Source organism: Halichoerus grypus, chromosome 4 (genome assembly GCF_964656455.1).
Source record: "Halichoerus grypus chromosome 4, mHalGry1.hap1.1, whole genome shotgun sequence".
In the NCBI taxonomy this organism is placed as follows: domain Eukaryota; kingdom Metazoa; phylum Chordata; class Mammalia; order Carnivora; family Phocidae; genus Halichoerus; species Halichoerus grypus.
Genome location: NC_135715.1, coordinates 51,157,635 through 51,445,992, shown reverse-complemented (window position 1 = coordinate 51,445,992; position 288,358 = coordinate 51,157,635). Strand labels below are relative to the sequence as shown.

The 288,358-nt window shown below is 38.4% G+C and overlaps 4 protein-coding genes, 1 long non-coding RNA gene, 1 other non-coding gene and 1 pseudogene across 17 annotated transcripts; 6 read left to right on the top strand and 1 right to left on the bottom strand.

Moving 5' to 3' along the window:
* The first annotated feature begins 18,947 nt into the window (after positions 1–18,947).
* LOC118552709 (kelch repeat and BTB domain-containing protein 6) lies at positions 18,948–23,640 on the top strand. The gene has a single exon (XM_036119327.2). The coding sequence runs from the start codon at positions 19,280–19,282 to the stop codon at positions 21,347–21,349; it is 2,070 nt and encodes a 689-aa protein (XP_035975220.1). The 5' UTR covers positions 18,948–19,279; the 3' UTR covers positions 21,350–23,640.
* A 31,972-nt stretch (positions 23,641–55,612) lies between these two features.
* WBP4 (WW domain binding protein 4) lies at positions 55,613–119,028 on the bottom strand. 5 transcript variants are annotated; one of them, XM_078070298.1, is made up of 10 exons: positions 118,794–119,028; positions 116,780–116,852; positions 114,603–114,665; positions 114,390–114,513; positions 110,466–110,633; positions 106,020–106,066; positions 105,479–105,554; positions 103,000–103,193; positions 96,001–96,164; positions 55,613–55,971 (listed from the first exon to the last, which is right to left on the bottom strand). In XM_078070298.1, exons 4-10 carry the CDS (start codon positions 114,448–114,450, stop codon positions 55,761–55,763), a joined length of 921 nt encoding a protein of 306 aa, XP_077926424.1. In that variant the 5' UTR covers positions 114,451–114,513; positions 114,603–114,665; positions 116,780–116,852; positions 118,794–119,028; the 3' UTR covers positions 55,613–55,760. The 5 variants fall into 5 exon arrangements, with proteins under 5 accessions (XP_077926424.1, XP_035975236.1, XP_077926426.1 ...); XM_036119343.2 differs by lacking the exon at positions 118,794–119,028 and adding an exon at positions 118,379–118,514; XM_078070300.1 differs by lacking the exon at positions 118,794–119,028 and adding an exon at positions 118,355–118,419.
* Positions 59,543–70,547, top strand: LOC144381477 (uncharacterized). Its single transcript, XR_013446726.1, has 4 exons — positions 59,543–59,739; positions 67,336–67,434; positions 67,918–68,105; positions 70,257–70,547. It is a non-coding gene; the product is annotated as an uncharacterized LOC144381477 (long non-coding RNA).
* On the top strand, positions 118,518–221,314 carry ELF1 (E74 like ETS transcription factor 1). 8 transcript variants are annotated; one of them, XM_078070296.1, is made up of 11 exons: positions 146,508–146,632; positions 151,805–151,921; positions 175,752–176,051; positions 181,804–181,853; positions 199,279–199,459; positions 205,086–205,193; positions 206,545–206,712; positions 210,361–210,444; positions 211,161–211,353; positions 212,527–212,976; positions 219,268–221,314. In XM_078070296.1, the coding sequence occupies exons 5-11, from the start codon at positions 199,384–199,386 to the stop codon at positions 219,869–219,871; spliced, it is 1,683 nt and encodes a 560-aa protein (XP_077926422.1). In that variant the 5' UTR covers positions 146,508–146,632; positions 151,805–151,921; positions 175,752–176,051; positions 181,804–181,853; positions 199,279–199,383; the 3' UTR covers positions 219,872–221,314. The 8 variants fall into 8 exon arrangements, with proteins under 8 accessions (XP_077926419.1, XP_077926418.1, XP_077926417.1 ...); XM_078070292.1 differs by lacking the exons at positions 146,508–146,632; positions 181,804–181,853 and adding an exon at positions 118,566–118,653; XM_078070295.1 differs by lacking the exon at positions 181,804–181,853 and having other exon boundaries at positions 206,617–206,712.
* Positions 118,684–118,755, top strand: TRNAE-UUC (transfer RNA glutamic acid (anticodon UUC)). Its single transcript has one exon. It is a non-coding gene; the product is annotated as a tRNA-Glu (tRNA).
* On the top strand, positions 183,601–186,360 carry LOC118535077 (keratin, type I cytoskeletal 18 pseudogene; annotated as a pseudogene).
* A 9,348-nt stretch (positions 221,315–230,662) lies between the features above and the next one.
* SUGT1 (SGT1 assembly cochaperone of MIS12 kinetochore complex) lies at positions 230,663–269,150 on the top strand. Its single transcript, XM_036088277.2, has 13 exons — positions 230,663–231,125; positions 231,218–231,275; positions 238,425–238,515; positions 239,208–239,277; positions 239,913–239,983; positions 242,252–242,305; positions 242,694–242,710; positions 245,324–245,358; positions 246,986–247,082; positions 247,875–247,982; positions 257,130–257,220; positions 260,516–260,697; positions 269,012–269,150. The coding sequence occupies exons 1-13, from the start codon at positions 231,088–231,090 to the stop codon at positions 269,111–269,113; spliced, it is 1,014 nt and encodes a 337-aa protein (XP_035944170.2). The 5' UTR covers positions 230,663–231,087; the 3' UTR covers positions 269,114–269,150.
* The last annotated feature ends 19,208 nt before the right edge of the window (positions 269,151–288,358 follow it).

The following is a 288,358-nucleotide window of genomic DNA, read 5'->3' as shown; positions in this document are numbered from 1 at the left end:
GGTCTTTATTCCTTGAGGGGGTAGTTTTGTTACTTGTCACAGGATGCTTTGGCTGCCAGGTCCTTTTGCCTGAGTTAAAAGATAAGCTGGAAAGAAGAACTTAATCAATTAGAAAGTACAGACTGAGAACAACTGGAGGTAGCTGAAGTCCTCTTTCCACCCTGTCCCCCACTGTTCTCCTTCTGGAACTCTTGATTATTCTAATAGTTCTACGTTTGGTGGAGTCCTATTTACCACAGAAGCTTTCTTCATTTCTTTTGTTGTTTATTCTTTGTTTTCCATTGATGAGCTTACTTCAAAGTTCTTATCTTCTACATCATTTATTCCCTCTCCCATTTGGTCTGCTATGCTATAGATACTCTCTATTGCATTTTTTATTTTATTCATTGATTTTTTTTTTTCAGCTCCAAAATGTCTGTTTGGTTCTTTCTAAAAGTATTTTTACCTCTGTTAAATATCTCATTTTGTTCATGTATTATTTCACTCCTTTTATTGAATTGTGTTTCTGTGTTTTCTTGTAGCTCATTGAAGTTTCCTCAGAACGGCTATTTTGAATTCTTTATCAGTTAGATCATGAAGTTCTGTGCCTTTGAGTTCAGTTATTGGAGGCCTGGTTTTTTTTTTTGTTTGTTTGATTGATTTTGATGATGTGTTCCCTTGATTCTTTATATTCCTTATAGTTGTGCATTGCTGCTTTCATATTCGAAGCAGCAGAAAATTCTCAAATCTTTACGACTTACCTTCAGGTGGGATATGCTATTTGTTGATCCTGTTCTATCTGGGTTTTTCTCAGACCTTGTATGGATACAACTGCTCAACCCTTCTTGCTCCCTTTTATGACATATTTCTTAAGCTTTTACGTCTTTTCTGGTTCTTAAAACTCACCAGGCTAGTTTCTAGAAACCTCTCTTTTTTCTTCCAGAGGGTGGACATACAGCTCAAGATTGTGCTTTTCCCCTTGCCCACAGACCTTGGTCTATTTTGTCTGAGACATTCAGTTTACTGGAGAGCTCACTCTCACCATCACACTCAGGAGCACACGTAAAGAGCCAGCTGCAGATTTGGGGTAAGTGTAGGTTTAGCACACAGGGCATTGATGGTGCCTGTGGGCCCAGTAGGGGATCCTAGGGTGAGGTTCTCCCAGAGGCTTGAGGGTAGAATTCCTGCTGAAATCCTGAGTGCAGTCAACAAGAATTGTGTTCCTTTGATGCCCTTGGATATTCTTATCTGCATCTTTCCCAATCTCCCTTCCCGGAGTCGTGGAGGTCCTGCCTCAATATTCTGGGTGCTGCTAGAGAGAAACCGGTTTCTTGGGCAGCATACCTCACAGCAAGAGAAGCCTGGCATTTATTCACTGTTCTCTTTTTGCCCACTGGGGTGGTCGCTGCCAACTAGTCCCATCTCATGCAGTGTTACCTTGGGGGACTGGTGGCACTGGAAATGTTCTTATTCTCTCCAGTGTGTCCAAACTCATACTTTAATTAATTAACTAATTAATTAATACTGCAACAGAGCATTCAAATCTCCCCTTGGGAAGGCTGGACTTCTACAAAGTCTCTATTATCTGTGGGTTTCTGCCCAAGTCAGCGCTCTCCAGGTTTTTCCCGAACTGCAGCCTGGAGACACTGAGGCAGGTTTGCCGGCTTTTACTGTTTCTGCAACCCATTCTGAGGGCTGTCTGGATATTACTGCATGCACAGGTGGGCGAGAGTACTCCAAGATCCCTTGGCATATGCTGCTGGATCCCACAGTGCCTCCCACGGAGGCATTTTTGTTTATGGACGGATGTCTCCTTAGTTGTTTAAAAGGGGGACAAAAAGATGGATGTCTTACACTGGCATGATGCTCATGTCACTCCCCGTATAATCAGTTTGTCATTATTCACAAAATAACTTGCTGGCTAATTGGATGGAATCGCTTGAATCTATAGATCAAGTTGGGAAGAAGAGTGCCACTTTTATTTTAAAAGAGGAAATTGCAAATTATGAAGAATCTGAGTCACTCAGTAATAACAAGGATACAGATTATAAGGTTCTTTGAGAGTTGAATGAGTTCTGCAACGAATAAACCATATTTAAAGTGTTGGCTTATCTCTACTTCTGTGCTTAGCTTCTAATTCTTGTTTTTCTTTGGCTTAATTGAATGAGCAGCAACAGATGGTCTAATAAGAGTAGTCTACTATGTAGGTTTATAGAAATGGCAGTGAAAATAAAACAGTCCTTTCCTTCAGAAGCTTCCAATTCAGTTCTTATAAAAATAACTGCACAACAATGTGGCATGATGTATGTAGTAATTGTTCTGAGGAATGATTCTGAGCAAGTAAGAGAAACTATTATTTTAGGCATTTCCCAGAGAGGAAGTAAATGCCAGAAAAGACTAGCTGAAACTATTTTAAGCCCAGTGGAATTATTTGGATGACAGACGTTTTCACCAAATTTTTATTTTGAAAAATTTCAAGCATACAGAAAAGTTTAAAGAATACCTTGATGAACATTATACGTGCCACACATAGATTTAATGACTATTAAATTTTTTTTCTCACATTTGCTTTTCTTCTTTCCCTAGATTCCCTTCCTTTTTCCCTCCCTCTTCATATGTGTGTGTATAAACACAGTTGACCTTTGAACAACACGGGTTTGAACTGCACAGGTCCACTTTTGCCTGGATTTTTTAAAATTCTTTTTTTTTTTAAGATTTTGTTTATTTATTTGACAGAGAGAGACACAGCGAGAGAGGGAACACAAGCAGGGGGAGTGGGAGAGGGAGAAGCAGGCTCCCCGCTGGGCAGGGAGCCCGATGCGAGGCTCGATCCCAGGACCCTGGGATCATGACCTGAGCCGAAAGCAGACGCCCAACCGACTGAGCCACCCAGGCACCCCAGCCTGGATTTTTTACAGTACAGTACTGTAAATGTATTTTCCTTATGATTTTCTTAATAACATTTTCTTTTCTCTAGCTTACTTTATTGTAATAATACAGCATATAATACATATAACGTACAATATATGTGTTAATTGACTGCCCATGTTATTGATAAGGCTTCTAGACAGTGTAGGGTATTAGTACTTATGTTTTTGGGGGGAGTCAAAAGTTAAATGTGGATTTTCTACTGTGTGGGCAGTCGGCACCCCTAAGCCCTGCATTGTTCAAGGGTCTACTATATGTATATATATATATACACACACATACACACACACAGATATATATTCGTTTTGTCCAGTCCAGAATCTAATTAGGACTCATGCATTACATTTGGTTGCATGCTTGTGTTTTCTAGATTAGTTCCTCTACCTTTTTTTCCACATGACATTGACTTTTTTAACAATTCAGCAAAATGTTTTATAGAATTGTCTAGATTCTGGATTTGTCTGGCTGCTTCCTTAGGTTTTTGGTAATTGTGATGTTTAATTTTATGTGTCAACTTGAGTGGGTAACAAGGTGCATGGATATTTGGTTAAACATTATTTCTGAGTGTGTCTGTGAGGGTGTTTCCAGAGGAGATTAGCATTTGAGTGGGTAGACTGATTAAGCAGATTGCCTTTCCACTGTGGGTGGGAATTATCCAATCCATCGAGGGCCTGAATAGAATAAAAAGGCAGAGGAAGGGACAATTCACTCTGCCCTGACTAAACTGGGACATTGGTCTTCTGTCCCCTTAATGGGACTTGCCCCACTGGTGCTCCTGGTTGGTCTCATACCTTGAGTCCCGCTGGGACTACACCACCAGCTTTCCTGGGTTTCAGGCTTGTAGAGAGCAGATCCTGAGACTTACTTGCCCCCACATTTGCATGAGCCAGTTCCTTATTAATAAATCCCTTCATACATATATATATCCTATTGATTTTATTTCTCTAGTATATCCCAAATAATCCAGTAAAATTCATCCATCCCCTTGATGTATTATAAATTAAATTAGGCCTAATGATTAGATTCAGGTTAAAAGCATTTGACAAGATTTTCATAGATAATGTTGTGAAGTTCCTATTGTATCGTGTCTGTAAGAACATAATCCAGGAAGTCTCACTCTTCGTGACACTAGGTTTAATCACTAAGATAACTGTCATGTCTCTTTATTGTAATTGTTCATTTTCCCATTAATAATTAGTATGCAATCTGTGGCATCATATAAACATTTGGTTCCTTGATGTGATCGGCAGCTTCTGAGATTACCCCAGAGCATGATCTCTGCTCATGCTATGTACTTGTGTAAACTCCCCCCCTTGAGTGTGGACTGAACTTATAGCCTCTCCGCTAACAACAAGATATAATAGTAGTGGTGCAATGTCTCCTCCATGATGGGGTTATAAACAGAAACTGAAGTATCTTCCACCTCTCTCCTTATCTCTCTGTCTCATCACTCATGCTGGGGTAGTGTGGCATGGGGAGAATCTGAAGCCCTCATTCCAACAATTCTTAAGGAACTGAAGACTGATAATGAAGCAGATCTTACAGCACAAGTAGAGTTTTGAGATGAATGCAGTCCTGGCCAATAGGTCATGAGTAAAGTTGAGCCAGAACAACCCAGCTAAATCCCTCCTGGGTTTCTGATCTGCAGCAACTGCAGGATAATAAACGCTTATTTTAAAGATGCTGAATTTAAATGTAACTTGTTTTCCAACAATAATTACCCCAAAACTTTTATCTCATGATTTTAGCATCTGCTAACAATCATTGCCTGACTCAACTCTTATATTGACATTGTAAATGGGGACTTTCTAACTCCATCTTTCTTCCTATGCTTATTAGCTGATAGCTGATATTCTTCTGTAAAGAAAGTATTCATTTATTTTTCCTCCTTTTTTCCTCAGTTGAAAGATAATTAAATCGCATTTGAACCAATGCCAGTACTTCCACTGTGGAAATAAGATGGCAGAAAAGGAAGTCCTGGGTTTTAGTCCCCCTTACAAAGAGACCAACAAGAACAATTCACAGAAAATAACCTCAATGTGAAAATCATGGAATCCAGCGGTGTGGAGGAAGCACCCCTTGAATAACAAAAACTGAGGGAAGGCAGATTAGAACGCTAAGAGGGGTGGTTTCACTTTGACCAATTTGCCCTTCCCTCAGGCTGGCACAGTGCCATGCTGACAGGGTTCCCCTGGGCCCATGGTTTCTCCAGTGAAGAAAAGAGAGCCCGAGGTTGATATCCAGCTTATCCAGCATCCCGTCATGCTTTCCAGAGGCTTACTTCTATCCCACCTCCCATGGAACACTGGGCGAATTGGCAGGGCTACACAAAAGGGGGTCAACTAGAAACAAAGAAGAGGGGAAGAACTCACAGCAACCAGTGCAATGATCGTGCTGTGGTACTGCATTCCTCAGTAGGAGGATCCTAGAAAAGGTGGAGAGAGAGACAAAGGACAGAAAGTGTATTTAAAAAAATAATGGCTGGTGTCAACAGCAATGCGTAAAGGAAAGAAAAAGTCCAATGCAATCCTGTCTACCCACTGACCTCTCCTGTCCTCCTCTCTCCCCCTAAAGTTTATTTGGTTGGTCTGGACTCACTTACAGCCTTTGATTGCTTTCTAAGGGGCCTAAAGAAGACATTTCTACTGCAGAGGGTTAGAGGCACTTGAGCCAGGACCCCCACTCTCCAAAACTCTGGCAGTTGGGGCATGGGGATGGGGGGAGGCATTTCTGGGAAACACAACGAGCCTAGATAACAGGAACTCACAGAGCAGCAGAAGCTGTGACAAGTTTAGTAGTCTCTAAGTGGGTCATATCCCTTCCCCCATCACATCAGAATCTTCAACAGAAAGAGGAATCAAAGGAAGCCAATCTTTCACACACTTTCCAGGCAGGGTAGAGGTGGGAGTCAAACCAGGGTGAGAGGTGGGTGGAGAACCCTGTTTGAAGTTGTGGCTGATCCCTGTTAATAGCTTTCCCCTAGGGAAAGGAAGCTTTAGGAAGAGGGGGACCCTACAGGGGATCTTTCCTCCCTCCCCTTCACAAGGCAAGCAGCCTGCCAACCCCATCTTTCAAGGAATGGCCTTGCCTGGAAAATGCCCCTACACATACCCTCTTCTTTTTTTCTAGTCAAACTCTGTTTACTGCTTGGCCTGCCTTTCTCCCTCCCCTCTAAACCTTTACTGCTGATTTCTATTTCATGGAATTTGGGATTGAAGTTAAACTACAACAGTGCCGCCAACACCAAGTCTTGTAGGAAAACATTACAAAGAAATTTAATAAAAATATATTAATAAAAAGGTTCAAAAAAAAATATTGGCTGAAAACTTCCCAAATTCAGGGTGAGAAATGGATATCTGACCCTGAAAAGGTCACCAAGACACATTAAATTGTCAAAAGTCAAAAATAAAGAGAGATTTTTGAAAGCAGCAACTGATTCATTATATACAAGAAGTCCCATAAATATTAGCAGATTTCTCAGTGGAAACCTTGCAGGCCATCAGAGTGTCTGATGATATATTCAAAATATTGAAGCAAAAAACCTGCTAAACAAGAATACTAAATCCAGAAAAGTGTCCTGAGAAACAGAGAACTCCCAAACAAACAAAAGCTGAGGGACTTTATCACCACCCGACCTGCCTTACAAGAAATGGTAAAGGGAGTTCTTCATAGTGAAATGGAAATGAAATTAACAATGAAAAACAATGAAAAGCATCTAAATATATAAAACTCAATGGTAAAGATAAATAGTCCAAGTCAGAATTTTCTAATGTTGTAATAGTGGTGCATAAATTACTTTCAACTCTAGTTTAAAAGTTTTAAAAATTAATGTATTAAAATTAACTATATAATAATTTGATAGTGGATACACAATATTTTAAAACTGTATATTGTAATATCAATAACCTAAAATGGGGGGGTATGGGTAAAAGTACAGAGTTTTGTATGCAGTTGAAGCTTTTATCAGCTTAAAATAGGATGTTATAACTATAAGATATTTTATGTAAGCTCATAGGTAACCTAAAGGAAAAACATGTAGTAGATAGCACAAAAGATTAAGACAAAAGTCATACATCACAAAGAAAAACAGCAAGAGAGGAAGTGAAGAATAAAGGAAATACAAAAGTCAGAAAACAATAAGACAGTAATAGTAAGTCCTTACACACCAAAAACTACTTAAACAGGGGTGCCTGGGTGGCTCAGTCGGTTAAGTGTCAAGACTCTTGATTTGGCTCAGGTCATGATCCAGCCCCACATTGGGCTCTGCGTTCAGCAGGGAGTCTGCTTGAGATTCTCCCTCTCCATCTGCCCCCTCCCTGCTCACACGCACCCACTCTCTCTCTCTCTCAAGTAAATAAATAAATCTTTTTAAAAAAATTACTTAAACATAAATAAATGCTCCAAACAAATAATAGAGAAAGATTGAATGCGTAAAACACAAATTCCAATGATATGCTACCTACAAGAGACTCACTTTAGCTTCACGGACACATATAGTGGAAAACTGACGGTATGGAGAAAGATACTCCAAGAAAGTGGCAGCCAAACGTGAGCAGGGATAGCCACACTTATATCAGATAAAATAGACTCACTGTAAGAGAGGGTAACAAGAGACAAATAAGGTCATTATACAGTGATAAAAGGGTCAATTCATCAAGGGGGTATAATAATTGTAAATATTTATACACCCAACATAGGAGCACCTAAATATATCAAGCAAATACTAACACAGCTAAAAGGAGAATGAACAGCAATAAAATAATTATACAGGATTTTAATACTCCACTATCAACAATGGATAGATCACCCAGACAGAAAATAAGTAAAATAGCAGTGTAAACAATATTATACTGATGGACCTACCAGACAAAAAACGTTCCATCTAATACCAGCAAAATATACATTCTTTTCAAGTGCACATACAATATTCTCCAGGACAGATCATATGTTAGGCCACAAAGCAACTCTTAAAAATCAAAAATATTGAAATGCTATCAAGTTATTTATCCTTAGCCACAATAGTATGAAACTAGAAATCAATAACGGGAGGTTAGTTTGGAAAATGCACAAATATGTGAAAATTAAACAACATACTTCTGAAGAAGAAAGCAAAGGAAAACCGAAAATATTTTGAAACAACTGAGAATAGAAACAACATACCAAAACTTGTGAGATGCAGCAAAAGCCTTTCTAACAGGGAAGTTTAGAGCAATAAATGTCTAAATGAAGAAAAAAGAAAGTCTCAAACAACCAAACTTTACATCTCAAGGAACTAAAAAAAAAAGAGTAAACTAAATCCAGTGATAGAAGAAAAGAAGTAAGAAAGATTGCAGCAGAAATAAATAGACTAGAAAAACACCCCATAATCAGGAGGGATTTATCCCTGTGACGCAAGGGTGGCTTAACATAAGCAAATCAATAAATGTGATATATCACATTAACAAAATGAAGAATTAAAATCACATGATCATCTTGATGCTAAAAAACATTTGACAAAATTGAAGATCCTTTCATGATAAAAGCTTTCCACAAATTTAGTATAGAACAAATGCTCCTCCTCGGGACACCTGGGTGGCTCAGTCAGTTAAGCATCTGCCTTCGGCTCAGGTCATGATCCCAGGGTCCTGGGATCGAGCCCCGCATCGGGCTCCCTGCTCAGCTGGGAGTCTGCTTCTCCCTCTCCTGCTGCTCCCCGTGCTTGTGCTCTCTCCCTCTCAAATAAATAAATAAATCACACACACACACACACACACACACACACACACACAAATAAGAGATAACAAGTGTTGGTAATAACAAGAATGTGGAGAAAAGAGAAACTTTCAGCACTATTGGTGGGAATTTGAGTTGGTGCCAGCATATGTAAAACTATATGGAGATTCCTCAAGAAATTAAAAATAGAAACTACTGTATAATCCAGCAATTCCCACTTCTGGGTATATATCAAAAGAAAAGGAAATAAATATCTTGAAGAGATATCCACACTCCCATGTTCATTACAGCATTATTCACAAGAACCAAGATATGGTAACAGCCTAAGTATCCACTGATGGATGAATAAAGAAAATGTGGTATACATGTATAATGGAATATTTTTCAGCCATTAAAAGATGGAAATCCTACCATTTGCAACAACATGGATGAACCTGGAGGATATTATGCTAAGTGAAATAAGCCAGGCACAGAGAGTCAAATGCTGTCTGATCACTTATATGTGGAATGTAAAAAATCTCAAACTCATAAAACCAGAGAATATATGGAGGTTGTCAGTGACTAGGGGTGAGGAAATAGGGAGAGGTTGGTCAAAGGGTATGAAATTTCCCAGTTGTAAGATGAATAAGTCCCAGGTGTCTAATGCACAGCATGGTGACTATAGTTAATAATACTGTATTGTATACTTGAAATCTGCTAAAAGTGGATCTTAAATGTCCTCACGACAAAAAAAATTTTTAAGGGTAACAATGTAAAGTGATGGATCTATTAACTAACTTAATTGTGGTAATCATTACACAAAATATCTTAAATCATTATGTTATATACCTTAAAAAATCATATTATATAACCTTAATATATGTAATTTTTATTTGTGAATCATACTTTAGTAAAGCTGAGGGGTGGGAGGAAAGATGTGTGTTGTTTAACCCTTACTGACACCCCTTGGGGTTCTCCAGTTATTTTTCTGTTACTGATTTCTAGTCTAATTCCTTGAGGTCTGAGAGTATACTTTACATAATTTCTATTCTTTGAAATGTGTTAGGGTGTGTTTTATGGCCCGGAATGTGGTCTATCTTGGTGAATGTTCCATGTGAATTTAGAGGAATGTATATTCTGCTGTTGCAGATGAAGCATTCTTCAAATGTCAAATGTCAATTTAGATCCAGCCGATTGATGGTGCCGTTCAGTTCAACTAAAATAGTCCTCCCTTATCCATGGTGGCTATGTTCCAAGATCCCTGGTGGATGCCTGAACAAGCAGATACCACCAAACCCTGTAGAGACTCTGTTTCTTCCTATACATACAGACCAGTGATAAAGTTTAACTCATGAAGTAGGCACAGTAAGAGAGTAAGAGCAATAATAATAAACGAGAACAATTATAACAATATACTGTAATGATAGCTATATGAATGTGATCTTTCTCTCAAAATACCTTACTGTAGCGTGCTCTTCCTTCCTCTTGGGATGTGAGATGATAAAACGTGTATGTGGTGAGACGTGAGATGAGTAACATAGGCACCGTGGTGTCACTCTAGGTTACTAGTGAGCTTCTGACAGTAAGTCAGAAGGAGGCTCATCTGCTTCCAGACCACAGTCAACTGCAGGTAACTGAAACCATGGAAAGGGGCGCGTAGGTGCCTCCATTGGTTAAGTGTCGGCCTTCAGCTCAGGTCACGATCCCGGGGTCCTGGGATCGAGCCCCACATCGGGCTCCCTGCTCAGCGGGAAGCCTGCTTCTCCCTCTCCCTCTGCCTGTTGCTCTGCCTACGTGTGCACTCTCTCTCTCTGTCAAAAAAAAGAAACCATGGAAAACAAAACCATGCATAAGGGAGTACTACTATATATCCTTACTGATTTTCTGCCTGCTAGACCTATCAATTACTAATAGGTATTGAAGTGAATTTTATATAATTTTATATTCTCTTCTCTCTTGGCATATCAATTTTACTTCTTCTTCTTCTTTTTTTTTTAAGTAGGCTCTACACCCAGTGTGGGCCTTGAACACACGACCCTGAGATCAAGAGTTGCGTGCTCTACCGACTGAGCCAGCCAGGTACCCCCTCAATTTTACTTCTATTTAATTTTTTTTTCAGTGTTTCAGACTGCTGTCTGTGCAGTGCCCTGAGGGTAGTAGTCTGCTAAAAACCATCTCTCCAGTTTTCTTTCTTTCTTTTTTTTTTTAAAGATTTTATTTATTTATTTGACAGAGAGAGAGATAGCGAGAGCAGGAACACAAGCAGGGGGAGTGGGAGAGGGAGAGGGAGAAGCAGGCTTCCCACTGAACAGGGAGCCCGATGCGGGGTTTGATCCCAGGACCCTGGGATCATGACCTGAGCCGAAGGCAGACGCTTAACGACTGAGCCACCCAGGCGCCCCATCTCTCCAGTTTTTACAGTCCCATGGAAACCAGGACTGCAAGCCCTCCTGGCCTCCAAAGCCAGGTACCTGAAGTAAAAGCTGGACACACAGGAACGTGTAAGAGCTCCTCTCTGAGCTGCTGGTATTCTGGAGTGTGACTGGGGAGAATGCAAAGACAGTGCCGGCTCTCTGCGGTCTCAGGAAAGGTTTATAGTCAGCTCTTAGATGTACATTTAATTAGAAGCCTGGCCCTCAGGCTGCAGCTATGATAAGGCCTCTGTCACTGAAAGACTGAGCTCCCCGGTCTGTTGCCTCTTGCTGGGGATCACAGCTGTTTAAGAACTCTTTCTCGGTTGGTTGCAGTCCTGTGGGATCCACAGTCTTAAGCCCTGCTGGCCCCTAGAGCCAGGCAATGTAGGGGGGGTTCCCTGACTGCTGCTGCGAAAATCAGGGCACCAGACAAGTGTTTAAGGTTCTTTCTGGAAGATACCAGTGAGCTGGATGGGGGGCAGAAGGAGAGAACAAACACTGCATCCCCGTCTCTGTTCCCTGGGGGTAGCTCCATAGGGTCCCTCTAAGTGTGCCAGACCAGAAGCCTGCTTGTGTCCTTAGGCCACAGCTCCTAGACAAAGTCAACGGGCCTCTCTCTCAGAAAGCCTGGGTGTGTGTTTCATTCTGCTCTCTGTGCAGGGCCCTGGGAGAGAGAGTCGGCCAACCACTGTCTCTCTGGTTGTTACAGTCCCTTGCGACCCAGGAATGCAAGCCCCTCTGGCCTCCACAGCCAGGTGATCAAGGGGCATCGAGCAAACAAACAAACAAAGAAGAAGAAGAGGGAAAAAATGAAAAGGGGGAAAAAAAAAAGATGGCGTCTGCTGGCTTTAGCAAGGCGGTGTGAGAACACAGAAGATGGTGCTATTAACCTTGAAAATAAAACTGCCAGTTATATTAACAGCTAAAGATAGCGGGTTTTTTTTTGTTTTGTTTTGTTTTGTTTTGTTTTCAGGAATGGCAGAGAAGTGCAATCTAGGGCAAGCAGGCTAGTTTAAAACTATAGGGGAATCTGGAGAACAAAGGGAGAGGAAGCTCTTCTATAGAGGAAAGGGAGGAGTTGGGAGGGGCTGTTATAAACAAAAAGTCCATTGGTGTAAATTGAGAGCTGGAAGTATAGTGGATTTTCGTTGGCTAAGTTGTGACTGTCTCTCATTGCCGGGACTGTTGAAGCGCCCCCCACCCCCACCTCGCCCCCCAAGAAACCTTCCTTCCTCCTGCTGGGAGAGTAAATAAAGTAGTATCCTCTGGGATTGACTAGGAGTGGTAGGGCTGATCCCTCTTCTGCTGGCCTCCTGACTCCATTCTAAACGAGTTTTCCTTTTATTAATTTTCACAGTGTCCACCTAGTGGAGCATAAAGATGGCACCTGCTGGAAAGGGGGATAAAATGGTGCCTGCTGGCTCCAGCAAGGCAGAGGGAGAGCAGAAAGATGGCACCCACTAGCCTCCGTCCCTGGAGAGTATCCCATCAGGCCCCTGCCCCTCTGACCAATGCTTTCAAATCAGCAAATGAACCTCTTTCCTATGAAGTCCCGGTGCTTTCCAAAAGGCTGCTTCTGCACTGGGCCCCGGGAGGGGTGAATGGCATGTGAGCTCTTTGAGAACCATTCCTCTGGGCGCCTGGGTGACTCACTCATTTAAGCGTCTGCCTTCGGCTCAGGTCATGATCTCAGGGTCCTAGGATGGAACCCCAAATCGGGCTCCCTGCTCAGCGGGGAGTCTGCTTCTCCCCCTCCTCCACTTGTGCTTGTGCTCTCTCTCAAATAAATAAATAAAAAATCTTTAAAACAAAACAAAGCAAAAAAACCCCTCAGTTCCTGCAGCCCTTTGGGTCTTGTGGATGGCAGTCCTCATGGTCTTCAAAGCCAGATGTTTGGGGGGCTCATCTCTCAGTTGGTAGTCTTAAAAGGTGGGGTGCCCAATGTGGGGTACGAACACTTCACTCCCCGTGGAGAAGCTCTGGGTTCCTGAGCTCCCTTGCGATTGTGTGTTCTCCCACTAGGGGTTTATGGCAAGATTGTTCTCAGCCTCTCTTACCCAGTTCCATGTGGTTTCCCTCTCATTTGCCCAGTATAGAGGGGTCAGTCCATCAGTTTTCAGTTTTTTTCCAGAGGAAATTGTTCCATAGGTAGCTCTATGTTCAGTCTGTCCAGGGAAGAAGGTGAGTTCAGAATCTTCCAATATCACCATCTTGAACTGGAACTTCTATCATTTCTTTTTGTTTTTTCCTTAGGATTTCCATTTCTCTGCTGACATTGCCCAATCAGTTTTTGCATGCTGTCTATCCTTAGAGCACTTAGCATAGTTGTTTTCAATCTTTAGTCTGATAATTCCAACATCCCTGCCATGTCTGGTTCCGGTGCTTGCTCTGTCTCTTCAAATTATCTTATTAAATACACTTGCTCTAGACACCTGAAACTAACATTATGGGCCAACAGTACTTCAATTTAAAAAAATACAATAATGTAACCCTGTGTGTAAACTACACTCAAATGCAAAAAAAAAAAAAAAAAGTATTCAACATAAAAAAAAAAAATACACTTGGGCACCCGGGTGGCTCAGTCGGTTAAGCCTCTGTCTTCAGCTCAGGTCATGATCCCAGGGTCCTAGGATCGAGCCCCGCATCAGGCTCCCTGCTCAGCAGGGAGTCTGCTTCTCCCTCTGCCCCTCCCCCCTGCTTGTACACTCTCTCTCTCTCTCAAATAAATAAATAAAATCTTAAAAAAAAAATACACTTGTCTGTCTCTTCAAATTTTTACCTTTCTTTCTTCATAGCCAGACACAATGTGCCTGGGAAAAGGAACTGTTGTAAGTAGGCCTGTAGTAAGGCGGTGGTGAGGTGTGGGTGGAGGGAATGGGTTCTATTAATCAATCTATGAGTAGGTTTCAGTCTTTTAGTGAGCTTATACCTCTGAACTGTGAGCTTTAAAAGGTCTTATGTTTACATTGTTTTCCTTCCCCTTGGGTCAGACAGGATTTGGATAGAGTGGGCAGGCGTTGGGTATTTCTCTTCATTTAGGTCAGTGAGGCTCTGATAAGACCCCAGCAGGTGAGGCTCTGACTAACTAGTTTCTCCTGAAAACGATCCTTGTTAAGAACAGAGGGCTCTGATGTATTTTAAAATGGTTGCCTCTCCTCTCTCCCTTCAGAAGTACGAGGGGCTTTTCTCTCTGTTTGCTGTGAAGACCGGTCAAGGTCCTGGAGGTAAATCTCACAATATTGTGCCCACCGCCCAACCCCCGCCCATGACTGGGTCCTCTGGAGTTGTTGACTCTAGAGTGACCCACACTGAACCCTCAGCAATTCCTCAATCATATTTCAGGTTTGTCCACCTCGGCACTGGTTCCGGCTGCAGTTTCAGCTCCTGGGTGTCTGCTCCGGTAAGCCACGACTCCTTGTGTTCGCCTGTCCCTTCAGTCGTGAGCAGCTCTTTGCCCTGTGTTTTCCTCTCGCTTATGAATCCAAGAAGAGGTGTTGATTTTCAGCCTGTTCAGCTTTTTACTTGTTGTTAGGCAGAGTGGTGAATTCCAAGCTCCTTATATGTGAAACCAGACTTGTCTTGCATTTTTTAATTGTGAGATATAAAGGACGTGTTACACCCCTTGTAGTTTTGTCACAGTATCGGCGTGTAAGACACCGTGTTAGATCCCTTCCACTTGGAATCAAGATTGGGCTTTCGGTGGTGTCTTTGCAGAAGATGAAATCTCCAATTTGCAGATCATGTAAGGACTGTGGTGAGAAAGGAAACCTGACCTGTTGATGATAAATGAGTGTATTTAATAAGACGTTAGCAGTATTTAAGGATAGGTGTTGGATTGGTCAAATTAAGGGTGCCTTCAAACAAATGAATTAATAAAAAAACAAATTTGTTTGAATTTAGGAGTATCACTGTATTTGTTTTGCTTTGTTTTGTTTTTCCCAGAGGATTGAGGGAGGTAGAGAATAGTGAAATTTTTGTAGCAGTGTGGGTACTTGTCCAATATCCTGAATAACCTTACCATTGAAGTGAATTTCTCTATCACTAGAGAGGAACAAAGGGATTCCAGAGTGGGGAAAATTCTTTCTGGTAGCAGCTTAGCTACAGTTGTGGTGGTGGCCTGTTTGCAAAGAAAAGCTTCTCACCATCCTGAAAACAAGGATATGAATGTCCTTGTTTTGTTGTAAAAGAAGGGAAAAGGGTGATGAGCAATTGGAGAGTCTAAAAGTGGGAGAAACAGATAGGGAGGTTTTCAGGTTTTGAAATGCAGACGTGGAAGGAGAGTCCCAATTAGGGAGAATGGTGTTATTTTCTTAGTCCTGGCATGCAAGGGAGAGGCAAAAGTGAAAAAGCTAGGGGTCTGGTTCTAGCAATTAGCCAACTAATCCCAGAAATCCTCAGAGTTGCCTTTTGGTCTCAGGGAAAGGGGAATTAATGATGGTGTTAATAAATTCAGGGGACAGAGTCGTCCCTTCACGGGAGGTAGCGTGTCCTAGCTAATGCTCTTGAGGGGGCTGAATAATTGCATTGTGTTTTTAGAAACCTTATGTCTGTTGTGGACAAAAGCTTGTAATAAACAAGTTGTTAAAATCAGGTGAGCAGAGAAGACAGTCATCTGCATGATGGATAAGGAGAGAATTACAGGGAAAGGTTAAATTTCTCAGGTTTGCAGAGAGTCCTAGAGAAATAATTACTGGCCTCAAGAAACCCCCGAGGCATGGCAGTCCGTGTGTATTGCTGATTTTTTTCCATGTGATGGCCAAAAAGATATTTGAATCCGGGTGAAGGGGTATAGTGGGGAGGGGAAAAAAAGCAGAACATAAGTTGATAACTGTGAAGCGAGTGGTGTTGGATTGCATATAGGCCAGAAGGCATTGGGGTTAGGAACTAGAGGAACCTGGGTTTAGCTAGTTTATTGCTCACAAGTGTTAAACCAGTCAGTATCCCTTACCATTAGGATTCTTTACTGGGGGGATTGGATTATTACAAGATGTGTCAACAAAGCCTTGAATCATAGGGTGAAAATTTTGGAGAGCTTCTAGTTTTAAGTATGTCCTGGTAATCTTAGGAGTGGCATGGAAAGATGTATTTCTACTTCCAGAGGTTTGGCCTCCCAGACTTGGCCTATGTCAGATGAGTGAGCCGCCCAAAGGGAGTCAGGTATTATAGTTAACAGTTTGTACTTAAATATTTGGGGGTTTTTATAGGAGAAAAAAAATCTGGTGATCAATGAGTCATAAAAATGCAAAGGTACATAGGAACAGAGTCAGGGGCTTCAAGGGTGAGGCATTTGAGGGGGGGCGGACAAAATGTTCTGATATTCCTACTGGGAAGTAAATCTCTTCCCAGAAAGATGAGTGGGCCAGTGGAACAAAGCACTAAGCCATGCTGTGTAGTGAGAGGTAGTAGTGAGGTGGAAAAGATGTAGACGAAGGCAAGTAATGTGGTAGATTATCTGGTCCCACTGCAGGTATGGTTTATGCACTCCAAAGGAGGTTAGTGGGAAAATAAAAGATGTTTGTGTTAGTTTTCTAAGGCTGACATGGTACTTTGTTATGTAGCTGAGACCGGGTGGCTTAAACAAAAGAAATTTATCAGCTCCTACTTTCTAAGTCCAAGATCAAGATGTCAGCAGGGTTAGTTCCTTCTGAAGGCTGTAAGGGAAGGATCTGTTCTAGGCTTCTCTCTTTGGCTTGTAGATACAGAACATTTTCATCATCACAGAAAATTCTATTTGAACGATGCTACTGTAGGCCTGAGAGCACAGTGTCTAATACTTTGCATTTTGTGAAAAGCAACTGAAAGCAAATAATGCTGTTAAGGGCATATATGAAGAAGTTAAAACAGTGACTGCACACAATTTATTTTGAGGGTTGTATACTGAAACAATATTGATAAATACAAATATATAACATTTTGATAAAGCATAGACTAGATTAATTCAAGGGTTGTTTGAGTAGGTATGATGCTGAGCTATAAGGATCCTGGGTAGAACAAAGTCTCTTTGTTGAACTATTTTTATTTAAAATTATCCTGAATAACTCGAATTCCATATGCTTCTACTGATTTGGGGGTGGGAGTGTAAGGAGGTATATTGGACTAGTTGTAAGCATTTACATTAAGGGGTTAATGGAAATACTTCTGCACTGCTTTCTGAACATGAAATATTGACTTTGTGAGACCACCAAAGCATCTATTCATATTCCTGATTTACATAATTTGACAGAATCCATATATACTGCTCTCTGAGATCGAAATTTAACAGCCCTGCCGATACTGCTCAATGTTTAAAATACTATCATATACTTCAGAATTTTTCCAGAGGCAAGTTTAAAATCTGTAAGGTCAAAAATTCAAAACACTGACAACACCAAATGCTAGGAAGAATGTGGAACAACAGGAATGTGCATTAGTTGCTGATGGGAATGCAGAAACTGTAGAGCCACCACTTTGGAAAATATTTTGGCAATTCCTTACAAAGCTAAACATGATCTTAACCCTAGGACCCAGCAATCGCTCTCCTTGGTATTTACTGAAATGAGTTAAAAACTTATGTCCACACAAAAACCAGCACAAGAGTGTTTATAGCAGCTTTATTCACAATTGCAAAAATTCAAAGCAAATGAAATGTCATAGAGTAGATGACGGATCAGTAAACTGTGGTAAATCCATACAATGGAATAGTATTCAATGATAAAAGAAATGAGCTTTTAACAACGAAAAGACATGGAGGAACCTGAAATGAAAATTGGTAAGTGAAAGAAGATATTTTAAAAGGCTACACATTGTACGATTCCAACTATATGACATTCTGGAAAAGTTAAAACTACCTAGACAGCAAGAAAATCAGTGGTTTCTGGGGGTTGGAAGGCAGGAAGAAGGAGGCATAAATAGATTGAACACAGCATTTTTAGAGCAGTGAAACTATTCTCTATGTTATTGTAATGGTGGATACTGACATTATACCTTTTTCAGTACCCATAGAACTGGACAACACAAAGAGTGAAATCTAATATCAACGATCCACCTTAATTCATAATAACGTACCAGAGGAAGTTCATCACTTGTAGCAAACACAAACACTAATGCAAGGTGTTAGTAATAGGAGAAACTATAAGAAGATGGAGTATATGCAGGCTCCCTATAAAATTCTGCTCAATTTTGGAGCACCTAAAACTTGATCTTAAAAATAAAATCAATTATTAACAAATAAAGAAAAGAGACAAACAACAACAAACATTTAAATATAGAGTACAAACTGGTGGTTGCCAGGGGAGGAGGATGGGGGAGATGGGTGAAAGAGGTAAAGGGCATTAAGAGTACACGTAATGAACACCAGGCAATATATAGAATTACTGAATTATTATATCGTACATCTGAAACTAATATTTGAAAAAAGAAAAAAATCTATTACAAAAAGGCGGGGGCGAGGAAGGGGTGGAATCTCTGCAGAAACCTGCAGGGCTTTGAATTTTTTCCTACAGACTCATAAGCTCAAGAGTGGGTGCTTGATTTTTCATAAATGGTAGAAGAAAAGCTAGAATTTATCCAACCTTTACATTACAGGTACTGCGTAAGTACTTTATTAATCTAATCCGCAAATATTTATTCAGAGCATCCTTTTTAACCTACGCAATTCGTGTCGTCGTCACACACCACTGTGACATATTATCGTTATTCGCGTTTCTGAAAACCGTTCTGAGAGCGAAGCCAAACAGTCGACAAACACAGAACGGGCGACCAATCTGGATTCCAAATCCAAAGTTCTAAACCATAAATCCGAACGAAAGAAAATTAGCGATTTCTAATTCCGTCAGCTGAAACAATGAACGGCCGATAAATCTCGCGATATTATCGGAACTACTACTCCCAACATGCATAGCGGCTTCTGTCCATCCGCCTATCCCCTTGAGTCTGGAGGGCCCCGGCATGCCTCGAGGCGCGAAAGGCAGCCTGGGAGCCGTAGTTCTCTTGGACGCCTACCGGTATTGCCAGCGCGGCAGTGGCGGCTCTCTCGGTTCCGTCCAGCGGGTTCTGTAAGGCGAGCTGAGGCGGAGAAAGGGCGCGGAACTGGAAGAGGGTGAGTCAGGCACTGGCTACGTGATAAAGGGAGGCGGCACTGCGGCATAGGGCTGAATTAGGTAAATGGACCCGTGCTGCAGTCTCTCCGGAGACACCGCGATCTAGCGCCAGCGAGAAGAGGGCGAGGAGGAGCCAGAGCCCGGTCCTTGCACCCATTCTCGCCCTCGTACCCCGCCGCCATCTCCACCATGCAGTCCCGGGAAGAAGCTCCGCGCTCTCGCCGCCTGGCCAGTCCCCGCGGCGGCAAGCGGCCCAAGAGGATCCACAAGCCCACGGTTTCGGCTTTTTTCACGGGCCCGGAGGAGCTGAAGGACACGGCTCATTCTGCAGCCCTCCTGGCACAGCTGAAGTCCTTCTACGACGCGCGGCTGTTATGTGATGTGACCATCGAGGTGGTGACGCCTGGTAGCGGGCCTGGCACCGGCCGCCTCTTCCCCTGCAACCGGAACGTGCTGGCTGCCGCGTGTCCCTACTTCAAGAGCATGTTCACCGGTGGCATGTACGAGAGCCACCAGGCGAATGTGACCATGCATGATGTGGATGCCGAGTCCTTCGAGGTGCTGGTCGACTACTGCTACACCGGTCGAGTGTCCTTGAGTGAAGCCAACGTGGAGCGCCTTTACGCGGCCTCTGACATGTTACAGCTCGAGTACGTCCGGGAAGCCTGTGCCTCCTTCCTAGCCCGCCGCCTTGACCTGGCCAACTGCACCGCCATCTTCAAGTTCGCCGACGCCTTCGGCCACCGCAAGCTGCGATCGCAGGCCCAGTCCTTTATAGCCCACAATTTCAAGCAGCTCAGCCAGATGGGCTCGATTCGGGAAGAGACTCTGGCAGATCTGACCCTCGCCCAGTTGCTGTCCATCCTGCGCCTGGATAGTCTCAACATAGAGCTGGAGCAGACCGTGTGTCATGTGGCGGTGCAGTGGTTGGAGGCGGCTCCCAAGGAGCGGGGCCCCAGCGCTGCGGAAGTCTTCAAGTGTGTCCGCTGGACGCACTTCACCGATGAAAATAAGGATTACCTGGAAGGGCTGCTGACCAACACCATCGTGAAGAAGTACTGTCTGGACCTTATTGAAGGGGCCCTGCAGATGCGCTACGGTGACAAGTTGTGCAAGTCCCTGGTGCCGAAGCCAGAGACCAGCAGCGGCAGCGGCGGCGCCAGCAGCACCTGCAGCACGAGCAGCGGCGGCGGCGGCAGCAGCAGCGCCTCTGTGGTGCCCACAGCGGAGAATCCCCCCCAGCGGCTGGGCGTGTGCGCTAAGAAGATGGTGATCTTCTTTGGCCATCCCAGAGATCCCTTCCTGTGCTGTGACCCGTACACGGGCGATATTTACAAAGTGCCGTCGCCTCTGACCTGCCTGGCTCACACGAGGACTGTCACCACCTTAGCTGTCTGTGTCTCTCCAGACCACGACATCTACTTGGCCGCTCAGCCCAGGAAGGACCTGTGGGTGTACAAGCCAGCCCAGAATAGTTGGCAGCAGCTTGCCGACCGCCTGCTGTGTCGGGAGGGCATGGATGTGGCCTACCTCAACGGCTACATCTACATTTTGGGTGGGCGAGACCCGATTACCGGCGTGAAACTGAAGGAGGTAGAATGCTACAGTGTCCAGAGAAACCAGTGGGCACTGGTGGCCCCGCTACCCCATTCCTTCATATCCTTCGATCTGATGGTAATTCAGAACTATCTCTATGCCCTCAATAGTAAGCGCATGTTCTGCTATGATCCGAGCCACAACATGTGGCTCAAGTGTGTTTCTCTCAAGCGCAATGACTTTCAGGAAGCCTGTGTCTTCAATGATGAGATCTACTGCATCTGCGACATCCCAGTCATGAAGGTCTACAATCCAGTCAGAGGAGAATGGAGGCAGATTAATAATATCCCATTGGTGTCGGAGACCAACAACTACCGCATTATCAATCACGGCCAAAAACTGTTGCTGATCACCTCACGCACCCCGCAGTGGAAGAAGAACCGGGTGACGGTGTATGAGTATGACACTAGGGGAGACCAGTGGATTAACATAGGTACCACCTTAGGCCTCTTCCAGTTTGATTCTAACTTCTTTTGCCTCTCAGCTCGTGTTTATCCTTCCTGCCTTGAACCTGGTCACAGTTTCCTCACTGAGGAAGAAGATGTGCCGAGTGAATCTAGCACCGAATGGGATTTAGGTGGATTCAGTGAGCTGGACTCTGAGTCAGGAAGTTCAAGTTCTTTATCTGATGATGATTTGTGGGTTCAGGTGGCACCTCAGTGAAATGCACAGGATCAGCAGAATTTGTTGTAGATAGGTTGAAACACTAAGGTGTTTTTACTGCTTTGGAAAGTGTCTTAAAGAGATACCCTTTCTCTTTGCTGGGGGGGAAAAAAAAACAACAGGTTGATATAATTTCAGGTTTGGTTTAGAAAGGGTATTGTTTGAAACACTAACATAATTTAATGTTAGGGAATTTATACACTCAAAGAAATCAACCTATTTAATAATTTACTGTTCTAAAAGTCCAGTATTGATTTGATTGTTGGGTATGTTTCTGTTTGATTACACTAATTTAGTCTTCTGTTATTAAATCTTATATTCTGTTTTGTGCCACAAGTACTGTGACTTGAATTTTGATTTTTAAAATAGAAAACTGATTGGATAGGAATTACCAGGTAGGGTTTTGAAAGTCTATCTTTTCCTTCAGAACAGGGTAGTAGGTTTCCAAAATTTTAAACTAGTGGGTTATTACAAAATGTGTTCTAATTTAAATATGGTTTGCCAGGTTTTAGTTTAGTTACCTCCCCTTTTGTGAAGAAAAAAAAATGCATATGTTTAATGTGACTGGTGATTTCATTTGTAATGATGTACAAAATGGCTGTAAGCTCACTAAAAGAAAAAAACAAACAAAAACAGGATTCTACTGTTTAAAAAAAATTTCAGTTTTAAATTTGTAATGTAAAATGTGTATTTGCAAACAGTGACCAATTTTCCATCTGTTCTAGTAGTGTCACCAGTCATCGAAAAACCTTAAAAAAAAAAAACACTAAACTAACTTGCTTTGTAGGTTCACATTTTTGATCTATACTTGATATATGCTTCACAGAATCAGAGGAATCATCCTCTTTTTCACTGGACACGATTGTGTAAATTTGTATCCATTGTCTTAAAAAGTTTATGTGATTCTTAAAATACTTTGGCTGTACAGTTTTGGTGTTCATCTTAGATTTGTCAGCAAAATGTGATTATTCTTTGCTGTTTAATGAGATAATATTCGTTTTGAAAATATGTGTAAGCTAAGAACAGTATTTTATTGAGATCAGTAGATATTGTGTCTATCAACTATAAAATCAAGTGCCAGCAAAGAACTTTAAAACTTTAAGTTGTGTATAGAACTGTTTTGTGTAGCATTGAAATATTGTCAGTTTTGTAAGTCACTAAATGTTATTATCAGCTTAAAGGTATTTTTGTATTAAAAGTTTACAGTTAAATAACATAAGTGAATGATGGCATTTGGGGCCAGTAGTGAAAGTATATTTCGTCTAAAATATTTCCCTAAGCAGTGGTATACATGGTTATTTTATTAGGGTATTTGTATTTGTTCTGTGTTTCTCTGTGAACCATGCTCCAGTCTTTGTTTCTGTCACACTATGTAAGGGAGAGTTCAGAAACAGAGACTACATCGTACAAAACTGACATTGCTAAATACAAGTGCTTACCTCTTGAGGGTTTACTTGCTATGGTTGTCATGCTGCGTACCCGTGAAAAATGACCTGATGCTTATGGTGTATACGTTTTTTCCTATACCCAGTTAGAATTTTCTTCCTGAATCTTCATTCAGTAACATGCTAATTCTACTCTTCTATGTTTATGCTCTAGTGGTAGAATGCTAACATTTCTTACACCTTGGCTGAGTACAGAGGATTGTGTTCTCAGGTGGGAAACTGAATTTTTTTAATGAAATACCATAGGATGAATACGGAGAGAGGGAGACACAAAAGGTTAAAAAAAACAAACAACAAAAAAGTTGTCTCAGCCATTTTGATTGGCCATCTGAAGATACTACAGAACATTCCTCTTTAACATTTTTCGTGAACTAAGATGCTTGTCCCAACACTACGTGTTCCTTCAAAAGGGCAAACATGCTTTTAGTTGTTTAAGGCTACATTTTGTTCTATTTAACAGCAGGGTTGTTATAAGCACTGTACTTAACACAAAGCTGTGTCTCAGTAGTGTATTTGGCCAATTTTTTCTTCACCAGTAACTTCTTGTGGGTAGCTTTGGTTTTGTAAGGTTGAAATAGGACAGTGCTGATCTGAACGAGATTGTCTATCTGCAGAATTAAGGTATGCAAACGACTGATAAATGACAAACCTCTCTAATTTGTCATTCTCAACCTTTGAGTTAGGGAAAAGCTAAGTAGTAATATCTTGGTTTACAAAGAAGTTTTCTTGGGAAGAATTTTGGTTTCGTGATATATTTGTGAATTAGAGAATCGATGTTAATCATTATTTTATAGATAAGTGATTTGTATGTGATTAGTTGCAAATAAAACTGGTATTAGAACCTAAGCTTCCTGGCTTTTTAATTCAGTGTCTCTGCTAAATGTGTAAAAGCCTTGCTTGTGCAGCGAGTGACACAAGCAGCAGGGTTAAAAGCCTTTCTTGACAGGAAAGCAGCTTCGTCTCAGTTTTACAATTAATCAGCCCATCTTTTAGCAAATGCTCAATATAACACTCTCTTTGCAAGACTACTCTTTGTAAGATTTAGAATGACCTTAATTATCTTTTGTATCTGTTCCTGTAGTCTGAAAAGCGTAACCCAGATTTTTGCAGGTTCTTCTAAGTTCAAACAAGGAGTGTCATTAGGGCTTCCAGAAGGATAAACTAGAAATTAATTTCACAACTGGCTTATCTGTATTAAAGAAAGAAATTAAATTATACTAGCTCTTTTCATTGCTTTTAGTTGAGCAGAGATTTTAAAAGTTTTTTGTACCTGATATTTTGAGAATCTGGGGAAAGCTTTTGATCCGTTCTTTTTTTTTTTTCTTCCAGATTTTATTTATTAGAGCACAGGGTGGGGAGGGGCAGAGGGAGAGGGAGAAGCAGGCCGACTTGAGACTTGCCGCCGAGCAGGGAGCCTGACGTGGTGTTCGGTTCCAGGCAAACATTCTTTTAGTTGTTTAAGGCTATGGGATTATGATCTGGGCTGAAGGCAGCCGCTTAAATGACTGAGCCACCCAGGCACGCCCTTTGGTCCATTCTTAAAAAGGCAAATTTGTTGTAATTTTATGTCAAGGTAATATGACACTTGTGTTCATCAGACCTAAGGTAAGAGCACATGTGACAGTGTCTCCTTCCCATATCTGCTTAGAAACTTCAAGACCCTTTTCATCACTCTAACTTTAAGAGGATATTCATTATACCAAATACGATAAAGCAGGGAAGTATTAGAAAGCAAAATCACTTATAGAAAGTGTGACCATCAGTAGAAACGTAAGAGAATGTTATTTTTAAAACCAACAACAGCATTCAATATGATTTGAATCCAACTGACTTTTAAAATTATAATAATAAAAAAAAGCAAAAGATAGTGTTCACAGAAGCTGCTGTGGCTCAGAGTACAATGGGGGCAATAGGTTTTGTGCAAAACAGGAAAAAGGACCTCCTCCTTGACTCTGAGCCATTTGTCACCCAGATCTGTTTCATCAAAGTTCCATTCCTTACATGTGTAACCTTGAGGATTCAGCATGGTCCAAGCAAGGCACAGAGTAGGGAATGGATATTGTTGTAATAACATTCCATCTATATGGGAGACCTATTTTCTCCTAAAACAGCCTCGTCTGGGGAGTCACCTAATGGAGTCAGTCAGCCTTGTACGTTCTCACCTCCAAAGTTAAAATTGCTGCTGAGAAACACCGTACCTCAATCAAATATTATTTGGGGGCAAACTATTTGTTAATTCTAGGAAAATGAGCTAAACAGGACTTAATGTAAATGTCAGGCAAAATATTTCTTCCAAACAGAACTGTCTGTGCCTTAAAGAAAGGAAGAGCCAGGACTCTAAATTTTAAGTAATATCACCTTAACTTAGATGGTCTTAAGAAAATCAAGTAGATTTTTTTTGGGGGGGGGGTAGCTATTGTAACAGAAAAATCCAGCAATGGAACTTACTGCAGGGCACAGCCTGATCTAGAGTCTGTGTCTTCAGAAGACATCATGAGCTCATGTTTTCTCTCACTTTGTATACTGGCTGGAATATAGGTCTGGTTGTAAGTAATAGAGACCTAGTGGTTATTTAAACAAGCAGTTTCTCACATAAAAGTCCAATCTGTTATGCTGCCCCTCATCTAGAAAGTCCCCTGAGACCCAGGCTTTTCCGTTTTCCCATTCTGCTATCCTTAGGGTGTCGTCCTGGTCCACACGGCCCACACTGGTTCATAGCTGTGTCGGTATCCCAGCCATCAGGAAGAGAGGAAGGGGAGGGAGAGAGCATGACCCCCCCTGTAAGAGACGTTGTACACATCGCTTCCAGGTCTTAACCACGTAGCCACACCTGACTTGAAGGGTGCCTGGAAGAGGTAGGTAGTCTTTCTTCTAGGACAATATGTATCGAATTAATATTCAGGGGTTCCTTCTTATTACAGAATGGGGTTGAGAAAGGCTATTAGGTTAAATAGCAATCTCTACCACACCATCTGTCGGGCCAGATGTTATCATGTGGCAGCCAAAGTGGTAACACCACCCCGGGGGTGACTGCAATCCACATAGCATGGGCCGGGCTCTCCATCCCCAGGAAGCCGTGGGGGAGCTCCCTGGGCCCTCGCTGCCACTCTGCACAGAAAAGGCAAGGAAAGGCGCTTCATCTTGTTTTGATTAAATAAAGCTTCATAGACTAAATGTGTACTGGAACCCTAGATCATGAGCCAAAGTCTAGTCTTGGCATTCTATCATGGAACGTTTCCACTTCTGAAAAGAAAGAAAAGAGCACTGACAAATGGCTCTGTATAATCAATGGCAGTATTAATTATCTTAAACAGCAAATGTTACTTCTGTTAAAAAAAAAAAAGCTAACAGAATTACAGAGTAATGATGAAAACTGGAAGTTTCTTAGAGCAAGCTCAGCTATTTAGCAACATTCTAGCATTTTCTGTGCCTGGATCATCCCTGCAGTGCTGTGTGACTGTAAATCTACTGGTCTCCCCCTCTGTTGAAGCCCAGACTATTAGCCACAATCGTAGATGCAAAACTCCATTTCTTGCTGGATTCTTGTCCTGACTTCCAGTTCATCAGAGTTTATTCAGGGTACGCACAGAGGGTCACTCTCGTGTCTGTGCACACTTCAAAAACAGCTGCCAGAGAATGTTGTGAATAATCGCTTCTGTCAAGTTTGGAATACAGCTTTTATCATTATCATTAAAAATACTCGTTTTTATTTTAAAAACACAAACCACCCTTATTTTTATATAGAACCCCAACCTCTACCAGCAAGTGACGAGTAATCCGCCAGCTGGTGGTTGTGTTTCTATCCCTACGTTAATCAAGATTGTAAGACTCCATTTTCTGTTTCATTTCTAAATCTCCTCTGAGCCCAAAGACACAATCTGTGATCTGTGCCGTGACCGGGTTCTTCTGTATTTTCTGCACTGGCTACCTCTTGTTTAGGATCACAGCCCCATTACTTTCTTTCCTGCAAGAGCTTCTCGCAGGCGGGAATTACCCAGTTTATTGATTTGTTTACTCTTTATTACCTGCTTCCTGCACTAGAATGTGAACTCCATCATGGAGGGACCCTGTCTGTCTTTTCCTCAGCTCCTAACATAGCCAGGCACAGCATCAGCGTTCAATGAATATTTGTTGAACAAAGAAATAAACGTATTTGGTGCTTGTTTGCATTTATATGAGAAACACTTGCATTTAGAGATCTCATCTTTTTGTCAATTTTCCAGCTTTGAGGGAGAGCTATTATTAAACTCTTTTGTCTGGTTGTCATAGCAACTCACTGGCCTCCCGAGCTACAGGTTATTTCTGATGGGCATATTCTACCAGACAACCAAACGCACGGTATTTTCAATTATGGAATAATGACGCTATTATAAATCACAGTCCTCACACTGTATCTTTCTCTATCTTTTATCAAGATTGCAGAAAATTAGCAAGCAAACAAGTCTGTTCAGAGTGCACAGGCTAGAGGAAATAACGCAGTCTAACCTCCATCTCTACCCCCAAGCCTTTCCCGTTCCCTCCCAGCGCTCCACCTTTCCACAAGCACCTTTGAATTCAGTTAGGCTTTCTGTCCAAGCTGTCCAAGGAAGTTTAAAAAATTAATTGTTCCAAGACTCTAAAGAGCTCTGTTGCGGCTTAATTTTCTCTTTTTCTTCTCTTTGCTTGTTTCTTAGATTTCGTGTGAAATGAACAAATGATAATGGTCTTACAAAAATTGAGATTTGCCCTGGAAAGGTCCAAAATCAGGTACCCCACCCCCACCCCCACCCTTGTTCCTTTGGCTCTTATTTTAGTGGCAGGAGCTGAGAAGGATTTTATTAAACTGAGTTAGAAATCGTAGAAAACTCATTAGGATCCCTTCTATACGACAGGGTTTCTGGGGGCCATTCAGCCAGCCATCAACGTAGTTTTTAAAAGGCAGAGTCTAATGGTGCTACGCTGAGGGGATTTTACGTAGACGTTATGCTGCATTTTCTCTTCTGTAGGTTTTCCTCATGTTCTAGGGAGAGTCAGGTGCCACCCAGTTCCAAGGTGTAACCTGTGATAATTACTTCACCCTTCCTCTGTGCTGTTCTGAATGCTTTTCTTACAAATAAGGTTGCAATACCCACCAGTAAGCAGTCCCATAACCTTATCTAAATGAAATTATATTGCAATTAACTTACCTCCTGGGTTTTAACATAAAAGCAGTAACCACCCACCACTGCCAATTAGCAGGGGTTGTCAAGGGATTCATGCTAAATGGATATCTCGATTTGGTTTCACTTTTAAACAGAGGGGTTCAACAGCAGGCTAGATGAAGAGGAAGAAAGGATCAGCAGATCCTTGTTGCTTGGGGAATTTCAAACGATGCACCAACCCAGTTACCTTTTCATGGTTTTACACGAGGGATACTGTCCATGTCATCTGTACGGATATCAGCTATTCTGTCTCCTGTAAAAATAAGTCCAGCAAAGCTTTCATGAAACCCTTGCATCTGATCCTGCTTTTCGATCTGAAGGCTTCCTCTGTCTTTATTTTAAATGACAGAACAATTACGAGCCAGAATGCGGAGAAGTACATGAGAATAGTGGTGGGCTCTCTGTGACAGGTCAGCATTGAAGTCAGGGCCCACATGACACACAGGAAGTAAAGGAAGGAAGTAAAAATAATCTATTCTGCAATTCACAACAAATTAGAAAAATTAAGAGCATTCTGTAATAATTCTAAGTTGATTTTTGAATGCGGTACTTGAGGAAAGATGGATTTCCTTCAGGAGGATGAAGAGGTCTTGTGGGAGTTTTCTAGGCTTAGGAATAGATTATACATAACAAGTTATAATATACCTTGAAATTTTAGGTACGATTATGATTATTTTTACGTATGTTAAGGAGATACTCAAAGACAGTAAAACTGAACCTCTCAAAGCCAGTCATTCATGCGTTTTTAGTCTATTCTTGATCCCTCTCTCGCTTTCTCACTCTCTGGATTTGAAGATCATTTTCTTTTGGACTCACAGTGTGTGGCAATGCTTAACCAAGATCCTTCCTGACCCTCATCTGATAACTGGAACAACTCAAGATTTTATGGATTTACACTTAAATGTTCCTTTTGTGCTCCAGGTTGGATTACAGTAGCCTTTGCATTTTGCCATACTTCCTCCAATCGTTTTTTTTTGAAAACAAGTTTTCTTACACAGATCACATAGGTGATACTATAGATTTATTGTGATTTTATGTGATTTTTGTCACACTTTCTCATGTCACAGAAAGTTCTCGCTATAAAAAAAAGCTGTTGCTCTCTATGTGTACATGTGCACACTCTAATATGAAGAGACTACATACGAGGATGTTTGTTGCAGTTTTATATTAGCAATGTTAAAAAGTCATTAAAACTCATCAACAAATACTCATAGCCTGAGCATATACCCAAATATTCAGCAAGCATTTATACTAAAGAACCATAGGCAGCCTTTGAAAAAATGAGGTGGATCTGTGTGCATCGATATGGGAAGATGTTTGCCGTAGAATTTGTTGTTGTTTGGACCGTGTGACATCTGAAACCCTTTCCTATGTTTGCACAACCTAATGTTGTGCGAGTCTCCTAGGGACCAGGGCTTCTCTATAGAAGCCAAAAAGTTCACAGGCAGGTAGCGTTCCAGACTCCTGGCAGAGAGCCCGTAAGGGAAAGTCATGAGCATGGATGGTCTTTTCCAGGACTTCCACTCTCCCGAAGGGACACAAAGAAGCAGAGTCTTTAGCATTCATTCTGGGGCAGCAGCAGCAGCGGAAAGAACATTTACTTTTTGGAGCAGCAGAGTAGCAGCATATTAATAAGACTTTTTTTTTTTTTTAAGATTTTATTTATTCATTTGAGAGAGAGTGCGAGCACGAGCAGGGAGGTGAGGCAGAGGCAGAGGGAGAAGCAGGCTCCCCGCTGAGCAGGGAGCCCGACATGGGGCTCGATCCCAGGGCCCTGAGATCATGACCGGAGCCCAAGGCAGATGCCTAACCGACTGAGCCACCCAGGCGTCCCTCTTTTTTTTTTTCTTTTTTACTAAAACAGCAGCATATTATATAAACTGCTTCTGATCTTAAAGCACATTCTGTATCAGTATGTCAGGAACATGTTCATTCTTTGATAGTTTTAGAGTAGACATTATGCAAATATATCATAATCTAGCCAGTTTCTATGGCTGGACATTTCGGTGACTTACAGTCCTCTTCTATTACTAACAATACTGCTGTGAATACTCTCATACTTGTGTTCCTTCATATCTTTCCCAAAGTCCCGGTAGGACAAACTTCTCAAAGGGTATAATACATTTGGAATTTTGATGAGGTATTACAAAACTGCCCTCTGGAAAGGTTATGCCAATTTATGCTCCCACCAGTGATGAGTAATGGTGCCATTTCCCCACATCGCCCCCTCAAAATGTATTACTAGATTATTGATCTTTGCTCTGACTTGATTTTGACTTTATTTCTGGCTGTTTAAGAAATTTTTGTTTCTTGGGGTGCATGGATGGCTCAATCAGTTAAGTGTCCCACTCTTGATCTTGGCTCAGGTCTTGATCTCATGGTCGTGAGTTTGAGCCCTGCGCTGGGTTCCACGATGGGCGTGGAGCCTACTTAAAAAAAAAAAGAATAGAAAGAAAAGGAAAAAAATTTTTGTTTCTTCATGTTTTCTGAGCTACTTCTCTGCCTTTCCAACATATTCCTTTTTTTTTTTTTTTTTTTCGGCTTAAATTAACCAGAGGAAGTTTCTGTTGTTTGCAACCAAGAACCTAGACCTAGACATCTGTGATCTATGATATATTTTTAAGAGTAAAATCAAGTTGGGGAATACTATGCATACAATGATTCTTATTTTTATAAAACCAGAACAACCCAAAACAAAAGCTATATACACATGCAGGTGAGTGTTTAGAGAAATATCTGGAAGGACACAAACTAGACAGTTGCTGGTTACCTCTGGATAGAGAGGCTGACCGACAAGGTTAGGGGGACATTTTAACTTTCCCCCTCATATTCTTGAACATCACTGGAATTTTTTATAATGAGCATATTACACTTTTAAAGTTTTAAATCAAAAAAAAACAGGACCTTAAAAACTCTTCTCAAATTCTCAAATCTATGGTGCTGTACTCGTTTGCTCGGGCTGCCCCAACAAAGCACCACAGCCCGGGTGGTTTCAACAACAGGATACATCTTCTCACAGCTCTGGAGGCTAGAAGTCCAAGATCAAGGTGCCAAGCAGATGCAGCTACCAATCTGTTCTCTCTGAGATCCAAGACTGAGGGAAGGGTAGGAGGAGATCACAGTCTAACCATCCTTTTCATTCCTACTTGCCTCAGTTTTTATGGGGAAATCACAGTGATATTAGTGTGACGAGAATATTCCTCAAAATCAGTGGACACGTGTAGTGTCTTGGCCCTAACAGTTTGGAGCAGAGGACTCAGTGATGGCAGAAGGCAGGAAATGGTATTATCACACGGAGGTGCAGCCAACAGACATTTCATGAACCACTGAACATTTTTATGGTCTGTGTGAATTTGAAAATTGGCTACAAAAGTTATTCAATCCCTATGGGTAGAAGATGATGTGACATGCCCTTGTCCTATTTACATGGTTTGGGTCACAGATTTTACCGATTACGGCATAGCCTTTCGTGTTTTCATCCCGTATTAATTTTCTTCCATTTGCACCCCAGGCCACGGTGGGGAGGGTAGCACCTCTTCTCCTGCTCCAGGAAGCCCTTTCATCGGGGGGCAGGGCAAAGCAAAGGCGCATAGGCCCTGTAGCTGAATGTGCCAGATTCCCAGAGAAGCCCACTTTCTGTGGTATACTTTTAACTCACAGAATTTACGTTCTTTTTCTCCTTTCTGGGGTCAATGACATGGGTCAAAGGCATTTAATCAAAGCCTCATAGAGAGATGAGTTCTATCGTCATGCGGTGTGATGATCAAATTTTTGTCTTCTGTCAAAAAAATATATTTTGGGAACAGAGCAGCGTATGATGTTGAGGTCTTCTTACAGTCACTGCAGAAATATGTGTATGGCACAGATCTGCTAGGCTCGTTATTTCATCTGTCTCTGGATAAATACTGAAGTTGTAATTAGTATGGGTAATAAATACTTAGGAAACACGAGGACGTGTCTTCTTTAGTGCACTCTGAGTTCAGCTAGCTAACGCCAAAATTACCTTCCGATCTCTGAACCAAAATAACGAATGCCCAAGAAAGCAATGCCACGACAGGGAAGTCCACAGGCCAGATGCCTGATTGCTGCTGCAGAAATCATGATATAATGCAGCTTATAGGAAGAAAAACGAAGACAAAAAACTTCTCAAGCCAGCATGTGATGCCACGATTTACAATGTTTGGCTACTTTGGGCTTTAGGAACAGCTTGCTAATAGCTCTGCCAATTATTTAAGGGATGTAATTTAATTTCTTCTGCATCACACAGTGGTTTATTAAAGAACTCCTATTTAGCTCCTCGGCCCTGGAGGACCAGCTCATTTGCTACTGCGGCTAACAGCTTCCAAGCTCTCTCTGGTGACTTCCCCATCGTCCTAAGGCCAACAGGAAGGGGGAAGCTTGATCCCGGGTATTAATCAAGTGCAAATAAAGACTTCGTTGATGAGCTAGACCCTACATCTCAAACTTAAATCTGAGCTTGTAAAATAAGAAGACAGGATGATGTTCTAGTCTCAAGGTATTGGAGAAAATCTCTGTTTGGTCCCACGTAAGGTCCTTTGTCCTGAGTCCACGGTGTTTGCTGTATGACAAAGCCCTGGGCAGTCCTTTGTATAATTGCTTTCTTTTTTTTGTCAAAGAAGTGGAGAACAAAATAACATGGGAGACAAGGAAGGGAAATGAATCACTAGCAAGAAACTTAACGGGAAGGGGAGATTCGGAAAAGAACTCCAGCCAAAGATGTATCTCTAAGCACTTAGAGTGGTCCCTGTTGACTTTCAAGCCTGGGAACCTGGAAGCTCGATTTCCAATGCAAATTAAAGAACTGAGGAATTTGTCGGAACTGATGAGGAAAAAAAAAAAAAAAAAGAAATTGGGATTCCCCATTTGCCCGGGTGCCAGAAGTTACTTCAGTTCTGTGCATTACCTGTTCTAGAAATACCCAGGCCAATACTTCCCTCTACCGCTTGGAAGCAATTCTACAACACGAGTCAAGCAGAACGAGTTATACAAAATAGCATACCTGTTTCACAGGTGCAGGAACTGAGGCATAGGTATTAAAGTTGACCTCTGCAAAGTATACAAGGAAAAGTGTAGCAATGGTTCAAGACTCACTCACTTTTGTAGAACATCTATAGGTAAGTGCAGACAAATTTGCCTTTCTGAATGTGTATCTTAACCAAAGTGGCTCTGTTATATGAAGATAGGAGGCTTGGCAAAAGGAAATAGATTTTTAAAAATAGGTATTTAAAATAGATTTTTAAAAAATTGATAGTCACAGCTCTTAACATGTAGAGAGCTTGAAAGTCATCATTCCAGCCCTTCCAAGAAAAAAACGTTCATCAAAATTAAAATCAATAGGGTGCCTGGGTGATTCAGTCATTAAGTGTCTGCCTTCGGTTCAGGTCATGATCCCAGGGTCCCTGAACTGAGGCCCACGTCGGGCTCCCTGCTCATCGCGGAGCCTGCTTCTCCCTGCACCTGCCACTCCCCTGGTCATGTCCTCTCTCTCTCTGTCAAATGAATAAATAAAACCTTTAAAAAAATTTTAAAAAATTAAAATCAATATAGAGCCATCAGAAAACTGGGGTCACTGGACAAACCACCATCCCCCAAACTAGAAAGACTGGTAAACACAGAGAACATTGATCAGCTTACCTGAAGGAGAGGCCGGGCAGCCAGCACTGGTAGGGATGCTTACAAGGTAACTGACAAGGCACTGGAGGCTGAATGGGACTAGCCTCAGTTAAAAACTCCTGAGAGCCCCGGCCAAGGGGGACGGTGGGGGAGGGAACCCCTCCTTCTGGGACTTTATGTTCAGGAGCACCACCAGTTCTTACAGTGAAGACCTCAGAAAAGTTCCCTCTGTGTGGCCCGGGGAGGGGAAAATTAACCATTTTGAAATATGCCTAGGGGAAAAAAGTATCTTTTTGAAATGCCCCCAAGTGCATTCTGTTTTGCATAACAAAAGCCCACCATCAAAGGAAACTGCTTTATCAGAGCCTTAACTAAGGTGGGGGAAATTCCAACTCTAGTACCTTCTAGTCTCCCAGGATCACCAAAGTGGGAAAGAAGGGAAGCTGACCAGCTGTTTGTGAAGGTCACAGCCCAGAGACAGGAGCACGCAACAGTGAGACGTAATCACTGGATTCTAGGATGTTTCCCTTCCCCTGCACTTTCCCACCGCATCAACCAGGGATCCTGTATATAGGATGTGTGTATATATATAAAACAGTGGATTACAGCTGAAAGAATGAACGGCAAGGCTCAGACTCTGGTTAAGAAGGAATTTCTAAGGCCAAGACAATGGGGGAGAGACAAACAAGGACATTAGATCAAATAGAAACCTCTGACACCTACAAGCTATAGGAAACATTCAACACGGCCTAACTCCAAGGAAAACAAACATAAAAATCTCACAGTAAAGGCCGATTTACTTCAGTTCCTTTTCTCCAAGACATCATGAATGGCTTTCAACAAAAAAATGACAAGGCATGCTAAGAGATAAAAACCACAATCTGAAGAAACAAAGCAAGTATCAGAAACAGTCGTAAATATGGCAGAGATTTTGGAATTATCAGAAGCTGAAGATAACTGATTAAAATGCTAATGGCTCTCATGGAAAAAGTGGCCAACATACAAGAAGAGTAATGTGCAGAGAGATGGAAACAATCAGAGAGAGAGAATCTCAAAAAATCAAAAGGAGGGACGCCTGGAAGGCTCAGTCGGTTGAGCATCTGCCTTCGGCTCAGGTCATGATCCCAGGGTCCTGGGATCGAGCCCCGCATTGGGCTCCCTGCTCCGCGGGAAGCCTGCTTCTCCCTCTGCCTGCTGTTCCCTCTTTCTCCCTCTCTCTGACAAATAAATAAAATCCTAAAAAAAATCAAAAGCAAATTCTAGAAATAAGAAACATTGTAAAAATGAAGAATACCTTTGATGGGCTCATTAGTAGACTGGACATGGACAGTTAGCAATTAGCTTGGAGGTATGTCCATAGAAATCTCCCAATGTGGAATGCAAAGAAATAAAAGAATGAAAACCAACAATACTGGAACAGACTATCCAAGAAGTATACAATACCAAGAATAAACGCTAATCGAAGTTCTGGGTTTTGGGGGATTATGTGTCAATGTAGATGCATCATTTGTAACCAATGTACCATTCTGTTGAGGGATACTGATAGTGGAGGGTATGCATGTGTGGGGACAGGGGGTATGTAGGAACTCTCTGTACCTTTTTGTCTTTTTTTTTTTAAGGTCTTATTTTTTAAGTAATCTCTACACCCAGCATGGGGCTCAAACTCACAACTGCAAGATCAAGAGTCACATGCACTACCGACTGAAACAACCAAGCACCCCATCCCTTCTCTTCAATTTCGTTGTGAACCTAAAACCTCTCTAAAAAATATCCCCATTTTACAGATAAGAAGATGGAGGCAGAGAGATTAAATAGCTTGCCTAAAATTTACCAAGGTCTACCAGGTACAAAATAGGGATTGGCAGAGTCAATGTATCTTGCAGATCAATTCATAAAGCACATGTAGAGTTCCTTTTAATTTAATCAGTTTTGTGTTGCTAGACCTTCAAGTTGCTTCTAATCTGATTTAGAAATAATGCTACTGCTGTCAGCTCAAAATGAACAGACCTTTTGGAATCTCTAAAAGTAAGAAAGAGCCTTATTCGAGCCCAAGTTAGGACAGCTACCCAAGGCACATGCTCTTCACAGGGAAGAAAGTGCTCCAGAGAACTAACAGTTTTTACAGAGTTCTGTACTTTTTTATATATTATAAAAGCTCAAAAGATGATGGGTTAGCCTATAGGCAGGAATCATGAGTTTCATCATAAAGGAATGCAGGGAGTGGGAGCCTTGATCAATATCTCAAGGACAAGATGGTTTTCCTTTAGGCCAATCATTCACAAAGCAGATGGACAAGGCATGCATGGCAGGCCATACATCAGGTTTTTGGTTTGAACAAAGTTAATATACAATCCTGTTGACTTAGAAAGAAATCTAAAATGGCTTCCCTTGTATGTCAGGGCTTTAGAGAGTTTTTCTCTCATCATTTCCTCCTTTTGATCAATAATCTTCTGACAGAAAGCATTGATGATCATTATTTTGTCCCTCGATACTAGGGTGATTGCTTATCTGCCCTGGGTCCTTCATGTCCCTCAGTGCTAGGCCCCATTTAGGTCACCCAGCCGTCTCCATCGGGGTGGTGGTGATGGGGGGAGGTCAGCAATATGGCCTTTAGTAGGGAATATTATAATTGATATATTTTTTTTTCAATGAGAGGGAATTGTGCAAACATTACATGTGTGCTTTGTGGTGAGTTTTGCCTTTACATTTTTGGGTAACACTTATAGCATAAATATAGAAATAATAATAAAACTCCAATTAATAATATTCCAAGTAACTAATGGGGAGAGTAGGTACAGAAATACAGTGACAAGAATCCAAAAAAATCCATTACAAGTATTTTGATAACCTTAAATTCGGTATCTGTTTACCTTTTTTATCTATAGTTATTTGTGCTTTGTGATATGTTTGATCGGATTGGTTTAAAATGGTCATTAAATTGTCTGTTATTATATGTAACAATTTCTCTGGCCGATTATTTTCCATAGATATTACATCTTGCGGTAGTTGTAATTCTATCTCCCAAAACATTTGGTCATTAATATCAGTATTAGTATCATTTTTGTTAGACTCAGGCAATTCCATTGGCGGTGCAAAGCCAGTATTACACTGCATGGCAGTAGCATCCTCATGAAAAGTATTCTGGTTACAAAGGAAATCAAGGAGTATTACAGAGGTGTTTTGTAAACCTTCTCAACAAAATCTTCCTTTTTCCCGTCTGTCAGTTTGTATAGGTGTAGCTGTTATAGACCAGGTTGGAGTGAATTCAAGGTTACCTTGTTTTTCAGGGCATGATCATGTATTTTGCTGAATTCACAGATGTCCGTTGATATTGGAATCCAGTAAGACTCATTGGTTAATAAGGCCCATCTTCCTCCAATGGGAAGAACTCTGGTGGTATTTACAATAGTTTCTTTTCCTATTATGATGCTGAAATAAGTCTGGTTGGCCATAATTTAGAGTATTAAGGCAGTTAACTGAACATTTTTATAAGTTACAGGAGGCTTTAATGGTTTTCTATGATTAGAAGAGCTGTACATTTTGGGTTTCTGCAGTTAATGAAGAAGGTCATTGACCCATAGTTACCTCAGAACCTTCTGGGTTTTATGGCAGAGTTTGATTTCGGAGATGGCTGAATCCACCAAGTCTTTCCTAAAGTAGCATCTTTGATGGATAGTCATTGTTTTTTCTTACTTTGTCTTAGGCCATTCCATCACAAAACTTGGTTTGTGGGTACATTGGATATTTTGGTATGTTAGACAGGCTGCCACTAAATTTCTCCCATTGTTGAACCTGGAGATCTTTCTTAATAATTTATCATCTAAGTTTATAGAGACACAATGGTCATTCTGTTTTTTTTTAATTAATTAATTTTTTTATTAACATATAATATATTATTTATTTCAGGGGTACAGGTCTGTGATTCATCAGTTTTACACAATTCACAGTGATCACCATAGCACATACCCTCCCCAATGTCCACCACTCAGCCACTCCATCCCTCCCACCCCCCTCCACTCCAGCAACCCTCAGTTTGTTTCCCGAGATAAAGAGTCTCTTATGGTTTGTCTCCCTCTCTGGTTTCATCTTGTTTCATTTTTTCCTCTCTTCCCCTATGATCCTCTGCCTTGTTTGTCAAATTCCACATATCAGTGAGATCATATGATAATTATATTTCTCTGATTGACTTATTTTGTTTAGCATAATACCCTCTAGTTCCATCCATGTCATTGCAAATGGCAAGATTTCATTTTTGATGGCTGCATAATATTCCAGTGTGTGTGTGTGTGTGTGTGTGTGTGTGTGTGTGTGTGTGTGTGTGTGTGTTGTACCACATCTTCTTTATCCATTCATCTATTGATGGACATCTAGGCTCTTTCCATAGTTTGGCTATTGTGGACATTGCTGCTATAAACATTGGGGTGCACGTACCTCTTCGGATCACTACATTTGTATCTTTGGGGTAAATACCGAGTAGTGCAATTGCTGGGTCGTAGGGTAGCTCTATTTTCAACTTTTTGAGGAACTTCCATACTGTTTTCCAGAGCGGCTGCACCAGCTTGCATTCCCACCTTTCTCCACATCCTCGCCAACATCTGTTGTTTCCTGACTTGTTAATTTTAGCCGTTCTGGCTGGTGTGAAGTGGTATCTCATTGTGGTTTTCATTTGTATTTCCCTGATGCCGAGTGATGTGGAGCACTTTTTCATGTGTCTGTTGGCCATTTGGATGTCTTCTTTGCAGAAATGTCTGTTCATGTCTCTGCCCATTTCTTGATGGGATTATTTGTTCTTTGGGTGTTGAGTTTGATAAGTTCTTTATAGATTTTGGATACTAGCCCTTTATCTGACATGTCATTTGCAAATATCTTCTCCCATTCTTTTTTTTTTCAAGATTTTATTTATTTGACAGAGAGAGACACAGCGAGAGAGGGAACACAAGCAGGGGGAGTGGGAGAGGGAGAAGCAGGCTTCCCGCTGGGCAGGGAGCCCGATGAGGGGCTCGATCCCAGGACCCTGGGATCATGACCCAAGCTGAAGGCATACGCTTAACTGACTGAGCCACCCAGGTGCCCCTCTTCTCCCATTCTGTCTGTTGTCTTTTGGTTTTGCTGACTGTTTCCTTTGCTGTGCAAAACTTTTTGTCTTGATGAAGTCCCAATAGTTCATTTTTGCCCTTGCTTCCCTTGTCTTTGGCGATGTTTCTAGGAAGAAGTTGCTGCGGCTGAGGTCAAAGAGGTTGCTGCCTGTGTTTTCCTCAAGGATTTTTTTTTTTTTTTAAGATTTTATTTATTTGACAGAGAGACACAGTGAGAGAGGGAACACAAGCAGGGGGAGTGGGAGAGGGAGAAGCAGGCTTCCCACTGAGCAGGGAGCCCAATGCGGGGCTCAATCCCAGGACCCTGGGATCATGACCTGAGCCGAAGGCAGATGCTTAATGACTGAGCCACCCAGGCGCCCCCTCCTCAAGGATTTTGATGGATTCCTGTTGTACATTTAAGTTTTTCATCCATTTTGAGTCTATTTTTGCATGTGGTGTAAGGAAATTGTCCAGTTTCATTCTTCTGCATGTGGCTGTCCAGTTTTCACAACACCATTTGTTGAAGAGACTGTCTTTTTTTCATTGGACATTCTTTCCTGCTTTGTTGAAGTTTAGTTGACCATAGAGTTGAGGGTCCATTTCTGGGCTCTCTCTTCTGTTCCATTGATCTATGTGTCTGTTTTTGTGCCAGTACCATACTTTCTTGATAATGACAGCTTTGTAATAGAGCTTGAAGTCCGGAATTGTGATGCCACCAGCTTTGCTTTTCTTTTTCCAACATTCCTCTGGCTACTCAGGGTCTTTTCTGGTTCCCTACAAATTTTAGGATTATTCTATTTCTGTGAAAAAAGTTGATGGTATTTTGATAGGGATTGCATTAAATGTGTAGATTGCTCTGGGTAGCATAGACATTTTCACAATATTTGTTCTTCCAATCCATGAGCATGGAACGTTTTTCCATTTCTTTATGTTTTCCTCAATTTCTTTCATGAGTATTCTATAGTTTTCTGAGTACTTTGCCTCTTTGGTTAGATTTATTCCTAGGTATCTTATGGTTTTGGGTGCAATTGTAAATGGGATCGACTCCTTAATTTCTCTTTCTTCTGTCTTGTTGTTGGTGTATAGAAATGCAACTGATTTCTGTGCATTGATTTCAATGGTCATTCTGTTGAGTGTTATATATAATATAGATTAAATGTGAGTTAGGTGGGACTTCTTGAACGGTCTCTCTTAATGGAGGTCCTTTGTAACATATAAGCACCAGAAGCTAAAGGAACATTGGAGTATGTCCAAGAAGTCATAAACATTTTACATAAGTTATCATAATAAAGCACTAGGGGAGTACTGAAGTTATGTTAGTTAAATCAGTGGGTAACCATAATATTTTATCAGAATGTAATAAAGGGGGAGGTGAAAGCAAATACATAGGCTTACTATCTCCTAATATTACAATTTTAAAAGAAGAGTAGAAATACAAGCCTGGTCCTGAATCTTGAAAAAGCGGTCTACCCTGATGTCATTACTTCTCATCCTGGTTTGTGGCTCGAATGTCTCTGATGATCTTCGAGTGGCCCACAGAGCAATAGGCACAAAGATTGATGATGCATGAGGTATTGTGGTGATTTCTTTACAACAAGCTCTTTGTATTTTCAATTTGCAGAGCTTCAGGGAAAAGGGCAGTTTTAGTTCTCAAATGATTCCAAGTCAGAAAGATGGGAGAAAAATCAACATGTTAGTTTGGAGAGTTGTAGGAGGGCATTGGAGGACACTAGAAGAAATCAGGGTCTGGTCCCCAGTTTACAATGAATAGTATTAAAATCTAGTATCTACAAAGACGTGTTATTGAAACATTTTCTTTCTATAATCACCCTCATTTTTACCCAAAATAGCCAAATTAAGACTAATTTGTTTGTAAAACAAGTCCAGTCCTAACAAACTTGGTCTAATTATTTACATAAGCATAGGAAGAATAGTGATTGACCATATAAGTTCTTTTAAATCTGCTTTGCTGGAACTTTTCATAAGGAATTTTAGATTGAACTTTTAATAACCTCTCAAGACCAGAAGGCAAGCCAAATTCTTGCTATCAGATTCCCTGTAATACCTGTAGATTTGGGTGAATTCTTCTTGAGGTCTCCAAAATATCCCAAGGTTCCTGCACCTGCCAGGAAGTGGCATTCTTTACTCACCTGGTGAGGCTGTGGGGAACTCTGTAAGCAAGTTATTAGGCTGATACTTCCAAGGGGCTTTGTTGGCCCCATAAAATCAATCTTAGTTCCTTAAAGCTGTCTGGTCTTATCTGAGTCTATGTGTGTCTTTCTCAGATACGACATTCCAGTCAAAGCCTTGGTAAAATAACCAATGTTTCCAATGGTGTCCTGTTACAAGATGCACGGATTCTTTTTTTTTTTAAGATTTTATTTATTTATTTATTTGAGAGAGAGAGAGAGAGAAACAGCATGAGAGGGGAGAGGGTCAGAGGGAGAAGCAGACTCCCTGCTGAGCCGGAGCCCGACGTGGAACTCGATCCCAGGACTCTGGGATCATGACCCAAGCCAAAGGCAGTCACTCAACTGACTGAGCCACCCAGGCACCTCAGGAGCATGGATTCTTACTGAACTTATGCAAATAATTATAATTGCCATGAAAGAAAGAATACTCACTGAGAGTTTCTGAATTCTAGAAGGTTCAGGTAGGGAGAAAAGATAAATGTTTCAGTGTGTTCACAAAGGAATACTTTATCATATTTCTGTAAGTCATTGGTATCTTCGGAGGAAAAGTTTCCTTCCATCTGGAAGAGCAGATAGTAGAGGACCTGCAAAGTTTCACACGAAAGCCATCAAAACCGTAATCTTTCTTAATTCATTCGGTCTCATGTTACTAATTCTTGTTCTGTTTGAATGCAGCTTTTCCCTTAGTTTTGCAAATTCTTACTCAGCTTAGTGTTATTACTTTAAATATATTAGAAACCTTTTTGTGGATCTGCTTGAAGACGAAACACATTTTGCAAGAGCATCCGAACAATAACTACAAATGACAAAATACTCAAAAATGGCCATGATTAAAGATCCGATGAGAGTTCATTATAATGCAGTTGACAAGGAAATCCGGCTATTTCTGTGACACAGAACATTTTAATAATTAGAATGTCAAGGGATGACCTTATACCAGAACATATTAAAACTTCAGGAATTTCATGTAATTTCTGAAACAGTTACAGCACTTACCTATACAATATAACCTAAGGAGGTTTATCATCTTTGTTTGACAATGCTTCCCCTGTAACAACACAAAATAAACATGTCTAATTAGTCAAAATGACTTCATTTAGAATTGCAGTGTTGAGAGGTTTTGTTAAGAACCTCAGAATGTTTCCCTCTACAAAAGAAAAAAAAAAGGAAAAAACCCCAAATAAACAAAAAACCTCAGAAGGTTTTAAAAGCACATGCCTAGAGGCACCTGAGTGGCTCAGTCAGTTAAGCGTCTGACTTCAGCCTAGGTCCAATCTGGGGGTCCTGGGATTGTGCCCCGCATCGCTCCATGCTCTGCAGGGATCAGAGTCTGTTTCTCCCTCTCCCTCTCCCCTTCCCCACCCCCGTCCCGCTCATGCTGTCTCTCTCAAATAAAATAAAAAGTCTTTAAATAAAGCACATGCCTAAATAGGATTATAGATCATTATAAAATTTAATATTTGATTATCTATTTAACCATGGTGGAAATAAGAGATTCCAAAGGCAAATACAGAAGGTTACCTAGTTGTTAGCAAAACTTAGATCCTTTTAATATTGAGTTTTAACTTCCTTAAGTAATCAAAGACCTGATAAAAACAAAGTATAGAACCTTGTGGGGTTTTGGCGGGGGGACAAATAAAGATTTTGTTTATAATTTTTTTTTTTTAGATTTTATTTATTTGTTTGTCAGAGAGAGAGAGTACAAGAAGGGGGAAGCGGCAGGCAGAGGGAGAAACAGGCTCCCCGCTGAGCAGGGAGCCCGATGTGGGACTTGATCCCAGGACCCTGGGATCATGACCTGAGCCAAAGGCAGACGCTTAACCAACTGAGCCACCCAGATGCCCCTGCTTATAATTTCTTATCAAGTGCAGACCAACAGGGGCACCTGGGTGGCTGAGTCATTTTGAGCGTCTGCCTTCTGCTCAGGTTGTGATCTCAGGGCCTCTCTGTTCAGTGGGGAGCCAGCTTCTCCCTCTCACTCACCCTCTGTTCTCTCTCTCTCTCTCTCAAATAAGTAAATAAAATCTTAAAAAAAAAAGAGCAGACCAACAATCCAAGAAAACTTTGTCTTTTTAATAGAGAGAAAGGCTAAATCTCAATCTTATATCAATGTGCATTTAAAACTCACTCATTCCAATCTTATTCAGTCCTGAGCACACATGAAATTCTTCTCCAAAGATTTCCCTTTACAAACCTACAGCTTTCTAAAAAAACAAAAACAAAAACAAAAAACAAAACCTACAGCTTTCTTTTTCATTCAGATTTTGTCCTAAGACTTCTCTCTCTAAATAACCAGTCTCATTTTAAGACAAACTTGCTTTCTTTTCCCTCAACAAAAATGTATTTCCATTCCTCATACCTTCTTTCTTATCAAGAAACACATCTTAACTTTTCATGCAGACAGAATTGCTTCCCTTATCATTTCCATCAGTCTTAATTACATTTACAAGAATTTTAACTTTTAGAAATCTTAGTCTCCAGGGAAAACTAAGTATTAACCAACTGTGCACCGTCTGTTACACCAGAATTCGTTAGATCAGAAATTTGTGAATACATTTTTTAATTTCTAGAAACATATTTTTTTTTCATAATACGAAAGCAAGTTTGCCAACAGACCCTAGTATCCTCCAATTTCTCCACAGTAAGAAGCCAAAGCAGACAAATCTGTTCAGTCATCAGTACTTTGGTATTCTTAGTTGGAAAAGACTTAGATATCCAATGAATTCAGCCCAATGCATCATTTAACGTAGCAAAACTTCAAAGTTTCAGGTTACCAAAGATTTTGAAAGCTATAACACCTTTTATTTATTTCACCTATTTGCTCATAACAATCACAGCATGAAAACTTTATAAGACAGATGAAATCGGGGCACCTGGGTGGCTCAGCCGGTTAAGTGTCTGCCTTTGGCTCAGGTCCTGATGCCAGGATCCTGGGTTTGAGTCCCGCATCAGGCTCCTTGCTCAGTGGGGAGCCTGCTTCTCCCTCTGCTTGCTGCTCCCCCTGCTTGTGCTTTCTCTGTCACAAGTAAATAAATAAAATCTTAAAAAAAAAAAGACAAAATCAACCATCATTTTCAGTCATTTTTTGCTGGTAATTTGGAACAGAGATAACAAGCTTATTTGACTTTTATTTATCTTTATTTTTATTGTTTTTAAGATTTTATTTATTTATTTGACAGAGAGAGACACAGTGAGAGAGGGAACACAAGCAGGGGGAGTGGGAGAGGGAGAAGCAGGCTTCCCGCAGAGCAGGGAGCCCAATGTGGGGCTCGATCCCAGGACCCTGGGATCATGACCTGAGCCGAAGGCAGAGGCTTAACGACTGAGCCACCCAGGTGCCCCTTATTTGACTTTTCGTAAACCTTGGTAGAATAATAGTTTTATATTTCATGCTGATAAATCTAAAGAACCTATTTTAATTAAACAACAAACTTACATTAGTTTTAATTATTGAATATTTTCTGAGATCATATGAACTTGAAGAATGTTTGGGTTAGTCTCTAAGAGACATTTAGTCTGAGTGCATTTTAGAATGCACAATTCTTATAAATGCTTGCCTTTAAATAGAGATCTTTTAAGAATTAATTTTAGCAATACCATCTGGACACAGAAAAATTATCTTACATTTATAACAAACATAAACACATATACACAAAGTGCAAACAAAATCTAGTCTCCTTTTCATTAATATTTGTGGAGAGGACATTAAAAGAGCAATTTCCAAATCTCCTTTTTTTTTTGTTAGGAAAAATAATAAAACTCAAAGTAAAATAGAAAGACTATTCTTTTCTCCCATTCTCCACTATTTTTGGTGAGAATACCATTTTTTCCCACATCAGCGAATATGTCACCAATAATTGTTGCTCTTGCAAGTAAAACATAATTTCTACTTTTTTTTTCTTTTTCAGAAAAAAATTTAAGCTCTACACCCAACATGGGGCTTGAACTTACAACCCTAACATCAAGAGTCACATGCTCCATGGACTGAACTAGCTAGGTACCCCAGAAATTTTTTTTAATTAAGTTTTTTATTTTAATTCCAGTATTGTTACCATATAGTGTTATATTAGTTTCAGATGTGCAATATAGTGATTCAACATTTCTATACATTACTCAGTGCTCATCATGACAAGTGCACTTCCTTAATCCCCATCACCTATGTCACCCATCCCCCCACCCACCTCCCCTCTGGTAACCATTAGTTCTCTATAGTTAAGAGTCTGTTTCTTGGTTTTTCTCTCTCCCTTTATTTTTTTTTTCTTTGCTTGTTTGTTTCTTAAATTCCACATATAAGTGAAATCATATGATATTTGTCTTTCTCTGACTGACTGGTTTCTCTTAGCATTGTACTCTATTTTTTTTTTAAGATTTTATTTATTTATTTGACAGAGAGAGACACAGCGAGAGAGGGAACACAAGCAGGGGGAGTGGGAGAAAGAGAAGCAGGCTTCCCACGGAGCGGGGAGCCCTATATGGGGCTTGATCCCAGAACCCTGGGATCATGACCTGAGCCGAAGTTAGACGCTTAATGACTGAGCCACCCAGGCGCCCCTCTATCTATGTTATTGCAAATGGCAAGATTTCATTCATTTTAATGGCTGAATAATATCCTACTGTCTATCTCTCTTTTATTAAAGCAAATCTAATTACAAGATAGCATTATAATTTATGGATCCATTAATTAGTCTTTTTCCATTTTCTAATCTAACATAGCTGGTTTTGACCTAACATGCCTAAAGCTGCAGCAACAAATAAACCAGATGAAGCCCAGGGTGCCTCTGTGAGCAATGGTTCCCCCCCAACCAAGCCCAGGGCGTTACTGACTGAACCATGTGGCTTCCTGGTTTCCCGTTGCTTGGTCTTGATTTTCTCTAATTGTGTGTGTGAGAAGACTAATTTTGACATGTCAAAAGAACCCTGTTTGGGCCATCTGAGACTCAGGTTACCCTGAGTTACATTTTCCCCTTTAAATAAGCACTTTCAAGTATTGGCTCTGTGTTGTAGATGGAGCCTGCCAGAGTTCCTGTGAATGGTTCTTGGTTTGCTGGGAGTTGTTCAGCTTTTAAAGCTCATCTCCCTCCCTCTTCATTGTAGTTTCAGTTTTGGAATAAGGTTTGAGCAAAATCTAAGGATGGTAAGTGTAGTGCATCGAGAGGGGACTGTTTGTGTCACTTCCAAATGGTCAAGACACCCTCTCTGATGTGTCTTGCTTTCTCTCAGGGAGGTCTAAGACCATCAGGGGAGCCTCAGAGCACTGGATGACCCGTTTTCACATGTGTGTCCCTGGACGAGCCAATCATTAATTACCTTCCGAGACAGGAAACTCCTCTGGGGCTGCTACACGTCTTGAGGATAGCCTCAGACACGTCCACTGGGCTTTCAGTCCCCTGAAAGCGCTGGATAGTCTGGAAGAGCAAGTGTCCCTTCTCTTGGAGCTGAATTGTTCAGTCTCCTATCTCTAGCCAGAAAATTTACTCAAGCCTTATATAAATAACATCAATTAGTAGAATGCCAAATTAAAACAACCAACCTATCAACTCCAATCCCTCTAGGTTATTTCCACCTAAAGAACATTCCCGATAGCCCCGAACAGCTTTAAATAAAAGTCAGGACCGTCAACCAAATTGAGGAGGTCCGGGTACCAGGAGAACTCACTGATACACCTGCGAGGTGCTGAGGAGCCGGAGGGGCACAACGGGCCCGTGCTGGTGCCAAGTGCACAGTTCTGGATAACCCCCAGGTGTTCTCAGGTGAGTTGATCTGATACCCTGCCAGCCATGCCAAGGAATGTCGACGTGAAATGCACAAACCTTTTAGAATCTCTACAAGTAAGAAAGAGAGTTTTATTTGAGACCAAGATAGGACAGCTGCCTGGGAAACATGCTCTTCACAGGGAAGAGAGTGAGCCAGAAAATGAACAGTTTTTACAGAGTTATGTACTTTTTTACATATTGTAAAAGCTCAAAAGATTATAGATTAGGGGCGCCTGCGTGTCTCAGTGGGTTGGGCATCTGTCTTCAGCTCAGGTCATGATCTCAGGGTCCTGGGATTGAGCCCCGCATCGGGCTCCCTGCTCAGCGGGGAGTCTACTTCTTCCTCTCCTGCTCCCCCTGCTTGTGCGCTCTCTCTCTCTCTGTCAAATAAATAAATAAAATCCTAAAAAAAAAAAAAGATTATAGATTAGCATATAGGCAGGAATCACGAGTTTTATGCCAGGAATCACAAGGAATGCAGGGAGTGGGAGCCTTGATCAATATCCCAAGGACGAGATGGTTTTCCTTTGGGTACTCATTTACAGAGCGGATGGACAATGAGTGTGTGGCGGGCCATACATCAGGCTTTTGATTTAAATAAGCTTAATATACAGTCCTGTTGACTTAGGAAGAAATCTAAAATGACTTCCCTTGTAGAGCGGGACTTCAGAGAGTTTTTCTCTCCTCCCTTCCCGCACGTGTGAGAGTACCTGAGAGTACCTCTAGGATACATCCCTGAACATGGAATCGCCAGGTTAACAGATACATACTTGTAAATTTTGATATGTTTCTCTATCGATGTTGTATCAATTTAGAGTGCTGTACAAATGTACATGTTGGGTACTGCTCGGTAAAGTAGGCAGGGCCGCAGGAGGAGACAAGACTGAGGCTTGGAAGGAGAAAGTTTATTATAGTTAACAGGACTCAGAGAAGATCACCACATGCCATAGGGTGAGCACTAGGTTTTGGCAGAAGCCAGGAGCAAGGGGCAAGTCTAGGCCAAAGTCTTTATTGGGGTTTCTGTGGGAAAAGCAAGGCAAGGGAGGGCAAAGTACATAGCTTAGGCTTGGTGGGTTTGAATAATTCCAGGGCGTGCTGGGCTATCAGAGTGGTCTCTGGTGGTCTGCTATCTGACCCTGATGACTTAGGGCAGAGAAAATGCTGGTTCAGTGTGTGAGAATTAGATAAGGAGGTGGCTGGAGGGTGGATTTGGGATGGGTTAGTTTGTAGGTGAGAGATGTGCTCCAGGGCAAGCCCTTTGTTATTTCCAAGAAAGGGCTAGCCTTGGGAGGGGCCAGGAAGCTTTTTAAGACGTCAAAACATCCGTAAAATACAGAAAAAAATTAATGCATGTATTTTAAATAGCAGTGTATAAGATCATGTGTTTTCCCACAGTAGTAGTATGATCTGTATTTCCTTTGTTGCTTATTTCTCTTCTGATTATGTTTCTCATTCATTCTTTAAACAAGTATTAAATGCTTCCAATGTGCCATGTACTTATGATGTGTGAACAAAACAGACAAAACCCTTGCCCTCAGGAAGCTTACGTTTCAGGAAATGTATAGGGCCCTTAGGGAGGAAACCACAAAACTTGAGAGAGACATGAAAGATGTCTTGCTATTTCTTTGTGTCATCTTCAATTTCTTTCTTTGGTGTTTTATAATTTTCTGAGTACAGGTCTTTCATCTCTTTGGTTAGATTTATTTTTAGGTTTCTTATTTTTGGTGCAATTGTAAATGGGATTGTTTTCTTTTTTTTAAGATTTATTTTTATTTTATTTATCTTATTATTTTTTTAAAGATTTATTTATTTGACAGAGAGAGACACAGCAAGAGAGGGAACACAAGCAGGGGGAGTGGGAGAGGGAGAAGCAGGCCTCCTGCTGATCAGGGAGCCTGATGAGGGGCTCGATCCCAGGACCCTGGGATCATGACCTGAGCCGAAGGCAGATGCTTAACGACTGAGCCACCCAGGTGCCCTTATTTATTTTTATTTTAGAGAGAGAGTGTGTGCGTGGTGGGGATGGGCAGAGGGAGATGGGGAGAGAAACTGAAGCAGACTCCTCAGAGCGCAGAGCCCACCATGGGGCTCCATCTCAGGACCCTGAGATCACGACCTGAGCCGAAACCAAGAGTCGGATGTATAACCTACTGACTGTGTCTCCCAGGCGCCCCAATGAGATTGTTTTCTTCTGCTGCTTCATTATTAGTGTATAGAAATGCAACAGCTTTCTATATACTGATTTTGTAAACTGCAACTTTACTGAATTCATTTATCAGTTCCAGAAGTTTTTTGGTGGAGTCTTTTGGGTTTTCTACATATAGTATCATGTCGTCTGCAAATAGTGAAAGTTTTACTTCTTCCTGACCCAATGTGGATGTCTTTATCCAGTTTTGGTATCAGGGTAATGTTGACCTCATAGAATGAATCTGAAAATTTTCCTTCCTTTTCTAATTTTTAGAATAGTTTGAAAAGAATAGGTAATAACTCTTCTTTAAATGTTTGGTAGAATTTGCCTGTGAAGCCATCTGGCCCTGAATTTTGGTTTGTTGGGAGTTTTTTGATTACCGACTCAGTATCTTTGCTGGTTATCACTCTGTTCAAATTTTCTATTTCTTCCTGTTTCAGTTTTGGTAGTTTAGATGTTTCTAGGAATTAATCCATTTCTTCTAAGTTGTTCAAGTTGTTGGCATATAGTTTTTCATAATATTTTGTTTGTATTTCTGTGGTGTTGGTTGTTATTTCTCTTCTCTCATTCGTGATTTTATTTTTTAATTTTTTAATTTTTTAAAGATTTTATTTATTTGTCAGAGAGAGAGAGAGAGAGCACACACAAGCAGGGGAAGCGGCAGGCATAGGGAGAAGCAGACTCCCTGCTGAACAGGGAGCCCGATGTGAGACTCGATTCCAGGACTCTGGGATCATGATCTGAGTTGAAGGCAGATGCTTAACCGACTGAGCCACCCAGGCATCCCTCATTCGTGATTTTATTTGAGTCCTTTCTCTTTTTTTCTTGATAAGTCTGGCTAGAAGTTTATCAATTTTATTGATTTTTTTCAAAGAACCAGTTCCTGGTTTCATTGATCTAGTCTATTGTTTTATTAGTTTCTATATCATTTATTTCTCATCTAATCTTTATTATTTCCTTCTTTCTGCTGGTTTTAGGTTTTGTTGTTCTTTTTCTAGCTCTTTCAGGAGTAAGGTTAGGTTGTTTATTTGAGATTTATCTTGCTTCTTGAGGTAGGCCTGTTTTGCTATATACTTCCCTCTTGGAACAGTTTTTGTTGCATCCCAGAAGTTTTGGACCATTGTGGTTTCATTTTCATTCGTTTCCGTGTAATTTTTAATTTCTTCTTTTATTTTCAGGTTAACCCATTCATTGTTTAGTAGAATGTTATAAAACCTCAATATATTTGTGCTCTTTCCAGATTTTTTCTTGTGATTGATTTCTAGTTTCATGGTGTTGTGGTCAGAAAAGATGCATGGTATGACTTTGATCTTCTTGAATTTGTTGAGGTTTTGTGGGTAATATTTGATCAGTTCTGGAAAATGTTCCATGTATACTTGAAAAGAATGTGTATTCTGCGGTTTTAGGATGGAATGTTCTGAGTATATCTGTTAAATCCCTCTGTTCCAGTGTGTCATTCAAAGCTATTGTTTTCGGGGCACCTGATTGGCTCAGTTGGTTAGGCTTCCGACTCTTGGATTCGGCTCAGGTCCTGATTTCATGGCTCGTGAGCCTGTGTTGGGCTCTGCACTCAGTGGGAGTCTGCTTGGATGTTCTCTCCTTCTGCCCCTTCCCCCACTTGCACTGTCTCTCTTTCTCTCAAATAAATGTATCTTTTTAAAAAAAGTTGTTTTCTTGTTGATTTTGTTTGGATGATCTGTCCATGGATATAAGTGGGGCATTAAAGTATGCTACTATTATTGTATTACTATCAATTAGTTCCTTTATATTTGTTATTAACTGTTCTATGTATTTGGGTGCTCTTGTGTTTGGTACATAAATATTTACATTGGCTATATCTTCTTGTTGGATTTCGCCCTTTCTTATTATATCGTGTCTTTGTTTCTTGTTACAGTCTTTGTTTTAAAGTCTGTTTTTTCTGATATAAGTATTGCTACTTCAGCTTTTTTTTTTTTTTAAGATTTATTTATTTATTAGAGAGAGAGCAAGGCGGGGAGGGGCAGAGGGAGAGGGAGAGAGAAACTTCAGCAGACTCTGCTTTCAGCATGAAGCCTGAGGTGGGGCTCGATCTTATGACCCTGAGATCACAACCTGAGCTGAAACCAAGAGTTGGACTGACTGAGCTGCCCAAACACCCCTTAGCTTTCTTTTGACAGCCATTTGCATAATAGAGGTTTCTCCATCCCCTTACTTTCAATCTACAAGTGAGGTCTAAAATAAGTCTCTTGTAGGCAGCATATAGATGGGTCTTATTTTTTTTTTCCATTCTGTCACCCTATATCTTTTGATTAGACCATTTAGTCCATTTACATTCAAAGTAATTTTGTTACTTATTTTGTGGTTATTTCTGAAGATTTTCTCTGATCCTTTCTTGTTGTTCTCTCATATTTTGCTGATTTTCTTTAGTGATATATTTGGATTTCTTTCTCTTTATTCTTGGCATGTTTATTAGTGTTTTTTTGAATTTTTATTTTTTAAATTTTTAAAAAGATTTTATTAATTTGACAGAGGGAGAGAAAGAGAGAGAGAGAGAGAGAGAGAGTAGCTGAGGGAGAGGGAGAAGCAGACTCCTTGCCGAGCAGGAAGCCTGACTTGGGACTCGATCCCAGGACCCTGGGATCATGACCTGAGCCGAAGGCAGACGCCCAACCAACTGAGCCACACAGGCACCCTATTAGTGTTTTTTTGTTTTGTTTTAAGATTTATTTATTTATTGTTAGAGAGAGAGAGAGAGAGAGAGTGTGCTGTGGGGGGAGGGGGCATAGGGAGAGTGAGAGAGAGAACCACAAGCCGACTCTGCACTGAGTGCAGAGCTCAATGTGGGGCTCAATCTCACAACCCTGAGATCATGTCCTGAGCTGAAATCAAGAATTGGACACTTAACCAGCTAAGCCACCCAGGTGCCCCTGTTATGGTTATCATTAGGTTTGTATGTAAACTCTTCTTCAATAGCAGTCTATATTAAATTGATGGTCGTTTAAGTTTGAACCCATTCTTTTTTCCTCTCCTCTGTATATTTTAGGTATATATTATTATATCTTTTTTTTGGTGAGTTCCTTGACTAATTTTATACAGAAATATTCATTTTTACTGCTTCTGTTTTTCCTACCTTTATACTGTCACTTTTGGTCTCTCCTTAAAAAAAAAAAAAAAAAGTATGTATTTAAGTAATCTCTGTATTCAATGTGGGGCTTGAACTCATGACCCCAAGATCAAGAGTCACATGCTGTAATGACTGAGCCAGCCGAGCACCCCTGGTATCTCCTTTCTACTCACAGATTCCTCTTTAATATTTCTTGCAGGGCTGGTTTAGTGGTCACAGACTCCTTTAGTTTTTGTTTGTCCGGGAAAGCCTTAATCTCTCTGTCTACTCAGAATGACAGCCTTGCTGGATAAAGTATTCTTGGCTGCAGATATTTCCCATTCAGCACTTTGAATAGATCATGCCACTCCCTTCTGGCTTTCAAAGTTCTGTTGAAAAATCTACTAGCCTTATGGGTTTTCCCTTGTAAGATATTGACTTCTTTTGTCTTGCTGCTTTTAAGATTTTTTTTTCTTTAGCACCGTACTTTTCCAATGTAATTACATGTCTTGGTGTGGGTCTGCTTTTGTTGATTTTGATGGGAGTTCTCTGTGCCTCTTGCATCTGGGTATCTGTTTACTTTCCCAGATTAGGGAAGTTTTCAGCTATTATTTCTTCGAATAAATTTTTTGCCCCCTTTTCTCTCTTCTTCTGGGACTCCTATAGTGCAAATGTTAGTACATTTGATGGAGTCACTGAATTCCCTGTTCTTGTTTTGTGTAACTCTTTTTTCTCTCTTTTGTTTAGCTTGATTATGTTTCATTACTCTGTCTTCTGGGTCACTAATTCTGCTTCTTCCATCCCACTATTTATTCCATCAAATGTGTTTCTCATTTTGTTTATTGAGCCCTTTATCTCTGCTATGTTATTCCTTATCTGTGGGTAAATGTCTCACTCATGTCTTCCACTCTTTTCTCAAGTCCACTGAGTATCCTTAGGATCATTTCTTTAAATTCTCTATTAGGCATGTTAATTATATCTGTTTTGCTTAGATCTCTGGCCATGGATTTGTCTTGTTCTTTGATTTGGGATAAATTTCTGTCTCCTCATTTTGTCTGCTTCTCTGCGTCTGTTTCTGCATGTTAAGAGAGTCAGCTAGGTCTCCTGTTTTTTTTTTTTTTAAGTAGGGGCTTGAACTCACGACCCTGAGCTGAGATCAGGAGTCCAACACTTAACTGACTGAGCCACCCAGGGACCATGGTCTTCTGCTCCTGAAAGTAGTGACTTTATGAAGAGGAGGTCCTGGAGTGCCCTGCAGTGCAGTGTCCTGTTTATCAGAACTTGGCACTTTAGGAGAGTATCCTACGCATTTTGCTTACGCCCCCCTGTTGTGTCTGAGTCACTTTTCCTTTTAGTGCGGTCATCTGCACGGACTCTGCTGTAGGGGGCTGTGCTTGTTCTCTGTGGTGTCTGTGGGACCCAGGCAGGCCAGCTCTGAGGGGCATGCCTGCTGGGGACTTGGCAGCGGGGCAGTGGTGTCAGCAAAATTTCCGTTGGGGCTCTAGTCCTACGCCGGATCCCCCAAAGCACTGTGGCAGCTGAGGCTATGCGCTGGGGCCAAGGGACGATGTGAGGTTGGGCGTGGGGCAGCCGCTGAGCAATTCACGCAGGGGCAGCTGTATACCAGGTGGCTCAGTAGGGTGTAAGCGCGGCTTTAACAAAATTTGCCCTGAGGGGGCGCTTGGCTGGCTCAGTCAGGGGAACACACGACTCTTGGTCTCAGGTTTGGGAGTTTGAGCCCCACACTGGGTGTAGATTACTTAAAAAAATAAAAACTTTAAAAACAAACCAAAACTTGCGCTGAGCCCAGGGACGAGGCGAGCAGGCTTGGAGAAGGCAAGGGCTCTGGGTAACTGTACGTGTGGTGTTCTGGTAGCACGTTAGGTAGCGGGGTCTGCGCAGCGCCACCTCCCGCAGGTGGCTCCGTGTTTATGCTGGGGGGTGCGGGAGGAAAACGCGCCTGCCAGCTCCCTCATTCTTGAAGTCCCGACATACTCTGTGCTCAGTATGAACAGATCTGTCTCCCGTTCCCCCAGCATTGGCAAACTGCTGTTTTTATGTTGCCTCTGTAAGTAGGCCGCTCTTTAAGGGTGGAAACCCAGTGATCACTCGCCCAGGGCTGAGTCTGTTGACTTTTAAAGCTCCAGGCTCCAAGTCCCACTGGTTTTACAAACTCAAAGAATTCAGTCCCTCTGATTTTTCAAGCCAAACCTTATGGGGATTAACCTATCCCATGTGAGCTCCCTGATGCAAGGGACCGTTTCTCTGCCCTCTCCGCACGCACAGCTCCCTCCCCTCCCGTGGGCAGCCTCCCTCTGCCTTTCTGACCTTCCTAAACTTTCAGATGCAGTTCCTTCTCTGTATTTAGTTGTGGAGTCTATTCTGCCAGTCTTTGGATTGTACTCCTGTTTACTGACTTACAAACGTGGGATGGGGTGAGCCCAGGGGCCTCCTACTCCACCATCTTCCCAAGCTCCTGATAAGGTGTGTTTTTTTTTTTTTTTGCATATTTTGTATGAGCTAAATGGGGGTAAAATAAAGCAGCACTCCATTTATGGTTTTACTACCTTCTCCAATTGAGGACAGTCAAGCACCAAAATACACTGCTTAGGTAGATGACAAATGGGCTATTGAGAATCTAAAATATTTCTTTATCATAATGCTATATATTCATGAAATATCCAAATAAGTAGACTGAACAAATATAAAGACAAATCTCCAAATACTGCTTCACCAATGCTACATTGACTCTGTTGAGTATTAGAAGGAAAAAAACCCCAATATTAATTTATTTTTCATAAAGTTTTTAATAAGCTATCATTTTCTTACATGTACACTAGTAAACTTAAAAAGACAAATATTTACTACCAAACGTTAAATACTGTACAATTTATAAAAAATATAATTTTAAGATTTTGAGTAATAAAGGGAAGAAACTTACTTCAAATGGATAAAATAAAATTCAATTTTTTAAGAAATTTAACTAGAAAATAAGACATTTCCCATTTGTCTAAGAGAACACTAAAAACTTTACGGAAGCCAGAGACCATACTATTTTTTTCAAGCTTTCATCTACATAGCTTTAAATAAGCCTTAAAATTTATTTTCCAGTACATATAAGGTTGTTAAACAGAGTACATGACTGTGGGAATGACTATGCTAGCATGAGAAGTCATGAAGAACAAAGATATGTCTTATTCATCTTTATATCTTCAGCTCCTAGCATAATGCCTAACTTAAAGTAATAATGTTTAAGCAATGCTTCTTGCTGAACTGGGAAAATATACATATCTACCTTTGGTCAAATTTTCATTCCATATTAAGCGGCTACATTTGAGGTACCTGAGTAGCAGTCCTGTTCTTTGGCCCTTGACCTTAAACTGAGTACGGTAAGCTAACACACATACATTTTCTCCATCAGAACTGATGGATCCTCAGAAATGAACCATCATGGGCCTGTGAATTTTCTCTTATGTGGTCTGATTCGTAGGTCTTGGATAAGTTAATATCAGTGTGCAAAAGTAATGCATTTTCAGTGCAGGATAAGAATGTGCTTTTGAGTAAGAATGGAATAAAGGCCTTGCTTTTCCATGTTTTAAATAACAGATACATAGCATCTTATATTATGTCACAATTAGCAATTTTTAGACACTGAACATAATACACTGTATTACAATGAAATGTGGTAGGCTTCCATTTTAGGAGCAAAAATAAGTTTCACATGAAAAAAGATTTATTTTAGATTCACATAAAATACATTTAGAATCTAAATTTTTAGCATTTAAACAAACACAGAGGAACTTCAAGATGTACAGGCTCCATGCTGTCCAAAAAGCAAATACAAAAAGCTCTTTTATAATTATTGATCATCACCTCGTTGCCTTAAATTTCTAGATTTTCCATTTTCAATTCTTCTCTTTTTAAAGACTGGGGCCACTCCATCTGCCATGACTCCAAGAGAAGTGACTGTTTTTTCTTTAAATATCACTTTGGGTTGCCCACCAATATCAGGTTCTGAAGTTGATACATATTCATTTTCAGTGCTTGGAAGTTCCAAATCTACCTCCTCACTGAAACAGAAAGTAAAAATAAAACCATTATTTGACAGACTGAGACAAACTTTTACATAACCTCTGAGTCCAACAAAGGCCCAAGATCATCTTTCTAATGATAGTGAGAAGTTAAAAGTCATTTCAAACTAGGAAATTACTTAAAGATAATCATTTTATAATATTATTTAAGATATAGAATACTTATTTAGGTGGATACATGTCTGGAAAAGTATCATCTATTCTTTTATTCCTTCTGCACAGAGTACGTATCATCTAAGGCAATGTTTGTGCTTATACATGACTAGCTGTACAAGTTAAGGTGGTAAGTTATTTATGGAAACCGATCTTGCCATGAACTGTGACAAGGACTCTGGGGGCTTACACGGCACATGATAAAAACCATGGGATCCCACTGTCCTATGGTAGGAGACTCTACATGGCCTTTTGTCTAGTACTCTTTTTTTAAGAACTAGTCCTTCAAGCACCCACATGGTTAGTAAAAATAATCAGCTGACTAGTCTAGAGATTGCTACCTTATTAACCTTAGGTATATGAACCTATCATAGTACCCCACCCTCTACAGTCAATTGGTCCCTGAAAGAGCAACTAAGTCATGCCACATCCATCAGTTCTACCCATGAGCTTTTTGACATGGCCAAGAAAGATCATTATGTTTAATTCTGTAGTGGCTAAGAGTGTAAAATCTGTGGGGAACTACATCTCCTATGTAAAGGAATTCTGCAATGACTGAGAATACAGCTGCCTTACGAAGAAAAGTAGCAAAGGGGGGGGGAAGCAGACAGAGAATCCTGCCAATGTTTCATTGCTCCAGTAACTCGAGACTCAGCTGAATTTCTGCCCTTCCCACAGCTTGGTAGGTAGAACCTTCCTGAGAACTTCTGAATTAATAACCTCTTTTTTATTTAAGGTAACTTAAGTTTCTATCACTTGAAACCAAAAGATTAGTCAGTATTTATTGTAGACTGACCATATAAACATGGGTTTATTTCTGGGTTCTCTACTCTATTCCATTGATCTATATGTCTATTTTTGTGCCAGTACCATACTGTTTTGATTACTACAGCTTTGTAGTAGGTCTTGAAATCTGGGGTTGTGCTATCTCTGGCTTTGTTCTTCTTCTTCAAGACTGTTTTGGCTATTCAGTTCCATACAAATTTTAGTATTATTTGTTCGAGTTCTGTGTAAAATGCTGTTGGTATTTTGATAGGGATTACACCGTATCTGTAGTAGGTTGCTTTGGGTAGTATGGACATTTTAACAATATTATTTCTCCTAATCCATGAGCATGGAATATCTTTCCATTTGTTTGTGTTGGCTAGGACTTAACACCTAAATGCCTATTTGGTTCAATTATTATTATTATTATTTTTTAAAGATTTTATTTATTTGACAGAGAGAGACACAGTGAGAGGGGGAACACAAGCAGGAGGAGCGGAGAGAGAGAAGCAGGCTTCCTACTGAGCAGGGAGCCCGATGCGGGGCTTGATCCCAGGACCCCGGGATCATGACCTGAGCCGAAGGCAGACGCTTAACGACTGAGCCACCCAGGCGCCCTGGTTCAATTATTTTAAAAGCACATGATAAATTTGCTTCCCTCTCAGAAAGACTATATCTACAGCAATAGTACTGCAAGATCTTATGTCCCATCCTACATATACACAGGCTTAAAAAGGTAGGTTTATAGGCATAGTAATTACTTAAAAATAAAATTTTTTTTAAAAAAGTTATCTTAACCAACTGGTGGCTCAGTTGGTTAAGTGTCTGCCTTCAGCTCAAGTCATGATTCCTGAGTCCCTGGATCGAGCCCCGCATCGGGCTCCCTGCTCAGCGGGGAGCCTGCTTCTCCCTCTGCCCCTCACCCTGCTCGTGCTCTCTCTCTCAAATAAACAAATAAAATCTTAAGTAAAAAGTTATCTCTAAACCTAAGGTGGGGATCGAACTCACAATCTCAAGATCAAGAGTCACATGCCTTACCAACTGAGCCAGCCAGGCACACTCCTTTTTAAATGTAAAAATAGTTTGCAAATTTGCTACGACTGCAAACAAAACAAAATAAAAACAGAGAATGTAAGTACAAAAATAACATTTCAAACTAGTTATGGGTAGCTCAAAACTAAAACAAAACTTCTGCATAATAAAACACTTGAGGAAGAACCTATCTTAGTAGATAATAATTCGATAAAAATTTCCTTAAAATCTGATGAGGGGATGCAGGAAATAGGGATTCTCCCTGGAACAGGTCTTAAATCTGATTTGTTTTGAAAACATATGCCTCCTAAAACTTTTATTTACTGTATTAAAACTGCATGTTAAATGCAGTTTTTGTTTGCTTTTCCTACTTCCCTATTTTCTCTCAGACTGCTAACAATGGTGCTTTTCCTAAGAAGGCTAGTAGCCCCTGCAGTTGATGGGAGTATTAATTCTTGGCTTTTTATTCTTTTATTACAGGAGAGGAAACTGAGGTTTAAAGACGTTAAATAACTTGGTCAACCAAACTTATGGAAGTGGTGGAGCCTGGATTAAAATCCAGGTCTGTCTGACCTAAAATTTATATTCTTTCCCCTAGACCACTCTGCTTCCAAGTGAAAGTAAAATTTTACTAACCAAGGAGAGAAACATCTGAGGAATGAAGAGTAGTAGGGTTGGTCACTGGAAAAATGAATCTATAGTCAAGAAATTTGATGTGAGATTCATGTATTTCACTTGAATCTTGGTGCGTTATACGGTATTTTGATAGAGTGATCAAGCTGTAGTATTGCTTTTTTAAAAAAGATTTTATTTATTTATTTGACAGAGAACACAAGCAGGGGGAGTGGCAGGCAGAGGGAGAGGGAGAAGCAGGCTCCCCGCGGAGCAGGGAGCTGATGTGGGGCTCATCCCAGGACCCATGACCTGAGCCAAAGGCAGACGCTTAACGACTGAGCCACCCAGGTGCCCCTGTAGTATTGTTTCTTAAGTGGGATTATAGGAAAGATAAAAAAAGTTTGTATTCAAAAGAAAAGGCAAGAGCCTGCAAGTAAACATCTTACAGAGAAATGTCTTTTCAAATAACTTCGGAACAGTTACAAAAAATAATTACACAAGCACTTCCACAAAACCATAATCATTTCCAAATTCAAATGCAAGAACTGTAAAGGTTATAGTATCTGAACACAATGTAATAAAGGTAGAACAAACACCACCCCCCCCATGTAGATTTAAAAATGTGAAAATAAAAGGAAACCTTTTAGAATGGAGTCAGGAGGCCAGCAGGGCAAGCTCTCACACCCTATCACTCCTCAATTCCAGACCCAAGAGGAAGAGAGGGACCTTGCACATGGATACTACTTTGCTATCCCAGCAGGAGGAGGCTTTCCTCCTCCCACAGAACAATCCAGCCAATGAGAGACACTAACATCTCAGCCAATGAAAAGCCACTATACTTCCAGTTCCCAGTTTACTCCAATGGACTTTTTTGTTTATAATAGCCTTCCCAATATTCCACTTTCCTCTATAAAAGGGCATTCCTCTCCTTCCTTCTGTGGACTTGCCAATGGTTTTGTCCTATCTTATTTGTCCTAGACTGCAATTCTCTGCAATTTATCCCTGAATAAATCCATTTTTTGCTGATAAAATAATGGACAGTTTTATTTTTAAGATTAACACTACTTGGTGATCAGAAATGGGATCCAGTGAAGACCGTCAGCAACTCTGAGGCTGGTGAGATGATGGTACCTACAGAGCCAAGTGGATTTGCTGCTTACTCACCAACCCTGGGATTTGAAGGTAAGTTTTTCCCTGGATTTTGAGTGCCATGCTTTGTGTTCAAGCTCCCCAGGCTTCATTTGGGATCTGTTTTAAAGCCTTGAGTTTTTCTTGTTTGTTTTTAAATCTCTTGAGGTTACTTGTTTGGCCTTCGGTCTCTTTTTTTTTTTTAAGATTTTATTTATTTATTTGACAGACACAGTGAGAGAGGGAACACAAGCAGGGGGAGTGGGAGAGGGAGGAGGAGGCCTCCCGCCAAGCAGGGAGCCTGATGCGGGGCTCAATCCCAGGACCCCAGGATCATGACCTGAGCCGAAGGCAGACGCTTAACAACTGAGCCACCCAGGTGCCCCAGATCTGACTCTTTTTAGGACTTGGACTGTTCCTGATAAAATTGTACTGGTCTTAGGCCCAACTCCTGTCTGGACCCAGACTCTGCCTACTGAAAATGTTGTAACCTTCAGTCTGACTCCTTTTTGGAACCAGACTGTTCCTGTTGAAATTGTGCTGTTTAGAAATTTTCTCTGCTCTAGGGAAAAGTCTCTACGAAATGGGAACCCAGTCATCAAAATGCTTGAAGGTGCCCCCCCACCCCCCGCCATTTTCTCTCCATCTTTCTGGGATTCTGGCTTGTTTTATGTTTAAAATCTATGGTCCCTATGCATCCACATTTATAACTAAATGGATCAACTTAGCCAAAAGTAATTCTGAACTTCAATGGCATTATGGGGAACTTAATTTTAAATTCCCAAACTCATCTTACTCAAATTTAAATTAGAAGGCTATGACCGGGGGCACCTGAGTGGCTCAGTCGTTAAGCATCTGCCTTCAGCTCAGGTCATGATCCCAGGGTCCTGGGATCGAGTCCCACATCAGGCTCCCTGCTCGGCAGGAAGCCTGCTTCTTCCTCTCCCACTACCCTTGCTTGTGTTCCCTCTCTCGCTGTGTCTCCCTCTGTCAAAAAATGAATAAAATCTTAAAAAAAAAAAAAAAAGGCTATGACTGGTAGAAAAAGCACAGTGGACTAGGATGCCTATTTTTTATTAGAAAAAAAATTTTTTTAAAGATTTTATTTATTTGACAGAGAGAGATACAGCGAGAGAGAGAACACAAGCAGGGGGAGTGGAAGAGGGAGAAGCAAGCTTCCTGCTGAGCAGGAAGCCCGATGTGGGCTCGATCCCAGGACCCCGGTATCATGACCTGAGCCGAAGGCAGATGCTTAACAACTGAGCCACCCAGGTGCCCAGAAAAAAATTTTTAATTTTAATTCCAATATAGTTAACATATAGTGTTATATTAGTTTCAGGTGCACAATATAGTGATTCAACAGTTCTATACATTACACAGTGCTCATCATGATATGTGTACTCTTAGTCCCCTTTACCTATTTCACACATTCCTCCTTTTTCCCATCTCCCTTCTGGTAACCATTAGTTTGCTCTCTATAGTTCAGAGGCTGTTTTTTTGGTTTGTCTCTTTTGTTCCTTGTTTATTTCTTAAATTCCACACGAGTGAAATCATATGGTATGTGTCCCTTCTCTTATTTCACTTAGCATTAAACCCTGGAGATACACCCACACTGCTGTAAATAGCAAGATTTCATTTTTTATGGCTAATATTCCATTGTATGTATATACAACCTTTATCCATTCATCTCTTGATGGGACACTTGGGACTGCTTCCATGGTTTGGCTATTATAAATAATGCTGCAATAAACATAGGGGTGCATATATCTTTTTGAACTAGTGTTTTTATATTTTTTGGTATATATCCAGTAGTGGATATGGTAGTTCTATTTTAAATTTTTTGATGAATCTCCATACTGTATTCCACAGTGGCTCAACCAGTTTGCATTCCCACCAACAGCACAAGGGGGGGAGGGTGTTCCTTTTTCTCCACATCCTCACCAACACTTGCTGTTTTTTAGTTTTTAGCCATTCTGACAGGTGTGAGATACCTCATTGTGGGTTTTGATTTGCAATTCCCTGATGATAAGTGATGTTGAGCATCTTTTCACGTGTCTGTCTGTTGGCCATCTGTACATCTTCTTTAGAGAAATGTCTGTTCATCATGTCTTCTGTCCATTTTCTAACTGGAATATTTGTGTTGAGTTGTGTAAGTTCTTTGTATATTTGGATACTAACCCTTCCTCAGATATGTCATTTACAAATATCATCTCCCATTCAGTATGCTTTTAATTTTCTTGGTTGTTTCCTTTGCTGTGCACAAACTTTTTATTTTGGTGTAGTTCCAATAGTTTATTTTTTATTGGTTTCATTTGCCTCAGGAGACATTACTAGATATTACTAGATAAAGATATTACTAGACCTGATGTCAGGGAAATTACTGCTTGTGCTCTCTTCAAGGATTTTTATGGTTTCAAGGTTTCACATTTAGGTCTTTAATTTTGAGTTTAATTTTTGTGTATGGTATTAAAAAGCAGTCCAGTATCATTCTTTTATATGTAGCTGTCCAGTTTTCCCACCACCATTTGTTTAAGAGACTTTTTCCCATTGCACCTTTTTGCCTCCTTTCTTGAAGATTAATTAACCATATAATCATTGATTTATTTCTGGGTTCTCTTCTGTTCTATTCATCTGTGTGTCTGTATTTGTGCCAGTACCATGCTGTTTTGATTATTACAGCTTTGCAGTATATCTTGAGACCTGTGGTTGTGATACCTCTAGTTTTGTTCTTTCTCAACACTGCTTTGGCTATTTGAGGTCTTTAGTGGTTCCATACATATTTCAGTATTATTCTAGTTTTGTGAAAAATGGTGTTGGTATTTCGATAGGGATTATATCGTACCTGTAGATTTCTTTCATTGTATGGACATTTTAACAGTATTTGTTCTTCAAATCCATGAGAATGCATTATCTTTCCATTTGTGTCGTCTTCAGTTTCTTTCATCAGTGTTTCACAGTTTTCAGAATTTAGGTCTTAACCTCCTGGGTTAAGTTTATTGCTAGGTTTTTACTATTTCTGATGCAACTGTTTTTTCCCCCCTTAATTTCTCTTTCTGCTACTTCACTATTAGGGTATAGAAATGCAATGGACTTCTGGAAAAAAAAATTTTTTTTGAAGTAGGCTCCACACCTAACATGGAGCTTGAATTCATGACCCTGAGATCAAGAGTCACATGCTCCACCAACTGAGCCAGTCAGGGGCCCTGGATTTCTGTATACTGATTTTGTACCCTGCTACCTTACTGAATCCATTGATCAGTTCTAGTACTATTTTGGCGGTGTCTTTAGGATTTTCTATATATAGTATCAAGCCATCTGTAAATAATGAATGTTTTACTTCTTCCTTACCAATTTGGATCTTTTTGTTTTTGTTGTCTGATTGCTGTGGCTAGGGCTTCAAATACTATGTTGATTAAAAGTGGACAACCTTGTTATGTTCCTGATCTTCAGTTTTTCACCTTAAGTACAATGTTCGCTGTGGGTTTTTCATATATGGCTTTTATCATGTTGAAGTATGTTTCCTCTAAACCTACTTTGTTGAGGGTTTTTATCATGAATGAATGTTGTACTTTGTCAAATGTTTTTCTTACATCTATTGAAATGATCAGATGTTTTTCATCCTTTCCCTTGTTGATGTGATGTGCCACATTGACTGATTTGGGAATACTGAACCACCCTTGCATCCCTGCAATAAATCCCACTTTTTTTTAATGTATTGTTGGATTCAGTTTGCTAATACTTTGTTGAGGATTTTTACATTTATGTTCATCAGAGATATTGGCCTGTAGTTCTTTTTTTCTGTAGTGTCTTTATCTGGTTTTGGAATCAGGGAAATCCTGGCCTCATAGAATGAATACAGAACCTTTCCTTCATCTTCTGATTTTTTGTATAGTTTAAGAATAGGTATTAATTCTTTTTCTTTTTTAAGATGTATTTGACAGAGAGGAAGCAGCAGACTCCCTGCTGAGCAGGGAGCCGATGCAGGACTCAATCCCAGGACCCTGAGATCATGACCAGAGCTGAAGGTGGACGCTTTAGAGACTGAGACACCCAGGCACCCTACGTATTGATTCTTTAAATATTTGATAGAATTCACCTGTGAAGCCATCTGGTCCTGGACTTTTGTTTGTGGGGAGTATTTTGATTATTGATTCAATTTCATTCCTTGTAATCGGTCTGTTCAAAATTTTCTATTTCTTCCTGATAGTTTTGGGAGGTTAAATGTTTCTAGAAATATGTGTGTTTCTTTTAGGATGTCCAATTTGCTGGCATATAATTTTTCATAATATTCTCTTATAATACTTTATATTTCTGTGATGTTGGTTATTTCTCCTCTTTGCTGATTTTCTTTTTTTTTTTTTGACAAGTCTGGGTCAGAGTTTATTAATTTTGTTATCTTTTCAAAGAACTAGTTCTGGGTGTCATTAGTCTGCTCTACTGTATTTTTAGTGACTATTTCATTTATTTCTGCTCTAATACTTATAATTTCTTCCTTCATCGTTTGGGTTTTGTTTGTTCTTCTTTTTCTAGCTCCTTTAAGTATAAGGTTAGCTTGTTTGAGATTTTTCTTGCTTCTTAAGGTAGGCCATAAACTTCCCTCTTAGAACAGCTTTTGTGGCATCTAAAAAATTTCAGACTAAAATCTGATTTCACTTATTTCCATGTAAGTTTTTATGTCCTCTTTGATTTCTTGGTTGACCATTGTTTAGTAGCATGTTATTTAGCCTCCATGTATGTCCTCTTTGCAGATTTTTTAAATTTTAAAAAATTTTTAAAAAGATTTTATTTGAGACAGAGAGAGTGCGCACGAGTGGGGGAGAGGGACAGAGGGAGAGAAGCAGACTCCCTGCTGAGCAGGGAGCTTGATGTGGGGCTCAATCCCAGGACCTCGAGATCGTGACCTGAGCTGAAGGCAGATGCTTAACCAACTGAGCCACCCAGGAGCCCTGTCTTTCCAGATTTTTCTTGTGGATGCACAGTGTTGTGTTCAAAAAAGATGAATGGTATGACTTTGATTTTTTTCAATTTGTTGAGACTTGTTTTGTGGCCCAATATGTTTTGAAGATCTTTGTGCACTCGAAAAGAATGTATATTTTGCTGTTTTAGGATGGAATGTTCTGAATGTTATGTGAGATCCATTTGGTCCAATGTGTCATTCAAAGCCACGGTCCTTGTTGATATTTTGTTTGGATGACCCATCAATGTGAGTGGGATGTTAAAGTCCTCTACTATTATTGCATTACTATTCATCAGTTCCTTTATGTTATTAACTGTTTTATATATTTGGATGCTCTTATGTTGGGTGCATAAATATTTACAACTGTTATATCTTCTTATTGGATTATCCCCTTGTCCTTTGTCTCTTGTTACAGTCTTTGTTTTAAAGCCTATTTTGTCTTAAAAAAACAGTGTAGTTTGTCTAATGTAAGTATTGCCACTGGGGCTTTCTTCTGACATCCACTTGCATGACAGATGTTTCTCTATCCCCTTATGTTCATTTAGAAGGTGTTTTTAGGTCTGAAATGAGTCTCTTGTAGGCAACATATAGATGGGTCTTGCTTTTTATCCATTCTGACATTCTAGGTCTTTCGATTGGAGCATTCAGTCCATTTGCATTCAAAGTTAACTACCGATAGGTATTTTGTTACTTGTTTTATGGTTACTTTCGTAGTTCTTCTCTGTTCCTTTCTTCTCTTTTTCTCTTTGATTAGTTGGCCTAAGTGGTATACTTGGGTTCCTTTCTCTTTACTCTTTGCATATCTATTACTGGTTTTTGAATTGTGGTTACCATTAGGTTTGTAAATAGCATCTTCAGCATATAGCAGTTTATATGAAGTTGATGGTCACTTAAGTTTGAACCCATCTTTACCCTTCTCCCCACTCCCACATTCGAGGTATATGGTTTCATAATTTACATCCTTTTATTTTGTGAATCCCTTGACTGATTTTATAGATATACCTACTTATACTGCTTTTGTGTTTCCTACTTTTCTTACTCCTACTTATGGTCTGTCTTTACACTCAGGGTCCCCTTTAACATTTCTTGTAGGGCTAGTTTAGTGGTCATGAATTCCTTTAACTTTTGTTTGTCTGGCAAACTCTTCATCTCTGGGATGCCTATTTTAAATAGTACTTTGAGGCTTCCAGACTTTTTCAGGATTCTGAGTTTGCCTTTTTGCAAAGTGCTATTTCTGAATGAACTGAGGCAAACAAACAATTGAAAGACATCAAAATGGTTTCTGAGGCCTTTTTCTCCCTCCCTTCATCTGCACTCATCTTGTATTCAGGCCCCATCTCTGGCACCATTTTTGTCTATTCTCTCTGCTGAACTTGCCTTTTCCTACTAATTTCTCTGCTGCTCCCTCCTCTCCTGAACCTATTAAAACCTGCTTCTTTAAAGTTAAGTTTTCTGAGAATCTAAATAAAACTCAAGTTCCTTATGTTCCCTGGACTAAGGCTGAATTGTGAGCCATAGTTATAGTTTTCCTCAAGTGACTGAAGACCCCCAATAAGTTGGCTGAAGATTTAACATAGTTATTCCAACTTACCACCTTGGTTTCTCAGATTTACATCCATTATTCCATGTGCTGTTGGTAAGAACCAGGCCAAACACTGCATGAAACTAGCTAGAGAACATCCTGAAAAACAAACCTCTAACCTTTGGTAAGATGACAGAACACTTGCTGGAAATCTCCACTGAGCAATTACAGTAGCTTTTCCTAAAGCCTGTTGTCTGAAACAAAATTCAGGTTTGCACACAAAAGCTTGATGAACCTGTTCATGACGATTATGATTGACTCCAAATTGTCTTTAAAGAAAATTCTGATCTTTAGATGCTGAATCCACCCAGGTAGCATTTAACTCTATGTTTATTAATGTTTCAAACTGGGAATTTCTCCTTTAGTTAAAAAGACCAGGATGAAATGGTAAATTGCCCACTCCAGATTTAGTTACCATGGCAAACCAGCTTGCTCACATCCTAGGTGAGTCACCTAAAACACTGACTGCTAAAAGTATCAATTTTCAACTGGCAAATGAAGGCCCCTAAACACAAAACCAAAAAAACCTAGTTTCTGCTATTATTGCAAAGAGCGAGGGCAGTGGGGGGGGGAGGGGGGGAGGAAAGGCTGTTATAAATTTAAGCTCTCCAGGTACTTTCAGCCTTCTAGTCAGTCTTTCTGATGACCTCCGAATTCCCAATGATGGGACTCTGAGGAACTGCAAGGGCTCCTTCCTCTTAATCAGCTTGGAGAAATCACTCTCCATATTGGGAACAAATCTCTCTCTCCAAATTGACACCAGAGCTACTCTCTGTCATTCAGCCCACTGCTACCAAGCTGCCCCTACCTTGGAGCAGTAAAATGGTTCGGACAGTGGAGATCTCTAATAAACCCCAACAAGTTCCTGTTTCTGAATCTATTTCCTTTTGTCTAGGCTCTTTTTTCCTTAGTTACTGCACCCCTATTCATTTATTGCACCCCTATTGGCCTAAATTTCTTAGAAAAGCATCTCATGCCAGAATTTCTTTCTCCCCAAAGAGGGAAATAATTCTAGAATTTGAGAGTAGTAATCAAAACAGCCAGCCAGGGGAATTAAATGACCTTTGGCATCTTTTGTTTCTATTGAATCAGCTACCATCCTCTTTTACAGCTATCATCCTCAAATGATACTGGCAGAATCCACAGTGTACCTTCCATCAAAATTCAAATAAAGTCTTCAAAACCTCATCCCACAATTCATCAATACCCTGTAAGTAAAGAAGCCCTTTCAGGTGTCAAACGCATAATACAAGATTACAAGGCCCAGAGCCTCACTATCCCCTTCCCCAGTCCCTGTAGTATGTATTTGACCTGGGAGGAAACCCAGTGGCTGAGGATGGAGGTTTTTCCAGGATCTCTGAGCAATAAATAGCATTGCTATCCCTCTCTTGGCACCCTGTTGTTCCTGACCCCCATATGCTACTGATATCCATTTCTAATGAAAGGAAATTTTTCACTGTAATTGATCTATGCAGTGCATTTTTAGTATTCTAGTTGATAGGGAGAGCCACTATCTTTTTGCTTTCATTTGGAAGGAAAAGAAGTACACGGAAGTACACCTGGACAGTAATTCCCCAAGGTTTCAGATAGTCCTTTCTTTTCACAAACCTTAAAAATTGATTTGGATATCAAATTTTCTGTAGATTCTAATTTTAAAAATGTAGATGATATGCTTCACTGCTCCCCTTTTCAGACCTCTTCACAAGAAGATAGCCATCCACCTGTTAAAACTTTTGGCCTTAAAAAGACATACAATCTCCAAAGAAAAATTGCAGTTTTCTCAAACTCAGGTTAGACACTTAGGGCACCTGATCGCAGAACAAGGACTACATTTGGATCCAGGCAGACCTCAAAGCATCCTGAATTTCCCCAAACCTAAAAGTAAGTACCAGGTACAAAGCTTTCTTGGACTGGCTGGCTACTCTCAAAACTGAATTCCAAACTTCTCTATGATGGTTCAACTTTTACATGCCTTATTAAAAAATGACAAACATAACCGTATTATTTGTAAAGATAGGGATAACACGGCCTTTGAGAACTTAAAGCCTCATAAATAATAAAGCCCGTTGCTCTTGGACATCCTCACTATCAACTTCCCTTTTTTCCTTTGTATCTAAGAAGGAAGGGAATGCCCTTGGAGTACTGACCCCAAAATATGAGGAGCACCATGGACCCACAGGCTATCAGAACCAACAACTAGATGCTGTGGCACGGGGATATCCCCCCTTGCTTCGAAGCCACTTCTGCCACTGCCTTTTTAGTTAAGGCCACTGAAGAAATAGGATTCCCTTTAAGAATCCTTGTGCCCCATGCAGCAAAGCCGTCCTGAATTCTCCTCACACTCTTGCTCACCTCCTATGAAATCCTCATGCTAACTGCTCCTCATGTAACTCTTTCTCATTGCAATAACCTTAACCCTGTAGCTACTGTCCCCTCCTTCACGGATGAAACCCCTCATGACTGCTTAATGTTGTATAAGTACCGCGCGCTAACCGATTGCGCCACTGGAGCTCCATGACTGCTTAATGTTGACAGCTCACCTTCTGACTCCCTGTGACAACTTACAGGAAAGTCCTTTGACCAATGCAGATTTTTCATGGTTTACTGACGGTTCTTATTTAAAGGATAAAAATGGTAAATAATGTGCTTAGCATGTTACTGCATATTCCTTTTGAAGTCACTGAGCAGAATCACACATCCTTACTTGAGCTTGTACCTTAGTGAAGGGTAGAGCTAACAAACGTTTATACTGACGGTATACCTTGGGGAAAGCTCATGACTTTGGAATATTATGGAAACAACAAGGTGTCCTTACTTCCAACGAGAATAAAAATGACTTATATGTCCAAAATGTATTAGATGTCATAGTTTTGCCAGTCGCTCTAGCTGTTATTAAGGTTCCTAGGCATTCCAGACTTAACTCCCTGGAGGCCAAAGGGAACAACCTGTTTTCTGCCAAAAATGCTGCACTCAGGAGACCAGTAGCCAGACCTCTGTCAAGTCCACAGGGATGTTCTCCCAAATATAATTTGGAAAAACTGACAAGTGATATCTAACAGTTGGCCCCAGGCAAACAGAAACAGTATTTGAAAAGTAGTAATTGTTGGCTCAATAAAAAGAGAACTCTGGTTTGGACCAAATAACAGTCTGGCCTTACCAGTAATTCTAAGATTCCCAATACTTACCTCTGTACATGCATTAAACCTGTGGTCTACTGATAAAATAATAGCATTCATCAACTGATATTGGTGAGGGAAGTTAATAAAGCTGCAAAAAGTGCCTACCTCACTGGTCCTACTTGTCCAAAGTACATTCCACAGAAACCTGCTTGGAAAAATAGATTTCATACAACTTCTCCCTCTCATGGATAAATATTTTAGTTATGGTTTGAATGTTTTCTCACTGGACCAAAGCCTTCCTCTGTAGACAGGGCAATAATGCTTCTGTGGCTAAAATTCTGTTAGAAAAGATTATCCCTACCTGGGAACCCTCTTGAATTTCATAGTGATTGGGGAACCCTTTTTACTGGTCAGGTGCTTTGACAAGTCAACGCTGTTTGTCCAGTTTTACAACTCTTTCCTTGTGCATGTCACCCTTAACCGCAGAGTTAGCTGCATGCAGTAATGGAACTATTAAGACACAACTGGTACAATTTGTAGAGACCCTTCAAAAACCTTGACCGAAAGCATTGCCACTGGTCCTAAATCTCAGATCCACCGGTTTGGAACTCACAGACTCTCACTCTCTGAGGCAGTCGCAGGATGTCCAATACACTTGGCCCCTGCCCCCTCTGACCCACAGTAATAAGAGAAGATAGACTTCAACAGTGTAAAGACCTGTTTCTATCAAAAATAACCATGCTGTGGTACATGTTTTTCACAGTGCACTCTGGGGGGAGACAATGACCTTAAGTATTACACTTTGCAACCCGATGATTTTTTGTTGGGGAAGGCACCTCCAAAATCCTTCCTACCTCACTAGGAAGGCTCTTATCAGGAACTACAAACCAACCCTTGTGTCTCCAAACTGCAGGGAAGCCTCCTGATTCATGTGACACACCTAAAGAAAGCACCAAACCCTGACTGGACCTGCATATCATGTGGTGACCTGAAAGTATAGATTTCCTGGAACTGAAGCAGATAACATCTGATGACACGCCTTCCCAAGATGTCTGGACCAAGCTGTATACCTTTTTCTCACTCCTCTTCTCTCTCATGGAAAGTCAAAGTATTCATCTGCATTTCCCAAGCCCTTGTAAAAAACCTCTTCTTTTGATTATGGTCTTTAGGAAACATCCTTATGATCCCAGGACAAATTAATTTTTCACTTGCTTTTTCTGAAGGGTTAGAAGATTCAGAATTCACAAAAATTTTATTTCATCTGAACTATTAACTGACTTTGGATGCTTACCCAAATTAATGGTCTCTAACTTTGCAAACTTACTGGCTGTATTACCTTTTTTTTTTTTAAGATTTTGTTTATCTTAAATCTTTGTTTATCTTAAAGCTCTTGAGCACCTGCGCGCATGCGCGAGTAAGGCAAGAGACTGGGGTGGGGGGGGAGGGAGAGGGAGAGAAAATCTGAAGCACACTCTGCGCTAAGCCTGACATGGGGCTCGATCTCACTACTGCGAGATCATGACCTGAGCCAAAACCAAGAATTGGGACGCTTAACCAACTGAGCCTCCCAGGTGCTCCCTGACTGTATTATTAATAGCACATTTGGTTCTAAACACTTCTGAGATAATACTATTTTAAAAAACAACCTTTCAAGTTTTACCGTTTTGCAAAAAGTTCACTGGCTATTGCTTCATGATTATACCTGCACTGTATCTTCCAAAATGCACTTGGTTAATTCCTTCAGTGTGCTTCTGCAGTATCTACTATTCTGTCTTCATTATTGCTTTAAGTGGGGACTTTCAGAAAGGAGGCATACATGACTCCAGGTTTGCCTTCATAAGGAGAACCTTTCTCCCCTAAGTTGGAATAAGTGCTAATAAGTATTTCAACTGGCTACTTTCAGACCAAGAGTCCTGCCTTGGAATCTGGTTTAGAACCATCATACAATTTGGAATTGTTACTTCTGTTTTGCAGAAGTTATTTTAAGTTTTGTAATTTTTGCCTGAACTTAAAACAATGGACCCAATAACATGATGCTGGCTCAACACTTTGAGATGATCTCCAACATGACCTCAAGAAGATTAGTGGGAGCACCTGAGAGTTTCTCCCTCTTAACCTTCCTTGCTACTCAAAAGTGGCTTTAAGTGGTTTCCTACTGCTATACACATTCTTTCTGATACTGCACATGACAACCAGGAAAGGTCCTTCCAGACACTGAGGGATAAAACCACCAAATATGGAAAACCTGAGTTGATCAGCAGTACTTTGAAAGAAACTTTATCAAAAGGGAGAAATGTGGAGGGTTGGCTGGGAAGATGGTGAAGTAGGAGGACCCTAAGCTCACCTTGTCCCTCGGATACAACTAGATAACACTCACTTCAGTGTAAATAACCCAGAAAATGATCTGAAGACTGGCAGAACAAACTCCAGAACTAAAGGTAGAGAGGAGGCCACACTGAAGAAAGTACGAAGGGCATAGATGTGGTCTGGGAGTGAAATGGATTGTGGCTGTCTGTGGTGGGAAAACTGGTGGTGGGGAGAAGGGCAAAAACTAGACTTTCGCACTGGGGAGTCCATGAGTGGGGAGGATGAATCCCCGTAACATTTGCCTTTCAAAGTGAGAGGGGTTGAATTTTTGAGTTCTTACACCCAGTGAGACTTAAAGCCTAGCGCCTGGGTGGCTCAGTCGGTTAAGCATCCGCCTTTAGCTCAGGTCGTGATCCCAGGGTCCTGGGATCGAGCCCTGTGTCGGGCTCCCAGCTCAGCGGGAAGCCTGCTTCTCCCTCTCCCTCTCCCTCTGCCCCTCCCCCTGCTTGTGTGCTGTCAAATGGATAAACAGAATCTTAAAAAAAAAAATCAGAGAGCTCAGCTCTGGGAGAGTGCGGAGGGTGTTAAGAAGCCCAGTTCAGACCCTTAAAGAGACAGCACAACAAGCAGCACTAGAACATATAGTGTAGAACCAGCAGTTTGAAAAACACTGACGGCAGACAGAAGGGAGAGTGATTTCCTCATTTCAGAGTGTGGCCTGGAGACACAGCGCTCCTCCAGGAACAAAGGAGCTGGCAGGTGCCATTTCCCTCCCCTGCCCCCCACTATAAACAATGGCCACTTGTGGGAACCAGTGAAGCCAACACTCATTACCTAACTTGCTTACACCAAGCCCCGCTGCAAAACCTCCAACCCTATGCTTCAGTGGATCCCCCTTCTCAGTCACACTTGCCTCAGTACCACAGCTGCAGATCCTCTCCCTGAGAAGTCTGGCGCAAACTCTGCCAACACCACATTTCCCAACCTGCACGTTTTGTGAAACCTCAGTTCCTGCGGAGGGCAGGTCTCATTTTGCAACCAGACCACTGCACACTTTGTTAAAATGCACCCCACCCCCTATTACAGACCAAACACTGCCCACAATAGGCAAAGAGAGTATCTACAGACAACTGGACTGGAGGCAAAAGAGGTCAAGCCTCAACAGCAGAGAACACACACACAGACACATAGGAGACACTTCCTGAAGCTCCAGGCCCTGGGGAATAGGAGACACTGCACTGCAGGGCACTACAGGACTTCTCTTCATAAAAAGACTATTAGTGTTAAAAGCACAAAGTAGCTGACCTTCCGAACACACAGAAATTCAGACAAAATGAGAAGACAGAAAAACATTTCTCACATGAAAGAACAGAACCAAACCACAGCAAGAGAGCTAAGCAAAATGGATAGAAGTAATATGCCTAATAGAGAATTTAAAGTAATGATCAAAGAGATACTCAATGGACTTGAGAAGAGTGGAGAACATCAATGAGACCCTTAACACAGAGATAAAAAAAGAACCAGAGATCAAGAACACAATACATGCAATTAAAAATACACCTGATGGAATAAATAGCAGACTAGATGAAGTAGAGGAACAAATTAATGACCCGGAAGACTGTAACAGAGGTAAGCTGAGAAAAGGAGAAGGAAGAAAATTATTCAAATTAAGAAGAGTCTTTTGGGGAACTCAGATTCCATCAAGTGTAATAACATTCACGTTATAGATATCTCAAGAAAAAGAAGAGGAGGCAGAAAAGTTGAAGAAATAATAGCTGAAAAATTCCCTAGTCTGGGAAAGAAACAGATTTCCAGATCCAGGAGGTGGAGAGATCTCCCCAAAAATTCAACCCAAGGAGGTCCACACACCAAGACACATAGTAATTAAAATGGCAAAAAGTAGCAATAAGGAAAAAAAAGCAGCAAGAGAAAAGAAAACAGTTACATACCAAGTAAACCACATAGCAGTGGATTTTCAACAGAAACTTTCCAGGTCAGAAGGGAGTGATATGATATATTCAAAGTGCTGAGAGGGAAAAATCTGTAGCCAAGAATACTCTATCCAACAAGGCTAACATTTAGCATAGAAGGAGAGACAATTTTTCAGTCAAAACCAAAAAAGTTCATAGCCACTAAACCAACCCTACAAGAAGTATTAAAGGAGCCTCTCTGACTGGAAAGGAGACTGTAAGTGAGAATGTGAAAATATTTTTGTAAAAATCAAAGGATTCATAAAATAAAAAGATGAGTATGACACCATATACTTGAATGTGGAGAGAGAGGAATAAAGAACAGTTTCAAATTTAAGTGACCAATAACTTAATACAGACTATATGCAGATGTTATACTCAATCCTAAAAGTAACCACACATCAAAAACCAGTAATAGATATGCAAAGAATAAAGAGAAAGGAATACCAGTACATTACTAAAGAAAGCCAACAAACCATGACAGAGAGCAAGAGAAGGATCAAACTCTATAAAAACAACCACAAGTAACAAAATGGCAATAAATACATACCTATCAATAATTACTTCGAATATAAATGGACTAAATGCTCCAATCAAAAGACATACGGTGACAAGGTGGATTAAAAAAAACAAGATCCATCAATATGCTGCCTACAAGAGACTCATTTTAGCCCAAGATACCTGCAGAATGTATGTAAGGGTGTGGAGAACCATCTATCATGCAAATGGATGTCAAAAGAAAGCCGGGGTGGCAATACTTGCATCAGACAAAATAGACTTTAATACAAAGACTGTAACAACAGACAAAGAAGGATGCTTTATAATAATAAAGGAGACAATCCAACAGGAATATATAAACAACTGTAAGTATTTATGCACCCAAAAGCATAAAACAATTAATAAAAAACAAAAAGGAAAACAACAACGAAAAACAAAGGAAATAACTGAAGGTAATACTTTAAGTAGGACACTTTATTTATATATTTATTTACTCGAGCGAGAGTGAGAGCGAGCAGAGTGAGAGGGAGCAGACTCCCCGCTGAGCACAGAGCCTGAGCCACCCAGGCACTCCATAAGTAGGGCACCTTAATACCCCACTTACACTGATGGATAGATCATCCAAACAGAAAATCAACAAGGAAACAGTGGCTTTGTGTTTTGTTTTGTTTTTAAAGCAAACAATGGCTTTGAATGACGCATTGGACCAGATGGATTAACACATATATATGCAGAACATTCCATCCTAAAAACAGCAGAATATACATTCTTTTCAAGTGTACACAGAATATTCTCCAGAAGAGATAACATAAAACAAGTCTCAACAAAAAGAAAAAGACTGAAGTCACACTATGCATCTTTTCTGAACACAATACCATGAAACCAGGAATCAATCACACGAAAAGAATCTGCAAAGAGGACAAATACATGGAGGTTAAATATCATGCTACTAAACAATGAATGGGTCAACCAAGACATCACAAAAGACATAAAAAATTACATGGAAACAAATGAAAATGAAAACACAATGGTCCAAAATCTTTGGGATGCAGCAAAAGCTGTTCTAAGAGGGAAGTTTATAGCAATACAGGCCTATCTGAAGAACCAAGAAATATCTCAAACAACCTAGCCATATACCCAAAGAAGCTAGAATAAAAACAAAACCCCAAACCAGCAAAGAAAGGAAATAATGGAAATAATAAAGATGAAAACAAAAATAAATGACATAGAAACTAAAAAAAACCCAAGAGAATAGATTGAAACCAGGAACTGGTTCTTTGAAAAAGGGTCAAGAAAATTGATAAACCTTTTCATCAGGAAAAAGAAAAGAGAGAGAGAGAGTACCTAAATAAACAAAATCAATAATTAAAGAGGAGAAATAACCAACACCATTGAAATAAAAACAACTGTAACAGAATATCATGAAAACCTATATGCCAACAAATCAGACAACTTAGGAGAAATGGATAAATTCATAGAAACATATAACCTACCAAAACAAAAGGAGGAAGAATAGAAAATTTGAACAGACTGATTACAAGCAATGAAACTGAATCAGTAATCAAAAAACTCCCCCAAAACATAAGTCCAGGACCAGAAAGCTTCATAGGTGAATTCTACCAAACATTTAAAAAAGAGTTACTACCTATTCTTTTCAAACTATTCCAAGAAATGCAAGAGGAAGGAAAACTTCCAAATCCATTCTATGAGGCCAGTATCACTGTAATAACAAAACGAGATAAAGACAGCCCAAAAAAGAGAACCACAGACCAGTATCTCTCATGAATATAAATGTAAACGTTCTCAACAAAATATTAGCTAACTGAATCCAACAATACATTAAAAAATCCAACACCACAAACAAGTGGGATTTATTCTCAGAATGAAAGGGTGGTTCAATATTTGCAAAACAATCAACGTGATACGTCATGTCAATAAGAGAAAGGATAGGGGCGCCTGGGTGGCTCAGTTGGTTAAGTGACTGCCTTCGGCTCAGGTCATGATCCTGGAGTCCCGGGATCGAGTCCCGCATCGGACTCCCTGCTCAGCAGGGAGTCTGCTTCTCCCTCTGATCCTCCCCCCTCTCATGGTCTCTCTGTCTCATTCTCTCAAATAAAATCTTTAAAAAAAAAAAAAGAAAAAAAAAAGAAAGGATAAAAAGTATATGATCATTTCAGTAGATGTAGAAAAAACATTTGATAAAGTATAACATCCATTCATGTAAAAAAAACCCTCTGCAATGTAGATTTAGAGAGAACATACCCCCAAAATAATAAAGGTCTTACACGAAAAATTCACAGCCGACATCATACTCAATAGTGAAAAACTGAGAGCTTCTCCCCTAAGGTCATCAACATGACAAGGATGTCCACTCTCAGCACTTTTTTTTTTTTTTTAAGATTTTATTTATTTATTTGACAGGGAGACACAGCGAGAGAGGGAACACAAGTAGGGGCAGAGGGAGAGGAGAAGCAGGCTTCCCGAGGAGCAGGGAGCCCGATGCGGGGCTCGATCCCAGGACACTGGGATCATGACCTGAGCCAAAGGCAGATGCTTAACGACTGAGCCACCCAGGCGCCCCAGCACTTTTATTCAGCATAGAAGTCCTAGCTACAGCCATTAAACAACATAAAGAAATAAAAGGCATCCAAACTGGGAAGGAAGAGTAAAACTCTATTTGCAGATAATATACTATATACATATATATATGGTATATATATATACTGTGTGTGTGCGTGTGTGTGTATGTGTATATATATATATATATATATATATACACACACACACACGCACACACACAGACTCCACCAAAAAACTGCTGGGACTGATAAATGAAGTCAGTAAAGTCACAGGATACAAAATTATTGTACAGAAATCTGCTGCATTCCTACACACTAATAATGAAGTGGCAGAAAGTGAAATTAAGAAAACAATCCCGGGGCGCCTGGGTGGTTCAGTCGTTAAGCGTCTGCCTTCGGCTCAGGTCATGATCTCAGGGTCCTGGGATCGAGCCCCGCATCGGGCTCCCTGTTTGGCGGGGGGCCTGCTTCTCCCTCTCCCTCTATTGTTCTCCCTGCTTGTGCTCTCTCGCTCTCTCTGTCAAATAAATAAATAAAATCTTTAACAAAAAAAAAAAAAAAAAAGAAAACAATCCCAATTACAACTGCACCAAAACCAAAAAAATACCTAGAAATAAGCTTAACCAAACAGGTGAAAGACCTGTACTTTGGAAACTATAAAACACCGATGAAAGAAATTCAAGATGACACAAAGAAGTGGAAAGACATTCCATGCTCATGGGTTGGAGGAACAAATACTATTAAAAGGTCTATATCCTTTAAAGTAATCTACAGATCAAATACCAACAGCATTTTTCACAGAACTAAAACGAACAATCTTAAAATTGTATGGAACCGCAGAAGACCTCAAATAGCCAAAGCAATCTTGAAAAAGAAAAACAAAACTAGGGGTATCACAATTCCAGATTTCCAGTTATATTATAAAACGGTAGTAATTAAAACAGTATGGTACTGGCATAAAAATAGACACACAGATCAACAGAATAGAATAGAAAACCCAGAAATGAACCCACAGTTATATGGTCAATCTTCAATGAAGGAGGAATCAATATGCAATGGGAAAAAGTTTCTTCAACAAATGGTATTGGGAAAACTGGACAGCTACATGCACAAAAAAAAAAGAAAGAAAAAAACAGGACCACCTTCTTACACCATACAGAAAAATAAATTCAAGATGGATTAAATGGGGCGCTTGGGTGGCATGGCTGGTTAAGCATCCAACTCTTGATCTCAGCTCAGGTTTTGATCTCAGGGTCGTGAGTTCAAGCCCTGCGCTGGGCTATATGCTGGGTGTGGAGCCTACTTAAAAATAAGTAAGTAAATAAATAAATAAACCCAAAAACAAACAAAAAAAAACAAGAACAAAAAACCCAAAATGGATTAAAACCTAAATATGAGACATGAAATCATAATAATCCTAGAAGAGAGCACAGGCAGTAATTTCTTCAACATCAGCCACAGCCACTTCTAGATACATCTCCTGAGGCAAGGGAAATAAAAGCAAAAATAAAGCAAAAAATTGGGACTTCATCAAAATAAAGATTTTCTGCACAGTGAAGGAAACAATCAACAAAACTAAAAGGCAACCTCCTGAATGGAAGAAGATATTTGCAAATGACATACCCAATAAAGGGTTAGTAGTATCCAAAATATATAAAGAATGGATACAACTTGGGGTGACTGGGTGGCTCAGTTAGTTAAGCATCTGACTCTTGATTTCGCTCAGGTCACGATCTCAGGGTTGTGAGATTAAGCCCGGCATCGGGCTCCGTGCTCAGAGGGGAGTCTCCTTCTCTGCTTCTCTCCCTCTCCTCCTGTGTGTGCAAATGCTGAATCCTTAAAAAAAAAAAAAAAAAAAAGAACTGATACAACTCAACACCCAGAAAACTAAATAATCCATGGGCAGAAGACATGAATAGACATTTCTCCAAAGAAGACATACAGATGGCCAACAAACACATGAAAGGATGCTGAACATCACTGATCATCAGGGAAATGCAAATCAAAACTACAAGGAGAGTGGGGCACCTAGGTGGCTCAGTTGGTTAAGCAGCTGGTTCTTGATTTCAGCCCAGGTAATGATCTCAGGGTCCTGGGATCGAGCTGCATCGGGCTCCCCGCTCATCGGGGAATCTGTTTGAGGATTCTCTCTCCCTCTCCCTCTGCCCCTCCCCCCACTCATATGTGTGCACACACTCTCTAAAATAAATCAATAAATCTTTTTTTTTTTTTTAAGATTTTATTTATTTGACAGAGAGAGACAGTGAGAGAGGGAACACAAGCAGGGGGAGTGGGAGAGGGAGAAGCAGGCTTCCCACTGAGCAGGGAGCCTGATGTGGGGCTTGATCCCAGGACCCTGAGCCGAAGGCAGACGCTTAATGGCTGAGCCACCCAGGTGCCCTAAATCAATAAATCTTAAAAAAAAAAAAACCAAAGAAACAATAAACAAAACAAAACAAAAAACCCTACAAGGAGATACCACCTCACACCTATCAGAATAGCTAAAATCAAAAATACAAGAAATAACAGGTGTTGGTGAGGATGTGGAGAAAAGGAACTCTTGTGCACTGTTGGTGGGAATGCAAATTGGTGCAGCCACTGTGGAAAACAGTGTGGAGGTTCCTCACAAAATTAAAAATAGAACTGCCCTAGGATCAAATAATCTCACTACTGGGTATTTACCCCCAAAATACAAATACACTAACTCAAAGGGATAAATGCACCCCTATGTTCACTGCAGCATTATTTATAATAGCCAAACTATGGAAGCAGCCCAAGTGCTCATTGACAGATAAATGGATAAAGAAGATGTGGTGTATATATAGATAATGAAATATTATTTGGCCATAAGAATGAAATCTTGCCATTTGCAATGCTTTGGAGGAGCTAGACAGTATTATGTTAAGTGAAATAAGTCAGTCAGAGAAAGACAAATATCGTATGATTTCACTCATATGTGGAATTTAAGAAACACAAAGAAGCAAAGGGAGAGAGAGAGAAACCAAGAAATAGAATCTTAACTATAGAAAACAAAGTGATGGTCACCAGAGGGGAGGTAGGTGGGGCGATGGGTGAAATAGGATTTGGGGAATAAAGAATATACTTATCATGATGAAAAAAGAGAAAAGGAAAAAAAAAAAAAACCAGAAGAAGATATAAGCACACACAAAAAAACCACAAAACCCAAAAACAAAGCTCAGGCCCCACAGATATTTTTCTCCAACCAGGACTGTGTGGTGAACATTAAGGAAGAAAGGCTTCAGAAATCTGGCTCATCTACACATTGGATAATCCCCATTGAGCACAACTGCTCCTTTACTTTTAGAAGTGCTTATTAAGCACCTGTTGCAGTACCAATGTGAGTCAAGGAGCCCTGGAACCCTCACTGTCCCCACAACAGAAGCCTCTATGTCAGCCATTGTCCTTTGCAGGTTCCTTCACTGTCCCTTCGATATTCAGAAGCTCTACTCATCCCTGAACTTTCTAACGAACATCAGTCTGTTAGCTACCTTGTGACAGACCTTAAATTCATTCTCCCTTTCTTCCCTAGTATTAGGGCATCAGCTGGACTTTGGAATCTCTCCTGCAGTCAGGTAGGGCCAGCTATGTAAACTCAGTTCAAGTCATGGGTCTCTTGGGTGTTGGCATTAAAACACTGGCTATGTCTTCCAGCACTCTTTTTCCTTTCCAAGGGCAGAAACATGGATATGGCAGTGACCCAGCTTTGACAATTCAACAGACAACATCCTGCAGAATGGTAGAGCAACAAGATGGAAAGAACCTGGAATGGAATACAGATACTTACCTGCTCTGAATTACCTTCTATCTCTGCATATTACATGAGAGAGAAATACATTTCTGTCTTGAATTAAAAAAAAAAAAAGTGGAGGGTGGGGATTCTAAAATTTTAATAAAAGGAAACTTCATTTAGAATGGAGTCAGGAGGCCAGCGGGGGGAGCTTTCACACCCTACCACTCCTCAGTTGCAAACCCAACAGGAAGAGAAAGGACCCACATTAGTATTCCAGCAGGAGGGAGGCTTTCCTTCTCCACCCCCACCCCAGCAAACAGTCCAGCCAATATGAGACCATCACAACTCAGCCAATGAAAAGCCACTATAGTTCAAGTTCCCAGTTTACTCCAATGGACCTATTTTGTTCATAATAGCCTTCCCAATATCCCCCTTTCCTCTATAAAAGAGCGTTTCTCTCTTTTGTTCTCTGGACTTGCCTATGGTTTTGCCATAGTTTGCTTGTCCTGCATTGCAATTCTCTGCTATTCCTGAATAAACCCATTTTTGCTAGTAAAGAACTGGCAGACTGATTGAGAGCATGCACTTGCAGGGGGGGAGAGGGTGGAGGAAAGGGAGAGAGAGAATCTTAAGCAGGCTCCATGCCCAGTGCAGAGTCCGATGTGGGGCTCGATCTCACAACCCTGAGATCATGACCTAAGCCAAAATCAAGAGTCCACACTTAACTGACTGAGCCACCCAGGTGCCCCTGGCAATTTTATTTTTAAGGGTAACAAAAACAAATACTATTCTGGAAAATCACCAAATGAAAAAGTAAGCAAAAATACAACACTAAATTGTTCCAGAAACAATGAAATCAAGGAACCTTCATTCAAAGTTCAACAAAGAGACAGAAAACAAAAAGGAACCAAAAAGGTTTTGGTGCTAAAGAATACAACGACTGAATTGAAGAATTCAACAGAGAGGGAGCTTCAACGACAGACTAGATCAAGCAGAAGAAAGAATATGAGAGCTTGAAGATAGATATTGGAAATTAGCTAATCAGAGGAGAAAAAAAGTGAAAAGAATGAAGAAGCCAGGCTACGGAACTTCTGGGACACCATCAATAAAAATAATATATGCATCATTATAGTCTCAGAAGGAAAAGGGAGGGAGAAAGGAGTGGAAAGCTTATATAAAGAAATAATGGCTGGAGGACTTCTGGGAAGGTGGTGGAATGGGAAGATCCTAAGCTCACCTTGTCCCATGCATACAACTGGATAATACCCACATCAGTGTAAATAGCCCAGAAAAATGACCCAAAGACTGGCAGAATAGACTCTCCACAGTTAAATGTAGAGAAGAGGCCACACCAAAGAGGGTAGGAAGGGTGGAGATGCAGTCAGAGCCACAAGACTGTGGAAGGGAGGAATGCCGTGGGCAAGGAGAAGGGAGAGAGACAGACACTCACTTTAGGCACCAGGAACCTGCACTAGGAAGATGAATCCCTGTAACACTGCTTTGAAAACCAGAGGGGACTAATTTTGCAAGTTCTTACAATCAGTGAGCTTAACATCTGGAACTTTAAAAATCATTGGGCTTGGCTGTGGGAGAGCTGGAGGTCAATGGAACCTGAGTCCCTACCCTTAAAGAAACAGCACGACAAATAGCCCTGTGTAGAGAAAAAGCACAGAGGCAGCAGATGGAAAAATGCCTAGAGTGTACAGAAAGGAGATTTACTTACTGGTCTCAGAGTATGTGTTGGAGCACTAGGGATCTTTTGGAGGGGCAGGAATCTTTAGGATACTTTTCCAGGAACAAAGGAGGTGGCAAGTGCCATTTACCTCCCCCATACCCGTAGCCTAGACACATGGACACCTGTAGGAATCAATGCAGTGCTAATACATTCCACTTAGCTTGCTAACAGTGCATCCCCCTCCTTCTACAGACCTGCCCCCTCCAACCCTGCAGGTCCCTTCCTGTAGCAGACCAGTGCAGACCTTGCTGGCACCATGCCCCACCACCTCTTTCTCCTGAGGACTGGTCCCCTCCAGCCCTGTGGCAGTTTTCTAAAGTGGCTCCAGGTCCCTTCCCACAAGAGACCTACACAAACCTTGCTAACGCTACGCCCCTGCCCCCTGTATTCTCCTGAAGACTGAGACCCCTCCAAAATGCCCTTGGCCAGGGCCCACCTGAAGCAAAGCCATAAACATGGCAGTGTGCAAGCAGCCCTGATAGGGACCAGCACAATTCCAAAGTGACTTTTGTCCTGGGGTAAGGGGAAGATAACCAGACACACCAGTCCTACTGAAGCCCCAGTAGTGGGCTGGGGCAGACATCGGGTTTGACTACAGGCCCTGCCCATCAATGAAAGCTTCTCAGGCGACAACACAGAGGAAGTGCTCTGTATTTTGCTGCTATTGCATCTCTGGCAAACACCGGGTCTGACTCAAATCAAGGCGGCCCCAGACTGGCCCACTTATAACACATGAACAAAACTGTGCCCCCAAAAGGCAAAGAGAGCCATTGCAGATGACTGGTCTGAAGGCAAACACTGCTCAGCCACAGCAGTAGGATGCATACAACACACATAAGAGACACCCCCGAAGTGCCACGTGAACAGGGGGACATTGCACGGCAGGGCACTACAGAACCTCTTCTTCATTAAGTCCATTACTTTCAAGAGCAGGAGAGGTAGCTGACTTTCCTAAGACACAGAAACAGAGGAAAAAAAAAAAACAGACACAGAGAGTTAGAGGAAATGAACAGACAGATGAATATATCCCAAATTAAAGAACAAGACAAAATCACAGCAAGAGAGCTAAACAAAACAGATAATACACCTGACAGAGAACTTAAAATCATCATCATAAAGATACTCATTGGACTTGAGAAAAGAGTGGAGCACCTCAGTGAGACCCTCAACAAAGAGATAGAAAACATAAAAAAGAACCAAACAGAAATGAAGAACTCAATATATGAAACTAAAAGTACATTAAATGGAATAAATAGTAGACTAGAAGGAGCAGAAGAACGGATCACTGACCTGAAGAACAGATAATGGAAAGCCATCAAGCTGAATTGGAGAGAGAGAAAAAAATGTAAACAGACTTAGGGAACTTGGTGACATCATCAGTGTTATAACATTCACATTATAGAGATTCTGGAAGGAGAGGAGAGAGAAAAGGGGCAGAAAATTTATTTGAAGAAATAACAGCCAAATTGAGGAAGGAAACAGAAATCCAGATCCAAGAGGTGTAGAGAGCCCCCAACAAAATCAACCCAAGGAGGTCCACATCAAGACACACAGTAATTAAAATGGCAAAAAGTAGAATTTTAATTTTATGCCATTTGGGTTTACAGAAGATTTCACAAGAATGCTCTATTTTTGGATAGCGGACAAAACCTGTATATATACAATGGAATATTATTTAGCAATGAGAAAGAAGGTCATCTACCATTTGTGACAACATGGTTGGATCTTGAGGGCGTTATGCTAACTGAACTAATTTAGACAAAGAAAGGCAAATATGGTATCATTTATACGTGAAGTCTAAATCACCCAAACTCATAGAAACAGAATACTTGTGGTTACTAGGATGTGAGGGAGGCTGGGGAAATGGGGAGATTGGTCAAAGGGTACAAACTTCCAATAAGATGATTAACAATTTTAATTTTGGTTATCTAATGTATAGTACGGTAATTATAGTTAACAAAACTGTATTATATACTTTAAATTTGCTAACTGACTAGATCTTAAATGTTCTCACCGTTAAAAAAAATGGTATTTGTGTGACATGATGGAGGTGCTAGCTAACACTATTGTGGTAATCATTTTGCAATACATTAAGTGTATCAAATCAACACATTGTATACCTTAAGCTTATACAGTGTGATATGTCAATTATATCTCAATAAAGTGGTAGAAAATTCTTTAGGAAATATTACAAAAGAAAAAAATAAAAATTTAAAAGGAGGCATTGACATCTGTAAAACTTAAATTATACAGAAAGTTCAATGTATTACCATATGTTTTAATATTTAAACCTTTGATGAAATACAAGATACGGGGAAAATATAAATTATCAAAGAAACTACTACTCCTCTACTACCCAAGAATAATAGCTGGAGTGTGTTAAGTTATTGGGTGCTTAGGTGTTCTAGATACCAACTGCATACATGGTGCTGTGTTAATTTGTCTTTTCTAATTTAGTCTTCACAATAAATTAGAAATTGGAACTAGTATTATGCTATTTTACAAATGAAAAAATTGAGGCTCAGGTAGATTAGGCAATTTGCCCACAGTCACATAGACAGTAAGCATGAATCTAAAAAGTTATCAAAGGGCACCTGGCTGGCTCAGATGGTTAAGCGTCTGCCTTCGGCTCAGGTCATGATCCCAGGGTCCTGGGATCGAGCCCCACATTGGGCTCCTGGCTCAGCCGGGAGCCTGCTTCTTCCTCTCCCTCTGCCTCTCTCCCTACTCATGCTTTCTCTCTCTCTCTCTCTCTGTATCTCTGTGTCTCAAATGAATAAATAAAATCTTTAAAATAAATAAATAAATAAATAAATAAATAAAAAGTTATCAAAAATTAACTCCCCTAGGATTCCAGGACCAGAAGATTGTACTAGTATTTTCTTTTAAACTTTCTAATCCCCTGCCCCCAAATAAATAATGGAAAGTTACAGGAGGAAAAAAACCATAAAAACAAATGGAAAACCACCTAATTCACTTTATTTAGCATAAATTGGATACCAAAATCTGATATAGGTATCACACATTTAACAAAAACAAAACTAAACTATAGACCACTATTTCCCAATCTGTTTTCCACATCAAAGCTATCACTATTGAAATGTACCAAAATCTTTTTCTGATAATAACCCTTGAAAAATCTAGTAATAAAGCATGCTTCCTCAACATAATAAGGATTATCTATCTTAAGCCAATAGTCAATATAATCCTTAATATAAATTTTAGAGACATTTGCACTGAAATCAGAAACAAAACATACATGCCCACTCTCATCACTATACCACTGGGTGTGAAAATCTAATTAAAATAAATAGAACGTGAAATAAAATCAACAGAAAATAGATCACAAAATATTTGCAGACAAATTTCTTCATGAAAAACCCAAGACTCAAAAAAATAAATTTTATAAATAATACAATAATTCAGCAATACAACTGGACTCAAACATTTTGAGACCATAATTACTGGTTAAAGAAATAGTAGAAAACATGGATTTAATTCACAATTTAAAAGAAGCAAATCATGTAAAAATCTGTGTAATTAACATTTACTAAGCATTTCTTATATGCCAGGCAGTTTTTAATTTTGGAGTACAGAAGTGAACCAACTAGACTAAGTTGCCTACATTCATGAAATACAAGTGTGAAACTTAACATAGAGGCAGCTACATAGGTTGTGTAGAGAATCATACCTGATGACTTGAATAAAAAGATATACAACATTTTTGAATGAAAATATGAAATACTGAAAACATGTCAATTTTTACAAAATTCAACAACTAAAACAGAATTTCAATCATTTTGGCTAAAATTACATTATAGTTGTTGAACACTTGCAAAGTGATGTAATTTACCTGGGGGAAAAAATGAAAAGAAAAACAGAACAGAAAGGAACTACTTAAGAAGACTTTGGAAAAAAAAAACCAAAACAAAACAGGATATACCACCAGACAGCAGAACATTATCATATAAAAGTATGTAATTAAAAATCACAATAATTAAATCTTTACAGTTTTGTCACAAAAACAGAGGCTAATAATGGACCAGAATAGGTAGCTAGAAACAAACTGGCAAATTTAAGAATTAAACCCAAGATTAAAAAAAAGTGTCACTTAAAAATCTCATCTCATATGATACATCAAAATAATTAGGGATGGATTAAATAGTTATGTGAAAAAGAAGACAGACCACACAAACCAGAAGGAAATACAAGTATATATTTGACTTTTGGATGGAAATTATATCAATAAAAAAACAGATCACAAAAGAAAAAGTTGGACTAGTTAAACCTGACAAAATTGTGCACATCAAAAACCATTATAAGCACAGTTAAAAATCAAGTCAGAAATGTGGAAAATCCACCATAACTACAACTAAACAATGGTTAGCATCTGTACTACAAAAGGTGCTTGTAGAAATAAGGAAAGACTAATAGTTCAATAGAAAAATTTGCAAAGACTACTGACAATTTATAGAAGAGTAAATATAAAACAATGATAAATATGTGAAAAAAAATCATACCAGTAAATCAAAGAAAACTAAAATATTTTTTGCTGAATTAGAAATTAATTATATGCAACTGATGAATCACTAAATTCAATCTCTGAAACTGATAATACTATGTTAACTGAATTTAAATAAAAAATTTAAAACAAGAAAATATTTAAAAGCTCAAGAATAATGAATGCTGAGAAGGTCCAATGCGACAGAAACTTTCAGAAACTGCTGATGGAGTATAGATTGGTATGCTCTTTTTGGAAAGTAACTGGGCACTGTGTATCAGGATTTTCAACATGTTCATAACCATTGAACAGGTATTCCATTTCTAGAAATAGTCAGAAATGTTTACAGAGTGATATATCAATATAACAGTAAAAATGTTATAAAATCCAAAAGTGCTGAAATAATCTAAATGCCCAACAGAAAGGGAATGGCTGGGTAAAATCAAAGTACATCTAAATGATTAAATTTTATATAGCAATTAAAAATACCATTTACAATATTTTAAGAAGTACAAAAATATTAATATAATGCTAAACAGATGGGAGGAAAAGATGGCGGAGGAGTAGGGGACCCTATTCCAACCGGTCCCCTGAACTGAGCTGTGTATCTACCAGAGCAGTCTGAACACCCACGAAATCAGTCTGAGATGTAAGAAAATATATCTGGATCTCTACAAACAGAATATGGCAAGCAGTTGGTGTCAAGGTACGAAGTAGGGAGGTGTGATTCCGTGGGCATATATCGGAGGATAAATGAAAGGGGGAGGGAGCTGAGCCATCGGGATACTACACCGCCAGTGAGCGATGGCCTCCTGCACTGGGGACCGGGCACAGGCTCGCAGATGGGTAGCGACGGGGAAAGGACTTTAGGGCAGCCCCCTGGACTGAAACCAGAGCGGCTGGGCCACGTGTGTGAACTGGGGGCAGCTGGCGGTTTTATAAGCACAAAGGGCAGAAATGTGCCCTGACCTGGAGGCAAGGACTGGGAGCGCTGCTGAGGGGCACACAACCCAGGACGCTGCAGTTTTTTAGCAGCACAGAGAGAAACGGAGAGGATGTAGACTGGAGAGCTCACTGAAGAACAGACTGCGATCTCTCTGCTCTGAGGCAGAGGGTTGGAAGCCATCTCTTCTGCTCTGACTCTCGGAAGAGACGCGGAAAGCCTCCAGGGAAAGCCACAAGAAAAAAAAAGCCCCCCAAAACCGATTTTCACTGAGCCCATCCCCCCGCAAAGGGAGCAGGGCAATTCTGCCCAAACAGGGTTGCCTGAGTAACAGCGCAGCAGGCCCCCCCCCAGAAGGCTGGGAGAACAAGAGGCCAACAACCCTAAGGTCCCTATGAACAGGTGCATCTTGCTTGGGTTGTGGTAATTTGGACACTGTACATTCCCTCAACCACCCCTCAACAAAATGACTAGGAGGAGGAACCCCCAAAACAGGAAAGACTCAGAGACTGTGACTTCTGCCACAGATTTATAAATGGATACAGATATAACCAAGATGCTGGAAATGGACTTCAGGGTAACAGTTATGAAGACGATGGCTAGAATGGAGAAATCGATTAATGGCAGAAATGAAAGCTGAACTGGCAGAACTTAAAAATGCTATCAATGAGATCCAATCTAATCTAGATACTCTAACAGCTAGGGTAAACAAGGCAGAAGAACGAATTAGTGATCCAGAAGACAAATTGATAGAAAAGAAGGAAAAAGGAGGCCTGGGAGAAACAGCTTAAAATCCATGAAAACAGAATTAGAGAAATAAGTGATGCCATGAAACGTTCCAATGTCAGAATTATTTGGATCCCTGGGGGAGTGGAGAGAGAGACAGGACGAGATGATATAGCTGAGCAAATCGTAGCTGAGAACTTCCCTAATCTAGGGAATGAAACAAGCATTCGTGTCCTAGAGGCAGAGAGGACCCCTCTCGAGATCAAGGAAAACAGACCAATGCCCTGGCATGTAATAGTAAAACTTGCAAATCTTAGAACCAAGGAAACCATCTTAAGGGCAGGTAGGGGGAAGAGATTCCTTAGATACAGAGGGAGGAACATCAGAATAACATCAGACCTATCCACAGAGACCTGGTAAGCCAGAAAGGGCTGGCAAGACATATTCAGGGTACTAATTGAGAAGAACATGCAGCCAAGAATACTTTATCTGGCAAAGCTGTCATTCAGAATGGATGGAGAGATGCAGAGCTTCCAAGACCGGCAGAAACTGAAAGAATGTGTGACCGCTAAGCCAGCCCTGCAAGAAATATTAAGGGGGTTTCTATTAAAGGAAAAAAGACCCCAAGAGTGATACAGAATAGAAATTTAGAGAGACAATCTATAGAAACAAGGACTTCACAGGCAACATGATGACAATACATATCTTTCAATAATCACTCTAAACATGAACAGCCTAAATGCCCTCGTAAAATGGCACAGGGTTGCAGACTGGATAAAAAGACAGGACCTATCCATATGCTGCCTATAAGAGACTCATTTTGAACCTAAAGATATATCCAGACTGGAAGTGAAGGGATGGAGATCCATCTTCCATGCCAATAGACCTCAAAAGAAAGCTGGGGTAGGAATTCTTACATCAGACAAATTAGATTTTTTTTTTTTTTTAAAGATTTTATTTATTTATTTGAGAGAGAGAGAATGAGAGACAGAGAGCATGAGAGGGAGGAGGGTCAGAGGGAGAAGCAGACTCCCTGCCGAGCAGGGAGCCCGATGCGGGACTTGATCCCGGGACTCCAGGATCATGACCTGAGCCGAAGGCCGTCGCTTAACCAACTGAGCCACCCAGGCGTCCCCAGACAAATTAGATTTTAAGCTAAAGACTGTAGTTAGAGACACAGAAGGACACTATATCATCTTAAAGGGTCTATCCAACAAGAAGATCTAACAATTGTAAATATCTACGCCCCCAACATGGGAGCAGCCAAATACATAAGCCAACTGTTAACCAAAATAGGCATATTGACAATAATACATTAATTGTAGGAGACCTCAATACTCCACTCTCAGCAACAGACAGATCATCCAAGCAGAAAATCAACAAAGAAACAAGAGGTTTGAATGACGCGCTGGACCAAATGGACCTCATAGATATATACAGAACATTCTACCCTAAAACAACAGAATACTCATTCTTCTCGAGCGCACATGGAACTTTCTCCAGAATAGAACACATACTGGGTCACAAATCAGGTCTCAACCAATACCAAAAGACTGAGATTATTCCCTGCATATTCTCAGACCATAATGCTTTAAAACTGGAACTCAATCCCCAAAAAAAATTTGGAAGAAATTCAAACACTTGGAAGCTAAAGACCACTCTGCTCAAGAATGTTTGGGTCAACCAGGAAATCAAAGAAGAACTTAAACAATTCATGGAAACCAACGAAAACAAAAACACATCGGTCCAAAATCTATGGGATACCGCAAAGGCGGTCCTAAGGGGAAAATACGTAGCCATCCAAGCCTCACTTAAAAAAATAGAAAAATCCCAAATTCACCAAGCAACTTTACACCTTAAAGAACTGGAGAAAAAGCAACAAACAATGCCTAAGCCATGCATTAGAAGAGAAATAATTAAGATTAGAGCAGAGATCAATGAATTAGAAACCAGAAACACAGTAGATGAGATCAACAAAACTAAAAGCTGGTTCTTTGAAGGAATTAATAAGACCGATAAACCACTGGCCAGACTTATCCAAAACAAAAGAGAAAGGACCCAAACTAATAAAATTATGAATGAAAGGGGAGAGACCACGACTAACACCAAGGAAATAGAAACAATTACTAGAAATTATTATCAACAACTATATGCCAATAAATTAAGCAACTTGGAAGAAACGGATGCCTTCCTGGAAACCTATAAACTACCAAGACTGAAACAGGAAGAAACCTGAATAGGCCAGTAACCAGGAACGAGATTGAAGCAGTGATCAAAAACCTCCCAAAAAAACAAGAGTCCAGGGCCTGATGGATTCCCTGGAGAATTCTACTGAACATTCAAAGAAGAAATAATACCTATTCTCCTGAAGCTGTTTCAAAAAACAGAAGCAGAAGGAAAGCTTCCAGACTCATTCTATGAGGCCAGCATTACCTTAATCCCCAAACCAGGCAAAGACCCCATCAAAAAGGAGAATTTCAGACCGATATCCCTGATGAATGTGGATTCCAAAATTCTCAACAAAATCCTAGCTAATAGAATCCAACAATACATTAAAAGGATCATCCACCACAACCAAGTGGGATTTATCCCTGGGATGCAAGGGTGGTTCAACATTTGCAAATTAATCAATGTAATAGAACACATTAATAAGAGGAGAGAGAAGAACCATATGGTCCACTCAATTAATGCAGAAAAAGTATTTGACAAAATACAGCATCCTTTCTTGATTAAAACTCTTCAGAGTATAGGGATAGAGGGAACATTCCTCAATTTCATAAAATCCATCTATGAAAAACCCACACTGAATATCCTCAATGGGGAAAGCTGAGAGCCTTTCCCTTAAGATCAGGAACACAACAAGGATGCCCACTCTCACCACTATTGTTCAACATAGTACTAGAAGTCCTAGCAACAGCAATCAGACAACAAAAAGAAATAAAAGGTATTCAAATTGGCAAAGAAGTCAAACCCTCTCTCTTCACAGATGATACTTTTTGTGGAAAATCTGAAAGACTCCACCCCCAAATTACTAGAACTCATACAGCAATTCAGTAACGTGGCAGGATACAAAAATCAATGCACAGAAATCAGTTGCTTTCTTATACACTAACAATGCAACTGGAGAAAGAAATTAGAGAATCGATTCCATTTACAATAGCACCAAAATCCGTAAGATACCTCGGAATAAACCTAACCAAAGAGGTAAAGGATCTACATTCTAGGAACTACAGAACACTCATGAAAGAAATTGAAGGAGACACAAAAAGATGGAAAAACATTCCATGCTCATGGATCGGAAGAATAAACATTGTTAAAATGTCCTTGCTGCCCAGAGCAATGTATACCTTCAATGTCATCCTGATCAAAATTCCAATGACATTTTTCCAAGTGCTGAAACAAACAATCCTAAAATTTGTATGGAATCAGAAAAGACCCTGAATTGCCAAGGAAATGTTGAAAAAGAAAAACAAAGCTGGGGCATCACGTTGCCTGATTTCAAGCTATATTACAATGCCATGATCACCAAGACAGCATGGTACCGACACAAAAACAGACACAGAGACCAATGGAACAGAATAGAGAGCCCAGATATGGACCCTTAACTCTATGGTCAAATAATCTTTGACAAAGCAGCAAAAAATATGCAATGGAAAAAAGACAGTCTCTTCAATAAATGGTGCTGGGAAAATTGGGCAGCCACATGCAGAAGAATGAAACTCGACCATTCTCTAACACCATACACAAAGATAAACTCAAAATGGATGAAAGACCTCAGGGTGAGACAGGAATCCATCAAAATCCTAGAGGAGAACATAGGCAGTAACCTCTTCGACATCGGCCACCACAACTTCTTTCATGATACATCTCCAAAGGCAAGGGAAACAAAAGTGAAAATGAACTTTTGGGACTTCATCAAGATAAAAAGCTTCTGCACAGCCAAGGAAACAGTCAACAAAACAAAGAGGTAACCCATAGAATGGGAGAAGATATCTGCAAATGACACTATAGACAAAGGGCTGATATCCAAGATCTATAAAGAACTTCTCAAACTCAACACCCAAAAAACAAATAATCAAGTCAAAAAATGGGCAGAAGACATGAACAGACACTTCTCCAAAGACAACATACAAATGGCTAACAGGCACATGAAAAAGTGTTCATCATCATTAGCCATCAGGGAAATTCAAATCAAAACCACACTGAGATACCACCTTACACCAGTTAGAATGGCAAAAATTGCCAAGGCAAGAAACAACCAATGTTGAAGAGATTGTGGAGAAAGGGAAACCCACTTACACTGTTGGTGGGAATGCAAGTTGGTACAGCCACTTTGGAAAACAGTGTGGAGGTTCCTCAAAAAATTAAAAATAGAGCTACCCTATGACCCAGCAATTGCACTCCTGGGTATTTACCGCAAAGACACAGATGTAGTGAAAAGAAGGGCCATATGCACCCCAATGTTCATAGCAGCAACGTCTGCAGTAGCCAAACTATGGAAAGAGCTGAGATGCCCTTCAACGGACGAATGGATAAAGAAGATGTGGTCCATATATACAATGGAGTATTACTCAGCCATCAGAAAGGATGAATACCCAACTTTTATATCAACATGGATGGGACTGGAGGGGATTATGCTAAGTGAATTAAGTCAAGCAGAGAAAGTCAATTATCATATGGTTTCACCTATTTGTGGAACATAAGGAATAGCATGGAGGACATTAGGAGAAGGAAGGGAAAAATGAAGAGGGGGAAATCGGAGGGGGAGTTGAACCATGAGAGACTATGGACTCCGGGAAACAAATTGAGGGTTTTAGAGGGGAGGGGTGCAGGTGGATGGGTTAGCCAGGTGATGGGTATTAAGGAGGGCATGTACTGCATGGAGCACTGGGTGTTACATGAAAACAATGAATCATGGAACACTACATCAAAAATAATGATCTACTGTATGGTGACGAATGTAACATAATAAAATAAATTAAATTAAAAAAATATATAATGCTAAATAGGGAAAAAGATAAAAACTAGGGAAAATACTTAAAAATGTTACTATTTTTGGGGCGCCTGGGTGGCTCAGTCATTACACACCTGCCTTCAGCTCAGGTCATGATCCCAGGGTCCTGGGATTGAGCCCCGCATCGGGCTCCCTGCTCCGCGGGAAGCCTGCTTCTCCCTCTCCCACTCCCCCTGCTTGTGTTCCCTCTCTCGCTGTGTCTCTCTGTCAAATAAATAAAATCTTAAAAAAAAAAAAGTTACTATTTTTTATTATTTATTAAAAATGTTACTATCTCTTAGTAACCGAGTTATTCTTATGCTTTTCTTCAATTCCAAAAATTTTTTATAATAAAAATATATTGGTTATTTTTAGGGGGGAACCTCTTAAAAATTAGGTTTTATCTACTTAGGAAGTCAGACATCATAATCCATCACATGTAAAACTGGCTGACTCGGTTAAAATTTAACAAGAATGGTTTTACAGTGTATTTATCACATGGGAAACAAAATACCTGAATTTTATGGAATCTTAGCTTTAAGTATAGGAGATGTTGGTCTAGTAAGGCCATCTTCCTACTGTAAGTCACTTAAAAAAGTCACTTAGGGGCTGAAGTAATGCAGCCTATTATTTCTGCAATTTCAGTACACATAGTCAGCATGGCTTATCATGGTGCCTGGCAGTATGCTGCATTAAAATGCATTTTTTCTAGTATTATGTTAAGTAACAAATACAACCTAACCTATCATAATAATGGTAACATTCTGACAGCAGTTTTAATCTATACTATGGTATGTTATCCCTGGAGAATTAATTATTAGAACAGCATACAGATCTTCCCTCACTTATGATGGGGTTATGTCCCAATAAACCCACTGTAAATTGAAAGTATCAGTAAGTTGAAAATGCATTTAGTACACCTAACCTACTTAACATCATAGCTTAGCCTAGCCTACCTTAAATAAGCTGAGAACATGTATATTAGGCTAAGTTGGGCAAAATCATCTAACACAAAGCCTATTTTATATAAAATATTGAATACATGTAATTTGTTGACTACTATACCGACAGTGACAAACAGAATGGTTTGAAGTATACTAGCTGTTTACTCACATGGTCACATGGCTGCCTGGGAGTGTATGAGAGAGAATTGTACAGCAGTGTATTGCTAGGCAGGGTGAAAAGAGATAAAAATTCAAAATTTGAGGGCGCCTGGGTGGCTCAGTTGGTTAAGCGACTGCCTTCGGCTCAGGTCATGATCCTGGAGTCCTGGGATCGAGTCCCGCATCGGGCTCCCTGCTCAGCAGGGAGTCTGCTTCTCCCTCTGACCCTCCCCGCCTCATGCTCTATCTCATTCTCTCTCTCAAATAAATAAAATCTTAAAAAAAAAAAAGCCAAAAAAAAAATAATTCAAAATTTGAAGTACAGTTTCTACTGAATACATATCTCTTTTGCACCATCTTAAAATAAAAAAATCCCAAGTCAAACCATTATGAGTTGGGGACTGTCAGTATAAAGCTGGCCAAAACCTGCATTATTCTATCTTATGAAAAAATATGATCTTGAAAAGTACAGTTTCAATAATAAATAATTTCACTATAAAAGTATCCACAGAGTAGTCATCTTACATTACCAATTCGAAGCATTAATGTTTTTGGAGAAAAACTGCTAACTCATGTACTTTTTTTTTCCACCTGAAGATTTACTTAAACATTTAAGAAACACTAATTTGTGGAGCTGGGGGTGACTTCTTCCTTTTATTGTGTAAATGCTCCCAAGACAATAACTAATTTAAACATATAAGCTAATAATTTAAATCAGGTAACATCCCTACCATGATCTTGTTTAATTGATAAAACTGTTCTGTTTCTTCAATACTGGCTTTATTTTATTTATTTTTTAAAATATTCTATTTATTTATGAGAGAGAGAGAGAGAGATGGCAGGAGCGGGAGGAGGGGCAGAGGGAGACGAGAAGCAGATTCCCTGCTAAGCAGGGAGCCCAACGCGCGGATGGGGCTTGATCCCAGGACCCTGGGATCATGACCTGACCTGAAGGCAGACACCTTACCAGACACCCTTGAATATTGGCTTTAAAACTTCGGTGAAGTGTCATAAACCACTTTTAAGATAGTAACAAAATAAAAGCATTTTTTCTTGTCTTTAGACATATCCTATGAAGCCTTTATTGAATATGCAGATACCTGTTTGTCCAACAGAATGATGGTGAGTGTGAGAATGCCCATGTGTACATGGTGTGTTAGTGTGTGAATGTGTGGTCAAAAGAAATGTTATATTTGGGTAAGAATTAAAAAGATCATTAGAGGTTGGTTGCACTAAGTAATGTACAGAATCGCTGAATCACTTTATCATACACCTGAAACAAATATAACACTATGTTAACTATACTGGAATTAAAATAAATAAATAGCATCTCTCCTACAAAAAAAAAAAAAAAAAAACCTCATTAACTTACTTTTTAAAATGACCACTAGTTTACAGTTTCAAATACTTAAAAATACTCTAGGAATAAAAAAAATGAACCACACCTTTAATGAGCACCTTATCCTTGCAATTAGTTACTGTAATGTATGGAAGTACTGAGACAGAAAATACAATTTGTAGTAACAGTGGGATTAAGTTTCAGGTACTTACTGAGACTCAACTTGCTGTTTAATTTCTTGCCATTCCCCATATGGGTTTGACTTTTTATGAGCTTTGGATTTTTCTTCATTTGGACCTGATGAATTTTGGTCTTGGATATTTTTTTCTTTCTGTGTTTCTGGTTCAATTCCTTTATCACTATTTTTATTTTTTTCCTGAAATGTCAAAGTCAAGAAATAACATACTTCAAGCAAAACTACAAGGACACAATTTAACATAATCTTATTGATTTATAAATAATAATACATTAACTCAACATTTTTAATTGCACATAACACAAAAAATATACATAAAAGAATTTTAATGCTTGATTAAGTTTTTTATTATGTCAAATGTTAAGATACCATGGGCCAAGGCTGGTTTTTAAAATAATCTAATATGAGGGGCGCCTGGGTGGCTCAGTCGTTAAGCGTCTTGCCTTCGGCTCAGGTCATGATCCCAGGGTCGTGGGATCGAGCCCCGCATCGGGCTCCCTGCTCTGCAGGAAGCTTGCTTCTCCCTCTCCCACTCCCCTTGCTTGTGTTCCCTCTCTCACTGTGTCTCTCTCTGTTAAATAAATAAATAAAAAATCTTAAAAAAAAAAAAACCCTAATATTATTCTATTAATATTCTACAATTTTTAAAATATTTATTTATCTGACACAGAAAGAGCACAAGCAGGTGGAGTAGCAGGCAGAGGGAGAGGAAGAAGCAGGCTTCCTGCTGAGCAGGGAGCCCGATGTGGGGCTCGATCCTAGGACCCTGGGATCATGACCTGAGCCAAAAGCAGATGCTTAACCGACTGTGTCACCCAGGCACCCCAATGTTCTACAATTAAGACATAAACTGGCCTTTTTTATCCTCTCTTCTCCTCTTTTCTGCCTTCTCTCCTTACTTATATATCCAATAGTGATCTCCCCTTATACTGTGTCTTTTCTGAATTTAATGCCACGTCATTAGACCCTAATACACTATCTACTTAAAGAATTCCCTCAATCTATCAGTCTTAACTGAACTCTGCCTTCACATCGAGGTGACCGCCAAAGCCTCAATGGAATATGTAACTGGTAACTATGTGAAATGAGAAAAAGACACACCCTTGATGTAGAAGCAAGTCCCATGATGCCCTTGGCTAGAGCTAGAATTTTTATGGCACCCCTTCATCTGGGAAAACAAAGCTCTATCATCCAGTTAAGCAAATAAACCATACACTAGATTTCAGTCTATTTGCAAAATGCACAACCGTGGGTGGCAGTCCTAGGACACTGTTCTGTCTGTAATTCTTTGAATGGATATTAACTCATTGCCTCATACTGTTCCATCATAAAACTAGGAGGCAGTATCCACTTTCTCTTAGCATTCTGGACTATTTCCAGGCTGTGACTTTTTTTTAAAGAAAAGATTTTTGTTGTGATTATAATGTATGTTTTGATTCTAATGCAATGTACTAAATGCCTCCTCCTCTGAGGTTCATACCACCTCTATACAGTTCTCTCCCATGCTTCCTTACACCATAATGACTTTTGGCCACTACTCCATATTCACTGATGACTTTAACCATGTTCTTTCTATTCAAACTCATCATCCTGGACCTTAAAAATTCCCTAGCCTGTTCTGTGAGCTTCACAATCAAGGACTTTGGCCTTCAACTATATTTCAGCCACTTAATGTTATATAAGATATTTTCCCTCACATATAGCACATAGTAGTATTCAAATACTAAATCCTTACATCAATGTACTTTTTAATTTGAACTGTATCATCACTCAAAAATGACCTACCTGTAAATTTTAGAACTCCAAAAGCACCCCACCTTTAACCACAGTTAAGTTTTTCTTCTGGCTTTCTGGCTTCCTTACTTCTAATATACCTCCTGTCCAACCTTGTTACCATCTCTAATGCCTTAACTTCTCCTTGTGCTCGGAGTTTGTTGACCTTGTCTAGATTTTACATCATTACAGAGCTTTACATCCACAGGGAATCGTTTTACTTTTTATCTTATTTTATCAACATGGTAAGTGTACTCTTTAATCCCCATCACCTATTTCACCCATCCGCCACCCACCTTCCCTCTGGTAACCATCAGTTTGTTCTCTACAGTTAAAGGTCTGTTTCTTAGTTTAAATAGTAAAGGTCTGTTTCTTGGTTTATTTCTCCCTCTCTTTTTCCCCTTTGCTGGTTTATTTAGTTTCTTAAATTCCGCACAAGTGAGATCATATGGTATTTATCTTTCTCTGACTTATTTCACTTAGCATTATACTCTGAGCTCCATTCATGTCATTGCAAAGGGCAAGATTTCATTCCTTTTTTATGGCTGAATAATATCCCACCGTATATACATATACCACATCTTTATTCATCTATCAGTGAGCATTTGGGCTGCTTCCATAGTTTGGCTATTCTAAATAATGCTGCAGTAAACACAGGGGTGCATATATCCCTCTTTGTGTTTTTATATTTTTGGGGTAAATACCCAGTAGTGCTGGATCCTAGGGCAGTTCTATTTTTAACTTTGTGAGGAACCTCCATACTGTTTTCCACAGCGTCTACACCAGTTTGTGTTCCCACCAACAGTGTGTGAGAGGGTTCCTTTTTCCCAATTCCTTGCCAACACCCATTGTTTCTTGTTTTAGATTTTAGCCATTCTGACAGGTATGAGGTGATTATTTCCTTGTAGTTTTGATTTGCATTTTCCTGATGATTAGTGATGCTGAGCACAGATTTTACATCCTTCATTAAAGAGCTCCAGGTCCACGTGGAATTACTTTATAAACATTTTTTTTGCTAGCACCCTTAAATATCTTTGTTCCTGTTTGTCTCTTGTGTGGGGCCTAAACACCTCCAACACAGACCTATCCAATCATTGCTCTGTCAAATGTTACATGGGAAAAAAAAAAATCACACAACCAGACTTCAAGTTATATTACAAAGCTGAAGTAATCAAAACAGTATGGGCGGCGCCTAGGTGGCTCAGTCATTAAGCGTCTGCCTTCAGCTCAGGTCATGATCCCAGGGTCCTGGGATCGAGCCCCGCACTGGGCTCCCTGCTCCACCGGAAGCCTGCTTCTCCCTCTCCCACTCCCCCTGCTTGTGTTCCCTCTCTTGCTGTGTCTCTCTCTGTCAAATAAATAAATGAATAAATCTTTAAAAAAAAAAAACAAAACAGTATGGTACTTTTTTATGCCTGAATAATATTCCACTGTATATACATACACCACATCTTTATATATTCATCTATCAGTGAGCATTTGGGCTGCAAATGCTCACTGAAATAGGCATATAGATCCATGGAACAGAACAGAAACCCAGAAATGAACCCACAATTTTATGGTCAATTAATCTTTGACAAAACAGGAAAGAATATACAACAGGAAAAAGACCACCCTCAACAAATGGTATTGGGAAAACTGGACAGCTATATGCAAAAGAATGAAACTGGACCACTTTCTTATACCATACACACAAATAAATTCAAAATGGATTAAAGACCTAAATGTGAGACCTGAAACCATAAATCCTAGAAGAAAGCACAGGTAGTAAGGTCTCTAACATTGGCTGTAGCAACATTTTTCTAGATATGTCTCCTGAGGGAAGGGAAATAAAAGCAAAAATAAACTATTGGGACTACATCAAAATAAAAAGCTTCTGCACAGCAAAGGAAACAATCAACAAAACTAAAAGGCCACCTATTGAATGGGAGAAGAGATTTTGCAAATGACATAGCCAATAAAGGGTTAGTATCTAAAATATACAAAAAACTTATACAAACCAACACCCAAACAACAAAGAATCCAATTAAATGGGCAGAAGACATGAACAGACATTTTTGCAAAGACATACAGATGACCAACACATGAAAAGATACTCAGTATCACTGATCATCAGGGAAATGCAAATCAAAACTACAAGAAATAATGTTTATTGCAGAATTATTTACAATAGCCAAACTATGGAAGCAAAACTATGGAAGTCAAACCCCTAAGCAGACTATGGAAGCCAAACCGCTATGTTTATTGCAGCATTATTTACAATAGCCAAACTATGGAAGCAGCCCAAGTGCTCATCGAGATAGATGAATAAATACACGGTATATGTATATACAACAGATTATTCGGCCGTAAAAAAAGGAATGAAAGCTTGCCATCTGCAATGACATGGATGGAGCTAGAGTATAATGTTAAGTGAAATAAGTCAGAGAAAGATAAATACCATATGATTTCACTTGTGTGGAATTTAAGAAACAAAACAAACAAGCAAAAGGAAAAAAAAGAGAGAGAGAGATAAACCAAGAAACAGACTCTTTACTATAGACAACAAACTGATAGTTACCAGAGGGGAGGTGGAAAGGGGAATGGGTGAAATAGGTGATGGGGATTAAGGAGTGCACTTGTTGTGATAAACATTGGGTGATGTACGGAATTGTTGAGTCACTACACTATACACCTGAAACTAATATTACACTGTATGTTAAGTGTACTAGAATTAAAAAAAAATCACACAACCATACAAACTGGTAAGACTTCAAGGTTTATGATATTCAGTGTCAGCAGAGACTTTAACACTGCTTAGAAATGTGTCTCCAGGTATTTCTTCCCTTAGTCCTCAGCAGTTATTAAAAAGAAATATTCAGCTACAAATGGCTGAGTAAATAATGGTGTATTCATACCACATTAAAGCTATCTATCCGTTATTTTGGTGGATGAAAACTTATTGATGTCTTTGTGACAGATTAAACTGTAAAGCAATTAAGACCTTATTATAGTATGACTCCATGTTTTATTTTATTTTAAAGATTTTATTTATTTATTTGAAGGAGAGAGAGAGCATGTGCACAAGTGGGGGGTTGGAGCAGAGGGAGAGGGAGGAGCAGGCTCTCCCCACTAAGCAGGGAGCCTGATGCAGGGCTCAATTCCAAGACCCTGGGATCATGACCTGAGCTGAAGGCAGATGCCCAACCGACTGAGCCACCCAGACGCCCCCAGTATGACTCCATATTTTAAAATAATGTATGCGAGTCGGAATAAAAAAAAAGTTAAAGACCAAGAGAACACCAAGGTGTTACAGTGATTTCTCTGGGAAGTAGCAGGGTTATAGGTAGTCTGTCTTTATCTGTATTTTGTAATATTTTATTTGCTTGAAATTTATCAGTCCAGGTTGGATGCTGGATATAAACATTGTGAGGTGGGGGTGCCTGGCTGGCTCAGTCCGTGGAGCATGTGACTCTTGATCTCAAAGTTTTGAGTCCAAGCCCCCATGTTGGGTTTACTTAAAAAAAAAAAAAAAAGATATTACTTAAAAAGAAAATCTCAAAAAAGAAAATAAAAGAACAACAACACAGAAATATAAACACTGTGAGACGGCTACTATAAGGGCTTTGCTGCTGTGCCTCTGCAAACTGGACACATCCCTTGGCCTGTGTTCCACTAAGAATTACAGGGTAGTAGAGAAAGTCCAGGCAACGACAAGATCCTAGATGTGGCCTGGGAGTACCCTCTTTCCAGCATCCTTGAATTTCCTTCACTACTCAGGCCAGTAATGTCATCCATGGATCAATGCTATGTGTCTTTTCTGCTTTGCCACCTGGGCTCCTGAGTGTTCCTGGAATGATCACAAAGCAGGACTAGCAATACTATAGAAATATCTAATTTTACTTTTCTACCATGGCTGGGGATTCAGCAGTACCTGTCAATCCTTTTACTTGGTTCATTTCCTCTCCCACCCTAGCTCAGTGACTGTTTCAATTCATTAATATTGTCAAACTACTCAAAGCTTCTCACTCTCAGCAAGCAATCTTGATTTCTTTATAAATGAGTAAATTGAAGCTAAAAGGGCATGACTGTTTCAATTTCCTCCCTGATACCAACTTATCCATAGTCCTACCTTCTTATAAAAAAGGAAAACCTTATCTTCTTACCAAAAATGAGTTTACTCCTTGTTGAAGACCAACCTATCCACCTACCCTTGTTGGTATTCCCATTCTGCCTCCTTTGGAGTCTCTCTTAATGAAAACATCACTACCACAAATCTCTCATGATTAAGAGTCAATGTACAGCCATCATCCTGACAACCAATTTCTAGTTTTCATTTCATATCCAAACCACATATACACCATGAACCACTTTTCATTCCTCTATAATTGGGGTTCTTTCTTTCTTAAGATGCTTTTAAAATTTTTATTTATTTGACAGAGACAGACAGCGAGAGAGGGAACACAAGCAGGGGGAGTGGGAGAGGGAGAAAGAGGATTCCTGCTGAGCAGGGAGCCCGACGCGGGGCTTGATCCCAGGACCCCGGGATCATGACCTGAGCCGAAGGCAGATGCTTAACTGACTGAGCCACCCAGGCGCCCCTTTATTTATTTTTTAAAGTTTTTATTCATATTCCAGTTAATTAACATACAGTCTAATATTAGTTTCAGATGTACAATATAATCTGAGTTCTGCCACCCCAAACCCTGGTGAAACTACTAGAAGGGCTTCAAGGACTTTTTAACTGTAAAATTCAATGGACTTTTTTTTTGTTCTAGATCTATAATTAATCCTTGACGCTCTCTATTCCTTTGGCTTCTTGGATCTTAAATTCTTCTGCTTCTCTGCATACCTTTCTAGTCACTCTTTTCATTACAGGCTCCTCTTTCCCTGTCTGTCTCTTCAATGTTTAATTGTTGCCCAAAGTCATTTTCCTAGGTTATCTCACCCATTCTGAGATTTGAATTACTACCAGTATGCTGATGATACTCAAAAATAGGATCTCTAGCCTAGATCTAGATACTCAGACTTGTATGTTCAGACAACTCTCTAGATATTACGGAGGGATCTCAAACTTAAGAGGTCTAAAAATGAACTCACTGTCTTGCCACCAGGTAGATACTAATAAGTGGTACAACCGTTTATCCATTTGCTAAAAATGTACGTCTTGGCTTTATTTCTATCTTCCACCAGATAACTGAGTAAGTCTGTTGAGCTTTCTATAAATTGGTAAAGTTCTGTAAAGAATAAATCAAGAACCTACCTTAAACTTTATTTTTGGCTTTTGTGTTTCTGTAGAGGCCTTTCCTTTTTCTGCTTCCTCTTCCCCATCAGAATCACTACGAGAATCTGATGATTTAGACTCTTCTAGGGTACCAAGTGGCTTTTCATTGACCTTACTAGAAAGCAGATCGCCAGAGTGTGGAATGAAATCATCAGGTTTTTCCCATCTGGATTCTATTCAACACATTTTAATAGTCATGTTATTTAGTTACCAACTCTATTCAGAAGTAATTCCCAATATAACACTCCCTGTCACTTACAAATGTATTATTTTTTTAACTTCTTCATAATACATTAAACAACAGCACTGGATCTATTTTACACTATCACTTGATCAAGAATAAGTAAGAGTTCCCAAAGCCCTTGCTCTTTTATCTTTTGAGAGTTGGGTTTCAATCTGGATTCCAGATGTATAAACTACAGCCCCAGTAGAAAGAAACTTAAGAATTGGGCAATGCCTTCTAAGACTGTCACACTTTATCTGACACCAGTATCAGGAAACAGGTGCTTATGAGCACACATCAGATTTCCCGGAATTTATCACAAAGATTTCCTGGGATCCTCACAGAATGATACCATACTGTGAAGACCTGAACGAATATAATTTGTCATTTTTATACTAAGAAAAAAATAATCTCCATTGAACTCTACTGCCATCCAGTGGTTTACTGGGCTTTTAGTAAAATGACAGCATTTCTTTCTTTCTTTTTTTTTTTTTTTTTTAAAGATTTTATTTATCTGACAGACACACAGCAAGAGGGGGAACACAAGCAGGGGGAGCGGAAGAGGGAGAAGCAGGCTTCCCGCCGAGCAGCGAGCCCTATGTGGGGCTCGATCCCAGGACCCTGGGATCATGACCTGCCGAAGGCAGACGCTTAATGACTGAGCCACCCAGGCACCCCATGATAGCATTTCTAATTATCTTGTAATTAGTCTCTATTTTTAGTGTAATAAAAGGGAAGGGGATGCTAAGATTTACTGTCCAACTGAGACAGTTTTAAGAGTGAAAGGGGCTGTATCAATAATTACACTTGTCTACACATAAGCTGAAACTGTTTGAGGACAAATCAATTTGTACAGCCCCTTATTAAAAGAGGGTGCTTTCCAGGGCGCCTGGCTGCCTCAGTCAATGGAGCATGCGACTCTTGATCTCAGGGTTGTAAGTCTGAGCCCCACACTGGGTGTAGCGATTACTTAAAAATAAAATCTTTTTTTTTTAAGATTTTATTTATTATTTATTTGACAGAGAGGGAACACAAGCAGGGGGAGTGAGAGAGGGAGAAGCAGGCTTCCCACTGAGCAGGGAGCCTGATGTGGGGCTCGATCCCAGGACCCTGCGATCATGACCTGAGCCGAAGGCAGATGCTTAACAACTGAGCCAACCCAGGTGCCCCAAAAATAAAATCTTAAAAAAAAAAGTGCTTTCCAACAATAAAAAAAAAAAAAAAAAAAAAAAACCACATTATTTCCTTATGTATATTTCACGTGAATAACAAAAAAACTTTCAGGAAATAATTTAAGCACCTACTATGTATTGTTCTGGGAACTTTATAGATACCTGACCTTCATGACCCAAGAGTATGCATGATCACCTCAATTTTACATAAGAGCAGCTACAGGTTTAGTGACTTTTATATAGCTGGTAAGGGAAGAAGCTATGCATTAAGCTCAGATCCAACTCTCCACCTATATCACTATATTATTTTATCTTTAGAAACTTTCAGTACCTCAATTTTACCGAGCTAGAACCATTACTATCGTTGGGCAGACTAGGTATCTACTTGGAGGCTAAAAGGGCTTTTTCCTCCTAAAAGATTTAATGCTATGTGTTTGGATAGTAGAAATTTAATAAATAATTAAATAAAGCCTCTCAAAGTTATACTGACACCATACATACTTTGGTAAATTTAATTGTACGAGAAACTACAATTACTTGTTGATCCATTTTATAAAATTAAATTAGAAAAAATGTCAACTTGAAAAACTTAGGTAATAATTAGGTAACAATAGTTATGCATGTTTCATAAATATTTACAAATAACTGAAACATTATTAAATTAGTAAAAGTGAAAATTTGACAGTCTCAGCCACTGCTAAAATAACTTCAGTTTTGTTTTTTAGAAAAGGAAAAGGCAAGTTGAATTAGGTGATTTCTAAGGTACATTTCAAGGTAATGATTATATTTCTACAATAATCATAACAAAAGTCAATAATGATAAAGTAAAAATGATTTTTAAAATTTGTGAATGGAGTATCAATTGAGAATGAGCAGCACAGTATATTATATACGAAAATCTTCCTGCTTTTCCACTGTATAGTTTTTAAATTACAAAATACCCACATGCTATGGATATATGTTGATCACTATACTAAAATTCCCAAGTTCCCTTCATTAGCAGGCTAATAAGCAGTTCGAGGTACAATTTTATATAGTTAGGATAATCAAAGGTAGTACTTACCTCCTGTTTCTATATTATAATAGTAGGTATAACCATCTTCACTTACTCCTTCTACCCAAACAGTCTTCCCTGCTGTCTAATGGGAGGAAAAAAACAGCATAAACTGAAGATAATGATGTAGTTACACTCTATTAAAATAACTAAGGCAGAGTCAGCTACCTTCCCTTTCCTCTTAACACCTGGGAGTGAGAGGGGCAGTACTGATTATGGAAGCTTGGTTTGTGTTAATCATGAACTAACTTTCAGAGAGAGAATGTCACACCTCTGAAAGATAGGAACAATTCTCTGCCGATGGACAGGGACATCTGAATGGCAACCAACTATAAGTCAACTGATAATATTTGCCCTGCATGGAGTTTTTAGGTAGATACCACTTTTCCACTTCCACCCAACCTCCTCACAAAAGCATTATAGGAAGAAAGGAACAAAATGTGTGTAGGGGGGCTTATTTGGAAGTAAATTTGCTTAACAGAACTCTTTTATAAAAACCCCAGAAACCAATCAGTTTAAAGCAAAGACACTATCAATGTGCTTCAGTTACCTTTTTTAAGTTTCCTTGAAATCCTTCTGGTCTCTCCCACTGGGATGCTTAAAGCAAAATATACTTCATTAATAAAAATTTCTTCGCTTAAAAAGAAAAACAACTCAAAAAATTTAATTTGGCAAAAATTTACAAGACATTCAATGTGTACAAAGCACTACAGGCCTTTGAAAAATGAAAAAAAACCAGTATATATCCCAGTGGTATTGTACAGAACATGTATGAATGATATTTAACCAAGAAGGAAGAACAGAATGAAGGATTCGAAGTTACTGGGACTTCCACAAGAATTATTAGACACCTGTAGGGCTTCTCTTAAAGACTTCATGGAATTCAGGCTTGAAGTTTTTTTGTTTGTTTTAAAGATTTCTTTATTTATTTGAGAGCGAGCACACGCAAGTGAGTGTGTGCCCCTGTGCGCATGGGAGACAGGGTAGAGGGAGAGAACCCTAAGCAGATTTCCTGGAGACCATGGAGCCTGACGTGGGGCTTGATCCCACAACCCATGAAATGACGACCTGAGCCAAAACGAAGAGTTGGATGCTCAACTGACTGAGGCACCCAGGTGCCCCCAGGCTTGAAAAGTTTTTAAAAGCTTATTATACTATTTTTTTTTTTAGTAATCTCTACACCCAACACAGGGCTCAAACTCATGACCCCAAGATTAAAAGTCATGTGCTTTTCTGGATGAGCCAACCAGGTGCCCCAGGCTTGATAAGTTCTGAAGGAATGAGATGGCTGTTTGACATCCTGAGGAGGGGAAAGTGAGAGATAGAATGAATGACTTAAAAGAAGCAAGATGAAAGATGCAAGAATTAGAAAACAGCTGACCCTTGAACAACACAGGTTTGAACTGTGCAGGTCCACTTTTAAGCAGATTTTTAAAAATATATATATTGGAAATTTTTTGAGAGAATTGTGACAGTTTAAAAAAACAGATGAACCATGTAGTCTAGAAATACCGAAAAATTTAAGAAAAAGGTATTACTGTAAAAATACAGTATGTAATACACATAATACACAAAATGTGTGTGTCAAGTGTTTATGTCATCTGTAAGGCTTCCAGTCAACAGTAGGCTATTACTAGCTAAGTTTTTGGGGAGTCAAAAGTTATAAAATACCAATGATCCAGTAATTCCCAGTATACGGGCATATACTCAAAGAAAATGAAAACACTAACTTGAAAAGATAAATGCACCCCTATGTTTATTGCAGCATTACTTATATATTATAATAACGTCTATCATTATATATACACAGCACACAGAAGCAACCCAAGTGCTCACTCACTGATAGATGGCTAAAAATGTGAGATACATATCTCTCTCCCTCCTTCTCACACACACACACACGCGCACACACACACACACACACACAAATTACTCAGCCATAAAAAATAAAATCTTGCCATTTCTGACAGCATGGATGAACCTAGAGGATATTATGCTAAATGATATAGATCAAACAGAGAAAGACAAATACCATATGATTTCACTTGCATGTATAGTCTAAAAAACAAAACAAAACAAATAAAACCAGACTCTTAAATATTGAGAACTGCTGGTTGCCAGAAGGGAGGTAGATGGGGGGACAGGTGAAATAGGTGAAGGGGATGAACAGGTTTAAACTTCTAGTTATAAAATAAATAAGCCATGGAGATGAAGAAAAGGACAGGAGAGGGAATACAGTCAATAAAACTGCAATAGTGTTGTATGGTGACTACACTTGTAGTGAGCATGGGTTAATGTACAGAATTGTCAAATCACTATGTTGTATATCTGAAACTGATATAACACTGTATATCAACTATACTTTAAAAAAAAGTTATAAGCACATTTTCGACCACATGGGGTAGGGAGGGGTCGGTGCCCCTAACACCTGTGTTGTTCAAGGGTTTTGCTGAGAGTAAGAGCATACACAGTAGGATGGTGAACAAAGGAAGCAAGCAATAGGAATTAGAAGGCAGAAACACAGAATTAATAGTTTTAAAAAAAATATTTTTTAAAAAAGATTTTATTTACTTATTTATTTTAGAAAGAGGGAGGAAGGGGCGCCTGGGTGGCTCAGTTGCTTAAGCGTCTGCCTTTGGCTCAGGTCATGGTCTCAGGGTCTTGGGATTGAGCCCCGCATTGGGCTCCCTGCTCAGCGGGGAGTCTGCTTCTCCCTCTGCCTGATGCTCCCCCCTGGCTTGTGCTGTCTCTCAAATAAATAAATAAAATCTTAAAAAAAAAAAAAAAAGAAAGAAAGAAAAAGGGAGGAAAAAAGAGAGCATGAGGGGGTGGGGTGCAGAGGGAGCAGGAGAGAGAGAGAATCTCAAGCAGACTCCACACTGAGCCAGGAGCCCGACGTGGGGCTTGATTCCACAACCTTGAGATCATGACCTGAGCTGAAATCAAGAGTCAGATGCTTAACCGACTGAGCCACCCAGGTGCCCCATTAATAAACAGTTTCTATGTAAATTTGAGAAAGACTTATGATCCTTAGCATATAATCATTTGTGGTTCACTGCTGACTAACACGCACTTCTCTTAAGGCTCAGTGCAAACTGTGAGTGATTATTACTATTTCTATGTAGTCCCAAACTGTGATTCTAAAAATCATAATAATTACAATACTTAGAGCCCAAGGTTTTTTTCATAATTAACTCTAATCTCATTTCCTACCTTTCTGATCATTCTTTTTTTTCCTGGCTTTTCTCTCCTTTCCTTCAATAAATGTACTACCCACCCTTCATACTTCTCGTTCTCTTCTTTCTCCTTGTGATCTCATATACTCCTGAAAGTTAAGATATTATCTACATTTCTAGACATAATTTATCTAATTCCAGACTCTAATCAGCTACTGAAAACTACCACATGAATGTTCTAGAGGTACCTCAACCTCAACATACCAAAAACTGAATTTATTATTGTCCCACTTTAACTTACTCTATTTCTGTATTCCATACCTCAGTAAATGGCACGATCATCCTCCTAGCCCTCCATGACACAGCCCCAATCTATTTTTCCAGCCTCTTTCTTCTGCTAGGACATCTTCAGAGAACTGTATATTTTACCTCCACCAGATGACTGTTTCCCAAACTTTCAAACTTCTTAAAGCTTCATATTGTTCCACCTGTTTGGAATGTTTGCTTCACCCTCACAATAACCTACTATAATCATTTTCAATCAAAATACCTATAAAGTGTCTATACCATGCCAGGCACTGTGTTTGGTGCTAGGGATATAAATGGTGAATAAGAAGACATCATTCCTGATGTTCTCCTCTTAATGTATAGATCAGTTCAAAAGTAATTTCTGCGATAATCTCTCAGATCCACATAATCACAATTAATCCCTCACCATTCGGAGTTCCTATACGATTTTACATCTCTATTACATTATAGCACTTTAAAACTCTTCCTTGTATAGTGTTTATTTCTGATCTTAAATTTTATATTTCTAGAGAGTAAGATGCTACATAAATATATTTACTTATCTCAGAATTTATATGAAAAAATCCCTAATACATTTAGTTTTAAAGGAAAACAAAAAGGTATTTTTGATATTCCCACTGGATAACACCATTGTGTATTTTATTAGAAAGTGATATCCAAAACATGAATAGGAGGGGGGGGCTTCTCTACTACAAGACAGCTACATAAAAAAGAAAATGGTTCTGGTTCCCAGCCTGGTTTTGGATAGAAAATCTCTCCCACAGAATATTTTAAGAACCTCTACAATTTGTAAAGTGGATCTAAAATGCCTTATTTCCATGTAGTTCATACTTTTTTTTTTTTTTAAGATTTTATTTATTTATTTGAAAGAGAGAGGGAGAGAAGGAGAGAGAGCACAGAGGGAGAGGGAGAAGCAGACTCCCTGTGGAGCAGGGAGCCCGATGTGGGGCTTGATCCCAGGAGCCTGAGATCATGACCTGAGCTGAAGGCAGCCGCTTAACCGACTGAGCCACCCAGGCGCCCTAGTTCATACTTTTAAAAGATTTTATTGAGAAAATACAAAGCTTTAACTTATTTGTAAGGAACCTATTCTTAAAAAAAAAAAAATTTTATTTATTTGAGAGTGAGCAAGCGAGAGCACAAGAGGAGAGGCAGGGGTGAGGGAGACAGAGGGAGAAAGAGAAGCAGACTCACCACTGAGCAGGGAGCAAGACGCCAGCCTCTATGGGACTTGATCCCAGGACCCTGAGATCATGACCTGAGCCGAAGACAGATGCTTAACTGACTGAGCCACCCAGGTGCCCCATAAGGAACCCATTCTTAAGACTTTAACTAAGTATGATGTTGAGTCACTATAAGAAAGGTACCTTTTTAAAGGGCACATGACTTTTTTACCATTGTGGCAAAGATGTAAAGTTATAGTCTTCCATTGCTTAAATGTTCCAATATTAACTAAAACAAAATAAATGGTCAGTTATCATTCTTACTAGTTCTATGCCTAAATGACCTACCTCCTGTGATAAGATCATAATAGTAATGGTAACCCTCAGAGGTTATGCCTTCTACCCATCTGCCCTTTGAAGGGTCTTTTTTCTTTTTCTTCTTTTCCTTCTGCTGATTTGATGCCGGGGTGGGTGGGACAGTGCTTGTTACTGGTGATATGCTTGGCTCTGAAATTTCTAGAGAAAAAGATATAAGAAAGGTGAAGTACCAACACACTTTTTTTTTTTTCCTGGTATAAAACACTAATAATGTTACTCCAATCAAAAGCTTGACAAGAAGATTCTTTTGGGAACTTGACAAATTATAAGAAAGCTCATTTGGAAAACTAAATATGCACAAATATCTAGAATTATAAAACAGAAGTGATAAAGGGAATCTAGTTCTACCAAATGTTAAAACTTATTCTAAAATAATTGGTACCAAAAAAAAGAAGTAAAACTGATCCAGGAGTAGGCAAACATATGAATGAAACAGAACAAAGAGTAAACAGACCCAAATGTAGATTCCTGGTGCTTCTTTTTTTTTATTATCATCATGTTATGTTAATCACCATACATTACATCATTAGTTTTTGATGTAGTGTTCCATGATTCATTGTTTGTGTATAACACCCAGTGCTCAGACTCCTGGTGCTTATTAGAAAAAGAAATCATTTAGGGCGCCTGGGTGGCTCAGTCGTTAAGCGTCTGCCTTCGGCTCAGGTCATGATCCCAGGGTCCTGGGATCGAGTCCCACATCGGGCTCCCTGCTCGGCAGGAAGCCCGCTTCTCCCTCTCCCACTCCCCCTGCTTGTGTTCCTGCTCTCACTGTCTCTCTCTGTCAAATAAATAAATAAAATCTTAAAAAAAAAAAAAAAAAAAAAAAAAAAAAAAAAAAAGAAAAAGAAATCATTTAACAAATCATGTTGGATTAACTGGTTAATTATTTGGAACAAAGTAAAGCTATTCTCCACTCCATGGCCCCTCCCATGTTTGGACATCAATATAAACTTCAGATCAAAGATATATGTGAAAAAAAAAACACAAAGTAAAATAACGTTAAACTTAACTGCATACAAATCCAAATATTCCGTATAGCAAAAATAAAAACAAAAAAATAAAACAAATAATGTAATGCTATGTTAATCATAATAGGATTAAAAATTTTTAAAAACTAAAAAAAAAAAGACAAATATTTACAACAAATATGGCTCATGGTTAATGTTCATAACAAAGACTCCTTACAAATAAATCCAATATTCTAACAGAAGATGGACAAAAAGTACAAAGACAGCTTGTATTAGCTATCAATATATAAAAGATATTCACACTTTGATTCTGCAATCTCATCTCTAGAGATTAAATTTACAGAGATAAATGTAAAAAAACATGCCTGCATAAGGGGGTTCACTGAAGCATTCATTCTAACAGTGAAAACTAAGCAACCTAAATGTTAGTCTGGAAGAGATTAGTTAAATAAGTTATGGCACTTTTATGGCATTTTGTTATGGTATTTTATACCCTTTATTAAATGCTTATTACAAGTGGTCACTGTAATAAGCAGTTTATACCATTATGTTACTTAGTTTTTGTGAAAATCAGAGGTTGTATAGCTAGCAAGTGGCAATTCTGGTGGATTCCAAAGTCTGTGCTCCTAACCACTCTGTAGCCACTAAACATGATGTATATCCTTAATTATTTAAAAGAAAGGAAGTATATGACATGTTATTGAGGGAAAAAATAAAACCACCTCCAACTAGACTACAATGTGGAGTATAACTTAAAAAAGAAAAATCTAAAGATGTCTGGGATAATCTTAAAAGCAGTTAGTTTTTAAAAATCCTGGGGCACCTGGGTGGCTCAGTCGGTTAAGCGTCTGCCTTCGGCTCAGGTCATGATCCCAGAGTCCTGGGATCGAGCCCCATGTGCGGGCTCCCTGCTCAGCGGGGAGCCTGCTTCTCCCTCTCCCACTCCCCCTGCTTGTGTTCCCTCTCTCGCTGTGTCTCTCTCTGTCAAATAAATAAATAAAATCTTTAAAAAAAAAAAAAAAAAATCCTTTCTTTGTACTGCATTATGGTACTTTAAGGGGAATGTATATCCTATTTAAAAAAACAAGGCTATGAAAAATAATAGGAAAAATCCTCTTTGAATACATTTAAATACAAAATGCTAAGACTGATTTGCTCATAGGTTAGCATAACAAAACCTCTCAATCCATATAATTGATGAGATGAATTTTCAACGATGCCTCTTTAATTCTGCAGGAACACCTCTATCTTTTTCTCCTTTAAGCTTACAGCTTTATCCTCATGGAAATACAGCCCCCACCCCTTCCTTTTAACTAACAATGTCCAGGAGAATATTTTTAAAGTCTGGTTACACCTGTCCTTATTTGATGAGGGCAATACTGATTAACTTATTAGTCTGCTTAAAAACTTAACGGAAAGAAGTTTTTAGAGTAAAGAGTATCATTCCATGTTGACTATCTCAACCATTATGCAAGATCAACAACTGGGATTGCTATATGCCTAGTTTAAAGACAATGGATTTGTCATGGAAGAAATGCTGACAGAAAAGTTCCCGAGTTAAAGCCTAAGTTCATCAACAAGATAGATACACTCTAATTAAATAAATGCCTTTTATCTGGAGCTGAGTTATCTTCAAACCCCCAAATTATTTACCTTCTTGCTGGTGACCATGTGGAAAAAAGGAAATGCTTATATACTGCTGGTGTATGTAAACTGACAAATATCCAGAATTATAAAACAGAAGTGATAAGGGGAATCTAGTTCTACCAGATGTTAAAAACTTATTCTAAAACAATTGGTACCAAAATAAACTGGTCCAACCACTAGGGAGAACTTATGGAGGCTCCTCAAAAAATTAAAAATAGGTCTACCGTATGACCCAGCAATTTCACTTCTGGGTATATACTCACTGGAAATATAAGCAGGATTTCAAAGAGATATATGCACTCCCATACCTACTGCAGTATTACTCATAACAGCCAAGATATATAAACAACCTTAATGCCCATCAACCAGATGAATGGATAAAAAAGATATAGTACATATACATAATGGGATACTATTCAGCCATGAGACAGGAGGATATCTTGCCATTTGCAACAACATGGATGGAACCTGAGCATACTGTGATAAGTGAGGTAAGTTAAAGAGAAGACAAGCATACTGTTATGATATCACTTGTATGTGGAATCTAAAAGAGTCAAACTCAGAAAACCAGAAAGTAAAACTGTTATTTCCAGGGGACAGGGGGTTGGGGGGTTAAGGCTGATACTGTTTAAGTTTATAAACTTGCAATGAGTAGTACATAAGCCACAGAGATTGAATGCATAGTATAACGAATATAGACAACAATACTGTAATAGGTAATCTGATAAATATTGCTTCAGTAGCAATCCCATTACAATATATAAATGTATAAAAGTAACACCTGCATAAACAATGTTTTATGTCAAATTTATCCAATTAAAAAAAAATTATCTACCTTCTAGTGGTAAAATCAGTAAATTTGTCCACAACAGGCTAATTCACTCTAACTCAACCACATAAACAAACATAATTCATAGTTTTGACCATATGGATAAAACAAACTGTGGTTATAATGCAAGGCCTATTTTTTAATGAATAGCTCTTTTTAGCCAAGTACCTAAAAAACTCAACTGTGCCTGAAATGAACACTGACCTAGGACAGAACTAGGACTAGCTAACCACCAAGGTAGTATGGTTATGAATGGAGGTGTTAAAAGATGAAGCTTTAAAAGTAAAACAAAAGTGCATGAGCAAAGTCCCATAGTCTAAATACAGCTATGATGCACAGGAAAAGCACTAAGAGTATACCCTGAGTGTATAACCTCTTTATGGAAACAATAAAAGCTCACTGAGCATGACCTCTGATGTTAGTTTTAAAACATGCTGGCTGCTTTTTTACCTGACTCTAAGCCAAGCCTTTTCAAATCCTCTTGGTATGCTTTCAGGGCAGCTGCCTCCATTGCGGCAAACTCCTTTGATGCCTTTTCTTCTTCCTTTGCCTTGTCCAGGCTTTTCTGTTTAATCTATGTGAGACACATATAAAATTGAAAGCCAGATAAAGGACTGATACTTACATAGAAAAATTGGCAAAGAAAGAAATAAACTAAATTACCTCACTGATCCTCTTTGCCACATTTTCCTTATGATTCTTTCCTCTTTCGTGAAATTCAACACTCTTGAAAATTAATAAAAGAGAAAATGCAAAAGAAGGTTACATCAACATCATAATGTTCATAGTAAAGTAATAGTAAATATGGGAATGGGACATAACAAAATTGAAATTAAAATGACGGACAGAAAAATAATTTTAATGCAAATTGGTCTTTTTATCAAATGATGGGAGGGAACTGAATCATGTTATTTATTATTATATCCTCTGACTAGGTTTCCTTTGGTGCTTAAAATAAACTATGATGACCGAATCAATGGAGAAAAATACAAGGTACCTGTGATGACTAATCTAGTGAATATGATTGTACCGAGGACTCAAACAAGACATGAAGCCAAAAGAGGAGTGGAAAAAAAAAAACTTCAAGAAACACCTCTCAACATAAAATGTCAAAACCATTAAGTCTCTAGAATTTGTACTGCTCTGGAAACACAGAGAATAAACAATAATATTAGAACTTATTCCTCCAAATTGAGAGAAAAGTAGACAGTAAGGAATTCCTTCTAAATTATAAACAAATACTTTTATACACTGTGGTAATGGTATGAAATGTACAACTCCAATGGAGGACAATTTGGCACTATCTACCAAAATTTGGCTGCTGGAATAGAGAACAAAGCTCCCTACGTACTGATGTGGAGAGAGCTCCAGGACATACTGTTCAATTTAAAAAACAAACAAATACCAAACTATGGTGAAGGATAGTGTGTATGGTATCCTACGTTTTACATATGTTGGAATTAAAACCTATGTGTGCATACAGAAACAATGAAGAATGGACAAGAAAATGAAAAAAAGTGGTAACTTACAAAAAATGACGGTGACTGGATGGGACAAAGGAGTGAGTGAATGTTATCACCTATTTAAAAGTCAGGAATGCTCCCTAAATTGCAAATGTCTGGTTTTATGCAATAAGAAATTTCTGGTAAACCTTGCAAAATAAATTTTGTCAATCAAATCTTAGCTAAGCTATCCTAAAGTACTACCATGAATTCCTCTTTAAAGTGAGACATTGTAAAAAAAGGTTCACCTTCTATTTTTCATATATCAGGTTTCCTGAATTATGCCAAAGAATATTCAAGGCCCATTCGAAAACAAAATAATTTTGTTTCTAATTAAAGGTTAAGTTGATGTATATTAACAATCCAAGGAGAAGAAAGACTATCATAGAAGAGATTATTTACTCTTCATGACTCCTAAAATTCACTGAACTGACTGGGTACCTCAACAGAAGAGAAACTATCAGTGATTTGTATAGATTTCAAAATTTGTGGCATTTATGTGTAAGGATGGCCTAAGTTAAACAAGATAGTTGAGAGCTTTAGCAACTATTCAAAAGACCAAAAACCAAAACAAAACCCTGGAGAAAAATATCCCCAAACTCCTGTAGACAGTAGTAAATAAAAGTCTATCAAAGAAGTGTAACATTGTTAAAAATGGGGCCACTGTTCTGTTATGCATGCAACTCTATCAACTAAAAAGGATAGGAATATATATTTAAAAGATACCCAGGTGTTTACATACTATGTATATATTATTATGACATGCACACAAAGGCGAAAAAATCAGTGATGCTTTTATGTCTTAAAAGCTTAATCTAGATTAAGAGATACAGTAATAAGGTGCTTAATAGAGCTGCTATTTTCATATTCCATGAAAGAGGTAATGATGTTCTTTAAAATTTAACCATTTATAGCTACAAAGCTCTGCAAATATGTTTAATTATTTCTGGAGTAGAAAAGATTCAAAATAAACTACAATAATGTTCCTTTTTATATATTAAGGGTTTTGCCCTTTTACGTTTCTTTTTATATGGTAGTATTAAACATCATAATGTGGATAAACATGGATGAGATGACCCACTCAACGTCCATTTTCTGAATGTGACTGAAAGACCATAGAAAAATAATTTGGCTTAATATATAATCAAATTTAAGCTGATGAAAAGGAAGAAGGCTCACGGCTTTCCTTCAAGAAATGAAAAGACAACAGAAATCTTTCAATGCTTTGAAAAATCAAGAGCAATGTATATGAAGGTGCTTCGTAAATACTGAGTTTAGATCAAAAAGAAACACAGGAATACAATATTATTAAGCTCTCTAAGAGTGGAAATATCATACAGGCCTATTGTCCGCTATCCAACACTTGCAGTAATCACAGAATTTCTTTGGTTGCGACTTCCAGTAGTCTGCCCTGAAAAAGGGAAAAACAAGTCTAAGCTTATTTACAATTAAAAAGGTAAAATTGTGCATGTTTTTACATCTTCTTAGAGTTTGAAGTATAAGCCCCTGTTACTGCATCTTGTCTTGTTACACACATTACCTTTAGTATTTAACTCACTGCAGCAGTTAGCTGAAATTGCTGCCACTAGAAAAGAAAAAGTCTGCACCGGATTTAAAACTCCCTTTAATAAAATTGCTTTAAAAAAAATTTTTTTTTTCTCATTTGCCACTGCCATCGGTGTGAAGAAATAAGATACATCTTGGAAAAGATTTATCTTGTCTATGCCTTTCCGGCATTTTGGGAGGTTGCTGTAATGGAGGCCTGAAGAAGCTCAAAGTTTGCTTTAAATCAAGTTATTTCCACCAAAAGAACAAAGAACAAGACTCCTCTGGTGGGAGACTGCTTCCTCCGAGACTATCAGTTAATACAATTTGTTCTTGAGCCTCAGGGCAAGAGAGAGTTGGAAAAGCTAAGGGACCTCTTAGCCCGCAAGACTTGGGGCGGGGGTGGGGGGTAGGGGTGGGAGTCACTACGCTAACGAAGACTGGCCGTTTCTACCAGTCGGAGAAGGCGGCGGCGGCCGGAGCCCAACCCTAAAGTTTCACAATACCCCTGGGTTCACGCGCTACAGAAACGAATAGGGTGCTTGCGACCCCCAGCTGTTCAAGCGAGGGAGCACCCGGTCGCTTCGCGGGCAGCAGTCCAACCTCAACTGGCCGCCAGCCTCCCTCCCGAAGCCCGAGCTTCAGGCCCCCAGGGCGCTCCGCAGGATAGCATTTCTAAGCGCCCAGAGAACCCGCCCTGCCGGTCTGGTGCCGGTCCCGAGCGAGTTAAGAGCACCTCCGTCACGCCTCCAGCCGAAAGGAGGTGGGGGGGGGGATGGTGGTGGAGGGCGAGACTCGGCGGAAAAAGGGCCGCCCAGAGGAACAACACCTCGTTGTTTAGAGCCTGAGACCCGACTCACATGACTGGACCAGCCGCTCCGCGCGTCGCCCCCGGGTCCGGCTCGAGCTCGTGTTCCCCACGCGGGGCGAGTTGGGACCCGGCCGGCCGCGAGGCCCACCGGAGCCTCCTAACCCGAACACCTCCCTCTTTCCCCGGGACCAGGGTTCCACGGTTCGCAAGTACGGGTGCCCGGGCGACTCAAACCGCGTTCGAAATCTCCTCCTCCTCCCCTCCCCCTACGGGGCGGTACTCCGGAATCCTGAGAGGTGGGGTCGGTATAAAGGGGTTGAGGTCACCGAGAAGGGGTGAAAGCGCGACGGGACCTGAGCCGAAGGACAGGAACGTCACGCCTCAAATCCCCGCATCATCCCGCCTTCACTCTCTCTTCCCCTGGGATCCAGAACCTCCACCCTTCTAGGCTCGCTGGCTCGTGGCCGAGGAGCTCGCGCGCCGCCTCCGCCCCGAACGCAAACAGCTGTTCCCCGAGACGTCGCCGCCCTCAACTTTGCCAACTAGTCCGCACGCACTTTGACCAGCGAAGCAACCCGGACCTGTAGGCTGGGGGCCGTTGGCGGAGTTAGAAAAAGAAAAGTGAAACAGCTGGTTTCGGAGCCGCGAGTTGCGGGGCTTTGCCTCAGAACTTTCCGGAGGCGGCGGACTGACCCCGCCCCGCCCCCGCGCGCACGGGCCGAGCTAGTTCCTTCGCTCGGGGAGCGCGTGGGCAGCGGCGGCGGCGGCGCTACGGCTCGAGTGGCGCAGAGGCGGCGGAGGGAGCAGCGGCGCGGGGAAGCCGAGCGGCGGCAGTCGGGGAGCGTGCGCTTGTCAGGTGAGTCACGGCGGCGTCTCTATCAGCACTTCCCATATGGTCTAGCGGTTAGGATTCCTGGTTTTCACCCAGGCGGCCCGGGTTCGACTCCCGGTATGGGAACGTTGTGGCATTTTTAAAAACCGAATGGGGAAACTTACTTATTTTATTTCCAATATTCTGGCTCTCTTCTTGTTTCGTTCTCGTGATGTTTGTGAAAAACGAGCATTAGTGTAGTCTTTGGTGACTTCGTGACCCGGGCGGCTGGAGGAGCGAGTACGCTGGGGTCCCTCGCCTCCCTCCTCTGGCTGGGGGGCTGAGCCGCCGGGGAGTTTCACTTTCCAGGGGCTGCCCTCTCGCCCCTCTGCCCCGAGTCGTCCTTTCCCAGGCGCTCGGGAGGTGATGATTAACTCTGGTCGCTTTATCTCCTCCCAGCGCCCCCCCGGGGCCCACACCCTCCGCGGCCGCGGTTTTCCGACCGTCCCAAGTGACGCGGGGCGTGTTCACCCCCTGCCCTCGGCGCCGGGAGTCCGCACCCCGTTCGGAGTCCTCGTTCTCTTTCCGCCGGCTGTTTACGGGACCCGACCCCCGGCACAAAGCCGCCTGTCGCGGGGCGCGCGGCGGCGTGGCGGTCTGGCGAGCCTCGGCGCCCTCGGGCGCGCTTTCCCGTCCGCGCCGCTGCCCGTCACCGTCCGATCGGCCGCGTGTCCACCCGGCTGTCCCGCAGCGGCCGAGCCCGCCGGCCAGCTCGGCCCAACCTGACCTCGGGGGCGCTCGTTTCAGCGCACCAAAGTCCCGCGGACTCCAGAGCCACAGACTTGAGTGCCACTGCCTGGGAAGGCCTCCGGGGAAGGGAATTCCCCCCGCCCGCCACCCCCAATCCTCCCGCCCCGCTTTAAAGCGCGCACACAGACGCGCGCGCACATGCTGCGGAGAAGAAAAATACCACTATGATGAGATGTCTTTAAAGAAGAAATTTAGCTGTCCAAAGGGTCTAACGTTTTGAGCGCCGCGGATAGAAAAATCTTAGGGTGGAGGTGGGGCTTGGAAGAGAAAACTGGCTGGAGACTGGGGAGGGGATGTTATAACAAAGTTTCACTGTATTTTTAAATATAGAAGCCCTGTGTTTATTACAAAGAAGGGGCAGCTGTGTCAGCAGCATGTGAGCTGTAAATGAAACAAAAGCGTTATCTTAAACGCAAGCTGAAATTAGAAGATGGGGTGAGCTATAATGTTTAGTCCATTGGGCCTCTGGGAACAAATGGAGACTGAAAAAGTGGCTCTTGTGGATAGGTTTCTGGTCAGTGCCATTAATAAGAGCAGAAGATTGGTGGTTAATGTGCGCATTCCCAAACTTTTATATTTTAATTGCACAGTGAGTTTTGAAATATCTGTTAACGTGATCTGCATGATTAAGGATTAATCATTTTTACGTTGTAAGTAAACTTTCATAATTAAAAATATTTTATCTCTTCGTTAACTCAGATGTTTGAATATTTACGACAAGCACCATCACACGCTTTTGAAAGTTCCTGATCAGGTTCGTGTTAGTAGGTTGTGGGTACAATACTGAATGGAATTGTATTTTCGCTTCTCTGATTAGCTTGCGATTCACACCTTGTGTGAATCTTCCACCTTCTCTGTACTCTGGGTTTACAGCCGTAAATTCTGGAAAATACGTATCATTCAGAAACTTTGGTTGGAGTTGCAAGAATTGTTGAGCAATTCTTGAATAGGTAATGCATGTGGAAAAGTTTTATTTATGTGGGGAAAGTTTCATTTGAATGAAGAGCGGGATTGTGTCATTAAGAAACCATTTACTATAAAGAATTCAGTCGGAATTTGGAAGGAAGGAAAGACCCCTCTGCCTTGTCTCTGGAGAGGGCTTAACAACTCTACTTGACCTTGCATTTTGTGATGAGTTGGTATCATATTGTGATTGGATGTGATTTTCAACTGAGCACCGAGGAATTGCAAATAGCTTTGCTTTATATATATTTGAAGGTATGCTGAGGGAAGTAGTTTGGTGACAATATTTCTCAGACTCCTATATTGTGTACCAGGCCAAACAGGGTAAGGCAATATCTGAGTTGCAGAAGTTATGCTGCAGAAACACAGAGGTGAGACATCACTTCTACTCCTGAGAACTGGCAGAGAGAGGTAGAGGGGAGAGTGTTTGCCCTGGACCTTGAAGAACTGGTTGGATTTCTCCTGGTGGGGAATGTGTGTCTTAAAGCTGAGGGGGGTGGAGGATGGGTGGGGGGCTAGGAGGGGGAGGTGGGGTCAACAAGTATGAAGCTGGCAAATAGTCTGAACACAGTGCCTAGAGGGAGAGAGAGGCATGGGAGATCAAGCTGGGATGGTAGAAGAGAATTTCACCTTAATAAAGTTTGACTAGGTAATGGGTTCTTTTATCAAAGGAGTAGCATTTATGTTACTGGAGTTTTAAAAACATTTTCTTCTTTAAAAAAAACATATAGCAGTAATATGTGAAAACTATTTTTAAAAAATTTAAGCAATATAGAGATTTGTGCCCATGTTTTATGTTTGCCTGTTGAATATTAATTTTTAATTAGTAGAATGAGAAAAGCAATCAGAATTCAATTGAAAAGAATGAAACCTAGGTTTAAATCATGAGCATTATATGCAACTATATTCTTACTAGCATGCTTTATTGAAAATGACCTTAATATTTTAAGACTGAGCTGCTAGTTACTGTCAGTAAGGCATACACCTTAAATTGGTTAAGGCTTGGTGATAAATTTGTAAAGCTTCATTCATAAGCTTGTGCCTTGTTACCAAAAAGGCCGTTGGTAGTCATGTTTTAGGTGTCCTCCCTTGGGCCACAGAGTAAAGCGATACTAATTGAATGGTACATATTTACCTAAGTAGTCTCTTTAATATTTGCTACTATTAGGTGCAATCAGAAGATATGTGACTATTTAAGGAATGTTTTCACAGATGAACACCTATATTAAAGAAATATAAGGGATTAAAAAATGATGGCATTTAAAATCCAAGGACTTTACCGTGGTCGAATATTATCTGACCTCTACCCCCCCAACTTCACCTCCTATCTTCTCCGCCTCTTCATTATACATAGCCACACTGGCTTCCTTTTTGTTCTTTGACCATGCCAAACTTGTTCTTTTCTCACTTTTATTTCTTGGTGTTACCACTGCCTAGAATATTCATATTTCAGGTCAACATTACCTCCTCAGTGAGGTCTTTCTGATCATCCTTTTCTTTTGGTTACTTTACTCTCTTTTGTTTTCTCCTTTTTCTTAATACTTGAAATTAACACATTTATTTTTTTTCTATTTATTTGTCTTTTTTCCACTAGAGTATAAGCTCCATGAGGGTAAGGATACTGAATAGTGAAATCATTCTTGCTCTTTAAGATTCAAACAATAGTGAAGTAGTTGGAACCCTCATGCAATGCTGGTAGACTGTAAAGTGACGTGCAGTCTCTTTGGAAAACAGGATGGCAGTTCCCTCAAAATGTTAAACATAGAGTTACCATACGACCCAGCCTTTCCATTCAAGAGAAATTAAAACCCGCCTGCACAAAAACTTGTACACATGTTTAGAAGAACATTATTCATAAGCAGAAAGTGAAAGTGCAAATATCAACTGAATAATAAAACGAGATGTATCTATACAATCAAATATTATTTGGCAATAAAAGAGAATGAACTGATACATACCACAACATGGATCAGTTTCAAGATTGTTATGCTAAGCAGAAGAAGCCAGCTCAAAAGACCACATTTTATATGATTCCATTTATATGAACTGTCCATGATAGGCAATTCTATAAGAGAAAGAGGATAGATAGATAATGGTTGCCTAGGATTGGGAGGTGAGGGGGCAGTGGTTACAGGGCTCAGAGTGACTGCTAATGGAGATAAAGGTTACTTTTTAGAGTGATTGTCCTAAAATAATCTAATAATGATAATGGTTGCACAACTCAGTAAATAACCTAAACACTAAATTCTACTCTTTGAATGGGTGAACTATGATATGTAGATTATATCAACAAAACTTAAAAAAAAAAAGATTGAAGTAGTAAAAAGCATATATAATATTTTGTCTTTACATTTTATATTTATCATTTGGATAGTAAGCGTTTAAAAATATTAGTGGAATAATTTAACACTGCAGTTCTAGCTCCTAGATAGTCCAGGAATGGAGCAAGTGTTCAGTAAATAGCTGATGAAGGAGGTTAATCTGTACAGATAATTATGATACGATGTATAGTGTGATAAATGCTCAGAGGGAACTAAGCCAAGAGTTACATGGGTTTGAAGGCCTCCAAAATATCACATCTGGATTCATGTGAAGTGAATGGGGAAAGGCCTCCTGTAGGAGGCAACATTTCGGATGGGCTTTGAGGTCTGGCTAGGCTTTTGCTGGTGGAGGTGATGTGGTGGAAAGCAAGGCATTAAGAAGGAAGCAGGCAGGAGCAGAGGCACATTAACAGTTGCTAGCACATTTTGGCTGAACTGAGGGTACAAGTAGGATAGGAATTGGAAATAAGGCTGCAAAAATAGATTAGGGCCTGCAGCAGACAATGTCCGTGCTGTCAGATCTCTGGTGTCTTTATCATCCCCCCCAACCACTAGTATGCTTCCAGGGGTGCTTCTCTACTTGCAGAGCGCTGGAAGTGCATCGGGGTTTATTCCCTCACCCCTAACGAGACTCCAATTCAGACTGTCCAGTCGAGAATAACTTTGAAGCAGGGACTTTGACTTGTTCCTTTCTGTACCATCAGCACCTGGAACAGTGTGCTTGGCACTCAGAGAGTATGCAAAAACTATTTGAATGAATGAATGAAAACCAGGAAGTTGGAAGGTCTATTCAAAGTGAAGTTTATTTTACAGATCCCCTTAACTCTTCCAGAGCACTCAGGAAATTTTGGAAGGTTCTGATTGTGAAGGTCTTTGAATTTGGGGATAAGGAATTTACTTAGCTGGGAGAAGGGATTTCTAGTAATATAAGTGTTTTGATGAAATTATATTGGTAGTAGTGTGCAGGATGAGCTGGAGAAAGGAGGGATTGTGTTTGTAGTGTCCACTCTCATCTTCCTGTTCCTGCTCCCCCTCTCCCTTTGGGTTAGGCCTTAAACAAGGTGGAGTGTCTCCAGAAGTACAGAAATAATTTAATAGCTCTCCTTGTCTCTATTCTCACCTTAAATAGGGTGGTAGCAGCAGAATACAAAGAATGAGATTTAAAAAAAAAGGTAAATGGAAGAAAAAATTGAAGATGTCAGGAAGTAAATACTCCTAAAAGAAATAGGGAGGTTACAAAGCATAGTTTTTTGTTGTTGTTGTTTGTTTTTTTGGTGAGAACAGACAATTTTTGCTCCTAGGGTTGGTCAGACAGTAAACTACTATTGCCCACCTGTATGTGTATGTGGGTGTGGCTTTTTGAATACTAAAATTGTACATTGAATCCAGAGACAAATTTAAGGCTGTGAGACTGCCACCCTGTGGACAGTATAACTTAAACCTAATATCATCAAGAATTCTAATAAAACTTCATTCATTTGAAATTCACTATTTTAGAACTCATTATGGTTCTTCTATATCGGTATATGTGGGTTATGGTAATTAAATGGCAAGTTGAAATTTGTTTTCTGAATTTTTTCTGAGGCTTTTAAATAAAGGAAATTTAAAATACAATCAATAGCTTTAGGAAGTTGCAAAGAAATTTAAGAATGCTTTTTAGATACTTATTTGCTCCAGAAATTTCTTATCAAAAAGTGTGTTTTTTAAAACATTGTGGCGGGGAAGCCTGGGTGGCTGAGTTGGGTAAGTATCTGCCTTCAGCTCAGATCATGATCTCAGGATACTGGGATTGAGTCCCGCATCTGCTTCTCCCTCTGCCTGCAGCTCCCTCCTGCTTGTGTGTTCTCTCGCTCTCTCACATAAATAAATAAATAAATCTAAAAAACAAAAACAAAAACAAAAAAACACTGTGGCATGTTGTAAAATAGTCTTTTTTTTCCTTCTATTGTACTCATTTTTTCATCCAATGTTATAATACATATGGTACTGTTTTTGACAGTTGTAGCTCTTGAGAAATATTTGAAAAGTCTCCACCCTCCCCCTTCTTTGACTAAGTGAAAGTGACCTTCCCTTCTCATTTTTTGTAGAGTTGGATTTTATTGTTAGAAGTTCTCCAGACTAAAAAAAAAAAAAAGTTCTCCAGACTTTGATAAATTGCCTTAAGTGTATTTATGTAAGTAATTTGGATTTTATTCAATGTTACTTATTTAGAAGGGCAGTCTGCTCACAAATTAAATTGGTAAACTAGCTTGAATCAAAATGAAATAGTGATTATGAAAGACTTATTTGCTCTCTGCAACTCAGGAAATGGTTCCGTCTAGAACTCGACAAAATAAAACTTTCCTAGCAGAAGAGCTGTTTACAGCCCAATGTTGTAAATGGCTTGTATTCCCTAAGGTGTCAGGAGGGGTGGAGTAGCCATTTAGCGCTTGAAATTTGTGTTAACAGTAAAGCAGAAGTGGGCTTAAGCGGCATTCTGAGGTCAGCAATTGTCCATTCTTTCTGAATGTGGTATCTAGGCTGAGGAGGAGAGTGGATGAAGTATCAACTGGACCCCAGCCCCTTAAGTTACCTGATACTTCATCTTAAGGACCTTACATTTTGGTAACGAAGAGATTTTCAAATAGAATGTTCATGATTTTAAGTAATTAAATATTTCTGAATTTTTCTCAGAAGTATAGCATGGCACATATGATGATATACTTTAAATGGTTTCATTTTATTTAACCTTTTCAAAGTAAATGAATGGGACTGGGGGTGACTTTTCATAATTTTTTTTTGCAATATTTATATCTTATATTCTATACTTGACGTATACTCTAATTTATATGAAGTAGACCATGAATCTTGAAAATGCAAATGTTTATCTAGGCTTACAAGGTACATTGCTGTATAAAAAACAGTATTATTTAGATACTATTTAAGGTTTGGAAAGTAACTTTCAAAATACTTCATGGTTCATTTGCTCCTTTCCTAAGTATTGGGACAAAGAGCCAGTAAAGTTAGAGATGTATTTATAGTTTTTAATCTTTAGTGGTTTCATTATCATATCATTTTTAAAACTGTAAATGACATTGTACTTATATAAAGAAAATTTTAGTTTGATCTTTAGCCTGCACTTTGTTATTGTACAGTATCTGACTTTTTATGCTGGAATGGTGACTGTTTTAGGATTAATGGCAGTTAGCGTTTCCTTTTACTTCTCAGGGGGTTCATTTTCACAAATGTAAATATAAAATATTTTGTTCTCTGAAAAGTAATTCCAGTATAGGTGACTTGAATTTTGATAAAGGAATAACAATGGTTTCGTAAGTTTTGTGTGCGCACCTGTATGTGCAAATTTAACATTTTATTTTTGAATTCAGACTACTCACTATTAAATAAGTAACTTTGATTTAAACTTTTTTTTTTTTTTTTTTTTTTTGCTTTATTTTAGATCTCTGGGAAGGTATTTAGCTAGTGACTTCTATGTCCAGACAGTCCTACTAGACGATCTTAAATCTTTATTTGTAGTTTAATCTTTTAATTTAGTAAAACTTTCTTTTGGATTTAAAATCCCAAGACCAGGATACATTTCTGATTTAGGATGTGTTGATGTATTGCTTTGTGTATAGCTTTTTATCTGTTTCCAGATTTAATTAAACATTTAATTCAAACTTTCAAGGTTGTAATGGGAGTTGTTTTACCCTAGCTTTCCTGACATCTGTATTTATCACTGATACTCCCTTATGCCAAGGGATACAGATGACCCTATTAACTGGGAAGGTTAGGGCCCTGCCACTCAATCACCCACTGAGTAGGGCAGGCACTGACCCAGTTGTAAGAGCTGAAGTAGGAGGGAAGAGTGTGACCGGAAGAGATTGACTGCAGACACAGTCCCAGCACTCTGGGAAGGTACACAGGTGTGGGTAAGGGTGAAGGGAAGTGTCATGATGGAAGGCAGAATATAGGCTTAAGGAGTTCCAAGCAGGCAGTTGGCATCAGGGAATTTCAGATATGAGTAGGAATGCCATTTCTTTTATTTGTTTTTCCTTCTTTTTTTTTTTGCCACTGCACATGAACCACAATTTTATTGTTCCTTAAAATCCTGCTTTCAAAGACTGTCTCTTTTCCATTTTCATTATTTTCTAGAATGTCTTGGGTTAGTTTATGGTGCATGTTTTGAGGGGGCTTTTTACCACAGCTTTGTAGGAAAAAGAAAGCACATAAAGTTTATATAAAAGCAAAACCTCAGACTCATTAGAATGGCTGCTATAAAAAAAGACAGGAAATAACAAGTGTTGGAGAGAATGTGGAGAAATCGGAGCCCTTGTATACTATTCATGGGAATGTAAAATGGTACAGCCACTGTGGAAAGCATTATGGTGGTTCCTCAAAAAAATTTGAAATAGTATTACTGTCTGATCCAGCAATCCCATTTCTGGCTATACACCCCAAAGAACTAAAAGGAGAGTCTCAGGGAGACTCTGTACATCTATCTTCACAGCGACATTATTCACAATAGTCAAAAGGTGGAAATAACCCAAATGTTCTTCAGTGGATTAATGGATAAACAAAATGTATATACATACAGTGGAATATTTTTTCAGTCTTAAAAAGGAAGGATATTTTGCAATTTACTACAACATGGATGAACCTGGAGGACATCATGCTAAGTGAAATAAACTAGTCACACAAAGATAAATACTGCATGATTCCACTTGTGGTATCAAGTGTAATCGAAATCATAGAGACAGAAATTGGAATGATGACTGCTAGGGGTTGGGGGAAGGGGGAATTGGGATATAGAGTTTCAGTTTTGCAAGATGAAAAGAGTTCTGGAGATTGGTTGCCCAGCAGTATGATTATACTTATTGCCACTGAACTGTAGAATTAAAAATGGTTAAGATGATAAATTTTATGTATATTTTACCATAGTTTTTTTTTAAAGGCAAATTTGAATTTATATTTGGATATGCAAGTGGTAAGATTATAAAAACCTCTGTAATGAGATTGAGGTTGTTAATTTGGTTTATATTCACGTGTTAGGTGCTGGGGATAGAACCATGAAAAAAGCAGACAAAGATCCTCATAAAGGTTACGGTTTAGAGCAGGAGGCAGATACTGATTGAACAAGTAAAAAGCGTGCTTGAATGTTACATGCATACCAGGGAGACCCCTGACAAAGTAGGTGGAAAGGCTACACTGAAAAGGCTTCTCCAAGAAAATGACATTTGAATAGAGACCTGAAGGATGAGTAAGCAGTGGCTAGGAGGAAGAGAGGAGTGGAAAGGGAGGGGAGGCACGAGGGAGTAGCATTTTGCAAAAGCTCCAAAGCAGGGCAAGGAAGGGTATCCTTTGGGAGATGAAAGAAGGCCCTGAGGGCTGTGATGTATGAAAAGTGGGGGGTGGTGACCAGGGCATGTATCAGATTATATAAGTCATTGTAGGCCATTGCAAGGATTTTGAATGTTGAGGCACCGGGGTGGCTCAGATGGTTGAGCGTCTGCCTTTGGTTCAGGTCATGAACTCTAGGTCCTGGGATGGAGCCCCAAGTAGGGCTCCCTGCTCAGTGGGACGTCGCTTCTGCCTCTCCCTCTGCCCCTCCCCCTGCTCATGCTCTCTCTCTGTATCTCTGTCTCAAATGAATAAATAAAAAAAATCTTAAAAAAAAAAAAAGGATTTTGAATGTTATTTTAAGCAGAGATGGCAGATGTTGATGGGTTTTAAACCAGGGAGTAGGGAGGTGGAACGGAGTAGAAGGAGAAAAATCCTGCATCTTCTCTTACAATGTGGCTTTTAAATATGAATTACCTACTTAATCTGGTGCTTGAATGCCAGAGGGAAAAATGGTTCATTTATATTTATTCAGATGATATATTGGTTGCCAGTGTGACCTGTTGATGTGATAAAACTTCAACAGTGAATTTAAGGGGATTGTCGAGGGCAATTTAGCAGAGGTGATTTTCACCTTTATGCTCTGGCTTGGTAGTTGAAACCCCAGAAATGGATGGATTTGCCCAGGGAGAGTTTGGAAAGAGAAGAGGGCTTTCAGTGGAATCTTTAGAACCTCTTATGTTCAGTGGTGAGGTAGTGGAGGTAGGGCAGAGAAAACTAAGGAAAAGTACTCCAGAATTGGGGGAAAACCAGGAGAGAGCATTTATTAGGTCTAACAAAACAAGTTCCAAAAACATTAATTAGGTTTTCGCCCTGTGTGGTCATTGACTTTACAGATTTAGTGGTTTAAAAGGGGTAGGATTAGATTAGATTAGATTAGAATGAGTCAAAGAATGAGAGGAAAGTGAAGAAATGGAATATAGACAAATCTTTGAGGAAGTTTGGCTGTGAAGGGAGTGAGAAAGAATGGTAGATGGGTTTGGGGTTGTCAAATGATTGGATTTGTTTCTATGGAAAAGTGTGAGTTTAAAGAATATCTTTTTTGGATCTATGAGATGCTTGAAAAATATATTACACACCTTGCTGATTTCCTAAATAGGATCTACCGAACACAAATATGACCTTCTCACGGACTTAATCTAGATATGGCATTCTACATACATACATCTACATAAATACAGGGCAGTCAGGCCTGTTGAGGTATGGAGGTCTCTTTGTCACTATACTAACTTCTGGTCATCTGGGAAGTAAAAATAGAGAATCCTGAGTCCCACTTAATCAATTTGAACCTTAGCTATAGGACTCAGGAATGTATGTTTGCACTGTGTACTTGTCTTCAGAGGATTCTCATGCATCTGTTCTGTGAATGGCCTTGGAGAACTGTTGCCCCGAGAATGCTCTACTTTGAAATTTTCTGAATGCTTTTTAATAGCTCTGGCCTGACTTAAATGAGATACGTATGGCAAGCACTTAGGAAGGAAAGATTTTCAAAGTTTTGTCTTCTAGTATGATTGGGATAGTGGTAAAAGTTTTTGATTTTTTAGGATGAGACGAGCTTGATCCTTTTTCCTGACTTTCAAAGTGGTAATATGTTCCAGGTTAGTACTCTCTACCCGCTTTTCTTATTTCTTCCCTCCTTGCGCTCTAAGAAGCATGGTGCTTACTCCTGCCGAATTGCCTTTGTTTGCTCCTATAACTTCCTCTGTTAATAGTATTCCTCCCCAGCTTCTGCTGGGTACGACTGGCTCCTCAGCATTCAGGTCTCAAGGCAGCTGCCCCGTTTTCAGAGAGGCTGTCCCTACTGAAAGTGGGTTTTCTTGGTCACTATGTTACTTTGCTGATTTCCTTCATCACAGTTCCTTCAGGGACTCTGCCTGAATGTTAACATGAATCTATAGGTAAACTGTATCCTGAGTCTATAGAACAGTGCCAGGCACACAGAAACTACTTAAATACCGAAAAACAAATAATAAAGATCATAAAAATCTTAACAGTATAAATACTGTTAACTTTCAGTTGACCATTACTTCAGATATTGAAATAAGGACCACACATGCATAGATGTTGATTGTACGTGACATGTACTGTTTATAACTTGCATATGTCACTTACATGTATTCTGGAGACTTTTTCGTGTCTACACCATTTTATACAGATAATCATTTTTTTTTTTAAAGATTTTATTTATTTATTTGACAGAGACACAGCGAGAGAGGGAACACAAGCAGGGGCAGAGGGAGAGGAGAAGAGAAGCAGGCTTCCCGAGGAGCAGGGAGCCCGATGTGGGGCTCGATCCCAGGACCCTGGGATCATGACCTGAGCCGAAGGCAGACGCTTAATGATTGAGCCAGGTGCCCCCAGATAATCATTCTTAACAGCTGAATAATATGGTATGTTCAGTATGATGAGGTACAGTCTCTATAACATCTGATTTACATGACAGTTCTTTTTTTTTATACTTTTGAACGATAGTGCTGAATTTCTGTCTACATCTTTGTGCATTTTTTTGTTAGAATAAATGCTTAGGATTGAAACTGCTGGGTGAGAGGATCTATACATAAAGCTTTTTGATTGTGAAATTGCCTGCTGGAATTATATTCTTTTACAAAGCTCATGAATAGTGTATGAGATCATTTATTTCCCCTGTACCCTCTCTAATCATTTTATTCTTTGCTATTTTAATAGGTGAAAAACGGTATTGTTTTTCTGCTTTAAGGTTCAGGAATGAATATCTTTGAACATTTTCTATTGTGTTTGGCCACATTTCTTTTGTGAAGTGCATATTCGTGCCTGGCGCCCAATTTTTCTGTTAGAATGTTTGATTCAACAACAGTAGTTTTCCCCCCATATTTTACTACACAGATTTTTAAACATACAGCAAAGATGAAATTTTGCTCATGTATCTGCCACTTAGATTTTATCATTAACATTTTATAATATTTGCCTTATCATACATTTATCCTTTAAAGTAAATTGCAGGTATTAGTACATTTCCATCTGAATACTTTAGCATGCTTAGTATTGACCAATGTTTGTTTAGTTATTTTTTTCTTTTGAGGTAAAATTTATATAGAATTAAATGCATGAATCTTTTTACTTTGTTTTATTCTTTGAAAGATTTTATTTATTTGTCAGAGAGAGAAGAAAGAGAGCGCACAAGCAGGGGAAGTGGGAGGCAGAGGGAGAAGCAGGCTCCCTGCTGAGCAAGGAGCCCAATGCGGGGGACTCAATCCCAAGACCTTGGGATCATGACCTGAGCCGAAGGCAGACGCTTAACTGCTTAACCAGCTAAGCCACCCAGGCATCCCTAAATGTTTTATTTTAATTTAAAACAGAATTGGAAGGGGCGCCTGGGTGGCTCAGTCGTTAAGTGTCTGAGTTTGGTTTGGTTCGTGATCCCAGGGTCCTGGGATCCAGTCCCGCATTGGGCTCCCTGCTCCACCGGAAGTCTGCTTGTCCCTTTTCCTGTGCCCTGCTCATGCTTTCTGTCTCTCTCTCAAATAAATAAAATCTTGAAAAAAAAATTAAAATAAAACAAAACAGAATTGGGTGTTCATTGATCAAGATTTTTTAATGTGAGAACACACACACACACACACACACACACACACACACACACGGGGAGGGGAGGCAGAGGGAAAGAGCCTCAAGCAGACTCTGTGCTGAGTGTGGAGCCTGATGCAGGGCTGGATCCTGACCCTGATCTCATGACCTGAGCTGAAATCAAGTCGGATGCTTAACCGACTGAGCGACCCAGGCCCCCCATTGATCAAGATTTTGATAAAGAGACCAAGGTTTCTGTCAGAGTGAGCCCACTGAGGCAGCTCCACGTTGTAGGGTCTTTCTTACACACCCACAAGATGTTGCCTAATAGTTCTAGTTTTGATTTTGTAAGTGGAGCATGAACTTTATTTTTTGTAAGTATTTGTGGAGTTTCAGTGTATGTATTTGGCTGTGGAAGCCAAACCCAAGACTAGCTTTTGTTTTGTTTTCTTTTTTTTATAGGACTTTTGGTCACATTTTCCCCTTCTTTTTCCTTTGCCTTAGCTTTGGTTATAGTGGTTTTAAATTTTTAGTAGTCAGATGTCATCCTTTTCCTTATCTTTTTACTGCCATTTGTGTCGTACATAGGAAGACATTTCTTACCAAATAATATACAGATGTTTATATTTTTTTCTGGTGCTTTTCTTTTTTTACATTTGAGTATCTAGTTGGAATAATGTGGTATAGGGATTTTTTTTAAAAAAGAGTAACTGGTTTGAGATCATTAGCAAATACTGTCTAATGAACAGTCTTCCCTTCTGTATGTCTTTTTCTGCAACAAAATAGAATTTAATGTTTTTATTGATGCCATTTTTTAAATAAAGATTTAATTTAATTTAATTTTTAAGTAATCTCTACACCCAGTGTGGGGCTTGAACTCACAAGAGTCGCATGCTCCGCTGACTGAGCCAGCCAGGTGTCCCTGATGTCATTTTTATTATAATCTATGTTTGTATATAGTATCTGCTTTCTGTTTTTGAGAGTATCAGATGTCTTTTTTCTTTTTTTTTTTTAATTGGGCTCCATTCTGGGCTTGAACTCACAAACCTGAGATCAAGACCTTAGCTGAGATGAAGAGTCAGATGCTTAACTGACTGAGCCAGCCAGGCACCCCAAGAGTATTAGATGTCTTTTTAAAAAATATCCTATTCTATTTAATCTCTCTATTCTTACATTTAGTTACTTGAGATAATTTATTGCCCACAGGCACATTGTTTTTCACTATTTTGTTTTTTAAGGTTTCATCACTTATATATTGTTTCTTTCAGCTGAACTTTAGCAGAGTCTTGAAGAATGGGGAGAAAGGATAGTGGGGAAACAGTAACAAGAGTCAAGGCAGGAGAGGTTGGTAAGTCCTGGGGACTTATTTCTCTTAACTTGTAATTGTCTGAATTCTTAATCTGTAAAGCAGATTATACATGTTTATTTTAGTATCTTAAATTTGGGAAATGTCTCTTAAGGTGGTTCAAACTAAATTCTAAAGTTCAAAATATTTATGAGATTTTTAAAGTTTGGGATGTTATTGAAATGGCATAGGATTCTACAGTGAGAATGGTTTTTAATCCTGGCTTTAAAGGAGCAAGTCATAATTTTTGAGCACCTGTGTGTATCCTCTATTTTATTCTTTCTTATGTTTGGGTGATTCTTCAGATCAGAGCTGACTCAGCTGGGGCGAGATACATAATCTCAGGTGGCTTCACTCACATGGCTGGGGGCCTCTCTGTGTAGTTCTCATACCTTACTGGTGGCAGGAGGGATCCCAGCAGCAAGAAGGTAAGCCCCTGTGTCCTTATACTTTTTAGACCTGTGCTTGTGTTTTGTTATTATTCCACTGGCCAGAGCATATCACTTGGCCTAGCCCATATTTAAGTGATGGAGAAGTAGACTGTGCTTCTTGATGGGGGAAGAGGCAGAGTCATATTTCAAACTGAGAAGTCTGAACAACTTAGTACCTATTACTACAGTGGTTTACCACAGGAAGTAAAGGAGTTAGCTACCTGGATATCTAACAGAAAAGCCTCCCTGGCAGTGAGAAGAGACTGTGCACAGGCCTAGAGGGGAAGAATGCTTGATATGTTCCTGGGATAGCAAGGAGAGGTCAGTGGGACTAGAAGAGAGGGAGCGAGCAGGAAGTAGTAGGAGATACAGTCATAGAGGTTCGGGCCAGGGTAGGATCTTGTCCTTGTAAGCTGTTATGAAGACTTACTTTTTTGTGTGAAAAGAGGAGCTAAGGCGTTTTAAAGAGGAGTTTTAAAGTAGGAGAGTGATAGAATCTGACTTGTGTTTTTAAATAGATTACTGCTGGCTACTGCTTTGAGACTAGATTGTAGGGAAAGAAGAAGAGAAGCAGGAGGGCTCCTTAGACTACTACAGGGATGCAGATAAGAGCGGACAACGGCTGGCAGCACGATAGTAACAATGAAGTGGATTGATTCTCGGATTCTATATATGTTTTGAAGATTGAGCCTACAGGATTTTTTGACATATTGGATATGACTTTAGGACAGAAAGACAAGTCGGTAGCCAAGGTTTTGGTGTGAGCAGCTAGGAGTATTCACTCTCCACCAGGACAACTGGAGAAAACTGGGTAAGAGTAAGTTTTGGAGAAAAGACCAGGAATTCAGGTTTGGATCTGTTAAATTTGAGAAGACTATGACATTTGAATGGAGGTGTCAAGTTGGATAGAAGAGTCGAGTTCAGGAGCAACACCTGGAGATAGAAATTGGAGAACATTGGGGGTACTGAGGTGGCTCAGTTGGTTAAGTGTCTGACTCTTGGTCTCAGCTCAGATCTTGATCTCAGGATCTTGATCTCGAGGTTGTGAGTTCAGGCCCCGCTTTGGGCTCCAAGCTGGGTGTGGAGCCTACCTAAAAAAGAGAGAGAGAGAAAAAAGAAATTTGAGAACATTGAATGAAATACTGAGAGCGTTATGTATGTCTAAGAAGTATTTCCTGAAATGACTTTAAGTTTAAAATACTTTTAAGTTTTAAAAGTTTCATTTGTACCAATGGTATGGTTTGAAGTAGGGAAGAAGAGCGGCAGAGCATCCTTTATGATGATAGTAAACTATGAGTTTAAAGAAGTCATTAATTGTTCCATCTGTTCAGTATTATGAAACATGAAAGCCTCTAGGCTAAATATCTTATTTGAATATTCCTTTTTACTGAAACATTTACCAGTTTGTTTCTAATTAGGGAAGTTTATTGACCGAAGGCTGTGTAAGTAAAGGCCTGAAAGGGACAGAAGACCAAAAGTTGAGGAAAAGAACCATGATTGGATAATCAGTCCTACTCTTTGGAGAGTTTTTCTTTTTTGTTCACTCCTTTGCTCTCTGTGTCTGTCTCTCTCCCTTTACTCATTGTCTATTAACATAATGAGATGTTCAGGTGTAAGCACGGGGACTAACCCAGAAACTGTTCTCTCTTAACAAATGTAAAGCTTACTGCTCCAGCCTTGATCACCAGACAGGGCTGCCAGACCAAGCCTTAGCCAACCTATTCATAGATCCGGACTGTTCAGGAAAGTGAAGAAGGGGCCTTGCTTTTTGTGTAATTTAGACCTATACAGAAATGACCTGAGCATGGTTTGGCTTGTGTGGAAGAGAAGAAAGATTTATCATTGAGCCAATATTTAGTTCAACTTCCAAATGTTTTCATTCAGCAAGTATTTATTACAGAACTGTTGTGGGTCAGGAATGCTATCAGGCTAAACTAAATGACCAGTGAGACATATAAACAAATGATTAAAAAAAAAGAACCCAAACGCTGTGTTCTTCACCAGATATTCCAGCAGAGTGGGCAGGAGGAGTTATGAAAGAAATCAATTCACCTTTAGGTCCTCAAAACCTATCAGAGTGCTTTGCACATTTTAACAATGCATAAGTGTATAGGTGAGTGCATAAGCAATGCGATTCATGCATCTGTTAGATAATTTACAAAATACAGAGGGAGGTACAAAGGAGAAAGTGACCATTTCTTTCTTGTAGTGATGGAGAGAAGGGCTTTGCAGGAAATTCACTGGGTAGGGAAGGCCTGCAAATGTGGAGTTAGCACAACATGCTCTGAATAAGTTCAGCAAAGCTGGATTGTGGGTGTATGTTGGGAGGTGGGAAGGCCACAAGTGAGGCTACTATAGGGTAGACCAAAATCAAGATGCAAAAGTATCTTGTATTAGGGGGCACCTGGGTAGCTCAGTCGGTTAAGTGTCCGAGTCTTGATCTCAGCTCAGGTCTTGATCTCAGAGTTGTGAGCTCAAGCCCCACATGAGGCTCCACACTCAGCCACTTAAAAAAAAATCTTGTATTGGAATTTATTCTGTGGGTACTACAAGGCTATTGAAAGTTTTTTTAAATAGGAATATTAAGAGGTAGAATTCATGAGACATTCTTAAAAAAAAAAACGCATTCTTGAATTGGGAAGTCAGATGTTGATAGAATTTTTAAAGTTATAAACATATATGCTGGAAGTAAGCACAGCTAACAAGTCATATCATTTATGGTAGAATCTGTTTTATCCCTTTCAGATAACATATATGATCTTAGTGTAGGTACAACCTAAACTAGATAATTAAACTTACACTAAGGTATTCAAAATATGCAGGATGGCGTTGGTTGGTTTTTGGAAGAGAAAGAACATATTTTTGCTTTATGAAATTATTGCAAACATTACTTTTTCTTTTTCTTAAAAATTCTATTTATTTATTTATTTATTTTAGAGTGTGCATGCAAGTGCGGTGGGGAGGGGTAGAGGGAAAGAGAATCTCAAATCTCTGATGGTTTCTTTTCTTTTTTGACTGACACTTTAGAGTACTGGTCAGGTATTTTGTAGAATGTCCTTCAATTTGATTTTGTCTTCTCTTTTCTCATGATTATGGACTGAAGTAATGACTTTTGGGCTTTTGGTGTTTAAAAAAATTGTTTTATTTTCATTTTTATTTTTTATTTAAAAATTTTTTTTAAAGATTGAGAGAGAGAAAGAATGATCAGGGGGAGGGGCAGAGGGAGAGAGAGGGGAAGCAGACTCCCCGCTGAGCGGGGAGTCTGATGGGCTCAATCCCAGAAACCTGAGATCATGACCTGAGCCAAAACCAAGAGTCAGATGCTTAATCAGCTGAGCTACCCAGGTGCCCCTCATTTTCACTTTTAAAACTATAAAATTGCCCTTTTTTTCAGCATACAGTTCTGTGAGTTCTAACACATGTATAAATTTATGTAGCCACCACTATAATCAGGAAATAGAACAATTCCATCACCCCTCAAAACTCCGCCATGTTCTCTTGTTATAGGTCACACCCTATCCCCTAATCCGTGCCCCTGTAACCACTGATTAGTTCTTCATCGTTGTAGATTGGTGTCTTAGAGAATGTCATGTAATGGAATCATAGAGTATGTAACCCTTGACATTGGCTTCTTAGACTCATCATAATGCTTTTGAGAGTCCTCTAAGTTGTGTTTATCAATAGTTCGTTCTATTTTATTGCTGAGTATGAATGTACTACTAGAATGTTTATCTCTTCCCCTCCCCCCCTTTTGATAAGTATTTAAGAAATATCATATGTCCTCCTGGCACTATAATAAGCAATTTAAGTGAATTTTTTGTGAAACAGGGATTATCGTTTTCCCCTTTACAGAAGTGAAAACATAGGCATGGAGTTAAAGTAGCCCTAGGTCATACAACTAGTTAATAGTGGACTTGGGACCCAAACCTAGGTCACCTACTCTAAAGCCCATGCTTTTGGACTACATGGCAAGTTGCTAATGTCAGTTTTTTCATTTCTCTGTTTTGACCAGCAGTATAATTAAGAGCAATTGAAGTTCTTGTTTCTTTAACATATTATAAAGTTCCCCTTCTTTTTGTTTATATTTAGTTTTTATTAAAGAGCAAATATAATAGAACTATAATTTTTTTCATGTTGCTGGTTTATGATCTTTGGGGCTAAGCATTCTGTGATTCAGTTCTTTTTTTTTTTTTATGTTATGTTAATCACCATACATTACATCATTAGTTTTTGATGTAGTGTTCCATGATTCATTGTTTGCGTATAACACCCAGTGCTCCATGCAGAACATGCTCTCTTTAATTCCCCAACTGGAGGGTATTATGCTGAGCGAAATAAGTCAATCAGAGAAAGACATGTATCATACGACCTCACTGATACGAGGAATTCTTAATCTCAGGAAACAAAGTGAGGGTTGCTGGAGTGGTGGGTGGTGGGAGGGATGGGGTGGCTGGCTCTGTGATTCAGTTCTAAAGCAGAAAGTCAAGCCAAATAAATCATCAGTCCACAAGCAATTCTGAATTAACATTGAGTACATCTGTTTATGAGAATTAAAGCCATAATACTAAGCTTTTTCTTAATCTTGTAAACAGGATCTTTAATTTGTGTTATAGATAAATAATAAATATTGTATAAAAATAAACATAGTCTAAATTAGGCTAGTTTAAAATAAGAGGTTTGCCTTCTATCATATCTTAAATTTCACTAAGATTTCTTTCTTTTTTTTTTTTTTTTTTTAGAGCTTGGAGGTTTTGGGGTATTTGAGATGAGTTTTTTGCACTTGTGCTAAAAGCCCATTTACTTAAATATCCTCCTGTCATAGGATAAAAATGTTTCCGGAATATTAGTATAGGGTTTCTTGTGTTTTTAAAAATATCTTATTAGTGAACAGAAATAAGTGTAATTGGGTTTTGGGGAAACTTACAAAATTTCCAGTTATTCTGCCTATCTGGTAATTTTATGTATTACTTTCAGTAAACTAAAATTTTGATGAGGAGACTTCGTTCTTAAGTGTGGCCTTCGTGTGATATTTGTTCTCTGTTCCTCAAACACTATTCAGAGGACTTGGAGAGGCTACAAAATCATAAAACATCAGAACTGAAGTGGATCTTCGACATGACCAGATCTCTGGGCTCTCCCAGTATTTGACAAGAAAGGAAATGGAGTCCCCAGCAGTAGTGTGTCCACAGTGATGGTTGGTCGTACCAGCTGCATGGTGTGGTTCCTGCCCTCAGACAGGTTACCAATTTATCTGTGTGGAGATGGACTTGTACAAAATTAACTGCGGTACAAAGTGGAATGTTCTTGGCAGTAGAAAGGGTACTGCTTTTCTTAAACAAGCCCTCCCCTCCCCCCTCAAATCTTTTCTTGACTCATTCACTCTACACAATTACTTTCTATTTAGTTTCTCACCTTTCATTCTCTTTTAAACGGTCTCTAATCAGATGTTTTGTCTTTTTTTTTTTTTTTTTTACCTCTGCCACAATATGAAAACTCTTCTTTCAGAATTCACAGTGACGTTCATGTTGCTAAATTCTGCTGGGTTTTTTTGTTTTTTGTTTTCCCTCCTCAGACCTCATTTTATTTGATCTGTCCTCAGCATTTGGCACAATTGCTCAATCCCTTTTGGAAACACTTTTACTCAAATTCCAGGGTAATACCTTATTTGCCTTGTTTTCCTGTGATATTTTTGAGTCCTCCTTCTTAGGCTTCTCTGCTAGCTTTACCTCAGCTCCCCCACCTCTAAATATTAGAGGGTCCCGGGGATCTGTCATTGTTACTTTTCCAGCTGTAGCTTTAATATCAGATACACATTAATATCATGTATATGTTAATGACTTCAATTTATATATCCAGCCCATACTCCTGCCCTGGGCTTTAGGACTATGTCTGCAACTCCAGGACAATATATCCAATTTGACATCTCCACTTGGAACATCTCAAACTTAATGAGTTCAAAACTGAGCTCTTGGGGCTCTGGGTGGCTCAGTTGGTTAAGGATCCCACTCTGGATTTCGGCTCAGGTCATGATCTCAGGCTCGTGGGATCGATCCCCAAGTCAGGCTCCCCCTTCAGTGTCGAGTCTGCTTAAGATTCTCTCTCTTGCTCTCCCTCTTCTCTCCCCCCCGCTTGAGTGCGCACTCTCTCTCTGAAATAAATAAATCTTTTTTTTTTTTTTAAGATTTTATTTATTTATTTGGCAGAGCACAAGCAGGGGGTAGTGGCAGAGGGAGAAGGAGAAGCAGACGTTTGAGCCACCCAGGTGCCCCTAAATAAATAAATCTAAAACAAACAAAACAAAACCTGAACTCCTGATATTTCCACACCCCAAACCATCATCATCTGTAGTCTTTCTTCTCTCAGTTTGGACAACTGCAGTCTCTCAGTTGCCAAAAATGGAGTTTTGAAGCCTTTCTTTCCCCACTGACTCTTTTCCATCCATATAGAAATTTTGTTGGATATTCCTCAAAAACACAGCCATAATTTGATCACATCTTCCTCTTAGGCTGCCTCCTCTGTCTAAGTCATTATCATCTTCTCTGGGTTATTGCATTAACTTCTCCTTGCTTCCGTCCTTGCCCTGTTGCAGTGTGTTTTCAACACAGCAGTCAAATCTTATGACTCATATGATGAAAACTGTCCAACTATTAAATCTCTAAACAGTGAGGCTCTCCCAACAGTTTCTAGTATTCTTCCTTCTATTACTCTTCTCTTTACTTTCTTTACTTGACCCACACTGGCCTCCTTGCTTTCCTTGAACATTTCAGGCAAGCTCCCTGTTAGAGTCTTTCTCTGGCTTATAGGCTTTCTCTGTCTAGAATGTTCTTAAGATAGCTCTGCATGGCTAGAGGTCTTCACTCAACATGGCAAAGTAAATCCTCTGTAGCTAGTCTGTCCAAAATGTCATATTCTCCTCTTTGCTGTCTTGTTTTTTCCTTCTTTGTCCTAATTACCAGCATAGTGTATCTTTTATTTATATATTTTATTTATAATTAACATGCTCTATATTTAGTTTATAATGTTTATCACTTTCCCTTGCTTAGAATATAAGCACCACGTGGGTAGGGATCATTTATTAACAGTGAGTCTCTTGCTATATGGCAAGGGCCTAGAACGGTGCCTGACACATAGTAGGTGCTCAGTAAATATTTGTTAAATGAATGAATACCTAGGAGTACCTCAGATCAGTCATTAACTTGATATTGGGCAAGTCAGTTCTCTCTGTAGATCTGCTTTCCCTATTTTTGAAATGAATTTGGGTTGGATCTGTATTTTTAGGCTTTCTTAAAGCAACAAAGACTTAAATGTATGTAGTATTGTGGTTCCTTGAAGATTTTTCTAAGAATTCAACTGCTTAACAGAAAAGTTTGAAAACCATGGTACCAGGTTTTTACTTTGTTGCTAGGGAATCAAAGTTTGTTAGTTTGTTTCTTTTTCAGCCACAAGTGATAACCACATCAGTTCACATAGTTTTTTAATAAGGAAGATTTCTCTGATAGCAGAGTGCAAGGTGAATTGGAAGGTAGGCAGTCGGTGATAGGGAAAGGAACAGTTAGGATGTTGTTGTGATATTATTTTTCTACAGTATTATGCAGTAGCAAAGAAGGACCTTATGTTTCACTCTAACTCAATATAAAAAATAGAGGATTTCCTCTCCACAACATTTAGAGATTATTGAATAGTAAGGTAACAAGTGTCTTTTTGAGTGGCTGTTGTGTGAGGACCACTATTTTTTGTTTGTTTTCTTTATTTATTTGAAAGAGAGAGTGAGAGAATGAGCTGTGGGAAGGAGCAGAGGGAGAGAGAGAAGCCGACTCCCTGCCGGGCAGGGAGCCTGATGACAAGGGGCTTGATCTTGGGACCCTGAGATCATGACCTGAGCCAAAGGAAACCGTTTAACCGACTGAACCACCCAGATGCCCCACTAACTATTTTAGATTCTAGGTTATATAGTAGCAGAGCAGGGGTTCTCATGTGCCTGGCACTACCCATACTATTGAATCTGTTTCAAGAGTAGGCATGAAGCTCCTTTAGGTAATTCAGAGGTACATCCCTCCTTACAGTCCACTAAAGTAAAAGATATATTGTCTTTAATACTGAATTTGAAATTTAATTGTAAGAGATAGAATATCATGTTTATATGAAAGTTGAGATTGCAGTCAGCATATTACTGGGGAGCATAATAAAGGATATAATTGTTCAGTCAGTTCTTGGTTACTTTTGACAAGATAGGAAAGAGTAACACCCAAAATAATACCTGCAGTATCACCTTGTAACACAGGTAGCTACATGAATTCTGCAACATCAAATCATGGGCCAAATCACATCTTTAAAAAATATTTCAGTGTGTAGTAAAATCCTGATACGCTGTAATTTTCCCTCAATGAACTATTCTAGAAAAGTTATGTATTCATGTTTCTGAGTTTCTGCTGTGTTTTGGGCCCCGTCTTACTGATAGGAATACATTAGTAAGCAAAACCAGCTAAAGCCATGGCCCCTTTTGACTTTGGTATGCCTCTTAAAACACTCAGACACTTGTCCAGGAGGATGTTCCTTATGGATAGGTCCTAGTAATCTGTTTGCAGAAGCAGGGAAGGAGGCCTTGGTTTAACCAAGCTAGTGATAAATAGAGAATTCACTATTTGTCTGACATTTAAGCTCACATTTGGAAATGCATGTTGTTCAGAACCTGGGATGATACTTTGAGAGTTGTTAACATCAATAAAATTAATTCTTTCCAACTGAAGTATTTATAACACTGAATTTCATTCTTTTAAATTTTATTTTTATATTTGAGTAGTAGAGAATAGTGATTTTGGTCATTTATCATTTTAATGGTTTGATCTTTGCTTCTTCCATCTCTAGTAATGATAGCATGTTGGCTGCTGAACAAGGGGGACAGATTCAAAGCAAGCCTTTTTTTAAGCCCAGCTTTCCTAGATACGAACATTAGACTGTTCTATATTTTCAGGTACTAGAAGTTTTCAGATTTGAGTTCAAAGAGAAGCAGTCACAATAAAAAGGAAGAAGAGAGTCCTCACTTACACAGTAAATTCCTTTTGCAAGTTCTATTTTAAAGAAAGAAACAGTGTCTTAACTTTAGTTGGCATTCAATTCCCTCAATTGACCTAATCTTGCTCAGCTAATAGGTAAAATATAAATGCTGAAAATTCCTCCAGGCAGCCATGAAAACTTTATATTAAGGTATATACTGACTTGATATATACCTGATTCTACAAATAAACATACTCACAGTATGTACAGGTACATTATATTTGCATCACAAGCCTCAGGTGCCACATTTTATTTATGTAAAAGTTTAGAGATTTACTTAAACTTTCTCCTCCTGAAGCGTTTGGTACTGACTGCTTCTGTGAAGCATAATAACAGTTAATGTTTATAAAGTACGTACTTGTACCCAGTAGAACATTAATAACTGTATTATGCATGAACTAGATTTCTTTTTAGTCAGGTTTATTGAGATACTGTTTATACACAGTGTATAGTTCTGATTTTTGACAATATGTATAGGTCATAGAACCAATACCACAATCACTATTCAGAATGCTTCCATCACCCCAGTTTCCTTGTTCCCCTTTGTAGTCAGTCCCCTCCCCACATTCCTAAGCCCTGACAACCACTGGTGGGAATTCTGCCCTTTTTGTTTTGCCTTTTCCAGAATGTCACATAAGTAGAATCATATAGTATATATTTTGAGTCTGGCTTATTTCACTTCCTAATGCTTTTAGATCCATCCATGTGGTACCTGTATTTCAGAAGTTCATACCTTTGTATTGCTAATAGCATTCCATTGTATGGATATCCCACGATGTGTCTAACCATTCTCCAGTTAATGGACATTTGGGCTTCCAGTATTTGGTGATTCTGACTAAAACTGCCATAAATATTTAAGTAGAAGTTTTTTTATAGACCTATATTTTCATTTCCTTGGGCATATATCTAGGATTGAGACTGCTGGATTGTCTAATAAGTATATGTGTATCTTTACAAGAAACTGCTAAACTGTTTTCCAAATAGGCTGTACCATTTTGCATTCTCACCAACACTGTATGAAAGGTATAGTCGCTCTGTATCCTCTCTAGCACTTGGTATTGTCAGGGTTTTTGTTTGTTTGTTTGTTTTTTAAGTTTTTCTACTGGTATTGTGACTTTAATTTGGATTTTCCTGTTGAGTAAGGATGTTGAGATTTTTTTCTGTGTTTATCTGCCATCTGTATCTCTTTTTGGTGAAGTGTCTATTCAGATCGTTTGACCGTTTTTTTAAAAACTAGTTTGTTATGTTTGAGTTATTACAGTTTTTTTTTATTAAGCATAATAGTACATGCACTGGTTTTAATGCTCATAATACTCCTCTGAGGTGGGTACTTATTAGCCTAAATCACAGATAAAAAAGTTAGGCCACAGGATTGTTAATATAGCCCAGGAACACACAGCTAATAGGTAGCAGAGCTGGGATTTACACCCAAGCATATTGACTCTAGAACCTGTGCTGAACTGTTTGCCTATTTTTTTTTTTTTTTTTTAAAGATTTTATTTATTTATTTGAGAGAGAGAGAGCACATGAGAGGGGGTAGGGTCAGAGGGAGAAACAGACTCCCTGCTTAGCAGGGAGCCCGATGCGGGACTCGATCCTGGATCCCCAGGATCATGACCTGAGCCGAAGGCAGTCGCTTAACCAACTGAGCCACCCAGGCGCCCCTGTTTGCCTATTTTTGTGTGTGTGTGGAGATTGATTTCTTGGGGCTGTGACTATAACCAGGATCCAGTTTCTGTAGGTGGTAATTCTTACAGGGACACCCCTGAGCAAAGGGGCAGTATATTGTAATAGCAACTCTGGAATCATTCCCTAGGAACAGCTAGGATATTTGTTGCTGTTGAAGAAGGGTAATTATTTTCACTTTATGTCTCTTACTTCACTTCTACATACTGGTGGTCAAAAGTACTTCTTTTAAATTACTTTTCCAAATATCTGCCATTATCAAGTAATGAGGTACTTTATATAAATGGATTTTCTCAATAGCAGAAGCTTCTCCTTTTTTATGTATCCATACTTCATAAGAGATTTCCCACACTTGTTATTCCCTTTGTCTTTTAAAGACCTTTATCATAATAATGCTGACTTCAAGGCACTTACTGTTTGGTGATATACTTAGGAAGCACATAGAACTTACTGACCGTATAGGATGGCTTCAGGTTTCAGGACTTTTAAAGTTATATTTAGGGGCGCCTGGGTGGCTCAGTCGTTAAGCGTCTGCTTTCGGCTCAGGTCATGGTCCCAGGGTCCTGGGATCGAGCCCCGCATCGGGCTCCCTGCTCCGCGGGAAGCCTGCTTCTCCCTCTCCCACTCCCCCTGCTTGTGTTCCCTCTCTTGCTGTGTCTCCCTCTGTCAAATAAATAAAATCTTTAAAAAAAAAAAAAAAAGTTGTATTTATTTGTAGTTTTATAGGTTTTTAGTTTAGTCTTCTCTCATTATCCACTCTCTCATTTGTTTGTTCTGACATCATCCTTCACTATTCCCTCTTTCACCCTTATAACTTCTATTTCTAATTAGCTAAAAGATAATCAAATTATTGGGCTTACATGGATATGGTCTAAAATAAATTTCAGCTCTGGGAAACGACTTGGGAGTGTTCCAGTGAACATCCCCTGTGACTGTTCAAAGGACCTTTATTTCTTGTTTGGGATCCAAATAGTCATTCTAAATAAATGAGCTCTAAAGTAAGCTAACCATGACGTTTGACAGTAGAGAAAGTGATGTGTTTTTCTTTTTAGCATAATTTTTTATTAACAATTTGTTAAACCATGGGGATTATCTTAGTAAAAAGGTAAATCAAACAGTGTTCAGCAGAGTGGAATAAATAGGCACTTAATGGGCAGAAAGTCGGTTCACTATCATTATGTTTTGTAGCAGTTTGTAAAGTTCCTGTCTGAGTCAGTGACAGCTTGTCCTCTCAGCTGTGCCTCTAGTAAGGCGGAGTAATTACTTCCAAGTAATTAACTAAAGGGAGAAAACCTTGCCAAATCCTATTTACTTTTTGTAAAATATTAAGATGAAGGCTAGCTAGTGAGTAGCACTTTATCATGTAAAGCACTGTTGAAAGTGCTTAATGCTTTCAAGCCATTTTGACCAATTTAAGCTCTTACTTAGAATAAATTAATAAATATTCACCCAGGGGACAGGCTGAGTAGTTGTACTAACATTGCAGCTGCTTGGGCACCTTGTCAGATGTATGAGGACTCGGAGAGCAAAGCTTCGCTGTCTTTCATTGGCAGCCTTAGGACCAACCATGTATGGTGCAACATGGTGCCTGGCACGTGGTAGGCTTTTATTTGTGGAAAATTTTGTTTAAAAGGTAAAGAAAACTGTGACTATCGCTTGTAAGTAGTAGAATCATGAACCAGGATTGCATTGGTGATTTCTTTAAAATAGAGTTTTATAAAGTTTGCAGTTCCACTTAGAGTCACTTTGCTATATTTTAGTTTCTTACTAACCCTGGATTTGTTTTAAATTTTATAAATCAGATTAATTCATACTTACTTTTCCACTGAACTTTGAATTAGGAAATTAGAAAGTAGATTTTATGTTTAGTGAACTTGTAAATTGCATCTGATATTGTAGTTTGCTAGCTTTCCAGATTACATAGCAATATACCTCTTTCTTGTAAGGGTTAATGAGTAGCCTGGTTAGACTCACCAGCCCATTGTTACATTAAAAGCCAGAAAATTTGCTGTCTCCCTTCCATTCCCTCCCACATTGTTTATCTTTTCATAGTTTTACTTTACTTGATATATTAAGATAATTTTTAAAAGTTGAGATTTTATTTTTTAAAACAACATACGGTTTTAATTTTATTTCCTTGTAGATCCTGATTCCTTTTTGTTGTTGTTGTTAATTTTAAATTATGGTAATTAACATGAGCTGAATAATGGTTTAATCAAGGTAGATCTTGCTCCGTGGCTCTACATCCCTCTTTTTTCTATACCTCTCCTCTGTTTTTACCTGTAGATTTGCATGTTTGACCTAGCAGAATAATTGGGTCCACAGCAACATGGGCGTGCCTCCCTTAGAAACACTTAGTTTCATGTATGACTCATAGGCTGAAGCACAGACACCACTTCCCCAATCTACAGGAGCCATTTTAACAGCATAAAACTTGCCGGACTGCTTTTTATTTTCAAGCCCAAAGGACAAAAAGAGAACAGGAATATTTGAAGGTAACTTACGATTTTGTGTGTTTGCTTCTGGCTGTTTCCTGAGCTGATAAACGGAGGGTGGCTCTTACCTGTCGAAGAACATGGCTGAATGTGTTCTTTAACTCTCTGAAAAAATGTGTGTAGTCAGTCACATGCCTGATTGCACTTAACTGCGAGGGGGAAACAAAGCTTTCAAAATCTGGAAAGTTTTAGATCTTCTTGGAAAAGCATTTTTTATGTTTTACATGATTTTTCTTTCTTTCTTTCCCTGTATGAGTTGAGAATAAAGGAGACTTTCTTTTTCATACCACAAAACAAAGTTCGGTCAAATTTTCATTTTTAAAAAATCTAATTGTATTTATGGGGATAGCCAGAAAGTTAGAGTTAAGTAAACTGTACAATTCATGTGTGATACAGGAGTTAAGAAAAAAATTCGGAGGCACTGGTTCTGTTTTGGCATTTTGGTTAAAGGGAAGTCTGGGGACAACTCAGTCATAGGTGTTGCTCATTGACTGTTCTGTCCTTTTCGTTTTTCTTAAGTTAATGAAATTATACTAAACATTAATTTTTGAAAACTAAATAGAAGTTTAAGGAAAATGAACAGTCATTTAGATAATAAGTAAAAGTGGTTATTAAATAAAGAGGAAGAAAGAACAGTTCATTTACTGTTAGAAAAAAAATAATAAAGTTTTATAATTCACACTGGAAACGTATTCTGAGAAACAACCTTAGATGCATGACTAGCTTCTGAGGAAACATGTAGTATTTCAATTTGTGTATAAAGAAAAAGTAAAGAGTACTGGCCTTCCTTCTATATTACTGTTCTTAAAATGTGTTTGTTTTGAAGCAAAAAAGTAATACCTTTTGTGTGAAAGAAAAGATTGCTCAGTCTTTTCCTGGAATATTTATCATCATTGAAATTATGAAGTTCTGGCTAGCGTATATTCTGGTGTGCCTTGAAGTTCTCGGTCCTCTGAGAAGCTGGGTGCAGTAGTATTTTACTTATGAAAGCTATTTATGAAGTTAAAATTTGAATGAAAGTAAAATTTGAATGTTCAGTGATTATGAATAACATTTTTGGAAATCAAAAAGTCGTATTACTGACTATAATGATATTTCGCTAATTCTTTGGAAATTTGCTGTTGTTAACTTTCTAAGTGCTTGAAGACCTATCAGATAAAAGGGAAGGTACAAAGGCAGTTAGTTATGCTCTTGGAAAGGATCGTTACATTAACAGATCTCAATTCTGTGGTTTTGCAAGAAAGGCATAGCAGACATTTTACCAGCTCAGCTCTGAGCCATTTGCTATCATCTTGCTGGTTTAGTCAGCCTTTGAGTAAGTAGTGGCTGTATTTACTTCTACTCTGGTCTGTGTGAAAAATCTAATGAAACCTTTTTGCCTTTTTTTTTTTTAAGTTTTTAAAAGCCAGTGACCCATCAGAGAAAAATCTAGTGGCACACAAATAACCAAATAGTTAAGATTTTATTTATTAAAGAGAAGTAGAAGAATTTAGTTTCTTAAAATTAAGGGGCCGTTATAATTTAAATAAAATGGTACGGGTCATATATTTCTGTCTCTTACCCATGTGACAAAGACTGAAGTGGGACTTCAAGGAGAAGGGAAGGGAAAAAAAAGCATGGAAGCAAGGGAAGGCCAGAAAGACTTATTTAGTAGTCTTCTTCCCACTCTTTTCCTTTCATAAGGTTGAATATAAGTTTAAATTGAGTCATCAGAATTAAACTCAGAATTACCCATTCAAAGAACTGGAGCACTGAAAAAGACTGAAGATCGTTCAGTGGCCTCACTTTTATAGATGAAGACACAGTGGCCGGAAGGGTCTTGTGACTCGCTCAAGGTCGTGCAGCGCTTAGTGGCTGGAGCTGCTCATGCTAGTCCACACTAACAAGTGATGCTTTGTTTGAAATGGGCTCTGTTTCCTTAAGAATAAATAAAACCTTAATTAAGTTGGTTGGTGATAATTTTGGTAGCAAGATGCAACCAAATGATTCTGAAAATGTGTTCAAACAAGTTTCCTTTTTCATCAGAGAGAAGATGATGCATTTATTTAATTTCTACCACAGCTTGTTTTCATTATTATAACTTCTTCATAGTTGAAGCATTGTTTATGACATTGCTTGTTTAAAGATGGGTCTAGGGGAGATGGAAATTTAAGGAGTTGGGAATTTACTCTGAACTTGTAGATACAAAGACAGGTTTATTTCTGCCTTAGTTCTATCTCCTGTTCTTTTAGGAACCAAATACTGTTTTAATATGATGTCTTATTCTTTTAAAGTGTGTATGTGTGTAAAACTTTGCATATGAGTTTACAAAATATAGAAGTCTCTAAGCTCTGACATTATACTCATTTTGAACTGAAACTTTCCAGAATTAGTAATCTCATTCCATTTGTTTGTCATATCTTCTACTCCTTTGAGAGTTTACTATGCATACTAGGCACTTTTAGAATCTTCTGGGCATACAAAATCTTTGTTAACTTTTTGATGTGTTTTATTGCGGTGGTTGAAATTTACTTTAGATCTGCTTTCTTTAAGTCTGAAATTTGGTTTTTTAAAATTACTTTGCATGTAACTGTTGAATCTCCTAAGTCTCCAAGTCCCCTAAGCCAATTCAATATCAGACCCCCCACAATATGGTTGTCATTGTCCTAAAGAACAGACAGCACAGAAGTGGCTGGAAAACATGGGCCCTCTCCTCACAAACTTAGATTCTTTTTTTTTCTTTTTTTTTTTTAAAGATTTTATTTATCTATTTGAGAGAGAGAGCAAGAGAGAACACAAGCAGGGCCAGGGGCAGAGGGAGAAGCAGATTCCCCACTGAGCGGTGAGCCAGACCTAGGTCTCAATCCCAGGACATTGGATTCATGACCTGAGCCAAAGGCAGACGCTTAACTGCTGAGCCCCTGAGCCACCCAGGTGCCGCACAAACTTAAATTCTTACTGGGAAAACAGGGCGTGGTAGCATCGGGTTAAATAAGAATGGAACCAAACCACTGTGGAGTTACATTCAGGCTCAGACTATTTAGGTAGAGGTGAAACATGACTGAAACTTACAATAGGGAAGAGTATGGCTCTTTAGGAATTATTAGTATTGAAGAATGAATAGTATTTGCCTAGGTTAAGAGGAGTGTCTTCACCAATAAGAATGTAAGCTCTTTGAGGTCAGAGATGTTTTATTTTTCTGTCTTTTTGAACCATTGACAAAAGTACGGAGCACATATGAATACAGTTACGATTTGCTGCATCAAAACCTCGGCTACTCAGTTGGGCAGATTCTGCTAAAGTTGGGGGTGGCAAACCTTTGAAAGGCATGTGGCCCTCAGCTTCATCTGTCTGATGTCTGTACATCATAACCATTCAAAGAAAAAATGAACACCTACCTGGTAGTATATGTTTTAAAGCAGTAATTTTCAACCTTTGGTGTAATAATCACCTGGTTCCAACCCTGAGATTCTGATTCATTGGGCCTATGGTTTGGTTTATCAGTCAGCATTTTTAATAATTACCCTAGATGATTGTGGTGCAAGTGCTTGTAGGCCACACTTTCAGAAAAAGAGTACAGGTTTAGGAAGAGCAGTCAATCAGTTTCTTAGCAGTTTAATATTTGAATTTTTAAGCAACAGGGATATTTTGAAGCCTGCAGCCTCTGGTAAGTCAAGAAAGTGACTGGAGTAGTTTATTATCAATATTAGAACTTATTCAGCCTCTTCTCCCTACCCCAGTTACTCCTTTCTTTATTCCATTTTTTGCTATTCTGTGTCTTTAAGCTTTGTGGCTCTCCCTTTTTCTGCTTCTCTAATTCTGCTTTTCCTCCTGTCACACCCAAACCCACCACTATATTGACCACAGTAAATAATTAAGCTAATTATTTTTTTTTCCAAATGTAGTTGGCCTATTCTTTATCTCAGTGAACCATCACTCTCCCAGTGTTAGTTTTTTTAGTACCATCTGGTACTTCATGGCCTTCTCTTCATTCCCTTATCCTTGGGTTTCTAGGCAAAACATTCCCTTCCTGATTTAAGGTAGCATTTATAGCCTTTGAAAATCCTTTTCTCCTGGGAAATAAACTTTTATTATTGGCAGTTGTTTGAGTCTGGGAAAGAGGTTTTTTTGTTTTGTTTTGTTTTTAAGAACCATGTAATGCTTGGTTATGATTTTTGAGGTTTCTTTGGACATTTAACTCGATCACTGATTGCATATTTGTACCTTATATTATATCCCATCTAATGGAACATAGGCATTCACAGACTCCTGTAGGGATGGGAAGAACAGTCCATCAGTTGGATGGTCTGAAAATAATTACTGTTTCCGTTGTTTGGCCAGAATATTTTGTTCCTCTTCAAGGTAGCAGGAACTAGTATGACTTTACAAGATAAAAAGTCATGTAAAGTTCATTATCTGTGTGATGGATGCCCAGTCATATAGTGGGCCTTGTGTTTGTGCAAAGTTGTATAATTTAAAAAAATCTAAGTTAAGGAAAATTTGTTATTTTTTGTGTTTTGGAAAACAGTCCTATGAACAGTGAAACTAAAACTATAAATATGAGGTGTTGAATTAATAACTTTATGTGCATCTTATTTTTTTAAATCAAAGTACTAAATGGAAGCTTATATTGTAATGGGGCATTTCATTCTCTTTTTTGTTTTAAAACTGAAATGTACATGTAGGAGAATCTATAAAACATATACAGTTTGAATATAATTACAAAGTGTTTACCTGTTACACAACAACCTAGGTTAAGAAGTAGGCCCCTTATGTTAGAAATCCCCCACTGCTGCCCCATGTTTGTTTCTTCTTAAAAATAATTACTATACTGACTTTTGTGATAACCTTTTCATTAAATTTTTACCCCTTTGAACTTCATGTAAATGGAATCACAGCGTATATATTCTGTAGTGTCTTGCTTTCATTCAACTCTGCGAGATTTATCTTAATTAATTTTAATTGCCATGTTTTACTCCATTGTCTGTCTAGACCAGAATGTATTTACTGTCTTTTGTTGATGACATTAGATTATTTCCAGTTTGGGAACATTCTTGCACACAGTTCATGGAACATATGTGCAAGAGTTCTCTAAGGCAGTATCATCCCATTGAGGTATGAGAGTTGTTTACAAAGAGTGTGGAGAGAATGGATAGTTCAAGATAATTTAGAGTTCTTCATTATCTTTCGTAGGAACAGATGCCTGCCATTGATGCCTTCTTACCCATTCAGCATCTTACTATGGTGTATTGTCCTGGGGGGTAAAATCCTCGAGGACCCTAAACAGATGGGCAATTGATGCATTTCAGAGTAAGTTTTAGACATCAACATATTTGACCACTAAACACTTTAACCTGCCTGTCATTTATTAACTAGAGTTATTTCAAACAATTTTGAATTAAATTTTTAATAGAAGAAATACAGCATAGTCCCAGTTATGTACATAAAAACAATGTGATTTTTGATACATATGTATTGAAGCTATAAAAATACGGACAGATAGGGGCAACATCAAATTTAGAATGGTTGGGAGGGATAAAATGAGATTAGAGAGGGATATATAGGAGGCCTTAGCTATATGTGGCTTTCTTTCCTTAAGAATCTGAAACAAATTATGGTAAAATATTAGTGTAAATAAAGCTGGATGATGGCTATGTGAATGCATTCTCTTTCTCTTTGGTTGAACTATTTCATAATAAATTTTGAAATTTTGCTGTGTAAGAGGTAGTTTATTTTTGCCCCACATTTATAAATAACTGAGGAATAATGTTAATTTGATGAGGAACAGAAGTTGATTTTTTAAAAATGGTGAGTAAAATCTACATCATAAAGTATGTTAACTGCCTGCTTCAGTGAAAGATTAGCTCGATTCAGAACTAAGTTGTAATGACTGTGTGTCTGTCCCATATAACTAATAAGATGGCTCTAGACATTCTGATGGATTACTTCCAGTTGAGATCCATTAACAAGTTGGAGTTTTGTTTGCTAGAAATAATTTAGTATTTAGAACCATCCCACATTCAAATATTATTCATAAACACATTTCAGGGGCGCCTGAGTGGCTAAGTCAGTTAGGCATCTACCTTCAGCTCAGATCATGATCCCAGGGTCCTGGCATTGAGCCCCGCATCACGCTCTCTACTCATCGGGAAGTCTCCTTCTCCCTCTGTTCCCCCCTCCACCATGTGCACGTGCCTGCTCTCTCTTTCAAATAAATAAAATCTTTAAAAAACACATTTCAGAACAAAAAGATTCATAAGACACACACAATTGATAGAGTATTAATTGACACTATTGATGAACTTCAATAGGCTGTTACCCCAAATTAAACTTTTGCATCTAACCAGATTTATTGACATGTCTTCATCTTGCTTCCTTAAAATTCTTCCTATAATGATAGCAATTCCTGTATCTTTAGTGATTTTTTTTGTTGTTATAAACTTGATATGGAATCTCTATGTATGAGGTTTCCAAAATTTAGTAATGTAATTGTGGGAATTGCTATTAAAAAAGTGAAAACATAGATCTTAATCCAGGTTTTTGCTTTCATAATGATCTCTTGGCTCTCTTTTTACGATTTTCCCCACAGTGTATGTCTAAGTAATAGCAGAAATGGCAGGGACAGAGAGGAACAAATGGAAGTAGAAGTCCTAGGATTTTATAGTAAGAAGGATTCTTGTTAAAAGTCCTGTAGTCCAGGAGTCCCCTGAACTTTTTATTAAATTCCTTTTCAATCTGTATAATCTACTGATTCGTTCAACAATTATTTATTATCTCTTAGGCATTATTCTTGATGCTGGGGAATATATCCATGAACAAAACATAGAAACTTTATTCATACATTATATACATATACTCTATTAATTAACTTCCATTTAAAATGTGTTCTAATGTACACAAAGATTAGAGAAAGTTACAGATAAATCAGTGATCCTCAAACTGCTTTTGGTGAGACACTGAGATGAAGAAAGCAAACTAGGACTTATATATATATATTTTTAATTTCTTTTCTTTTCTTTTTAGAACTTATATTTTTAACAGCTTTATTTTACCAAGGAAATGTATCCCAGAGAGTTTTCTTTTCAATATACCATTCTTCTGAGAAAGGATCCCTGTAAAGGGCATTTAATAAATAATAATAGCCCATCCTTGTAAAGAATTCATATGTTGACAAATATAACCCCATGGAAACAAAAGCTCTTTATGGTCCTCAATAACTTTTAAGAATATAAATGGGTCTTGACACCAAAAGAATGTTGCATGATTGCAACCAGTGTTTTAAATATCATTCTTACAGATTTTTTTTTCCATTCTTAAATTTTATTTAGGAAACTATGGTTAAGTAACTTGCCTAAGATTGGATAATTTAATAGATCACTGATACTTACAGCATTTGATTTAGTCTTTTCTCCTATTGATAATAAAGCAGAGTTTTACATAAATTAGAGTTTAAAAAAAATCACAAGTGTTCTAAACCAGAGGTTTTTTTCCCTAATGATGAAGATAGATGATCACTTTTACCATATATTTATTTGTGCCCTTCCAAGTTCCTTCCACAAATAACAGCAAACGTCACTAAAATTGGGGAGAGTATTGGGGCACCTGGGTGGCTCAGTCGGTTAAGTGTCTGCCTTTGGCTCAGGTCATGATCCCATGGTCCTGGGATCTAGCCCCAAGTAGGGCTCCCTGCTCAGCGGGGAGTCTGCTTCTCCCTCTGCCTTTGCCCCTCCCCCTGCTTATGCTCTCTCTCGCTCTCTTTCTCTCAAATAAATAAATAAAATCTTTAAAAAAAAGTTGGGGAGAGTATTAAGTTATTATATTTATATTTAATATAAGTTATCAACTACAGTGATTATTAAATATGTAATATATATTTAATACAATTATACTTACGTTTAAATTCTTATATTTAATGTTAAAATATTAAACTTGCTAGTAAAGGAATGCAAATTAAATGAAATTACTTTTGCCCATCATATTGACAAAAAATCAAAATACCATTAAATGTGCCTGCATGTATTCTGTTGATAGCAGTATTAACCAAAAAGCCTTCTGGAGAGCAATTGACGTCTATCAAATGCTTTGAAAATGTACCTATCTTTTGACATAATAATCTCAATTGTAGGACTCTATCTTAAAGAAAATTTAAGAATGGGAACAGCGATGAAACTATGAAGATACTTGAACCACTGGTTTTTAATAGCACAGTAGTTTACGAACTTCGTATCTTCCCAAAATTTGTTTTCTTTATACTCGTAAAAATTATTGAGGATCCCAAGAGCTTTTATTCATGTGAGTTACATTTATCAGTATTTACCAATATTAGAAATTAAAACAAAATTTAAAAATATCGATACATTATTTTCCTAAAAAATAATAAACTCATTACATGTTTACTTAATTATTTTTATAAAAGACAACTGTGTTTTCAAAAACAGAAACTGTATTGAAAGGAGTGCAAATCTTTATTTAATCTTTGGCTTAACAGAAGATAGCTAGATTTTCATATCTGCTTCCACATTAAATCTGTTGCAGTATGTTGCCTTTGTTGAAGAATGTGAAGAAAATTTGGCCTAATACAGATGTCTAGTTGGAAAAGGGAGATGTATTTTAATAGCCACTTCAGATAATTTTGTGTTTTTACTTTGATACTACACAAAAACTCAACAAATGCTAGTTTCTTAAAGGTTAGTGCAAAGGGATTCTGAAACCCTATCAATGAACTTTCTGTCCTCTGTAACGTTAAAATCCATTTGTCTGTCTTACACTTTGATGAATTAATGTTTTCCTGAGACAAGATTTTATAAGATAATTAATTGGTCATCTGAGTATTCCAAATGTTGACCTAATATTTTTAAAAATCACATTTTTAAATATTATACCAGTCTTATCAAAAAGTCTTTTAAGTGTTGGAAAGCTAATAAGCCCAAAGTAGTGTACATAAGTTTTCTAAAATTCTGATTTGCAGTTGAAAGTTCACATTTTATCATTGGTGACAAATGCTGTTGTTTTCCGTGAAGTGACAGGGTCACTTTATTCATTTTTGGGAACATGGCTGCCAAATACCCAGTTATGAATAATAAGTAGTTCTTTGAAGTAAAAATGGTGTTCCATGAAAAAAGCAGCTAGTTTAGCTCATAACTAAAGTAATTAGTGGAGAGCCTGGCTGGCTCAGTCAGTAGAGCATGTGATTCTCCGTCTCAGGGTTGTGAGTTCAAGTCCCAAGCCTCTCATTGGGCATAGAGCCTACCTTAAAAACAAAAAACAAAAAAGCAAAACAAGTGGTGCTTTTTGTCAGGACAACCATTCTGTTTTAGAATTTGACAGAAGTACTTTATATGTACTTCCCATTTTATCACTCACAGTGTTAAAAAGGCATGTATTTAATGGTTGAAATTTAAGAAAAAGTTTTACTCTTCATCAAGGACGTTCTTAAGTGAAACTGCCTTCTTTTAAATATGAGTGCCTCGTGGTAAAGAATACAATGACTAGTATGGTTTGGTGATATAGCCTGATTCATGCTAAGGCTAATATTTACATCCACCTTTGCTTTTGCACTATTAGTGTAAATGTGACCACTGTGAGAAAAGGCAGATATAGTACCCTAGTATCACTATGAAAATAGTTTTGACCTCACGAACTCTCTGATGAAAGGGCTTCTGGATCCTCTGTGGGTCTGAGGATTACATTTTGAGGACCACTATAAAATGGCAACATTAGAAATAGTCCAAATGTCCAAAAATGGGGCTTGGTTAAATAAGTGATGGTGCTTCTACACAATTATATGATAGTTTATGTTAAATATGAACTTATTATACAGTATTTTTCTGTTTCTTTTTTTCTATGTTGGGTGCCCTCTTTAGTGAGGAAATCCACATTTCTCGAAGAAAGTGAATGTTGATTCTGACCCTCAACATTTCCGTTTAGTTGGTGATTTTGTGATTAAGGAAAGGGAAATTAAAAGGCAAAGAAGGCAGTTGCTGGCTTCTCTTCCGGTCTGAGGGATTTCTGTGTAGTGACTTTGAGTTTAATTTTCAGTGTAAAAGGAATTGGCAGTGGTATCGATCATTTTTAAATGCTTTATAGAAGTAGGTGAAATAGGCCTTCAGATTCACTTCTTCCTTGTAGATTCACTTCCTCATTTGGCATTTTCTGATTTACATTTTCTTATTGTGTTGTTCTTAATTGGGAGAACTTTGAGTTGCTATATAGTACTTAGCTTCAGAGTGGGTTAAAGAAGTGAAGTTTCCAGAACAAACGTAGCCAGAGATTTTCTCATTGCGGTTTAGAACATCATGCTGATGGAACCATCACTTGTCAGTGGTGGCGCTGTAGCCTACACCTTTGAGGCAAGTCAGAAAGAGACCATTAGGGTTAGACCTCAAGGCTTCTTGTCAAGATTTCCACACATGGTGTTCTTAAGGGGAACCATCCGTGTTCTGCAGAAAGTCACGACACTTTTCATGAGAGGCGTCATTGAAGATAGGCTGCTGTCTAGATCTTAGATATTTCTCTTTGTCATAATGGAAGCCTAATACCCATCCATGACTTATCTTCAGTAATAATATTTTTCTAAGCACTGAATTCTAGAGAATGTTTAATGTTTAAAATCTCTTTCCAGATAATCTTTATGTTCATTCAAAACTTTGTGTCTTGTTAAAGTATGCTGGGAGAATATATATGGTATGATAATATTTATATAAAGTTTAAAATATACCACACAAAAGACATACTTAGAGCCTAAGGAAAAACAATGTGAAGATTTTAGATTTAAATTAGAGTAATTAATTAGAATTAGTGTTACGTGTGTTTTCTTAAAGCCTTTATTTTACTTTTTTAAAAAGATTTATTTATTCTAGAGAGAGGGGGAGAGAGAGCGAGGGGTGGGAGGGGCAGAGAGAGAGGGAGAGAGAATCTCAAGCCGACTCCCCACTGAGCACGGAGCCCAACATGGGGCTCCATCTCACAACTCTGAGATAGTGATCTGAGCCAAAATCAAGAGTTGGATGCTTAACCAACTGAGCCACCCAGGCGCCCCAATGTTATGTGTGTTTTAATTTGAGAGACCGTTTGAAACAATTTGCATTTAGAAATGGATGATTTATTTTGTAAATGATCTTATTGAAAATGTTTTATGATATGAACTTTCTTAACTAGATGTTCTATTTGATCCTTTGATCTGTGGATCAGAGACAAATTTATGTATTGTTAAAGGATAATTCACAACCTTTTAGTCTCAGGAATAAACTGAAAGAAAGGTGTAATGTACACCTGCCCTTGGTAGAATCAAACAGTTGCACACCAATGTTAACATACTTGATTTCTGAGAAGGTGGTAGACACTAGGTTCTTAGATGCTCTGAGACTTTCCACCATATTTAGGGTGATTGAAGCATCAGAGCCAGAGGCTGTGGGAAGGGAACTAATGTATAAGGAAATGGATACTTCCCTTGGGGTTCAGAGAGCATTTATTCCTAGATATTGGGGACAATTGAAGTAATACATTTACAAGAGCAGCAATGTACTAAAGACATGCTAGGAAGGCATTGATAACTCTTACATTCTTGAAAAGAATGAACTAGATCCTTCCACTGAAAAATACTGGGTAAGAAAGAAATTGTTTCCCATGCCACTCATTTAAGCAGTGTTACTTATTTTAGGAGCATGGTGCCCTGCTTAAAGTGGACTATTAAGTGCATACTAAATTCTGTGTAGAAAAGAGGTCACAGGAAGCTCTGTATGGGCTTATGTGTAGTAAAATACTGAGTCATTCTGAACATGACCTAGAGAGGAATGGCACTGAATCCTGGTGAAATTGTAGTTGTGGTAGCTTCTGGCTTAGGTAAGAATTGATCAAGATGAATAGAGAAGATGGTTGCATTGTGTCCAAGATTTTATAGAATATGAGGCATATGAATGATGAATTGAGGTGATTCTTGAGAATTATTAGTTTGGAAGGCAACTAGGCATGATGAAAAGTAAGCACCTCTGCTTTAGTTATAAGTAATTGGAAGTTTGCTTAAAGTGACTTAGAGCAGTAAGAATTTACCTCTTGAGAACAGATTTTATTTAGTTTGTGTATAGTTGAGAGTTGAACAAAAATGAGTAAATAATGTTAGCCAAGTTTTGGATATATAGGGAAGTGGGCAAGGGAGTAGAGATAGTTTGGTTGAAGGGGGACACAAATTATACTCTGGGGAGAGTACTGACAAGAAGCCATGGTGACCAAAGATCAAAGAGGCAAGTTATCTGCCCTGCTTTGTTTTGAGTCCATTGCTGGAAGGTTGATTTTTTTTTTTTTAAGGTGGTACTTATCTTTTACTTATCTAGGTGGTCAAGTGTTATTTATCTAACCAGTTTGAGGGCTTATTGTATTGTTCAGACACTTGATTTTTTACTCAGTCATTGTGGTTTTCAAGTCTTAATTTGTAAGATGTTTACTCCTAAGGACACTTTTTCAGAAGACTATAATCATGAGTTTTTGTGTGCATAATGAACTTAGATCCCAACCTCAAAATATAGAGCAAATAAGCTCTGTTTTCATAAACAACTCTTCACCATTCCTATGTTATAGTTGACTGTACTTTGATACATTTTCATATAAACTATTGGACTATTTATAAAACAAGACCTAAAGATGTAGCAAAGAAGGCAGGAAATACTTGACGTTTGTCTGCCATATCTTGTTCTCTGCTTCCTGTCAGTTAAACCACGATGAGAGGAACAGAGACACAGATGTACAATTGCTGCTTTAATTTCCCATTAGGGAGACCCGTTAAATATAAAGCTTGTTTCATTAAACTTTTGTCACTTGTTGATTCTAGGTATGTTGTAGGCTTGTTTTGTATTATATGGATTATATGGATTACAATTACATGTTTGATATAGAAAATATAACTTTTACATAATAAAAATGTGTTTAGTTTTATGAAATTTTTATAGGTCATAAAGAATTGGCTTTCAAATTTGTATATATGATGTACATACAATATGAAGTGATAAGCTAATGTTTTGATCTTGAAATTTTAGTATTTAAGCATAAATTTACTTTTGTATTTTGGCATATCCGGATTCGTTAAAATGTTTAAAGCATTTTATGGTACAACTTTAAGATGACAAAAGGAAGATCATAGAGCTTGACTTATTCAAGAAAATATAGTAGATGAAAGAACTAGGATTTGAATGAATGTTTTCTGATACTACTAGGTCCTGTGTCCTTTTAAAGTTTGTTTTCATTAAATTCCTATTATACTTATTATTCATATTATTCAGTGATTCAGACTTTTAAGTTTACCCTTGCCTGTTCTACCTGGAATATCCCTCCCCCCCATTATCTCTGCTTTGAAAAAAGAGATGCTACTTATGCCTAAAGAAATGGCCCACCTGTCACTTCCTTGTGAAGTTTCTCAGGTTCTCACAGGTATTTATCTCTTTCTCATTATTCCTTTAACACTTGGTTGACTTAATTATTTACATTGTTCTATAGTTATCTGTTTACATACTTTTTTTCTTGCTTTAGGCAGTGAACTACTTCTTTATTTTTGTATACCCAGTACCTAGCATGTAATAGATTTTATAAATACTTCTTAGAGGAATAAATACATGCTTGATATTTCTTTTCTTCATTCTAGAAACAAAAAAGCTGATTAAAGAACTACAATGTGATTCCTTTCTACAATATTCCTTTATGGTTTATTTGTAAGAAACAATTTCATTATAAGATTTCTTTCCTGCTTCTGCCTTCCCCCTGTTGGTTTTTGCTATTTATAGAAATGAAGTATCTTAATGAGATTATTAGTGTTTTCAGCATAGGTGAAAGTGGTGATTATTGGTTCACTAAAAAATGTAGCTGAGAATACCTTAGTAATTGCTGAATATAAAAAATCTTTTACTTTTGTCTTTAATCTGGAGAAAGTGTCTAGCTCTTCATTACAGTTTTCCTGATTTCTCCACTGAATAAAAGGAATAATTCCCTTTACTACTTCTTGCTTATGCCTATATTATTTTCTGTTTTTGTTTCTAAGTCTTATGTACCTCAGTGATTTGGGGCTTCTGAATTATAATTTTTCAATGTCAATGCAAAAAATAAAAGAAAAATATAAATTACAGTCCTATTATCAACAAAGCAAGATTCTTTACAAGTCGGATTTTAGTTTAGACCTGTCTGTTGTAGGAATGTTTTTAAAAAGTTCATGTATTAACAGTTTTTCCAGCTGAAAATAGATGTAGGTTACTATCTTATTTTTAAAATATCAAATTTAAATGATCAAATGAAAAATAAAGTCAGACCTAAAGATTCAGATCTGCTTTTTAAAGCTTAAAGGAAAAATTATGAAGCTATATGAATTTCATTTCTTAAGGAGTTTCAAAAGAACCAATGAAGTAATTCTTATTTATTAAAACCTGTCTTAAAAAAAGAAAACCAACTTAGGCTAGACATGTGGAAAATAGTTCATAGGGTTGTTGAGTGTTCTTTTACATGTGGGGCTTCCCGTTTTTGCCCCGTTTGTTTGTGGCATTTGTGTTTTTCTATGTTTGAATCAGAAGATACATGCCTATATGTTGCTTTGAGCATAGTCGATAAAGCCCAGAACACCACCAGCTGGTTTTGGCAGGTGAGCACATTGTGTAAAATTCTGTGAAATGCTAAAGCAGTCATTTGGACACACTAATGTTTTATCATTTTAATGAAGAATTACAGTAAGTAAATGTTTTTTTATTAACAAAAGACAGTGTCCTTCGATCTTGTGGCCTAATTTGACTTGCAACACAATGTACTTTTACTGTGCTTTTAAATTAGGTTAATAAAGGACATATAGAGCCAATTTATATGTCTTTTGTTCTCAAGTAGCTTGTCACCTTAAGAGATGGGACATAGTAAATAATTGTGGAATAACATGGGAGAATAAGCTTCGTGGAGGCTTCTGCTCTGTTACATATATTATTGTGATTAGCATTTGTGTTAGCTGGTAGACTGTGATGGCTTATAGGGCAAGACCGGATCTTAGCCACCGCCTTTTCCCTGTCCTCCCTTACCCACCAGAATCTGGCAGATAGGTCTCTCTGAGTGCTCGTTACATAAATAAAAGAATATAGATAGTACTGATAACGATTTCTGAAGGCCATCTAGTATATAGGAAAAAGACAATACAGGGAGAATTTCCTCTTCTTCATTGAAGTGTTTATATTTGTAAAGAGAATGCTTTGTAAAAATCCCAGTAAACTCTATTGTTAAATTTCAATCCAAAGTCAAAATAAAAAAGTGAAGTGGAGGCCCTCAGGTTCTCTCCATCTAGGTTAATCAGCTTTGCCCTGAAGAAACCTGCCTTTGGGTTTAGCTGTAGTTCTCCCCCCATCTCCACCCTCACCCCAGGTTTCCCTTTCCCTCTCTGTGTGTACTTACAAATGGTCTTAAAGGTGCAGCATTTCTCCCACAACTCTTACTCTTAAGAGTAGGAGAGGTCACGTTTCCTGTGCCCAGTTGTTGGGGGTTGGGAGATAGTGGGAGACAGACACAGAAGGAGAGTGGCAGAAGTTTCTACTCCTGGTGTTAAGAGAACAACATGTATTGCCTGGCAACCTCACATTTTTAATGCAGACTATTTTGAGGGGAAACAGTGTTTTCACCTCACTGGTGGGAATGCAAACCTGGTGCAGCCACTGTGGAAAATAGTACGGAGGTTCCTCAAAAAGTTAAAAATAGAACTGCCCTGTGGTCCAGTAATCAGACTACTGGGTATTTACCCCAAAAATACAAAACACTAATTCAGAGTAAGTCAGAGGAACACATGCACCCCTATGTTTATTATAGCATTATATACAATAGCCAAATCATGGAAGCAGCCCAAGTGCTCATTAGTAGATGAATGGATAAAGAAGTTGTGGTGTATATATATCTACAATGGAATATTACTCAGCCATAAAAAAGAATGAAATCTTGCCATTTGCAACGACATGGATGGAGCTAGAGGGTATAATGATAAGAGAAATAAATCAGTCAGAGAAAGGCAAATACCATGTGGTTTCAATCATGTGGAATTTAAGAAACGAAACAGTGAACAAAGGAAAGAAAAAAAAGAGAGACAAATTACAAAACAGACTCTATAGAGAACAAACTGATGGTTACCAGAGGGGAGGTGGGTGGGATGATGGGTGACATAGGAAGGAAAAAAAAGATCACTAGATTAGAAGCCCCACAAAGGCAGAAGTTTTGGTCTGTTTTGTTCACCACTGTATTTGTAGCATCTGGAGCAGAGTCTTCACATATTGTTGGTACTCGGTGGATATTTATTGAATGTGTGAAAAGGTGAATAAACATGAGCTGAAGTCAGACATGTGCTCAAACTCTCCGAACACCTTGAGCATTCATTTGGCAGATGTTTATCATGAGCCATCTGTGTAAGATAGGGGAGTATGGTGGTGACCGTGACCAGGTACCTGCCCTTATATGGTTGGCTCCCCCAATCCTTATATCCTTGTGTAAATAAAGTGAGGTGGATAATACTGATGGGAAGATTAAATAACAGATAGTAAAGTACTTAGCAGAGGGCCTGGCACACAGAAATGGTAGCGATTACTTTCTTCCATATATTTATTTTATAACTTATCATTTCTTTCTTAAGCTCTTTGAGGATAAGTGTCATGATTTTTTGTGTCTTTTTAAAAACATCAGGGGTTGGGGTGCCTGGGTGGCTCAGTAGGTTAAGCGTCTGCCTTCGGCTCAGGTCATGATCCTGGAGTCCTGGGATGGAGCCCTGCATTGGGCACCCTGCTCAATGGGGAGCCTGCTTCTCCCTCTCCCTTTGCTCCTCCCCCCCGCTCATGCTCTCCCTCCTTCCTTCTGTCTCTCTCTCTCTCTCTCTCTCGCACTCAGATGAAATCTTAAAAAAATATATTGGTTATAAATGTTTAAGAATTAAAGTAGTATGTATGTTTTGCTTTGTGAATTGTAAAATTTAGATGTGAGGTATTACTAACAAATGATAATGTAAATAAACCTTACTATGCTCTTTTACAATTTCTGGATGTGTCTTTATGCAATAGTATATTTAAAAATCTAATAAGAGGTGCGCCTGGGTGGCTGAGTCGGTTAAGTGTCTGCCTTCGGCTCAAGTCATGATCTCAGGGTCCTGGAATTGAGCCCCAGGTTGGGCTCTGCTCGGTGGGGAGCCTGCTTCTCCCTCTCTCTTTGCCCCTCCCCCTGCTTGTGCTCTCTTTCTAGAATAAAAAAATAAATAAAAATAAAAATCTAATCAGTGAGGGGCACCTGGCTGGCTCAGTCAGCAGAGTGTGTGACTCTTGATCTTGGGGTTATGGGTTCGAGCCTCACGTTGGGTGTAGAGATTACTTAAAAATAAAATCTTCAAAAAAAAAATCTAGTGAGAGCCTATTACATCTACGAAGGTGACTTTGAATTCTTGAACTTTCCAAGAGAAAGGCAAAGCCATAGGGCAGAAAATACCTTTATTAAAGAGCCAGATTTAATGCACCCTCACTTGGTCAACTCCATATTTTCATAGGAGCACCTCTCTTCTGGATATCTCTCCGGAAGAAAGTCAAGATTCCTTGAATGTTGGTGATAGCAGTCTCTATTAAGTGACTAAGAAATGTGCATCTGTCATGAATATCCTTTCTTTCTTCATTGAGTAACTAAATCAGCATCATCCATTCAAAATATTATTAAATAGTATTAACTAAATGACAAGATACAATCATCTGTAGATTCAACTAGTTCACATATTTCAAAGTTTCACTCGTATTCAAATGGATGTAAGGCAGTTTTGATGTTCAGTTGAATAACTTTCAAGAAAGGTTATGTGGTAATGTCAGTATCTTTTTGAAAATCTTTTTTTCTGTTTCCTCCTCTTCTAATCCTTAGGTGAAAGCAAAAGCTTGAAGTAAATTAGTTAAGTGAATTCTGTTTTAAACAATTTTACAGCACTCTAGACAGTGTAAAAACCATTGTCAAGAATCTCTATTATAAGTAATTAATGAAGAATTTAAGGAGGGCAGTGTACACATGGGTGCCTGGAAGCTATCCATGTGGCAATCAAGCTAGGGAATGTCTGTTTAAGCTGTTGTCATCATTTTTGGATGGTAGTTACCAGATCCCACGTATGTGACTTGCATTGGGCTTTGTAATCCTGGGGCCCACACTCTGTTGTTGCAACTTGATTTGAAAACCTCCAGGAACTTTCTGCCCCTTCCCAAATCAAGCCTAAATACTACCCCCTGACTTTCAAGACTCCATAATTTGGTTTTGCTTTGCTTATTTAACCACATTTTCTACCATTTCCCATTGACACCTCTTAGCTCTTATCAAGCTATTAACCGTCTTCAGATTTACTTTGGTCAGTTTTGATTCTCTGCATTCTTCTGTGTCTCGGCATTCACACATGTGCACATGCACTTGCACACACATGCTATACTTTATCTTTTCTTTCCCCTAGTCTCTCCACATCTTACTACCTTCCTCTAAGATTGACTTTTGTCCTTCATTGTCTATGAGTGTCTCCTTGACCCATTTTGACCATCCCCTCTTCTGAAATGGCTGTAGAACTGACCAGCTTTATGAGCATTTAATTTCATACTACCTTTTGATATTCAGTTACTGTCTCTTTTGGCCTTTTTTTCTTTTCTTTTTTTTTTTTTTTTTTTAATTTTATTTATTTATTTGAGAGAGAGCGCAAGAGAGAGCATGAGGGGAGAGGGTCAGAGGGAGAAGCAGGCTCCCCGCTGAGCAGGAAACCCGACACAGGACTTGATCCTGGAGTTGGGATTCCAGGATCATGACCTGAGCTGAAGGCAGACGCTCAACCGATCGAGCCACCCAGGCACCCTTGGCCTTGTTTCTTGATCTAGATTATATACTTCATGGGAATAAGGCCATGTATTATCTTTTTGTATGTACCATGGTACTGAGTTTAGGGAGGTTCAGTAAATATTCATCAGTGTTTTACTGCTAAGTCAATCAGTAGAAGCATAGTTTCTTTTAAAAATGGATGTTGTAGGGGCACCTGGGTGGCCTGTTTGCCTTCAGCTCAGGTCATGATCCCAGGATCCTGGGATCAAGTCCCAAATCGGGCTTCTTGCTCAGTGGGGAGCCTGCTTCTCCCTCTGCCTGATGCTCCCCCTGCTTGTACTTTCTCTCTCTCTCTGGCAAATAAATAAAATCTTAAAAAAAAATTTTTTTTTTAAGTGGATGTTGTGGGATCTTTTGATTAGCTCTGGATAGACATCAGATAAGCATAACAAAATGTTTCCTCTCACCTCCTGCAAGACGTTGATGCACTTCAGTTAATAGGAACTGAAATGGATTCATATGATTTAAAAATTGAGTGAGCAATTATATTATGAAATATAGAAGGGCCTAAAATTTTAATTATTCTGTATTATAAACCTTCATATTTCTTATGAGGAGTATTTAAAGTTTGCATCTAAGATTTGTACAGTAAGAAGATAAAAAGCTACATGCATAATTTATAAATATTGCATATCTATATTTTATGTACGTTACAATACTAAGCTCCTGTCCTACTTTCTTATCTCTCATCTTATGGTTTTGTTGCGTCTAGTTTTTTGGTGCCATTGAATTTAGAATCTGAGGTGATTGCTAGATAGCTGTGAGGATGATCATAGGAAGAATCCCATTTTAAGGATCTTGACATGGAACACCAGAATTGTTTGATTAAATCCAGACTTATTTAAGATAGTTTTCTATTATTTAAAGAAGAAAAGGGGTAACACTATGAAAAACAGTAGGTCATTAGATCATTAGAGGTCTTCTCATGTGGGGAGCAGGAAGTTTTGTGTACAAGGAATTTTAAAATCCATGAAACTTGGTAACTTGGGAAAAGGTGAAAACGTTTTGCTTCTCTGGAGTTTATACTTTTAAGTCTCTTCCCACTGTGATTTTGAAAATGCCACAGGTATAAAAGATTGTGATCATCTAAGAATGCATGGAGAGATCTGGATTGAGCATGGCAGTGAGCACAGAGAGAAGCCTGGGAAAGGGTAGTGCATACAGGGTTGGGGTGGGGGGGATGGGACAGGGCTAATTTTGGCTTCTTTAATATTGGGGTGAGGTGGGGGTACCATGAAGACTATAAAATGCAGAAATGCTGGAATACCTTTTTCTGAGTTGGGAGGGAAGAGTAGTAAAATTGTGGCAGAGGTATACTTTTAAACTTGGTCCATGGAATATTCTTATTCACTTGTCTTTATTCTGTTCAGATACTGTTCTACAAATCTGACCAGCCTTTCACAACACAAGAACCTCACTAATCCCTGTGCAAGGATTTGAAGTTTTTCCTATAGGTAGTGGGGGCGGGGCCACTGATTAGTTTTGAGTAAAGAAGTAAGTTGCTGATATTTTTATTTTTGCCATGTTCCTTTTACTGGATGAAGAACCCCTGGAGGGGAGCTAGCATAAAGGTGGTAAGCTGGAGGGACAGTGTGTCTCTCCTTAAGGGTGAAACTTCTTATGGCAATACAGTTTCTTCTAGAAGAGTGTTGTGTGGGAATTGGAGGTGGGGGGAGGTAAATCATGCAGCAAAATCTCCTTGGGGGGGAACCTTTAAATTACCTATCCCTGGCTTTTCTCCTGCAGTCTGGACCAGAGTGAAACACGGTTACTAATGGAAACCTGCTGTGTGCGCAGGTGGGGGAACCAGTGCTCTAGAGCCCATCTTCTAAGAGGATGAATGTATTAACCAGGGGAATAAACAACCACAGAAATGAAACAATTTCCCTGCAAGTTGATTCTTGCTTGTTATAGAGAGAAGATTTTTAAACTGCTAACTGGCTTTGCTGATAAGCACATTGGAGCATGTTTGTGTTCCCTGGACAGGTGTGTTTTTGTCAGAGTTCAGGTTTGGGGTACTGGAGGGAAGAAAGTTCCTTCAGTTTGTCTGCATAATAAAAAGCACCAATTAATGACATTTTGATAATTATCACTTTCAACCTTTTTGAGAAGGGAAAGGAGTTAAATTTCTTTAGGACCAAAGTTAAAACAATATCTTGTTACTGTTGGATACTTCTCTTTGGTTTTAAATTCTCTCATTTTCAGAACATGCTCAGAAAAAGGGTTAATCTTGAGACCGCAGGTATTGACAGGTCCAGGTATGTGATCTGTTTGGCTGTTTTGCAAGGTGCTATAAATGCTGCCTGAGTGTAACCTGACACCAGGTAGGCCCAAGTGGCCAAGGATGGAAAGTGGAGAACAATGTGAAAGAACCAGAATTTCAGGTCTAGGCAGTGAGTAAGTGCAGCCTGCCCTCCGAGTCCTGGAACTGAACATCTGGGTGTCAGCAAAAAGACTGCCAGCCTAGAGAAGTCAGCCTGCTTGCCTTGATCATATTGACTGTGTGTGTTTTTACCTTAACGTGGTTGAGGTCAGGTGAGCTTATTCAGGTTTCCAAGGCCTGCTTCAGCTTTGCATAGGTCCCTAGAAGCCTGACTGAGGCTTTCTATACCAAAAACACCAGTTTGTGCATCATTCACACAAAAATAAAATTGTATTTTTGAAAAAGTTCTAGGTACTTAAGTTCCCCCTGCCACCCACCACCCCCTAATTGCAATGAAAGGTGCTTTAGGCAGAGTAGCTATTTAGAAGATATTCGTGGTTATATATATGGTACTTGTATGGATTTCAAGGACATTTTTAAACTCCTAAATGTTCTTAAATTCCTTGAATTTTTGATATAAAAGGTAGGGGTATAGAAACTTTTTCTTTTTTTTTTTTTGAAACATTTTCTTTTTGAAGTAAATTATGAGAACCCTCAATGCAGTGGGGAATGATTTATTCCTCTTGTAGCATTAACTTGTATTATTTTTTAACTTCCGTGTTGTGTATAGAGTACATGAGTTGTAGACAGGGCTATACAGTGAGATTTATTTTACAATTGGTGCCTTTTTTTATTCTTTCTTTCTTTCTTATTCACTAGGAACTGAGAGACTAACCACCCTTGTTTGGGGAAGTTCAAATCTGGTTACTTAACTGTAACTATGTTTTGGTGTGTTTTTTAAATTACTTTCTTCAATATTCACATTTTTAAAAATGTAAGTGATAGAAATACTGTATTCAAAGAATTAGCAAGAATAATATCAGTTAAAATTTGTTTATTGATTTTTGAAGATTTTATTTATTTATTTGAGAGAGAAAGAATGAGACAGAGAGAGCATGAGAGGGGGGAGGGTCAGAGGGAGAAGCAGACTCCCTGCTGAGCAGGGAGTCCTATGCGGGCCTCCATCCCAGGACTCCAGCATCATAACCTGAGCCGAAGGCAGTCGCTTAACCACCTGAGCCACCCAGGTGCCCAGTTAAAATTTATTTTAAAGTATTTTCATGAATTATTAAGTTGTAGCTTTTTATAAAAAGGTTTATTAAGGGGCACCTGGGTGGCTCAGTCCGTTGAACGTCTGCTGTCAGCTCAGATCATGATCCTGGGGTCCTGGGATCTAGCCCCTGGTCGGATGGGTTCCCTGCTCAGTGGGGAGTCTGCCTCTTTCTTTCCCTCTCCGTGTGTGTGTGTGTGTGTGTGTGTGTGTGTGTGTGTGTGTGTGCGCGCGCGCGCGCGCGCGCTCTCTCTCATGAATGAATGGATGAATGAATAAATAATCTTTTATTTTTTATTTTAATTTTTTAAAAAGATTTTATTTATTTATTTGACAGAGAGAGAGACTGCGAGAGAGGGAACACAAGCAGGGGGAGTGGGAGAGGGAGAAGCAGGCTTCCTGTGGAGCAGGGAGTCCGATGAGGGGCTCAATCCCAGGACCCTGGGATCATGACCTGAGCCGAAGGCAGACATTTAATGACTGAGCCACCCAGGCGCCCCAAATAATCTTTAAAAAAAAAAGGTTTATTAATGTTTTCACTTTCTTGGTTGAGTGAAAGTAAAGCAAATGGTATGATATGATAGAGCTTGGGAAAGAACAATAATAGTAAAACTTTAAGATTTAAAACAATAATAGGAAAACCTACAAACTCCTCTACTTAAAGTTATTCCAGGTAAAAATATGATTAAAAATGATTTACCACGTATCAGAAGGTTGCATGGAATAGTGTGGAGATCTTTGCTGCAGATCCTTCTGTAAGAGATTTCTTCTTTTCCAGATACTCTGCTAAAGAACAATACTGATGACATTCTATTAATGTAGATATAGGGGCATGAGTAGAGAATGGGGCTGGGAATTTGGGCCTCTTTTGCTTTCTTTGGACAAGTCAGATTGTGCTAGGCCCAAATTCTTTAGCTGGTCAATGACTATGTTGTTTTAGGTAATCCTTAGGTTTTTTTCAGCTTTAAAATTGTGTGACTCCACACTTTCTAGATTGAGAACGGGCAGACCCTGGGACGATTGTACAGAATTTATCTTGGTAGCACTGATTTATTATTTTCATTTGTTCTGGAAGCTAATGTGTAAAGCATTCTACCATATTAGAAAACAAATGAAAAGGCCTGACTATAGTGTATAGAACAAGAATCCCAGTCATTATAGTTTATGAGTTTATTGCTTGCTTCTCATTTTAATTTGCATAGCTTCTCTTTTTTTCTCTTACTTTTCTTATTTGATTTCCTTTCATTTCTATTGTATTTCTTCTAAGGTAATAGTTTTTTAAAATATATTTGCTTTTCTTATGATGTGTATGTCTATATGTTGAGAAGGGCCTTTTTTTTTTTTTTTTAAGATTTTATTTATTTATTTGACAGACATTGAGAGAGGGAATACAAGCAGGGGGAGTGGGAGAGAGAGAAGCAGGCTTCCAGTTTGCAGGGAGCCTGATGTGGGGCTCAATCCCAGAACCTTGGGATCATGCCCTAAGCCGAAGGCAGATGCTTAATGACTGAGCCACCGAGGAGCTCCAAGAAGGGCCTTTTATTAGGTTACCACTTCATATAAAAATACTTTCTGTTCAGATACTCGGCATCTGGTATCTGGAATTACTACAGAATTCCAGTCCTTTAGATACTTTCAACTTTATAAACATGCATATGTACATAAACATAAGCACTGTCTGAATACTTTATTAAAGGTAATCTTTCAAGCATCCCATTGCTCTAAGCTGGTGTATTTTACCTCCTTTGGACTAGAATTATTTAATCTAAAACATTTTTGTCATACCTCTTATTTACTCATTTTCATTTTGAGTGTAAGAAGTTGGTGGTCTGGTAACTTCCAAAGGGTAGCAATAATTTGTTTTTAAATATCATTATGAATTAATAGCTTTCTAGACCCTGTGTTTAAAGCCCTTTTGAAGAAAACTTAAAGTTGCGTTCTATCAGTGATGAAGAAAGCAGGTATGAGAGTATTAAAAACCGATTTTGACTGTCATGTTTTTATGATAACCGAAATATTTTATAATAAATTAAACAAAAATAAACTGGTTGTAGTAGCCATCAATGCGGTTGAGGGTTTTGTGTTTACAGTCAGTAAATTCATTTTGTTTGGAACAGGGGCATAATGGAACTCTGTGTTAAGGGAAACTTGCCAGACAGGGTGAGGTCTGAGCCTAGAAGCAGCTGGATTTATCAAGTAGGTGCCAAATTTTCAGGCACTGGAATAGAATTATACTTTTTTTGATAATGGGCTATATATATATAGTATTCTCTGTTGGAGTCTAGCAAATAGCTGTGGTCACGGAGACTCCCAGGGAGTATGGAGATGAGACTTAAGGAGTAATCAGTTAACGTGGCATGCACATGTTACGCGTCTCTTGCATTGTACCGAGACTGTAATAAAGCTAAGGTTTATAGAACAAAAGTTATCTGCCAGGCATTCTGTACATGGAGTTTGCATCCCATCTTCACAGCAACTCTAGATGTTGGTGTAATATATTGTACCTATTTTACAGAAAGGGGAGACTGACACTAAGTGACTTGTCCAAGGTCACAGTACAGAAGATTCAAACCCAGGTGGTCTGACTCCAGAGCTTGTGCTCTTTTAACTGTTTTGCTTGCTTTATTATTTGACCTTAAATCTGCAGCTTATTTTGGTGATGAAAGATTAGGAACCTTATTGTTGAGACCCTCCTGTGGCATGTCGCCTGGGAAGAAGAATATGATCCTGATGCAGTTGAAAGACACGTTGAGAGCCAACTTCGGGAGTTTTTACTATTTGGTGGTTGCACAACTAGATGACCTCTCAAAGGAGAGCAAATAAGTTAACTGTTTATGCCTATGTTGGACAAACAGTTCTCACTTATATTTTTTCTTGTTATTTTATAAAGACTGACACTTTGAAAATGAAATAGGTTTGAGAATTACTAATGAAGCAGAGTGGTCCTGAATATCATACGTATAGCTAATGGTTATAATACATATAGTTAACTGAAGACCTTCTAATTTGTTAGGGTAAAGCAAAAAAAACCCTTTTTTCTCTTCAATCTGAGTACTCATGTCTTTTTCATACTAGAGCAACTTTGAGGAATAAAATGTTCCCTTTGGGACATGTTTTAGGCACATTGACTTTGAGGGGCACTGATGTGGACTTCTCTAATAGTTTAGTGAGTGGATTTGGAGATCCGGGGCTGAACTCTAGATGGAAATTTTCCCCCCCAATTTGATATATATATGCATTTACTTAGAAATCTGTGTTTCAAACTATGAAAGCACAAAGGACTTGGGTAGATTTAGAGGCAAGGCTGTGTACTGTTGCCCTGGGCAGAGTCCTGATTTAGGAGGCGAGGGATCTCATTGCAGTTGTGTTACACCTTCAGATTGTGAGACTTTGGGCACAGGGACTCAGTTTATTCGTGAAAAACTGAAGCATTGATCTAGATGTTTAATTTTGATGCGATGGGACTTTGTTCTTTAACTATCTCTATTATGTATGGGTGATACCTCTAGATCCGGAATCAGAAAATTTCTTCCTAAGACCCATCTTGGTGCCATAGGCTCTGTAACTCCTGAGAGAAGAAGGAGTGGGAAAGAGAGAAGACAAGAGGATCAGAGGCCTGATTAGGCCAATAAAATAATTGCAAAGCTTTTCTTACACATTTTCAGTTTATGAACTTCTGTATTGAATTGAACAAAAGCTATCCACCAGAGTGAAGGTGTCTCTTTCTGTCCTAACAAGTGGCTTAGTGATCATGGACAGTCATCTCAGTTTTGTTTTATTACTCTTGGTGTTAGTGTGTATTGGAAGGTATGGGTATGTTGATTGCTTGTACTTATTTTTTTTTTTGATGGATTTCCTTTAAATCTTTTTTTTAAATTTTATTATGTTAATCACCATACATTACATCATTAGTTTTTGATGTAGTGTTCCACGATTCATTGTTTGCGTATAACACCGAGTGCTCCATTCAATACGTGCCCTCTTTGATACCCATCACCAGGCTAACCCATCCCCCCACCCCCCCTCCCCTCTAGAACCCTCAGTTTGTTTCTCAGAGTCCATAGTCTCTCATGGTTCGTCTCCTCCTCTGATTCCCCCCCTTCATTTTTCCCTTCCTACTTATTTTTGAGATTTTTGAAAAACATTTATTAACACATAACAGTGTGGAAATGCTAAGAAAAGGTACGTGATTGCTGTGGAAAAGAAAGTGAAACTTTACATAGATGTGTTCACATTGGTCACTGGTAGAGTGTCACTTTGTATTTACAAACAAATGCTTTTGGAATGGGCCTTTTGGAATCTACACCTTTTACAGAGAAACTTTTGTTACCAGGAAACATCCCTTGATTCTGGTTATACTTTCTTTTTAAAGATTTTATTTATTTGAGAGAGAGAGAGCATGAGCAGGGGGAGGGGCAGAGAGAGAGGGAGAAGCAGACTCCCCACTGAGCAGGGAGCGATACAGGGGCTCAATCCCAGGACCCCGAGATCATGACCTGAGAGCTCCCCTGGCGCCCCAGTATAATCCTTTTAACTATTACTGTGGGCACATAGGTTTGGTTAGGTACAGAAGGAATTTTAGACAATGGTTACTTACCCAGAGAGGTTTTGCTCTAACTATCTTGCTCCCTGGCATATTGCTTTCAAAATAATAGGCACTCAAACATTTATTCAGTTGAATTAGGGAGACATAATTTTCAAATGTGAAACAATTTACAATTAGTGCTAACTTGGTGGACAGTAAGTGCTGTATTTCTGAAGGGAGTGATCGCAGTAGGTGGAGGTGTAGAGATTTGGGAGGTTTATGAAAGAAATGGGACTTGAGTATTGAGTCGGAAAGATGTGAATGATGCTGAGGTGGGAGAGGTATTCTAGGAATGGGGAATAAGTAGAATTTAAGAAGGGAGGCAAGAATGAATACAGTTTGTGTGAAGGACCATAAGAAAGGGGCACCTAGATGGCTCAGGTAAGTGTCTGCTCAGGTCATGATCCCAGGGTCCTGGAATGGAGCCCCACATTGGGCTCCCTGCTCAGTGGGGGGTCTCCTTCTCCCCCTCTCTCTGCCCCTCCTCCCTGCTTGTGTTCTCTCTCTCTCTCTTAAATAAATAAAACCTTAAAAAAAAAAAAAAAAAAAGGACCATAAGAAGGCAAGCTCAGTGCAGAATGAGATTGGGTAATAATTTAAGGGAAATGATTATAAGTAACATTTGTCCAAAGCCAAATGTATGTCTTATGTTTATATGTCTGTCCGTGATCAATTTAGGTCAATGCATTGTTTTCTCCTCCAGTTATGGTGCATTGCTGAAAAACTACCGGAATGCGCTAAAAATAAAAATGCTTTTCTAGTATTGGAGTTGAACTCATTATTGAAAGAGGTGGGGTAGAATAGGTGTGGGAGACTGCTGGGTTAGAATTCAGTTTAGTGGGGAGAAGTATCACCTGAATTGGATTCTTAGCCCTTATTTTATTTTGATTCCCAATTAGGAAAATTACAGTTATCCATGATGACCCCTAGAGTCCAGAGTATATCGGGAATCAACTTTACTGAAATTAGGAAATTGAATATTTGATTCAGCTGGCACATGCTAGCTGGATTTAAGTTTTCAGGGAAACTGATTGACCAGCTCAGCTTCATTCCCTAACTTGTCTCTTTAAAATTGTAAATGCTGTTTCCAAGAACTAGATGTAATGCGATTATTTTTATAATCTTTGTCTTTTCATACCACATTTATAGCTGTAACCCTGTGATGCAGTATTTCATATAATTGTGATAAATTAAAATTTTTTCTTCTACTTTTGTTAGTAGTGGTAACCTTTTTTTTTTTTTTTAAATAGGCAAACATCTTTGGCAGGCACTTTTTAAGCATTTCTCCCTCCACTGTGAAATTGTTTTCACTCCTAAGTTGCGTTTCTGTTTTTCTACTATTGTAAAGTGCAGTTCTTTGCATGTTTTAATTTGCCATGACGTGGTCAAGTGCCGTTTCCTTCCTGTTGCTTGCAAGCCTGTGCTAGAGATAAGGATACATTTCAGTGCATTAAAAAAGAAGCCACTGAAGACAGGCTTAAGCATGGTAAAACATTCTACTTATCAGAAACCTTTTTAAAGAACAGAAAGAATGGACTTTAATTTCTGTTTATTTTTAAAAGCTCTTAAAATAGTACTTACTAAACTTTAAATGTATTAGATTTAAATTTTTATATATATTAGGCATAACAGGGATACTGTATGAATGTTTCTCCTAAGGCAAAAATATACAGATGAAATTACTCATGGAGTAGCAATTCCTGTGTGGTTTGCTGGGTTACTGGCAAGAAGGAAACTGTTTATATGTCTTTTATTGCAGTTAAAAACCTAGTTATTGCTGGGTGGATTTTTTTTTTTTTTTAAGTATTTGGTACTTTAACTGTAGTTTAACTGGGGCGGGGAAAGAAGGGAGAATGGCTTCACTTTCAGAAATGAGAAGTGACGATTATTGAAATTTAAGATGTTCAGAGACTGGAACTTAATGGAACAGTTCTAGGACAGATAATACTGGGTAGAAGTGAAGATCTGATTGTTTACTTTGTTTATTGTCTATATGCCTTAAAAAAAAATAAACTTGTTATGCAAAATAAAAGAAATGAGAAGTGATTTTATCTTAGCAGGAATGAAATCTTCAAAGAAAATATATATCCATCAGTCATGTTGATTTTGTTTAAAAACATTAATAAAAAATACGTGGGAGATACTGCCCTCAATATTTATTGTTATATTCTAAATGGGCATGATTGCTTTTTCATGACTAACTTAAACTTCTCTTTTTCAGGCCAAGAAGTTCTAGAGAAGAAAAATTTCAGAAAAATTGCCTCTGTTGGAGTAGAATATCAGTGAACCAAGAAAATTTGAAGCACCATCCCTAAAGAAAACCTGGTTTACAGTAACTTCACAGACTTAGCTGAGGGTTTTTTACCCAAATTGGTCACTGGATTCTGCTGCCTCATACTTGAACCTGCTTGGAATTTTTCTCATGTGGATCTAAGGGGAATGCTTTATTATGGCAGCTGTGGTCCAACAGAACGACCTAGTATTTGAATTTGCTAGTAACGTCATGGAGGATGAACAACAGGTATGAAACCCAGAGAAAATTGGATTTTTATACGTTTATTATTATGATTCTTCCATTTGCAACAGAAAATTACTTACTTTAAAAGACAGTAGGAGAACCTTTATTGTAAAAATATAGATATTAAAAATTTGGTGGTAATTGTGATCCTATGTTTTAAGTACTAGTTAGTTTGTTAAAATAATCCTTAGCTTTGATGTGGAATAAGGAAGTAATAATTTCAGGGTTAAGCTTGTTTTTTTTTTTTTTGTAAAATGAGACTTAACAGTAAATAAAATACCTTAAGTAATTATTTCAAAGTACTTAAGTACTTTGAAAAGTTCTAGAGGACATACCAACAAGGCGTGTAAATTTTTTTGTGATACAGGACTGGTGTTTCTACAGTTTAAATGCATGTGGTTAACTAGTATTTATAATCCTGGGCCAGTTTTTCAAGTGGATGGAAAGCTGTTAGCAGTCCCATAATCCTGCATCGCTTTGGTCCAAAGCACGTGATTCTGAGGAAGTCACTTAACTTCTCCAGGTCTAGATTGTATCATCTGTTGAATGGGGGGATTGAATTGAAGAATTTCTAAATTGGCCTTCACAGAGTTTACATTCAGTGATGCTCCAGTTGCTATTTCTAGAATGGGAAGAAGATCAAGAGACATTGAGAAAAGGATCTAAGTTAATTCTAGTCTCCCTGCCCCTCTGCCCCACCTCACTTCAGGGGCGAGACGCCAGGGGTTCTTGGGACTTTACAATTTACTTCATTTTAAATAGGTTATGTGGGAATGTGAGACGTAATGTGGGAGAAATGCTGTGTTAGACTCAGTGTAACTGGCAAAATTATTTTGAGGACGTTTAGGTTTAAAATGTGCTTATAAGTTGATTTAGATACTGATATAAGCCTAATCCCAAATATCTTACATTAAAAGGCCAATTACAATGTATCATACTTTTATTCTAGAAACATAGTTACAACAGATAATAAGATTGATTCTTACTTTGGGCAGGGAATTATAATTCCTTTGCTGTTTGTATTGTCTGTTGAGGTGACGGGATTAAAAATTTCTAAGAAAACCTACAAAAGATGAGAATTTGCTTTGAGTTGCCTTAAAATCAAGATGAGCTTTGGCTGGGAAGGAAAAATGTTTGGGGGAGAGGATTGCTTGGTCCCAATTAAAAATATTAATGGGTACATGGATTTAATCTAGAGACAATAGAAAAGATATCTTAGAAAAGAAAGTATTTTGAATTTGTTTTAAAATAGGATATTTCTCTGTACGCTAAGGTTTGCAAACCGTACATTTACTGTGCAGCTTTCTTGATGAAGAGTCCTGGCTCGATGTGGTGAGGTCTGTTCTCTGTGTGGCCACGGAGGACAGAGCTCTGAGCCACTCACTGGTATGCCCTAGTGCAGTGGCTTTGACACTCTTCTGACCATGAGAAATACATTTTACATTAGGGTGCAGTATTTGTACATGTGTCTGCATAGCCTTAAAACTAGTTTTGCACTTACCCTTAATATGTGTGATGCGCTTAATGTATCTTGGAGAGGTTATTAATGTCTTTGGATAGGGAGATGATGCTCTTAGCTTAACATCAGAATGCACATATGTGTTTTTTTCTTGTTATTTTCATCAAATGAGTGTATATATTGGTATATATACTAGTTTTGTGCAGGTGTTATTATAAGGACTTTACAAATATTAAACATGAGGCAAATAGTATTATCCCCATTTTACGATGAGGAAAATGAGACATAGAGAGAGGTTAAATGATTTGCTTGAAATCCTACAGCTAGTCAATAGTGGAGTTGCCATTTGAACCCAAGCAGTTTGACTCTCACTAATGATACTCTTGCATTGAAGTATGGCAGTATTACTGTATTATAATCAATGTCAAAAATTGGCAGGTTTAGAGTTTTCCAGTCTATCGCCATGAGCATAGCAAACTTAACTGATTCATATAGGGGTGGATCCAGTAGTGTCAGTCTTATTATTATTAGTCTCTTAATCTAAGCTGTGGTTCTACTTCCTTGTTTGTTTGCTTGTTAGATTTGTGGGTTTTTTTTTTAAGAATTATTTATTTTTGAGAGAGAGAGAGAGAGTGAGTGGGGGGAGGGGCAGAGGGAGAAGCAGACTCCCCACTGAGCAGGGAGCCCCATGTGATGCGGGACTCAATCCCAGGACCCCGGGATCATGACCTGAGCCGAAGGCAGACGCTTAACCAACTGAGCCACCCAGGCACCCCGTTAGATTTGGTTTTGATTTAAAAGTAATAACATGCCAATTACAAAAGAAGCCACCTAATATAAAAATACATAAAATAGTTCTTTACCCTTCCTTCCTAATTTATTTCTCCCCAAAAGACAGCATTATTAACTATTTGATGTTAATTTTTTAGACAAAGGCCTCAACAAAAGAACAATATACGTACATACAAACCTATATAAATAGGTTGTTTTTAAGATACAAATGAAAGTATGCTAAACCTTTTTTGTGACTTGTTTATTTTCACTTAATGTATTGTGAATATGTGTGTATGTATGCTGGCTCTACATCACTTAATTTTTCCACATGATGGATGGATCATTATTTATTTTACCAATCTTTGATCATGGACAAGACAGATATACCAGTATTTTGCTATTATAAACAATATTGCAATGAACATCCTCATTTGGGAGGCGGTAGACCTATAGTAGTTAAGAGCTCAGATACTGGAGTCAGAACACCTGGGGTTGAATTCTCTCTCCACTGCTTATTACTTCTGTTAACTTTGGACAGATTACGTAACCACTCTCTGCCTTGGTTTCCTTATCTGCAAAATGGGAATGATAATACCAGACCCTGTATTGTAGGGTTATTGTGAGAATTAAATGAGTTGATGTATATAAAGCTCTTAGAACCATGCCTGAGCACTCTCATTTCTGTGTGTGTGTGTGTGTGTGTGTGTGTGTGTGTAGCTTTGTACATTTGTATGATTATTTCTGTAAGATTTCTAAAAGTAGATTTACTGAGTTTACTAAAAGCATAAATATACTACCAAATCATTCTTCAAAAAGTCTGTATCTATTTCTACTACCACTAACAGTATATTTCCCAAACTGTCACTAACAGAAACCCTTTTTTTTTTTTCCTTTTGGTCAGTCTTTTGGGTAAAAATTACATTTTACTATTTTAATTTGCATTTCCTTGATTACTAGTAATGAGATTGTTGGGTTGTTATTTAAGTTTATGTATTGTTCATTTGAATTTCCTTTGAATTACTTATTAATCTTCTTTTGTCCAGTAGTTCTTTATATATTATGGATAATGCATTGTCTTCTCACTCATTCATTGTATAGTTAATGGTTAGCTTTCTTTGTGACACACAGTGCAGATATGTTGTCCCTATCTGGTATCATCTTTTAACAATATGATATCTTGTACCCTATAGCATTTTAATTGTATATGTCATAAAATCTACCAGTATTTCCTTTTTTTGTTTGTTTATTTTTTTGTTTCTGTTTTGGAAACCTTTCCTCACCCTAATATTATTAAATATTCTTTTAATATTTTCTTCTAGTTTATGTGTTTAACTCCTCAGTACATACGGGATATATTTTTATAAAATGTGAGGTGTAGGGATCTGACAGCTGCCTTCTCCCACCAATGGGGATGTTGGCTCTTCATGATTTGTTGTGTATTTTATGATTTCCACACTAAGACTGCCATTTCCGTTATGTACTAAATTACCACATGTACTTTAGTTTTGAACTTGCTAGTGTATTTTATTCCATTTAACTGGTTTTTATTATGCCAGTATCACATTTGCTTTCATTAGTATTACTTAGGATTTGACATCTGATAAGATATCCCCCCTCCCCTGCATAAAAAAAAAATTGGTATAGCGTTTTGAATGAATTTTAGAATTAGCTTCTTTTTTTTTTTTTTTAAGATTTTATTTATTTGACAGAGAGAGAGAGACAGCGAGAGAGGGAACACAAGCAGGGGGAGTGGGAGAGGGAGAAGCAGGCTTCCCGCCAAGCAGGGAGCCTGATGTGGGGCTCGATCCCAGGACCCCGGGATCAGGACCCCAGCCGAAGGCAGACGCTCAATGACGGAGCCACCCAGGCGCCCCGGGATTTTAACTTTTCAAGTTTAAAAAGTATTTGTGTCTTTTAAAATAATTCTGTTGGGGGCACCTGGGCGGCTCAGTCAGTTGAGCAACCCGCTCTTAATTTCGACTCAGGTCATGATCTCAGCGTCTTGGGATCTAGCCCCATGTCAGGTTCCACACTTAGTGGGGAGTCTGCTTGAGGATTTTCTCTCTCCCTCTCCCTCTGCCCCTCCCTTCACTCGTGTGCACACTCGTATTCTCTCTCTCTCAGTAAATAAAATCTTGTAAAACATAATTCTGTTTTATGATCCTGTATTGGTTTGGTTGGTTCTTTACAAAATCACTGTTTGCAGGCACCAGATTAGAAAACATTTCCTGTTTTGAGTTATGGTCTGTGGTTATAAATGTCATCTAAAGACACACTGTTAATGTCTGGTTGCCACCACCTTGATCATTTTCCCTTGTATCGATTTGTACTCTTTTCAAAATTGCTAGGAAGAACTCCTTTGGGCAAGGATGGGTGTGGGGGGATGGTAGTGTTGGAAAGGAAACACCAACATTATTGGTGCTGACAAGGCACTTTTACAAGTCTGCCCTTGATGTCTGTTCAAAACTGGGAATATTTTTTTTATTTTATTTTTATTTATTTTTTATTTATTTATTTTTTTTAAAGATTTTATTTTTATTTATTTGAGAGAGAGAATGAGAGAGAGCACATGAGAGGGGGGAGGGTCAGAGGGAGAAGCAGACTCCCTGCAGAGCAGGGAGCCCGATGCGGGACTCGATCCAGGGACTCCAGGATCATGACCTGAGCCGAAGGCTGTCGCTTAACCAACTGAGCCACCCAGGTGCCCCGGGAATATTTTTTTTAAAGATTTTTATTTATTTATATGAGAGAGAGAGAGCATGAAAGGGGGGAGGGTCAGAGGGAGAAGCAGACTCCCCGCTGAGCAGGGAGCCTGATGTGGGACTTGATCCCGGGACTCCAGGATCATGACCTGAGCTGAAGGCAGTCGTTTAACCAACTGAGCCACCCAGGCGCCCCTAAAACTGGGAATATTTGTAGCTGAGAACGAAGCTCTTCTGTGGGAGAGCAGCACCGTCAGTATTGAATTGCAGTGTGTACTTTTATTTGAAGGTGCCTTGGTTTGACCTTATTAAACAGGTGTGTTTGCCTGGGGAATGAATGAGAATAAGAACTCTGAAGGCTGTGGATACAAGTTTCTAAAGAGAAGGAAACTTGACTATGTGCTCCTATAGTCCAGAAGTTAATTTAATGAAAAACAGCTGCTAGTTTAATGCATTTTGTAATTTTGACATATCATTACATGTTTTTTCAGTTGTTGGTTCTAAAAGTAGAACCTAGCAAGTCATAGTTATTTATGCTTAACAGACTTAGCTCACTAGGGAGAAGCTTGGTGACAAGCATGGGAAAGTGAAAATATTTTTTAAGAATCCTATCACAGTATAAGACGGTGGTCTTATGACATTCCTTAGGGTATAAACTGGTTTGCTCTGACTGTTGATTCCTGGAAGCTAAAGGATAAACAGTGCCTTGCCGTCTTTTTAACAAGATACCCGGTAATTCTCAGGCAGTGTTTGAGAATCACTGCATTCTAACTTTGGGAAAGCTTCACTGTGGAAGTTACATTACAACTGCATTTTGCAGGAAGGCTCAGTTTATCTGACAGATGGAAGGAGCAGAAGTGTTCTGGAACAGTAAGTAGAATGTACCAAAACCTTTGATGGATTTCTCTTGACAATATAGTCAATCTAACCACCTTAACTTATGGTTAGAAGCTTTCCATGGTGTGACTGTTTCATGTTCTTTTCTTTCTTGTACTACATTAATTTTGCCAGCCTACTGTATAATTTCCCCAGGTGCCTTCCTGCTTGGTCTCCCACGTTCATACCCGTTGCCTACTTAAGTTCTAATCTCTTTCAAGATCTTAGGACAAGACCTACTAATTCCAGGAATTTATCCTAAAATCATTACTTCAGGAATTAACAAAGTTTATCCTGTTATTTCTACATCACTTATTGTCACTGTCACACATTGCCAGGTTAAATTTTCATATGTAAATTAATGATTTTTCCCAGATAAATGCTAACTACTTGAAGAAAGGGATTACTTTTCCCCCTCCCCTTAATATCTTCCAGAGCATTTAACATCATTCATAATACCTTTAGTTTGGTTGAGTCTTCTTAAAGATTTTCTTCTTCCTCTTAATCGTGTTGGTAAAATGATGTGGGATATGTCTGTGCTCAGTTATGGCCCCTATCACATCAGAAGACTTTCGAATGAGAGGTAATGTTCTGCCCCAAACTCTCTCGACTACAGTATATATTTTTCTGGGACCTATTTGTCCACATTCTTACTTATTTACATGGGCAGTGTGGCCATATCACCACAATTCCAAGACCAGAAAGAAATTTTCATGGAGTCTTTTTTCTGTTATGTATTTAGAACTGTTGTATTGTACCACAGATAACTTTCAAAAATTATCATTGGGGGCACCTGGGTGGCTCAGTCGGTTAAGCACCTGCCTTTGGCTCAGGTCATGATCCCGGGGTCTTGGGATCGAGGCCCCACATGGGGCTCTCTGCTCAGCAGGGAGCCTGCTTTTCCCTCTCCTGCTCCCCCTGCTTGTGCTCTCTGTCTCTCTCTCTGTCAAATAAATAAAATCTTTAAAAAAATCGTTGAAATTATAAATAAGTAAATATCCATATAGAGTTTTTCTCTTTCATGGGAGACTCCTTCAGGTTGCAGAGGGAGTTGTGACATGGTTGTATCTTGAGAATGAGGTTGTATTTTATAGATTGAGAAAATGTACATAAGAATATAGATCACACCAACGGGCCATTTTTTAGCAATTCTGTTAGGTCAGGGATTAAGAGGACCTTAAAATTAGAATAGAAGAAATGAGTTGAAGTGTTTTGTGTGTAACTTCTTGAGCACTAGTATTGTGGAGGACAGGAAGTTGGAATAATGATACTAACCTGTGCATGGACATAGGGAATTCTGTTATTTACATATAACTCCTGGTTATATGGACAGTCTGCCTGTTCCTGTTGCCTTCTTTTTTAGTCTTGGCAGATCAGACTTATCAGATCCATTGAAAGTTTGGCCTTCTGGAAAACTAACGTACAGAGGTTGCTAGTTTCTTTTGTATACATTTGGAACCTTCATCAAAGGGGTTATGCCATAGAGCCCATAGTACAAACCTGCTTATATTTGGGAAAAGTCTGACTTTGTTTTTTTGTGGGGGTTTTTTGTTTTTGTGTTTTTGAGAGAGAGAATGAGAAACCTGGGGGATTAGGGCAGGGGCAGAGGGGGAGAGAGAGAGCATCTTAAGCAGGCTGCATGCCCAGCATGGGGTCCGGTGCGGGGCTCAGTCTCACAACCCTGAGATCATGACCTGAGCTGAAATCAAGAGTTGGATGCTTAATTGAGCCATCCAGGTGCCCTGGCAAAAGTCTGACTTTAAATAGGTCTGAGGCCCTCTTCAGGTTATGTGAAGGGCTACCTTGCCTATGACCTAGTCTGTGGCCTGGCTTATCTCCCTGCCAACTATTGGCAGTGAGGGAGCCGATGGTTATTATGAGGGAGGAGTAGGCATGGGGAGGAGGACCTTACTATTACTCTCTTTTACAGTCTTTCTTTAAGTGTCCCCCATCGTCACACCAGGCCACATGACAATGTCTTTAAAATGAATATAGATGAGTGGCCCGAGCCGGAGTCCTGGCCTCTTGTCTTTCTCCCCAGGCAGCATGAACTTCACCACCCACTCCACTTTCACCTCCAGCTGTTGGTCCCTGAGCTCTGTGTAATCGCCCAACCACCAGGTCCCGCTGGTCAGCAGTGCAGCCGCCAGCATCTGTGCACACACCTGGGGGCTCAGGCTCCTGGATCTCTGTGTCCCAGTCCACGAGCTAATGGGGTAGCTGGGGGTCCAGAGGCCTGGCCACTAGGATGGCTGGGGGTCTGGCACGCAGAGGGGGATCCAGGGTGAGAAGGAGACCAGCAAGACCTGAATGATCACCTGGCCTCCTACCTGGAGAGGGTGAGGAGCCTGAAGGCTGATAATCAGAGACTGGAGATCAAAATCCGGGAATACATGGAGAAGGGATCCCAGATCAGAGACTGGGGGCATTACTTCAAGACCATGGAGTTGCTGAGGGCTCAGGTCTTTGGGAAATCTGTGGACAATGCCCACATTGTTCTGCAGATTGACAGTGCCCATCTTGCTGCTGATAACCTCAGAGTCAAGTATAAGATGGAGCTGGCTACGCACCCATCTGTGGAGAGTGCTCTCCAGGGGCTCCACAAGGTCATTGATGACACCATTGTCACTCAGCTGGAGCTGGAGACAGAGATCGAGGTTCTCAAGAGCTGCTCTTCATGAAGAAGAACCATGAGGAGGAAGTAAGGGGTCTACAAAAACCAAATTGCCAACTCTGGGTTGACCGTGGAGTTGGATGCCCCCAAATCTCAGGACCTCGGCAAGATCATGGCAGACATCCAGGCCCCGTATGATAAGCTGGCTCAGAAGAACTGAGAGGAGCTGAACAAGTATTGGTCCAAGCAGATTGAGGAAAGCACCACAGTGGTCACCTTACCGCTGAGATAGGAGCAGCTGAGATGATCCTCACGGAGCTGAGATGTATGGCCCAGTCCATGGAGATGAACCTGGACTCGGTGAGAAACCTGAAGGCCAGCTTAGAGAACAGCCTGAGGGAGGTGGAGGCCCATCACATGATGCAGATGGAGCAGCTCAGTGGGGTCCTGCTGCACCTGGAGTCAGAGCTGTCCCAGACCTGGGCAAAGAGGCAGCGCCAGACCCAGGAGCACAGGGCCTTGCTTAATATCCGGTCAAGTTGGAGGCTGAGATCTCCACCTGTCACCTGCTGGAAGATAGGGTGATGCCCTGGACAGCAGCAACTCTTTGCAGACTGTTCAGAAGACCACAACCGACAGGATTATGGAGACAAAGTAGTGTCTGAGACTAATGCCAGCAAAATTCTGAGGTGTTGAGGCAGCAAAAGCAGGGTGCCCTTTGAGGAGCAGAAGGCCAATTAAAAGTTAAGAGGTAAACAAAGAAAAAATGAATATGGATGAAGTCATTGCAGAGGGTAGGACATAGACTAGAGGAGTTCCAGAAACGTTTAGTGATAAATTTTAGTAACTAGTGTTTATTGAGCATTTTGTTCTGTGCACTGTGCTCTGCACTTTACAAGGATTACCCTGTTAATTCTTAAAACAATCTTAGGAAGTAGGTACTTTAATTTCTACTTTACAGAAGAGTCAGGTGAGGCTTAGAGAAGAAAAGCAACTGGCTTGTAAGTGATAAAACTGGGAACTGTCACCCAGCTTGTGCCTACAATGACTATTTGAATAATGCCAGCTATCAATGCATGCAAGTGGTAAGAGAGTGGTTTTAAATGTGGAAGAATTATTATTCTTTGCATTTATGATTTTAGCAAAAAGAAAATGTTATACATTCTAGTTAGTTTGTTAATGTAGTTACATATTGACAGTCTTTGTGCCCTGATACCTGTGTATACCTTTAAAAAAAACCCAACTTTGTTGAGATATAATTTACATACCATATAATTCAACTACTTAGACTGCCATTCAGTGATTTTTAGTATATAAACAGAGTTGTGCGTCTATCACCATAATCACTATTGTAACATTTTTGTTATCCCAAAAATAAACCTGTTATCTATTAGCAGTCATGCCCTATTCTCCCCAATTCCCGCACCTTGGCAACCACTAATCTACTTTTTGTCTCGTGGATTTGCCTGTTCTGGGACATTTTGTATAGATTGAGCCATGCAGTATGTGGTCTCTTCTGAGAGGCTGACTTCTTTTACTTAAACATAATGTTTTCCAGGTTCATCCATGTTGTAGCGTGTATCTGTACTTCATTCTTTTTATTGCTGAATAATATTCCATTGTCTGGGTATACTACATTGTATTTATGCATTCTGTGTATTTTTCAAAAGAATACTATTTTTTTAGTGAAGTTCGTGTTGGTCAGTTTTTTGTCGGGGATGGCATTGACCATCTCTGTTCTCCCAGAAAGTACTCAGTCACCTAGAGCAACCTTGCTGGGTGAATAAGAAAATTAGTACATCTTTGATGTAGCTCAGTTTAGCTACATGATCTTGAAAAATTTTGCCTCCTCTCTGTTTTACTTAACACATAACACATAAGGAAGGATAAGTCATTATATGAACAGATAGTGTTACTGGGTTACTGGCCTTTTTTTTTTCTCCCAAGCCAGAGTCACCTTCAACACTCTTTCAGGAATAACGGTGAAAAGCTAATGTCCTTTGGTTTACTAAAGTAAAAAGAAAACTGATTATTACTGGTTTGTTAGAGTGTGAATTTAACAAAGTGATGTCCTGAAATAATGTCCATAAATCTGATATGCCTAACATTAAATAAGTTAGAATATAGGCAGAGTTTTTTCCTTTTTTTTTTTCTTTTTTTTTTTTGACACAGTAACCAAAATTCTCAATATTAGGGCAGTTCTTTTTTTTTTTTTTTTTGGAAAGAATTACAATGTAATGACTGGTAATATATTTGTGAGCTTATCTGTTTCATCTGTTCCCACCTAATGAGACATGGAGAGAAAGAGCACTGAGCTTGTGAGGCGGGATCAGGGAAGTCGGCCTGGAATTGTAGGGTAGGGACTGGAGTGAGGGAAGGAGAATTTTCCTCTCCTAAAAAGTGGTATTTTAGGTGACAATTTAAAGATTTGTTATAATTTATGTTTTGTATGACTGGGCACTTCTGTCACTCCACTTTATTTCCTGGTATGGGGAAAACAAAAACAAGGGGATTTAGGAAAAACTTCCATTTACCTTCAGGAGAGTAACCACATGGGAAGCTCAAGGACCTGGTAGCTCTGACCTCCTTCCCCGCCCCAACACGGAAGCACGTTCAGAAATAATTGGGTATTGAAGATTTACCTGGGAAATGGTTTGTTATAAAGTGATTGATTTGTGTGCGTTCAGATCAACTGCCTACAACCTCAGCATAATATTGAATCCTGGAAATTGATATTTCTGATCAATTAAGAGTCTATGACATGTGGCATTAAAGAGTATCAGCTCGGGAACCAGGAGCCACCACTTACTAGATATGTGACTTCAGACAAGTTTTAAAATTTCACTGAGTTTTGATTTCCTTCACCAAAAATGAAAGAATTACTTTACAAAGTTACGAGCATTCAGTGTTTATGTATTTGACAAGAGCTTAGCACAAAGGAAGTGGTCAATAAATGTGGCAGTTGCTGATATTAATGATCTGAATTAAACAAAGAAAAGGTGTTAAAGTTTGTTGTGTACCACTCTATATTACTCAATTGTTTGGGATAAATTAGGTAATGAAGTCAATTTTTATAATTTGAATACCAGTTAGACAAATTCATTCAGCTTTTTTTTTTTTTTTTTAATGTTTTCATATTTTTTCTTTGCTGGCTTGGTTCTAGAATAAGCCAGTAAACTTGTCATTCAGGATTTTGAAAATCCGGCAGATTAATTCTGTGGGGTAGCACTGTCCTTTAATGTTAAGTGTGTTTGGACATAGTTTGACCTGGAGTAGTTCAGTTTTTTTGGAGTGATTCTAATTTCTGTCATTGCCTATGATTGGCTAGTGTAACTTTTCCATTCTGGAAAAGGCTTTGTTGTAGCTAAACTGTCTATATTCAGGAATGTCTGCCTCATTTTATTCTATGATTCTTACATATTTATATAAGATTCTTGTCAAAGTCCATCTTTTAGAAGTAGGAATTTCCTCTTTAATTATGATTTCACTTAAATTTTTTGAGTTATATAGAATCTGCATGTTTAAAACATCAATCTGGTAGTGACTGCTGTGATGTTATCTAGTTGATTTGTAACTGAACGTTTAAACCTGGTTAAAATTTACTGTACCTCCCCGTATCTACCTTTTTTTTTTAAACCTCATAATTGATTCTGTTCACACTTGGCCACACACACACACACACACACACACACACACACACACCCTCTTAACCCACCAATGTATTAAACTTTTAAAGTGAGCACTCTAATAAGAAAACCAAGGTTGTTTTTAGTGACTGTTGTACTTTTTGAGATGCATGGCCAAGTTGTAATTTATCCTGGCTAAAAAAAAGAAAAATCTGGGCAAAGACTAAAGGCGGCCAACAGTCATGAAAGACCTAAACTGGGATTAGATTTAGCCAAATCAACTCCATAGGGATTTACAGTGGAATTTTAAACATTATCTGGGGGGAATTCTGGAGAACAGACCATTTTACTTAGACCTTTCTATGTTTCATGGTGCTGTGCAAGAGAGAAGCTAGGCTTCTCTCTCTGCTGTGGCCAACAGAAATAAACGAAATAAACTTCGTTCATATATATTTGTATATATATATATTTATTCATATATATATATATGTATATATATATATATGAATCTCCAAGCTTTATAACTGAGATGAAACTTTTATTATGACCATAATTTATCTATAGGATCCTATACTCTTGTAGCCTATCCTAGTGATTAATCTTGTGGAGTTGGGAGTCAGATTGCCTGGGTTCACGTTTCAGCTCTGCCTCTTCCTAGCTGGTTGACCAATGTCAATAAAAGAGCACAGTGCTGTGGGGATTGACTGGGATAAGCCATATCAAGTACTCAACCTAGTAGCTGCTTCACTCCCACCACCACATTAGGAATACCACATTGTTTTAATTTTATTGATCATTTTATTGAACTCTCAAAGACAGAGACTGGAGGACAACATTTTACACAGCACTGTGGTGAGTTTCTTAATCCGATTAAGAAAGTACTTTGCAAACTGTGCTAATTTCCAGAGATTTGAATCCTTTTTCTCTTACACTAAAGCCATTGGCTATAACATAATACTTATCTACATCATGATGTTTATAAAAAATACACAGTCCATAAAAAACCTAGGATATTGAAGAAGGAGAGCCAGTGGGAAGTGAGGGGACTGATATGATAGAAGCATATATTTCAATTTTGTGCCCAGATGCTTCTTTGCAAGTTAACCTCCATGCCAAGAATACATTGCCTGCTCTAGTCATGAGTGAAGTGTAAATATATTTCCTAACATTTCGTAGAGCCCTTTATAGTTGACAGTGTCTTTTCCACATATACTTTGATTCCCACAAATCATTCTGTGATGGAAATACTCTTCTATTTCCTATTGTAGAATATTATCTCATTTATTCCTAGATAGCTAGAATAACTATTTTAGAATCTCGTAATAGATTCCTAAGGCAGAGTTGCAAAGGCACCCAGGGTACTGTTCAAAATAACCTACCCTATTCACTAAAGATATTTGGATCCCAATTCTGATGTAATAACATTGTTTCAGAGGATCAGTGGATAATTTGTCTTAATTATTAGCTCTTCATTTCTATACTCATTAATTTTGACAGTACTTGGTTGATTTGTTTATATTTCTGTTAAGAGATAATTGCAGAACTCTATGGGGATTTGATACATCACTTGAGCGAGCGCATTGAAGTATTAAGTTTTTAGAATGGTAGTAATGAATATTTGGTGTTCTGTTTAAAATGAAAATGCACGAGTAACAAAACTGAGGAGATTGCCAGGAATAATCCCCACATGCATAAAACTGGTAGGCCCAAAGAGTTTCATGGGTGTTATTTTAAACTTGAATGAATCATTTAAACAGTTTCAGTTCAGAGAGAAAAGTTTCCTAATTCATCGTTACAAAGCCAGCATATCACTGATACCAAAACCTGGCAGAATGTGAGCACACACATGAACAATAGGTTAATCCCAAAATGGATATTTTGTTTAAATATAAGAGCTAATATTTATTGTCCCTTACCTCTGACAGGTCCTATGAGCAATATACATTTTTTTCTTTTTTTTAAATTGATTTTCCTAAATTACATGATGTTGGTTTAAAAAAAATAATTCATAGGGGCGCCTGAGTGGCTCAGTCATTAAGCATCTGCCTTTGGCTCAGGTCATGATCCCAGGGTTCTGGGATCGAGCCCCACATCGGGCTCCCTGCTCTGCGGGAAGCCTGCTTCTCCCTCTCCCACTTCCCCTGCTTGTGTTCCCTCTCTCGCTGTGTCTCTGTCAAATAAATAAATAAAATCTTTAGAAAAAAAATAAAAAAAATAATTCATAGAAGTTTATCCAAAGGCTACTCCTCAAAGATGAAAATTACCTCTAGTTGTGAGCTTCCTTCTTTTTCTCTGGCTTGATAATTACACTTTCCTTTATATACAGTGGTGTCTATAGAAAGCCATCTAAGATTTTTGCCATGAGACTCTGAGCCTCCGCTAAAACATTTTACCTATAGTTTATAAAAGAAAGACAAGTGATTCTCCAGACTAGAAAGTCAAGATCAGTAAACCTCGGATTCTCTAGATTTTCTTTCAAAAATACACATATTTTTCCTTCAACTTTTAAAGAGTCTGTTTTAAATGATCTACTTTTCAGCTGGTTTTGGTTGTCACACCTGGATGCAGTTGACTTAAAAATGTTTTGCTCCTTGCTGTTTCTTTCTAATTATTTTATTTTTAGTCATTCTGACTAGGACAGAATATTTTCTCTAGAGGATGTGTCGACACAAATTGAACAGACCTTTTAGAATTTCTAGAAGAAAGGAGGAGAGTATTATTGGAGCCCAAGTTAAGACAGCTGCCCAGGATACACAGTCTTCACAAAGAGTGTTCTCGCATATTTTCTTTCGATCCTCTCCATAACCCTGTACTGTGTGGCAACTATTGTTATCCTCATTTTATGAATAAGGAGAGCCTTGGTAAGGAGGCATCTTGGAGAGGCTAAATGAGGAGATGAATGTTGCCCAGAAACACTACTGTAGAATGCCGCAGCACCTGCACTGAAGTTGAAGTCTTTGATTTGAAAAAGCCCAAGCTCTTACCATTATGCTGGGAGAGACGCAAGAGAGGAAAAGAACCTCGGAGGAAAAGAGAATCTGGAAGAATATTAAGTCCATCGTCGTTTATAGCGATTATACCTAAGTAGGATTTTCACTTTCTCCCAAATACATTTACATTATTAAAATCTTTAAAAACTAGATCCAGGTACTACACTTTGGGCCAGGAAACCTGTGTTTCAGAAGTTAGACAGATGTGTGGGGCAGCATGTACTACAGCTACATAGACTTTTCTGCTTGTTTGCTAAAACTCCTTCTCATTTTCTTTTAAAATAAGGATGGATAAGCTCATGTAAAGAGAGCTTGTGTTAGTCAACAGAAGTAGTCTCATTTGCGGATAATGAAGCTTTTAATGACAGATTTTTTTTAAAGTATGCAGAGAATTTGGTTGTGAGGAAGCCTTCACAAAAACTTTGTGCTGAGCCTCAGAGATCTATTGCACAATCCTCTTTTTTTTATGTAATCGAGCAATTCCAGAAATCATTCAGAATGTATTTTGAAAATTGGTAACAGTAGTAGTTATGAGGTAGGGGAACTCTATGGAAAGGGGACGATAATGTTTTTTACTCTTGGAATACAAATGTGTTCAGGTATTAATCTATTCCCCCAAACAATTTTTTTAAATGCACCATGGGAGCTTGTTTAAAGGATTTTTAATTTTAATTCATTTTGTTCACCAGTCACCCTAATTTCATGTGTGTACATCCACCTAGATGTGCCATGTCTAAAGGTTTCCTTTAATTTTATTATGGTTTATATGAGGGAATAAACTACCGTCGTAGTATTTGACCTGGTTCCAATACCTGTGCCTCAGAATAGTGCTCCGCGCTGTGAGAACTAGAGACCCTTTAAAGTTCCGTTTCCCCCGTCAGATGGACCTCTGCTTTTTAGACTTTTTATTGAAGTGTTGAATACATACAAAAATATTTATCACAGATCATAAGTGTACAGTTTGATCAGTTGTCACAAAGTTGAACAGGTATGTTTCAGCTTTTGCTTTTCGTTCAAGTGCAAATGGTCGTTGCTGAGACTAAATGGTTGAGCTGTGTTCACCACTTTTCTGGAAGGACTTCCTAATTAAAAACAAAACAAAAACCAAAAAAAAATCATGCCTGTCAATGTAAGATTGTGTTTTTCCTCCCAGCTTTATTGAGATGTAATTTATATAAAACATTAAGTGTACAAGGTGATGATTTGATACATGTGTGTAAGTAGTAAGCCAAATTTTAAGAGTGTTTATTTCTATCTAAGTCAACTGTTGAGGCACTTTATCATCAAATTGTTTTATTGAATGATTACTCTATGCCATGCAGTAGAACAAGTGATGTATTTACATGTCGTATCATTGAATTCTTACAACAACTCATTTAGATAGACATGAACACAAAAGCCTCGAGAGGCTAAAAACTTTGCTGGAGTTCAAATACCCAGGGCACGGGGCAGTCTAGCTGTAAATAAGGGTCATTCTAACTCTAGAGCTTGAACACTTACTATTACATCCTTTTTTTACCAGGTGTATTTTTAGTGCATTTGCTGCATGGCAAATATTGTCTGATGGTGTCCTGATAGACTGAGGTGTTGGGTTTTTGGTTTTCTGTTTTTGTTTTTTAAATCAAAGGTGAAGGAAATACTTTCAAAGCAGTGCCTTTGTAGGATGAGGCTTTGGGGCAGCATTCTGATCAGAAGAGAAGGCACAGGAATTGTTCTCAAAGATGCGTCAAGACATAGCAAGCGAACACTGTTTAGTGTGTATGTTTCTTGGAGTCGCCTTCGGGTGGGGAAGCTCCTGAAGATTATGGGAAGAGGGACGCCCCACCCCACCCTTGGTGTTGCCTTGTCTTGTGGCAAAGTGATAGTGTAAATACTTGAAAATGTGCTCATTTTGCACCTATTTAAAAAAAATGAGTATCTGCGGGCGCCTGGGTGGCTCATTTGGTTAAGTGACTGCCTTTGGCTCAGGTCATGATCCTGGAGTCCTGGGATCGAGTTCCGCATCGGGCTCCCTGCTTGGCAGGGAGTCAGCTTCTCCCTCAGACCCTTCCCCCTCTCATGTGCTCTCTTTCTCATTCTCTCTCTCTCTCAAATAAATAAATAAAATCTTTGAAAAAAAAAAAAAAAGAGTACCTGCATGGGTAAGTTTTTAAAGACTGTTTTTAACTTGTCTTTCTCTTAGGAAAACGTTTGATAGATCTTTCATTTTCAGCTATTTCATAGAGGATCTTGGCAGGATGTTTCACAGCAACCATGTTAACAGATTGAGCTCTGCTGTCAGGGAACCTTGGCAAACAAGTTATTTGCAAGTTCTTTTGTGTTGTTTTTTTGCTTGTTTTGGTTTATAACCAAAGACTTGTTAAATAAACTTACTTCATATAGTTGGAATAATGGTCCATACTTTCTTAAATACTCTCTTAGGGCCTTGGATTGTGGTATACTGAGGAAAAAGCAAGCCTAGTGAGGGTAGCAACATACATTGCTGTTTACAGATTGGTCACTTTTCCTTCTCTTTTTAACTTGATGGTATTGCCACATATATCATCAACCACAACAGAAGGCAACTATATAGTGGACAGTGTTGAAATTTGGGGAACTCTTTCGTGCCAGAACTTGGTTTGATTTTTATTGTAGCTGCTAAAAAAAATTGTTAAAGTTTTGCTTTCAACACATGTGTTAAATTTACCTGAAATTAATAGAAAGGAAAACTGGTATGTATTTTTCTCTCTGGAGTTAAGACCCTCTGTAAAGTTACACAGTGGTTGAAAGCTTATCACTACAGTTTAATTTGCTTATAGAAACTGAGGCTTTGAAAACTCTGTTCTTTGACAGATTATAATCCCAAGAAGTCTTCCATCTCTCTTCCCACCCATCATTTTGTGATTTATTTTGGTTCTGTTACAAAAACAAATGGGAAAATAGTCTGCAAGTGCCAAAAGATGTCATAATAAAGTAACTTTGTTTTTTGGATTACTAGTACTTCAGACATTCGTGTAAATCAAGTTAACTCTGTTTAGGGAATGTAGTTTTGAATTTCGTAATTCTTTAGAGTAATGGTTCTAAACCCTGCATGCACGTTAGAACCATCCAAGGAACTTTAATAACATGGCCCTGGTCACATCCCCAGATGTTCTGACTTGTTTGCTCCCATATAGGGTCAAGTATTGATATTTTTAGGTGTTTCCCAGTGTGTAGTCAGCATTGATAACCATTGGTAGATTTAACTGGGGTTCCCTGATTCAGCTAAAAGATACTGAAGAGAAGATGATTATTTAAACAAAGAGAGGTTTTAGAGATATTTGGAGATTTTTTTTTTTTTTTTAAGTAGCCAACCAAATGAAACATAGTATTTTTATTAGGACATCAACAAAGTGTTGACACCTTCATTTCTTAAAAGGAGGTAACAGATCGTATTGCTGACTATGAGGATATGGCCATTTTATGAGTAGCTGTGGCCTTCCTGAAGTTCATCTTTTAAAGATTTTTTTATTTTATTTTATTTTTATTTGAGAGAGAATGAGATAGAGCATGAGAGGGGGGAGGGTCAGAGGGAGAAGCAGACTCCCTGCTGAGCAGGGAGCCCGATGTGGGACTCGATCCCGGGACTCCAGGATCATGACCTGAGCCGAAGGCAGTCGCTTAACGACTGAGCCACCCAGGGGCCCCTGAAGTTCATCTTTTAAATAAATCTTGGGAAGGTTCTGGTTGAAATGATGTGGGAAAAACTGAGGTGGATAAGATTTGGTGGTCTTCAGCAAAGAAACTTAAAGAATAATGCCGAGCTTCAATTTAGAAATAGTAACAAGAATATATAATCTTAATTGCCACAAGCTAGCAAAGTTGTTTTGGGTAGAGGGAGCCAACTGTCAAATGATAAACTTAAAGCTAAATTAAATTGGATCCTGCTATGGGTTGAATTGCTCTCTGTACCCCACCTCCCCAAATTCATATGTTGAAATGCTAAGGCCTCAAATCTCAGAATGTGACCTTATTTGGAAACAGGGTTGCTACATATGTAATAAGTTAGGATGAGGTTATACTAGAGTAGAATAGGCCCCTAATCCAATGTGATCAGAGTCCTTATGAGAAGAGAAAATTTGGACACAGACACATACAGGGGAGAACACCATGTGAACGTGACGACAGTCATCTATAAGCCAAGGAGAGAGGCCTGGCACAGATCCCTGTCTTAAAGCCCTCAGAAGGAACTACCCTGCCAACACCTCGATTTCAGATTTCCAGCCTCCAGGACTGTGAGACAACAGATTTCTGTTGTTTTTAGCCGCCCAGTCTGTGGTACTTGGTGACAGCAGCCCTAGCGAACTAGTAAGTCCCAGTATTTTATTCATTTTTAAAATGTAAATCTAAGAAAATTTAACATTTGAAATTTTGCCGTGCCTTCATTTAAGAGGTTGGGAACCATTTCTCAATCAGGAATTTTAGAATGTGTGGTTATAAAAGTTTTAGGTTACTGGTAACTCAGACTTGAGCCAGTTAGTTACTAGTCAATCAGTATAAAAGGCAGGAATTTAACACGAGCCCAGACCAGGAGCTTGAGTTTCTGGAGTGTGTATTTTCCTTCCATTTATGTTAATAGAGGGGGGAGATTCTTTCCATACCTGAGAGAGGTTTCCTAGATGTATTTTGTATATACAGATTCAGGCCTGTTACCTGACATGTAGAGTTGGTCTGTTTGTTGTATTTAAAAGCACCCTGGAGAAATTAGAGATGAACAGCTTTGAATATACATCTCCATTTCAGTGGAATAGATAAGAGTAGCCCATGCTTTTCATGAAAGGAGCGAGTACCTTAGAGAAAGCATGGCTAAGTCAGGAGTGATCCGGGAAGTTCCTGTCTATGGCCCACGACAAAGTTCATAATAGACTCAGATTGGAGAAGCCCTGCAAATGATGATATAGAAAGTCATACCTTAAACACAGCACAGCCCCTTACCTTTTTTGTTTTTTTAAACAGAGCCAAGTAAATATGTCAGTGAAACAAAATGGCACCATGTTTAAGGCTGACCATAATGGTGTACAGGCAAAGAACATAGACCTTAGAGTCCAGTTCAGCTAAGGTTCTACCACTTACTAGCCATATGACTTGTGGTAAATTATTTCCCTTCCCCTTGAGCTTGTGTTTTCACATGTAGAAAACAGATAATCCAGTGTATCTCCCTCATAGGATTTTGAGATGATTAAATAAGGTAGTAATTCATATAAATAAAGCAATGAGCAGAATACCTGGTGCATGTTAGGTGCTAATAAATGTTAGTTAATAGCACTAGCAGAGGCAACAGGTAGGTGGCCCCTGTGCATGCTAGCCCCCCCATTTAGTCCATAAGAATGAATCTCTTCTATTGTAACGTTACATACTTAGTTTTAGCATCCATGCCTTAATACATCTTAACAAAACAAAACCTGGAAGTGCCCTTAGGATCAGCTAGTGCTCTTCTTTCATTTAAAGTGAGGAAAATAGGGGCATCTGGGTGGCTCAGTCAGTTAAGCATCTGCCTTCAGCTCAGGTCATGATTCCAGGGTCCTTTGATTGAGCCCCGCACTGGGCTCCCTCCTCAGCGGGGAGTCTGCTTCTCCTCCCTCTGCCGTTCCCCCTGCTTGTGCATGCTCTCTCTCTTCCTCTCTCTCAAATAAATAAAAATCTAAATAGATAAAGTGAGGAAAATGACAGTAGGATTGGAGAATGCCAGAGGTCTTATGGTTCACAGTCTTTTTTACATGTTGCTACCTTCTAAATCTCAGAACCATGTGTCCCTTTTCATTCTTTTTTTTACCGTTTTTTTTTCTCCTTTTATTCTTAAGTTTTTTTACTTCAAAGGAAACTAATTTTCCTGCTCTGTTACGGTTAACATTTTTCTTAATAAACGGTTTATAAGTTATTAAAATCTTTGAAGTGAAATTAAAAGTTATTATTTAAAGTAAATTGAGGGGTGCCTGGGTGGCTCAGTGCGTTAAGCGTCTGCCTTCGGCTCAGGTCATGATCCAGGGTCCTGGGATCGAGCCCCACGTCCGGCTCCCTGCTCCGCGGGAAGCCTGCTTCTCCCTCTCCCACTCCCCCTGCTTGTGTTCCCTCTCTCGCTGTCTCTCTCTCTGTCAAATAAATAAAATCTTTAAAAAATAAAGCAAATTGAAATAAGCTTTATTATACATAGACTGTCTCTATTAGGGAACAAAGAAACTGGTAGCAGGGTTTGTCTCTGGGAAGGGACACTGATGGAGAAGTAGCATTGATTACTGTTACAACAGCGTGTTCCTGAGACCTAGAAATTCTGGAGAATAGAGTAATCATTTCCTCCAGTTCACTTACTGGTGAGTAGAATAGAACAAGGAAGAAAATGGTAACAAATATCTGTAGTTATTTGAAACTCGAGAACTATGTTGATTTAGATAAAATTTTGGAGATATGCCTTGTAATATCCTTACCCTTAACACTCACTACCCCAAATTTCAGGAGCCAAGTAGGTTTGGTTTCATTTGGGTGAGGACTGCTCTTGGGAGTTGCTTTGACATGCCTCTGTCTCTGACTTCATGGGTGACCTTGGGTAAATTTCTTAATCTAATTCTTCCTCTGCCAAGGGATAGAGGTGATAAGCTCTATTCTTACCTGGTACATAGAGTTGTTGCAGCATAAAATGAAATCATGTGAAAATTAACTCAGTTCTGGGCCCGGCCTCATTAGAAGACTAGGGGCTTAACCTTGAGCTCTTACGAAAGAAGTAGTGTTTCAATAAGCACATGTTCATGCTAGGTTGTATTGCATGTGCAGCATTCACCTCTTAAAAAAAGAGAAAAGGGGCGTTGCCTGGGTGGCTCAGATGGTTAAGTGTCTGCCTTCAGTTCGGGTCATGATCCCAGGGTCCTGGGATCCAGCCCCACATCGGGCTCCCTGCTCAGTGCGGAGCCTGCTTCTCCCTCTCCCTGCTGCTCCCCCTGCTTGTGTGCTCTCTCTCTGACAAATAAATAAATAAAATCTTAAAAAAATAAAAAATAAAAAAGAGAAAAGGAAAGCCCAATGACTATGCTTTGCCTTGGCCATTGTATAGACTTCCTCTCGTGTGTGTGTGTGTGTATGTGTGTTTTACAGTGCAATGTGTGAGCCTCCTACTTTCTGTTTTAAAACTTACGATTTGGGGAGTCAGTTACTTCTAACTTCCTCTTTTCTGAAATAGGAAGAAACATTTTGGATTAAAATGATCCAAATATGTTCTAGGGTTATTAACCATAAATTTCAGAGCATAGCATTCTTGAAGGCACAGATAGTATGTTTAGCACAGATAGTGATATCTTAATGTTTAATTGAAGTAGTTAAATTCTTAGGATAGAAGTCGCATTTAACCTCAGTGTGCAATGCTACAAATATGTTAATTGTACTCTGTATATAAGGTAATATTCATGTATTTAGGAAATATACACTGAATTATTTAGGGTTAAAGGAGGAATGTCTACCACTATCAAATCAGAAAAAATAGAAATCATAATATAGAAAGATAGCAATAGACATGATCAAAAATTTTGCGATCTTATGACTGGATAGAAAATGAAAGTTAATTTTCCCATTTGAGTCAAAAGCTACTGTTAAACACAGGCTATGTGCCAGTGACAATGTAATATTTATTAAGCTTCTGTGGTTTTTTCCTGTCAAACTTCTGTTGAGATTTTATGTAATTGTACATTTCATTTGTTGTATGCCACTTTTTATGAATTAATGATATTAGCATTTTTTTTTTTAAGATTTTATTTATTTATTTGACAGAGAGACACAGCGAGAGAGGGAACACAAGCAGGGGGAGTGGGAGAGGGAGAAGCAGGCTTCCCGCCGAGCAGGGAGCCCGATGTGGGGCTCAATCCCAGGACCCTGGGACCATGACCTGAGCCAAAGGCAGACGCTTAACGACTGAGCCACCCAGGCGCCCCAATATTAGCATTTTTTTAATTTAATGTGGTTTAAAAGTATGCTTTTATAGGATTTTCCAATGAAAACTTGGTTGTTAAGACCCAAGGTTGATAATAAAAGTTTTATTTGGTCTTAATAGATATATATTCTCTGCAGCCCAGAAAGACTGTCAAGATTTAAGTAGCTGATGATAGAAAAGCTAAATTGATGTATTTTTTGGTTGTATTTAACAAAAGCAAACACTTTGTTAATCCTTTTTTCTCCCTCACCCCTCCCAGCTTGGTGACCCAGCTATTTTTCCTGCCGTAATTGTGGAGCATGTTCCTGGTGCTGACATTCTCAATAGTTACGCGGGTCTAGCCTGTGTGGAAGAGCCCAATGACATGATTACAGAGAGCTCCCTGGATGTCGCCGAAGAGGAGATCATAGATGACGACGACGACGACATCACGCTTACAGGTGTGTGTGCCTCCAGCAGCACCTTACCTCGGCGTGGTTTTGTGCAGTTTCCTTGCCCTGTGATTTTGGGGGCGTAAGAAGTCCTTAACTTGGTTTCAGGGAACTCCATTATCTACAGAGGCTAGAGCAGGGGGAAGAAAATTATATTTCTTCCTCATCTACCTGTGTTTCATACTGCTTTCTCACATCCCCTTCCTTCTTTCCTAAGTATATTGAGATGAATGTGACAAAATAGGGATATATAAGAAGAACCAGGCCAACGGAACACTTTGTCAGGTATTCGCTGAACGCTTCTTATATACCAAGCTCTGTATTCTTGATAACAGTGAGAAGTTGTTTGTAGGGAAAAATATAGGATTGTTCTTCTTTTACTACTGTCACAAGAAGCAAAATAGGAGGCCATGACCCAGGTGTAGGATCAGGTCCTAGGGTTTAAAGAAGATTTCTCTTCTGGTTCAGTCAGAACTAGTAGCATATTTGAAATGTGAAGAGTTCATGGTGTAAGTGTGAGGTGGTGAGTAATGCTGTTTTCATCAGTTTTAGAATTTGGTACGTACATTTGTATTTTTATACATTTACATTGATCTGTCTGGGCCAGAGGTGTTGGAGGTGTTTGAGAAAATTAATTATTTGGAAGCAAAGGTTATTTGAATATTTATTCTTAAATTTTAAAAAAGAATAGGAAATTGGCATCAGTCACAGTGTTATTAACTAAACCTACACTTTATTTGTATGCCAACCATTTCAAACTGATGTCCTTTTTCTGTTTCAGTATCCTATCTATAATCTTACATTTAGTTATTTCTTCTTAGTCTCTTCCAGTCTGTAACAGTTCCTCTTTCTTCATCTCTCAGTAACCTTGACACTTTTTTTTTTAAGATTTTATTTGTTCATTTGACCGAGAGAGAGAGAGAATGAGCAGGGGGAGGAGCAGAGGGAGAGGGAGAAGCAGGCTCCCCACTGAGCAGGGAGCCTGATGCGGGGCTCGATCCCAGGACCCTGGGAGCACGACCTGAGCCAAAGGCAGACACTCAACCAACTGAGCCACCCAGGCACCCCTAACCTTGACACTTTTGAGGAGTGCTGGTCAAACATTGTAGTATGTCCCTCAATTTTATTTGTGTGATATTTTCTCATTATCTCGACTGAGATAATGCATTTTGAGCAAGAATACCACCAAAATGGCATTGTCTTCTTCTTAGTGCATCATATTAACATAGTAGATTTTATTTTATTTTTTTTAAAAAGGAAGATTTTTAAAAGTTTACTATCTCATTTAATTCTCACAAGAGAAAAAGAAAAAAATTAGGTTAAATGAAATGACTTGCCTAAGATCACACACCAAGTGACTGAGGCCCACTGATAACACTGACAAACAACACTTAGTTTTTGTATTGTCCTCTGTTTTTTACAAAGCATATCCTATATTCACATTTTTTGTTCAGAGGAACCCAATGAAAGTTTTTCTGATAAATCTAGACTTACCAGGTTTTTCCTTACCAGTTAGGAAATTAGAGTACTCAGGTGAGAGGTTTCCATTCATTACTGACAGTGAGTTATGTGTTTTGTGTAACAGGATGATCATCGCTGTGCATATATATCTGTTGTGTAGCTAGTGGGTTTTTTGCGGCATATTCTGTCGTAACTTCTTGATGCCTTAGTGTAAGGCTACATGTGGTCTCTGTAGGTTGGGAATGAGGGTCTCCCCTGAAGTCATCAGGGTGGTCCTCAGAGAAGAAATTGAGACTAGGGAAGCAGATGTGGGATCTTTAGGAGAAAGAATTACTTCTTTCTTTCAGTGTTTCACTCTCTTGGGCTTGGACTTGAAGATAGCTGATGGCAAAATACACACAGGCTCCTTCCTTCCTGGAAAATAGAACTGGTATTGAATGGGTCTAGAAGACAAGCCGCCATATCTTGAAAACCAGATTCACTATTTTCATATTTCTTCTCCCTCCCCTTTATTTCCCAACTTGAGCCTTTATTTAACTCTTCCATCCTTCTTTGAGCAATGACATAAGAAAGCAAAGAACCCTGGAGCCCTCCTGAGTTCAGAGTAAGAGAGGGAAGAATGTTGTGCTTTTCAGAAACTACGGGGGGAAAAGAGATAGGGAAAAAAGAATTTATAAACTGTGAGTCCTAGATAGCACTTCAGATGATATTAAGGAATTGTTAATATTTTTAGGTATGACAATAACATACCATACATATGCTAAAATATTTAGAGATGAAATAGAGTGCCTTAGATTCCTTCAAAATAATCCCAGGGAGTGAGTGTGGGGTGTGTGTGAGGGGACCTTGGGGGCAGTAATTGGAGTAGGAATGAAGGAAGATTGACCTTGTGTTGGTAATGGTTAATGCTGAGAATGGATATGTGAGAATTCATTATACTGTGTTCCATAATTTGATTTTGTTTGAAATTTTCAATAATAAAAAGATCTATTTTTATGGATTTGAGGCTTATATTAGCCTGCAGGTGTCATATGTATGCCCTGATACCAAATTTTCATGTTCATTACAATACTTTCATTTTTATCATCAGTTTATCTCATATCAAGTTTGATATATATTTGAACCTGTAAAATAAATGTATAGTAGTAAAATACCACTTTTATCTGTTTATATGATAGAGTTCTACATAAAGTTTCATTTGAAAAAAGGTTATGGTGTTAACAATTTTTGAAAGTCATTTGACCATGATTTCTTTGTATGTGGAGATTCTTCTTCCATTGCCAGTCTTTGAAGATCTAAAAGTAAAATTATTAATGGAGATGGTACAAATTCTATTTTCTCAAATAGAAGGTAACCATGATGACTATATTCATTCGTAAATCTTGTCTTTTAAATAATACTATTATGTGTCTCTTCGTATGTATTCTTGTCTGTTCTTACAAGGTCAAATGCAATTTTTAGTAATTTATAAAGTAATATCAAATGTATTTAATAAATTATTCCCTAAGTTATTATAGTATATGGTATAAATAGATTTTAACTAATTGCTAGATCACAGCTAATCTGTTACAAAGAAGGTTTAAAATGCATGTATGAAAAGCTTGTGGGGTTTATTATTGCCGAAAGAAATTTTTTTTTTTTTTAAGATTTTATTTATTCATTTGAGACAGAGAGAGAGAACATGAGCAGGGAGAGAGGCAGAGGGAGAAGCAGGCTCCCCGCTGAGCCAGGAGCCCGATGTGGGGCTCGATCCCAGGACCCTGGGATCATGACCTGAGCCGAAGTCAGATGCTTAACCATCTGAGCTACCCAGGTGCCCCGCCAAAAGAAATTTTTGTCATCCATTTATTGAAGGGCTAACATTTTCTTTGTTTTTAAAAGCTAGATACACTTTTTTGGTTTTCTTTCATGTTTCATGTAGGACCAACCCATTTATTTTGCTTTTCTCAATCTAAGCACTGAAGCTGAATGGAATAAACAAAGTTTTACAAACTAACATTGATACTAAACATATTTAACTTGCCTCATATTTTTGAAATACTAAAGGTGACATGATTTCTGTATATAGCTGTGGAATGATTTTTACTGTATAGTAAGTTAAAAAGGCAAGGGTCAGGTAGCATAAATAGTATATTACTTTTTATTTAAGATAGGAAAAAGAATATAAATGATATGTGTCTTTGTTTATATTTAAAAAATAGAAAGATGAACCTCAAAACTAATAAAAATGGTTTTGTACAGGTTAAAGGAAGGGGCAGGGATGAAAGGTAGATTTTCTAAATGTACTTTGTTTTGTCATTTTTCTTTGGAGCCCTGTAAATATTTAACATAATTATAAAACAACACTAAGTCCAAAAGAGGAAAAATGAGCAATCTAAAAATTGAAGCACACTAAAACAAATGAACCTAATTACATTATTGAGGTGTGGCATAACCATATAGAGAAGAATTACTTAAAGTGATTTTTTTGGGGGGTGCCCGGGTGGCTCAGTTGGTTAAGTGTCTGCCTTCGGCTCAGGTCATGACCCCAGCATCCTGGGATCGAGCCCCACATGGGCTCCCTGCTCAGCGGGGGTCTGCTTCTCCCTCTGTGTGCTCGCTCACTCTCTCTCTCGCACTGTCTGTCTCTCAAGTAAATAAATATCTTTAAAAAAAAGATGAAAGTGATTTTTAGATTTTATTTATTAATTATTTAGAGAGAATGTGAGTGGGGGAGAGGAAAAGGGAGAGGGAAAAAGAGAATCTTTTTTTTTTTTTTTTTGGAAAAAGAGAATCTTAAGCAGGCTCCTAAGCAGGCTCCATGCCCAGCATGGAGCCCGCTGAGGGGCTTGAACTCACAACCCTGAGATCATGACCTGAGCCAAAATCAAGGGTCAGACACTTAACTGAGGGAGACACCCAGGCGCCCCTAAAGTTACTTTTAAGGCTGTGCATTTCCTAACAGGAAATACCCTAAAAAGCAAACAATAAAAATAAAGCTGCTAAGGAATCTTAAACTGTTTTCAATAATTACAACTTGTGTGAGTGTATGTATATGAGAGAGATGTTAGGGTAAAGTCAAATAAATAATGAAGTTAATGTCATAAGAAGCCAAGATTTATAGAGTAAAATTAGGTATACAAATGTTAAATTGCAAAGTTAAATAAAAATTTTATAATCCTATAAATTCTATATAAATACATGGTATAAATATATAATTCTAGAAATAAATTCTATAATGCTATATTTGAATTGAAAATACTAGTATGAACTCATGGTCTATTTTCTTCTTTAAAAAAACAAAGACAAGGGGTGCCTGGGTTGCTCAGTCGTTAAGCGTCTGCCTTCGGCTCAGGTTGTGATCCCAGCATCCTGGGATCGAGCCCCACATCGGGCTCCTTGCCTCTCCCTCTCCCACTCCCCCCTGCTTGTGTTCCCTCTCTTGCTGTTTCTCTCTCTGTCAAATAAATAAAATCTTTAAAAAAAAAAAAGACAAAATATTTTTTAGCCAAACATGGGACAACTTAAGCATTAATAAGGACAGTAACTAATGGATTGAAGTATATCTAATATGTTTATTTTTTATTTTTTAAAAATTCATTTATTTATTTTAGAGAGAAAGAGCAGGGGGGAGGGGCAGAGGGAGAGGGAGAGAGAAACCCAACCAGACTCTGCTCTGAGCACGGAGCCCAATGCAGGGCTCGATCTCAAGACCCTGAGATCATGACCTGAGCCAAAACCAAGAGTTGGATGCTTAACTGACTAAGCCACCAAGGTGCCTTCTCCTTTTTTTTTTTTTTAAAGATTTATTTATGTATTTTAGAGAGAGAGAGCAGGAGCGGGAGAAAGGGCAGAGAGAGAGAGGGAGAGAAGCATTAAAAAATTAGAAATAGAGGGGTGCCTGGGTATCTCAGTCAGTTAAGCATTCCCACTCTTGACCTCAGCTCAGGTCTTGATCCTCAGGGAAGTGATGTTCAAGCCCTGTGTTGGGCTCTGTGCTGGAGGGGTCTACCTAGAGCCTACAAGAAAAAAGAAAGAATTTAATAGTCATATTCAATAGTATGGATTTTATCTGTTGATACAAAGTATGTATATAAACCCAAGTATTAATTGATGTTCAAGAGATCAAAATCTGTGTGTTTTCAAGCAACAGAGGTCTTGCAGCTAACTCGTATTTTCTTCAAATGTATTGTAGTTGAAGCATCCTGTCCTAACGGGGATGAAACGATTGAAACTATCGAGGCTGCTGAGGCACTCCTCAATATGGATTCTCCTGGCCCTATGCTGGATGAAAAACGAATAAGTGAGTGGTCATGTGCCATGATTGTTCATGTTCATATACTTGGAAAAGTTATTCTTGCCATCATTCTCTGTTAGATGGCAAATACCAAGAGACCAGAGATCATGTTTGATAAGTTTTGTGTCCCAAGTGCATTTTAAGGTACAGTACTAGTTGAGACACCTTTGCTAGAGTATTCAGTTAAACAAGCCTTTTTTTTTTTTTTAATTGAGGAGTGAGACCTTTAGGAATAAAAATAATTTATTTAGTTGTCAAATAGCAGATTAGGCAGAATTTATTTTCATAACTTCATTGGTGAAAGTATTAGGGCATTTACGGCCCAAACTATTATAATTTAATGATCTGTATGAGTATTCATCAGTGAATAGGCAAAAATTCATTGAAAAAATTTCTAACACCTCATGGCAGAAAATTCACTGCCGCATTATTGATCTGCTTTTAAATCCATGTTCTCCTTTGAGCTTTTCAGACAAAGTGTCAAACTCATAAAATTAATTATTACTAAATGAGTTTAAGATGTGGTTGAGTATTTTTTGTATGCACAGCAGTGCATTAGGCAATAATGTGATGTATAAATGAACAGATAACTCTTTTTTTCCCTCAAGTTTACAGATTAATTTTGAAGGTAGTTGTTTACGTAAAAGCCAAAAATAAAGGCCATGGGAGGGATAGCAAAGTGTTCTGGAAGAAAAGAGTACTCTGGCTGAGAATATCAGAGACAGGCTTTATGGAAGAAATGTTTTAACCTGGGCTGTAAAAGACAAATAAGCTTTTAGTGGAAAGAGGAGATAGGGACGGGCATTTAAGGTAGAGAGAATGGGTTGAGCCAAGGAGACAGATCTGTAAAAAAACAGTGAAATGTTTGAGATAAAAATGCTTTGGTATAGCTGAAGTGTAAGCTTCTTGGTAGGTGGGAGATGAGAGTGGAAAGGTAGATTTGATCGAGATTGTGCAAGTTTCAAATGCCAGGCTGTGGAGTTTGGGTTGTTCTTATTGTTTTTTTTTCCTCTATGAACTGTGTTAAAGGTCAGTTTTATTTTTCTAATAATTTTCAGGGTAGAAAGTTTTGTATAGAAGAATTATATGGTCAAATCAGACTTAGGTTTCAGAGAATAACTTTAGCAGCAATGAGAGAAGAATGGAGAAGCGAAACAAGATAGATTGGTGATAGGCAGTCAAGTAAGAAGGGCATTGAATTAGTCCTGTCAAGCCTGGTCTGACTTAGGATGCCTAATTTTGGACAGAGGAAATAAGAAGGGACCAGATTTTTCATAGAAACAGGAAATTATCTGATGAAATTATTTTGATTTATAATACAAAGTTAATTATAATTAGTTGATTTTATTTCCATTAGATAATAATATATTTAGTTCATCTGAAGATGACATTGTTGTTGCCCCAATCACCCATGTATCCGTCACATTAGATGGGATTCCTGAAGTGATGGAAACTCAGCAGGTTCAAGAGACATACGCACACTCACCAGGAGCATCATCACCAGAACAACCTAAAAGAAAAAAAGGTGAGTGGTTAATTTGTTTAGGGCAAACAGTCAAATTTTGATGTGGAATCTAAACATAATTTTTATTCAAGGATATTTCTACACCAGTTAAAACTTACATAAGAAAAAGTGAGGGTACAAAGCATAAATTAAAAGGTATATGTCGGGGCGCCTGGGTGGCTCAGTCATTAAGCGTCTGCCTTCAGCTCAGGTCATGATCCCAGGGTCCTGGGATCAAGCGCCACATCGGGCTCCCTGCTCAGTGGGCAGCCTGCTTCTCCCTCTCCCACTCCCCCTGCTTGTGTTCCCTCTCTTGCTGTGTCTCTTTCTGTCAAATAAAAAATCTTAAAAAAAAAAAAAGTAAAAGGTATATGTCTTCATATTAGATTCATTAAAAAGTTAGATTATTTGGTGTATCTTGCAGAAATCGGGTTTTCCAACTTTTTTTTTTTTTTAAAGATTTTATTTATTTATTTATTTATTCCCTCCTTGGCGGGAAGCCTGCTCCTCTCTCTCCCACTCCCCCTGCTTGTGTTCCTGCTCTCGCTGTCTCTCTCTCTCTGTCAAATAAATAAATAAAATCTTTAAAAAAAAAAAAAAAAACAACTGAAAATATAGACAAAATGTCTGAAATAAGACATCAGTCAACAAAAGCAAGTGATCCTGAGAAACAGGAAACAAATGAGGTGAGCCCTATGATGACCCCACCTTACTGCATGGAGAAAAAATTTTTTTTTTTTTTAAACAGTTTGACAGTTCCTTAAAACATTTAATGCATACTTAACATGGGACCCAGCCATTCTTCTACTCAGTATTTACCCAAAAGAGATGAAGTCATACATTTATAGAAAAACATCTGCATGAATGAATGTTTTTAGTTTTATTTGCAATAACCCAAAACTTGAAACAACCCAAATGTCTATCGACCGCTGACTGGATAAACAACTTTGTGGTATATCTATCCAAGGAAATACCACTCAGCAATAAAGTAGAATGTACTGTTGATACATACAACAAAAATGGATGAATCTCAACATAATTATGCTAAAGGAAAGAGCCAGACTTAACATATTATATATATATATGTAATATATGTTTCTCTTCATATAAAATTGTGGGAACTGCAAACTATAATGGCAGAAAATCTGTAAGTAGTTGGCTACCTTTGGATCAGGCAGAGTGGGAAAGGTATAATGATTACAGAGGGGTACAAAATACTTTTGGGGGTAAAGAATACGTTCACTATTTTGAACATAGTGTTGGTTTCACAGGTCAGTACTTATGTTGGAAGATATCAAATTACAGATTTTAAACATACACAGTTTCATTGTATGTTATACTTGAGTAAAGCTATTTTTATTTATTTTTAAAGATTTTATTTATTTATTTGACAGAGAGAGACACAGCAAGAGAGGGAACACAAGCAGGGGGAGTGGGAGAGGGAGAAGCAGGTTCCCTGCGGAGCAGGGAGCCTGATGTGGGACTCGATTCCAGGACCCTGGGATCATGACCTGAGCCGAAGGCAGTGGCTTAACCTATGAGCTACCCAGGTGCCCAGTAAAGCTATTTTTAAAGTGAAGGACTAACATCCTACCTAATAGTGGAAGACTGATGTGATAAGGAACCAAATAGAACACATAACATATGGGTTAAACAGCAGATTAGTCACTGTTTAAAAGAGAATTAGTGAGCTCCAATATAGACCTGATACAGAATAAAAAATATGAAAGAGTTTGAGATGTGAGGATAGAATGAAAAGGTCTGCATGTTTAATCAAAGCTCCAGAAAGAGAATATGTAGAGTGAGGAAGAGGCAGTATTCCAAGATAATGACTGAGAGTTTTCCAAAGTGACATAAATCTCAGCATGGTGAATCCTGAGTACTATAACTATCAGAGAAATCCAAGCCTAAATACATTATAGTAAAAATGCAAAACACCGCCCCCCCCAGCCCCCACCAAAAAAAAAAAAAAAAAGAAAGATGAAACTAACAAACTAGGGAGAAACTACATTACTTGAAGAGGATTGATTTTTAGATTGGCAGCTTAGAAGCTCCCAGTAGAGGCTGAAAGTGTTGGGTATCTTCAAAGTATTGAGAAGAACTGTCAACCAAAAATCCTATACCCAACTCACATAGAACTCACATGAAGCCATGCCACCTTGAATGGTAAGGAAGATGATGGAAAGGATGGATATTAGGTAGGTTTACCAACTGTCTCTGTCTTGACTAAAACTAGTGGTGAAAACAGTGTGAAGAAGAAAATGATGTTATCTTCCAGGAAAAGTAGGTAAATAGAAGGCATAAAATAAGATGGTAGGAGGGATAGGAGCTAACGGAAGTCTTTGCTCCTAATATTTGTTATCATTAACATAGTCACCCAGAAGTATCTGCCTCATGAATGGTTCTCTGCAGATGTCTGCAGTGATGGAAGTGAAGTACCTGGCTGCCTGGGTTCCATATTTATACATTAAGAGGGGCCTGAAGAGAGACCTTTTGATCCGCTTCTCCCTGATTCTTATTCACCCTAACTTCAGAAAGGTTTTCCTATTCGGTTTGGGGATGTGTTGTTACTAACCTTGTGACTTTAGCTCTAGAATTCTGTTCTTCTAAGTTATTGCCTTATATTATCCTAACCCAGAATTCAACCTTGTGATCTAGACCAGCTAGAGTCAGCCTCAAGAATATTGGGATAAAGGGGCACCTGGCCGGCTCAGGTGGTAGAACATGAGACTCTTGATCTTGGGTCTTGAGTTTGAGCCCCACATTGGGCATAGAGATTACTTAGTAAAAAAAAAAAAAAAAAGAATGATGGGGTAAAATATACTAAGGTATCCGTTTATACTTAATTTTCATTTCTTTCATGTACAGAATGGTAGTCTGTTCAGATAGCATGATCATCTCAACATAAATCCTAGGCAAAATTGCCATCAAGTTGTGCTTCTAGATAAATGGCAAAAGAAGATCACAAAGCTTTAGAATAGTTGGTTCACCCAACCTAAGGCTGCACAAACTACAGTTAGCACTGTTGAAGTGGACTTAGAGATTGAATGATACATAACTATAAAGTTTGTTTTGCTGTGAATTAAAAGAAGTCTAGAAAATGAGAGTTTTCAAAATACATGGGAAAATAAAAACTGACTATGTAGTTCACCAAAATTTTGCCTCATGCATTTTTGTATCTCTAGAGTTTTGGGAAGTTTCCAGTATTAGAGAGCTACCTGTATGCAGATGGGAGAAAAACTAAAAATTGATTTCTCCTACTGTAAAAAGTTTATCTAACCAACAGATAAACCTATATGGCTTATTTTTTGAGCCCAAGTCTTACCAACATCAAGAATAACCCCCCAAATTTTAAGAAAGCCCTGTCAGTTTTGTTACCTCACAATGTTTTAAACTTAACCTCATTTTTATAAATGAGCGGATGTGTCATTTCCTACGTAAAAATGTTTGTGATCTAACCTACATTAACGATAAATTTTCACTGAAGTTCTTTTCCTTTTGAGTAAATAGTATTTTAGGAAACCAGTATGTGTGATATTGTGTATGTGTATAAAGTATTTGGCATTTGAAATTTAGGATAAATGACCAAATAGCATTTATAAACAGCTAAATTGTCCATTTCTCTCACTTTTGATGGCAAATCCTTATGCAGAGCTGTTCTGTTTTCAGGGAGAAAAACAAAACCTCCACGACCAGATTCCCCGGCCACTACGCCAAACATATCTGTGAAGAAGAAAAACAAAGATGGTAAGGGTAAGTACGATAATTTCCTTACAATACTTACAGGTCAAATAACATTTAGATTGCTTTAAAATATCTACATATCATAAGTAAAATCTACCAGCTCTCTTGACTTACTGAAATGGATCTTCTTGCTGCCAAATGCTTATAAGGTACAGTTGGCACTTTCTGTAAAGACACTGGTAATAATGGAGCCCAAGAAACCCATTTAAGAGATTTTTCTTATGTACCTGTCAAAAGAATCCATCCTTTAATATTGGGCCTTTTGGAAGAGTTCAGCCAGGTTAGCTTTTCAGTTTGTAGACACTTTATAACATTGTTTTGGAGTTCCGCTGTTTTCATAACCGCTGCCCGAATTTGAAGAAGAATGTTAAGGCCGAGCTACTGGCTCTGCTATAAAGAGAACAACTATTGAGAGGTTTCGTACAACATTTGTTCACTGGCTCTTTTATGTAATAGTTCTGAAAGAGGTAGGAAAAGTGCTTCATCATCTCAAAATGCTTTATTTTCAAGTCATCATAAATCTAATTGCCAATATCGCTCTGTCCAGACATCTCATATGGGATGAATAAAAAGACCTATATTAGACCCTAAAAATTATCACCAGTGCTAAGCAAATTATGTAATATTTTTGTATAACTATAGAGGGAACTTACAAGGCTTTTAGTTGTGTTTAATTTTTCTCTTTTCCAATGAAATTTTGGTCAAACAAATTGCTTTTGTTTTAGGAAACACAATTTATCTCTGGGAGTTTTTACTGGCACTGCTCCAGGACAAAGCTACTTGTCCTAAATATATCAAATGGACCCAGCGAGAAAAAGGCATTTTTAAACTGGTAGATTCTAAAGCAGTATCCAGGTTGTGGGGGAAGCACAAAAACAAGCCTGACATGAATTACGAGACCATGGGAAGAGCTCTCAGGTACATGAAGTTTTTGTAGTTCATTGTGTTAAGAATATTGTTTCCTAAATACTAAAAAGTTAGGTAACTTCTAAAAAGGTAGAGGATTACAAAAATGGTGAATTTTATTATCGAAGTGCTAAGACCACGCTACTTCTAGAAATCAGTACATATTTAAATTGAAGTCCTATTCTGATCTGGGAAAATGTTTTTCTTCAAAAAAAAAAATGTTCATGCAAACAACAGATATTTTACTTGTAAAGGGATTAGAAAATGTAAACTCTCATCAGGAGTTATAAATTGACCAAGGGCTCCTATGTTTTGAGCTGTTAAACTCGAATTCAGCACAAAATTAACATGTAGGGGTAATGCAGGTACTTAATAAGAGGCTGCATTTTTTAAACGTAAATCTCAGGTATGATCTGTATTATGTTGGAATAAATGCTTCAAGAATAATATTAGGTATTGTGTACATTTTGAACTGGGCAGGTTATCATTTTATTCCTAAGCTCACTTTTAGTGTGTTTTTCTGTGATCCAGGTTATTCTTCGAGATATGCATCTGTTTGAGAAAGAGTTATTAGAAGTAGCAGTCATCTGATAACTTGATAACCTTCTTAAACCAGAACTATTTAGTTACAGTTTGTGTGTGTTTGTTTTTTTAACTCACACTTTTTAGATTCTTGATCTAATTAAAATCAATGACAAAATTTGAGTCACTTCTATTTGTACATCATTAAATTTTATATGGAAAACTGAATCAGATTTACTGAATCAAATTTAAACTGGTAAGGACATTATAATAAACTATGGAAGGGAAATAAACTCTTGAGGTTTGTAGTGGATTTGATTATTCCGGCAAGTTGGAAGAAGGGGAGATGAAGGAAGAAAAGTGAATGACTAGGATAATCCACGTATTTTATCAACAATCCCCTCGTCAGAATTGGTTTTAGGTTTAGTTGATAATAAGGATTTTTCTTTAGCTGTGAGTATGTGTGTTTTACATTTATTTAGAAAATAATGTGTTTAATTATACCATTTTATACAAAATAACTGCCCTTCATTGAAATTCTTCTCCCACTTGTTGCCAACTTTAAACTTTTGTTTATGATTAAAGAACTTCAGTTTTGTTGAACATAATTTTAATTTATGTTTAACTGAATAAAATATTGATAAAATTGTCTGCTTTGAATAGGTACTATTACCAAAGGGGTATTCTGGCAAAAGTAGAAGGTCAACGCTTGGTGTATCAGTTTAAGGAAATGCCAAAAGATCTTATTTATATAGATGATGAGGATCCAGGTTCCAGCATAGAGTCTTCAGATCCATCACTGGCTTCAACAACCACTTCAAGTAGAAACCAAGCAAGCAGGTCGAGAGTATCTTCAAGTCCAGGGATGAAAGGAGGAGCCACTACAGTTCTCAAACCAGGGAATTCTAAAGCTACAAAACCCAAAGATCCTGTGGAAGTCGCACAGCCGTCCGAAGTCCTGAGGACAGTGCAGCCCACACAGTCTCCGTACCCCACCCAGCTCTTCCGGACTATTCATGTCGTACAGCCAGTACAAGCCGTCCCAGAAGGAGAAGCAGGCGGAGCCAGCAGCGTGCAGGACGAAACGTTACATTCTTCCGTTCAGAGTATTAGGTGAGAAAACTAAACTTATCGATGCGTGTCATTATGTGATGTTTCTGACCAGAGTCATTACTCGTTGATGACTCTGGGTCAGGATTCAGAAGTGAAAATAAAAATTACATTGATTTTTAAGCCAGAGATCTTGTTCAGCAGATTGTTTTCAGCAGCTGATTGTATCAGTGATTCCTTATTTTTAACTTTGTCATTACCTGATGTTGTTCTATCCATTTAAATATTGTCCACTCTACCTTTGTATAATTCGATTGATCCATACAAGAAGGGATCCACATATTAGAAAATACAGCGAATGGTTTCAGATCTTTTTTCCAAAGTCAGAAGCTGTAAAAATTCCACATAAATTGACATATTGTGACCTTCTGGAATGTAGTGAGTTCCAAGAAATAACATTATTCCTTGGGAAGATCCTATCACGGAACAGTTCTAAAGTCCAAAGAGGTAGGGAGGCCAAGAATCTAAGGTCCACTTTTTCAGGCTTTTAGAGTGACAGAAATTGGAGGAATAGTTTTTTAGCAATCAAATCAAATTTGCCTCAGAGCCCCAGGAAAGATATGAAACAACAAATTGGCCAAGGAAACCTTATCAGCTTTAGACTGGTCTTTTGCAGAATTTGGGACTGGTCTCGCTGATATAGAATGGAGGAAAAGGAGGAAGGCAGAAAATTAGATGGACATTTGCAGTATTTTTTTTTCTTTTTCTACTATCATGAGTTTCCAGAATATGAATTATGATAAAATATAGGAACCCTTCCAAATCCAATAAAAATGATTCTTTGATTGCTTTCATTAGGTGACTTTAGTCTTACATTCGTATATTCGAGAATATAAATGCCGGATTTTTGTTGAGTTGATCTTGAAGTAAGAAACATTACCCAGAATCAAGGCAGAGTTAGAAGTTCCAGTCTTCCTTGTATGGCCCATATAAACTTTTGGCATCATGAAAATTGACTTGCAATGAGTATAAAGATTACATTTTCCCCATTTTAATTAGGAATGATAAATCTTTAACTGTTATTAAAGGAGTACTTATCTATTTGCCTTTTAATATTTTATTTTCCTCTAGGTCAATTATTGGTTATGTGTGATGACTGAGTATCTCATTGGATGTGATTCCTCTCAGTGGTTTCTAGGCTCTTTGTCATCTTATCATTGTGTGTATTTGTGTTGATAGGAAACAGTACATGGCCACAGCTAATCACTAGGATCCCCTTCTTGGAGTGATTCAGTTATTTTTTAGCATCTGTAATCAATTTGCTTTTTATACCTTGAGAATAAAAACAAATACCGGGCCCTCCCCCCCCATAAAAAACCCCACATACCTCTAGCTCTGAAAGGTATTCAATTGTGATACTGTATTGGATGCAGTATTACTCTGAATGTCAACTGCTGAATGATACTCAGTGCCAGATATTAAAACACTATAATACACTCCCTATCCCTGATTTGCAAACTGTCTTTTGGTGTACTTTTCAGAATTTTCATTTCCGAGGTCCCTGATTATTCTGGATTATTCTGTGGACTCCCTGCCTGCTTCCTGCCTCTATTATTTTTTTCTCTTTGGTCCAACCTATGTAAGACTCCTAGTAACAGCTTTGCTACATTACCTTCTTGCAGCTGTGGTTAGATCTGTGTTGCACACAGAGTGCAGTCAAATTTCTGGAGCTTCTGCACCAGCCCTCACTCTGCTCGTGATTCCTTCCTTGCCTTCTAGCTCAGGCTTACTGCTTGGGTGCACCGCAGTCTGGTCAATGAGCCAGGTGTTGCGGTTGACTTTCATGCTCATCTCCTCCTATATGTTTAAATCTGTAGGAGCCACATTTTATTCATTGTCCTTCTCCTACCACTTTAACCTAGTGTCTGACACATAACATCCCTTCAGATTTATAGAACTTATTTTGAAGTAGTTTATATATTCATTCTGTATCTCCTCTCAGAGCAATGAGTTCTCTAAGTGGACTGCTTATATAATGAAATAACAAAATTTAACTTTTCAAAACTTGAAAAAATCATTTTATATTTATGTGTATGTATATACACACATTCATCATCATTCCTTTGGCTTTTAAAAAAATTCTCTCTTTTGGCTGTACCTTTTATTTGTATCTCCCAAAAATCCTACTTATTTTAAAGCAGTTAAACCTTTTATGGAATGCATTTTATTCCCTGAAATTATTAGATGTGGAAAGGTGAAAGTTAATGAATAATAATACTCTTTGAAGACTAACAGCTGCTGAATATAATGACTCGGGTTTTGCTGGTATTCCCTTCCATTATATAGAAAGAAAGAAAAAGTGTTAAATAAATTTCAAGCAAATTGTACATATTACTCTGAAATTTTAATGTATTACTAGAATCATTTTTCATTACTTGCTTAGCAATTTATTTTTTTGGATTTTTTATAATTACCCCAACTTTTCATTATGAAAATTTTCAAAATATCAACAGATTGAAATAGTACAATGAACACCTATTTACATCCTCCTGGATTCACAGTTGATAGTGTTTTGCCTTATTTGTTTTTGCTCTGTATTTATTTATACCCTTTTTTCTGTTTGGCTATTTGTCAAGTAAGTTGACATCCTTACGACATTTCACTCCTAAACATTTCAACATACAGCTCTTAAGAATAGAGAGATTACCCTAAGTAACCATATTATCACTCCTAAGAAAAGTAACAGTACTTTGGCTATATTTTTCTTATCTTTATAACTACTTATTAATAAAATCAAAGACCATTTAAAGATTTTTTTTCTGTAGCTAAGAGAAGATGGAATATATATGACTTAAAATTAGATTATTAAATTAATGTAACAACAAGAACTGACACTTTCAAAGCACTCTCTGTATTTCATACACTTTTCCATATATTAATGTCTAATATCCTCACAGATCAATGAGATATAGGTAATATTATTCCTATTTTACAGATGAGGAAACCAAGGCAAGGAGAGGCCAAGGAGCCTGGTCACATCTAGTAAGTGGTGGAGACAGTGTTTTAATGCAAGCAGTTTAGTCCAAAGCAGTGAGCTTAATGATTTGCCGCCCTGCCTGCTGATTCACTTAACTCTCATGAATTACCAGTTATTTTACAATGAAGTAGCAACATGTTTTTTCTTTTCTCAATTTTTCCTTTGCTCCTCCTTTTATTCTCACATAATTGCATGTGTCTATGTGGAAATCTATTAAGCTTTTCTTAATTGATTTATGGTATATGTGCTCAATTTTTACAAATTTTGATTTTGACTCTGGCTTCATGTTATTTAAAGAAACAACTATAATGAAATTGTAAGCCTCTGGTCAATTTTTTTCCTAAAATTGTCCCTTGGTAGACTTGCAAGTCCATATACCTACCTAGCATAACTTCTTTCTCTACAATATTTATTCAAGCACTAATAGTTTGTCTTAGGGTCTTTTGAGTAAATTAGCCTCTAAAAATGTATAATGTTATCTTAAAAGCAAAGTAATGGAGTAGGAAGAATGTAGGCATAACTTTCCAGCCATCCAACCTTGTCAATTATTAGATGTAACATTGAATTGGATTAACTAACTATTCTGAGTCTGTTTCCTCATCTGTAAAATAAAGATAATACTTAACTTTACAGGTGATTGTAACAGTTAAATGACATTCTTGACATCTGAGTAGATATGCAGTAAAAACTAAATGTTATAGTGTATATCTTTTTTAGTCTCAGAAAGTTTGAGGTATTTTTTTTTATTTTTTAAAAGATTTTATTTATTTATTTATTTGAGAGAGAGAATGAGATAGAGAGAGCATGAGAGGGGGGAGGGTCAGAAGGAGAAGCAGACTCCCCACTGAGCAGGGAGCCCGATGCAGGGCTCGATCCTGGGACTCCAGGATCATGACCTGAGCTGAAGGCAGTCGCTTAACCAACTGAGCCACCCAGGCGCCCCAGTTTGAGGTATTTTAAATTTCCAGTATTATACCACTGGTTACAAGCAGCTTAGGAAATTTTTATAAAGTAAACTATACTATAACCTTTGTTATATAACATCACCAGACACAACTGACTGTTTAATCATTAACTAAGACAAAAATAATTTAAAATTTCTGTGGTTGGGAAAAGGCTGCATATTTTACCTTTAATCTCTGAATTTTTTATTAGCGAAAATTATTTTAGAATATGTTCAAATAAGCCAGTATATTTACATTGTAGATATTATAGATGAGTATATGTATTTTCTGGCAGATGGCAGTCAGGTGTTTTGAGAAAAGGTGGTCTTTTTCTGGCTTGAACAAAAGCATTGAAAGTCTAGTGGTAGCCCTGATTAGCAATATGGAAAATTTCCAAGTACATTATTGCTTGTGCCACACCTGGGGGAGGAAAAGAGGAAGGTGGAGTTGTGTATTAAAGGTTGGTAATTGCCCACAGTTTAAAGATATAATAGATAATATTCATCTTTAGCTGAAGTTATTTAGGACTGAAGAAGTGGCAGTGTGTTGTAATGTTTAAGCAGAGGCCTTGCAGTCAGATGGCCTCTTTTCTTATCTAACTGGTCACCTTATGCTAGCTGTTCACCCTCTTTGTGCATTAATTCTTTATGTGTAAAATGGGGGTAATAGTACTTACGGGTGGCAAGACTGTACATATTCCGAGATACAACCAGTGTGCTTACTATATACCATGTGTACTGTTTTATCTGTATATACATGTACAGGAACTCTTGTCATGGGAAGCCCTTCATTTAAGAAATGATCTCTGGCTGCAGGGTCAGGTACCATACCCAGGCTCAGATTCCACCCAGGATATCCTGATTCAGGTCGGCAGAGGGGAGAAAGGAGGCACAGTATATTTTGGAAAAGCTGCCTGACTCCCAAAGTTATTCTGTATTCTTCCAACTCTTCCTTGCTTGACCAATAATATCAGTAAATCTGGCCTTTATTTCTAGTCATCCCCTGCCCACCTATTAAAAATCTTCATTACCCAACTCGTACTCTTTTCTAGCTCTGTCCTTCAAAAGAGCTGCTAATATCCTGCTCTAGACTGATCCTCACAGTGACAACTTGGCTGGAATCTGAACTTGGAAATCAGAATCCTATCATAATGGGTAGGCTCTGGTCATCCTGTGTCTTTCCACTTGCTTTGAGTTTCTCTTAAGTTGCACTGAATTTTCTTTCATATTTCCACTTAGCCCATTTCTTTTCTCCAGAGTTTCACTTCTCACATATGTGACAGGCCACATAACTATAACTTACTAAAATTTGCCTATAATAATCTATGTGCAGTGATTAACATTCAGATTATGGGGGCCAATCTAGCTGTTAATCATTTGACGTAGGAATCATCTATTTTTTTTGTAAAATAGCTTTACAGAATTCAGAGGAAACACAGTTGAGATCCACATGCTGAGTTTTTTCAGCTGCATTTATTTTATATTAACAATGGCCATAACTGTAATTTTCACAGCAGTGAACTTTTAAAATTGGATCGACTCACAATATCATTTATGTATCTCTTTAATAACTGGGATTAACAACCTTACATAAACTGGGTTTACATTAAAAGATTTTATGTTAAATTGTAGCTTTATGGCTAAAATTTGTGAAGATTATTTGAGCTGAGAAAACTGCTAAAACATGCTTCTGTTTATTTTGCCAAAGCTTGCCCTTTTTTTTTGCTCTCTCTGCCAGCCTAAAGAATCATCATGAATTAAATTTATTTGTGATTTACTTCATGTAATATGATATGAACTGTGAACTATTAAATTTCTTCTAAAAAAAACCAAATTTCTTCTGATAGTTCTGTCACATATACATTTAAGACTGAGGTGTTTTTTTATTTTAGTTAATTGAGAATTTTTCTTCTATATATAGAAAAAGAGGTTGAAAACAATTACAATCCTATAAAGTTTGGTAATTGTGGATGAGCATTGTCCCTCAAGTATTAAAAATAATGAGTGTGAATCCAATACATTTGTTTTAAAATTCCCAATTTTCTTTCAAGCAGCTCATACCTAACTTCTTTGCCAAGCATTTTGATATCCTCCTCCTTTCAAACAAAATTGCTTCCCTATATGCATTAATGTGGCACTTTGCACAGACTTTCTTCGCCCCATCAGATAGTATCAGAGTTAATAGCTTGAGAGTTTTGTTTCGGGCATTCCCTATGAGACAGGGTCTGGTTTGATGTTTTTGCTGTGTCGAAGATATGGGAAGCAGCATTTCAAATGTATGACTCCTCTATTTTGTCAGAACGACTTGTCAAATGTTAAAGTTTCAAATAATTCTAGAATATGCTGATTTTCTGTTATTTCATCATCTCAATAGGACTATACAGGCTCCTGCCCAAGTTCCAGTGGTTGTGTCTCCTGGGAATCAGCATTTGCATACAGTAACACTCCAGACTGTGCCAATCACAACAGTGATAGCCAGCACGGATCCATCTTCAGGTGCGGGGTCTCAGAAATTTATTTTACAAGCCATTCCGTCATCACAGCCCATGACAGTACTGAAAGAAAACGTCATGCTGCAGTCCCAAAAGCCGGGCTCCCCTCCTTCCATTGTCCTGAGCCCTGCACATGTGCAGCAGGTCCTTACCAGCAATGTGCAGTCCATCAGCAATGGCACGGTCACCGTGGCTTCATCTCCGTCCTTCAGTGCTGCGACCCCCGTGGTGACCTTTTCTCCTCGAAGTTCACAACTCGTTGCTCACCCACCTGGCACTGTCATCACTTCAGTTATCAAAGCTCAAGAAACAAAAACTCTTACGCAGGAAGCGGTGAAAAAGGAAGCTGAAGATAATTGGAAAGAAGACAGTGAGAAAACTGAGCCGCAGCCGCAGCCTTATGTGATGGTGGTATCCAATTCCAACGGATTTGTCTCTCAGGTAGCTATGAAACAAAATGAATTGCTGGAACCCAACTCTTTTTAATTAATATACCAAAGGAATTATGGATGATTGTTTTTTAATTGAACCTTGTCAGTTGTCTGCAGACTATCTGACTGATTCTCAGAGAAATTCTACAAATGTTCCTAATTTTGTAGTTAATTGTTAAAAATATTAATTTAGAGTTAATGTTGACTTTGTTGGATGAGGGAGGGAACCCAAGTGCTTCTCTTTGTTCTCCAAATGTTTCAGAATTCAATTGTGAAGGAACAGGCATTTTATACTATGAAGACCTTCTTTTCCGATTTTTTTTCAGTTGCTATATCATAAGCATTTTTAACGTTTCTTTTTTAATTTTACATGGTATTAGCTTTTCTGATTCTTTTGTAAATACAGTACGTCAATATAAGGCAACAGGAAATTTATGTAGGAACTATTTTCATTCCATTTGTGTAAGTGAAAGTCTTGACTCTTCCAGATGCAAGACACCTATTTTCTACTTTGTTAAAATTATGATTTCACTTAGATTGACTTCAGTTGATTGCACTGTATAAGGAACTATGAATATGTAAAAAATAACATGAAAAATTGGAAAATGTCCATGATATGGCTGAACGTTACTTCAGAAGCAGGAGAGTACAAAAGCATCAGCCTACGAGTGGCTCTCCTGCTGGCTTGGTTGTATAACTGGGCAAAGCCACTGGATCTTTTTGGGCCTCAGTTCTCTCAAAAAAGGAAGGGGGGGATGCATTGGATTAGACTTGATGATCTCCAGTTTGCTTTCTGGTTCTAAATTTGAAGTTTCTAGCTCCTGTATTTTAAAGTTAAATCAACTAAAACATTATCACATATTTCTTAATGTAAATATAGCTAACATATTACAGAAAAATAAGTGGCCCTACAAAATTCATTCTTCTGTTACCTGTAAGATCTGCTCTGAATCTGAATTCTTCCTAAATACTTTGTTCATTAACTCTTCAGGCCACTGTGCACCGTGGTCCATTAGTAAACTTACGTTGCCGACTGCTAAACGATATACTGCCATTCTGAAAGAGTCAGAGCTCTTTCTTAAGGGCCCAGAAAGCAACCAAGCCTTGGGCTAATCTGGCTGAGTAGTCAGTTTCTATAAAAGCATAATTGCTTTATATTTTGGATCATTTTTTATTGGGAGTGGGGGGGTTGCATACAAAGATAATATACATATATATCTAAGTCTCTGAAATGAAATAGCTTTTAGATTACTTTTTCAACTGTAAATAATGTACATTTAATTTCACAAGAAAAATTGTTTTCTGCAAATTTTCTAGCACAGCAAAGGAGAAATTTTTGTAGATGAAAAAAATCATTATGTTTAGAGGTCTGATGTTATATGTTTTCATATTACAGAGTGAATTTGTATTTAAACAAAAATTTAAATTTTGGAATCCTCTAAACGTTTTTGTATCTTTAATTGGTTTATTATTAAATAAATCATGTAAAAATCCTCAATGTTTGTGTTTTCAAGCAAATGTCTCTTAAGAACAAATATACAGAAAATGTTGCTAGTATTTACAGTGTTACTAAATGTTCATGTAACAAGCTCCACTGGTCAGGTTATAATTGCAGACTTGTCATCCTCTCATTTTTCCTTGCTGCTGTGCCAAACGGTGGCTTCCAGACAGCACACAATGGATCACCGTAAGCTCTGAAAATTAGAAAACCATAAAATTTTCTCAGCAATGATATCCAACATACTTTAAAAACCAAGGTTTCTAATTAGAAAATAGATCTGTTAATTGTTAAACTTGGAAAACATGGAAACAAAAATAGGAGAAAATTAAAATCTCAGTGTGATACCCCTGTACACTTACTCATTTTCTCATGTCAGTTAATACTCTTCCAAAACATGATTTTAGAAGGAGCATTTCTGTCTCTGAAGTCAGAGGGAAGCAAAGAAGAATCTGAATGAATAGGCCTTGCTAAATTTCCCCGTTCGCTACCCTTCACTCATACCCTTTTTTCCTGTCATTTTTCATGACTTTCCACTCTGTCAAACCTAGTATAAAAACACTTAGGCTTAAGCATTTCTTTGAGTCTTTATTTCCATATGAAATCTCCCATGTCATGTAAAACATATTAAAATAAATATGCTTTCCTCCTTTAATCTTTGTCAGTTTGATTTTTAGGCTCAGCGAAGGACCCTAAGAGGGTCATGGAAAAGTTCTTTCTCCTCCAGAATTCTCTCTAGCCATGCATCCCCTAACATAATCTGATTGTACTGAACTGAACAGGAGCATAGCGCTCATTCGGTACCTGGCCTTGCACATCAAATCATTGATTCAACGTGTATTTATTAAGGAAGGATCTGTGATGTTACTGTCACGGTCCTTAACCTAAAAACCTGATGCTTTCCTCATTTTCCATTCATTCTTTAACCCTCTGTAGTATTGCATTTGCTCTCACTATTACCCTGAAATTACTGTTGCAAAGGTCACTAACTAGTAATTAATTTCCATATTGCCAAATTTCTATCCTTCCTTATCTTCCTTGACCTTTCTAGTATTTAACCTTTTATAACTCACTCTTAAATTCTCTCTTGCTTTCACTTTTGTGCCCAGCTTGTTCCTATTCTCCTCTGGCCGTTATAATAATTTCTTAGTATTGCTCCAAAGACTTTTGCAAAGGTTGGAGTTCCCCACGTTTTATCCAATGATCACTGTTCTTTTTTTTCTTTTCCTTTCTTTTTTTTTTTTTTTTAAAGATTTTATTTATTTATTTGACAGAGACACACAGCTAGAGAGGGAACACAAGCAGGGGGAGTGGGAGAGGGAGAAGCAGGCTTCCCACTGAGCAGGGAGCCCGATAGGGGACTCGATCCCAGGACCCTGGGATCATGACCTGAACCGAAGGCAGACACTTAACGACGGAGCCACCCAGGCGCCCTGATCTCTGTTCTTTTCATTGTCCTCATCTTGTGCCCCTCCAGTCTGTTCTCCCCAATGCAACAGGAGTGCCAGTTTAATTATGTCAAACCCTTCAGTGTCGAGCCCTTCCTTACCGTCCTCAGACAGAGTTGATGTCCTGCATGGTCTTACCCCTTCTTGGTCCCACCAGCCTTCTCTTCAAATTTTACTCTCCAAATCGTAACTGTCAGTAAAGATTGGGTTGCTTTCAGTTGCATGAAACAGACAAAAGCCCAATTCAAAATCATTAAATAGTACAAAACAAGAAGTCTGGAGTTAGGTTTCCAGGTTAGTTAATTCAGGAACTCAGGGGTGATAGTGAGCAACCAGATTTCTTCCCTCTCTGCTTTCCCATCCTCAGGATTTTGGTTACTTTCTAGAATGGCTTCTGCCATAGTTGCAAGTTCCTTCTATGTTTCTGTTTATCAGTAAGAAGACCTTTCCCAGAACACCCTGAGCAGCCATCTCTTCAGAGCTTATTGGCTAGATTGGTCATATACCCCTTCCTAAACAAACTGCTGGCCAAGGAAGTAGGATTACCATAAATGACTTAGTTGTGTGTTAGGGAGATGGACAGCCAAACAAAATTAGGGCTCCATAGCAAGAAATAAGGGAGGAATGATGCAGTTTACTATCACCCATACACATCCTCCTTCCTTTACATACACTTTCAAAAGTGCTCATGCCTACATAAAACTTCATTCCCAAAGAGATCAGCCAAAGTCTCATCCAGTTACTTGATCCAGTTTCATGACTAGGATGTTTGGGATGATGTGCAGACCTCTTTTTCAGATCAGCTGTGCTCCCTGGTTTCTTGTCCTCCTCAGCCACATCTAGTATGAGCGCTCAGAAAAAGATTTTTTCCAGGGTTCCCCAGCTTTAGAATGCATTTCTTGATGGTGTAAGTTTGATGCCCTGTCCCAGGGTCACCATATTCCCATCTAGAAGAGTTGTGTCCTCAGTGCCTTCCATCCTGCCTCTTAGACATAGCTGGCCAGTTACACAAACCAGGGTCAGTTGGGGATCATTCCACTTCCAAATACCAAACTGTCTGTCAGTTTGAGTTCTTGGTCATTAGCAACAGAAATGAATTCTGGTTTTTAGCATAAAAGAAGTTCTATTAGAAGAATATTGCATAGCTCATAGAATAGACACAAGGACTAGAGAATCGAGATCCATCTGAGTCATATAGCTAGGAACAAACTGCACAACTAGTCTAGCAGGGAAATTGTACACTGTTGTCAAGGACTGAACACCGAGCTTTGTATTACTGTCTCTACTGCCTTAGGAATTGGATCTTGATAGGAGTGCTGCTGCCTCGAGAGAGAATTAACCAGGGTACTTCCTTGATTCATTGTGTCAACTAGCTACCAATTTCTGTGACGGGCAGAGCCTAGGTCAAGTGTCCAGCCAGGACGTGAACTCCAAGGGATGTTGAGAAAGCAAAAGTTTAGCTTCTCAACTAGTTTGGCATTTTCAGCTTCTATAGAGGAGGCTGCCTCAGTGGGCATTAAGACTCAAGGAAACATAAGGGGTCTGAGATTCTGAGCTGCCCAAAAGAATGACCTGTCTTCTGTGAAGGAAAATCCAGATTTTGTGGAGCGTGAATTTACACAATTTGGTGGTTGGGTGGGTGAAGGGGACGTAGTTAGGAAAAAACAAAACCCCTGCATTTGCTGTCACTCTGCACAGTTTATCTCATTCTTTTTTAAAAAAAATATTTATTTTAAGTAATCTCTACACCCAATGTGGGGCTCAAATTCATGATCCCGAGATCAAGAGTCACATGCTCTTCCGACTGAGCTAGCCAGGTGCCCCCAGTTTATCTCATTCTATTTGGCTAACGTCTACCTGTTCTTTGAACCTCAGCTTAGACATTACTTCCTCTTGAGAGCTTTCTCTCAGCTCTTAGAAGCTTCCCACTGCTGTCATAGAGCCTTTTAATTTCTCCCATTTGGGCACATACAACACGACAATAATAATTGCCGGCTGATAGGTGTGATTCCAACACTATATAAGAGCCAAACTTGTAGTAATTTTAGTACTTTCAGGTCCTAGTGTAATATTTATAACTGTACATACTAGATATTTATTAAATACCTGACTAACTACATTTTCTCCTTGCCCGTTTTCACACTAGTTTTCTCATGTTGCTAACTACCATCTGTATGCTGATGACTCTCAAATCTTATCTATGGAGCCAAACTTGCCTTAAAAATAGCTTTATGGAGCTGTAATTGACATACAATAAACTGCACATGTTTGAAGAGTATAAACTCATCATCACAATAATCAAATAGTGAACCTTCCCAGGTTTGGTGAACATTACCCTAAAAGTTACCTTGTGCCTCTTTGTAACTACTCCCTTCTTGCTGTTGCTCCTTGCTCTTCTTGGCCTATTCCACCCCCTAGTTGACCACTGATCTGCCTTCTGTCACTATAGATTATATTAGTTTGCATTTTCTAGGATTTTTATAAATGGAATCATAGAGTATATACTATTTTTTGTCTGGCTTCTTTTACTTAGTGTAATTATTTTGAAATTTATCCATGTTGTGGTGTGCATCAATTTATCATTCCTTTTTTTTTTTTTAAGATTTATTTGAGAGAGAGAGAGAACCTGAGTGGGAGGGGCGGAGGGAGAGGGAGAGATAATCTCAAGCAGACTCCATGCTGAGTGCAGAGCCTGATGTGGGGCTTAATCTCAGGACCCTGAGATCATGACCTGAGCCAAAACCAAGAGTCAGACGCTCAACCAAGCGTGCCACCCAGGCACCCCAGTTTATCATTCCTTTTATTACTTATATTTCATTGCATAGATATACTACAGCTTGTTTATCTACTCACCTGTGGATGGACATTTGGGTTGTTTCTATTTTCAGCTATTACCATTAAAGCTGCTATGAATATGCCTGTACAAATCTTTATATGGACATGCATTTTCTTATCTCTTTGGTAATACCTAGGAGTGGTCTGTCTGGGTCATATGACGGTTGTGCCATTTTACATTCCCACCAGCAGAGTATGAGTTTTTCAGTTGCTCTACATCCTAACATTTTAGCCATTTTTAAAAAAAAGATTTTATTTTAGAGAGAGTGAACGAGAGAGAGAGAGAGCACGAGCGGGGTGGAGGGGCAGGGGGAGAGAGAGAAGCAGACTCCCCGCTGAGCAGGGAGCCCGACGTAGGGCTTGATCCCAGGAACCTGGAATCATGACCACAGCCAAAAGCAGACCCTTAACCAACTGAGCCACCTAGGTGCCCCTAACATTTTAGCCATTTTAATGTGTTGTGGTATCTCATTGTGGTTTAATTTACATCTCTCTAAGGACACTGATTCTGAACATCTTTTGATGTGTTTATGTGACATCCACATATCTTCTTTGATGAAATGATTGTTAAAATTTTTTGCCTGTTAAAAATTCTGTTTTTTTTTATTACTGGGTTTTGAGAACTCTTTATATATTCTGGATGCAAGCTCTTTATCAGCAATATGATTCCCAACTATTTTTAAAGTGCGGAAACCTTTTAATTTTGGTAAAGTCCAATTTATCAATTTCCTCTTAAGGAACATGCTTTTAGTGTCATATCTAAGAAATCTTTGCCTAATCCAAGGTCACTAAGATTTTCTTCCTTCTAGAGTTTTAAAGTTTTTTTTTTTTTTTTAGGATTTTAGAGAGAGCGCACACGTGAGTGGGGTAGGGGCAGAGGAAGAGGGAGAGAATCACAAGCAGACTCCCTGCTGAGTGCAGAGCCTGGCACAGGGCTTGAGCTCACAACGCCAAGATCCATGACCCGAGCAGAAACCGAGAGTTGGATGCTCAACTGACTGAGCCACTGAGGCGTCCCTAGAAATTTTAAACTTTGAAGTTTTACATTTAGGTCCATGATCCATTTTGAATTAATTTTTTTTAAGATTTAGTTATTTATTAGAGAGAGAGCACACGCATACGCAAGCACGAGTGGAGGGAGGAGCAGAGGGAGAGGGAGCAGCAGACTCCCCAATGTGCAGGGAGGCTGACGCTGGGCTCCATCCCAGGACCCCAGGATTATGACCTAAGCCCAAGGCAGACACTTAATGGACTGAGCCACCCAGGCACCCCAAGTATCCTTTCAACTATCTACCCTGAATTACCTTTGGACCTTTGTTGAAAATTAGTTGTCTATGTATGTACAGGTGTATTTATGGACTCTATTCTGTTCTATCAATTTGTCTATCTTTGTGCCAGTACACAAGGTTGATGTGCTGAAATTAGGTAGTGTTAGCTCTCCAAATTTATTTTTCAAAGTTGATTTGACTATTCTAACTCTGCATTTCCATTTGAATTTGCAGACTCAGTATGTCAACTTTTTTTTTTTTTTTTTTAAGATTTTATTTATTTGCGAGAGAGAGAATGAGAGACAGAGAGCATGAGAGGGAGGAGGGTCAGAGGGAGAAGCAGACTCCCTGCTGAGCAGGGAGCCTGATGTGGGACTCGATCCCGGGACTCCAGGATCATGACCTGAGCCGAAGGCAGTCGCTTAACCAACTGAGCCACCCAGGCGCCCAGTATGTCAACTTCTGAAACAGAAAAAGCCTTTGGGGTTTTGATTGGGATCATGTTGAATCTATAGATCAACTTTGGAAGAACTGACATTTTAACAATATTGAGTCTCCATAGATGCCTCACCATTTGTTTAAGTGTTCTTTAATTTCTCTCAGCAAACTTTCATAATTCTCAATATATACTTTTTGCACATTCTTTCTCAGATTTATTTTTTAGTATTTAATATTTTTGATGCAATTGTAAATGTCATAAATTTGAAATTGTTGATTTTAAATCTTTCCCTATTTATTGAGGCATGAAAGGCACAAATCTTATGTGTATAACTCAATAAAATTTTGCATCTGAATATATTGATGTAACTGCCACCTAAATCAAGACGTGTGGCATTTCCTGCATCCAAGAAGTTTCCCTCACAGCTCTTCCCAACTAGATCACTTTCTGGTATCCCTCAAAATAGTTTTTATCTTCATATAAATGGAGCCAATCAGGATGTACCTTGTCTGGCTTCTTTAACTCAACATTATGTATGTGAGGTTCATACATACTGTTGTGTGTATTGGTAGTTCATTCTTAAATCATTGCTCTATAGTTTTTTCCTCCTATCAAAGGACATTTCCAGTTTTTCCTACTGTGAATAATGCTGTAATCAATATTCTTGTACACAAACATAAGTACTCTTTTCTCTTGGGGATATGCCCAATGGTAGAATTATTGGATAATAGGGTATATATGGGACTAGCTTTAGTAGATACGGTCAAAAAATTTTCTAGGGGTGCCTGGCTGGCTCAGTCAGTGAAGCATGTGACTCTTGATCTTCGGGTTTTAAGTTCAAGCCCCACCTTGGCTGTAGAGATTACTTAAAAAAAAATCTTAGAAAGTTTTCTAAGGTAATTCCACCAATTTATACTCCTACTAGGGATATACATAAGTTATAGGTGCTCCACTTTGCCAAGGCTTGGTATTGGAATTCCTTTTAAACAATTCTGGTGAGTGTTTAGGACTGAAGCATGATTTTAATGTCCCTAATATAGCTATTGATGTAGAACTTCTTTTCATATGCATATTGGCCATTTAAATAACATTTGAAGATCAACCAAAGTAACTGACTTAACATATTAAAGAAAAAATAGATATGAACATTTCAACAAAGGCAAAAAAAGCTTTTGCTATTGAATGCTCTCCCCTCTGATGTTATAGCTAAGAAGCCCATTATCACTATTCTAGTCAACACTAAATGAGACATACTAGCCAGAAAAAGACCAAGAAAAATAAATAAAAGGTATAATCATTGCACACGACATTAAACCATCTTTATTAACAGATGACAAAATTGTAATCATAGAAATTCTAAAAGAAACTACAAGGTATTAGAAATAAGAGAACTTGGTAAGAAAGCTGAATATGAGGTCAATATGTAGAAATCAATACTGTTTCTATATATCAGCAACAAAGAAGCAGAATATAAGACTTTTTAAATGTTATTTAAAATAGTACTAAAAAGCCAAATACCCAAGTATAAGTCTAATGAAAGATACGTGAAACCACTACACTGCAATTTACAAAACACTGCTGAAGGAAATTAAAGACCATTTAAATAAATGGAAGGTGTATGAATGATACTTATGGGTTGGAGAACTCAATATTAAGATGCCAGTTTTCCCCAAACAGATCCATAGAGCCAATAAAGTCCAAATAAAATTCCAGCAGAGTTTTTTTTTTTAAGTTGACAAGCTTATTCTAAAATTTATAAATTAATGGAAATAAATTTTATAAGATGTCTAAAATAATGGAAATTACAAAGGACTTAGAATAGCTAAGGCAACCTTGAACAGTTCTAGGACTTCAAGACTTATTATAAAGCTACATTAATTATGACAGTGTGGTACTGGTACAAGGTTAGACAAACAGACCAATGGAATGAGAACCTGGAAACAGGCCCACCTATATATGGTCATCCACTTTACAACAAAGGTGCCTGAAAAATATGATGGGGGAAATGACAAACGATAGTCTTTTTAATAAATAGGGCTGGGTCAACTGGATATCCATATGGGGGGAAATGAACCGATCTCTTTCACAAAAAATTGAGATAAATCCTAGACCTAGATGTCAAAGTTAAATTAATAAAGCAACTAGAAGAAAACACAAAGAATATCTTCATGGCCTTGGAGTTGATGAAGCCTTATTAATAGGACACAAAAAGCACTGAACATGAAAGATCAGCAAACCCAGCGAGTTTTACCTCACGTATTTCTGTTAACCTTCTGTCCATCCCTACAATCACTGACCTACTTAAGAGTCACTTTGGCTTGTAACACTCTCCCAACACAGTCTCCCAACAACTGCTCTTTTCCCTTTAATCATTGTTCCATAGCACAGACACAATAATATACTTTCAAAAATGCAAATTTGACTGTTACCGCCTTTTTAAATTAGAAATTCTGTAATGGGCTAGCACCGGTACGAGAATCACAACCAAGCTTCTCCGAAGACCACAGGCTAGCCCTTTATGACCTGGCATTTCACCTACCTCTCCAGTGAGCGTCTAACTTGAATTCTGGCTCCACCAATTTTAGAACTCACATTATTGTTTTTCTAATACACGTCCTAGGCTATCCAAATTGTGTTTTTCATTTCCTTCATTCACTAATTTAGCTTTTGAAGCTGAGGCTCAGGTATCACACCTTTGAGGAATCCGTCCTTATTCCTTATATAGGGTCATTCCCCTTTCACTTCAGCATGCAAAACAATTAGTTTAAATTTCTGGAGGGCATATTAACAACTTTGAATCCCAGGTAGTTTAGATTTTGGATGCAGTAGACACTCAAGTCCATTTACTTGTTAATCTCTACTGACTGAGAAACTCACTCCCACTCCCTCCTCCTTGGAACTTGCTGGAAGCTTCTATCTGGTCTTCATATGTCAAAGAGCGGTGAGGGAGAATAGGACCGACTACGTTGGAAAAGTAAAACAGTACTGACACAACCTCGGGCCACCTTCCTCCCTTCGGTGCCTTCGGATGTAACAGGTTTTCTTCTCAATCGGAGAAGCCAAATACGAAAAAGGCCTGGGGCTGCGGAGTTGTGGGTAATGGACTAGTACAACCGCACCGGAACCAAAGGGCTTCCTTCACTCTAGCATCTGCAAAAGCAGAACGATTTCCGGCGAGTCCTTGTCCGTTAGGATTCCCGGCGCAGAGATCACGGGATCTACGCGCAAGCCGAAACTATGCTCCCGGAAAAGAACACGTATAGGCGAATGACGTCACGGGTCTCGAAAGGCTTGGCTACCTCCGGTAGCCATGATGAGAACTGTGGTGAACGGTGATGAAAATGGAGCCCGACGTGCCTTGTTATTAATAGACGTCCAAACTCTCCCAAACGCCCCATGTTCCTGTGGAATAACAGTATGCTACAAAAGTGCTTTGGAGCTACTACCGCTGAAGGTTCTATTGGGGTGCGGAGGCGTAGTGGAAGACAGGGCAAGCGTGAATAGCCGACGCCTCCGTAACCATGGCTGCGAGGGGCGGGGACTGAGAGTGCCGGTCACGGGACTGGGGCCGGCCGGGAGACTCAGTCCTCCACGGTCCCAGCCGGCCCTGCGCACGCTTTTCGTCTCCCCTCCCCCGCCCCGCGACACGCTGCGTGGCTGCTCGTTGGCTACTTAGGACGGAAGCTCGGTTGGTGCTTCTCCAGAAGTTTCCCCGTTGGGCGGCGGCGGTGTAGCTCATAACCTCGGAGGAAGCTGCTCTAACAGCAACAGCGATTTTTAGGGATGGCGGCAGCTGCAGCAGAACCTGCAACAGCCCAGAAGTGCGTGTTTTCATTCTTGCTATTTATTTTTATCTCCCCCTCGCACCTACCCACCACTTGGTTAGTGAGCATGTCGTTGTTTTCCCTGGCAGGTTTTTCCGGAGCTTCTCAGATGCTCTGATCGAGGAGGACCCCCAGGCGGCGTTAGAGGTGAGAGAACCAATCTCAGCTTCCTCCACTTTTCTTGGGGGAACGCGGCCACGACGGGTCCCGGCGGACCCCGACTCTTCCCAGCTCTGCCTTCCTGGGACCGGCGTTGCTGTTTTTATGATGTATCGGCCCTAATACTGACAGCTTCCGTCTCTCCTTGGTTCCACAGTGGCCCAGTTACTCCAAACCCCTGTTCTTGCCCCCTCCCACTCCTGCACCGTTACTGCATCCTCTTAGCTCCTTGGGAGTACTTGATCTATTCTGGGGGGTGTAGTTGACATTCATAGTTGGCCCGGAAGGAATTTTTTTTTTTTTTAATAGTATGTGTGACTAGAAGAAAAAGTGAAATCTAGGCTTGATGATGTTTGTTAATTAACTCGGTTTTTGCCATTCTTACATACCAGATGTTGTGCTAAGTGCAGACTACTGAACAAAAACCTTTTCCCGTATGTCTTTGAATATTTCCAGAAGTCCTGTTACTGTTCATTATTCATTCATTCATTTATCAAAACTATTTGCAGTTGCTTTATGCAAGACACTGATTGCTATGGAGTAAAGTCTTGTTTATGTATTTAACTGACTTACAAGGCCCTTTGTGTGAAGTGAAAGACTATAAAGCCAAAAAGAAAAGTCAAAAGAGCAAGAATTAAATAATTTAAAATAATAAAGAGAGCCCAAGCTAAGGATACATGATGCAGTTGGTTGCAAAATTTAAGCAGGGGTTTTTTGCTTTGAAGCAGGAGGGAAGAAGGAAACCAAACCCTGTTGGGTTGTTATAATGTAATATAGGTAAGGTTAGCAATTTGAGGCAAGAGAAGTTTTTTGCTAGCTAGGACCTTAAAAGAAATTTGCCACGTGGGTAGTAGAGTCTCTCTGAAGGAGTGATACTTGAGGAGAGACCTGAGGGAGTGAGCTCTGTGGAAAGAACATTCTGGGCAGGAAAAGAGCCATTGCAAAGATCCTGAGGTAGGAATGAGGTTGGCTTGTACAGGGAGCAGCAAAAAGGCCCATTTAACTAGAGTGGGATGATGGAGGAATAAGTGATGAGGAGGTGGGAAGGAAACCAGGGGCTAGGTCCTGTAGGGCTTTTTAAGTTGGAGTATGTTTTTTTGGATCTAGATATGAAGGCCCTCAAATAAAATGGTTGGTTGGTCATTTGTGCTATGATGTTTCCTAATGAGGCTTCTGGGATCAGTATTAGAATAGTATTACAGGAGGCATTGAGCATCTTTCTTCACAATTCATTATGTCATCTAGACAGCTATTAATTTCAGAATCTACATTTGTTATGGTCCTCTTAGCCCCAGTGCCACTTTTGGAAATCCAGTTTATATGAGTTGCTTTTAAAGGAAATTATTGTAATGAATTTTGTTGTCCCTTTCCATCCCTTTGATGTATGCTATATTATAAATCTTAAGTCTGCAACTACTGAAGTTGTAGTTTTATATATGTATAGCCCCCAGATCAAGATAGAGAACACTTTCATCCTCACAATTCCCTCATGCTGCTTCTCAGCCAATAATTCTGCTTACCCTCCGGGTAACTCCCATTCGTATCTCTGTCAGCATCAGTTCTGCTTGTTCTTGTACTTCCTATAAACAGAATAATGCAGTAGTTACCCAGTTGAGTTTGGTACTCTCATGTGAGATATGTCCATGTTGTGTGAAGTGGTATTTTTTCATTGATGTATAGTATTTCATTGTATAAAAATAGAGCACAGTTCTAACAATGGACTTTGGCTTATCTCCAGTTATTAGCTAGTATGAATAAAGCCACTGTGAATTTTTTTGTATGGGTATTTTGGTGAACACATGCACTCCTTTTTTGAGGGGTGTACATACCTAGGAATGAAATTGCATAGAATAGGCATGTGGTTAGCTTTAAAACCTTGATTCTTAAAGTGTGGCTTTTGAACCAGCAGCATCAGCACCACCTGCGAATTTATTAGAAATGCAAATAGTTGGACTCCATCTGAGATTATTCGAAGCCCTTACAGCTCATATGGTGTAGTACTTACCCTTCCATTTTACAGAAGAAAACTGAGACCCAAAGAAATCGAAATGATCTGTCATAGAGGTGTATATAGCCAATTAGAGGCAGAATGGGACCTTCAGGACACAAGTGTCCAGACTCTTAGTCTAGTGCTGTAGAAAAGTAATTCTCAAAAGTATCATCCTGAGACCAGCTGCAGCAGCATCGCCTGAGAACTTGTTAGAAATGCAAATTCTCAGGACCCACCACCTACTTGAATCAGAAACTGGGAGTGGGGATAATGATCATGATAAGAACCAGCTGTGTTAAGAGACAGTGTTTTTCATTTTTAATTAATTAATTATTTATTTGAGAGAAACAGAGCGGAGGGGAGAGGGAGAATCTTAAGCAGGCTCCATGCTCAGCACGGAGCTTGATGTGGGGCTAGATCCCACGACCCCCAGGATCATGATCTGAGCCAAAATCAAGAGTTGGATACTTAACTGACTGGTCCCCCCAGGCTCCCCGAGAAAGTGTTCTTTTTAAAGCTTGAAGTGACCTCACAGTTGACCCTTGAACAACCTGGGTTTGAACTGCATTGGCCCACTTATATATGGACATTTTCTAATATGTGCAGTACTGTAAATGTGTTTTTCTTACGAATTCCTAATTTTTTTTCTCTAGCTTTATTGTAAGAATATAGTATATAGTACCTATACCTATAGCATACAAAATATGTTCTAGTTGACTGTTTATGTTATCGGTAAGGCTTCCGGTCAATAGAAGGCTGTTAAGTTTCTGGGGAGTCAAAAGTTACACTTGGATTGGGTTTTTGACTGGGAGGGTCAGTGCCCCTAACACAATGTCATTGTTCAAGAGTCAACTAGTCATTTTGAAATTGAGGACACTTGATGATACATCACTGAAAATGTTACAAGACCATCCAGTTAGGATTAAAGGGGAAATGTTTGTATCAAGCTGATGCACATTTTTCATTCATTCATTATATAATAGTACATATTAGTGGTGAATTTTGTACTGAGAGCCAGGGATCTAAAGATGAAAAGACTGCATTGAGGAAGTTTGCAGTCTAGTGGAGAGACAGACAAGTCAACAGATTATTAAAATATAAGGTAAATATTCTAAAGGAGTGGTGTATGAAGTACACTAAGAACACAGCAGAGTAGAGGCTAACCAGGGTAGTCAGAAAAACCTTACAGAGGATGTCTCATTTCACTAGGTAGAGAAGACGTGTGAATTACGAGAATCTTTTGAGGCCCAGTATGAATAGTGGTTAAGCGCATAGGCTCTGGGGGTACCTGGCTGGCTCATTCAGTAGAACATGAAACTCTTGATCTTGGGATTGTGAGTTTGAGCCCCATGTTGAGGGTAGAGTTTACTTCAAAACAAAAAACAAAAAACAAAAAAAAAACCCTCAGGCTCTGGAATCAGAGTGCTTGGGTCCCGTCGTTTCATAATAACTCTGTAACCTCAGGAAAATTCCTGATGTCACTGGGGATCAGATTTCCTATCTGTGAAGTGAGACTAAGTAGGACCTATTTGAAAGGGCTATAATGAAGATAAGTAATGTAAGGTACAAGATGAGGCCCTTGAGGGTAGGCATCTTGCAGCTTCTTTGCTCTCTAGGTTCTAGCCACACTTTTTTTTTTAAGATTTTATTTATTTATTTGAGACAGAAGGGTGCACGTGCGAGCACAAACAGGATGAGGGGCAGAGGGAGAAGCAGACTACCCACTGAGCAGAGTCTGATCCAGGACTTGATCCCAGGACCCCAGGATCATGACCTGAGCTGAAGGCAGAGGCCTGACCAACTAAGCTACCCAGGTGCCCCAGTGCTGTCTTTTTTTTTTTTTTTTTTTAAATGTCACTTGAAATGTATCAAGCTCAGTCCTTGTGGAGGGCCTATGGACTTGCAATTCCTTTTGCTTAAAATGTACTCTCTTGTACTATCTCATTTTGCTTGGAGATGCTCATCATTTGAGATTTCAGCTGACATGTCACCTCAGAGAAACTTACTTTCTTGGACCACCCTATCTAAATTGAGCCCCATTGTAAGCTAACAAGGTGGCAGGGGTTTTGTGTGTCTTTTTTACCACATTCTCCGTGTAGTGCCTGCGATGTGGTAGGCACTCAGATGTGTTATGTGAAATGACTCCTACCATAATTCTTATAACAACTGAGGTGGGTATTTGTATTTTACTCAAAAGGAAGCTGAGACCAAAGAGGTTCACTTGCTCAGGGTTATATAGTTGAGAAGTGACAAGTCTCTGGGTTCAAGGCATCAGGTCTTCCTCTAGAGGAGGGGGTAGGTCTAGGGATGTATAATATAATTAAAGGTTTGATAGCTGACTTTGAAGTAGCTGACCATTAATAGCTTTGTTCAGAGCATTGAGAACAGAGAGAGTTAGCATAAATGCAGTGTTACCTGTTCTGCATGGTTACATGGTAAGGGTATACGAGTGGCTGCGCTCCAAACAAGCTTTAGCAGTGCTAGGTAGTTTAGGAAGGGAGAACGGTTGGTACTCTTGTTTATTATCTGTGATTGGGAATTAGCTGTGGCTAGAAGAAAATGTGAAGTGGAATCAAACTGAGATACCCAGAGCTACATGCCTTCAGCAGTTAGATCAGTCTGAGCAGTTTGCTTTTGCTTTTAACCTTAACAAGAAGTTAACTTATTGACTAGCATTTTTAAAAAACCTAAAACTTTAAAGATTTGGAAATTCATTTTCTGAGATCTAAGTTTTAAACAATTTCAGTGCGTTAAAAAGGAGTTTTTCCCCGATTTGGATTATCAAGGTACTTCCTTCACCATTATCTTGGTAAAGATTTCAATGTAATTATATTTCATAGTTCATTGAGTTTCTTTATTTTTGAGAACTGTAAGTTGCTTGACTATAAACTAACTCATTTTATGTGAGTCTGCATTAAATAATGGCCTTTTGCCCCTTTAATTCAAATGTTGGCACTGAAGTCCTTGCCTTTGAGATACCTCTCTCTAGTTTCTTTGCTCTAGCATCGGGCAACTGTTGTCACAGAAACAGTAGAACTCTCAAAACATGCCACAAGTCTGATGTTGTTAATACAACCCAAATCATTGTTTTAATTTCACTTTTTCTGGTTTTATTATACTGTATATTGTTTATTCAAAATAAACTGGTTATTGTGTTTTATGACTTATATTTGTGTGTCATAGTGTTCAGTTTGTGTTGTTTTTTGGTAACTTTTCAAAATAATAGCCCAATAAGTGAATTGCTTAGTTTATTTAACTGAGTGACATAAATGGTTCTCCTTAACCAACAGTTGGTTTGTGTTTTTAAAGGTCATTTGTAAGTTGGTTGTTTGAAAATCAGTTTTTACTTGATTCCATTTTATTTATCTTTGTACCCCCAGTGTCTGGCCTGTCTTTGTTACATAATATATGTTTAAAAATACTTATAAATTGATGAACCAGATCCTAGTATAATTTATAGTAGCTTTTTGACTCATACCTGTTTTCTTGCTGAGGAGAGGCTAGAAATTTGGTTTGAAGATGTATTTGAGTAGATAGGTAAGAAGCTATCAGAGGTTTTCAAAATTGTTGAAAGTTTAAGTACAAGATGGTATCATTTAACTTAGGAATTTCAAAGTGTTAGGAAACATATTAATACAAATGTCATTGGTATGTGAAAGATACTTGGATTAAAGAGAGGTTACCAAGAGGCAGTGTGGTTTGGTGTTCAAAAAGCAGATTTGGAGTCAGACCTGGATTTGACAGTCTTGTCACTAACTATAAGGTGATGGGATGGATCTTCTGAGCACATGTGGGGAAGAGCTTTCTGGTGAGAGGGAGCAGCAGGTACAGAGTCCTAAGGTGTTTGAAGAACAGCAAGGAGGCCATTGTGGCTAGAGTAGAGGAGCAAGAGGAAGAGTAGTAAGAGATGAGGTCAGAGAGCTAGCAGAGGGTTGTATCAGGGAGGGCCTTGAAGGTCACTGGAAGAACTTGGGCTTTTGCTTGGAGTCAGCTGCAAAGACGTCAGCTGCAAAGACGTTGGAGAGTTTTATGCCCATTGACATAAACAAGATCTGATTTTCAGTATTGCTTGGATCAGGATGATAGAGGTGAAGAAGGTAAAAAGCGGTTTGGATTTTAGGCATATTGCGTTTTAGGTAAATGATTACCAGGTATAGTATAATTTGATTTGGGGGAATCACGCTACTAAGAGCAAAATCAGTGACGTGTTGTTATTGAAGTAATTTTACTTTTTTTTTTTTAAGATTTTATTTATTAGAGCAAGAGAGCACAAGCAAGGGGAACAGTAGAGGGAGAGGGAGAAGCAGGCTTCCCGCCTAGGAGGGAGCCCTGTGTGGGGCTCAATCCCAGGACCCTGGGCCAAAGGCAGATGCTTAACCATCTGAGCCACCCACCCAGGCGCCCCTGAAGTCATTTTACCTTTTAAGAAAACTACCAAATCCCTAGAATGTGTGAGCACTAGGTAGAGAATCAAAGCATTCCTATTTGCCTACATTTATTCTTGGCCTCACTGATCGTGCTGTCATTTCTTGCATCATTACTGTTCCAGCTACCACTTACATACTGTGACTGCGCAGGGTGACAAAGTTTTAATCTCATATTGATGGTAGCTATCTATGAGGTACTGTATCTGGGCTTTCAACGGAATGCGGTAATTTCTTAGGGTTGTCTGCTATTGACAGATGATGGGGGAGGGCCAGATAAGCTTCATTGTGTCTTTATTGATTCTGTTAACCTTCCTGAGCTCTAGATTCAACTTCCAGGTTTTTTGTTTGTTTTTATTGGACGGTTTCATATTTTCTAGGCATCTCAAATCTTCGAGTCTTCTCCAAATTAGAGGGAGAAAATCTTTGATGGTCAATGTATATAAATTCTTCAGAATAAATGAGGTGATAGTAATTACCATTTAGAGTTTCTACTATAGGCCAGGAACTGTGCTAAGATACTACATTAGATTGTGAATTTTGGGGGAGAGACTGGAGAAGGGGTGATATTGATCCTCTTGCAAAGGAAAGCTCCAAGCTTATTCTGTTATCTTTCCTCTAAATAGCTTATGATAATAGGTTATTTGATTAAAAATCATGTTTAATTAGAATTCAGTTGCTTTTAAAAACATTTATTGACATTCAACATGTTTGTATTTGTAGGAGCTGACTAAGGCTTTGGAACAGAAACCAGATGATGCTCAATATTATTGTCAAAGAGCTTATTGTCACATTCTTCTTGGGAATTACTGTGGTAACTTTTCTTACTAAATATATTATTTCTTATAAGTTATAAATTTTACCCAAGATACAGTGAATCAAATATAGTAGATATTATCTTTGAAGATTTTTAAATTGGTCTTTCACGCAAGGTGTGAAGTAGCTGAAACATGACAAATATGTTGAGCAACACCCATACAAATGTTCTGGGTGTCTCTTCTTCCTTCAGTGGGTGGAGAATTTATATAGATTTCATTTGTAGTTATTGGATATACTAACAAAAAATAGCATCACATTTATTGTTTTACAGACTATTTAAATGAAATGCTCTTGTTTGTAATTTTTGTATATTGTGTAACTTTTAAATTATTCTGGGTAGAGAATCTAGGTAGGGAAAACTAAATATCTTGAGTCAAATTACATAAATGATGTTAATGAGAAAATTAGATGAACTTTGTGACAAAGCTTTATACATTGACTGAATAGCTTTAAAAAGAAAGCTAAATATTAGGCTAATAAGGTATGAGAGTGATTTTTTTTGGATTATATCTTGGATTAGTTTTTCCTAATTTAAAAGCATTTGTCCATTGCACCAACTTGAAAGCTTAAAAATGTAGGGCTGATTCAAATTTTGTATGTAACTTGTTAGGATCCATAAATTACTGACTAAACCCTCCCCCTTTTCTTTTCTTTCTTTCTTTTTTTTTTTTTTTTTTTTGTATGTAGATGCTGTTGCTGATGCAAAGAAATCTCTTGAACTTAATCCAAATAATTCCACTGCTATGCTGAGAAAAGGGTATGCAATAACTACTCTTCTAATTGGGTCTGGACTATAGATAGTAGGTGTTTAGTTCGTTGAATGAATTTTAAGTTTTATGTAAATAGTAAATTCTGTATTTATACATTTTATAGCTGAGGTAGGATTCAATTTTAAATATAATTTTATACTTCTGTTGTAGTGTGTTTTAAAATAGTGATGGTTGAAGTAATTACAAGGAAAAGAAGAAACTGATGGATTTCAAATCCCTTTTTCGTTCATTGTTTGGAATTTATTGTATTTAACCAGGCTGGACAGGCTACATTTAATGCTGTGAAAGCCCTGTGTCTGTGTACGTTACATCCCAGCTTGTTTCTGTTGATAAGTGTAATTTTATTCTTAAGAAACTTCTTTGGTTTCTTAGCATAACTATATTTTGGTATAAGTATACACAGTTAAATCAAGAAATTCCTTTTGAAATGAGTTCCAAAATTGGGTTTTAATGAGAATTGTATTTAATGTTACAGTATATTAGAAAATCTCTGGGCTTATTAACATATATTTAAAATAAATTATTTTTTTACCAATAGAGAGTACTAGGATATTTAATTTAGAAATCCTTTTTTGCATGATCTCATGTGTGTGTGGTATTTGTTTTTAATATGCTCATGCAGGATATGTGAATACCATGAAAAAAACTATGCTGCTGCTTTAGAAACTTTTATAGGAGGACAGAAATTAGATAGTAAGTATTGGAATTGTATGTTAATAAACTAATCCATTATTTCTGTGTTTTTTTTTTTTAAAGCAATCTTTTTTTTAAAGATTTTATTTATTTATTTGACAGAGAGAAGCACAGTGAGAGAGGGAACACAAGCAGGGGGAGTGGGAGAGGGAGAAGCAGGCTTCCCGCTGAGCAGGGAGCCCAATCTGGGGCTCGATCCCAGGACCCCGGGATCATGACCTGAGCCGAAGGTCTGACGCCTAACGACTGAGCCACCCAGGCACCCTCTAATGATAGAGTTTTATCACAGTTCTCTAAAGCAGTGGTTCCTAAGTAGGGATGATATTGCTTCCTGGGGGACATTTAGCAATGTCTGAAGAGATTTTTGATTATCATGACTGGTGAATGGGGGATGTGCTATGGATACCTAGTGAGTAGAGGCCAGGGATACTGCTAAACATCCTACATTGCACAGAATTGTCCCCCACAACAGAGAAGTAGCTGGTCCAAAATAGCAGTAGTGCTGAGGTTGGGATATCCCTGCTCTAAAGTATTGCATGAGTATGTTTTTATATTTTAAAAATTTACTCTTGTATTGCTTTGAATATTTGCTCTTCTGCTGTATACCTGCTTGAGAGAGGACAGTGGGTCCAACTTTGCAATTGGAACCTACAAATTAGGAAGGAGTAGTGAGTGGTACATGAATAATTTGGCTATTTAGTAAGCAAGCCAGCATATCTGCGCTTTTAGCAGATTCTAAAGAGTCCAATTATCCTGTACCTTGACACATACTTGAAAACCCGGGAGAGACATAAATCATTCCATGTTGTAGATTTCTAAGCCCTATTCCTTATTTCTTTTAGAGCAATAGAAAGTTCATCACCTAAATTGTTTCATTTATTAATATCTTACTGCCATTGATTTTTATCTCAGGATTATTTCAGAGTCTGCCTCAAATGAAGGTGTCTGTTTTTTGGTAAAATTGCTTTTAAGGATATTTTAATTTAAAAACAAATTTGTCTTTTAATTCTAAGGAAAATTTATGTTAAACTGTTAGGGTTCCCTTATTAACAGGGTAAAAATTTACAACTCAGAATATTACCTTTTTTTCCTTTGGTATGGTAGGAAGCTTGGTTTTATTTACTGATATTCAAATCTAGGATTTTGATATAATTATTACCCCCACTAGAATGAGTGTGTGTGTATATGTGCCTAGGTATTAAGGCCTATACAGTTTGAATTTTATTTATAAATCAGTGTACTAGAAAATTCCATTTTAAGAAATTTTTATTTTTCAGAATAATCTTGCCTGCAATTTGAGTTTGCAAACTTTTATTTAGAGTACTTTTAATAATTTTTTTTAAAGATTTTATTTATTTATTTGACAGAGACACAGTGAGAGAGGGAACACAAGCAGGGGGAGTGGGAGAGGGAGAAACAGGTTTCCCACTGAGCAGGGAGCTGGATGCAGGGCTCAATCCCAGAACCCTGGGATCATGATCTGAGCTGAAGGCAGGCGCTTAACGACTGAGTCACCCAAACCCCCCACTTTTGATAATTTTTAACATTATATTGGATTAGACCCCGTACTGTTTGGATTATCATTGTCCTGAGTCTTTAGAAATTAATAATTTGCTCATGTACATGTTTACATTGCTATCTCTAAATATATAGTTCACCATCTGTAGTCTCTTGGCTGCTGTGGAATCTGGAGATAAACAGAACTGCGCAAAGTACAGAGGTGTTTTTTGGTGTTGGTAGGAATGGCATGGTAACAGGAAAAGCTACTGAGAGAAGAGTAGATAGAAAAAGTGGGTAGCTGCATTAGAGAACAAATCTGGGGTCAGAAGAAGCTTCTAGACCTTGGTCTAGCTGTCTGGTACCAGGCTTCTATCCCACACTAACTGATAGTGTGTTGGGTATCTAATTCAGGTCTGATTTTGTTGTGTGAGAGGAAGCTCCTTCAACAGGAGAGAAGTGAGGGGAAGTGTAGATTATTTGTATCTGGGAACCAGTAAGGTTGACTGTGGCTAAAACCATGTTTTTTTTTTAATTAAAATTCTTCAGGATGAATGTCTAAATGTTAAAAGTATTCGTGTACTTATAGCTGTAGCATTATGGTTACTATAAATCCTGTTAGGACAAGTATTTTTGTTTAATTTACTGCTGAATCCCCATTGCCTAAAACACTGTTTGGAACATAGTAGGTATTCAGTAAGTATTTGTTGAATGAATATGTTAGATGGTGCTGGTGAGTGAGTGATGTTACAGTGAGTTTGTTTTTTCTAGGTACAGATCCTGATTTCACTGTCTGGATTAAAAGGTGTCAAGAGGCCCAGAATGGTAAGTATATAGGTTTCTCATGTCTTTCACTTTACAAAGAAATAAATTTTTGACATTTTTGGATTTAAACAAATGCGTTTTTAACTTTATAACTTTATAAATCATAAATTTAAATAGTGTATGTTCCCTTAGATAGGGATTTCCAAGGTTTTGTTATGTTGAACGGGAGATTTGGATGGATTTGTTTTGCAGTTGTGTTACCGGTAAGAAATTACTAAAAGTCTACAGTGACTCTAGGATGCAAAATTAAACCACTTTTTAAAATTTGAAATGTATGGAAAATTGGCTTATGTAATCAATCAGTATGTTTGTGCTATAGAAGTCATGTATGTGACTGCCTGTAAATGTATTGTTAAATGGAAATGTTTTCTTTTTATGTTTTTAATAGGATCACAATCTGAGGTGGTAAGTACAAGATTTTTATTCATGTTCTTACTTAATTATAATTTTGCCATATATTTGAGACAGGACTCCGAATGACCTTTTTTTACTTAGATCTTAAGCAATTCCATGTAAATACTTTTCCTCTAGCAACTGCAATAATACCGTTTTTGGTGAAATAGATATAGAGGTTTATAGTCATGAAAATTATTGGGCTTGTTTCATGTGTGATCAAGTTGATTTGGCATATTTTAGTATGGTCAGGGTGGTTATTTTTTGTCTTTTCTTTGCTGAAAAGTCATCACATGTAGGATAAACAGCTGCTGCCTAGAAAGCACTTTCAGAGTTTATTGTGGTGTATTAAGAACACAAAAGTTAAGTAAAATTTGGAAATGTTTATCTGTCTAATTCAGTTTCACATTTATTGTTTTGGATATGAAGATTTCCAAGTCTTTTTTTTAATTTTTATTTAAAAAAAAATTTTTTTTTTTTAAGATTTTATTTATTTGACAGAGAGAGACACAGCGAGAGAGGGAACACAAGCAGGGGGAGTGGGAGAGGGAGAAGCAGGCTTCCCGCAGAGCAGGGAGCCCGATGCGGGGCTCGATCCCAGGACCCTGAGATCATGACCTGAGCCAAAGGCAGACACTTAACGACTGAGCCACCCAGGCGCCCCCCAAGTCTTTTCAGTTACTAAAATTTATGGTGGAGTTGAAAGTTAATTTTTTTTTTCTAACCACTTAGGTTTATATATAACACACATAGTTACATTATGGCTAGTGGTTTTTAGCAGCGATAATCAGCAGTTTAGTCAGTAAATAAAATGACGAGTCAGGAGATGTGTGTGTAGTCTTAATTCTGTTGGCGGTTACTTAACCCACTTGCGTCTCTTCATGTCTGAAGGAAGATTTACATTTTCTGTCTTCCAGAATTACATTGTGACATTGAGAAAGTCTTTTATTCTCTGGGCTTTTTTCATGTGTAAACTGGGCCTAATAGAGCTAATCTCCTTCAGGTTGTGAGCATCAGGTCAGATATGTGTATATGTAGTGATTGGAGTTTGGAACATCACCAAAATTGAGCCCTGTCTGGTTATTCCTGTACCTCAAAGGCTTGTCCATATTCCTAAGGGTGATGGATGAGGGAAGTATTAAAAGTTGGCTTCTTTCGAGGCACCTGGGTGGCTAAGTTAAGTGTCCGACTCTCGATTTAGGCTCAGGTGATGATATCAGCGTCGTGAAATTCAGTCCCCTGTGGGGCTCTGCACGTAGCGTGCAGTCTGCTTGTCCCTCTCCCTCTACTCCTCCCCCTGCTCACTCTCGCTAGCTTTCTCAAAATAAATAAAAATCTTTAAATAAATAGAAGTTGGCTTTCTTCACCTGCTGGTATTTTTGTTTAGGTCTTAACAGTATCGTATTTGGGATTGGAACTTGTCCTGAAAACAACAAAATAGCATTTGGATTATACTTTGGTAACACAAACAGCTGTTTAGCCACAGTACATTTTGTCACTGCTGTGGTTCACACTAGTTTAATCTTTGTACCAAGGTGAACAGGAATAATATGTTCTAGTCATTATCTCTACTTGGTATCACCTAGATTCAGGTATTTCTAAATAGTTAACACTGGAGAGTAATTCTGAGTTAGACTCAAATCTGTGTAGCGGGGTTTTATTTTCTTCCTCTAAACCCCATTTCTTCCCTATCATTTAGGGACAACTTAGAGGTCACTTATGACCCATGGCAAGTTCTTTAGATTTACATAGTCTTAACTGGCACACATATAGTTTAGGGAAGTATTGATTGGTCAAGAATCAGTTTGTTTCTTGATGGGCAGTGTAGAATGTTTGTTGCTGAGAGACCATAAACAGAGTGTAAGCTGTTATCTGGAAGGCACCATGGAAATGTTCCTTCATATATTCCAGAGCAGTGTTTGATGCCACTGCTAAGCCTGAAGGTTATACTCTTTCTAAAAAAGTGCGTTTTTTTTTTTTTAGGTTTTTTAAAATATTTTTGTTTTTGGTTTAGAGAGTTAGCCTTGGAACTGGACATTTAAATGTAACCTTTTCCAATCATAGCTTTAGAAAGTTTTTTGGGTTTTATGGTTTTTATTTTTATTTTTTATTATTTTTTTTACTTCGATTTAATTAACATATAGTTTATTATTAGTTTCAGAGGTAGAATTTAGTGATTCATCAGTTGCATGTAACATCCAGTGCTCATTCCATCAAGTGCTCTCCTTAATGTCCATCACCCAGTTACCCCATCCCTCCACCCACCTCCCCTCCAGCAACCCTGTTTGTTTCCTGTAGTTAAGAGTCTCTATAGTTTGTCTCCCTCTCTGTTTTCATCTTATTTTTCCTTCCTTTCCCCTTACGCTTTTATTTTAGAAGAAAAATCTTTTTTGAAATTTTAACTCCTAAAATTATAAAAATGTTGAATATTCTAATATTTTGTGATGACTAGTATTATTTAACAATTATGAATTCAGGTATGCTTTGTCTTTGAGGGACATTTTCACATAGTTATTCCATATCAAAGTAACCATAGCACTGGGTAAATTAATAATACATGCATTTTAATATACAGTTTGTAAACTAATTTGTAAAAATCTTTCTCTTGCAACTTGCCAAAATCAGTGTGCATCCCAGAGGACTCATCAGTCAAAAATCAAGTAAGTGTTTCTTTTTCATAAGACAATGCATGATAAATACGCCTAAAGGGAAAAATCCTTTTGTTTAATAGGAAGCAAGTCCTTACCCTGTGATGTTCAGTGTTTCTTAGTTTTTTTCAGAAATTTGTTTAGCCTGGGAAAACTAATTCTAAGGCTGTTTACTGATTGATTTTAGTGTTAAATTCAAATCAGTTCTCTATTTTAAACATGCTTCATCTGGTTCCATATTATGTCACCTTTCCATGTATGACGAGAGCCTCTTCCAGTTGTTATTACACAGGTAAATAAATTAGTAGTAGGCTTGACAGAATTGTAACTACCTGCCTTTTATATTTTAGAGTAAATTTTTCATAGAGTGATTCTGCATGAGTTGAAAGGGACTGTTGCTCAGGGCAACAGTTACAGTAATGAATTAAGCGTCTAGCAAGTATTTGAATTTATTTTTAATTGTTCATCAGCCATGTGTACAACTTGTATTCTTAGGACTGTAACAGAAAGAAACACAAGGCATTGATCGGGAGCTTTGCATCCTCACTGTATTTCAGAGGGAAACTTTGAGACTCTTAGTTCATTTCTTTAATCAAGGTGCATTTTAATTACCTAAAGTGGTTTGGAAATGTTAAAACAAAACAATCTATTCATGCTTCTTCTGGGGAGATTTAGGATGACTCTCCCAAGTACCAAGTAGACGAGGAACTTTGACTAGCTTGGTGGCAGCAGCAGGAGTAGAATACAAACATCAAATAATAATTAAGATGTTTGGAGCATAAAATAATCCAACATTGATTTAATACTGGTACTGTGTACCAGGCACTGTGCTTAGTTCTAGGAATATAATAGTGGCAGGATAGATAAACTGCTCTGCGTCATGGAGTTTATAATCTAATAGAGTCTAATTTGAAAGTGAGGATCCCTACATTTCTAGAGCCTTCTGTGGGAAAGATACACATAATTAGAATCTCTAGGCACATTAGTTTTCCCATGTACCTTGAGAGTGAAGGAAGATACTGTATTTAAGTTGTGCCTGGCAGGATGAGTTAAATTTTAAGTTATTTTAATTTTAGCTCATTTGCTGCTTCTCCCTGTGTTCGGGGCTCTTTGCTCCAACTTCAGTTAAGAGATTTTGGAGTGTGGAGTCCAGCCGACATGGGTCTAGCGTAACACCTGCCACTGACTGGCTGATTGCTTCGCCCATCTGGGCTTATTTTTCATCTGTAAAAGAGGGATAGAAGTGCTTTTTCTTAGTATTAGGTTGAAATGAAAATGTAAAGCTATTAATGGTATATAATAATGGTTAGCTGTTAAGAGTAAATTTCATCTTTAACATTAGCTTAAGCACAACAATATTAGAGATATAAGTCAGAACCCAGAAAATCGTGTAAGTATTTAAGTCTACTGGAAAGGTTTGAGGCATCATACTCTACTGTTCTTTTCCATTAGTGCAGGTCAAAGAAAATTAGTTCTATAAAATTGGTTCTGTGAATCACCATCTGCTTTGCTTATTTGTTCCTCAAGGTGGAGCTCTTGTTGTTTATCAGATTGTAGCTTTTATCTTGACAAAACATAAAGAAGCAACAACTTTAAGAAAATTAGATGTTCTGAGGTGGTTTTTTTTCTTTTTCAATAGGTATGACTGGTATCAAACAGAATCTCAAGTAATCATTACACTTATGATCAAGAATGTTCAGAAGAATAATGTAAATGTGGAATTTTCAGAAAAAGAGGTTATTACAGTCTTTGAACTATTTTTTATTTTGAGATTAAATACTTTTATTTGCAAATATAGTATATTGCAGAATAATCTATAGCAGTTGATCAGATACATCATTTCTTCCTGAGATGTGGAAAATGCTGATGAAAATCTGAAGCATGGCTTTTCAGCTTGAATGATTTTAAATTTTGAGACAAAAGTATTCATACTGTAGGTTATAGCTAGATGTGCATTATTTTCTTTTTCTTTAGATTTGAAATTCAAAGCAGAACTTGGTTGACAAATATAAAAGACATTAGTAAGATATGTGATTTGGTTACATTTGTGTGGTATACTTTGTGAAAAAGGTCTGCTTATTTGTTGTGTGATTTCTATGTCTTAGAGTTTACTAACCACATTGAATTAGTGTGACTTGTAATAACTTGATTTCTTAGCATTTAGTAGAAAACTTCAATGATATTTAAGTTAGTGGTAGAAGTAGATGTTTTGCATATGACTCCTTGCTTTTGTTACATATTGTATTGTTTTGCTCTTATATCTTGAGTTTTCTAGAGATTTAAATGTTATATATGTGTTTGAAACATACTATTTTCTGCTTATTTAATTATGTACATGAGAATCCACGTAAAGGAAACCAAGTAGGAAAAAAAAGGATTATTTTGAATTTCTTAAGTCTGATATTCCATATAAAGTATTTAAAATAATCTGCAGCAGTATTGAAGTTCTGCAATTATATTCAGTTTAAGTATTTTACCTTTCATTATATAAATTTATAAAAATGTGCTGCTAATTTTGTATTCATTAGTTGTCTGCTTTGGTGAAACTTCCTTCTGGAGAGGATTACAATTTGCAACTGAGACTTCTTCATCCTATAATCCCAGAACAGAGCACATTTAAAGTACTTTCAACCAAGGTAAGACAATTTTAAAAGAGTTGTCAGTAATGGAGACATCTGGCTGGCTCAGTAAGAAGAGCATGTGACTCTTGATCTCCTCGGGGTCATGAGTTCAAACCCCACGTTGGGTGTAGAGATTATTTAAATGAGTAAAAGTTGTAGTAGTAGTATTTCCAAAATAAATACTGGTCAACTAATTGCCTGTGCGATTATAAGCTTATAGATCCTTTTAAGCACATATTTTCAAATTAAAAGGGACAGGTTAAATGGGCACCTGGGTGGCTCAGTCACTTGGGCATCTGCCTTCAGCTCAGGTCATGATCCTGGAGTTCCAGGATCGAGTCCTGCATTGGGCTTCCGACTCAGAGGGGTTTCTGCTTCTCCCTCTGACCTTCCTCTCTCTTGTGCTTTTCTCTCTCTCACTCTCTCAAGTAAGTAAATAAAATCTTAAAAAAAAAAAAAAAGACAGGTAAATAAGGACAATAAATTTTGAGTAACAATTTTCCCCTCCCCAGATTCTGGGACAATGGAATTTAAAAATCAATTTAACCTCAGTAGTGTTTGTATACTTAAGATTGGTATATTTCTTAAAGAGGTTTTCAAAAAAAGATGAAATTATCAGCCTCTCTTTAGGATTTGATACCAAAAGTCTCTTCTCTTAAACTTGTCTCTTTTGATGTATAAATATTTTCTTACCCTACCTTAACATAGTTAAAAATACAAACTACTGTGAAGATGAATCTGCTCTTTTTTTTTGTTTTTTAATTAAGCTGAATTTTAGAATACTTTATGAGGGAATACTGAGTGATTTAAACTGCAGTTCGAGTAATTATATAATTTTTAGATTTCTTTGTATTTTCAAAAAGAAGTAAAAAATGCGATGGAATTAAAATTCATAGAATGTTTTAAATAGCAATCAGAAGATGTAGGTAGTATAAGTAGGACAAGTACTGAACTGAAAAATAAAAAAATCTGACTCTGGTTCTTTGCTTGCCCTGTGAATTTAGACTAGTCACAAAATTATTACAGGACTATTGACCGTCCTTTAAAATGAGAGATACAGACTAAATGAGCTCTGAAATTTTTTCATCTATAAAATTGTATGAAGGTATATAATGAGGTATGACAGCAGATGATATACGTATACTTTTTCCATTACTACACCTTCTTTATACATGTCTTACAACATACTATGTTAGTAACTGTTGAGTTTAAGTTCTAAGGATATGTGAATTTTCCTATCCTAGGATAGAATCAGGGTTGGCCTTTAGTCTGGGAAAATATGGTAACTGGGCCTGCAGAAAGAAGAGGATACCTGCAGAGCATTTGAGCAGAAGTGCAAAGTTAAGAAGTGGTAGTTTTTTGTTTTTTTTGTTTTTTTTAAAGATTTTATTTATTTGACAGAGACACAGGGAACACAAGCAGGGGGAGTGAGAGAGGGAGAAGCAGGCGCCCCGTGGAGCAGGGAGCCCGATGTGGGGCTCCATCCCAGGACCCTGGGATCATGACCTAAGCTGAAGGCAGACGCTTAACAACTGAGCCACCCAGGTGCCCCAAAAAGTGATAGTTTTTTGCATCTAGTTAGAAGTGATTTGCCCACTTATCTATTTGAAGATTACAAAGTACAGAGCTGTTAAATTATGAGTGAGAGAAGAAACAGTTGTTTGGGTGATAGAAAGTGAGAAAAAGGGATGAAATCTTAGCAAGATTTTAGTCTTACACATAGTGTAGAATTTGTTCAGTAAAAGAAGTTGGGTAAATAACCACAAAACTCTAGCTAGATTTGGGTCAGAAAGTCATGAGTTTGGCATTTTTGTACATATTTTTATCAACAGGTTGTTAATGCATGTTCTTTTGAAGTAGTTTAATAGATGGTAAATGACTTAAAAACTTGTGTTACTGGGTCTCCTCATAAAATTTATGGAAGAATAGAATGTGTGGTAATAAATACATAAGTTTGTGTGGCTAGAATTGGGGATGTTAATGAAGCACCGTTATCTCTCATTCTTTAATTCTCCTTTGAAACTTGAGTGCTTGTTGATGCTAACCATTCTGCAACCCCACCCTGCTGTTTTCCCAGTTTGCTTTCTTGGTCCCTTCAGTCTTTAAATGCTACATAACTACTTCTCTATTTTGTATAGTAGTTCTGTATAGTAGTTTATAGTAGTTTCATTCCCCTTGCGTTTAGTCTGTGAGGATGAGAAGCAAGTCATATTTGTGTGTTTGTATATGCTCCAGGTAAGGATGCCCCAGTTAACTCCACAAACAATGAGTAATTTTTTAGTGTAAGTATGATCCATTTGCTAAATTTGCCTGTATCTCTGTGTATTGTACATAGTCTGCTGCTCAGTAATTGTTTAGTGAATGAATTTAAATTGGATTCTGATATTAACCCTTTGAAGTTGACAGAGTATTTTTATTCGTTTTATAGATGAAAAGAAACAGGTTCATGGACTTTAAATGCTTTCCCCGAGTTTACATAGTTACTAAATTGTTCATCCTGGCCCAAGAGTAATACTTTTATTTCTGGAAAGCTAGTGCTTCTTCGCTTAGGTTTTTCTAAGTTCTGTATTAAAGAATTAAAATTCTTAAGATGTCTAATGGAAGATGATTATTTTTCTTGTCTTTACCCAAAATAATATATATTAGTTTTGTTAGACTACCAACTTCTAAGCTGTATTTTATGGGAAACAAATTGAAATAATTGCACTTAATTTTATCTTAAGGGAAATGAAAGTTTTGAATCTTTTTTTCATACAGCAGAGGGAGACTTAAAATACTGAAAATAAAATTTTTCTGTGGGTTACTGAGGCTTATTTAATGATACTAAGAGAAAAATAAGTCATTTGACTTTTATATGTATTCAGGTGTCTTGAATCCTTTATGTGAGTTGAGAAAAGAATTGTTCTGTTTAGAAGAATCTGCTTAAAATTAGAGATGCCATAAAATCTGTGCTTTAAAACGGTTGTTTCTTTGCTTTGAGAATCCAGTTTCTTTTCCACCTTCAAGGTTGAATAAATGTTGCATATTCATGTATAATCGTTGGTTAAGTGTTATTAATTCGAGTGAAATATAATTTGCAATGAAAATGAGAAGTAGGACCCTTAAATTAATGAAATAGCATTTCTTAACTAAATATTTTACAATGTCATATCTAGGTCTTTCCAAGTCAGAATTCGTATTTTTTTTCCAGTACCTCTGATAGTTTTTTCTACCCTTTATTGAATACCAGCTTTGATATCTGCCTATTAATTCATTTTCTTTATTAAGAAACTGTAGTGTTTCTTTTGTTCCATCTTGTTAATTTCATGACACTATTCTCTGCTCACAATCACAAGATTATAACTTCAGTGACAGCTATGCTGTGAAATACTCATTTTAAAGATTAATATTCACTCCTTCTAAAAAACTAGAATTTTCAAAATCCTTTGGAGTAAATTTACCCTTGTAGAAATGTTCTTCTGGGCACCTGACTGACTTAGTTGGTGGAGTGTGTGACTCTTGATCTCGGGGTTGTGGGTTCGAGCCCCATGTTGGGTATAGAGATTACTTAAAAATAAAATCTTTAAAGGGGAAAAAAAAGTGTTCTTCTATTCCTGTTTTTTGGTTTTTTTTTTTTTTTAAAGATTTTATTTATTTATTTGACAGAGACACAGCGAGAGAGGGAACACAAGCAGGGGGACTGGTAGAGGGAGAAGCAGGCTTCCCGCTGAGCAGGGAGCCCGATGTGGGGCTTGATCCCAGGACCCTGGGATCATGACCTGAGCCAAAGGCAGATGCTTAACGACTGAGCCACCCAGGCACCCCACTTCTATTCCTGTTTTTAGTCAAAGCAGTTTTTTTGTATTATAGCTATATAAAATATGAAGGCTTTTAACTGGAATTGTGGGAAGTAAAATGTCTTTAGTTGGAGACAAATAATTGCTCCCTTCTCCCTTCTTAACTCAATAAAATTGAGAAGTTTTAGAGTGAATTCCTTTTCTTAATATTCATAGAAGAATCCTGATGATGATGTGATAGAGTTGGAGATGTTTGGGCAGGATATTTCTGCTTTTTTAAACACACAGATGTGGGGGTTTTTTGATTGTTTTAGGTCTTTTTTTTTTTTTTTTTTAAGATTTTATGTATTTATTTAGAGAGCACACACGCGAGCAGAGGAGCGGGTCTGGGGAGAGGGAGAGAGAATCCCAACCAGACCCCGCACAGTGCAGAGCGTGAGGCAGGGCTCAGTCCCATAACCCTGAGATCAGGACCTGAGCCAAAATCAAGAGTCCGACGCTTAACTGACTGAGCCACCCAGGCGCCACATGTTTTATGTCTTTGATACAGTGGTGGTGGTAATAGTTTTTGTTTTTTTTTTTAAATAAGTGATTAGTTGCTGTAATCCACAAATCGTTTTTTGAAGTGTATTCTTGCCCCCTTTTCTACTAATGCATATTCTTATTTTCAAAAGAAAAGGATTTTACTACAAGTACTGCCTATAGCTGTCTTTTTAAATTTAACCATACATTTTGGATAATTTTTTGATGCCCTTAAGTATTCTACAGCAAAGTATTGTACTGTGTACATTTGTTGTAGCTTAGTTAGCCAGTCCCTACTGTTTGACCTGTGCAGAATTATAGTAGGTAACTGTTTTGACTGCTGTGTATTATCCCATGTAATCCACACAAATACTGCATGGTGTAGGTATTTTTATCACCTACTTACAGGTATAAACTGAACCCAGAGATGTTAAATAATTTGCCCAGATTTTTTTAGCTAATTATGATGATGAAGATAATGATAATAGCATTCAGTTATTTGCCAGACACAGTGCTCTGTTCTTTTCCCACATGGTTTCATTTAACCCTGATAAGAACCCTAAATGACGTAGACCCTATTAATCACTTTTTACAGGAGAAACGGGCTCAGTGAAATTAGTTACTTGTTCATGGTCATATTTCCAACAAGTAGCACCTATTTATGACTCTTCTCTAAAATTATACAGTTGATAGTTTTTGTCCTGTTTTTAACCTCTGCTTATTTCTGAGGAAATAAGTAGAACTTCTAGCAGTAAAAGACACTTCCAGCAAGTTGTCTATCTTGGCTGTCTCATCTCTAAAATATGGATGGTAATCTCCTTTTACAGGGTTGTTCTATTAACTGAGCTGACATACACGAAGCACACAGGGTTTTAATAGTGCGCAATAAATGTTACTGCTATTAGTATTTTATCCTGATTATTCACATTTTTATTCAGGTTATAAAAGCAATAAATGCATATCATAGAAAATTTAGAAAAATATAAAGGAGCTGAGAAAGTAATCAGTCTCACTACTAATGACATTTTGACAAACTTCTAGGAAACTAGAATATTTTCCTATGTTTAGATCTTTCACTACAGGTGATATATACTGGAATTTTTTGTTTATGGGAATATTTCTTACTGATTTCTTCAGGAAGAATAGAGACTGTGATCTTAGGTACTATCACAGTGCCTTGCCCACAGTACTCAGTAAATACTTGAATTGTGCTATTAGAACTTCTGTGATTTTTCAGTTTCTCGTCATTAATTACTGTCTTCTGCATTTTAAAAAATGATTACAAAATGATTTGAGTGTAAAAATAAAGATGGTAGATGTGCAGTATGGCTTCAGGAAGACTGAGTTTACTCTATTTTTGGAGGAAGCAGTTAGGTACAGCCATTAAACGTGTAAAGAGCTGAGTAAGAGACTATTGGGAAAATTACATTCTAAAGGTCAGGAACAATTGTTTAATGACTACAGCCTTGAAACAGATGGTTGTCAAAACTTTGCCCGAAAAAGTTTAGCAGTAAACTGCCACAGCTCTCTAGTCTCTGAGAAAGATGCCTTCACGGTGAGTCTGTGACAGCAAGTGGGAGCTTTACCCCCCTCCTAAGAAGGTGGTGTCTGGATGCCATGACCCTTTTGGGTCATGGCTTCCCTTTAAATCTGAAGTTATTTCATTGGAAAATATTAAATTGTCTGTGTAAAGAATTGAGAAGTGGGTGATAGTATGCAAAATCATGAAAACTTAATCTGGAACAGCAGGGATTCTTACTTAGTAATCTGTGAATACTGCTTTGGGATATTACTGAAAACCTTCCCCGGGCGTATGAGAGGAACATTCAAACCAAGGTTTTAAGTTAACTTGTAAATTATTTTGACTTAAATGAAAATAGAATAGCTTATTAATAGTTGCAATAAAAATATCTGCAATTGGGCTGTTGGTTACTCTTGGAGGTACCTGCCAGGATCATTAAGACTTAAAACTTCATTTTTAAAAGCACGTATAAGCGTTGAAAGTGAAATAGGGGTAAAAAGGAATTCACAGAAAATTAGCTCCCCCCACTTTTATCTTTTTAAAAAGCTACTTTAAGTGTGTTTTATTATGTGCAGCTATTTTAATGAATGGATTAAATATAATTTCAGGTTCAGGTCAGCGTGTCTCACTTGATACATGTTGTTACTAAGAGCTTTGACTTTGGCCTTACAGAGGCCTCTTGATTCATACTGCACAATTACTCCAGTTACAGTGGCTTCAGTAGATGTGAGTGCTAGTGTATGCTGCTCTCTAGATGAAACAAGGAGCATTTTATAGACCGTGCTTAAGTGCAGGAACAGGAGGTGCGAATAGAGGGTGCCCTGAGGCAGAGGTTAGTTAAGGATAGTGTTGCCAGGTCTTCATTTCCAGATGAGTTGAAAATTAAAGGAAGAAGATGAAGTTTTAAATTTTAGGATGATAATATCCCTTTTCAGTAACTGTTGCTGTGTCATCGCCAGCTATTAGATTTTTGCCCCTTTTTGATAAATATTCCAGCAGTAACAACTTAAAATAACCAAATTATTATCACTTAATACTGTGTATGAGAAAATATAGGTAGTGTTTTACTTTATAAAAATTAGTCATTCATTTTAGAGAATTCTAGAGATTCTTAAAATTGTTTTCATGTAGAATTTAAACACATAAATTACATTAAAAATACTGTACTTTTGGTCTCTTTCCCAGTGACATTTGTTTCATGGTTTTTTCATTATGAAAACAGTTTTTTGTTAAATTTCTGTGCTAAAGAAAATACAAATACTCAGACTATACCCCTTCTATACCATCACTTCCTATCTGATTAAAATTATTGGCAGATTTCTTGGTTAGTGTTTTGTTAAGGTATTTTAAAATATAAATTTTAAGGATTCTGACACTTAATGCAGGTGGTAGAAAGATTACCAGTAATTGCTAGTTTAAATGATTTATCTGATTTAATGGCGTTGAAGAAACGGTGTGAATAGGCTTTTCTTTCTGTTACATTTGTCTTTTGATTTTTTTTTTCCTATTTACAAAAGTAAATCCTTTTCTTAGAAAAAATTAGAACATAAAATTCTATTTTGAGGGGTGTGTGGGTGGCTTAGTTGGTTAAGCATCCGACTCTTGCTTTTGGCTCTGGTCATGATCTAGGGTCATGAGATGGAGCCCTGCATTGGACTCTGCGCTGGGTGTGGAGCCTGCACTTAGAATTTTCTCTCTACCTCTCCCTCTGCCCCTCCCCGCGCTCGCACTTCCTCTCTCTCTCAAATATATTTATAAGACTGATAAGATCTTTTTATAAAAATCTATTTTGATTCTTAAACTGTTTGCATAATAATTTATTAGTGTATAAATGCTGATTTTGCTAGGCTTAAATTGGGAGTGAGCATTATTTGAACAAGGAAAACAAAAGGTGTATGTAAGTGCTCCGTGAGTGTATGTTACAGTTAAGGGTGGACTCTAGGGGACCAGCCTTGATTAGATAATTAAAGATGCTTTTAATATTTCATTTTAATAAGTGAAGCTAGTTTCAGCTTTTCATAGTTTGCCTTACACCTCTTTCATCTGTATTTTTTACTGTTCTAACATAAATCCTGGACTTGAGACAAATTGGTCTTGTCTGTACTCCCTGATGCACTGTGTCCTTTGAAACCTCAGGGCTCCAGTTTCAGGCTGTTGCTTTTGCCTCTGGAGACCTCCCCCTTCCACCATTGCAATTGCTCCTGCCCCTCAAAGCTCTTCAAGATGCACTGAAACTTTTTCTTTTCACACCCATTTGTAATCTCTGCTAAACTTTTAGAACATTTATTTGCCTCTTGATCAACTTTCTTTTAGTATCTCATCTACTTTCAGATGGCCAAGAACATGTTTTTAATATTTTAAAAGTCCACCACATCCCTGAAGATTATAACTTGCTCATATTGGGTGTTTAATAATTATTGACTGAATTATTATAAAAATTTTAGCATTAGTTGTATTATTTTTATACAATGATATGAATTTGTCTCAGCTCTCAAATGGGTTAATGTACAAGCAAATGTGGTAATTCCTTTATTTTTTTAAAATATTGATTTATTGGGGCACACGTCGGTTGGGCGTCTGCCTTTGGCTTGGGTCATGATCCCAGGGTTCTGGGATTGAGCCCCATGTGCTTCTCTCCCCCTCCCCCCCCCCGTGTGCTCTTTCTCACTCTCTCTCAAATAAATGAATTCTTAAAAAAAAAAAAAAAAAGGTTGATTTATTTATTTTAGAGAGCGTGAGCAGGGGGAGAAGCAGAGGGAGAGAGAGAAAGAGAGAAGGAAAGGGAAGCGGACTCCTTGCTGAGCATAGAGCCCGGCAAGGAGCTTGATTTCAACAACCAGAGCTGAAATCAACAGTCAGATGCCTAACCGACTGAGCCACCCAGGCACCCCTATAGTAATTCCTTTAGAACAGGGTTTCTCAATGGGGGGCGCTGTTGACATTTTGGGTTGGATAATTCTTTGTTGTGGAGGGGTTGCCCTTTATGTTGTAGGATGTTTAGGAGCATCCCTAATCCCCACCCCAGTTGTGAAGACCAACAATAACCATAAACGTTGCCAAATCACCCCTGGTTGAGAACAGTGCATTGGAAGAAAAAAACATGAATTTCAAGACTCTTAATTATAGCTTATAGTATGTATGTATGTTGTTTTTGAAGGGTGGCTTTTAAATAGAAACAAAATGTTTCAAAGTTCTTCAAATTTAACCTTGTATAATTTAAGGAAATTTTCTTGAGGGCACTTAATTCTTATAAAATTTTATGACTTAAGGAAATTGCATTTGTTTTTTACTGTTTTGTATATTTTACATGGAATAATAAATTTTATTTGGTGTTTCCTCCAGATTGAAATTAAAATGAAAAAGACAGAGGCTGTGAGATGGGAAAAGCTAGAGGGGCAAGGAGATGTGCCTAAACCAAAACAGTTCATAGCAGGTTTGTTTTCTGGCCTTGATGAACTTTAAATTCATATTGTGTTACATAGTTGAAGTTAAATAGTAATGAGCATTCTTCCTACTTTCATTATTTATGTTCCCAAGAAAAGATATATTGAGTGCAATAAGATTGCTCTGTAATGAATACAAAGTAGCCTTTCATGTGAAGTTTCTACCTTTTTCAATTCTTCAACTCAGAAAACAAGTGAATGCTCGAATAAACCCTGAGGGCGCGTTGGGTTTATATTGTTTACCCAGTCACTGTATGACATTAGTTGAGGGTTGTTTTTGTGTGTTGCCCTTTCCTATTGCTTCTTTTTGGGTTGTAAGTGGATTAGAGGTTTATTCTGCTGAAATAATATCCTCCTCTTCCCTCTCCCTTTCATTTATTCCTTTCTGTTTCTTCTGATATTGTCAACTCTAATTTCCTGGACTTTCAGGGCTTCACAGAGTGAAATATCTAACCCATTTCACTCTATTGCTCCTAAAGAAGTGCTCACAAACAGGTCATGAAAACCTAAGAAAAGCCTAGGAGAAGAGTGGAAAACTAGGGTTGATTGTTTTTAATCCTGTAAGGGACAGACTACTGTATGTTGGGTTAATTTTAAGCCCATGCAACAGACAGGTGTTTTTCTAATGGAATGATTAACCTGCTAGATACTCTTAGAACTACAACCTAAGAGTATATTTTATAGTAATGGCCTCATTAATGAAAGGAGAGAAATTTCTTTTTGATTAATGTTCTGATTTGATGACTAAAATGAGTTAATACTGTGTTTCAGTTACTTTTAGATTTTTCACTGTTCTTTCTATAACATAAAACAGATTTCCTTGTGGCACCTTTTAGAAAACACTGAGTTAGCCAACAAATCATTTTATTTTATTTTTATTTTGAAATAATTTTAGATGCCCATAGAAGTTGCAGAAATGATGAGTTCTCATGTACTCTTCACCCAGCTTCCCTGCATAATAACATCACAACTAGTCTATTGTGTAATTAGCAAAACCAGGAAAATTGACACCAACAGATAATTTTTTAGGATTGAAATATTTGAAGTTGGTATTTCTGCTTCACATTTTATTTGAAAGACAGAGGAAAGATGTTATGTGCTTCTTTTGGGTCTGACTCCCAGAGACTTGGGGGCTGAGGTTTATATATAGCTCAAAAAGCATTTAAAAAAACAAAACAAAACACTTTAAATGTAGTATCTCACTCGATTCTAACAACAGCCCTCTATAGTAGGCAGGCCTATTTTACAGGTTTCGAAAGTAAGCAACTTGCTTAAGCTCACCCATCAGTTTTCATTGCCTAGGACTAAACCCTGGTCTTCACGGTCTGGGTCTGGTTCTTACATAAACCCTATATGTGATACTGGTTCTTGCTGCATCTTCTAACAATGGAAAAAAGTCTCTGCTGACATGAGTATCTTTGCAGTTATTTGATATTACAATGAATGAACAAGGAAGTTAGGTTACCTATCCATTCCTCAGTAGTTTATCCACCATCTACAGGTGTTAAAGTTTTTCTGAGATTAAATATAAAGATTTTTTAGTGTTATGGTTGCAAAGTTTTTCTAAACTCAATGCCTTGGATATTTCAGATGCTATTCCTTCTGTCCTGTTTTATATTTTTGTAAGGAATTAATATGCTTGTCAGATTCCTATGTCCTGCAAGCTGGAGACTGCAGATAAGGGCAAGTTGCTTGACCTGTCTGGGCCAGTTTTCTTATCTGTAAAATGGAGGTTAGAACCTGTGTTCCCATTCTTCTGGGGAGTCAGCATTAGGATTAATTAAACCCATGTTTTTTAGGCTTTTAATTTACTATGACATATTTTTTTGTTTGTTTTCTTTGGCTACTAGTGAAAATGCACATAGACACACAGGATTACTGATAGAAGAAGGGTAGATCAGAAAACTGTATGCTTACCCTAAGTAAAACTGTGAGGGGTGTTGTTTACTTTTGTTTTGCTGGGGAGATAGGCAGGGAGAAAGACTTACAGGTGAAGAGAAGAGATGGAACAACAACCTGAATGGTTAGTGGTTTCTCATTTCTGAACTATTTTGAGGAAAGGGATATAGAGAGGTAGTAGTGGAAGGAGGGACATGTAATGTGTCCTAATTTATTAATAGGGAAACTTTGAATCAGGTTTTTTTAAAGCTCTGTAGCTACACTGTCCAGTATAGTCACCACATGTATCTGCTGAGCATTTGAAAATGGCTAGTCTGGATTGAGTTGTGCTGGAGTATAAAATACCAGATTTTGAAGACCGTATGAAAGAAAGAACATAAAATGTTTTAATATTGATCCATGTTGAAATGATACCATTTTGAATATATTAGGTTAAATAAAATATATTATTAAAATGCATTTCACCTGATGATTCTTAGTAACACGGCTACTAGAAATTTTTGAATTATGTATGTGGCTCACATTTGTGGCCTGCGTTATATTTCCATCGGAGAGTGAACAGAACTGCTCTTATAACTTCTAGGTAGCTTACTTTTTAATTACTTGGGTGCCACCATCTTGATTCCCTTAGTCTTTAGGATAGCCTTGGCAGTGCCCTGAGCCCCTGGGCCAGTCAGTAGCCTCTCTGGTTGTAAGCAGCCTCCATTTACCCCAGTGTGTCCTACAGGTACTGTTATTTTCAATGTGTGCGTGAGTGGGCATTGAACTCTAAATGATCACATGGTGTATTTTTCAACATTCAAGAATTGCTTATTATCTCCTATTGAAGTAATCTAATAATCTAATGTGGGGAGAGGATGGAGTCTTAACTCACTGTCTAATGGCATGGATAATTATATTTTCAGTTTAGTTCTACTCTGAAAGAGAAGCACCTCAAAAAAGTCACATTTTTAACATTAAAATCTTGTTTGTAAGAGAAATTTCTTAATGAAGCATTATTTAAAAACACTATTTTTAGAATTGTTTATACTATCTCTGCAACTTTTCTGTAAATATAAAAGTTCTAGTATACTTCTCACTCAATCCCCTCATTATTAACACAAAGAATCTGTTTTTAATCTAATTTTGCATAATATATCAAAAATGTACACTTTATTAGATTTTGCTCAAAAGAAACTTCCAGATTTTACATTACGCTGATTCAGTTTTTAGAAGTGTAAATCTGATTGTTGATGTATATATCAGAAAGACATTTATTATAAACATGACATTTAGTGACCTGAACTATTTGCTAAGATGTTCTATATACCATGGTCACAAAGTTTACATATTCTTGACCTAATCATCACATGTTGATTAATCACTTCTATCTTTTTTACTCCATAGATGTAAAGAACTTATATCCATCATCATCTCATTATACAAGAAATTGGGATAAATTGGTTGGTGAGATCAAAGAAGAAGAAAAAAATGAGAAGTTGGAGGGAGATGCAGCTTTAAACAAATTATTTCAGCAGATCTATTCAGATGGTTCTGATGAAGTGAAACGTGCTATGAACAAATCATTTGTAAGAACATAAGCTTGAAAAACACATATTGTGGTAGTAAATTTCAGAAATTTTATAAGATTAAGGAGGCAGTTTGAAACCAAATTGTATGTATTGTAGTTGGGAGGCCTTTTTGAATAGGCTTCATCTGAACATTTCTTTCTCCTCTAAACTTAGAGTAATTATTGGGGAAGTTGGAAACTTGTGGGGGAGTTGAGACTCAAGTGGTTTATTCCAAATAAATATTCTTTAGTCATTGAGTTAGAACTTGGAAGGCTAAGAAATACTCTAATTATCACAATAGCTGAAGGAGCCTCCATTAGAACCATATATAGTGGCCTCAGTGTCAGAGATGAAGAATATAGACAGGAAACTGCCAGAACAGTGTTTGGCAAGTAGAAAGTGCATATTAATTACTCATTGGTTTGTTAATGATTTGTTGATTAAGAAAATAAGGCCCAAGACAACCTAAATATCACCCCGAATTAGGCCTCAAGTTCTGAGATTTTAATAACAAGTCATCTCTGTAGAACTAGGTTGATTATTTTGCATTAGTTGTGATCATTTGACTTTTATCAGTAGCTTTGGAAATGTCACTCTCTTCTTTTAAGGCATTTAGATTCAAATTAGTACTTAGTTAATAAATGTCTTTTGAGACTCAGGTATTCCACAGAAATTACTGTGTTGTAACTGCTCATGATTGAGCTTTTCACTGTTGATTTAAAAAAGTTTTTTTAAACTTTTTATGTTGAAATAATTATAGATTTATATACAGTTGTAAGAAATAATGCAGAGATCCCTTGTATCCTTTACACAGTTTCCCCTTAACGGAATCCTCTTGCAGAACTACAGTACAGTATCACAACCATGATAATGACAGTTCAGATAGAGAACATTTCCACTGCCAGAGGATTCCTTCACTGTTGTCATTTTATAGCCATACACACTTCCTCCCACCACTGCCTCTCCTTAACTCCTGCCACCACTAATCTGACAAGTCTTTGTGAGATACATAGTTTGCAAATATTTTCTCTCAGTCTGTAGTTTGTCTTTTTATTTTCTTAATTGTCTTTTGCAGAGCTAAAGTATTTAATTTTGATGAAGTTCAGTTTATCAGTTTTTCCTTTTATGGATTATTCGCTTTTAGTATCAAGTCTAGAACTTTTGCTTAGTCCTAGATCTGAAAATTTCTTTCAATAAAAGTTTTATAGTTTTACATATTACATTGAAGTCCATGATCCATTTTGAGTTAATTTTTATATAAAGTTGAGATGTTATTTTGGGGTTTTTTTTTTTTTTGTATGTTTTGGTTTTGGCCTGTACGTGTTCATTTGCTCCAGAACCAGTTGAAAAACTGTCTTTCTTCCATTGAATTGTTTTTGCATATCTCAAAAATTACTTGAGCGTATTTGTCTCAGTCTATTTCTGGGTTCTCTTGTTTCATTGATCTATATGTCTATTCCTCTGTAATATTACAGTCTTGATTATTTTAGCTATGTAAGTTTTGAATCCAGGAAGAGTCATTCCTTCTACTTGGTTAATCATTTTCAAAATTGTTTTAGATATTCCAGTTCCTTTGCTTTTCCACATAAACTTTAGAATATTTTGTTTATATGTATCAAAATATCCTGTTAGGAATTGCATTGACTGTATATCAGTTCGGAGAGATTGACATTTTTACTGTGTTGAATCTTCCAATCCATTTATTTAGATCTTTGATTCTTTCATCAGCATTGTGCAGTTTTCCACATGTAAATCCTAAACATGTTTTGCAAGATATACCTAAGTATCTTTTTTTTGAGTGATTGTAAATTATATTGTATATTTAACTTTCGTGTCCATATGCTAGTATTTAGAAATACAGTTGGTTTTTTTGTTTATCTTACATTCTGTGACCTTGCTAAACTCACTTATTCTAGGGAATTTTTTTGTAAATTACATGTGATTTTCTATGTAGACAGTCGTATCTTCAAAGAGGGACTTTTTAAATCTGGTATTTGTGACTTTTATCTCCTTTTTTTAGCTGTATTGCAGTGGCTAGAACTTCTGGCACTATGTTGAAAAGTGTGGTGAGAGTGGACATTTATGCCTTGTTCCCCATTTTAAGGGAAAACCATTCAGTCTTTCCCCATTAATTATAATGTTAGTGGTAGGCTTTTTGCAGATGCTCTGTCAGGTTAAAGTTCTCTATTTCTTTTGTGAGATTTTTTATCATGAATGGCTGTTGACTTTTTGGAAGGTAGCTATTAGGCTTACCACTATACCACCAACACTGCACAGCTAGCTGTTCACTTTTTGAATTTGAATGCTTTTTCTGCATTGATCAAAATGATTATGTGATTTGTCTTCTTTAACCTGTTACAACGGTGATTTTATATGATTAATATGATATTTCTACTAGAACCAACCTTGCATCCTTGGCATAAGCCTCACCTGGTCATCGTGTATAATTCTTTTTGTATTTTGCTCAATTTTACTTTCAGATACTTTGTTAAGGATTTTTGTGTCTATATTCATGAGGGATATTGGTTTGTAGTATTCTTTTTTTGTATGTCTTTTTCTGGTTTTGGTATCTGTGTAATACTAACTTCATAAAATGAATTGGGAAGTGCTCTATCTTCTTCTGTTTTGGGGAAGAGATTATGTAGAATTGGTGTTAGTTTTTCTTTAAACTAGTGAAACCATCTGGTCCTGGATATTTCTTTTTTGGCAAGATTTTAAATTACAAAATTATTCTAATAGTTTATAGGACTGTTCAGATTATCTATTTCATATTGAGTGACTTGTGGCAGTTTGTGTTTTTGAGCATAAATGCTATTTAGTTTGTCTAACCTGTCAGTGTTGGTAGTATTTTCTTACTGTTTTTGTTTTGATATTTACAAGGTCTGTAGTGATACTCCCATTTCGTTCCTATGGTGGTAATTTGTGTCTTCTTTCAGTCTTGAGGTTTGTCAATGTTACTGAATTTTTTTTTTTTCCCACAGAATCAGCCCTTTGTTGACTTAAGAAATTTCTTCAGTTTTTTATTAGAAATTCCATTCATTTCTGTTCTTTGTTATTTTCTCCCGCCTGCTTGCTTTGGGTTTATTTTGCTATCTTTGTAGGTTGTTCAGATGTTAATTAGATTGTTGATTTGACTTTCTGTTTTCTGTTGTGTATGTTTATGCTATAAATTTCCCTCTTAGCGGGGTTTTAGCTGTCTCTCACAAGTTCTAATGTTATATTTTCATTCAGTTTAATATGTATTTTGGTTTCAGTTGAGACTTCATCACATGGATTGTTTAGAAGTGTGTTGTTCAGTTTCCAAGCGTTTGGAGATTTTCCTGTTACCTTGTTATTATTGGTTTCTAATTTTATTCCATTGTGATATGAGACTATGTACCATGTGATGTACATTCTTTGTTTTATTGCCTAGCATTTGGTGTATCTGAAGTTTATGTTTCGCTTGAAAAGAAGGTGTGTTCTCTTGTTAGAAGGAGTGTTCTATAGATGTTGCTTGATATTGTTGAATTCTTCTGTATTGCTGATTTTGTCTTATTCTGTCAGTTTTTGCTTCACATATTTTGCAGCTCTTTTTGCTCCATATGCATTTAGGATTGCTGTATCTTCATGGTGGATTGGCCTTTTTATCATATATACGTGTCATTCTCTAGCTCTGGTAATTTTCTTTGCTCTGATACTAATGTAGCCAATTCTTCTGTCTTTTGATTAATTTTTGCATGATGTCTTGTTCCATTCTTTTATTTCCAACCTGTCTATATCATATTTAAATTGATTGAGTCCTACTGTTTTTTAAAGTGAGTTTCTTGGAGACAGCATATAGTTGGGTTATGTTTTTTCATCTCTTCTGCCAGTCTCTTGTCTTTTAATTGACGTATTCAGATCATTTACATTGAATATAATTACTGATATTTTAGGACTTTAATTCTACCATTTTATTTTTTTTGTTCTTTTGTTTTTCCTGCCTTCCTCTGAGAGTACTTTTAAATATTTTTTAGTTTAATTTTTATTTATTTATAATTTTTTTTAGTGTTTCTTCTTTGTATAGCATTTTTAGTGGTTGCTCTGTATACTAGCTATATTATACATAGCTTATCAGAGTTTACTTGTGTCATTTTTCTTGTCAGTTTGAGTGAAGTGTAGAAACCTTACCTCCTCCCTTTATGTCCCTTTACTCTCTCTCATTTATAATTTTCACAGGTATTTCCTCTACATACATTGTTAATTTTCATTCAACTGTCACATGTAATTTAGAAAGCTCAAGAGAAAAAGCAAATTCTGTTTTATTTGTTTAAACGTTCTGAGGTTCTGTTATTTGTTCTTATTTTAGAGAACTTTAGGCATTCTTTTTTTTTTAATAATAATAATAATTTTTTTTTATTTTTTTTTTTAATTTTTTTAAGTAGGCTGCATGCCCAGAGTGGAGCCCAGTGCGGGGCTTGAACTCAAGACCTGAGCTGAGATTGAGTCATATGCTTAACCGATTCAGGTGCCCCCTGGCATTCTTTTAGATCTGCCTGTGACAGATTCTTTGTCAGCAAGGATTTCTTTGGGTTTATTCTGATTGGGGTTTGTTGAATCTGTAGGTTTATGTGTCTTGCCAAATTTGGGAAATATTCAGCCATTATTGCATTGAGTACTTTTTCAGATCTACCTTCTTCTTCCTGAAACCTGAGGATATAAGATAAATATTTTGTTACAGTATCACACATCCCTGGGACTTCCTTCATTTTATCTCTCTTTTCTCTCTGTTGTTCAGATTAGGTGATTTATATTGTCCTGTTTTCAGGTGCACTGATGCTTTTCTCGGTCCCTTCTATTCTGTTCTTTAGCATTATCCACTTACCTTTGTATTTCAGTTGTAGTTCTTGATTCTGAAACATTTGATGGTTCTTTAGATTTTCTTTTCTTTGCTGTATTGTTCTATTTTTCATTTGGTTCAAGCAAATTCATGATTTCTAGTAAAGCATTTTTTTACTATGATTACTTTAAAATCTTTGTCAGATAATTTTAACATTTTTCTCATCTCAACATTAGTATCTATTGATTGTCTTTTTTTAAAAAAAAATAGAATCTGAAATTTTCCTTGTGCTTGGTGTTTTTTTACCAGCAGCAAGTGATTTTCAGTTGAAACTTGGATGTTTTCATGTTCTGCTGTGAGACTGGATCTTATTTAAATCCTCTATCTTAGGGACACCTGGGTGGCTCAGTCAGTTAAGCGTCTGCCTTTGGCTCAGGTCCCGGGGTCCTGGGATTGAGTCCCGCATCGGGCTCTCTGCTCCGCGGGGAGCCTGCTTCTCCCTCTCCCACTCCCCCTGCTTGTGTTCCCTCTCTTGCTGTGTCTCTCTCTGTCAAATAAATAAAATCTTAAATAAAATCAAATAAATCCTCCATCTTATTTGGCTCTCTCTGCCAGTCACTCTGTCAGAGGAAGGGAAAGCACTGCCTCATTATTGCTAGGTGGAGGTAGAAATCCAGGCACCCTAATCAGCCTCCTTAGACATCCCAGGGCATCTCTTCACTACTGATGGGAGTGGGGTAGATGTCTCTGTGGTTTTCACTGATACCACAGGTGGCAGAGGAGGTGGCTTCATGATAGCCCAGCATGGGTGGAAGTCTAGGCTCCTCACCCAGCCTTTACTGGCCTTGGGTGCGGATGGCACCACAGTTTTTTTCTGTGGTGTCTAGTGCAATGGAGCAATTATAGTCTAAAACTTTTCTGTCTTCCTAAGCTGTCTTTTTGTCTTTCTTCATCCTTTAGCTAGAGAAACCAGGTTTCCGTTTGAGCTTTTTTTGTGTGTGCCTCTTAGCGTTTCCAGCTTCTTCAGCAGCAGCTCTAGGACATGAGGCAAAAAAGAAAACCCAGGGGACTCACCACCATGTTATGTTGTTCTTGGCTCCCAAGGTCCCTAGCTGATCTGTCTTCTTTCCTTCATCTTTTAGAGTCTTCTTATGTTTGTTTACATATATATAATGTCCAAGGTTTTTAGTAGTACTAAGTGGGAAGAATAGGGTAAAATACATCTACTCTGTGTCCCCAGGAAGAGAAGTCAGTTTCAGTATTGACTTTTTTAAGAGTATGCTAGACAGAATAGCAGTGTGTGAAATTTCAAAGATAGATTATAGAATCTGCATCCATTTTCATACAGAGGCTTTGCTAATAGTAATTGAACCATATACACCCATAAATATGCAAGCCACCTGGAACATACCAAGTGCTTCTGGGAAAACAAGGAAAATAGACTCATCTATGATCTTCCAGTCTAATTGGGAAAAAAAGACCAACATGTACAAAATAATCAGAGGGAAATGCTAAATTGCACTGCAGTCCATAAGGAAAGGGGAAAGTAAATGTCATCAGTAAATATCAGATTATAAATTAAATCTGATTCCTTCATCTTCATAGGAGTAGTTTATTATATAGAATTTATCCCTTTTTTTCAAATTTTTTAAAGTCTTAAATTCCAGTTAGTTACTATACATGTAATATTAGTTTCAGGTGTACAAAATAGTGATTCAGCACTTCCATACATCACCCGGTACTCATCACAAGTACACTCCTTAATCCTTATCCCCTATTTAACCCATGCCCCCATCCACCTCCCCTGTGGTAACTGTCAGTTTGTTCTCTATAGTTAAGGATCCATTTCTTGGTTTGCCTCTGTCTCTCTCTCTCTTTGCTCCTTTGTTTTGTTTCTTAAATTCCACATACGAGTGAAATCACATGGTGTCTGTCTCTGACTGACATTTCAGTTAGCATAATACCCTCTAGCTCCATCCATGTGATTGCTAATGGCAGGATTTGTGTGTGTGTGTGTGTGTGTGTGTGTGTGTAATATTCCATTGTATATGTATACCACTTCTTTTTTTCTTTTTTTCTTCTCAGATGTGGGTTAGGATTAGGTTAGGGTTAGGGTTAGGGCCAGGGTTGAAGGGTAAATGCCTCGTATCCTGCAATTTGTAGAACTCTCCAGAGGGCTCAATGACATTAGGATTGGGGTTAGGGGTTTAGGATGTTAGTGGGTTTATATTAATGAGAGGAGATTTGTTACTTGAATGACAGTTTATACACAGTGTAGTTCAGTGAGGTAAGCACAAGGCTCATGCTATATGCTGCTAACATATGTTTACATATACTTATGTCTTAATGAAAGAAGGTGTTACTTAAAACATACGCTGTATAGTTTCATTCAGGTAAGAATAGGTCTATTCCCACATGCTTCTACTAGATATTACATTTACAAACATTCATATCAATATTTTATTTGAAGTCTATCATGTGCCCAACCGTTGTGGCTTAGATCTAGGATACAAGTGTTAGTAAAATATGTTCCTTGCCTTGTAGGGGCTCTCAGCTTTAGTTGGAACCAAGGGTACGAAGCGTATAAAAGAAAGCAGACCCTTAAAATTCTAACAGTGTAGTGTGATACATATTAATGGTAATTATGCTCATACAGAACACAAATTCTACAAAGGTAGAGTCCTGATTAGGGTCAAAGGAGGCCACAGAGAAATGGTGAAATGTTATGTTTAGAGGATAACTAAAGAATGGGAAAATAAACCGGTGGGGAAGAACATCCCATGCAAAGCAACCCATGTAAGGGAGCTTGACAGGGAGTGTGGGGCATGAGGTTATACTGAGGTTCCAGTGTAATAGTCAGGTTTGTAACTATATACATATGCCAGCAGCACAGCTGATCATGTAAAAATGTTTAGATTTGAATAATTCACACTGTTTTTTGCTGTGATCCAAGTCAGTTAATTTTTATTAACATAACAAATGTCCAGAGGTTTTTTTAGAATGTACTTATGAATGTGGTAGGGTTTTTGGTGGGTGGTATATTCTATAGATGGTAAATAGATAATCAGTTCTTTACTGAGATACTGATTTTATGTACTTGTGTGTATGCACATTGATTTGAAAAAAATGCCAGCATTCCCTTGTATATATTTATCACAGCATTACTAAGGGGATCTTAAAAGTTCTGTCCAACTAGTATAGAAAGAGTTTACCTTGTCTGGTTTTTACTATCCTTAACAAAAGAGATTATTATTTTCTTGGGGAGCCAATTTTATTTTCATCAGAAGGTAGATTTTCCACATTTACCTCAATGCTGATTAGCCAAGGGAGATGTGCTTTATATGACTGTATGAACATGATGCCTTCTACCTAACTTATTTGAAAAGCCTAAGATTAAATCAAAGTATTATCCTTTGCTTATATTGAGTCAAACATGGGCTATATTTAGAACATTATGCTTGGAACATTTTTAGAAAAATACTCTGCTTTGATTATATGGTCCAGGGATTAATCTATTTTTATTTCTTATTGCAGATGGAGTCTGGTGGTACAGTTTTGAGTACCAACTGGTCTGATGTAGGTAAAAGGAAAGTTGAAATCAATCCTCCTGATGATATGGAATGGAAAAAGTACTAAATAAATTAATTTGCTATCACTGTATTGCATATATTTACCTATGCCCATTGTGTATTAATATCGCATTCTTGAATTTTGAACTCCGAGTATCTTTTTGAAAGGTTATACCTCTTTACCTCTTTGTGCTTTAGAAATTATTTTCCTTCCAAGTGTTCTAAGAGTCTAATGAAGAACTAAGATCATATTTTAAAACTTTTGTCCTTAAGGATTTCAGACATGCTGAAATGGAATGAAGTATCATTTGCTACTAGATAGATTAGTTCTACCTAGTTATGGAAGTGGAAAAATCATCAGTGGGATATCTTGGGTTATTGCCTTATTTTTGATGGAGTATTCTGTTAATAATTTATTAGATTTGGCAGTTTTGGGCGAGCATGGATTTTTTTCACCTTCCGTGTTACGTTGTTTGCTTTTAAAAACTGCTTTTGGATGGAGTTGTAAATACAATTTTTCTATGAAGAAGTTTGGTTTATTTACCTTTTTCTTAAGTTTTGTAATGAGAACTTTGAGAAATTATAACAGGGAATTCTTATTTGGTTATTTTTATGGGAAATATTTGTAGTTACACTGAGATTTTGGTCCTTACCTTCCAAATTCCTGTATAAAACATAGACACCTGAGTTTAACATGCTGCAAATTTATCCATACTGAAGGCTAATCTGTGAAATTGGGCCAAAGAGTGATTTAGGAAAGCCCAACACTACTTCTTGCTGGGGTTCTTTTGTTGTTGATTTTTTTTTTTTTTTTTTTGGCCACATCAGGAGGCTTGAAATTACTGGTGGTTTGTTTTGTTTTGAGGTTTTGTTGTTTTTGTTTTTCTGTGTTTTTTTTCTTTATTAGAATATTTCTTTTCTCACATCCCAACGATTACTTTGGTTTCAGTGGTTTAGGCTAGCTGCTGAGAGGGTAATTTAATAGGTATATATTTAGTATGTACTCTGTTTCTAGAGTAAATAGATACCATGGGAATACAAAAAGTAAAGACACGATCATTAACTTCAAAGAGCTTATAATCTAGCAGAGAGAAACTTAACATTCATGAAAGAATCATGGAATGGCTGATTGCTGAACTCATTATAAATACAGTCTTGAGACAGAAAAATAGTGTTTTATGATTAAAATTCTTTGCGGTCTCAGCTGTTACAAAGTATAGGCCATTGATGACCTGTATGTCTAACTTTGCTTTTTGACCATAATTGTTGAATTGTTGAGGTTGATGTCTGTTAGGTCTCACAGTGTGGCAAGGCATTCCTATACCCTCATAGCTGAGGATAGGGTGAATCAGAGGTGAATCAGCCATTGGTTCAGCCTCCCAAAGAGTGAGAATTCAGTCCCTTCGATCTAGTCATTTGATTTGAAATGTAGCAGGGTTCATGAGGAAAATGGTGGTGGGGTGATATCTGACTTTACCCAAACCTCTTACAGCCTGTTAATGCACCTGGGAGTTTTCACTTGTCCTTTTGCCCACTTAAGACTACAGGCTACTTTTTTGGTTCTTCAGCACTGAAGGAAAAGGCAAAATTAATTTCTTGCTTGTGTGAATTTCTGAAATTTTCTCCTTAAGGAAATTAGATAGTAGTTTTAGTATTCTGTATGTCACAGTTTCTCAATACCATTAGTCCTAAGGGGAGGTAGGGAGGCCAGTGCTACAGATATGACAAGTTGGGCATACAGCACTAGCCCAGAGACAGGAATCCTAGCTTCAGCAAATCTCTGCCACTAATTAGCTCTATACTCTTCAGCAGGTTTAGCCTTTCTATGTGTTAGTTCCTTTATTTGTAAATAATCTTTAGGTCCTTAGAGTTAAAATTAAAAGTCCATGATTCTAAATAAGAAACATTTTTGTTGCTTAAGAGCAGCTTTTTTCTTTCTTAGGAATGACACTATTGTAATAGAAGTTGATTTAAAAAAAAATTCTAGTACTAGTTTTGCTTGTACTTTACCAAGGATACATTATATCTAAAGTATGCTTATCTGTTGGCTAGATTTGCTTAATGTTTGGGATTCAGGATTTTGCTGAGCCAAATGAAGTTCCTAATATACATGACTATAAATGGAGCTGGTCCAAGTACAACAAATTTATGGGTAAAGAGGGGAGTTATGAGAAGTAGGTTAGACTGCTGCCCTAAAATACCACTCTGAAGTACTGCTTCTCTTTCACCCTTTAGATAATGAGAATTTTTAGCCTGCAGAAAGTTAAAAAAACAAAAAACCAACAAACCCATCATTTCAATTAAGAGCCTCTTTATCCTTATGCTCTATATTCTCAGCTATTAATTGCTCTCTCTTTCTAGACTTCCATTTTCAGTTCTTAAATTTTGGTTTTCTTAGTGTTCTGGTTAACCTTTTGTTTCTTTAGAAGGTACATTTTTTTTCTCTTAGTATTTCTTATTTTCCTTTTTAAGGTTTAGTCTTGGAATACGTTTTTTTCTTAGCTTTTTCATCTGTTCTCCTGATTTTTGTAATCATCTGCACCTTGATGACTTCCCAGAATTCTCACACTATCATCAAAGAATTTTGAACAGGATAATCTGCTTCTTTGAGCTCTTCTATCAAGTAATCTCTTTAGATGGCTGTACAAGGTCAATTTTGATAATTTTCTGTCATGTGTCCTAACCCATTCAGAGTTGGTTGCCAGTTATAACAAAGTTCAGTCTTCAGCATTGGCAGTTACAGGCCACTTTAAAAAATAATTGGTTTTCTCTGTCTTTATATGGAATGGAGAGAAAGGAGGGTTTGCATTGATAACTACATTTTAAAATTATTTCATCTCGGGGCGCCTGGGTGGCTCAGTCGTTAAGCGTCTGCCTTCGGCTCAGGTCGTGATCCCAGGGCCCTGGGATCGAGCCCCGCATCGGGCTCCCTGCTCGGCGGGAAGCCTGCTTCTCCCTCTCCCACTCCGCCTGCTTATGTTCCCTCTCTCTCTGTGTCTCTCTCTCTCAAATAAATAAATAAAATCTTTAAAAAAAAAAAAAAATATTTCATCTCTTAGATTTGTGATAGTCACTAACTTCAGAACATTGAATGATTATTGTCTCCCTGAGGCTAACTATTTAGAACAAGGGAGAAAATTGAATTCTTATAAATATATTTATAAATTTATATCTATAAATTTTATAAATTTCAAATATTTAAAGTGGGGTATGTCAATACATTAATATAAATAGGTAGAGATTTTAATTTAGTTCAGAACTTAAATATTTGTTTGGCTATCCTTACCCATTTTACTTTCCTTTTCTCCTTCCCCAATTATCTACATATCAGAATAGGTCATTGATCTCTGAGATCTCTCACTGATTCAGAGCAGTATTGCCTATTAATTTACCATCTGATCTGCCTAATGAACTTTAATTGTATTAGGATCTTCCTTGTCCAAATTAGTGTGTATTTCTCTGACTTGTAGCTATTACTGACATTTCCAAAAATATTCAGAGAATTTCTGGGTGGGTGGTTGGTTATGAGAGCTACTTTACTTTTTAACCACCTCTGAAGAAGTTTACCTTTAGACATTCATACCTGTTGTTATATAGTCTCATAATAATATGGATTTCGGTTATCTGTGCCTCGGAGAAACCAAGGAGAGGAGATAATAAAAGCTTAAAAGGACAAAATAATGGTGTCTGTGCCAAAAAGAGTTAAGTAGTTCTAAATGAGAGATCATCAACATTGATCTGGTTTCCGTTGTCTCCAATTATGCATATTCTATTGTAGGTTCATTTTAAACCAAGATATTTGATTTTGGAAATAAACTTGTGGGTAAATTGGAAATACTGATTTACTCACAGTTGTTACTGTTTGGGACCATCCTTATGATTTGCTTCTGAAGTTAACCCTGAGCCTCTCTTCCTACCTCAGTAAACTTGCCCCCCAAATCAAGCTAAAATCCTATACCTTGCTAATCCATTAGGACAGTAACAGTGGTAGCAATTCTGTACTAGTACATTTTATGGGCCAGGTGTCACTAAGTGCCATATATACACTACCTCATATATAACAGCCTTGTGAAGTAGTGAGGCCAAAGTTAAGTTCTTTGCCCAAATTTACTCCACTGATAAGTGATGCAGCAGGGATTTGAACCCAGGCCTTTCAGACTCCAGTGCCATGTTGTAACTCCCTCTTGAGGCTTATGAGTTGGGTGTACAATGAGTGATTTTTATTAACTACCTATCTGACAATGAAGCCGAAAATGTATATGTTGAATTATTTAATTCTGCTTGTATGTGGGCTGGGAAGGTATTTTCTTTCTGTCTTTGTCTGTCTTTCTTTTCTTCTTTTCTTTTCTTTCTTTCTGAGAGAGAGCAAGTGTGGAATGGGAGTGGCAGAGGGAGAGAATCCCAAGCCAGCTCCATGCCCAGCACAGAGCCTCATGCGGGGCTCATTTCCACAACCCCAAGATCATGACCTGAGCCAAAATCAAGTGTTGGACGCTCAGCCAACTGAGCCACCCAGGTACCCCCGGAAAGGTATATTCGTAAATGTCAGAATATTATCAGTTTCCTAAGTAGGAAACTTACTAGGAATCCAAACCTCTTGCTTCTTAAAGAAGGTAGTATAAGCAAGTTATCTTGATTTGTGTTGCAGGTGCTGTGTTTTTTGTTTTTTTTTTTTTAATCAAAATTCTTTCATCTCTTAGATGAAACAAGATACCCTTAACAACTGTCGCAGGTATAAGAAGACTGGCACATCATGCTGATCAAATTCTTAGGATAATAATAATATCCACCTCGTGAGCTGTTAGGAGTTAAATGAGTTGTTTATTTTAATCCAGAAAAAACTAAATTTGTGTGTGAACTTAGAGTATGAAGTCGTATTTTGCCTCAGAAATATTAATATTTTTAATTACAGAATGCTAGGCACAGATCCCACTGATGTTAAAAAAATGATATATCTGTATTGTATTCTAAAATCCAAAATTCTGAATTGTAGAAACACATCTGACACCAAGGGTTTGGAAAGAATTAGGTACCTGTATATTTAAAGTACAAAGAGCAGTGCTTAATATTACAGATCAGGTCAGGTTTTTTTTTTAAGATTCTGTTTATTTATTTAGAGAGCATCTCAAGCAGACTCTGCACTGTGAATGGAACCTGATGGCAGGGCTCGATCTCACAACCTTGGATCATAACCTGAGCCGATATCAAGAGTTAGACACTTAACTAAGCAACCCAGGTGCACCCCTGTCAGATTATTTTATATGCATTTAGGCTGAGAGGCTTAAATCCTGTAGAAAGCCTTTTTGTTATAAGTTCAATCCTATCAGATTCAAGATTCTGTTTGAGGAAAGTATCAGCTAGTTAAAAATTTTATACTTTGGAAGCATTAGAGTTCATAGGAAAAGTCTTTAATTTGAATGAGTAATTTTAATTAAGCAGAACTTAAATATGTATATATTAGTGGTATTTTAAAAAGAATCATGAAGTGTACTGGTGGTAGAAGATACAAACTAGGTAGAATATTAAGGGACTTCTTTTTAGAAATTCTTTGGTTTTAATTCCATTTTAATTTAAATGTCAAACCAGTAAAACTGCTAGGATTTATAAAAACAAGGTACAAAATCATACCACTTGTAAACCATGAATTCTGTCCTGTTATTTCCATTGGTATAGAGAAGCTGGTGTTTTTATAAAAGAAACTGATGTTTTATAAGAGTCAATCCTATTTTCACACCAAAGAATGGGGAGTGTCAACCTTAAAAATAGCCAGTTATTTTACCAGCAAAATGAGTTTATTCAGGAATAGCAGAAGAAATGCAATTTGGAACATTCCAACTGTGGTAAACCATAGGCAAGTCCAGGAATGAAGAAGAGGGGTTTGCTTTTATAGACGAAGAAGTTGGAGGGGGAGTTTTTGAACAAACGTTTGGTGGGGGAGAGGAATTCGGGGTTGTGGCAACTTCTCATTGGCTGGCCAGGAATCAGGTTTTCTGCATTGAGTGATTTTGTCCCTCAGTGCCAGGAAGGACCTTTTTTGGTTATCATGTCCCATGGTGGAGAGAAAGTGCACAGGTGGGAAACCATTTAGGCCACATTTGAGTGAAAAGGAAAGGTAGGAGGGAGAACTCAGGCATTTCCAATCTAAAGTCTTTATCTTGTTAAGTGTTGTAAGCATGGGAGATCACTAAAACGTTCAGCTAGAATTACCCTATTGGGCATTTTTACAAAGGGTTGGTGGCATCGGGTACAAAGCTTAATAAGAATTATACAAAGCAGAATTGAAAGTAATAATGACAAGTCCAGTTTGTTCAGTGCTTGTAAACCAGGAGCCCAAACATGAAGGTAACCAAACCAGATGAAGAGATCAAAGGATTGTTAAATGAAATTTGTTGTAGCAATGTGTTAACTCCCTAATTTTATGCAGTTGGATTTCTACCTCCCCAGAGGAATTTATCCATGTGCAACATATGGTATTGGCAGTCACATAAACACCTCCTCATTCAGCAAGTACACAGTCAAGGGCTGTACGATTAGCCAAAACTACTCTAGCCATCAAGTCAAGTGATTGTTGGTGGTCTGCTCTTGGCTTGGCAGCACAATTGGGTAGCTCTCATGTTGGAGAGATTTTGGATAATGCAATCCTTGGCACTTCTTCTGACCTTAAGGGAGGCTCTCTCTACGTAGGCAAACTGGGAGTCCTATTTGCTTCCTGGAAGTTCCAATTTAAGATGACCATGGAGGCTTAATGGGGTAGACTAGTAGTAGGCTTCTCATTTGTTACGAAGAGAAAATAGGACAGTAAGTACAGTAAGAGCACATTGTCCTTTCATTGTCCAGCTGTCAAGATAAGTTGCCCAAGCATAGGGGCAATTCACCAGAACCTCCACATGTAAAGGAGTAGCTGGGATGTGTATATATGACTTCCTCTTAAGTATTATCATTTATGGACCCATTGGTCAATATAGAGGTGTTTGCATCATTCAGCCAAGAGGCAAATGCCATATTACATATTGAAAGACCACCGAGATAACATGGGTTTGACAGCAAACCTGCAAATGATTTGACTACATTGACTATTTATATCTTTCATACATGTATTTGATGGATCACATTCTCCGATCCCAGGGTTGGGTTAAATTGAGGCAAGGAATGGTGGTATGTGGATTTAGTATTCCAACTTTATATAAAAGGGACCTGTGGGACAATTCAGGCCTATAGTGGCGCCTGGGATTCCAACAAACTTACTTACAGGGTAAACTAAGGGGTCACTGCTGTCTTGGATGGATAGTGGTTTCGGATGACAAATCTAGTAATTGGAGCAGCTTACCCCTTTTTCAAGGTACTGGGAAATGTTGAGAAAGGCATTACCCTTCCATGAAAGGGAGAAGAAAACGTGAGAACAAGCAAGGGAAAGAAGGTATACAGGCCTGGTCCAGTCATCTCAGGAAAGCTGTTTTCTGCTTCGACTCCTGGAAGTCTTGGCTTTCAGGTCACCAGTTGGTGCATAGGTCCAGTTGGGGTTTGGTGCTTTCTTTAGATGGGATACATGGATCCAGAAGTCTGTTTCTGGCGTTTGGTGGCTAAGAATTGGGCCTTTCCAGCAAGATTGAAGGGAGTCTTTGTAGAGATGTCATTTACAATAGATTAAATACCTGAGTTACAAGGAGTGATGCTTGAGGTCTTTGTCTTCCCAGAGTGTGCTGTGGGAAGATTGTTCTACTAGAGCTGGTTATTTCCATCAGAAGTAATTAGACCTTGATAGTATTAAAGCACGTTTCCTTTTCATTGCGGTGAATCAGAGAAGCAGGAGCTATGTGCATTGGGTGCCCTGAGGTTTCCAGATTGCAAATGAGCTGTGTTCCTGAAATTTAAAAGGACTAATGGCAATGCTTTTGGCCTGAGTATTTAAAAGGGTCTCTATAAATCTTGCCAGTGGAGCCTTAATGATGCCATTAGTGCATTTGATTAGCTGAGGATTGAGGGTGATAAGCACAATGAAAGTGTAGTAGAATGGCTTAATGAGCACAGGCCTTTAAAGCCCTTGACCAGAGAATTGAGTTCCCTTGCCGCTATAAAGTTCCAGGGGAGTTCCCCAGGTAGGAACAAATTTTTTTTTTTTTAAAGATTTATTTATTTATTTGAGAAAGCACGTACGTGCACATGAGCGGGACTAAGGGCAGAGAGAGAGAATCTCAAGCAGACTCCCCACTGAGTGCGGAGCCCAACTCAGGGCTCAGTCTCAGGACCCTGAGTCATGACCTGAGCCAAAATCAAGAGTCAGATGCTCAACCTACTGAGCCACCCAGGCACCCCCAAGACAATCCTTTCTAATAGTATTTTAGCCATGGAAAAGGCAGTAGCTTGCCTAACAAGGAAAAGGTTCAGTACAGTGAGAAAACATACAAACTATGACTAAAACATATTTATAAGACTGGAGCTAGGGAGAGATTGACTGAAATTCATTTGCCAAACTTTGAATTGTCCATTGGGCAATTTAAAATGTCCAGGAGCGAGGCACCTGGGTGGCTTAGTCAGTTAAACGTAAACGTCTGACTCTTGATTTTGGCTCAGGTCATGATCCTCAGGATTCTGAGGTTGAGCCGCGCATCACGCTGTGCACTGGGCATTGGAGCTTGCTTAAGATTCTCTCTCCCCCTCCACCCCCCACTTACACGACAGCTAAATAAAGTGTCCAGGATCAGTACAGATAATATTCCTTGGGTTGTATTTGGAGCAGGTGGAGCAAGCAAAGTAGGCACTTTTTATGTCTTAATTGATAATTCCCCACTAGTATTGGTTCATAATGGCTATCATTTCGTCAGAAGACCAATAATTCAAAGCATATACGGTATGAAAAATTTTTTAAAGATTTTATTTTTATTTATTTAGAGCACACGAGCATGGCAAGGGGCAGAGGGAGAGAGTCTCAATCAGAGTGCAGAACCCAGTGCAGGGCTCGATCCCACAACCCTGAGATCATGATTTGAGCTGAAATCACGAGTCAGGTGCTTACCTGACTGAGCCACCCAGGCATCCCCGGTATGAGAATTTTAAGACCTGGTATGACTAGGTTTCTACTATTTGGCCAAACCAGAGTTGTTTCACTTAAAGAACCAACAGTTACTAGACTTCTGATTTTATTTTTCCTTTTCTGAGGCCAATTTTTGAGCATTGCTAGTCAATTTTTCTACATTATCATTTGGGAGAAGCATTTACAGAGGTTTCCCGGTGCATATAAAATTTGTTTATGCTATACTGTAGGCTGTTAAGTGTGTAATTGCAGTATGTCTGAAACAACATGTATCTTAATTAAAAAGTGCTTTATTGCTGGGGCGCCTGGGTGGCTCAGTCAGTTAGGTGTCTGCCTTTGGCTCAGGTCATGATCCCAGAGTCCTGGGATCGAGTCCCGCATCGGGCTCCCTGCTCCAAGGGGAGCCTGCTTCTCCCTCTCCCTCTGCTGCTCCCCCTGCTTGTGCTGTCTCTGGAAAAAAAAAAAAGTACTTTATTGCTAACCATCTAACCATCTTCTGAGCTTTCAACAAATCAGTCCTTCTGCTGGTGAAGGTTTTGCCTTGATTCTGATGGCTGCTGACTGATGGGGGTGGTGGTTGAAGATTGTGGCTGTGGCATTTTCTTGAGACAACAATGAAGTTTGTAAATTGACTTTCATAAATGATTTCTCTGTAACGTGTGATGCTGTTAGATAGCATATTACACACAGAACTTCTTTCCGAATTGGGAGTCAGTCCTTCCAAACCCTGATGCTGTTTTATCAACTAAATTTATGTGATATTGTGAGTCCTTTGTTGTCATTTCAACAATCTGCCCAGCATCTTCACTAGGAGTAGATTTCATCTCAAGAAGCCACTTTTTTTGCTCATCCATAAGAAGTATTTCTTCATCTGTTAAAGTTTTATGATGAGATTGCAGCAGTTGTCACATTTTCTGGCTCCACTTCTAATTCTAGCTGTCTTGTTATTACCACCAAATCTGCAGTTATTTTCTACACTGAAGTTTTGAACCACTCAAAGTCATCAATGAGAGTTGGAATCAGCTTCTCTGAAGCTCCTGTTAATGGTGATATTTCGACCTCTCCCCATGAATCACAGATGTTCTTAATGGCATCTAAAATGGTGAATCCTTTCCAGAAGGTTTTCAGCTTCCTTTGCCCAGATCCATCAAAGGAACCACTATCTTTGGCAGTTGTAGCCTTATGAAATATATTTCTTAAATAATAAGACTTGAAGTTAAAATTATACCTTGATCTATGAGATGCAGAATGTATGTTGTATAAGCTCTTTATGTATTTGGGTATTAACCCCTTATCAGATATATCGTTTGCGGATATCTTCTCCCATTCAGTAGGTTGCCTTTTCGTTTTCATGATGGTTCCCTTCACCGTGCAAAAGCTTTTTATTTTGATGTAACCCCAGTAGTTTATTTTTGCTTTTGTTTCCCTTGCCTGAGGAGACATCTAGAAAAATGTTGCTAAGGCTAATGTCAAAGAAAGCACTGCCTATGTTTCTTCTAGGAGTTTTATGGTTTCAGGTATCACATTTAGGTCTTTAATCCATTTTGAGTTTATTTTTGTGTATGCTATAAGAAAGTAGTGGTCCAGTTTCATTCTTTTGCTTTTAGCTGTTCAGGTTTCCTAGTACCATTTATTGAAGAGACTGTCTTTTCCCTGTTGTTTGTTCTTGCCTCCTGTATCATAGATTAATTGATCATAGAAGCATCAGTTAGTTTCTGATCTCTCTGTTCTTTTTCATTGATCTGTGTGTCTGTTTTTGTGCCAGTACCATACTGTTTTTACTACTGCAGTTTCATAGTATATCTTGAAATCTGAGATTGTGGTATCTTGAACTTTGTTCTTCTTTTTCAGTGTTGCTTTGGCTACTCAGGGTCTTTTATGGTTGCATACAAATTGTAGTATTGTTTATTTTAGTTCTGTGGAAAATGCTGTTGTTATTTTGACAGGGATCACATTAAATCTGTAGATTGCTGTGGGTAGTATGGACATTTTAGCAATATTCTTCCAATCCATGAGCATGGTATGTCTTTTCATTTGTTTTGTCTTCAATTTTTTCATCCGTGTTTCATAGTTCAGAGTACAGGTCTTTCATCTCTTTGGTTAAGTTTATTCCTAGGTATTTTACTCTTTTTGGTGCAATTGTAAATGTACTTGCTTCCTTAATTTCTCTTTCTGGTACTTGATTATTAGTGTATAGAAATGCAGTCAATTTCTGGGTATTGATTTTGTTTTTTGCAACCTTACCGAATTTATTATTCTCATAGTTTCTTGATGGGAGTCTTGAGAGTTTTCTATGTATGTCATCTACATATAGTGTCAATTTAACTTCTTCCTTACCAATTTGGATGCTTTTTATTTCATTTTCTTGTCTGATTGTTGTGGCTGGGACTTCCAGTACCATGTTGAATAAAAATGTCAAGAGTGGACATCATTATCTTGTTCCTGATCTTGGAGGAAAAGCTCTCAGTTTTTCACCATTGAATATGATACTAGCTGTGGGTTTTCCATATATGGCCTTTATTATGTTGAAGTATGTTCTCTTTAAACCCATTTTGTTGAGAATTTTTATCATGAACAGATGTTGAACTTTGACAGATGTTTTTTCTGCATCTGTTGAAATGACCATGTGATTTTTATTTTCATTTTGTTAATGTGGTGTATCCCGTTGGTTGATTTGTGAATATTGAATCATCTGCATCCCTAGAATAAATCTTCCTTGATCATGGTGCGTGATCCTTTTAATGTTTTGTTGAATGCAGTTTGCTAATAATGGTTGAGGATTTTTGCATCTGTTATTGGCCTGTAGTTTTTTTGTAGTGTCTTTGGTTGTAGTATTGGGGTAATGTTAGCCTCATAGGATAAATATGGAAGTTTTCCTTTTCTGTTTTTTTGGAATAGCTTGAGGGAAGTAGGTATTAACAAATATTTGGTAGAATCCACCTGTGAATCTCTCTGGTCCTAGACTTTTACTTGTTGGGAGTTTTTGGTTATCAGTTCAGTTTTGTTACTAGTAATTAGTCTGTTCAGTTTTTCTGTTCCTTCTTGATTCAGTTTTGGGAGATTTTATGTTTCTAGGAACTTACCCATTTTTTCTAGGTTGTCCAGTTTGTTGGCATATAATTTTTCATAGTATTTTATAGTTCTTTGTATTCCTGTGGTGGTGTTACCTTTCCTGTTTCATTTTTTATTCTATTTATTTGGGTCCTGTCTTTTTCTTGACGAGTCTAGCTAAAGGCATATCAATTTTGTTTATCTTCCAAAGAACCAGCTCTTGGTTTTACTCATCTTTTCTATTTTTATCTCTATTTCATTTGCTTCTGTTCTGATCTTTATTATTTATCTCCTACTAACTTTGAGCTTTGTTTATTCTTTTTCTAGTTCCTTTAGGGGTAAGGTTAGATTGTTCAAGATTTTTCTTGTTTCTTGTGGGAGGCCTGTATTGCCATAACTTTTCCTTTAGAACTGCTTTCCCTGTGTCCTAGAGATTTTGGACTTGTGTTATTTTCATTTTTTTTTTTTTTTTTTTTAAGATTTTATTTATTTGAAATAGAAAGCAGGAACAGGAGGAGAGGCAGAGGGAGAGGGAGAAGCAGACTGCCCGCGGAGCAGGGAGCCCGATGCCGGGCTTGATCCCAGGACCCTGGGATCATGACCTGAGCTGAAGGCAGACGCTTAAATGACTGAGCCACCCAGGTGCCCCTATCTCTCTTTTTAAAAAGATTTATTTATTTACTTTAGAGAGAGGAGGAGGTGGGGAGGGCAGAGGTAGAGGGAGAGAGAAACCCAGGCGGACTCTGTGCTGAGTGCAGAGCTCTACATGGTGCTTGATCTCCTGACCCTGAGATCGACCTGAGCGGAAACCACGAGTCGGATGCTTTAACCCAGGTGCCCCATTTTCATTTATCTTCAATTATTTTTTTGTTTCATCTTTGATTTCTTGGTTGACCCCTTCATCGTTTAGTAGCATGCTGTTTAGTGTATGCTGTGTACATTTGATAAGTTTCAACTTTTTATAATAGATTTGTGTGTATTTTATGATAGTAAATGATAAAATAGGCTAGTAATCATATATATTTTTTGCATTCATGACATATACCTTGTTTTTAATTTTTTCAGTATCTCTAGACTATGCAATTTGTTCATTTTTTCAGATTATTGCATATCCCCCCAAAATTTTCCAGTGTATTTATTGAAAAAAAATGTGTGTGAGTGGGCCCACACAGTTCAAACCTTTGTTGATCAAGGGCCAACTGTACATTGAAAACGTTTTGCTTAGTGTAGCCACCTAATTAATTAGCTTAGCTAGATCTTCCAGGTAACTTGATCCAGCTTCTATATCAGTACTTGGTGCTTCATTTTGCACTTTTATGGTATGGGGATGACTTGTTTCCTTAAATCTCCTGAACCAACCTGCCAACTTCAAACTTTCCTGCAGCTTCCTCACCCTCAGCATTCATAGAATTGAAGAGAGTTGATGCCTGCTCTGGATTAGGTTTTCTTAAGGGATTGCGTGTCTTGTTTGATCTATCCAGACTACTAAAACTTTCTTTGCATCATCAATAAGGCTATTTTGCTTTCTCATCATTCGTGTGTTCACTGGAATAGCACTTCTAATTTCCTTCAAGAACTTTTCCATTGCATTCACAACTTGGCTGACTGGCACAGGAGTCCTAACTTTCAGCCTGTCTCAGCTTTCAGTATGCCTTCCTAAGTTTAATCATTTCTAGCTTTTCATTTACAGTAAGACATGTCTTTCTTTCTTTCATTTGAACACTTAAGAGGCCATTGTAGGGTTATTTGTCTAATTTCAATGTTGTGTCTCAGAGAATAGGGAGGACTAAAGAAAAAGAGATATGGGCGAATGGCTGGTTGGTGGAGCAGTCAGAACACACACAGTTACCAGTTCAGTTCACTGTCTTATATGGATGTGGTTTGTGGCACCCCCAAACTATAATAGTAATGTCAAAATAACTGATCACGGGCACCTGGTTGCCCAGTTGGTTAAGCATCCAACTCTTGATTTCAGCTCAGGTCACGATCTCAGTTGTGAGATCAAGTCCTGCGTTGGCCTCTGCCCTGGCTGTGGACCCTGCTTAAGATTCTCTCCCTTTCCCTCTCCCCTACCCACGCTGTCTCTCAAAAAAAAAAAAAGAAAAGATAACCGGTTACAGATTATTATAACAAATACAGTAATAGTGCAAAACTTTGAAAGAGACACAAAGTGAGCAAATGCTGTTGGAAGAATGGAACTAACTAGTAGACTTGCTTGGAGGTGGGATTGCCACAGACCTTCAATTTTTTAAAAACACATTATCTTGGAAGTGCAATAAAACAAGGTATGCCTATTTTGCGGTGTTGCCCTCAGGTAAAATGCAGGCCTGAGTAAGACCATACAGTTCAGCCTCTTGGGCTAAGGTGGCCAAAGGCAAAGGTACCATTTTCACCTTTTAAATAAGTACCGTCAGTAAACCATGGAGTCAGTGCTATCCAAAGGAGTTTCCTGTAAGTTTTCATGGAGGGAGTCCATTCATAATAAGCAGTCATGAGAAGTTTTATCAGTGGAGGGGAAGAGAAGAGTAGTAGGATGAAGGTTGCTACAGCGAGAAAGATTTATACAGTAGTCTCCCGCCCCTCCCCCCCACCCATCCCTTATCTGCATGGGATGCTTTCCCAGGACCACCAGTGGTTGCCTGATACAGCAGGTAGTACTGAACCCTATACATATACTATGTTTTTTCTATACGTACATACCTGTGGTAAAGTTTAAAATACATGAGATTGGGACGCCTGGGTGGCACAGACAGTTAAGCATCTGACGCTTGGTTTTGGGTCAGATTATGGTCTCAGAGTTGTGAGATCGAACCCCGCGTTGGGCTCCACGCTTAGCATGGAATCTGCTTCAGATTCTCTCTCCTTTCCCTCTCCCCCCCTGCCAGGCACTCTCTCTTTCTCAAATAATAAGTAAATTTTTCTAAAAAAAAAAAAATAACATATATGAGGTTAGTGGCAATAAGATTAGAATAGTTATAACAATATACTGTAATAAATGTTATGTGAATGTATTTTTCTCTCTCAAAATACCTTATTGTACTGTACTCCTTTTTCCTGTGATGATGTGAGGTGATACAGTGCCTACGTGATGAGATGAGTGATGTAGGCATTGTGACACAGTGTTAGGCACTGTTGACCAGTGGCAGACTTTCTAATAATAAATGCAGAAGGATAATCACCTGCTTCAGATGATCCTGGATCATCAAGCCCTGACATTGTCAATGATTGGGGGTACTTAAAAGTTGAAGAGTTTTTTCGCCTAAAACTTTTGGAAGAACATTGTAATTGGAATTTGTTGTCTCTTTTTAACTATCAGAGTGTTGCTGCAGAGATTGTAATCCTTCAGGGATCATACAGATGACTTTAATCCTGGGTTCCATTTGAGGATCATATTCTGTAATTTTGTCACTTAATGTCTGTGCAATTCAAAACACTTCAGCAAATTTTGGTAATGTCCACATTGCTGGTTCTGCTTTATTTTCTGCTTCAGTTTCTTCATCTTCTTCCTTTGTAAATGACTCAACAAGTTCTTTCACTTCCTCACTTGTTAACACTTCTAGATGTTCCTCGGTATGTGCTTCAACAAACTCATCAAATAGGTTGGCTAGTTCTACTCCACTAATTTATCTTGCTATGTGAAGGATTTTTTAACTTCTCCATCAATCCCGTGGAAGCCTTTGAAATCACTCATGACTTTACTCCATAAGCTCTTCCAGCAGTCATGTACAGTTTCTGGTTTTAATTCATTCATTGCAGCTTTTATGAATGTTACTATATCAGCAGTAGTGAATGACCTCAAGCATCGCGTTATGTCCAGATTACGGTCTGCATCAATTGCCAATGGAATGCGGTAAAATACAAGGCAGGTACATGTGGCCTTGAAAAACCTAATGATGTCCTGGTCAAGGGGCTAAAGCAGTGAGGTTATATTTGGAGGTAAGAGTATAACCTCATCATTGTCATTTAAATAGCAAACAGACTCAGGATAGCCAAGTGCATTGTCTGTTATTAAGAGGACTTTAAATTCCAAGTCTTCCTCTTCTGAGTATTTTTTCACTTCTGAGATGAAGCATTGGTGGAACCATTCCATAAATAAAATGGCTGTCACCCACGCTTTCTGATTATGTTACCAGAAGGCAGGCACATAATTTGTTTTTGTTTTTGCAAGCACATGGGTTCTTTCCTCTGTACACTACACCTGGCTTTATCATATACCCTGCAGCATTGTCACATAGTATCAGCGTTAATCTGTCCTTCCATGTTTTATGCTGTAGTGCCTCTTTTGCACTTTTATTAATGTAGGTTCTGTTGGCCATCTTCTTTCAGAAGAGCCCAGTTTCATTGCATTTGCAGACTTGATTTGGATGCTATCTTGTCTCCTTAACCAGCTTCTTCAGCTCTGCTAGGAGTTGAAACCACAGGTAAAGGGTACTGCTATATGAGGAGTGGTTAGCAGGAGGATTTCATATGAGGTGAGGCAACTAACTGACAGGAATTGAATATGATGAGAATTTAGAAGGGCTTCTCCTGAATAGGGAACAAGATTAGTTAGGAGGGATCCCATGATTATTTCTTCAGGGACCTTGACTAAAAGAACAGTGGCAGCAGTGGCTCTGAGGCAGAGGATGGGGTGTGCTCTTATGCCACAGGGTCTAGATGTTGGCCAGAATAACCTGTGGGCCAGTGGTGTTTCCCATGTTTTGGGGTGAGTACCCCAAGGGCATTCCTCTCTGTTCATTATGTAAAAAGGAAAATGGGAAGTTGATCGTCGAGATGTCCAAGGGTAGGGGGATTTGTTAGTCTTTCATTTAAGACTAAATTATTTTGGTCTTAACCAAATAATAGGGTCAAGTTTGTTGTTTTTTAGTAAACATATAGGGGTTGGTGCATAAGAAAGAAGTTTAGAATTGAATTTTGAGAGTGGCCAAGAGAGAACCTTGTAATTGGTGCTTAGTTTTGGTTTTTGAGAAGTTTAGGATGCCATGATACCCGTTTGGATCTAATCGTAGCCTCTGTTTCCAAAGTTAGGTGCTCTAAATACCAAACCTGAGTTTGAACGAATTGCCATTTTTCCTTGGAAACTTCGTGTCGCTATAAGGCTAAAAGGTGGAAAAGCAGAGAAGCAAGTCATCTACATATTGTAATAGGGCAGAGCTTCCAGGAAATTTTATATGATCTAGATCAGTTTTCAAGGTTTGTGAGAAGTACAGAGACTTTGAGTAGAACTTTGGGGGAGTACTGTCCAGGTGTATTGTCCTTCCCAAGTAAAAGCAAAGACATAGTGTCTGGTGTTATCCACTGAGATGCTAAAGAAGAAAACCATGGTGAAAAATTTGCTTTCAGCAGGTATAGAGACCAATAAAGGAGAGTATGGAGATTGGGAACAACTGGATGGCGAAGGATGACTGTACTCTTTATGGCTTGGAGGTCCTGCACAGATCTCCATTCTGCAACCATTTTTTTTTTTTTAAACAGGTAAAAAAGGGCTGTTGCAGGGACTAGTACAGGGGATGATGAGGCCTCAGGCCTTATAGTCTTTCATTGTGAGCTTAATACCCTGGACAACCTCCTTATTTATAGGGTATTGATTAATTCTAGGGAAAGGCTTTGATCCTAATTCTAGGATCTTAATAGGAGGTACACTGTGGCACTATGCCAATAACAGTTGAGGGTTTTGCCCATAAGGAGAGTGGTAGCTGGTTCAATAGGGACAAATGATCAGTGTCCTTGTAATTAGCTCTAGTGCCATCAGAGACGGAACAAATAAAACATGTTGCAGGATCGTGTGGTTCACCTATTTGGCTATTTTGGTTGCTTTTTTCAAATTCTAGAATTATTTCCCCCTTTCAGGAGAAATTCCAGCATATTTTCTAAGAAATTTCAGCCCAGTCAGGAGGGGCAGAAGAGCTAAGGAGAAAAGGGTGGAGATATCTTGGCCTAAACAAAAGGGAATAGGTTTAGAGGTAGGAACCTGTTGAGTTTTATTGGAGGTTTTGGCTTAAGGGATTCCATGGCTGGTTTGATCTTCTATCCAGAACTATTTGAACTCTTTTAATATTTCAGGGCAGGGGCTGTTTAATAACAGTGAAGTTGAGCACCAGGTATAGCTTCAGTGTCAATAAGGACAGAGAGACATTCATTCTCAATCTGGAGAGTGGTTTCTTTGAGCTGATTAAGGGGAAGGATTGGGAAAAGCCCCTGTAGTTGCTTGGAGTTCCGACATTGGGGATTGGCAGGGCACTGGCAAGGCTGGCTAGAGGGCTGAAGGTACCTGGAGCACTTAAGCTTGCAACAGTCTTCTTTCAGTGCCTGGCCTTTTACAATAATGGCAGAGACCTAGGAAGGTTGTGTTTTTGTTTAGGGGCCTCCATTTGTTAGAGCTGAAAGTTAAGGATTTTACTGGTCTTCCTCTTAGTTAACTCATCTAGGTGCAAGTGAGCTGGCTTGCTAAATTAACTAAATCTGAAGTGGACATAGTTTCCTATTCCATCCTGGTCCTTTTACCTAGAAGAAAAAGATCCTGGTTCAGCCCATTAATAGTGTTTTAAAAGGCTCCCCAAGTGGATTCAGTGAAGACTGGAGTTTTCTTCAGAAACAGTTTGGAGCTGGCTATTGTAATCATGCATGGGTTTACTGGACTTCTCTGTATAGGCCTGAGTCTTACTCTCTTTGACTCTCACAAGTATGTTTGAGTCAGATCTGTTCTTTGTTATTAAGTCACTATAAATGACCCGTTTCTTCCCCTGTGCGACCAGTTGCTTGGGTGAGGGGCTGGGGGTGGTGGCTTCCAACTTCGTATCTGCAGTATCTGGTACGTAGGGAATAGGCCCTCAGAATTTGTATGATGATGGATGCATTTGGTTATGGTCTTAATGCTGCATAGAATGTCCCTATTTTTTTCCATTTATTCTTTAAGTGTCCCCAGTGAGAATATCAGTACTCTTATGAAATGCCCCATTCTATGCCCTCTACAGGAACCTTTGCCACTCCAGCCGTGATGTGGAAGTGCCTTGTTTATGCCCCTTACGGCACCTCTCACAGCCCCTGGTTTTAGGGTTAGCTGCAGTTAGCTTTTTCACCTTGTGTGTCGTCCTTAGAGTGTTGTTTCCTTAGCTTTGGATCATTGATGCAGAGCTCCATGCCTTTCGCATAGTAGATAATCAAGTATTGGAACTGCTACTTTTCCCAAACTAGTTTTTAAAATTTACTTTGTTTTTTATATCATGCCCT

Bases quoted from the DNA above. Each gene is read 5' to 3' on its own strand.
- LOC118552709 (XM_036119327.2), top strand. From the start codon at position 19,280: ATGCAGTCCCGGGAAGAAGCTCCGCGCTCTCGCCGCCTGGCCAGTCCC.
- WBP4 (XM_036119336.2), bottom strand. The intron at 106,067-110,465 runs GTAGGTCATTTA...TTTTGCTTTAAG, and splicing joins TTATGATCTTATCACAGGAG to CATCCCAGTGGGAGAGACCA. The intron at 105,555-106,019 runs GTAACTGAAGCA...TCCTCCCATTAG, and splicing joins TTCAAGGAAACTTAAAAAAG to ACAGCAGGGAAGACTGTTTG.
- ELF1 (XM_078070293.1), top strand. From the start codon at position 175,980: ATGGCAGCTGTGGTCCAACAGAACGACCTAGTATTTGAATTTGCTAGT. The intron at 176,052-199,278 runs GTATGAAACCCA...CACCCCTCCCAG, and splicing joins TCATGGAGGATGAACAACAG to CTTGGTGACCCAGCTATTTT. The intron at 211,354-212,526 runs GTACATGAAGTT...TGCTTTGAATAG, and splicing joins ACCATGGGAAGAGCTCTCAG to GTACTATTACCAAAGGGGTA.
- SUGT1 (XM_036088277.2), top strand. From the start codon at position 231,088: ATGGCGGCAGCTGCAGCAGAACCTGCAACAGCCCAGAA. The intron at 239,278-239,912 runs GTATGCAATAAC...ATGCTCATGCAG, and splicing joins ACTGCTATGCTGAGAAAAGG to GATATGTGAATACCATGAAA. The intron at 239,984-242,251 runs GTAAGTATTGGA...TGTTTTTTCTAG, and splicing joins AGGAGGACAGAAATTAGATA to GTACAGATCCTGATTTCACT.